General features: G+C 51.9%; 13 protein-coding genes and 3 pseudogenes across 31 annotated transcripts; 6 read left to right on the plus strand and 10 right to left on the minus strand.

The window, feature by feature from the left end:
• Positions 1 to 755: 755 nt before the first annotated feature.
• On the plus strand, positions 756 to 3,691 carry GSTP1 (glutathione S-transferase pi 1). The gene is made up of 7 exons (XM_003941190.4): positions 756 to 827; positions 966 to 1,001; positions 1,297 to 1,403; positions 1,515 to 1,602; positions 1,856 to 1,959; positions 3,152 to 3,259; positions 3,427 to 3,691. Coding segments are annotated over exons 1-7 (633 nt in total). The 5' UTR covers positions 756 to 826; the 3' UTR covers positions 3,616 to 3,691.
• A 17,299-nt stretch (positions 3,692 to 20,990) lies between these two features.
• On the minus strand, positions 20,991 to 25,183 carry LOC141584921 (uncharacterized protein NDUFV1-DT-like; annotated as a pseudogene).
• A 110-nt stretch (positions 25,184 to 25,293) lies between these two features.
• Positions 25,294 to 31,543, plus strand: NDUFV1 (NADH:ubiquinone oxidoreductase core subunit V1). The gene is made up of 10 exons (XM_039470993.2): positions 25,294 to 25,475; positions 26,801 to 26,883; positions 26,957 to 27,127; positions 27,856 to 28,039; positions 29,371 to 29,560; positions 29,977 to 30,189; positions 30,430 to 30,596; positions 30,912 to 30,993; positions 31,134 to 31,279; positions 31,387 to 31,543. Exons 1-10 carry the CDS (start codon positions 25,404 to 25,406, stop codon positions 31,471 to 31,473), a joined length of 1,395 nt encoding a protein of 464 aa, XP_039326927.1. The 5' UTR covers positions 25,294 to 25,403; the 3' UTR covers positions 31,474 to 31,543.
• Positions 31,544 to 32,415: 872 nt separating this feature from the next.
• On the minus strand, positions 32,416 to 35,435 carry LOC101047223 (double C2-like domain-containing protein gamma). The gene is made up of 7 exons (XM_074401775.1): positions 34,981 to 35,435; positions 34,733 to 34,812; positions 34,585 to 34,656; positions 34,267 to 34,376; positions 34,050 to 34,184; positions 33,875 to 33,925; positions 32,416 to 32,594 (listed from the first exon to the last, which is right to left on the minus strand). Exons 1-7 carry the CDS (start codon positions 35,426 to 35,428, stop codon positions 32,498 to 32,500), a joined length of 993 nt encoding a protein of 330 aa, XP_074257876.1. The 5' UTR covers positions 35,429 to 35,435; the 3' UTR covers positions 32,416 to 32,497.
• A 6,325-nt stretch (positions 35,436 to 41,760) lies between these two features.
• NUDT8 (nudix hydrolase 8) lies at positions 41,761 to 43,746 on the minus strand. Of its 3 annotated transcripts, XM_003941189.4 has the most exons (4): positions 43,467 to 43,746; positions 42,728 to 42,860; positions 42,141 to 42,218; positions 41,761 to 42,074 (listed from the first exon to the last, which is right to left on the minus strand). In XM_003941189.4, exons 1-4 carry the CDS (start codon positions 43,658 to 43,660, stop codon positions 41,766 to 41,768), a joined length of 714 nt encoding a protein of 237 aa, XP_003941238.1. In that variant the 5' UTR covers positions 43,661 to 43,746; the 3' UTR covers positions 41,761 to 41,765. The 3 variants fall into 3 exon arrangements, with proteins under 3 accessions (XP_003941238.1, XP_010350247.1, XP_010350246.1); XM_010351945.3 differs by lacking the exon at positions 42,141 to 42,218; XM_010351944.3 differs by having other exon boundaries at positions 41,761 to 42,218.
• Positions 43,747 to 45,203: 1,457 nt separating this feature from the next.
• Positions 45,204 to 54,991, minus strand: TBX10 (T-box transcription factor 10). Its single transcript, XM_010351943.3, has 8 exons — positions 54,682 to 54,991; positions 52,303 to 52,564; positions 52,123 to 52,224; positions 50,751 to 50,922; positions 46,827 to 46,982; positions 46,478 to 46,545; positions 46,203 to 46,297; positions 45,204 to 45,773 (listed from the first exon to the last, which is right to left on the minus strand). The coding sequence occupies exons 1-8, from the start codon at positions 54,686 to 54,688 to the stop codon at positions 45,484 to 45,486; spliced, it is 1,152 nt and encodes a 383-aa protein (XP_010350245.3). The 5' UTR covers positions 54,689 to 54,991; the 3' UTR covers positions 45,204 to 45,483.
• A 2,824-nt stretch (positions 54,992 to 57,815) lies between these two features.
• ACY3 (aminoacylase 3) lies at positions 57,816 to 65,606 on the minus strand. 4 transcript variants are annotated; one of them, XM_010351941.3, is made up of 8 exons: positions 65,374 to 65,606; positions 62,416 to 62,485; positions 61,700 to 61,953; positions 60,600 to 60,795; positions 60,206 to 60,299; positions 59,968 to 60,075; positions 59,684 to 59,793; positions 57,816 to 58,191 (listed from the first exon to the last, which is right to left on the minus strand). In XM_010351941.3, exons 3-8 carry the CDS (start codon positions 61,933 to 61,935, stop codon positions 57,976 to 57,978), a joined length of 960 nt encoding a protein of 319 aa, XP_010350243.2. In that variant the 5' UTR covers positions 61,936 to 61,953; positions 62,416 to 62,485; positions 65,374 to 65,606; the 3' UTR covers positions 57,816 to 57,975. The 4 variants fall into 4 exon arrangements, with proteins under 4 accessions (XP_010350243.2, XP_010350244.2, XP_074257877.1 ...); XM_010351942.3 differs by having other exon boundaries at positions 61,700 to 61,985; XM_074401776.1 differs by lacking the exon at positions 65,374 to 65,606 and adding an exon at positions 64,786 to 65,334.
• A 1,803-nt stretch (positions 65,607 to 67,409) lies between these two features.
• On the plus strand, positions 67,410 to 68,015 carry LOC120364624 (non-histone chromosomal protein HMG-14). The gene has a single exon (XM_039470994.2). The coding sequence runs from the start codon at positions 67,529 to 67,531 to the stop codon at positions 67,829 to 67,831; it is 303 nt and encodes a 100-aa protein (XP_039326928.2). The 5' UTR covers positions 67,410 to 67,528; the 3' UTR covers positions 67,832 to 68,015.
• A 9,189-nt stretch (positions 68,016 to 77,204) lies between these two features.
• Positions 77,205 to 85,235, minus strand: LOC101028257 (aldehyde dehydrogenase family 3 member B2). 2 transcript variants are annotated; one of them, XM_010351939.3, is made up of 11 exons: positions 85,077 to 85,235; positions 83,094 to 83,126; positions 82,371 to 82,533; positions 81,827 to 81,937; positions 81,499 to 81,619; positions 81,241 to 81,326; positions 81,046 to 81,127; positions 80,282 to 80,668; positions 79,388 to 79,554; positions 78,637 to 78,736; positions 77,205 to 78,375 (listed from the first exon to the last, which is right to left on the minus strand). In XM_010351939.3, the coding sequence occupies exons 1-11, from the start codon at positions 85,133 to 85,135 to the stop codon at positions 78,191 to 78,193; spliced, it is 1,494 nt and encodes a 497-aa protein (XP_010350241.2). In that variant the 5' UTR covers positions 85,136 to 85,235; the 3' UTR covers positions 77,205 to 78,190. The 2 variants fall into 2 exon arrangements, with proteins under 2 accessions (XP_010350241.2, XP_003941235.2); XM_003941186.4 differs by lacking the exon at positions 83,094 to 83,126.
• A 1,878-nt stretch (positions 85,236 to 87,113) lies between these two features.
• Positions 87,114 to 90,148, minus strand: LOC120364625 (putative deoxyribonuclease TATDN2 pseudogene; annotated as a pseudogene).
• Positions 90,149 to 107,743: 17,595 nt separating this feature from the next.
• UNC93B1 (unc-93 homolog B1, TLR signaling regulator) lies at positions 107,744 to 121,828 on the minus strand. The gene is made up of 11 exons (XM_039471153.2): positions 121,646 to 121,828; positions 121,346 to 121,487; positions 120,780 to 120,933; positions 116,932 to 117,093; positions 116,577 to 116,709; positions 115,200 to 115,293; positions 114,541 to 114,665; positions 113,386 to 113,568; positions 112,716 to 112,989; positions 110,463 to 110,581; positions 107,744 to 108,492 (listed from the first exon to the last, which is right to left on the minus strand). Exons 1-11 carry the CDS (start codon positions 121,739 to 121,741, stop codon positions 108,181 to 108,183), a joined length of 1,794 nt encoding a protein of 597 aa, XP_039327087.1. The 5' UTR covers positions 121,742 to 121,828; the 3' UTR covers positions 107,744 to 108,180.
• A 5,905-nt stretch (positions 121,829 to 127,733) lies between these two features.
• On the plus strand, positions 127,734 to 147,675 carry LOC101054144 (aldehyde dehydrogenase family 3 member B1). Of its 4 annotated transcripts, none has more exons than XM_003941183.4 (10): positions 127,734 to 127,883; positions 133,718 to 133,880; positions 137,134 to 137,244; positions 137,379 to 137,499; positions 137,755 to 137,840; positions 138,259 to 138,340; positions 139,852 to 140,238; positions 140,965 to 141,131; positions 144,956 to 145,055; positions 146,695 to 147,675. In XM_003941183.4, exons 2-10 carry the CDS (start codon positions 133,719 to 133,721, stop codon positions 146,883 to 146,885), a joined length of 1,407 nt encoding a protein of 468 aa, XP_003941232.1. In that variant the 5' UTR covers positions 127,734 to 127,883; position 133,718; the 3' UTR covers positions 146,886 to 147,675. The 4 variants fall into 4 exon arrangements, with proteins under 4 accessions (XP_003941232.1, XP_003941230.1, XP_074257880.1 ...); XM_003941181.3 differs by lacking the exon at positions 127,734 to 127,883 and adding an exon at positions 127,928 to 128,958; XM_074401779.1 differs by lacking the exon at positions 127,734 to 127,883 and adding an exon at positions 128,987 to 133,461.
• Positions 147,676 to 149,542: 1,867 nt separating this feature from the next.
• On the plus strand, positions 149,543 to 154,839 carry NDUFS8 (NADH:ubiquinone oxidoreductase core subunit S8). 3 transcript variants are annotated; one of them, XM_003941184.3, is made up of 7 exons: positions 149,543 to 149,650; positions 151,040 to 151,097; positions 151,174 to 151,224; positions 151,788 to 151,880; positions 151,978 to 152,150; positions 154,452 to 154,580; positions 154,658 to 154,839. In XM_003941184.3, the coding sequence occupies exons 2-7, from the start codon at positions 151,040 to 151,042 to the stop codon at positions 154,787 to 154,789; spliced, it is 636 nt and encodes a 211-aa protein (XP_003941233.1). In that variant the 5' UTR covers positions 149,543 to 149,650; the 3' UTR covers positions 154,790 to 154,839. The 3 variants fall into 3 exon arrangements, with proteins under 3 accessions (XP_003941233.1, XP_074257882.1, XP_074257881.1); XM_074401780.1 differs by lacking the exon at positions 149,543 to 149,650 and adding an exon at positions 149,732 to 150,044; XM_074401781.1 differs by lacking the exon at positions 151,040 to 151,097 and having other exon boundaries at positions 149,561 to 149,650.
• Positions 154,840 to 157,070: 2,231 nt separating this feature from the next.
• TCIRG1 (T cell immune regulator 1, ATPase H+ transporting V0 subunit a3) lies at positions 157,071 to 169,518 on the plus strand. 3 transcript variants are annotated; one of them, XM_003941180.4, is made up of 20 exons: positions 157,071 to 157,242; positions 159,406 to 159,526; positions 159,842 to 159,920; positions 160,721 to 160,941; positions 161,019 to 161,104; positions 161,461 to 161,587; positions 161,661 to 161,743; positions 161,900 to 161,993; positions 162,105 to 162,317; positions 162,894 to 163,038; positions 166,079 to 166,218; positions 166,300 to 166,457; positions 166,546 to 166,636; positions 167,475 to 167,593; positions 167,705 to 167,918; positions 168,285 to 168,407; positions 168,579 to 168,683; positions 168,754 to 168,871; positions 169,107 to 169,284; positions 169,366 to 169,518. In XM_003941180.4, exons 2-20 carry the CDS (start codon positions 159,410 to 159,412, stop codon positions 169,442 to 169,444), a joined length of 2,490 nt encoding a protein of 829 aa, XP_003941229.3. In that variant the 5' UTR covers positions 157,071 to 157,242; positions 159,406 to 159,409; the 3' UTR covers positions 169,445 to 169,518. The 3 variants fall into 3 exon arrangements, with proteins under 3 accessions (XP_003941229.3, XP_010350239.3, XP_074257879.1); XM_010351937.3 differs by having other exon boundaries at positions 157,075 to 157,242; positions 168,582 to 168,683; XM_074401778.1 differs by lacking the exon at positions 157,071 to 157,242 and adding an exon at positions 157,298 to 159,063.
• Positions 169,519 to 171,521: 2,003 nt separating this feature from the next.
• Positions 171,522 to 243,200, minus strand: CHKA (choline kinase alpha). 6 transcript variants are annotated; one of them, XM_039470831.2, is made up of 13 exons: positions 242,595 to 243,199; positions 223,892 to 224,003; positions 206,157 to 206,186; positions 205,065 to 205,118; positions 193,196 to 193,309; positions 189,281 to 189,414; positions 188,748 to 188,852; positions 187,427 to 187,485; positions 184,660 to 184,747; positions 184,018 to 184,126; positions 182,814 to 182,920; positions 180,252 to 180,333; positions 171,522 to 172,715 (listed from the first exon to the last, which is right to left on the minus strand). In XM_039470831.2, the coding sequence occupies exons 1-13, from the start codon at positions 242,939 to 242,941 to the stop codon at positions 172,656 to 172,658; spliced, it is 1,401 nt and encodes a 466-aa protein (XP_039326765.1). In that variant the 5' UTR covers positions 242,942 to 243,199; the 3' UTR covers positions 171,522 to 172,655. The 6 variants fall into 6 exon arrangements, 3 of the variants coding, with proteins under 3 accessions (XP_039326765.1, XP_039326763.1, XP_010350229.1); XM_039470829.2 differs by lacking the exon at positions 206,157 to 206,186; XM_010351927.3 differs by lacking the exons at positions 206,157 to 206,186; positions 242,595 to 243,199 and adding an exon at positions 242,316 to 242,498.
• A 17,743-nt stretch (positions 243,201 to 260,943) lies between these two features.
• Positions 260,944 to 261,460, minus strand: LOC120364640 (rRNA N(6)-adenosine-methyltransferase METTL5 pseudogene; annotated as a pseudogene).
• Positions 261,461 to 276,497: the final 15,037 nt, after the last annotated feature.

Below are 276,497 nucleotides of genomic sequence, written 5' to 3' on the forward strand. Positions count from 1 at the left end.
CCTCTCCAGGAGCTTCACCCACCAGGGATGATTGTACCTCCACCCATGCTTCTCAGCCCCCAGTCAACTTCCTAAAAGCCATTTCCTCGGCAGGTCGCAATGGCTCACGCCTGTAATCCCAGCACTTAGGGGGGCTGAGGCCGGTGGAGCACCTGAGGTCACGAGTTCAAGACCAGCCTGGCCAACATGGTGAAACCCCGTCTCTACTAAAAATGCAAAAACCAGCCTGGCGTGGTGGCACACACCTGTAATCCTAGCTACTCGGGAGGCTGAGGCAGGAGAATTGCTTGAACCTGGGAGGCAGAGGTTGCAGCCAGCGGAGATCGCGCCACTGCACTCCAGCCTGGGTGACAGAGCGAGATTCCGTCCAAAATAAAATAAAGTAAAATAAAATAAAGCCATTTCCTCTCCTCTAAGCGGCCTCCACCCCGCTCCCCTGCCTGCGGATCGGGTGTGCAAACTCCGGGATGGCAGCGGTCTTAGGGAATTTCCCCCCGCGACGCCCAGGCGCGCCAGTAGCTGTGCACACTGCGCTGTGGTCCTCTGCCTGCGGTCGGTTTACTCCCTAGGCCCCGCTGGGGACCGAGGGAAGAGGGAAAGGCTTCCTGGGCCAGCTGCGCGGCGACGCCGGGGGCTCCAGGGCACCCTCTGTGGCCGACGCGCGGGGCGCAGCAAGGAACGCGGCTGGCGGGAGCTCACGGGACCCTCCGGGGGCGCGGCCGGCGCGGTGACTCAGCATCAGGGCGGAGCCGGGCGCGATCACCCTTATAAGGCTCGGAGGCCGCGAGGCTTGCTCAGGAGTTTTGCCGCCGCCATCTGTACTACCAGTGAGTCCGCGCATCGCGCGCCCCGGGGGTGGGGCCCGGAGCGCCCAGGGCAGGGAGGGGACCCCGGGGAGGACAGGCTGCGCGCGCCGCGCCTGGGCACCGTCCCACGGGCTCCAACAAACTCTTTGTCCGCTGCAGTGCCGCCCTACACCGTGGTCTACTTCCCAGTTCGAGGTAGGAGCCTGTGTGTGGGAGGGAGGGAAGGCAGGGCCGGGAGCCGCGCCACGGCCCCTCGCCCACCCGGGAAGATCCCAAGCCCGCTCATCCCTCCGTCCAGCGGCTACCACCCCGGGCCTCCAGCCCCGTGCCCCGCCTCTCCCGCCGTGCCTGCCCCTCCCCAGTGCTGCGTGCAATCTTTGTTGGAACCTCTGTTCCGCTGTTCCCTCCCTGCACTCCTGACCCCTCTCCAGGTTGCTGCCAGGCAACCACGAGTGCCCACACCTCGTGCTCCTCTCCCCGCCCCACGCAGGCCGCTGCGAGGCCATGCGCATGCTGCTGGCGGACCAGGGCCAGAGCTGGAAGGAGGAGGTGGTGAGCGGGGAGACCTGGCAGCAGGGCTCACTCAAAGCCTCCTGCGTGAGTGGCCATGCCCGGGAAAGGCGGGGAAGGCTGGGCCTTAGGGGGCTGTGACTAGGATCCCGTCGGCGAAGCTCAGTGCCCCTCCCTGAGCCATGCCTCCCCCCACAGCTGTATGGGCAGCTCCCCAAGTTCCAGGATGGAGACCTCACCCTGTACCAGTCCAATGCCATCTTGCGTCACCTGGGCCGCACCCTGGGTAAGTCCCACTGAGGCTACATAAAGCTTGCCCGAAGTAAAGCCTGAGTGCCAGCAACCCTTAGCCTGTGCCAGGCTGCCTCTCACCGAGCTCTGAGCACCCACTGTGCCGCAGGCTCCCATCCTTCCACACACATCCTCTTCCCCTCCTCCCAGGCTGGGGCCCGCAGACGGCCCCGTGACTGTGTGTTGATCAGACTAACACAGGCACCCAGTCACGCTGCCTGCTCCCGCCCCACCCCTCCCAATCCCAGGGCTCTATGGGAAGGACCAGCGGGAGGCAGCCATGGTGGACGTGGTGAATGACGGCGTGGAGGATCTCCGCTGCAAATACGCCTCCCTCATCTACACCAACTACGTGAGCATGTGCACCAGGGCTGGGCACTGGGGACTGAACAAAGAAAGGAGTTTCTTGTGCCCTCACCCCTTACCTCCCACGTGGCTCGGGCTGACCTCTCCTTGGGTCAGGGTGCAGGGGCTGGGTCAGCTATGGGCCAGGGCCTGGGGCCTCATTGGCTGGGGCATGAACCAGTCAAGTAACGGGGGTGTGGGGGAGCGTGCAAAGACAGGACCTCCGGCAACTGGTGGTTTCTGATCTCCTGGGGTGGCCAGGGCTTCCTAGAGCAGCCAGAAGAGGGGGGGGATCTGTCACCAGTTTTTGGACAGAGCAGACACAGAGCACATTTGGGGACCTGGGACCAGTTTAGCAGAGGCAGAGTGTACGTGTGTGTGTGTGTGTACATGTGTGTGCATGTGTATGTGTGTGCACGTGCATGTGGGGGGTTCGTATGTGTGGGTATGTGTGTGTGCATGTGTATGTGTGTGCACGTGCATGTGGGGGGGTTCGTATGTGTGGGTATGTGTGTGTGCATGTGTATGTGTGTGTGCATGTGTATGTGTGTGCACGTGCATGTGGGGGGTTCGTATGTGTGGGTATGTGTGTGTGCATGTGTATGTGTATGCACGTGCATGTGGGGGGTTCGTATGTGTGGGTATGTGTGTGTGCATGTGTATGTGTGTGCACGTGCATGTGGGGGGGTTCGTATGTGTGGGTATGTGTGTGTGCATGTGTGCGTGTATGTGTACGTCTGCGTGCATGCGCCTGTGTGCACCTGTGTGTGTGTGCGTGTGTGTGTACACTTGCATGTGTGTGGTGGGGTGAATGAGGAGATAAGAGTGGGCAGACAGCAGGCCCAGATCCCGAAGGCCTTGAACCCACTGGTTTGGAGTCTCCTGAGGGTACTGGGGGCCATCGAGAAATCTGAACTGGGCTGTGTCTGAATGTGAGGTCTAGAAGGATCCTCCAGAGAAGCCAGCTCTGAAGCTTTTGCAGTAATCTGGTGAGAGATCCCAGCAAGGATGGACAGGCAGAATGGAATAGAGATGAATCGGCAGCTGAAGTGGACCAGACTTGGTACTAGCCTAGTTGTGGGGAGTGAGCAGAGGAGAATCTGGGACTCCGGTCTCTGGGCCTGGACAGACAGAAGGAGGTATCTCAGGGGCTGGGAGGGATGAGAGTAGGGGATGATACATGGAGGTGTCTCTGGCAGGAGGCGGGCAAGGATGACTATGTGAAGGCGTTGCCCGGGCATCTGAAGCCTTTTGAGACGCTGCTGTCCCAGAACCAGGGAGGCAAGACCTTCATTGTGGGCGACCAGGTGAGCATCTGGCCCCGTCCTGCCCCCTTCCTTGCCACCCTCTGCTTACAGGTGGACACAGGTGTGAGCCATTTGTTCAGCAAAGTGGGCAGCCCTAGAGGATGGGCCCTCTGCCCCAACTCCCCCAGCCTGCTCCCGCGGCTGAGTCCCTGGCCCCTGCCCTGCAGATCTCCTTCGCCGACTACAACCTGCTGGACTTGCTGCTGATCCATCAGGTTCTGGCCCCCGGCTGCCTGGATGCATTCCCCCTGCTCTCGGCGTATGTGGCGCGCCTCTGCGCCCGGCCCAAGCTCAAGGCCTTCCTGGCCTCCCCTGAGCACGTGAACCGCCCGATCAATGGCAATGGGAAACAGTGAGGGCTGGGGGGACTCTGAGTGGGAGGCAGGAACTGCTTGCCTCCCTTTTTTCAGGACGAATAAAATTTCTAAGAGAGCTGCTGTGAGCCCTGTGTTTCCTGGGAAGGGGCTCAGGGGTTCTCAGCTCTCAGTCTTGAGGTCAGGGGGAGGGCAGGGCAGAGGGCTGGGAAAGGCTCCTCCAGCACAATCAGTGTCTTCCTGGAGCCCTGGGATGGCATGTCCAGAATTCCTTCATTTCCCTCCATCTGAAACTTAAAGAGTTTCACATATTGAAAGCTGAGTTGATGACTATGGAGAGAATTGGTTACCAGCTGAGTGGCAAGAGGTCTGCAAAGGGGGAGAAAAACATAGATTACGATGGGAATTAGGAAAAGAACAAAACTAAGCGCATTTTCCCGCATGGAGATAAACGAATCTCTCATCCCCAGGAATAGATCAGTCCAATAAAATGGTCAATCCTCATTTATATGATACACTGTTTACTTTGTTAGTTGAAAGGCGCAGAACAGACACCCTTTGCCCCAAGCGATTTACATAGTAGTAGCATTTGTTCCCAGTGATGTTGGATATGATAAGAGGCTTCTGATCGGGGCACTTCCAATGTTTGCATAGTGATATTGAACTCTTGCCCTAATACCAGGGAAAGAGTTAAGATTGTCTTTTCCAACTTATAAATTTCAAATCCTGGGAAGAGGGATCTCAATCCTGAAATGAATGGTGAGATTTCTTTTTCTTTTTCTTTTTTTTTTTTTTTTTTGAGCCAGAGTCTCTCTCTGTTGCAAGGCTGGAGTGCAGTGGTGCAATCTCGGCTCACTGCAACCTCCACTTCCCGAGTTCAAGCGATTCTCCTGCCTCAGCCTCCCAAGTAGCTGGGACTACAGGCGCGCACCACCACGCCCAGCTAATTTTTGTATTTTTAGTAAAGACGGGGTTTCAATATGCTGGCCAGGATGGTCTCGATCTCTCGACCTCGTGATCCGCCCGCCTCAGCCTCCCAAAGTGCTGGGATTACAGGCGTGAGCCGCTGCGCCCGGCCGAATGGTGAGATTTCGAATTCATGCACAGGGAAATAATTTGGGCAGAAATGTGGATGTCAGGGCGGAACCAATCTTCTACCATATGATGAAAAGGAAGGACAAGCCAGTCAAAAGAAAGGAGCCACAGGAAGCCCATTAGGCCCAACGAATAATCTGTCTCAAAAATCGCTTGGTGCCCTTTTGTATCCATGTGTCTTATTTAGATTACAGGGCATTTATCTGATAATAACTTCAGTTAGAGATAGACAGGTGTATACGCTAGGTAGTAAAAGGGGTCCTTTTTGGCTGCATGTTGCCACATCAGCCCTATCATTTCCTGGAGATTCCATAGGTTCAGTCTTAGTAAGAGATGCATAGCGAAGAACAGCAATTTTTCCAAGGAGGTACGTAACCAGTGTCTTCATCCACTTTGTGCTGCTATGACAGAGTACTGAGTAATTTATAAAGAACAGACATTTGGCTGGGTGCAGTGGCTCACGCCTGTACTCCCAGGACTTTGGGCAGGAAAACAAAAATGCCTGACTTCACCTAGGTCCATTAGCACAGGCCCGGGGGTGGAGCCCTCGCCAGGGACAACGACCTTCCTACCCAGCACTTCTCTGCCCCGCTTCCATATCACTATAATTCAACATAACACTGCCAATAATGACTGATAGCATATATAGTTTTTAGGAATCTCTTACAACTTTGGAACACATATTAATAACACATTTCACAAATATAAGTCAAAGAAAGTTAAATATCATTTCTTTTTTTTTTTTTTTTTTTTTTTTTTTTGAGACGGAGTTCCGCTCTTGTTACCCAGGCTGGAGTGCAATGGCGCGATCTCGGCTCACCGCAACCTCCGCCTCCCGGGTTCAGGCAATTCTCCTGCCTCAGCCTCCTGAGTAGCTGGGATTACAGGCACGTGCCACCATGCCCAGCTAATTTTTTGTATTTTTAGTAGAGACGGGGTTTCACCATGTTGACCAGGATGGTCTCGATCTCTTGACCTCGTGATCCACCCGCCTCAGCCTCCCAAAGTGCTGGGATTACAGGCTTGAGCCACCGCGCCCGGCTATATCATTTCTTTTTTGACAATGCTTGCTGTGGAATTTTTACATACCAAATAATACAAAGCTCTCTTGAACTTAGATGTAATTTTTTTTTCTTTTTCAAATATTTAAAAAGTTAATTTGAGGTCAAAATGGCTTAATTTAGAATTCGCATTTTCATTTTTGGAATTTTGTTAAATATCGAAGCTTTAAAACACTTGACATTAAAATAGAAAAGGTTTAAAGGACTTGTTCAAAATAGAATCACGGGGTACTGCAAAATAATAGTCATCCATTTAGCCAAAGTGATAATTAAAGGATTTCAGAGGCTGGGTGCAGTGGCTCACGGCTATAATCCCAGCACTTTTGGAGGATAAGGCAGACGGATCACAAGGTCAAGAGATTGAGACCATCCTGGCCAACATGGTCAAACCCTGTATCTACTAAAAATACAAAAATTAGCTGGGTGTGGTGGTGTCCATCTGTAATTTCAGCTACTTGAGAGGTTGAGGCAGGAGAATCACTTGAACCGGGAGGTGGAGGTTGCAGTGAGTCAAGATTGTGCCACTGCACTCCAGCCTGGCGACAGAGAGAGGCTCTGTCTCAAAAAAAAGAAAAGAAAAAAAAGATTTCAGAAAGGCCTGGCACCATGGCTCACACCTGTAATCCCAGCACTTTGAGAGGCCAAGGTAGTAGGGTCACCTGAGGTTAGGGGTTCAAGACTAGCCTGGCCATCATGGTGAAACCCTGTCTCCACTAAAAATACAAAATTAGCTGGACGTGGTGGCAGACACCTGTAATCCCAGCTACTTGGGAGGCTGAGGCAGGAGTCGCTTGAACCGGGAGGTGGAGGTTGTAGTGAGCCAAGATCGCACCATTACACTTCAGCCTGGGCAAAGAGTGAAACTATCTCAAAAAAAAAAAAAAGATTTTAGAAAGCAAAAACCTTTATTGTTTGATACAGAAGAAACTCAGTTTTCCAATCAAAAGACCTAATGAAGAAAGCATAAGGCAAACTCTCTCCTCTTTTTAAAAATTTATTTATTTTGCAGTTTACTCAAAAGGGAAACAAAAATCTTTTACTATCCCTTATTACTACTACATGAAAATCTTGCTCAAAAGAGAAAAGTAAATTCTACCTTTACATTAGTGTATTATTAATGCTACAGCTAATTATAATAAAACCTTACAAACAGATCCATCAATTCTCAATCACATTTGACCACTACTCAAGATAAAGTTTCTATATACCTTTTATACTCTCTTACAATGTTTTTCATTTTATTTCTTTCCCCAACTTTATTTATTCATTTGGCTTTACCTATCTCGTATATATATGATATGATATGATATATGATATATATCATAGATATATATACACAGATGCATATGTGTATACACACAGATGTGTGTGTATATATATATATATACTTATATATATATACACTAATATATATATACACACTATATATATATATATAAAATCGTATGTATTTCCTAATAGGCTGTGTGTGTGTGTGTGTGTGTGTGTGTGTGTGTGTATCTTTTAGAGATGAGATCTTGCTCTGTTGCCCAGGCTGGAGTGTAGTGGCAAAATCAGAGCTTCTGGGCTCAAGCAATCCTCCTGCCTTAGCCTCCTGAGTAGCTGAGGCTACAGGCATGAGCCACCGTAAATTAAAAAAAATTTATTAGGCTAGGCCTTGTGGCTCATGCCTGTAATCCCAGTACTTCAGGAGGCTAAGGCAGGTGGATTGCTTGAGCTCAGGAGTTTGAGACCAGCCTGAGCAACATGGCAAAACCCCATTTCTACAAAAAATACAAAAGTTAGCCAGGTGTGGTGGCACATGCCTGTAGTCCCAGCGACTTGGGGGACTGAGATGGGAAGATTGCTTGAGCCTGAATTCTTCTTGGTTCCTCCAATTTAATTGTCTCCCACTTTTCTGACTTGCAATGACTAAGAACAAGAATTGCTTTGTTCCTGAAGCCCTACAAGTAGGATATGGACAACTTGATTAAATTTTGAAGAAAACCCTGTGGGGGTTCAGTCAGGATGGTAGGAGAGATTGTAAAATTATAATAGTCACAAACCTTCTCAGAAGGCCGGAAAATTTTTGCAAAAGGCTTGGGAAGGAGGTTATGGCTGAAGGCAGCCTAATTCCCTTTCCTTGTGCAAATAATACAGAATAGATACAAAGGAATGTAAGGGAGTTTATCTAAGTAAGTTGTTTACTCATGTGGCCCTAAAACTAACCTTTAATAATTTGTGGGCCAGATGGCTCTCTTGTGGGGAGGCTAACCAGGTTTATTGTCCACAAATGGTGTTTGCTTTAGACCTGGGAACCTGGCCTTTAATCATTATCCACAAATGTGTTGATGCAGAGCCTCTGTTATTAAATCTATACTGAAAAAATGCCTGGAGAGCAGCTGATCAGGGATGGTGGCTGCTAACTTTCTGCAGTGTCTGTGGCCACAGACCCCTGGCCTGCTCTTTCACTGCAAGAGAGTGTTTGAGCACATTTGTTCATCCCTCGCTAGGTTGGGGTCTGCAGGTTGGACCCCATCAAAACCCTCATGCCTGAGGTAGGGACCACTCAGGGAGTTTACTGAAATGTCCTCTGCTATTAGCAGAGACATTAAAACCACAGATCAGGGAAATATGCTTCGAACTGCAGTCTAGGAATTTTGATTAACTGACTCCTGTTACTCAGAGACTACATTTATAGTTTGTTCTGGTCATTAACTTTTGTTTTTAGTTTTTGTCCATGAAAATATTGGTTTTGGTTTGTGGTGACCGTGGCTGAGGAACATGTCCTAACCTCTTGGTATTATCCTCCTGAGAGTCATCATTATAATCTCTTTGGTGCACTGTATTCTCCCAAGGGTCTTAAATGTGTGTTTGAAGCCATCAGTGGTACACTAGGCAGTCTTACTGTGATTAGTGCAACAAAAATAAAATGAACTACTGTCAGAGGCTGTCAACCAGAGCAACTCCATCTTGAATAAGAGCTAGGTAAAATGAGGCTGAGATCTACTAGGCTGCATTCCCAGATGGTTAAGGCATTCTAAGTCATAGGATGAGCTAGGAGGTCAGCACAAGATACAGGTCATAAATACCTTGCTGATAAAAGAGGTTGCAGTAAAGAGACCAGCTAAAACCCACCAAAACCAAGATGGCAATAAGAGTATCCTCTGGTTGTCCTCACTGCTACATTCCCACCAGCACCATGAAAGTTTACAAATGCCAGGGCAACATCAGGAAGTTACTGTATATGGCCTAAAAAGGGGAGACATGAATAATCCACCCCTTGTTTAGCATATCATCAAGAAATAACCATAAAAATGGACAACTGGCAGCCCTCAGAGCTGCTCTGTCTATGGAGTAGCCATTCTTTATTCCTTTACTTTCTTTTGCTTTTTTTTTTTTTTTTTTTTTTTGAGATGGAGTCTCATGCTGTTGCCCAGGCGCATGTTGTTGCCCAGGCTGGAGTGCAATGGCGTAAGTACCACTCTTTTTTTTTTGTCTCAATATGGAATTCATAAGTCACAACATCAAGCTCATTAAAGCAAGATTTATTTTGTAATGTTATAGGAAAGGGGTCCAATTCAGACCTCAAGAGAGGATTCTTGGATTTCACACAAGAAAAAATTCAGGGCGAATTTGTAGAGTCAAATGAAAGCAAGCTTATTAAGAAAGTAAAGGAAAAGGCTGGGTGCAGTGGCTCATGCCTGTAATCCCAGCACTTTTGAAGGCCAAGGCAGGCGGATCATGAGATCAGGAGTTCAAGACCAGCCTGATCAACATGGTGAAACCCCCTATCTACTAAAAGTACAAAAATTAGCAGTGGGCGGTTGTGTGTACCTGTAATCCCAGCTACTCAGGAGGCTCAAGCAGGAGAATTGCTTGAACCTGGAAGGCATCTATGAAGTGAATGCAGTGAAAATGATGCTTTGAGGCCTCCCAGTCTAAGTTAGAGAAATTTTTGAGGACCCTTAGCTGTTCCAGCATCCAGCTGTCTGCCCAGCTCAAGTGCCAGACAGTTAAGGAAGAGGCCCTCAAGGTGATCCTGCTGCAGCCATCATCTGACTATAATCACATGGGGTTCTGAGTGAGAACTGAGCCCATTCAACCCAGATTCATACGTTTTCAAGGTGTCCTTGGAAAGGAGAGAGAGAGAGAGAGATAGAACAAGGTGAAGACACACCTGTTCCCAGCTGCCCACGCCTGGAAGTGACACTCTTCATTTCTGCCCCATTCGGATGCAAGGAGACTGAGAAACATAGTTTAGCTCTGTGTCTGAGAAGAGAAAATTAGTTTGTGGTATCTAGCTGGTCTCTACCACATACAACCAACCCAAAAAACGAAAAAAGAAGCTGGGCACACTGGCGCATGCCTGTAGTCCCAGCTACTCAGGAGGCTGAGGCTGGAGGATCTCTTGAGCCAGGAGTTCTGGGCTGTAGTGTGCTATGCTGATCGGGTGTCCGCACTAAGTTTGGCATCAATATGGTGACCTCCTGGGAGCGGAGGACCACCAGGTTGCCTAAGGAGAGGTGAACTGGCCCAGGTCGGAAAGAGAGCAGGTCAAAACTCCCTTGCTGATCAGTAGTGGGATCGTGCCTGTGAATAGCCACTGCATTCCAGCCTGGGCAACATAGCAAGACCCCATCTCTAAAAATAAATAAATAAATAAAATTAAATTGAAAAAGAAAAGAAAGAAAGAAAACAAAACAAATCCATGCTTATCCTGGAACTCAGTATGTAGTAGCAGTGGCATTGTAAATAAGTTTGAAGAGAAGAATTATTTAGTAGATAGCATTAGTGAAACTGATCCCACCTATTAAGAAAAATTACTGGATCATTACCTCACACCATATACAATAAAGTCTAAACAGATCAGTGGTTCTTGATAGGAGGCAATGTTGTCACCCAGAGGATATTTGGTAATATCTAGGAGACATTTTTGTTGTCCCAGCTTGTTGGGTACCACTGACCCCTAGGGATGCTGCTCCACATCGTCCAATGCACAGGGCAGCTGCTCACAACAACGCCCAAATGTATATAGTGTCAAGGTTGAGAAGCCCTGCAGTAGGGTTCACCCATATGTGAGAGAGAAAAATAAAATACTAACAGAAAAAAAAATTAAAGAAAGTTTCTTATGACCTTGGACTAGGGATAGATTTCTTAAACAAGGCCCCTAAATGAATGAATGTAACTATATCAAAACCAACAATTTCTTTTTAAGTTGTTAATGGGTACATTGTATTTGTACATATTTATGGAGTACAATTTGTGGGTTCCATATATATATATGTTATATAATGATTAAATTAGGTAGGCTGGGCATAGTGGCTCACACCTAATAATCTCAGCACTTTGGGAGGTCAAGGCAGAAGAACTGTTTGAGCCCAGAAGGGCAAGACCCCATCTGGGCAACATTACAAGATTCCATCACTACAATAAATTAAAAAATTAGCCAGATGTGGTAGCTCATGCCTGTGGTCCCAGCTACTTAGGAGGCTGACGCGGGAGGATCACTTGAGCCCAGGAGGTCAAGGCCACAGTGAGCTATCACTGCTCTCCAGCCTGGGCAACAGAGAGAGATCCTGTCTCAAAAACGAACAAATTAGGATATTTAGTGTGATCATCAACTCATGCATTTATCTAAACTTTACATACATATGATAAAAGAAATATTTGCAGCATTTGACAGAACGAGGGAGGACCTGTGGGTTTTAGCTGGGATTCCCACTGATTCTTCAGAACACCCCAGAAGCCACAAAGACTGTGAAAACCCAAACCACACATTTCATCTAAACACACATGTTCTCTCTTATGAAAGTAGGAGACATCTCGAGTGATTACAGTTATGAGCATCTATGCACCAAATAACATACCTGGGCACTTAACCAGCAAAAACTTGCAGGTAGACAAGGACTCTGACAGTTCTAAACAGCAGATGTCAAACACTGCCATAGGAAAACAGAGAGGTACCACCCTTCAATTGCTCTTGGGAGATTTACTATAATAACTATATATTATGCCTCAAAGGAAGTTTTAGAACATTCCATGGAGAAAGTGGGTTGGGGAGAGGGAGAGAAATAATACAGACAATGGTCTTTCATTATGAAGCAATAAAATGAAAAATAACAAAACCAGGAAACAAAATACCCCTAACACCTGTACATTTGCAAATCTTTCTTAAAATGACTTCTGTCAAAGAAGAAATCAAAACCAAAATCGCAGAACATCTAGCAAGTGATGATAAAGATGCACTGTGTGTCAGAACCACTGGGCTACTTGACTGGATTGCTATGGCTTTAGAATCAGTCTCGTTATCTGCCAGGGCAGGACCCACCCCCAACCCCATCTTCTTCTTCAAAATCATCTTGGCTATTCTTGGCCTTTTGTTCTGTATACAATTTGGTGTCAGCTTTCCCACTTCCGTGAAAAGCCCTGGTGGGATTTTGATGGGAATTTGCAGTGAATTGATAGATTCATTTGAAAAGATGTGACACCTTTATGACATTAAGTCACCCACCTGGTAAAAACCCAGTGCACCACCCTGGCTCCAGCAGCTGAGGGGCTGGCGGGAGGGGACTGTGGGTGTGAGACAGAGGAAGGCAGGCATAAATACTGGCCATGGCCTCATGACCCATTGCGGCCCCAGCAGTCCCCTTCAATGTCCCTTGTGGCTTTGAGTTTTGCATAGTGGGAGGAAATTGCTTTTGCAAGGTGCAAAGCGGCCCCAGGAGGAAGAAAATGTAATAGAAGACAACTGCTCAACCTGTTTCTGATAATAAAAACTCAACGGTATTTTTTTTTTTTCTTTTTGCTGATTTGTAAGGTGAGGCCTGGCGTTTCGAAAGCCTGAACCCTTGAGGAATGGGGAAGATGAATTCCACATTTCTAACAGCTTAGAAGGGGTGTTGAAGGGGTGTGTAAGCTCTTCCTGGTGTCTGTCATCCCAAATAGCCATCAAGAGCTATGAGGAGCAAAAAAGAACACAATAGAGCTTTTGTGTTAAGGGACAAAGGAGTGTAGGCAAGACTACAGGGGGATGGGCAAAGGGCCAGTGCAGAAGTACTCCAGTTACTTAGCCCTGAGCTTCTGGGTTTCTGGATGTGAGTTTGCTGCAGGGAGGCACTGGCAGGACTGGAACCAGGGGACTGGTACTGGTACCTGGGGCCCGCGCATGCCCAAGACCTCCCTTGTCCTCCCTGATGGAAACTGCAGACAATGTCCAACGCGTCAGGATGATATATGCCACCCTGAGACGCTGGCAGACTGATAGGGAGTGGTCACACCAGGACAGCAGCATGGTGAGTATTCCCTGGCCCCCTGGGCCAGCAGGGAGAGAAGCCTGGGCCAGACGCATCATGAATTGCGATGCTTGCCTTAAATACATTCACCTCATCCTTCTGGTATCCCACTGGTTGTGATTGATAGACTGTACTCTTTCCAGTTTAAAATCATGGGAAAAAAGATTTCTACTTCAAGACAGCAGGGTGCCACCTGAAACCCACTATTTCTTTCTCAAATACACCAAGACCAGAGGAAAAAAAACATTTTAATAACAAAATCTTGTCCACACAGATATAAAAGGCAAATTCTCTGCAGACCTGAAACAAGTCTCTCTCCAAAGGAAAGAAGCAGGAAGAAACCCATAGCTCAGTGTGGGAGCTGCGTGTCAGCCAGGAAGCAGGACCCCAAGCAGGCTGAGCACACAAGGCTTGGGGCCAGGACCTTGGTCTGTGCCCAGGGCCGAGGGAGCAAAGCTGAGAACCCACGAGTGACTGAGGCCAGGTCTCCACCATGGGCCTGAGGCAGGGGGCCAGAAATGCCCTGTGAAATCACAAATGAATGGGGCTGATGCAGAGCAGACGAGTGCAGAATTTGGCAGGAAAGTGCAGAGGAAAACAGTGTACTCTGTTTTTTGTTTGTTTGTTTTGAGACAGAGTCCCCTCTGTCACTCAGGCTGGAGTGTAGTGTCAAGATCTCAGCTCACTACAACCTCCGCCTCCCGGGTTCAAGCGATTCTCTTGCCTCAACCTCCCCAGTAGTTGGGATTACAGGCACCTGCCACCAAGCCAGGCTAATTTTTTTTTTTTTTAAGTAGTGACAGGGTTTCTCCATGTTGGCCAAGCTGGTCTTGAACTCCTGACCTCAGGTGATCTGCCCACCTCAGCCTCCCAAAGTGCTGGGATTACAAGTGTGTGCCACTGTGCCTGGCTGTATATTCTGTTTTTGTTTTTGCTTCATATTCAGGAAGGGAGATTGATTAATTACCTTTTGCTTGGAAATGAAATTTAGGTATGATCTAAAATTTAAGAGTAAACACTAAAAATAAAATTAAAATATATAACTTCCAATCCAATAGTAGGGGAGAAGAGACCAGCACAGAGAAAATTCAATTCAACCAAAGACAAGAAAATAAAGAAGAAATAAAGAGAAAGAATGCTAAATAGAAAATACAACATAACATGACAGATGTAAGTCCGAGGGCGTTTAACAATAAATGTAAGTAGGTCTAACTCTTTTTAAAAGACAAACACTGTCTTTTAAATACAAACAAAATGAAATTTAACTGATGTTGTTTTTAAGAGACTCTCCTAAAACAAGATTGAACATAGAAAAAAGTTTCCAAATACTAATGAAAAGAAAGTTTGTTTAACAGCATGAATATCAGAAGACATAGACCTCAAGGCAAAATCATTAGAGACATAGATAAATATTTCATATTAGAAAAATAACAATTTGGGGCCGGGCGCGGTGGCTCACGCTTGTAATCCCAGCACTTTGGGAGGCCGAGGCGGGTGGATCATGAGGTCAAGAGATCGAGACCATCCTGGTCAACATGGTGAAACCCCGTCTCTACTAAAAATACAAAAAATTAGCTGGGCATGGTGGCACGTGCCTGTAATCCCAGCTACTCAGGAGGCTGAGGCAGGAGAATTGCCTGAACCCAGGAGGCGGAGGTTACGGTGAGCCAAGATCACGCCATTGCACTCCAGCCTGGGCAACAAGAGCAAAACTCCGTCTCAAAATAAATACATAAATAAATAAATAACAATTTGGCTGGCACAGTGACTCATGCCTGTAATCCATCACTTTGTGGGGCTGAGGCAGGCAGATCATTTGCAGTCATGAGTTTGAGAAAAAGTAACAATTCGGCCAGCACAGTGGCTCACACATGTAATCCCAGCACTTTGGGAGGCTAGGGTGGGTGGATCACAAGGTCAGGAGATCAAGACTTCATCTCAAACACACACACACACACACAGAAATTAGCTGGGTGTGGTGGCGCACGCCTGTAATCCCAGTTACTCAGGAGGCTAAGGCATGAGACTTGCTTGAACCCAGGCACTAGAGGTTGCAATAAGCTAAGATCACACCACCGCACTCCAGCCTGAGTGACAGCAAGACTCTATCTCAAAGACACTAAAAAAAAAGAAAAAAGAAAAATTAACAATTCATAAAAAAAAACTTTCTTTATAAGTGATCAAAATTGGCTCAAGGAAATAGATAAATAACCATAAAAGAAATGGAAATAGTGTTCCGGTCACCCCTAAGCAGAGGTCCCAGCTCCAGATACCTTTACAATAAGTTCCAGCCATGCTTCAGGAAAGAGAGAATTTTTGGCCTGAGCAAACTCTTCCAGTATGTGGGAAAAGATGGGAAGTGGCCCACCTCATTCTAAGGGGCCAGCATAATCTTGTAACAAAACTAAACAAGATCCCCCAGAGAAAGTAACATTGTAGGTTACCCTCTCTTGTGAGCGTGGGTGTAAAAACTGAACAAAATGTTAGCAAAACAAATGCTGCAGGACAGTGAAATAACATTACACCATGACCACTTGGTGTTTATGCCCAGAATAAGAAAAAATAAGAATAGCAAGCACTTACACGGGGATTAAAACATTTAATCATCACAACACCCGCTTGAAACATAGAAAGGTCAAGGAACTTGCTCAATGACATGCAGCTGATTAAGTGGAAGAATCCAAAATTAAGTCAGATAGACTTCCTTCTGTGCTCTCAGTCACTGCACTCTGCAGCCCCGTTAGGTCAACAGATGAGAAAAATGATCAATGTGATTAACCACAGATTAAAGAACAAAAATAACACCATCTCAGATGCGGAAAAATCTTTCAATGAAACTGAGCACCACTTCATGACAAAACTGTGTTCTCAAAGGAAATTTTCATAACATAATCATTATCTCTACCAAAAGCCTCAGCAAATCTCACACTTACTGTTATGTGTAAATTTTCAATGCTACAAAAGAAGTAGCACTCAAATATAAATTTTCTCAGCAAGGCAATTTACTTCTATAGAAGGGTGCATCTCACGGATGTAGCAATGGCGAGCACACATCTGGACAAGGGAGGGGAAGGGGTTCTTATTCCTGACGCAGATAGCCCCTGCTGTGTCGTTCTGCTGTTGGCTAGGGTTGGACAGCACTGTCCTAAGTGAATTCTGGTTGGCGATTTTAAAGAGAGCAGGGGTACCAGCTGGAGTAGTTTGGTGGGAAGGACGGTTACAGAACAGGTCAGAGCCGGTGACCAGGGGTGACTCAAGTCAAAGCAAGTGACCAGGGGAACAGATGTGAATGCTGATTAGATCTGGCGGGAAAGTTGTTTACCAAAGCTAGAGTCAAGGAGGTGCAGAGAGCTAGGAACTTAAACTTTAAAATGGAGAATTAAAGAACAAGAAAGCTGAACAGCCGGGCGCGGTGGCTCAAGCCTGTAATCCCAGCACTTTGGGAGGCTGAGGCGGGTGGATCACGAGGTCAAGAGATCGAGACCATCCTGGTCAACATGGTGAAACCCCGTCTCTACTAAAAATACAAAAAATTAGCTGGGCATGGTGGCACGTGCCTGTAATCCCAGCTACTCAGGAGGCTGAGGCAGGAGAATTGCCTGAACCCAGGAGGCGGAGGTTGCGGTGAGCCGAGATCGCGCCATTGCACTCCAGCCTGGGTAACGAGAGCGAAACTCCGTCTCAAAAAAAAAAGAAAGAAAGCTGAACATACTGACATACTGATTCTTGGAAGAGAAACTTGGAGTTTACTATATCTAACACTAATGATTGCTGTGACAATCATCACACATACTAATTGTTTTAAGATAAACAGACCAAAGTTCTCAGCATGTTTTACCTTCATGTCTGATAGAAGGAGAGGCCCATTTCCAAGATGCCTCTGAGCAGCCAGGCAAGCCACACCCAGATCAGTTAGGGCAAATGGAATTTTACAACCCTGAACTACAATGACCTACACGTCCAGTTTTTAAGCAAGCCATTTGGAAGCTAAAGGTACTTTCCTAAGAATGTAGTGGGTGTCATGAAAGAAATCTCTGGGTGATTGGAGGATACATATAGCAGAGGAGGACAATAAAAAAATGTCAAAAGACAGGCGTGGTGGCTCACGCCTGTAATCCCAGCACTTTGGGAGGCCAAGGCAGGTGGATCACCTGAGGTCAGGAGTTCGAGGCCAGCCTGACCAACATGGTAAAACCCCATCTCTACTAGAAATACAAAATTAGCTGGGCGTGGAGGTGCATGCCTGTAATCCCAGCTACTCAGGAGGGTGAAAAAAAAAGATGTCAGACCAGAGAGTAAGCTAGAGACTGGTGAATGTTTCCAACTGCCTGCGTTATCTGACAAGATTTAAGGTGTTATTGTTGAGAATGTCATCTCCCTTTGCACCTGGATTGATACTTCTTTCCTGCAGTCACTCTGTCTTTATTTTATTTTTCACAAGTAGTTACTACTAACTAGGGGGAATAGAATCAGAAGCCCACTCGCAGGAGTTCTGTTTCTTAGCATCCAGTGAAAAACGTCTGGCCTAAGGACATCTGAAGGCGCATGATATGAAAAGCTAAAACAAAAAAATCTAACAAATAGAACTGAGACCCTTAACATTGTCAACAAAAAGGGTCAAACTGTACAATATTTGAAGAGAGGTATTTTTATTCATTTATTTATTCTGAGGTGGAGTGTCACTCTTGTTGCCCAGGCTGGAGTGCAATGGTGTGATCTCAGCTCACTGCAACCTCTGACTCCTGGGTTCAAGTGATTTTCCTGCCTTAGCCTCCCGAGTACCTGGGATAACAGGTGCCCACTACCGTGCCTGGCTAATTTTTTGTATTTTTAGTAGAAATGGGGTTTCACCATGTTGGCCAGGTTGGTCTTAAACTCCTGACCTTAGGTGATCTGCCTGCCTCAGCTTCCAAAAGTGCTGGGATTACAGGCATGAGCCACTATGCCCCGCCAACATTTATTCTAAGTTGAATATGAGTGACTGGTGGTCCGTGACACAACTCTCAGGAGATCCTGAGAACGTGTGCCCAGAGTGGTTGGGCCACAGTTTGATTTTATACATTTTAGCGAGACACAAGACATCAATTAATACATGTAAGATTCCAGACAATAGGAAACAGGTCAGCGACTGCTTCCAGGTGGTAGGTGAATTTGAAGATTTTTCTGAATGGCAATTAGTTGAAAGAGTTATTATTAATAGAAAGAAATGTCTAGGTTACAAAGGGGTTGTGGAAACCAAGGTTTTATCATGCAGATAAAGCCTTCAGTAGCAGGCTTCAGAGAGAACAGATCATCAATGTTCCTTATCAGATGTAAGAGCCTGTCCTATCAGTAATTCCGAAAGAGAGGAGGGTATAATGAGGCATGTCCGGCTCCCCTTCTCATCTGGCCTGAACAAGCTTTTTAGGTTTACTTTGGAAAGCCCTTGTGAGAGGAGGGGTCCATTAAAATGATTGGAAGGCTTAGAATTTTACTTTTGGTTTATAATATCAAACCTTTACACATTGCTATTTAAGTCACACCCCAGATAAGGAAGCTTGCTATCACCACTAATCAATTTTATCTTGAAGATTTTAGTTGGTGCAATAATGAAAAGGAATGACAGACACCTGATATTAGGAAGGAATTACTATTTCTCAACACTCTTATCACGAGCAGAGAAAACAGAAAAGCAGGCTGGGTGCAGTGTCTCAAGCCTGTAGTCTTAGCACTTTGGGAGGCTGAGGTGGGAGAATCACCTGGGCCTGGGACAGGGCTGCAGTGAACTGCGATCATGCCACTGCACTCCAGCCTATGTGATGGGGTGAGACTCTCTTGAAAAACAAAACAGCAAATACAACAAGAACAAAACAGGAAAGCTTGAATGGAAAAAAATTTGTTTAATTTTTAACTTCCCACACTACACGGATGCAGGCTTTTATAAATCATTTATTTAGTTAGTGTTTTATTTTGTTTTTGAGACAGGGTCTCATTCTGTCACCCAAGCTGGAGTGCAGAGGGGCTATCACGGCTCACTGCAGCCCCACCTTCCCAGGCTCACGCTGTCTTTCCACCTTAGCCTCCCAAGGAGTTGGGATTATAGGTGTGCACCACCACGGCTGGCTAATTTTTTACCCTTTTTTTTTTTTTTTTCTTTTTTTCATAGAGATGGGTCTCACTGCATTGCCCGGGCTGGTCTTGTACTCCTGGGCTCAAGTGATCCTCCTTCCTCAGCCTCCCAAAATGCTGGGGCTACAGGCGTGAGTGACCATACTTGGCCTGGACAAACTTTCATAATAGCAAAGTCCATTAAGTGATCTAGACACAATATCAATAAAGGCAAATCAACAGTATTCCATTCCCAAGCAACTACCAGTTAGAAATGTAATCAGAAAAGAGATTACAAAAACACAAAACCATAAAATATCATATAACATTTCTGCATAAAAAACTACAGAATTGGGCCAGGTGTGGTGGCTCAGGCCTGTAACCCCAACACTTTGGTAGGCCGAGGAGGGCGGATCCTGAGGTCAAGAGATTGGCAATAAATCGAGACTCTGTCTCATTAAAAAAAAAAAAATACAGAATTAAAAAACAATTATCAATCTTTAGTGAAAGAGCTAAAAGATGTGAAACAATGGGAGTAGCCACATTCTTGGGTGGGCAGACGCATGATGATACAGACAAGGTTCTTCTCTGAATTCATCTGTGATCCTGCGCGCTCAGTTCAACACTCTTGGGACATTTGCTTGTGTCAGGCGTGGCTCTGCACACTTCACAAGCATCTCATTTACTTTTCTCAGTAACTCTAACCATCACTCCTTTAGGGTATATGTTATCTTCATTTTCCACTTGAGGAAACTGAGGCAAGGGAATACAATCTCATTGGTAGGAAGTGGCAGAAGCAGGGTTTTGAATCCAAGCCCTTAATCTTAAAGCTTTGTTGTCCCTTGCAGATAATCATGTTTCTAAATCTGTTTGTACCAAACTGGACTAATCTCAGAAACATCGTGTTGAATGAAAACAGCAAGGTGTAGACTCGTTACATCAAAATACTAGGCTGGGTGCAGCAGCTCATGCCTGTAATCCCAGGACTTTGGGAGGCAAAGGCCAGAGGATTGCTTGAGCCTACAAGTTCGAGACCAGACTGGACAACATAGTGAGCCCTCCTATATACACTAAAAACAAAAAACAAAAAACTAGCTGCTGGGTGTGATGGCTCACGTCTATAATCCCAGCACTTTGGGAGGTTGAGGCAGGTAGATCATGAGATCAGGAGTTCAAGGCCAGCCTGGCCAAGATGGTGAAACCCGTCTCTACTAAAAATATAAAAGTTAGTTGGGCGTGGTGGTCGGTGCCTGTAATTCCAGCTACTGAGGAGGCTGAGGCAGAGAATTCCTTGAACTTGGGAGGCGGAGGTTGCTGTGAGCCAAGATCATGCCACTGCACTCCAGCCTGGGCAACAGAGCAAGACTCTGTCTCAAAAAAAAAAAAAAAAAAAAAAATTAGCCCAGTATGGTGGTGCACACTTTTGGTTCCAGCTACTCAGGAGGCTGAGGTGGGAAGATCACTTGAGGCTGGGAGGTCAAGGCTGCAGTGACCCATGATCATGTCACTGCACTCCAGCCTGGGTGACAAGAGTGGGACCTATCTCAAACAAAACAAACAAAATACCATTATTGCAAACAAAAAGCACCAAACACAGCTGGTCGAAGTGGCTCACGCCTGTAATCCCAGCACTTTGGGAGACTGAGATGGGTGGATCACAAAGTCAGGAGTTCAAGACCAGCCTGGCCAAGATGGTGAAACCCTGTCTCTACTAAAACTACAAAAAACGGGCACGGTGGCAGGCACCTGTAATCCCAGCTACTCGGGAGGCTGAGGCAGGAGAATCGCTTCAACCTGGGCGGCAGAGATTGTGGTGAGCCACACTGCGCCACTGCACTCCAGACTCCAGCCTGGGTGACAGAGTTAGACTCTGTCTCAAAAAAAAAAAAAAAAAAAAAAAAAAAAAACGCACCAAACACTCATATTTTTCTGTGGCAATTGTATCATCCTGGGCAGGCCACTCAGCATTGCTGATACTCTGCTTCTGAAAACAGGGCTCATCATTGCTGAGCCTGGGGTTTTAGAGGATTAAGGAGGTAAGTATATGCATAAGTAAAATAATTTTTTAAAGGATTGGAAGATGATATCAGATTCAACAGCATTTGGCTCCAAGATGGTAGGAAAGGACTTTATAGTTTTTTTGTAAAGGTCTAAATTTTTAAGAACCAATATATTAATATGCTACTGTGAAGTATTTTTAAATCACCTAGAAAACCAGCTGGGCACAGTGGCTCATACCTGTAATCCCGGCATTTTGGGAGGCTGAAGTGTGTGGATCACCTAAGATCAGGAGTTTGAGACCAGCCTGGTTAACATGGTGAAACCCTGTATCTACTAAAAATACAAAAATTACGTGGGTGCGGTGGTGGATGCCTATAATCCCAGCTACTTGGGAGGCTGAGGCAGGAAAATCGCTTGAGTCTGGGAGGCGGAGGGTGCAGTGAGGTGATCACACTGTTGCACTCCAGCCTGGGTGTCAAGAGCAGGACTCCGTCTCAATAAATAAATAAATATTTTTAAATATCACCTAGAAACAACAATGGGTTATTGTCGGTGTGGTCATAATATGTTATTACTTTTTTCTTGCTTTTTCTGTATTTCTTCAATTTCAAACACAGGAAAAAATTGATGTTTTTCATTTTCCAAATACAATATTTGATTACAATATTAAGTAAGTCCTTCCCTTGAGAAGCTCTGTGCTAGGGGTTGGAGATCTGATTATGCCTTACTCACACTGGGCCTGACAATAGGTGCTCAAAATAGTTGTATGGGGTTGTTGTAGGACCAACAGGTTTGTATGCCTGTACAGACCAATTACACTGAGACAGCAGGGTTTGCAGCAGAGAAAGAGTTTAATGATTGCAGGGCACCAAGTTTGGAGATGGGAGGAGACCTTCAAATCCATCTCCCCAAGGAGTTTTGGGCTGGGTTTTTTTTTTTTTTTTGAGACGGAGTTTCGCTCTTGTTACCCAGGCTGGAGTGCAATGGCGCGATCTCGGCTCACCGCAACCTCCGCCTCCTGGGTTCAGGCAATTCTCCTGCCTCAGCCTCCTGAGTAGCTGGGATTACAGGCACGAGCCACCATGCCCAGCTAATTTTTTGTATTTTTAGTAGAGACGGGGTTTCACCATGTCGACCAGGATGGTCTCGATCTCTCGACCTCGTGATCCACCCGCCTCGGCCTCCCAAAGTGCTGGGATTACAGGCTTGAGCCACCGCGCCTGGCGCTGGGCTGGGTTTTTTAAGGAGATTGTGGAGGGCAAGGGGCTCAAAATTTGGGATTGTTGATTCTTGGAGCAAGGGGCATGAAATCATTGGGATTGGAAACTGCATTCTTTGGTGAGCCAGCTCCTCATGGTGACCAGCTGAGTCAGTAGTTTTACCAGCATGCAGGACGTGAAGGAATATTTCAAAAGGAAAATTTAACATTTCATGTTCAAATTGTTACTTATACAGCAGTTAAGGGGCACTATCAACTAGGGTCTTTGTGACTCTAGGACAGCAGAGACACAGCGGCCATGAGGAAGTGGGTCAGAGAGTGGCTGACCTTAGGATAAACGCTGAGTGTGCTGCAGGCTTGGTTTATTTTCATCTTTCCCCCTTACTTCTTCCCTAGTTGATTTTATAGAGTTTATAGGGACAGTTGTAGGGTGGTTGCAGACAGCTTCCTGGGGGAGGTGACGTGCAAAGGGCTCTTAGGAGGAGTAGGGCCAAGTCAAGAGGAAGACGGATCCTCTGGCACAGACCCAGCTTGTATGGGCAAAACCATAGGAGCTGGAACTGGGGAGGCTGACAGGTGGCAGCCACAAAGGACCTTGAGTGCCAGGACAAAGAGGCCTTGAGCTTTGTTCCGAGGGCAGTGAGGAACCACAGAAACTCTTAGGCAGAAAAGGGACAAAATGGGTCTGAGATTTATCATCATCTCACTGTTCCATGTTTGCAGAGAAGTGGGGAAGAGCCAAGATGTGAGGGTGGGAGAAGCCCCAGGACACATTGTTAATTGAAGGTGAGAGATGGCAGGGCCACAGCCATCTGTCACTGTGCAGGGAATGTTTGGAAGGGAAAGTTGACCAGATAGACACAGTAGATCTGGGACTGGTGGGACAGGGGGCTGCCCTTGATACCGCCTGGCTTGTGGCCTGGAGGCTGGTAGGGGAGGCAGATACACGGAGTGACACAGGAAGGGACGAGCGCTGAGGCGGTGCGGACCAGCAGCTGGGACGCTGCAGGGGCGGCTCTGAGATGATACCAGAGTGTCTCACCTTCTTCACTTGAGCCTGGCAAGCGGGTGCTCTAGTGGGTGGGGACCAGTGGGGGATGTGTCATTAGAAGATCTCAGGCCAAGTTCTGGCAGTTATGTCATCCTGGGCAGGCCACTCAGCATTGCTGATACTCTGCTTCTGAAAACCGGGCTCATCATTCCTGAGCCTGGGGTTTTGGAGGATTAAGGAGGTAACACACAGCAAGTGCTTAGCCCAGAGCCTGGACTGAAGGAACAGGGGATCCTGCCCTTCACTCTCCCTTTCCCATCCCCCTCATGCCCAGCATCTCCTGCCCCATCATCCCCAACTGCCTCTCCCTCAGCCTGTATTCCTTTGACCCAGTTAGAAAGAGATGAGGAAGGAATCCACCCCCAGGCTCCGACCTGCCCCCCTTGTTCTGATCCAAAGGGAGGGATCTGAGGACTCAGGTCTGAGCCTGGATTAGCTGTGTAATCCCCAGCTTTGCCTCTGCAACCTCTTTCCCTGCCCAAGAGAGGGGGCCTGGGGCTGGCAGCCAGGACTCTTGGGCTCTGGGCCTGATGCTACCCTACCTGTCTGGGAAACCTCAGACAGGGCAGAGATGCTCTTGGTGCGTCTCTTGGGAATGTCACTGACGTCCACAGTGACTGTCACATGCATATCAGTTGTTCTGTGGGTTTGCTGTGTGGGAGGCACTGTGGGAGTGAACAAGGGCCTAGATTCCAGTCCAGCTCCACTACTCAGCAGCTTCATGCCCACAGACAAAGGATGAAATCCCCCTGAGCCTAAGTTTTTTCATGGACAAAATGGAGCGAACCCCATGCAGAGTTCTCGTGGGGTATGTGAGAAAATAGGTGCAAGGGAGTTTTGTAAATAGCACATTTTAGAGAGATTTAAAAGGACACTTACAGCGCAAGAGAACAGAGATGGTTCCTCCTCATGAGGACTGGAAAACAGCTGGAGAGAGCAGGCCAAAAAGGTCACTCTTATCGTGAGGACCACAGCAGAGGGTTCCAGGAAACTGAAAAAGACGAGTTCATCAGGCTTCCAAGACCTCCTGGGAAGGCAAAGGACAGAGGGACCTCCTCAGGTCAGGGAAAACCAAGGGAAGGGGGCAGCTATACAAACGCCCCGAAGCCTAGTGACGCCAGGAAGGGGTCTGGGGGGATAGGGGTGGGATTCGCAGCATGGTCTGGGCGTGATGACCCTGGTGAAGGACGGGGTCGCGGAACCCTTGAATCCTGGACCAGTGGCTGATTCCAAAGGCAGCAGGGACCATGCCACGATTTGGAGCAGAAGCACAAAGTCCTGGACTCTCCTGACAAGGGCTGAGAGAACTCAGTGGCGCCGGCAAGAGCATGTGTCATGCACGGCCCATCTCCATCCTCTCTGCCCCACCCCAGCCTAGGACTCCGTGAGCGGCCCTCCGGGAAGACCCCCGCGAACAACCCCTTTCCCCCGCCTGCCTTGGAGCCAGCAGTCCTTCCCCGAGCACACGGACGCCCGGGGTGGGGAAGGCCACAGTCTGGCAGGGCTCGGCCTTGGACAGAATAATTGCAACGTAGTCATGAGGCTCAGGCTGTGACCTGCCTGACTTTTCCCTCCTCCCATGACACAGGGATGCATACGGCAGGTGCACACTAAACGCCGAAACTGCAGAAAGTGGAACACCCAGCAGAAGGCGACATGCGAGGTTTGTTTACTTGTGGCATGAAAGGCTGGGAGCCGGCGGGCGTAGTCCACAAAGTGGAGCCGACTGAGGAGGGAGCGAAAGAGCGATGGGGACAGCCGCTGATAAACGCCCGCGTCACGGAGGGAGAAAAGCGGGACCCAGGCCGGAGAACCACATCTCCCAGAAGCCCCAACGCCAAGCGGGCACTGGCCACTGAGCCCTCCCCCAAGGAGGCGGGGCTGCGGGCGGAGAGGAAGGGGCGTGGCGAAGCCCGTGCAGGGCGCTGGCGTCGAGCGCGTGACGTCTTTCCTGTGCGCCCCCTAGCGTCTCTGTCGCGCAGGTTTCTCAGCATCTATTCTGTGAAGGTGACAGCGTGAGGTGACCCAGCTGGCCCCCCGCGATGCTGGCGGCACGGCGGCTGCTCGGCGGGTCGCTCCCCGCGCGGATATCTGTGCGTTTCAGCAGCGACACGGTGAGGCCCGGCCTGGCTGGGGCCAGGGGTTTTCGGGGCCGGGTCTCGCGGCCGCGCCTGTGCACGAGCAGTCCCTGGGGTCTATAGTGGCCTCTGGAGAGCCCTTCTCCCCAGGCCGGGTGGGAAGGCTCCCTCTCCTACCTGGTTGAAGTAGGGGAATGGGTCCCAACGGGGGGCCGACTCCCTCGGGCCTCCGGCTCGCTGGCTTCCCTTGTTTCACAGTCCTCCGCCTGGCGTTAAGTTCTGCGGGTTATGAAGCGCCCTGGTTTTGCATTCCCTCCTTGCTACAGCCTTGTAGGGCGTGAAGGGGTCATTGCCCCATTTAGGGACGCGCACCTTCTGATTTCCCGTCCACTGCTCTGCGCCCTGCAGTGGCTGAAAAGTGCTTTTAAAAGGGTGGGAATCCCATCGCCCTCAGCTGGGGCGCTCTCCTCTGCGTCGTGGGGCTCATTTTCACCCCGACGGAGCCCCTCCAGCACCTGTGTGTCCTAGGGAGGCATTTCTTTGTCATCAGTACACATTTTGCCTCTTCAGCCGAGTTGGGAACACAAAGACCCCTGGCCTCACCCAAGTTTCGGTCCAGCAGGGGAGCCAGGCAAGCCAAGGGCCGTGGCACCACAGTCGGCTTTCAAGGCAGTGTGGTGCTGTGATGCAGGTGTGGGCCTTGGCCACCGACAGACCTGGGCTCAAATTCCACCTGCTGCTCTTGCCTGTGAGATCTTCCATAAGTTCCTTTTGCTCTGAGCCTCAGTTTTCTCCTCTGTGAAACAGAGGAGATCATTCCTATCAGAGCTGTTTTGAGGTTGAAATGGGATTTTGGATGTAAAATGCTTCTGTCCAGTACCTGCTGAACAAAATGCTTACTAATGGCTGGGCGCAGTGGCTCATGCCTGGAATCCCAGCACTTTGGGAGGCTGAGGTGAGCAGATCACTTGAGGTCAGGAATTCGAGACCATCCTGGTCAATATGGTGAAACCCCATCTCTAGTAACAATGCAAAATTATCCAGGTATGGTGGCAAGTGCCTGTAACCCGAGCTATCCAGAGGCTGAGGCATAAGAATCACTTGAACCTGGGAGGCAGAGGTTGCATGAGCTGAGATCTCAGCACTGCACTTCAGCCTGGGGAGCACAGCAAGAATCCATCTCAAAAAAAAAAGACAAAAAAATGCTTACTAAGTGGCAGTGGTAGCTGTGATGCTATAGATGCTTCCCTATCCCTAGCCCATCTCCTACTAAATTGGGGGACCCAAGATTCTGTAGCTTCTGGCCCAATCCCTCATGGCCCCAGAGCGCTGCTGGGCCTCCTGACCCTCTGTCTCCTCAGGCAGCACCCAAGAAAACCTCATTTGGCTCACTGAAGGATGAAGACCGGATATTCACCAACCTGTATGGCCGGCATGACTGGAGGTAAGACAGTGCCCTTAGCCTGCTGGGTCCCAGAGCAAGGCGTCCCCTTCACTGCCTTCCCTACTCTGTCCAGGCTGAAAGGTGCCCTGAGTCGAGGTGACTGGTACAAGACAAAGGAGATCCTGTTGAAGGGGCCTGACTGGATCCTGGGCGAGATCAAGACATCGGGTTTGCGGGGCCGTGGGGGTGCTGGCTTCCCCACGGGCCTCAAGTGGAGCTTCATGAATAAGCCTTCAGATGGCAGGTGTGGGGGTGGGCGGGGCAGATGTAGCTGTGGGAGAGACCTTGTGGGTGGCTGAGGCTTCCCTGGGCCTTTGGGCTCTTTCCTCAGAGACATAGCAGGAACGAGGTAGGCATATGTTCCCCAGGCCTTAGGTGGGTGAGACTTACTCTGGACTTCCACAGGGGAGACTTATGCAGCAGAATCCACACATGATATTGACTCAGGCAGACTTAGTTCAAATCCTAGCTCTGCCTCCTAAACATAGAGCTTTGGGCAATTTCCCGGCCTTTGTGAACCTTAGTTTCCTTTTTGTAAATAGCACAGTAATAGCATTCAAGAATTAAAGAGATAATGTTCCCACAGCTTTTGGCCTATACGCTGGTTGGCACACAAAGCAAATGATAAACGTCACCTGCTTTACCTCCTTTTGGTTTTGGTGGTGGAGCTTGAGGAATGCTGTTTGTCACCAAGAGCAGAATCTGGCTCTCAGGGGCAGACACAGGAGAGATTTTTGAATGAGCTGAATGAAGACCTTTCTTGTGGTTGTAGCTGCCCAAAGAGGGAACAGGCAGTGAGCTCCCTGTCATTGGTGGTGAGCAAGCAGAGCCCTGGGACATGTTGGGAGGGCAGTGAGGGATTGGCTGTCAGAGGAGACATCTTTGAGGCCTCCCTGGGTGGAGTAGGGTGGCATGGAGTTGAAGACTCAGTGCTGGTGGCCCTGTATCCTGTCTGACCTGTGGACCCTGCAGGCCCAAGTATCTGGTGGTGAACGCAGATGAGGGGGAGCCGGGCACCTGCAAAGACCGGGAGATAATGCGCCATGATCCTCACAAGCTGGTGGAAGGCTGCCTGGTGGGGGGCCGGGCCATGGGCGCCCGCGCCGCCTATATCTATATCCGAGGGGAGTTCTACAATGAGGCCTCCAATCTGCAGGTGAGCAGGGAGAGACTGGACAGATAAGGTGCTCAGTGTGCACACACGCCCCTCACCCAGCACAGTTCTTAGGTGTTAGCACCTGGTCTCTCAGTGGTTGAACTGGGGAGTGGTGGCCAGTCCTGGATGCATCCCAAATGGGACTTGGCTCCCAAAGCCGCCTTCCAGGGCTCCTAATGCTGCTGGTATAAAAAAAAAAAAAAAAAAAATTTTTTTTTTTTTTTGCTTTAAAAATGCAGTATTGTACTAACAAGTAGCAATAAGAAAGAAACTAAATGGAACTATATGTTTAGGAAGAGAGCTGAATAACTATGAATAGAAATAACTGCTATTTGGAGAAAATACATTATGTTCATTGCTTGGAACCATGAATAATATATCTGTAGGAAATAGAGAAAAATATAATAGGTTAAGACGATAAGGATATAGACAATTACTTTTTTTTTTTTTTTTGAGACGGAGTTTCGCTCTTGTTACCCAGGCTGGAGTGCAATGGCGCGATCTCGGCTCACCGCAACCTCCGCCTCCTGGGTTCAGGCAATTCTCCTGTCTCAGCCTCCTGAGTAGCTGGGATTACAGGCATGCGCCACCATGCCCAGCTAATTTTTTGCACTTTTAGTAGAGACGGGGTTTCACCATATTGACCAGGATGGTCTCGATCTCTCGACCTCGTGATCCACCCGCCTCGGCCTCCCAACGTGCTGGGATTACAGGCTTGAGCCACCGCGCCCGGCCGGCAATTACTTTTTTTTTGAGACAGAGTGTTACTCTGTTGCCCAGCCTGGAATGCAGTGGCGTAATCTCAGCTTACTGCAACCTCCACCTCCCGGGTTCAGGTGATTCTTTGCCTCAGCTTCCTGTGTAGCCGGGATTATAGGCGCTCGCCACCGCGCCCGGCTAATTTTGCATTTTTGGTAGAGATGGGGTTTCACCAATGTTGGCCAGGCTGGTTTCAAACTCCTGACCTTAGATGATCCACCTGCCTTGTCCTCCCAAAGTGCTGGAATTATAGGAGTGAGCCACCGCACCTGGCCTACATTTTTATTTTTAATTTTATAAAGACTTATTTTTCCTTAGAAACTGGGGTAGTTAGGAGACCTGATAATATCTACTTCGCGTTTATTTTCTTGGAATCAAAGCAGCTTACTTATGTGTTCCTTCTTGCATGTCTGTTTCAGATCATAGTCAAGTTTTTCATTTTGTTTTACTTTTCATAGCAGGAGCATTAGTAGCCTCACTGTGGGAGGCCTTCGAGGGCTTCCTGACTCCTGAAGTTACAGGCTGGCTCCTGGGCTGGGGTGGGCCGGGGAGCTCACACCTTTGCCCTGCAGGTGGCCATCCGAGAGGCCTATGAAGCAGGTCTGATTGGCAAGAATGCCTGTGGCTCTGGCTATGATTTTGACGTGTTTGTGGTGCGCGGGGCTGGGGCCTACATCTGTGGAGAGGAGACGGCACTCATCGAGTCCATCGAGGGCAAGCAGGGCAAGCCCCGCCTGAAGCCCCCCTTCCCCGCAGACGTGGGTAAGGCCCGGCATGATCCTGGGTCACACTGTGTCCTGTGACACCCAGGAGGTGGCTAGGCTCCCCGTGGGTTGTTCTTTAGGGATTCCTGAGCGCCTTCTGGGCTGGGGCCAGATAGAGAGTAGGCTGGCTCAACTCACAGGCTCCCCCAGGGCCGCCTGCAGTCCCTCCTGCCTCGGCACTGTCCGTGCTGCTCTGTGGCTCCACCTCCACAGTGCCTGTTCTGGGGCTAAGGGCGTGGTGGTGAACGAGGCAGTGCGGCATCTCTGGAGTGTGGGGTTCAGCAGGGATAAGAATGATAAGGAGATATTAGAGCAGGGGCTCTGCCATGGGAGCAGGACCCTGGGACACACCTCCCTGCCAGGGAATCTGCACCACCCCCAGCAGCCACCAGTTCTCTTCCCATTTCCCTGAAGGAGTGTTCGGCTGCCCCACAACTGTGGCCAACGTGGAGACAGTGGCAGTGTCTCCCACCATCTGCCGCCGTGGGGGTACCTGGTTTGCTGGCTTTGGCAGAGAGCGCAACTCAGGCACCAAACTATTCAACATCTCTGGCCACGTCAACCACCCTTGCACTGTGGAGGAGGAGATGTCGGTGCCCCTGAAGGAACTGATTGAGAAGCATGCTGGTAAGGCCTGGGGCCAGTGAGGTGTGGGGGGAGCAGGGGAGCACAGATGTCCGGGAAGAGGGCCTGGGCGGGAGTGGGGGGCAGGGGAGCACAGATGTCCAGGAAGAGGGCCTGGGCGGGAGGGCTCAGGAGACGGGGCTGGGTCTAGGGGCTGACGAAGGGACTGGGCTCAGGACTAGGCAGGTGTGCCAGCTCCAGTGCTGACCCTGTATCCCTTTGGGGACTGACTTGGGGCCCCAGGGGGTGTCACTGGTGGCTGGGACAACCTCCTTGCTGTGATCCCTGGTGGCTCCTCTACCCCACTGATCCCCAAGTCTGTGTGTGAGACTGTGCTGATGGACTTCGACGCACTGGTGCAGGCACAGACAGGCCTGGGCACAGCCGCGGTGATCGTCATGGACTGCTCGGTAAGGGCTCACCCACCAGCCTGGTCCTTGCCATATGCCCTCCCTGGGCCTCCCAGAAAGCCCTCTTGCCAGCACTCAGGCCTCAGTTCCTGTAGGCTGAGATAGAAGCAAGGTGGGAGAGGAGGGAAGAAGGCCGCTCTGGGGAGAATGCCCCGGAGTCTGGGCAGCACAGGGGGCCCAGGGAGGCTGGAGGAGGCCAGACGCTGGGTGGGCTGGGAAGAGTTTCTGGAACTGGGGGAGGGCCTGCTGCTAGGGGGCTGAGGCCCAGGCTTCTGTCTGGCCTTGGGTGCCTGCTAATTGCCCCTTGTCACCCAGACGGACATCGTGAAAGCCATCGCCCGCCTCATTGAGTTCTATAAGCATGAGAGCTGTGGCCAGTGCACCCCATGCCGCGAGGGTGAGCATCGGGCAGGTTGGGGTTTGCTTGCCGTGGCCTCACTTAACCGCCACCCCACCATGTGGCCCTCACCCCTCAAGTGCCACCCCACATCCTGGCTGGGGAGATCATCACACCCTCTCTTGTGGCTGTGGCTGCAGGTGTGGACTGGATGAACAAGGTGATGGCTCGTTTTGTGAGGGGGGACGCCCAGCCAGCCGAGATCGACTCCCTGTGGGAGATCAGCAAGCAGATCGAAGGCCACACCATCTGTGCTCTGGGTGACGGGGCCGCCTGGCCTGTGCAGGTGCTCACTGCCCTTCTGCACAGCACGGAGGGTGGGTGGCGCCAGGGGCCCAGGGTGTCGGGGGATTTTTGGACTCTTGTTTCACTGTCTCCCCCCACCGACCCCAGGGTCTGATCCGCCACTTTCGGCCGGAGCTGGAGGAGCGGATGCAGCGGTTTGCCCAACAGCACCAGGCCCGGCAGACTGCCTGTTAGCCCGCCACCCTGGCCTGCTGTCCTGCGTCTGTCCGTCTGGAATGCTGGACAATAAAGCGAGTGCCACCCACCCTCTGCTGCAGCTGCTGTGACTGTGCTCTTAACCCTTTACCCAGGTCCCTTTACAGGCTCCTCAAGGGTGGGAGGGGAGAACAGGGCTCAGTCTGGCTCATGGCCAGAGAAAGGACAGGCTCTCGTCCGGCTTGAAGGAGATGTTTATTTCGGCTCTATGATTCGGGTCGGGTGAATGTGACAGCGGGGAGAGAGGAAACACCCTCTGACTGGGGGTTGGGCATGGTGGGCGAGGCAGCCCCAGGCTCCACCATTTTTGTGGGGATGTTTCAGGCAGCCATAGTGGAGGGCGGTAGGCAGGGCCCATGGGCTAGTCGCCGAGCTGGACAGGCCTGCTGTCCAGCAGGTGCCACAGCTCCAGGCGGTGGTCATTGTGGCCCAGGCACTCAAGCCAGTGTCGCAGGCGCTCCCCACTGGCATGACTGCCCAGCTGCACCCCGCCTGCCATGAGGGATGGGTCAGAAACTGCCAGGAGCCTACCAGGCCCCCACCCCAGCGCCTCACGTTCCCACTCACCAATAAAGTCGTCAGCTGTGCCCAAGTCATAGTCCACACAGACACCAGCAGCGTCTTCTGGGCCAGCTCTTCCTGTGGGCCTGAGTAGAAGAATTCCTGCAGGGAGAAGGGCAGAGAGGCGGGAGGGAGGTGGCCTAGGCTCTCACAGCTTAAGAATCAGGCCCCAGGAGGGGAGTGGGTCAGCATGTCAAGGCCAGGATTGGCGGGAAACTGCCTGGCATGGGATTACCTCATTGAACTCTGGGTTCAGGGTCTTCCTGTTAACACTGGTCTTGAATTTAGATTTCTTCCCTGTATTTGGATGCAGGATTGGTGGATTAGGTGTGGCCCTGGAGAGGTGAGGAGCCACGGCCTTACCCTTACCTCCTGCCTGCCCACCCCATTCACACTCACAGGCGCACGAAGGGGTCCGAGTAACCGTTGGCATCCATGGGGGCTAGGTGGGCGCAGCGCAGCACACCCACCAGCAGGCCGCCCCGCTAAGAGCTGTAGCACAGCGACAGCAGGACACGCCCTCGTTCCTCCCCGGCCACCTGCAGGTGTAGGCTGAGGTCTGCCCCCATCCAGCCCAGAGCCCACCCCCTTTAGCCTCCGCACTCTGGACAGGAAAGCTCAACCTGGCTCCAAAGAAATTAGTAGCCAATGACTTCATTTCCCAATGCAGCCACTCGCCCAGTGCTCTGGAATCGGCACCTGGGTCATATGTACCCTCCAGGGCCTTGCTGACCATGTGACCAGGGAGCTCAGCATGTGTCATGGAGGGGAAGGGAACTGGCTGACTTGCCAGTAGCTCCCTAAGTGGCTGCCTATCCGGTGCCATAGCCACCCCTGCAGGCCCGCGGCTCTGGGAGGATGTTCACCTCCCAAGGAGAAGCAGATCTCCTCAATTCCCAAACCCCACCCTTTTCACCCCACACTGCCCTGGGGACCAGAGCTGAGTATCCTTTGCCACTGAGCCCTGGTGCTTCTGAACAGGTTCAGGGAGGAAGCCTGGGGAAGACACACAGCTATCACCAGGGGGTGGGTTTCCATTTGCAGAGAGCCCCCCACCTTGCTCACAGGCGGCTCTCAGGTACACAGGAGTGCTCAGTGAGCACCCACCATGCTCCGGGCACTCATGTCCTTGGGCTCTGGGGTGGAGGTGGGGTGGAGGTGGGGCTGGTGCTAGGTGAAGTGGCCCATTCGGGCCACCTTTGGCCTCAGCCACTTGGGCTTAGCTAATCAACAGCTACAGCAACTTGTGGTTCCAGCAGGGGGCAGGTGCCCAGCACTTTGGAGAGGAGCTGGTAGGGGGCCCTGCTCTCAGCCTCCCAGCTGCCCCTCCCTTACCAAGCCATAGGAGTTCTGGCCAGGTCTTTTGACTCCAGTGATGTCAAAGAAAGCCCTGCAGTCACCCTCACTGCCTCCAGACAAGGGCCTGTCTAGGACAGCCTGCCCCAGGAGTCACCCCCACACTGCCCCCAGGGCCAGACCATAGCCAGGGAACCCCACCCATCTGTCCTCTCTCCCACTGCGCCCAGCCTCCCAATTCGGGCCATGGACAAATGCCACCAGTTTCAGCCTCAAGGTTGCCTGGGTCTCTCTGCCCAACTGTGTCCCTGAGGCCTCTGCTTGTCCCAATGCCCCATAGCTCCTCTGGGCCACCCTGGCAAGGGAGTCACCCTCACTTTGCCACTGGGGGCCTGGGTGTCCCCTGGGGCAATGAGGGCTCACAGGGCCTATAAGAGCTGACCTCAGGTTCCTCCAAGCCCCTATTCCCCTGCCACCCCAGGCCTGCGCCCTCATCCCTGCTCAGCCCAGCTGTCCTACCCACCTGATAGAGGGACATGCCACGGGCCGTTTCCAGACTCTTGGGCCTCTTGGTCTGAAAGGGCAGAGAGCCCGGTCATCCTGGCCAGATGCTGCCCCTCCCTGCTCCTCCCCTCCAGATCCCCCATCGAAAGGTTCCTGGCCCCTGCAGCCCCGCCCTGTGCTCCAGCCCCACTCACAGCCTCCACTTCTCCAGACAGATGTCGAAGCTCCTGGCTTGGTTGGGCACCAGCTTCCTCAGGGGTACCCGCAGCTCCCCCGGGGGGGGTGCCCGCCGCCGTCGCCACAACCATGGGTCTTCACATACACATAGCCTGGTGGCCACCCAGGTCAGAACTGACCAGGACAACCCCATCTCTCTGCCCCACCCCCAGGTGGCCCAGGCTGGATCCTCACCTAAGGGTCTTTCGTGCAGCATCCTGGCGGGTGAAGCCATGATAGGTGAGTGTCTCCTCCCAGACAGGTACCTTCGTGGCCCGAACAGTGCGTGTCTGAAGCTGGCTGGCCTAGGGCACAAGCAGGGGGGTCAGGGTCTCTTAGGGCCAAGACTGTCATCCAACCCCCAACCCTGCCTCCCTGATAGGACCCCCTATTTGCACATCCCAGCAACTGGGACCCAGGCCTTGGGCGCAGGAGCCAAGCGGAGCCAGGTGGGTGCCCCAGGCTGGACCTTCGGCCAGAGGGCAGCAGTGGGGGTCTGGGGCTTGCCCTCACCTTGCTGGCCCCTGGCAGCAGACTGGCTTTGACATAGGTGTCCATGGAGCCTGAGGCCAATGGCTTGAGGCCCTAGGAACAGACAGTGGGTATGAGACAGGTCCGTGGCCCAGCCCTGTGTCCCAGGGATACCCACTCCCATACTCACCTTGGCATGATGAGCTGTGCAGTACAGGGCACTGTTGTCCGCATCAAAAAGAAGTGTGAACTCCAGGGTGCCCAGGGCAGCTAAGGGCAGGTGGCAGGCAGGGTCACTTCCTACCTCAGCTCAATCTGCCTCTGCCCATGGCACGTGCCTCCTGCCTTGCCCTTCCATGGCCAGATGCCAGTGACACCCCAATCCCCAGCCTGGCTGGGCTGAGCTCAGGGTGTCCCCCTCCTCTCACCCCTACTCACTGCTGTCGTCTGAGTCTCCCTCTAGCTCTGGGTCGGGCTGTGGCTGGGGTGCAGAGCGAATGGCAGGCGCCGCTGCGGAACGAGGGTCCGAAGGGTGCAGGACGGGCTCCGCAAAAGGGTAGAAGTGGGGAAAGTAGTGGGAGATGAGGCGGATGGGCCGGATGGGGCCCGGGCTCACGTCGATGGCATGTGCTCCTGCATGCTCGCCCGGGGAGGCCGCCCACCTTCTGCCACAGTGCCTGCCATGGGGGCCTGGATGGGGTTGGAGGCGCAGAGACTCCGAGAAACGCCTGAGGACTGGGGCTGGGGGGAACACACCCGGCCTCAGAGACAGGGACCTAGAGACAGGGACCTGGGGACAGACGCAGGGTTGGGGGAGGGGCCAGGGGAGTCCCCGGCCTCGGGGTCGTGGCAGACTTTGGAGGGGACCCGGTGTGCGGGAAGTCATCCAGCTCCCAGTCCTTACCGCTCTTGGAGCTACTTCACCTGGTGTGGGTCGCTGCTGCTGGCGCTGGGTGTGCGCTTTTGGGGGCAGAGCCGGTGACTGCCCTGTCCCCAGTGAGCGAGTGTGACCCAGAGCTCAGAACCCACCCAGAGCTCCTTCCTAGCGCTGAGGCCTAGCTTCCCTCCTTCCTCTGCCCCCCTCACAGTTTGTCAAAGGGAGTTATTATTACCACCATCATGTGGCCCTGCGCCCAGGTGAGGAGGCTGGAGGGCTGGAGGTGACAGAGGGCTGTGGGGGTGATGAGTTTGTGGGAAGGAGGGAGCACATGGGGAGGAGGGAAAGGGGCGCATGGGAAGGTGGGAGGGGAGGGAGGTCCGGAGAGGAGATGAGGGGAGGCACAGGAAGGGGCCCCTGTGATCCAGCCCCGCGGTGGTGGCCAGTTTACACTCTGGAACATGAACCAGATCATCCCGCCTCCACCCTTGCTTGGAATAAAATCTGAACCCTTTGGTGAGGCACAGCTCCTTTTCACCTTACCAAGGAGTGTCCCCCGGCATCTCACAGTGAGGCCCTGCTCCCCTCCCAAACTGGGCCACCCTCCCAGCCTTTGACCTGGCCACTCCTGCTCGCCTTTGCTTTCTGCGTCAACCCCTGCAGGGGATCTTGGCTGGTTTTAACCATCCAGCATTCCCTCTCCTCTATTCTCCCCAGTTACTCTTTAAATTTTTAATCCACATAACCGTAGATATTTATGGGGTACAACATGTTCTCATATGATATGTGTAGAAATGTGATTTCTACAATATGCATTTTAGAAAGATTCAGTCAGGCCAAAAAAAAAAAAAAAAAGAAAACACTTGGCCAGGTGTGGTGGCTCACGCCTGTAATCCCAGCACTTTGGGAGGCTGAGGCTGGTGGATTACGAGGTCAGGAGTTCGAGACCATCCTAGCTAACATGGTGAAACCCCGTCTCTACTAAAAATACAAAAAATTAGCTGGGTGTGGTGGTGCACACCTGTAATCCTAGCTACCTGGGAGCTGAGGCGGGAGAATTGCTTGAACCCAGGAGGCGGAGGTTGCAGTGAGCCGAGATTGCCCCATTGCACTCTAGTCTGGGCGAGAGAGTGAGACTCCGTCTCAAGAAATAAATAAATGAGTCTGCGCTGGGCACCATGGAACCTACGCCTCTGGAGCATTTGGTGAGCACCACGTTACCCATGCCTCTGGAGGATTTCGTGCGCACCCTGGACTTCGCCTCCCTTCCGCGCGTTCTGCGGATCACCCAGCTGTACTGGTCTTTGAGACCCATCTATGACATCAGGGGGAACGATTGCTGGCTCGACTTTCGTGACCTGATGAAGATCACCCAGGTTCGCCTCGTGAATGTGATCTATGAGAACCGGAAGTTGAGAATGGTGTACAGGACGCTCAAACTCGACTTCCAGGGCCACTTCATCCCCCTCAACGTCTCTCAGATCTACCAAACCCTGGGGGAGCTGGTCTTTGACACAGAGCGGAGCTCCAAGCAGCAGCTGCCCATTTACGTCATGTTGAAGCTCAGGATTGTCACAGAGGGCAGGGTGGTGAATGACGACGAGGTCCTCATTTTTGAGGCTGTGGTGCAGCGTGACCACACCTCCTGTGCCCGCTGCGTCCTGGTCACAGAGGATGAGCGGGTCATCCTGCACCTGCCCCTAAACCAGAGGGGGCCCTTCAGGATATTGGAAGCCGGTGCTCCTCAAACTCTGCTCCAGGCCCTGCAGGAACTGAATGGCCAGCTCTTCACCTGCCCCACCCTGCCCTGGGACCACATGACCCTGAGGCCCACGTATGAGATCGAAGCCGTCCTGCACAGGCACAGGAAGGTCGTCAGGTTCCTGTCCATGCTGAACATGCACGTGGAGGATGTCACCGCCTCCTCTCAGCACATCCGCTTTTTCCAACAACTGCGGCTGAGTGATGTCCTGGCCCGGGAAGGCCCCTTCCCCCTGTCCGTGGAGATCGTGAAGGTTCCTGAAGAGCATCACATCTTCCTCAGCCCATGGGTGCACTCTTTGGAGACAGGCCAGAGGCTTTGCATCCATGGCGTAGCCTCACCACCCTGGCGGGTCCTGGCCTCAAACAAGGGCCACAGAGAGCCCAGGTACTTCCTGGTGTCAGGGGCCTACCAGGGCAAGATAAGTCTGCGGCCATGGGAGTTCCCCACGGCCTATGACCTCCTGGGTGCATTGGAGCCAGGCCCGCCACTCCGGGTGGTGGCCACAAAGGACTGTGAGGGCGAGAGAGAGGAGAATCCTAAGTTCACATCCCTGGCTGTGGGTGACAGGCTGGAGGTACAGCGGCGTGGCCTGGCTACGGGCTACGTAGCCTGGTCTTGGGCCCGACCCAATGTCGTTGATGTCTTGGTTTGCCAGCGGCTGAGAGACGAGTATGAGGAGGCAGAGAGCCCAGAGCAGGTGCTGCTGCCCCTCCACTGCCCTGGCAGCTTCGTGGAGGAGTTAAGTTCCAGCCAGTGGTACAGCCTGGCAGATCTGCTTGCCCAGTTCTCAATGCCTTGTGAGGTCAGGGTGATGGTCAAGGATCCCAGTTACCCCAGTGACCCTCTGACTGGTGTAGTGGGTCTGCAGCTGGAGGAGAAGATCACAGAGCCCTTCTTGGTGGTCAGCCTGGATTCTGAGCCTGGAATGCGCTTCGAGATCCCTCCCCGGTGGCTGGACCTGACTGTGGAGGCCGAGGTGCAGCCAGACCGGCCAGGGGGGTCTGTGCCCACAGTCACAGTGGAGGAGCTGCCAGACACCTTCTATCACACTCTTCTTCAGAAGTTAGCAGCCTGTGAGATCCAAGCCCCTTAGAGCACCCAGGCCAACTCCCTCCCTGCACAGGTGAGGAAACTGCCCGAAAGGGAAGGAACTTGCCTAATGCCAGAGATCGTCACTGACCCTTTTTGCAGATGATGAGGAACATGATTATGAAGAAATACTTGAGAGCTTTCAGAAAACCATCTGAGTTCTGGAGGAACCGTGCGTCCTAACTGCTGCTTCTCAGGGAATCTGACGCCCGCCAAGCGTTATAAGCCTCTAAAAGACCTCGGGCAAGGCCTCAGAGAAACTGAAGAGCGCACAGGGAATGGCTGTGTGGGGACTGATTTGATGCACACTGCACCAGCTTCCTTCAGGTTCCAGATTCCTGCTACTTAGGGTGGGCTGGTTTGGACCTGACACCCCGCACATGACTCCCTCAGCCTCAGAGCCTTGGGGTGCAGAGCAGCTAGCCGGGTTCCTCAATCCTGCAGCCCCAGCTGTCCCACCGATGGGTGCAGATGCGAATCAGGCCACCAACCTTGGTGATACCAGCGGCTCTCAGTAAAGAGGATTCCATCCTGATCACTGCATGGGAGATTTTGGGGAAGGTTTGCCACCCCGACTCTCACCCCCAAGCTCTAAGCCCCCGGAGGCCTGGACTGTGTTCCTCGTGTCTGGAGCACCTAGCCTGATAGATCCCCATGTGGTAAACAGGGGTCATTAATGTGGGAACCTGGCTTCAAGAGCAGAATCTTAGGACCTTTGGCCCACAAAAGCTGGTGAAATGAGGGCAGCCAATTTAAGAAGACCCTTATGGGCTGGGCGTGGTAGCTCACGGCTGTAATCCAAACACTTTGGAGGCCAAAGTAGGTGAATCGCCTGAGGTCCGGAGTTCAACACCAGCCTGACCAACATGGTTAAACCCCGTCTTTATTCTTAAAAAAAAAAAACAAAAGAAAAGAAAAAAAAGAAAAAAAAAAAAGAAAAGAAAAGAAAAGAAAAAGACCCTTATGGAGACCTGAGTCCGCAGGAAGGTGGTGGGTTACATCAGCTGGTGAAAGAGTTGTGACTATCCAAGATTATTGCATTTTAAAATCAGAATAAAAATGAGCTTCTACGCAAAAAGAAAAAATAAATAAATAAAAATAAATAAATAAATAGAAATAACACTTAAAATGTACTCTTAAAGCGACTGTGAAATACAGAAGGCGTTATCATTAGGGATGTTTGCCATGTTGTGCAGGTAGGACCTTCGCTTACTCTTCCTGACTGGAATTTTGTACCCTAAGAGCAACGTCTCCCCTCTCCAGCCCCTCGTCACCACCATTCTCTCCACTTCTAGTTCAACTTTTTCAGATGCCACATAAAAATGAGACCATCTGGTAATCGTCTTTCTGTGCCTAGCTTATTTCACTTAGCATATCCCGTTGTCACAAATGGCAGAATGTCCATCTTTGTTAAGGCTGGACAGTGTAGACAGACCATCTACCCATCCATCCGTCTGATGCTGGGTGATTGGGTTGCTGCCGTCTTAGCCGTGCTGAATGGCACTGCAGTGAACACGGATGCAGACGCCTCTTCAGCATGCTGACTTCAACTCCCGTGGATACTACCCAGAAGTGGGGTTGCTGGATCACATGGTCGTTCTATTTTTAGTGTTCTAAGGGACTGCCGTATGATTTTCCAAAATGGCTGCGCCCAGTTACCTTCCCCCCGACAGCACATAAGTCTTCCCTCTCTCTGCATCCTCACGAGCCCTTAATCTCCTGTGGATTTGGTAATAGCCTTTCTAACAGGCGTGAGGGGGTGTCTCATTGAGATTTTAACTTGCATTTCCTGCACGATTAGTGATGCTGAGCATTTTTAAATGTCTTCTTTTGGGAAATGCGTGTTCAGGCCCTTTGCCCGTGTTTAAATTGGGGTATTTGTTTCTTGTTATTGACTTGAATTCCTTATTTTGGATGTTAGCCCCTTATCAGGTGTGTGATCTGCAAATATTTTCTCCCATCCTGTAGGCTCTCTCTTCACTTTGTTTCTTTTGCTGTGTAGACGCTTTTTAGTCGGGTGCCAAGCCATTTGTCTATTTTTGTTTTTGATGCCTTTGCTTTTGGGGCCCTATCCAAGAATCATTGCCCAGACCAATGTCTAGAACTTTCCCATATGTTTCCTCCAAGTAGGGTAGCCATTCCAGGGTTTGGTTTTGTTTTTTAAATTTACGACGGGATCTCACTCTGTCACCGAGGCTGGAGTGCAGTGGCACAATCGCAGCTCACTGCAACTTCTGCTTCCTGGGCTAAGCGATCCTCCCACCTCAGTTTCTTGAGTCACTGGGAGTACAGGCGTGCACCACCATGCCTGGCTAATTTTTTTGTTTGTTTGTTTGTATTTTTGTAGAGATGGGGTTTCACTACGTTGCCCAGGCTGGTCTTGAACTCCTCAAGTCACAGTGACCCGGCTTGGCTTCCCAAAGTGCTGGGATTACAGGTATGAGCCATGGTGTCTGGCTCACTTCCGGTTATAGAGCCCATTTCGGGTTGATTTTTGTATAAGGTGTGAACCTCAATTGTTCTTTGGGAACCCCTGTTTCTCAGTCCAGGGAGTTTCCCCTCCTGCCCAGGCAAGCATCCCAGACTATCAATCAATGTTTTGTAAACCTAACTGGCCATGTAATAGGCTCAGGGAAGGACACGTGACTCAAGGCAGGCCAGTGAGGAGCAGTTCTGGGTCAGGTTGGCCGGGAAGGAGCAGCCATGCTTTTTGTTGATGGATGCTGCTGCCCTCTTCTCACACTCTGCACTAGCGACAACCCCCCAGGGCTGAGGCCAGCACAGCAAGAGGACAGCCCTGAGCTCCTGGATCCAGCCCTACCTGAAGCTCATCATGGCAAGTTCAGATCACCCACTCCCTCAACTCTTTCACAGAACCTGGTCTACCTAGTTGATGTAAAATTCCACTACTATCTGTGATTAAGTAATGTGGAATCACATGATTATCTGTGTTACCTGGTCCGAGGTCTCCCCTAGACTGAGCATCCCCTCTGGAGGGCAGGTCAGCATCTGGCTGGTCCATAGCTGTGGCACACACAACAACTGGCACACACGGGCTCTGCACATTAGAGCTCCACACTAACACCCGGCGGCATGGGTGCACCTACTCCTCCCCGGGATCGCAGAGCCCAGCACAGGGTCAGCCAAGCACAGCAGAGAGAACAGGAGCCGCAGGCGGAGACATGGGCAGTGCAGTACCTAAGAGCACTGGGCTGTGGAGTCCGAGAGCCCTGGTTCTAATCCGAGTCTGGGGGCCCTTGAGCAAGATGTCTGTCCTCCCTGAATGCAGTCTCGCCAGCCAGAGACAGTGTTGGCCCCACCTCACGGGCTGTTGTGAGGATGAAATGAATTGACTCCAAGTACTTGGCACCCAGGAAGTGTCCACTGCTGTGGGGAATGGCCTGACTGGAAGGAAGAGCCCCAACCAGCAGCCTGGAGTGGTCTGCCCAAGGTCAGGGCCCCAGTACAGCAGAAGCAGGAGCTCTCGAGCTGTCAAAGGCCTTTATTCAGTCCTGGAGTGGAGCTGGCCTGGCAGGGTGAAGCCAGGGGCTCCTTAGGGTGGGCCAGGCCCTCAGAGCCCCTGGGTTGCCCAAGGCCGGCCAGGCGGGGCTGGTAGGTACCAGGTGCCAGCAGTTGCAGGGCAAACTCAGTGATGACAGCTGTGAGGCCCCAGACCCGGTGTGGTCCATGCAGGAAGACGGGGAGCGTGTAGCGGAAGTGGCCACCCTGGCAGAAGTGGGTGTAGCCCTGATTCCGTGTCTGCAGCAGGTGGGCCAGCGGCAGTGCGAACACCTCATCCACCTGCAGGCAGGAGGCAGAGACGGTAGACAGAGAACTGGAACCACCCAGCCACATCCCCCAGCTCACCTCTTCGGGGTTGGGCCTGAGGCTCTGGGGATCCAGGGGGCCCACACCGGCAAGTACTGGCACCACAGTGGCCTTTTGCTGGGGAAGAGGGCAGGTAGTCAGAGAAGACGGCTTCAGCTGGGTTTGAAGGCTGGCAAGGAGCATGTAAGAGGAAGGCCCTCTTTGCCAAGCACAGGCCTTTGGCAGTCATGTTCGGGTCCACCCGTGTCCTCCAGCCATGTCGACTGACTCGGGTCCCCTCAAATGCACTAGACCTGTTCCCTCTGCTTAGGACAATCTCCCGCTTGGCTTTCAAGCCTTGATTCAATCCCTGCCCACTCCACGAAGCTTCCCTGACTCTAATCCACCAAGCTGGGTGGGGCTGGCACACCCCATCACCCTGGGCCACCTCTACTGAGGACACCAGAGCCTCCCCAATCCCTTCCTGAGGGGTGCATGGGGTGGCACATGTGACCGGGCAGGTTTGGGGCGCCCCTCCACACTACACCTGTAGGGGGTCCACGACCATTCTGGTCTCTGGGGGCCCAGCTCCAGGGCAGCCACAGAGTGAGTGAGTGGGGTGGGGTGGCCTCAGCCAGGTGGCTCACCCGATCATACACAGGCCGCAGCAGGCCCCACACGTGCTCCTGGGGCACTGCCAGGCCCAGCTCCTCCTGGGTTTCCCGCAGGGCCGTGTGCACCACGTCTTGGTCAGCTGGGTCGCACTTGCCGCCTGGGAAACTAAACAGACACAGGGAGTCTGGTCCTTGGACTCGGGGCCACGGAGAGGTCGGGGTGTCGGTAGTGCAGGGGGGCCAGCGGCCCACCGAGGCATCGCTCCGCCACTGTCCCTCATTTGCTGGGAGGCCTCAGGCAAGCCTCCCGACCTCTGGAGAGCAGTTTACCTCCCTGAGCAATGGGGATAAGGGAGAGAGGCCCGGGGCAGCGCAGGTTAGGAGGGTCTGCAGCAAGTGCAAGAAGATCCTGGGGCTCGGATAACCGAATCCGGCCTGCGGTGGCCCCCGAAGCGGGGCCCCAACCTCTCCGTAGTCGCCGGCAGGGGGCGGCGTTCTCCTTCGCAGAACAGCTCCGAGGGGTGTCCCGGGCCGAGGCGGGCGCGCTGGGAGGCGCGTGAGGGGCGCGGGCGCCAGGTTTGGCGCACGGGAGCCGAGGGACGCAGATCGCTGACCCCTTGCCGCAGCCTGTGGGCGGAGGGGCTCTCCCCAGACCCATTTTACAGAGGCGCAAACCGAGGCTCGAGGGACTGAGTGCCCTGCCCGAGGTCCCTGTCAACCCCGGGCTCCGGCGGCCTCTGGCAGAAGGGTGGGGAGTTCCCGGCCGCTGTACCTGACGTCGCCCTGGTGTCTCCCAGTCAGGCGGCTGGACCGCAGAGTGTACAGCAGCGCCGGGACCCCGCTCACTGAGCAGAGCGGCACGAGCACCGCGGCCGAAGCAGGCCGCGCGCGGAGCCGGGCCGTGGCCGTCGCCAGCAGCCGGCGACAGCGCAGCTCGCCCTCGGCCGACAGGCAGTCGGGCAGCATATCAAGTCCGGCGCGGCCCGGACACCTAGAGCGCGGGGTCGGGCTAAAGCAGCGGACGGACGGGGCGGGACGAGGGAAGGGACGGGGCGGGGCAAGGGAAGCGGTGGGGCGGGGCGAGGGCGGGGCGGGGCGAGGGAAAGGGCGGGACGAGGGGAGGGACGGGGCGGGGCGAAGCGGTGCGGGGCGAGGGCGGGGCGGGCAGGGCGGGGCGGGGCGAGAGAAGGGGCGGGGCGGAGCAAGGGTAGGGTAGGGGCGGGGCGGGGCGGGGCGGGCGGAGAGGCGCGCTCGGCCCGGGTCGCTGGGCAGCACGATGGGGAGCCGACCCAAAGCGTCCCGCCCTGGGGTGCTGAGCAGCTGCGGCGGCGTGAGCGCGGCCTCGGCAGGACGTGGCTTGTGGGCGGGGCCTGTCCGGAGGCGTGGATGGGGAGGAGCCTGTCCGGGGGCGGGGCCTGCTTGAAGGCGGGGCCTCGGTGGGACGCGTTGAAGCCCCTAGATGGGAGGGAGGGCGGCGGGGCGGGGCCTGCGCGGGAGCCGGACCGGGAAGTTACTGCGAGAAGGCGGCCGGGCCTTATAGGCAGTCGAGGCCTGAGCGAGCTGGGGGCGGGGCCTGGATCGGAGCTTTCGTTCCAAAGGACTCGGGGAGCGCGAGGGTGGGGCCTTCCGGGGGCGTGGCCGGAAAGGCGTGGCCAGGCGGACTAGGCTTCCGGCAGGGATGGGCCGGGGGCGTGGCCTCCGGGGGACAGGCGGCGCGGGTTGGGAGGACCCGTCGGGTGTGTCCTCCGAGCTCCTGGAACAACTCGAAGCGTGAAGTGCCCGGCGACCGGCTTCGGCCCCCCTGCCCCTTGGGTTCTGGCGTTGGGTGTCTGCTGTTGAGGCTCCGCGCCCCCCGCGGGTCCGTCCCTCCGCCAGGGGCTCCGGGATGTACGGAGCCGGGATCCCACGGGGACGCCACTCCAGGAGCCCGAGGTCGATGGGGCGCGGGAGGAGCGTCCGGCCCGGCCCTCCCTCCTGTCCTTCTTCTGGGAGGAGACAAGACTCCTCGCGCTGCCCCTAGTCTTGTCTTCCCTTCAGGCTCCGTCGGCCTCCAGCCCCAGACCTTTGATCTCCTTGTCCCACCATCCGCAGCTCTTCTCCCTTCCTGCCTTGAGTCTTGATCGGATTCTCAAATCCCTCCCTCGTCCCCACCTTGGCCCCTGTGGTCATATGACTACTTGGTTCTGCAGTCTTCTGCCAGACCCCGGGCTTGGGGACCAGATGACCCCAGCCTTGCACACAGCATTCAAACGCGGGGTGGAGGGTGTCAGCCATGCTCTGCTGTGTGACCTTGAGCAGGTCACGCGCCCTTCTGAGCTGCAGTTTCGATCCTCGTCTGGGCCAGCGCAGCCCTGCCACTGGGCTGGAGTCACCACTTTTAACGTCCCAGGGAAGCGGACGGCACCGGGTAGAGCTTCAGGATGCCTGCAGGGCTGATGAGGGCACTGTGTGGGTCTGGGAGTTCCTGAGGCCCCCACCCTGACCACGAGGATGGAAGTGCTCCAACCACTCATGCCAGATAGTTTAATGTTGGGGGGAAGGGAGAGGTAAAGCAGGGTTTTCAGGGGTTACCGCCAAAGCAAGAGGGCACAGGATTCAGGCTGCTGGGGTTGGGAGGTGAAAGGCCCAGCCTTCCTGTGACCCTGGGCAGGTAGCCTTCTTCTTTAGATTTCCACCTGCCCTGCTCTCCTTGAGACAGAGGGTGAGGCTGGAGGAGGTAAGTCAGAGGCTGATTCCCACACTAGGTGTGAGGTCCAGGGAAGAAAGTCTTCCCCACGGGGCCTCTGCCATCACTGGGAGTCCTGGCCAGGCCCTAGGCACACCGCAGTGGGGGACAGGAGCCCCAGCCCAGCCGGCAGAGGCAGGCCTCCTTGATCCCTATCAGCCCGGGTGTTGGGGAGGGGGTATGGTGCCGGTCGGGTCCTTGGGAGCCCCAGGTGGCTTGGGGCTCCAGAGTACAGGCTCTGATAGGTGATGGGCCTGTAGGTGGCCGGGGACAGCAAGGCCTCAGGTGGGGGCAGCAGCTGTTGGTGGAGCTGAACAGGGGTCTTGGAGGCAGAAGCTGAAGCTTTGTTGGGGTCTAAGGGAGGAAATGGTCTGAGTGGACCCTGGGCCCCACATCACATCCTCAGCCCTCATCCCAGGCCTGCCCTGGTCCCTCCTGCCCCTCCTATCCCAAGTTACCTACCTCTCAGTCTTTGCCATTGTTTTTCCCTCTGCCTGAAATTTCTTTTTCGCCTTCTCCCTCAGTCCAAACCCCTTCCCAGTCCTCCAAAGCCCAGCTTGGGAGCCACCTCCTGCAGGAAGCCTGCCTGGCACCCCCTGCCTGTGTTGTCTGCCCTGAGCCCCATATTGTCTTAGGCATCTCTGCCTTCCCCTCTGTGTGTCCACACAGGGGCCCTGTGGGTTTGCTGAGCTGCCGAAGCCCCTTCCTGGAGGTACTGTCCCTTTGCCTCCCGCCCCTTGTGCCCGCCTTAGTCTCACTATGTCTGCAGGCCTGGGGCCTTACCTTTCTCCCTCTCTGTGGCGCCCTTCAGCAAACGAGGACTGAGGCTGCTGTGACTCCGAGCTGGGACACTGAGCAGGGGCCGTGGGGCCACAGGCCTGAAGATGGTGCAAACAGGAATGGGGGGAGGCGGTCAAGGGGAAGAACCCAGCCAGGGATCATGGCCAGATTGAGAGGGCAGGGCCTCAGGATGAGTCAGAGGATGTGACCCTGGAACAAGGGCCTTAGGCTGTGCCTGGGGTTGGGGTCACGGGGCTAGGGTCAGGGTCAGACAGTACCAGGAGTCCAGGTCACTCTCTCTAAAGCCCTTGGCAAAAGGATTGCTGGCGATTTTCAGCTGGGTGATCTGCAGGAGAGAAAGTGAAGTTGTGGGCTGGTCCTGCACCTTGTAGGGTGGCTCAGCCACTGTGTCCTCCCAGGACTCCTGTCGGGAGGCCCTGGCACCCAGGCCCCTTGGGCTAGGAACTCAGCTGATAGGAGTGCGGGCGGGGCCTTGACTGAGGGCAGATGCTCAGGGTTCGTGGGGAGGGCGGGAGTCTGTGCCCGTGAGGGCTGCGAGCCTCAGGGCTTAGTCTCCCAACTTGTGCAATGGGCCTGCAACAGGTGCTCCCGAACCAGCCCACCCACCCTGTGGTTCTGATACGCCGTCACAGCTGTGAACTGGGTCTCCGTGAAGATGAAGGACTTGAAGTTCTCCTGGGCATAGCGCTCACTGTCCTTGCGGGGGTCCACAAAGACCACGTGGAAACGCGGCTGGTAGCGGTGCATGGAGTTGAGAATGATCTGTGGAAGGGACAGAGCGGGAGTGCAGGAGCGAGGTGGGGTGAGGTGGGCCGCAGCAGACTCCCTGAGGCTGGAGTCCTTCCCTCCAAACCAGGAGCCTGCCCCGGGCCTGCTACCCTGTTGGTTTGGTGGCGGTGCAGGGTCTGAGCTGGAGGGGCCACAGTTCTGTGTCAAAGGTCCCTGATGTCTGAGGATCCCTGTGGCCGCGTCCTCTCACACCGCACATCCCAGCTGCCACCCGCTGCCTGCACGCCGGCCCGCCGCAATCACGCTCACCTGTTTCCTCCGTTGCCTCCTGGCCAGTCCCCTGTCCCTGCCTTACCCCACTGTTCCGTCTCCATACAGCTGCCCAGGAAGCCACATCACATAGCCCCTGCTCCTAACCTTCCAGCGACTTCCACCCCATGCAGTAAGAGCCACAGCCCCCAGCAGTCAGCCCCAGCCCGTGGGTAACCCCCTACACGGGCACTGAGGAAGGAGAGCTGTGCAAACCCCAGGCACAATTAGTGTCTGAAGAATATCTCAGTTCCTAGTGTTATTACTCAGCTATTTCCTTTACATAATTCTTTATATACAATCATATATTACTTTATAGAATTAGTGCCTTAGGCCGGGCGCGGTGGCTCATGCCTGTAATCCCAGCACTTTGGGAGGCCGAGGCGGGTGGATCACGAGGTCGAGAGATCGAGACCATCCTGGTCAACGTGGTGAAACCCCATCTCTACTAAAAATACAAAAAATTAGCTGGGCTTGGTGGCGCGTGCCTGTAGTCCCAGCTACTCAGGAGGCTGAGGCAGGAGAATTGCCTGAACCCAGGAGGCGGAGGTTGCGGTGAGCCGAGATCGCGCCATTGCACTCCAGCCTGGGTAACAAGAGCAAAACTCTGCCTCAAAAAAAAAAAAAAAAAAAAAAAAAGAATTAGTGCCTGAAGTATAACTTACTGCTTACATATATCTAGCTTATATAATCATACTTACTACTTATATCTAGCATAGTTAGTTCTATATAATCACATAGGTATTGCAGTCGGAGCTGTACCGACACATTTAGTGCTGATTTATAGAATCCTTCCGTAGAACCATATAGTCGTTTGTAGTAGGAGGAATGCCGAGATCAGTCACAGCACAGAAGCAGTACGTGGGAAAACAGCCAGACCAGGACGAGAACCAAAGACCCAGGCGGCGGCGGCCCTGCCTGAAAGGGCATACGCTGTATGGCAGGCTTGGAACAAGTGTCTCTCCTCCTGATAAAGGAGTTGTGGCACCTTGCATCCAGTTCCTGTGGAAAGTCGGCCTCAGGCCTGAGATCCCGCAGATAACTAGGGAGAAGAACCCCTCTGGTGTGACCAGGTCACGGCGACTGTACACCCTGTCCGTCTCTTCTCGGTTCTGTGCTAGCTCAGATCTTCCTCCCATAAATGTCTTAAGAGAAGAGCACACGTCTGCCAGCCCCCACTGCACTGGCTTACAGTATCCTTCTATTAGAAACCCTTAGAAGTCTCCAGCCCCCAGATAAGAAGTGTTGCCCATGACACCTGTTGCACACAGCCCACCTCCTTGCCTCGGTGACCTAATGGGGGTGGACCCCTTTTCTGTACACGGCCCCCTACTGCGCACGGCCCAATGTAGGGCTGTTGGCCCCACAGGGTCATGGGGTGTCCCTTATGCTGTGCTGAGGTGCAGGATCCGAGAAGTAAAGAGACAGGACACTGAAGAACTGGAGAAGAGCAGCTAGACTGAGGGGCCACGCCACCTACGAGCGGAGACAGGTGAGGCCCCGAACATCCAGAAGCGTCTGTATTTATTAGGTACAAGCAGGGGGCAGGGTCGCGAGTGAGGTCATCATCTATAGGCTTAGTGATAGGACATACATAATCACGTGAGTCACAAGCGAGGGGGCCACCCCTTTATGTCTCCTGGGCAGAGAGGTGGGCCGTTTGCAGTAGGAGGCTGTGCCATGTGCAGTAGTAGAGGGTCGTGTACAGAAAAGGGGTCCACCCCCATTAGGTCACCGAGGCAAGGAGGTGGGCTGTGTGCAACAGGTGTCATGGGCAACACTTCTTATCTGGGGGCTGGAGACTTCTAAGGGTTTCTAATAGAAGGATACTGTAAGCCAGTGCAGTGGGGGCTGGCAGACGTGTGCTCTTCTCTTAAGACATTTATGGGAGGAAGATCGGAGCTAGCACAGAAGTGAGAAAAGACGGACAGGGTGTACAGTCGCCGTGACCTGGTCACACCAGAGGGGTTCTTCTCCCTAGTTATCTGCGGGATCTCAGGCCTGAGGCCGCCTTTCCACAGGAACTGGATGCAAGGTGCCACAACTCCTTTATCAGGAGGAGAGACACTTGTTCCAAGCCTGCCACACAGCGTATGCCCTTTCAGGCAGGGCCGCCGCCGCCTGGGTCTTTGGTTCTCGTCCTGGTCTGGCTGTTTTCCCACATACTGCTTCTGTGCTGTGACTGATCTCGGCATTCCTCCTACTACAAACGACTATATGGTTCTATGGAAGGATTCTATAAATCAGCACTAAATGTGTCGGTACAGCTCCGACTGCAATACCTACATGATTATATAGAAAGATTATATAGAACTAAGTATGCTAGATATAAGTAGTAAGTATGATTATATAAGCTAGATATATGTAAGCAGTAAGTTATACTTCAGGCACTAATTCTATACACTAATATGTGATTATGAACAAAGGATTATGTAAAGGAAATAGCTGAGTAGTAACACTAGAAACTAAGATATTTTTCAGGCACTAATTGTGCCTGGGGTTTGCACAGTTCTCCTTCCTCGGTGCCCATGTGGGGGGTTACCCACAGCCCACGTCTCTGCCCAGATGACATAGTGGGGTGGCCCCCTCGCCGGTGATAATGTATGCCCTATCACTAAGCCTATAGATGAAACCTCATTCACTACCCTGCCCCTCTGCCTTGTACCCAATAAATACAGATGCTTCTGGACATTCTGGGCCTCCCCCGTCTCTGCTCACAGGTGGCATGTGCCCCGAGTCCAGCTGCTCTTCTCCAGTTCTTCAGTGTCCTGTCTCTTTACTTCTCGGATCCAGCGTCTCAGCACAGCATAAGGGACACCCCCACCCTGTGGGGCTCGTAGCCCCACACCGGCCCCTGAGGCGTCCACCGCCTTGGCTTCCCCTCCAGTCTCCACTCCAGCACCACGGGAGCCTCTTGCCGTTCTGCGGACCCGGAATTCTCCGGCCTCAGGGCCTTCGCACCTGCCACCCCCTCTGACTGGCACGGGCCCTCCCTCCCCACCTCCTTCAGGTCTTCAGCTCCCTGCGCACTCTGGGAGCAGCGGGACCCTCTCTCCACCCCGCTTCTGTAGCTCTGCTTTCTCTGTTAGTTGTCCCTGTCTGAGACGCTGGACACAGTGTCTTCTGGACCCTGTCCCTACCCCAGGAAGTGACCTCTGTGAGGGCAGAGATCATTGGCTGTTTCAGCAAGTGTCAGTGGTATTATGTCCGGCACTTACAGCAGGCCAGCCTAGGCTGGGTGTTCCCTAACTTGCCCTCCCTCTCCTTGGGGGGACATCGTGGGCTGGAACATTCCCCCGCTCCCACCCCCTTCTAGCTGCCTGGACAGCCATCTCTGCTGTGCCACCCCCAGCCAGGTGAGCTCACTGACCCCCCCACCCCGCCTTGGCCATCAGCAGCAGGCAGAGGTGCTGGGCACCAACCATTGGGCACCAAAGGCCCTGCCAGCCCTGGCCCCAGGCCCCTCTGTCCCCGCCGTCGCCCGGGCCTCACGTGGCCGTTGTCATCCAGCAGGTTGTTGGTCAGCTTGAGCTTGTCGAAGGACACAATTTGGCGCATCCACTGGGCGCCCTTGGCTGGCGAGTCCGGGTGGAAGTGCACGCGGCCAGGTGCGGCCGGGTCCGCCTTGCCCGCCACCAGCCAGGCCGAGCTATGGAAGGCATACCTGGGGAGCACAGCGAGGTGGTAAGGGCTGCCCCAACCAGCAGCACGACTGAGCAGTACGGGCGGGGTGAAAGGCTGCTGCTGACTCCAACACTGCCCACCCCGCCTGGTGTGCACCTTGCTGAGGAACCCAAGGCTCAGAGAATCCTGCTGGGACCCGAGCTTCCTGTGACGGCACCTGGCTGGTGGGTGACAGGATAACACCTGCTGCCTTGGGCTGGACCTCTCTGCCTGCCTGAGGCTAGCCCACTGCCCATGGAAAGCTGCCTGCCTGAGGCTAGCCCACCGCCCATGGAAAGCTGCCTTCCTGAGGCTAGCCCACTGCCTTGGAAAGCTGCCTGCCCGAGGCTAGCCCACTGCCCATGGAAAGCTGCCTGCCCTAGGCTAGCCCACTGCCCATGGAAAGCTGCCTGCCCGAGGCTAGCCCACTGCCCATGGAAAGCTGCCTGCCCTAGGCTAGCCCACTGCCCATGGAAAGCTGCCTGCCCGAGGCTAGCCCACTGCCCATGGAAAGCTGCCTGCCCTAGGCTAGCCCACTGCCCATGGAAAGCTGCCTGCCTGAGGCTAGCCCACTGCCCATGGAAAGCTGCCTGCCTGAGGCTTGCCCACTGCCCATGGAAAGCTGCCTGCCCGAGGCTAGCCCACTGCCCATGGAAAGCTGCCTGCCTGAGGCTAGCCCACTGCCTTGGAAAGCTGCCTGCCTGAGGCTAGCCCACTGCCCATGGAAGGCTGCCTGTTTGAGGCTAGCCTACTGCCTTAGAAAGCTGCCTGCCTGAGGCTAGCCCACTGCCCATGGAAGGCTGCCTGTTTGAGGCTAGCCTACTGCCCTAGAAAGCTGCCTGCCTGAGGCTAGCCCACTGCCCATGGAAAGCTGCCTGCCTGAGGCTAGCCCACTGCCCATGGAAAGCTGCCTGCCTGAGGCTAGCCCACTGCCCATGGAAAGCTGCCTGCCTGAGGCTAGCTCACTGCCCATGGAAAGCTGCCTGCCTGAGGCTAGCCTATTACCCATGGAAGTCTACCAGCTACCCTGAGCTGGGCTCCCTCTCGCCCTCAGGCTATTGTTGGCTATTGTCCTGCCCTTAGGCTGGGCCTCTGTGGCATTGCTTGCACAGGCTCCTGCCTCACCCGGAGTGTAGGAGGGGTCTAATTCCTGGCCTCAGCCCCCGAGACCTCAGTCTGCATCCCGGGCTGTCCCCCGCACCTGTATCTCTTGTCGTCTAGGGGGATGAAGTCCATGAGCAAGGCGTAGTCAGCCAGGGAGTCCATGCCCAGGATCTTCACCTGGAAAGGGGGAAACATCCTCCTGCAGGAGGGAGGTGCTCAGCAGCCGGATGTGGCCCCAGCCCCGGCCCCTGCCCTACCCTACCCCCACTGCTCACACCTGCCTGCCTTGGTGACAATCATCTCTGTGCCCAGCTGGTTGAATTCCTCCCACAGAGGCTTCATCTCCAGCTGAACCGTCACGCTGGACACACGCGGGTTCTTGGGGCCTTGCCCAGTGGGCTCCACCCTAGCTTGGGCCCCAGTAGAGCTGGTGCAAGGGACTGATGGGAACGGGGACCCCAGCCGAGGCTCCCAACCAGAGCTGGTTGTGGGCAGGGGGTAGGTCTCTGAGGATGCAAGTATGCCAGCAGACAGGAAAGCTGTGGAGAGAGGACACGCATCACCCAGCCAGTCTCATCCTTCAGTCTGCACCTACATGCCTCTTCCTCCAGGAAACCCTCCCTGACTGCCAGGCCTGTGTTCTCACAAGATCCCCCACTCAGCATCACTCCGTGAGGTAAATGCTCATTTAAAGTCTTTTTCGCCAGCAAGCTCCTTGAGGGTAGTGTCAGGGCCTGTCTTGCTCCCCAGAGAATTTTTTTGGCCATCTTGTGTCTATGTAGCCTCAAGCAAATGTTTCACCTCCTGGAGCCTCAGTTTCCACATTTGTCAGAAGAGGTTCTTAATACCTTCGTCGGCTGGACATAGTGACTCATGACTGTAATCCCAGCACTTTGGGAGGCCAAGGCGGGCAGATCACTTGAGGTCAGGAGTTCAAGACCAGCCTTACTGACATGGTGAAACCCCATCTCTACTAAAAATGCAAAAATTAGCCGGGCATAGTGGCAGGTGCCTGTAATTCCAGGTACTCAGGAGGCTGAGACAGGAGAATTGCTTGAACCCAAGAGGTGGAGGTTACAGTGAGCCAAGATCGTGCCATTGCCCTCCAGCCTCGGCGACAAAGTGAAACTCTGTCTTAAAAATAAGTAGATAAATTTTTAAAAATAAAATTAAAATACCTGCCTCTCTGGGCCAATGTGAGGATTAGTGACCACGCAGGGGGCTGGTGCACAGGGCCCCTTCACAGACAGCACCTATTCCAGATGATTACATGTGTGGGAAGGGAGGCGGGGACTCCCCGAGCTCTGTGGGACCTGCCGCCTGCTGCTGCTGCAGGAGAGCTGAGCCAAGAAGAGTCCCCCATTCAGTGCCAATTACTCATCCCTGACCCTGACAGCCTGCCCAGAGCCTGCCTCCGGAAGCCCCTCCTAACGTCTTTTTCTCTGGTCTCTGCATTCTTTTCTTTCCTTTTTAAAATTTTTTATTTTTTGAGACAGAGTCTCACTGTCACCCAGGCTGGAGTGCAGTAGCACCCTCTGCCTCCAGGGTTCAAGCGATTCTCCTGCCTCAGCCGCCCCAGTAGCTGGCACTACGGGCACACGCCACCACACCCAGCTAATTTTTGTATTTTTATTAGAGACGGAGTTTCACTATGTCATTCAGCCTGGTCTCAAACTCCTGACGTCACGTGATTTGCCTGCCTCAGCCTCCCAAAGTGCTGGGGTTACAGGCGTGAGCCACCACGCCCAGCTTGGAATTACCATATGATCCAGCAATTCCACTTCTGGGTCTATACCAGAAAGAATTGAAAGAAGGAACTCACACAAATATTTCCACACCCATGCTCATATCAGCGTTATTCACAATAGCTAAGAAGCAGAAGCAACCCAGTGTCCATCGGAGGATGAATGAAAAGGGGGTCATCCATGCAAGGGAATGGGGTCCATGGGAGAGCATCCCGACACGTGCTACGCCATGGCTGAGCCTTGCAGCCGCCGCTAGGTGAGGTGAGCCAGACACAAAGAGAAATACCGTATGATTCCATTCATAGGCGGAACCTGGGGGGGCCAGATTCACGGAAACGGAAGGTAGAGTGGTGGCGGCCGGGGCTGGGGAGGAGGATGTGGAGCGTTGCCCTTTCATGAGGACAGAGTATCAGCTTTGCAAGATGCAAAAAGTTCTCGAGGTGGACGCTAATGATGGTTGCACAACAGTGTGAATGTCCTTAATGCCACAAAACTGTGCATTTGAACATGGTTAAGATGGGCAGGGCGCGGTGGCTCACGCCTGTAATCCCAGCACCTTGGGAGGCCAACGCGGGCGGGTCACTTGAGGTCAGGAGTTTGAGAGCAGCCTGACCAACATGGTGAAACCCCATCTCTACCAAAACTATAAAAATTAGCCAGGAGTGCTGGCAGGCGCCTGTAATCCCAGCTACTCAGGAGGCTGAGACACGAGAGTCGCTTGAACCCGGATTGGGGGGCGGAGGCTGCAGTGAGCTGAGACCCACTGGAATCTCGGTCCTTAGCCTGGGGTGCCCCTGCCCCACCCTCTTGCCCAGGGCCTGGGTTCAGCAGGGCTGCCTTGGTTACCCCCGCCCACCGACTCTGGAGCCTGAACCCGACCCACGAGCCCCGCTCTGCTTCACGTAGCCTACCTGCCATGGAGACAGAGCAGCCGTCCGGCTCCTGGAGAAACACTGCTTGGCGGCGGCTGGGCTGCGGCTGCCACCCAAAGGGACCCTGCCTGCCAGGAGGGGTGGTCACCACCCGGCACCTCGGCCCAGCCCTCTGGTGCTCACGCAGGCGGTGGCCTCTCGGCAGGACTGTCCTTGCTTCCCCGATCGCCCTTCGCCACGTCCCGAGGTTGTGGTCTTCCCACTGGAGCTGGAGACCTGGTCTCCGAAGGTGAGATTCCGGCTCTGGGGCACGCAGAGGCCCTTTTCCAACCCACTCTTAGGCTGTGCTGTCAGGCTGTGTGGGAGGAGGGCAGGTGGGAAGGTTCTGACGTGGCCGCGTCCCCCTCCCTGCTCGTCCTCCCTCTTCAGGTCCGTCCCTTCCCCAGCTGAGAGCCCCCCAGCCATTCCTGATCAATGGGCCCGGGCGTGGCAGGGGTGAGGCGGTAGGAGGGTGGTTCTTGAGGACGAGTGGGCGTCTGCAGGAGCCCAGGCCTGGCTGGCTGGAGGGGCTGGGGCCGACAGGGCCCAGGGAGTTAGGAGGCAGAGTGGCAGCAGCAGATCCCAGGCTGAATGGTGGAGGAGGTGCCCTCCCACCAAGACCCAGACCCCTGACCTGAGGCTGGCCCCAGCCTGCCGGCAGCTGTGCAGCTGTCAGGGGTAGTGTGAGCAGGAAACGCCAGGGGGCAGCAGCGAGTGTGTTCAGCACAGAGCCCCAGACTGGGTGGCAGGAAGCCCAGTCCTGAGAGATGCTGACCCTCGAGCACACAGACACACGGATGAACTCAAGGAGCTGTGCAACGCTGGCCGGCCCCTCCAGCCTCCAGCCTCGGTCTCTCCAGGTGACCTAAGCACATCATCCCTCCTGTCTGTGATGCTCTAGCCCAGCCTGGAGAGTGGTCAGCCCAACCTGCCTGGAGCTGGGGGCGGTGCCCTGACTGATGGTGCCCATGTAGCCCCTATCTGGGGCTGAGTGGCAACGGGGAGGCTGGTCCAGGTGCGAAGCGGGCGTCTGCTCTGCCTGTGGGTCTGTCTGTTCTCTCTGGCCTGGCCGGGCACCCTCTCCAGGCTGTCTGCGGCCTGTGCTAAGCACTCGGGGGATTCAGGGGACACACCGATCACTCTACGGGGAGGCAGGTCGGCAAGTCCCCCTGAGCTGCAGCCAGTCCCTAGGTTGAGAGTACTCTTTGGCCTTTGACTCTTAGTGAACAGCCCAGAGGGGGTCGTCTGGCTGGAGCACCGCACACCTCTTCCAGAATCCTGTCTTGGGAATGCTGGGTTGGCAGTGGCCTTGATTCCTAAGAGGGGACGTGGAGGGGCTGTGGGGGTGGCGGGGCTGTTTCTCCCTCAGCGCTACTTTCTGGGGGCTCCTCCCTGCAGTTCAGGGATGGCTGTGACTCAGTTCCTGTGTCCCAGATCTCAGCCTGCAGAGCTGGATGGGACCCCACATGAAGAGGCTGGGCTGGCTCTGGGGGCACAGAAAGGAAGGAGGGCTGGCCCCTGGACCAACCCCGTGCCCAGCTGTGTCAGGGAAGGCTGCCAGCAAGCAGCTCTGGAGTTGCTGCCAGGCAAGATGGGGGTGGTCTGTGTGAGATGGAGGGTCCCAGAGCGCCTTGGGGGTGAACAACAAGGCGTGGTCATGCTGCCCTGGCCACAGCATGGGGGGTGGGAAGTGGGGAGATGATGGAGGGAGTTGGGGATCCATTCCAGTACTGGTGGCTCCCCTTCACCGAGACACCCAGCGGAGGGCCAGGCTGGGGGTTGTCGTGGCCCCTGATACGTGAGTGTGTGCGATTTTGATCTGTGTGATGGAAAACACCCCCCCACGCACACACACGAGCACACTGACATGCTAATCCACATGCACGCAGACACGCGAATGAACTCAGAGCCTGCTGACTCGCCACGCAGGTGAGCACGCTCACAGCTTCTGTGCACACGGACCCACCACACAGCCTGTGCAGACACAGGCATCCACACGCCCACACCACACACAGGCGCACCTCCCTGCACACCCCTCCCCAGCTGGCCCGCCCTGCCTGCCCCAGGCGCCTACTGGCCCCCTGGCCCCTCATCCATCTTGCCTGCCAGCCGCTCCCTGGTGCCCTCATATCCTTCACACCTTCTCATCTCACTGCTCAATACCAGGAGGCGGCGTGGCAGCCGTGGCCGCAGGGAAATGGATGGGCCGGGCGGGCGTGTAGAGGGCTGGGGAGTGGCACCGGGAGGGGACTCTGGGCTCCAGCAGCCCCAGCTGTCCAACAAGAGCCCATTAGACTCAGGCAGCTGTGGGCAATGAGGCTGCGGCCAGGTCACATGTAGCCCTGCCTATTTGTCCTGCCATGACACCCCAAAGGGTGCCAGCATCAGGACAGAGGGGCTCTCAGCAGCAGGCCTCGTGCTGGCTCACCTGACACCAGTGTGCGGTGTCCTGGGGATGGTGGAAGTTGTGGCTCCCCAGTTAGAGCTGGGAAGTCCCTCTGCCTCAACCCAAGCCACCTCCTCCCTGGGTCTCTGCAACTGGACAGGCTAATCTGCGTGGGGACAGCCTTGTCCTGCTGTGGCCCTTCCCACCGCCCTGACTCCCCGCTTTAGCCACCACGGGCACTGGGCTCATTACACACTTAGAAATGCACAGCTGGCCGCAGAACGATCCCTTCAGAACACCCAAGCTGCTGATGCTCTTGGAAACACGTGTGTGTGGGAGACACACAGACACACATGCCAAAGAGCACACAGAGCAGGAGCACACAGCCATGCGTGGACAAACACACACGTGTGCACGGACACGGGCACAGCTCTGCTGTCCCCACACTCAGCCTCTGACCCCAGGATTGTAGGAGAGTTGGGGGTGCCCTCTGGGTCGTGGCCTCCTCTGGAAGTCCCTCTGCTGGCTCCAGAGCAATCCTCCTCCGGGTTCTCCTCCCGCACTCTGGGATCCTCCCCTAGGCATGGATGGACAGCTGTGGGCACAGAGGCAGCCCCGCTGGCCCCAAGACATTTGTATGTCCAAGGCTGTATCGGCCAGACCTGCCCAGATCCTATGGCCAATCCTCCCCTCCTTCATCCACTTCCCCAGCCAGAGAGGAGCCGTGAGGACAGGACACAAAGCCATGGACCCCTGGACATTTTCCGTTTTATAGAATAGGAAACTGAGGCCAGGAGTTGGGGGACCTGGCAAGGAACGTGGTGCCTGGTAGGTGACAAAAGGGGCCTCTGTGCCTCAGGACCCATGGTTCAGATGGGAAGGCTCAGGTTGGGGAGGCGTGGCTTGGGTTAGGAAGCTGGGCTAGGGGCAGGGGTCGGCGCGGGCATGGCAGGCACGGAGAATGTCAACTTTTCAGTCTGGACAAAGGCGACGCCCTTCTCATAGTAGGCAGCCTCGTTAATGAACACGGGGTACACCGTGGACTCCCCTTCATAGAGCAGGTCCTCTCCGCTGAACGTTTGGAAGATGGGATCACCGGGCTGCAGCGGCTGGAAGTCTTGGTCCTGGGAGGAGAGCCAAAGGCCAAGGTTGCTGGGGCCACCTCTGCCCTGGCCCTAGAAGGGGACAACCCCAGGTTGGCACCCAAAAGATGCCCCTTATTCATGTCCTTTGCCACCCACCCTTCCCTTCCTCAATCCATATAACGGCAGGTCTGGTGAGATACCCATCTGCTCTGTGTCTAGAAATGAAGACACAAGTCACCTTGGGGAGACCTATGCCAGTGTGGAAGTGGAACCTCATAGTTACGGGCACAGGGATTGAAGCCAGGGTTCAAATCCTTGCTAGCTGTGTGACTGTGAGCAAGTCACTTCACCTCTGTTCCTCAGCTTTCTCGTCTGTACAAGAGGGATAACAATATCTTCTTCTGTCATTCTAAAGTTTAAATCAAACAGGCTAATAGTGTTTAAGGCTAATAGTGTCTGGCACACAGTAAGTACAATATGATACTTTATTAAATAAATTTTAAGGCTAGGCATGGTGGCTCATGCCTGTAATCTCAGCACTTTGGGAGGCCAAAGTGGACAGATCACTTGAGGTCAGGAGTTCGAGACCAGCCTGGCCGACATGATGAAACCCTGTCTCTACTAAAAATACAAAAATTAGCTGGGTATGTTGGCACATGCATGTAATCCCAGCTACTGGGGAGGCTGAGGCAGGAGATCACTTGAACCTGGGAGGCAGAGGTCATGGTGAGTTGAGATCACACCATTGCACTCCAGCCTGGATAATGAAGTGAGACTCCATCTCAAAAAATAATAATAAACAAAATAAATTCTAAAATTGTAGGAGGAGCCACCCAAATTGACTGTTATTGCTTAACATCTGCAAGTTAGCTGAACATGGCTGGGTTAAGACCCTCTAGCCCTAAACATGGACGGGATGGTGCTGCCTCTATTTGTAAGAAGGTAACCCCTCAAAATGAAACTTCAGGGCACAAAAGGCCACAAGACTGCACCAGGCCCTATTCAACAGCGACCCCGTGTGGCAGCAAGCAGAGCAGCAGCCAGTTGGTTCTTGTCAGCCACCCAAGGGACAGGCGTGGAAGCACAATTGCCCGATCCTGGAACATTCAGGAAGGGAAGGCCTGGAGAGAGATCCTTGGATGACCTGCCAACAGGCATGGGGATGCTCGAGGAATCAATTTAAAATCAGAAGAGAGTTCTGTACTTGCACCTCCAAGCAGGTGAATTGGGTCATGCCTGCTCCACAGCCCCTGCTTCTGTCTTTTACAGCCAAGGTAGGGCTGTCTCCCTCATGCCCTCCACAGGAGCTATGTGGCCTCTCGTGCTAGGCCTGAGTGTGGGGTTCCAGGGAAGGCAGCAGGGCCAGGGGAAGTGGGACGGTGGAGCCCAGCCTCCCATTCTGCTCCTGAACCAGAGGTCCTGGTGAGCTCGTGGGAGGCTTGGCTGTGCCCTCTGGGGCTCCGTTTTCCTCGACAACCCTCCTCCCCAAGGCTGTGGCCCCAGCAATCACCCCCCACAAACACACACACACCTGCAGCTGAGGATGCACGCTGCCTGCCAGGTCCCCAGCCGCAGTGCGGGGGAAGTCCATGACGCCCACGGGGCTATAGGCTTCCATCTCAAAGGCGGGAAAGGCTGTGCCTGTGTGGGAGGCTGGGTGTGGGAGCCAATCCGTCCCTCCAGGATAGGGGACAGAGTGGGCTGTGGGGGGACCTCAGGGCTGGATCTCAGCCTGCATGTGAGCCTGGCTCCCCGGCCCCTGAGCCAGGCCTTCTCTTCCCGAGAGCTGTTTCCCACAAGTCCCCGGGGTCTCACCCTGGTTGAAGAGTTCGATGAAGTCCAGAACTGTGGCCACCAGGGCCCTCATCCTGGAGAAAATGTCAGCCCGCAGCACACCCTGTGGCTGGGGGCCCAGCTCCAGACCTGGGGACCAGGAAGCAAGCGGTGAGGCAGGAATAGGACCCACGAACTCCTTGGAGGCCCCGCCCCTTGGTGCATGGCCCCACCCCCAGCCCTCCTGGCCCCGCCCACTTCTCAGGAGGCCCCGGCCCACCCAATCCGTTTTTGGCCACGGAGTCCAGATTGTGGCTCTCCTCCCCGGACCGCTGGTACAGGAAGACCTGGCAGGACAGCTCGGGGTACTGCAGCTGGGGGCGAGTGAGGCGGGTTAGGGGCCCAGGCCTAAATGGGAGGGGAAACAGGTGGGGGGCGTGGCATGGAGGAAGCACAGGGCACCACCCTCCTTGGCCAGGTTTCCCTCTGCCCTCTGGCAGGGCAGGGGAGGGGGTGCCCGGGGCCTGCAGTGCTGGCAGGTGGCAGATCCCGGAGACTGGAACTCAGGGGAACTCAGCCCGGGGAAGAGGGACTAATCAAAGGAGGTTCGGCCTTGCCCCGCCCTGCCCTCCTTCCCTCTCCCCTCTGGGGGCCGTAGGCTCGGCCGAGGCCACCTGCAGATGGCGGCACAGGTGCAAGGCAAAGACGTCGTGGGAGGACTCTGCGATTAAGCAGGTGCCCATGTTGGCCGTGGTGTTGTGCAGGTCAAGGACAAAGTCAAAGGCCCGGCCCGAGGCCTTGGGCCCCAGCAGCTGGTTCAGCTCTCGGGCTCTCGTCACCTCGTATGGGTCGTCCGGGGTAGGCGTGGAACTGCGGGAACGGGAATGGGGGACGCCCGCCCCCCCAGCCTCAGTCAGCCTTCAGTGGTTTAAGGCGCGAGGGGCAGGGGCCCGCAGGAGCCACTCTGAGCAGCTCAAGGCTTGCCCCTCTGCCCTTGTGGCTGTGCCCGCCCCTGCGCATGGCCCTCTTGGCTCTGCACTTCCCGGTAAAGTCCAAGCCCTCAGTCTGGCCTGCCTACCCACTCACCTGCCTCTCATGCCCTCACTCCAGCCACACTGCCTGAGCACCGTGCTGGTCTCGCCCCCAGGCCTGTGTTTGTGCTGGGCCCTCCGCTGGAAACTCCCTCTCACCTCTCTTCCCCTGGCTAGTGTTACTCAGTCTTTGGGGCTTGGCTGAGATACCACTGCCTCCAGGAAGCCTTCCCTGACTGCTCTCGGCCAGGTTAGCTGCTTTGTGTAGCCCCAGGGCCTGCCTTTAGCCTCCTGGGTTATGGGTGCCCAGTTCTTCCTCTGTGTCCCCATTAAGCATGAAGCCAATACCTTGGTCCTCTTCCCCCTTCTCTCCCCTGAGCTGGCCAGAGCCTGGTCTGGAGATGGAGCTCAGTGACTACTCTTTGGAAGGCGGCATGAACAGTGGTCAGGGCACATGACAAGTAAGCATGGCCCGTGGGGCGAATCTGAAGGAAGCACTGGGTCTGGGATTCCCAGAGGAGGTCCTGACATAGCTTGCAGTCAGGAAGGGCTTCCTGGAGGAGGTGACATCAATCTGGGTTTCTCTAAGTGTTCAGTTTGTCCCCACGGAGGAATGGGCCACACAGGTAGAGGAGAAGCAGGAGTGAAGGCAGGGAGGACCCTGCTGGTGGCTGGAGGGGAGGGTGTGCGGTGGGGGCTCGCTGCCCAGCTGCCTGTGCCAACCTGGCGGCAAGGACGCTTACTTGAGGAAGGTGCTGGTGAAGGTGCGGTTGAGGTCGCGGTCCACATAGCGGCGGCAGGCGGCGGTGGCTGCGGGGTTGGCCAGCACCGGCACTGCGGAGAAGCTGGGTCTCTGCAGCTCTGCCGGGGCCAGCAGCCAGTGCCGCACCAGGTAGACGCCCGACAGCTCGTTGCCGTGCGTGCCCCCGGCCACCGCCACGCGGCGCAGGGGCTCCCGGGGCAGGGGCAGTGAGCACATGCTGGAGTGAGGCGGCACCTGGGGGTGGGCATATTCGGGAGACCCTGGCCCTGAGGCAGGGCCCCAGGCTCAGAGCGGGGATGGCGGTGGGAGGGCTGAGGAGTCCCAGCCCCGCAGGGCGGCTGCCTGCCGGGAGGTGTGGCCGGCTGGGGGTGTCTCAGCTCTGTCCCACCTGCACCCCGGCGGCCCTTTCTCCGAGGAGACAGTTTTCCTGCTCCTTTGGAGAGAAGAAATTTCTTTTTCCTAAACTGAGAAGCGGGGCGCAGTTATTCGGAAAGATGGGTTCATCGAGGCACACTCCCTACGGGAAAGGGGCTCTGCTCCTTTTTATAGTCGGGGAAACTGAGGCGTGGGGAGTAGAGAGAAGCGTCACCAGAGTTCGCTGTTGTGTGTCTGGGTTCTAGGCAACTGCCGCCCTTCCTGCCTCTCCCGTGTGCTCCTCTGAGCTGATGCGGGGGTCTTAGGGCAGGGGGCACTTACCTGCTGGTGCGGAGCGTCCCGGGGCACCCTGGCTGGTGTCTAACCGGCAGACAGGCTGGTATTTATGGGCCTGAAGATCCACAGAGGGGAAGTGTTTGTGTCAAGTTGGCAGAGAGCAGGGGGCGGATGGGAAGGGCTGAGATCCAAGCAGCCAAAGGTTGGAGTGCCAGGGTCAGCTCCACAGGCACAGCCCCACCCTCCCCTCTCTGCTGCTTGTGCTGCCACGGCCCATTGAGCCCAGGCCCTGCTGGCAAGTTCCTGCCCCTGCCCTTCGCTCCTCTAACACTACTAAGAGGTGCACCTTGGTGGCCACCAGGATGACAAGTTGCCCCTCCTTCACCACCTCGGCCCCCAGAGGGCTGTGGTCACTCCTGAGTCGCCCTTACCCACAGGTGCCACGTGGAGCCCCAGTTTTCCAGCTCTTTGTTGCTTTCAGCAAAATTTCAAAATGTCTGATTCGGTAACCCAGCCATTTTCCGGGACAGTATAAGTCAGATGACTCAGTTTGCTCTGTTTTAGAAACGACCCTGAGGCTCATTTTATAGATGTGAAAACTGAGGTTCAGACGGATGCCCACAGGCACACAGAGCCGCCCTAGAGACAGGCAGGCCAGGGGCACACAGTGCCCTAGAGCGGGCTGCAGGTGGCACTCAGGGCATCCAAGCTGGCTCCACCCCCTCCAGCTGCCTCTCAAGAGCAAAGAGGGGAAGGATGAAGGTGAGGTCCCCTGCACTCAGCCCCAGGGACAGGCAGGGGTCCCACCAGGCTCAGCTGTCTGCTGAGAGAGGCTGAGGCCAGTCCAGAGGTCACTGGGGTGTGAGGCAAGCCGCTTCGCCAGGGCCTGCTGTATGCCAGGCGCTGGGACCCTCAGCTGGAGCATCCCCCAGGCATCAATCCCAGGCCTTCTTCACCACCGCACTGGGTCTCCCGAGGACAGTCCAGCTGTGCTGCAGATGCCAGACCCACCAGCCTGGGGGGCTCTGGGTGGCCAGGACGCTCCAGGCTGACCCCTCTCAGAAGCTGCCCAGATCACACTCAATTCTGTGTGGCCTGGCTCTCCTGCCGCGACACCCAGGGCTCCGCAAGCTCAGAGCATGGGGACTGCGGGACAGAGGACTTGTCGTCCTGGCTCCCATCAGGACAGCTGGGTCCTTGATGAGGTGGCAAGAGGGGCAGATGGAGTGTGAGGCTGAGCACCCAGCGGGCCAGGGCTCCCTATGAGCCCCTCCAGGGGCCACCACTCCTGGCATCTGGAGCCTCAGCAAGGGAAGGGCAGAGACTGCCGTTAGGGGGCCATGCCATGCCATTGACCCCTGCCTCCGGCCCAGCCCTGGGGGCAGCTGTCACTGGCTCCGTTTTCCAGGTGTGGACTGAAGCTCCAGGGGTTGGGCGACTTGACTGAGCCCCTAGCAGGTGGCAGGAGAGGGAGTCAGCAGAGGAGCCTGTTGGCCTGGGTCTGGTCCCTCCTTGCTTGGGGTAGGGGGTCTCATGGCACCCCCCAAGCTGCTTTACGAGTCCCAGGCCATGGTCTTTCTTGGTAGCCTCCCAGCCCGCCAAAGGCTGCGATCCTGCCGACTTGGTGTGGGCCCTCTCAGGAAGGAAGGGCCTGCTCAGCAGACCTAGCTATTTTGGGGGCTACTGGGGGCCAGGGTGCTTCCTGCCATGAGGTGCTGGTCCCCTAACTCCGGGGAGGACAGCAGGAGGGGTGCTGGAAGGTTTCACTTCCCTTGGCCGGGTTTCAGCTTCTGCATTTCAGTGTGTGTTTATGGAACAGCACGGGGGCCAAGAGCCCCTGCAGGAGCCCTCAGAAACAGCAGCCCCAGTCCCGACAGTGTGTGTGCATGTGCGTGCATGTGTGTGCACGTGCGCTGTGGGCGTGTGTGAGCGTACATGTGTGCGCATGCATGTGCACGAAAGCATTGTGTGCCTGTGTGTCCGTGTGAGCAGGTGTGTGTGTGCGTGAGAGTGCATGTGTGTCTGTGCGTGAGCGTGAGCATGTGCGTGTGTGTGTGTGTGCGCGTGCGTTCTGTGCACACTTGTGACCTGGCTCTGACCCTGCCTCCCTGACAGGCTGTGTGACCTGGAGAGATTCAGTGCCCTCTCTGGGCCTTGGCTCCTCCCTGTGAAATTCCCGGCCAAGGGCAGTTGTGAGGAGTGAGGAACAAAGGCCAGGCATAAGCTTGACAATGGGCAAATGCAGACCCCAGCATGCGTGAGGGCAGAGGATGGTGGCATCATGAGCGCAATCACTGGGGCCATTTTCCTCACTGCAGCTGGGGAAACTGAGACCCAGAGGGGGGTCAGAGCTGTGGCGTTCCCCTGCGGCAGCATCACCTCATTGTTAGCTGGGATCAGAGCATGCCTCATTACCTTATGCTTTTCTTTTCTGTTCTTTTCTTTCTTTTTTTTTGAGATGGAGTCTTGCTCTGGCAGGCTGGAGTGCAGTGATGCGATCTCAGCTCACTGCGACCTCTGCTTCCCAGGTTCAAGTGATTCTCCTGCCCCAGCCTCCTGAGTAGCTAGGATTACAGGTACCTGGGACTGCACCCAGCTAATTTTTGTATTTTTAGTAGAGACAGGGTTTCACCATCTTGGCCAGGCTGGTCTTGAACTCCTGATCTCGCGATCCCCTTGCCTTGGCCTCCCAAAGTGCTGGGATTACAGGTGTGAGCCACCGCGCCCGGCCACTACACTATGCTTATAAAACTTGCCACAGCCCTCCGCTCGGGGAGACACCGCTTCGGGAGCTGTCTCGGTGTTCTCCTTACTTGTTGCAAGAAATAAAATCTCCTGCTAAATCCTCCTTAGTTGACACTCGCCAAGCAACTGAGCCCACCTGTTGTGTGGGTAACAAAACTCTGGCGACCAGATGAGGCCGACTGGGGTTCTGGTCCTAACTCCCTGAGGCTCACTAGGGCAAAGCAGTGGGCAGTGGCACCTCACCCAGGGGGAACTCACCCACGTGGTCCCAGAGGGTCGAGGGTGAGTCCCTGGGATCTGCTTGGCGCGTGGTCCGCGGGGCCGTCACTCAGCACCACCCCAAAAGCTCAGAAGCAGCAGCCTGGACCTTCTGCTGAGTTGTTGGGTGCTGCTCCCTCAGGGAAGAAAGTGGACTTTGCCCGTGGGTTGACGAGCTGGGAAAATTCTCTGGATCTAGCTGTGGGATCTCTAGACTTCGGCTTGGTGCAGCTCTGGTTTCGGTTTCTGTTTCTGGCTCTGGGGGGATCGAGACACACCTCCCGCCAGGCCAAGGGCAGCTGGCATCTGGTTAGACAACAGTGGGACTGGTTTGGGGAATTCATTCTTTTTTAGAGAGACAGATTTTTTCACAGGAGGCTGAGCCACGTCTCCCAGAGCCCCCTTGCCATACCCTGGGTCACCAGAAGCAGGAGCTCTGCCATTTGATGCAAAAAGTATTTTTTTCAGATAAATGTATTATCACACAAAGCGGGCAAGGCTGTATATATACACACGCAACTACTTACAAATATGTTATCATATGTACAAAGGCTAGAAGGAAATATACAGAAAAATAGGTATTAAAATATTGGGGTTTTTTTTCATTATTTTATGAGATACTGTACAGAACATTACAGTGAGGTAGGACTATTTTAGTGCTAGAGAATCTGATAAAATGAATTTGTACAAGAGCTTCTTTGTCAGCTGGGTGCATTGGCTCACACCTGTAATCCCAATACTTTGGGAAGCCGAGGGGGACAGGTCGCTTGAGCCTAGGAGTTCAAGATCACCCTGGGAAACATAGCGAGACCCTGTCTCTACCAAAAATAAAAATAAAAATCAGGGTGGGTGCAGTGGCTCACACCTGTAATCCCAGCGCTTTGGGAGGCCAAGGCAGTGGATCACCTGAGGTCAGGAGTTTGAGACCAGCCTGGCCAACATAGCAAAACCCCATCTCTAATAAATACAAAAATTAGCCAGGCGTGGTGGCGGGCACCTGTAATCCCAGCTACTCAGGAGGCTGAGGCAGGAGAATCGCTTGATCTCGGGAGGCAGAGGTTACACTGAACTGAGATCACACCATTGCACTCCAGCCTGGGTGACATGAGCAAAACTCTGTCTCAAAAAAAAAAATTAGTTGGGTGGTGACACACACCTGTGGCCTCAGCTACTCAGCAGGCTGAGGCAGGAGGATCACCTGAGCACAGGGAGTTGGAGGTTACAGTGAGCTACAGGTTACATTATCATACCGCTGCATTCCAGGCTAGACGACAGAGTCAGACCTTATCACAAAAGAAAAAAAAAAGAGCTTCTTTGTCAATATCCCTTTGTGGGTGTACATCATAGTTCCACAGTACGTCTTCAACCCAAGAAGATAAGTGTGTATTAGTCTGAAGACCCAGGAGAGATCTTCAAGACTTGGCACTGTCACTATAATGATCTGCTTCCTTACGTTATGACTAACATATGACCAGTGCTGGCCTGTTCTGTCTCATTAAGAGAAGATTTGAAGACCTTATTCATGAAAACAGCATTAGCGTTTTGCAGAAGGAAACCCCGGGAACAGATGTCTGCCTGAAGCACCTTTAGTCTGCGAGTGAACTGGTATTTCTTTTTTTTTTTTTTTTTTTTTTTTTTTTTTTTTTTTTTAATGAGACGGAGTTTCGCTCTTGTTACCCAGGCTGGAGTGCAATGGCGCGATCTCGGCTCACCGCAACCTCCGCCTCCTGGGTTCAGGCAATTCTCCTGCCTCAGCCTCCCGAGTAGCTGGGATTACAGGCACGTGCCGCCATGCCCAGCTAATTTTTGTATTTTTAGTAGAGACGGGGTTTCACCATGTTGACCAGGATGGTCTCGATCTCTCGACCTCGTGATCCACCCGCCTCGGCCTCCCAAAGTGCTGGGATTACAGGCTTGAGCCACCGCGCCCGGCGAACTGGTATTTCTTAACGACCGTTTCCTGCAACTGGCCGAAGTCTCCATTCAGTTCGACGCCACAGCGTTGTGCCGCTAAACTATAAGCTCACCCCGTAAAGACTGTGCTGAGCAGCTCGGGCGGCGGGAGGAGTGGTAGCGGCCAGGCAGCCTAGCTTCGCGAAGGCTTTCGGCGCGCCGCGGCCCGCAGGCACCCGGCACGCGCCTCCCCGCCGCCAGGATGCCCAAAAGGAAGGTCAGCTCCGCCGAAGGGGCCGCCGAGGAAGAGCCCAAGAGGAGATCCGCGCGGTTGTCACCGAAACCTCCTGCAAAAGTGGAAGCGAAGCCGAAAAAGGCAGCAGCGAAGGATAAATCTTCAGACAAAAAAGTGCAAACAAAAGGGAAAAGGGGAGCAAAGGGAAAACAGGCTGAAGTGGCTAACCAAGAAACGAAAGAAGATTTACCTGCAGAAAACGGGGAAACAAAAACTGAGGAGAGTCCAGCCTCTGATGAAGCAGGAGAGAAAGAAGCCAAGTCTGAGTAATACCATATACCATGTCTTACCAGTGGTCCCTGTCTCCCTTCTTGTACAATCCAGAGGAATATTTTTATCAACTATTTTGTAAATGCAAGTTTTTTAGTAGCTCTAGAAACATTTTTAAGAAGGAGGGAATCCCACCTCATCCCATTTTTTAAGTGTAAATGCTTTTTTTTAAGAGATGAAATCATTTTCTGGTTATTTTTTGGTACAACCAGAAAATAGTATGGGATATTGAATAATGGGAGGCTTTGACTGTCTCGGGTGTCAGCTTAACATTCCATAGATGGGGGGTTAGTTTTTATATCCTATAATACAAAGCATATTAAATGGCAATATGGAGTCAGTCCTGCATTTTAATGTCTTGAACATTTTAAATTCTATTCCCATGTTGTTTTTTAGTAGAATTGTTTCCTAAAGAAAGCCACTCTGATTGTGGCTCTCCCTGTCAGTATTGTGTGCACTCTGTAACATCTTTGGTGTGGTAGTCCTGTTTTCTTCATAACTTTGTTACTGTGCTGTGAACGATTAAAAATTTGAATATGTAGTGTACATGCTATTCAGTTGTGAATTGTTGGGATGTATGTAACAGCTTATCAACGTGAAGATACAGGTACTTGATAGCCTCTTACAGAAAATTTGCATCTAAATTTTAAGCTGGAAAGTCACTGGAATAACTTTAAAAAAGAATTACAATACATGGCTTTTTAGATTTTTGTTACATATGTTAAGAATTGCGTACAAATGGAAATGTCTGTACTGATCCTCAACCAATAAAATCTCAATTATGAAACAGTATTAAAAAAAAAAAAAAAAAAAGACTGTGCTGAGCCTGGAGTTGACGTCAGCTGCGACCTTTCCTGGTTGATCAGGTGTGCATGATGATAAATGAGCTTCAATTCCGTGAGGGAGAAGCAATGAGCCATCAATCTAAAGCAGGTGTCCCCAAACTTTTTACACAGGGGGACCAGTTCACTGTCCCTCAGACCGTTGGAGGGCCGCCACATACTGTGCTCCTCTCACTGACCACCAATGAAAGAGGTGCCCCTCCCTGAAATGCAGCGGGGGGCCGGATAAATGGCCTCAGGGGGCCGCATGCGGCCCGCGGGCCGTAGTTTGGGGACGCCTGATCTAAAGGTTCTGTTTGGCGTGAACCACACACCACACAGTAGTTTCTGCTCATTTTCCCTTCGTCACATAATGAGTCAAGAAAGTCTTCATCACAAAGGAATGCATCAGGGTGAATGGCGGGTTCTGGCTGCTGCCGTAGTTTTTGAAGGGTTAGATGTTCTGAGGAAGGTAGAGTTTACAGAGGCAAGCAATTCTGAAGGTCTTCTGCAGTGGGATTGCTTGTTTGTTTGTTTGTTTTTGAGACAAGGTCTGGCTCCGTCACCCAGGCTAGAGCGCAGTGGCCTGATCTTGGCTCGCTGCGACCTCCAGCTTCCGGGTTCAAGCAGTCCTCCCGCCTCAGCCTCCCGCAGAGCTGAACTACAAGCATGCGCCTGGCCAATTTTTGTTTTTGTTTTTTAGAGATGGGGTCTTGTGTTGTCCAGGCTGGTCTCAAACTCCTGAACGCAAGTGATCCGCCCACTTCAGCCTCCTTAAGTGCTGGGATTACAGGCGTGAGCCACCGAATCTGGCCTTTCTGCTGTGTTTTTCAACACAATGTCCCTATTGCTTTCAGTGAATTCATCAAAATCTCAGGTAGTTCGAATCTGCTGGAGAAGCGCTGGGTGGTCAGCAGAGCCACAGGGCAGAGCAGCTGCTGTATTTCCTGTTTTGCCAAGTGAAATCCACCCCTTCCCATTTTTAGAAAATTCATTATTTTTTAAAAAATTATATTGGTGCTAAAGCAATTGCAGTTTTTAGCATTACTTTCAATGTCAAAAGCAGCGATTACTTTTGAACCAACCTAATATTACAGAGACAGGAGTTCACCATCTTGCCTAAGCTGGTCTCGAACTCCTGCAAGAGTGATCCACTCACCTCGGCCTCCCAGTGTGGTGATTACAGGCATGAGCCACCATGCTCGCCCCCTCCCCAGTTTTTTTAAACTAGTTGAGTGTGGGCCAAGAGTTGTGGGATCTGTGTCACCACCAACCCCACCTCTAAGCTGCTGGGTGGCTAATATGGGAAGAGTAATTGTGGCAGGAATCTGGGGGCACAAGCCATGTGGGTAAACTATGAAAAGCAGAAGAGACACTGGGGATGCTGATACCTCAACTGGTCGAGGTTGCCCTTGATGTATTGAGCAACCCTGGCCAGGTTCATGAGGGGCAAACAAACAAACAAACAAAAACCAAAAAAAAAAACCAAAAAACAAGGCAACACCAGGCAACAGGCTACCATGGCTCTTGGCTACAACCAACCAGTATACAAGAAACAGTTCACTGCGGCCGGGCGTGGTGGCTCACACCTGTAATCCCAGCACATTGGGAGGCCAAGGCAGGTGGATTACCTGAGGTCGGGAGTTTGAGACCAGCCTGGCCAACATGGCAAAACTTCGTCTCTACAAAATATACAAAAAATTAGCTGGCTGTGGTGGCAGGCACTTGTAATCCCAGCTATGTGGGAGGCTGAGGCAGGAGAATCACTGGGATCCAGGAGGCAGAGGTTGTGGCCAATATCACGCCACTGTACTCCAACCTTAGTGACAACTCTGTGTTGGAAAAAAAAAAAAAAAAAAAAAAGGAAAGAAACAGTTCTCTGGAGAAGATGACCAGCATAAGTAAGATCCCCAGGGCTCCCACTGCCCAGCCAAAGGGCCCTCTGCCCTTGAGACCACAACAGTGTGCATATTGTAAACAAGAGGGTCATTGGGTACCAGGGTGTCCTAACTGTCCTCAGTAGGTAGGGGAGGAAGCTTCCCTGTCAATCAGCCCACCAGAAGCTACAGTTTGCTGATAGTGACCAGAAGTGATGGGACATGGGAGTCCTCTATGATCTAGGAAGCCCTAGATCGGGTAACAATTGCTGTGGGAGAGACCCATGGGTTTTCCTTTCTTTCTTTCTTTTTTTTTTTTTTTTTTTTTTCTGAGACAGAGTCTTGCTCTGTCGCCTAGGCTGGAGTGCAGTGGTGTGATCTCAGCTCACTGCAACCTCCACCTCTCAGGTTCAAGCAAGTCTTCTGTCTCAGCCCCCTGAGTAGCTGGCACTACAGGTGCATGCCACCATGCCTGGCAAAATTTTGTGTTTTTAGTAGAGATGGGGTTTCACCATATTGGTCAGGCTGGTCTTGAACTGCTGACCTCGTGATCTGCCCGCCTTAGCTCCCAAAGTGCTGGGATTACAGGCGTGAGCCACCTCCCCTGGTGACCTCTGTTTTTCTAACTGTTAGAGTCAAACTTTTGCCTGTCTCCTTTCTACCGTGGTCTTTCTGAAATTCCATAAAGGGCTTCTGCTGTATGGGACAGATAAATTTTAGCTGAAATTGTTCATTGGACAGATACAGGGTAAGAATCTGTTCTTTAAGTAGTGAATTTTACCTGACCCATGGCTAAACCTTTAAACATTAAAGCTACAAGATCATTATTTGTAAGTGGTAGTATGTACAGGTCTGGTTGCATTTGTCTGTGGTACTGAATTGGCTTATAAAGAAATGAGTACTCATAAACTCAGCAAATAAGACCCAGTGCTTTTCAAGTTCACATGACAGTAATCTTTTGGTGAATGGGATTAGTCTAAAACCGTTGGTTTGATGGGAATGATGTGTCTTCTGAAATTTAACTGAAAGGTTCTTACTTTTATGATGGTTGTCTGAGGTGCAGCTATACAAAGAAAATTAACAAGTAATTTGGAATGATGACTAGCTTTGTCTAATCTATCAGTTCTCATAAGTAATTCTGATAAACTGCTAAAATAAATAAAATATGTAAAGGTAAATGGGATAAATATCTATCAACTTTTTATGTAATTTGAAATCCTCAATTAAATAATGGATACTCATTAATTATGTGAGTCATTTCCAAATAAGACAAAAACTGGAACAAATTGCTGACCATAAATATGTTTGCCCTTGGCTTCTGAAATTTAATATAAAGACTGAATATGTTTGGGTCTATAAATATGTATAAAAATTATGCTATAGGGACAACATATTTTTCTTTTTCTTTTTCTTGTTTGAGACAGAGTCTCCCTCTGTCACCCAAGCTGGAGTGCAGTGGCGCAATCTCGGCTCACTGCAACCTCCACCTCCCAGGTTCAAGTGATTCTCCTGCTCTCCTGCCTCAGCCTCCTGAGTAGTTGGGACTACAGGCACATGCCACCATGTCCAGCTAATTTTTGTATTTTTAGTAGAGATTGGGTTTCACTATGTTGGCCAGGCTGGTCTCAAACTCCTGACCTCGTGACCCACCTGCCTCCGCCTCCCAAAGTCCTGGGATTACAGACGTGAGCCACTGCACCCAGCCAAGGGAAACATGTTTTTCTAACAATTACAAAATGGATCTTCTCCATAAAATACCAATATGGGACAGGCAATTCAAGATTTTGGGTTTCATATGTTTTTAATTAAATTTAAGGGTACTTGACAGTCACTGTGGCTCATGTAATCCCAGCACTTTGAGAAGCTGAGGCAGGAGAATTGTTTGAGACCAGGAGTTCCAGAGCAGCCTGGGCAACATGGCAATATTGTGTCTCTACAAAATATATATATATATATATATATTAACCAGGGGTGGTGGCACATATCTACCGTAGTCCCAGCTACTTAGGAGGTTGAGGTGGGAGGTTCGCTTGAGCCAGAGAGGTTGAGACTGCAGTAAGCCAAAATCATGCCACTGCCCTCCAGCCTTGGTGATGGAGCAAGACCCTGTTTCATCATTCTGAAACAGACCCTTTTTCAAAAAAAGAAAAGGATAATTAAAAACAAAAATTTAAGAGTAATAGGGATTTTTAAAAATCCTAATATACAAATCCATATAGGAAGTATGCCAAAAGTAAGGTATACTTAGTAAGAAAACAATAAGAAAGGTATAAAACATGTTATTGCTGGGCGTGGTGGCTCATGCCTGTAATCCCAACACTTTGGGAGGCCGAGGTGGGTGGATCACGAGGTCAAGAGATCAAGACCATCCTGGCCAACATGGTGAAACCTTGTCTCTAAAAAAAACAAAAAAAATGTTCTTTATTAAGAAAAAAGTAATTTTGTCTAATTTAGAAGTTATTTAAAGGGAGTTTTAAAATACGAACTTAAGAAAAAAATAGAAAAAAGATAAAAGGAACCAGTAAGTAGATGAGAGAGAGATGTAAAGAAAGTTACAGATGTGAAGCAATGAGAATAGTTTTGGATAGGAAAGAGTCTTATGTGGTCAATGTCTGTCCTAGACTAAAACGACTAGACATTTAAGGAAGAGGAAATACCAGGCAAGTCCAAGCATGTCACAGGTGTCTAACTAAGTCATGACAAGGCTCGGGAATGGGAACTTATGATGAAAATGTTGGGTGTAACAAAGGATGTAAAGGACTTCTTCAAGGAGAACTACAAACCACTGCTCAAGGAAATAAGAGAGGACACAAACAGATGGAAAAACATTCCATGCTCATGGTTAGGAAGAACTAATATCGTGAAAATGGCCATACTGCCCAAAGTAATTTACAGATTCAATGCTATCCTCATCAAGCTACCTATGACCCTCTTCACAGAACTGGGGGAAAAAAAACCACCTTAAACTTCATATGGAACCAAAAAAGAGCCCACGTAGCGAAGACAATCTTAAACAAAAAGAACAAAGCTAGAGGCATCACACTACCTGACTTCAAACTATACTACAAACCTACAGTAATCAAAACAGCTTGGTACTGGTACCAAAACAGATATATAGATCAATGGAACAGAACAGAGGCCTCAGAAGCAACGCCACACATCTACAACCATCTGATCTTTGACCAACCAGACAAAATCAGGCAATGAGGAAAGGATTCCCTGTTTAATAAATGGTGTTGGGATAACTGGCTAGCCACATGCAGAAAGCAGAAACTGGACCCCTTCCTGACACCTTACACTAAAATTAACTCCAGATGGATTAAAGACTTAAACATAAGACCTAACACCATTAAAACTTTCTTCTTAGAAAGTTTTCTTTCTCAGAAGAAAACCCAGGCAGTACCATTCAGGACATAGGCATAGGCGAGGACTTCATGACTAAAACACCAAAAGCAATGGCCACAAAAGCCAAAATAGACTAATGGGATCTAATTAAACTCCACAGCTTCTGTACAGCAAAAGAAACAGTCATTAGAGTGAACTGGCAACCAACAGAATGGGAAAAAATTTTTGCAGTCTACCCATCTGACAAAGGGCTAATATCCAGAATCTACAAAGAACTAAAACAGATTTACAAGAAAAAAACAAACAACCCCATTCAAAAGTGGGCAAAGTATATGAACAGACACTTTTCAAAAGAAGACATATATGAGGCCAACAAACATATGAGAAAATGCTCATCATCACTGGTCATTAGAGAAATGCAAATCAAAACTACATTGAGATATCATCTCATGCTGGTTAGAATGGCGATCATTAAAAAATCTGGAGACAGATGCTGGAGAGGATGTGGAGAAATAGGAAGACTTTTACACTGTTGGTGGGAGTGTAAATTAGTTCAACCATTGTGGAAGACAGTGTGGCAATTCTTCAAGGGCCTAGAAATAGAAATTCCATTTGACCCAGCAATCCCATTACTGGGTATATATCCAAAGGATTATAAATCGTTCTATTATAAAGACACATGCACATGTATGTTCATTGTGGCACTGTTCACAATAGCAAAGACCTGGAACCAACCCAAATGCCCATCGATGATAGACTGGACAGGGAAAATGTGGCACATATACACCATGGAATACTATGCAGCTATAAAAAAATGATGAGTTCGTGTCCTTTGTAGGGACATGGTTGAATCTGGAAACCATCATTCTCAGCAAACTGACAGAAGAACAGAAAATCAAACACTGCATGTTCTCACTCATAGGCGCATGTTGAACAATGAGAACACATGGACACAGGGAGGGAAGCATCACACACTGGGGCCTATTGGAGAGGGGTAAGGGGAGGGACAGTGGGGGGTAGAGAGGTTGGGGAGGAATAATGGGGAGAAATGCCAGATATAGGTGACAGGGGGTGGAGGCAGCAAGCCACATTGCCAAGTATGTACCTATGCAACAATCCTGCATGATCTGCACATGTACCCCAGAATCTAAAATACAATTTAAAAAATATATTTTTTTAAAAGAAAATGTTGGGTGTGATTAAGTTGGCTATAATTAAGTGAAATTATTTGTAACAGGTTTTTTGTTGTTGTTGTTTTTATTTTTGGTCGGTTTTTTTTTTTTTTTTTTTTTTTTTTTGGATGGAGTCTCACTGGTTCGCCCAGGCTGGAGTGCAGTGGTGCAATCTTGGCTCACTGCAACTTCCATCTCCTGGGTTCAAGCGATTCTCCTGCCTCAACCTCCCAAGTAGCTGGGATTACAGGTGCCTGCCACCATACCTGGCTAATTTTTGTATCTTTAGTAGGGATGGGGTTTCACCATGTTGGCCAGGCTGGTCTTGAACTGCTGACCTCGTGATCTGTTGGCCAGGCTGGTCTTGAGCTCCTGACCTCAGGTGATCCCAGCCTCCCACAGTGCTGGATTTACAGGCGTGAGCCACTGTGCCTGGTCTATAGCAGTTTTTGTTAAAGAATGCATTTGGATGTTAAAACACGTGACACAGAACTTAAAATTTTGGTCCACTGTGTTAAAACAACAGCAGTTTCTTAAGACATTAATTTACTCTTAGTAAAATTCTAAGAGGCTTTGTTTTTTATTTTTAAAACCTGCTTCGATAATAGCCAGTCTCTAAATGACAAATTAGTTTCTGTTTCTGTCATATTCCTTCTTAAAATCAGTGTAGTTCCTCTGGTTTCAGGTTTATCTTGAAGGTCTAGAAAAGTGGCTTTATGCTAGTATAAATTTTTTTTTTTTTTTTTTTTTGAGATGGAGTCTCTCTGTCGCCCAGGCTGGAGTGCAGTGGTGTGACCTTGGCTCACTGCAATCTCCGCCTCCCAGGTTCAAGCAATTCTCCTGCCTCAACCTCCCAAGTAGCTGGGATTACAGGTGTCCACCACCATGACCAGCTAATGTTTGTATTTTTAGTAAAGACGGGGTTTTACCATGTTGGTCAGGCTGACCACATGATCTGCCCGCCTCGGCCTTGCTTTTGAAGTCTTTTGATTGTCACTGTGGTTAAATGAGTAGCTATTATTTGGCAGTGATCTCTGATTTGGTGGAAGGAAGTCATTTGAACTTTCTGACACCTTTAGAAGGTTTTCCCAGGATCCAAATGCTAAATTAAGCCATCTGGCCTAAAATCAACTTTGAGATTCTTCCAGAAGGGCCTCCTGGAGTGCCTCAAAGTTTATAAATCTCATCTTGTGGAAATATTCAATGATCAGGCTTATTTGATAAGTAATACAGGAGGCATTGTCAAATAGAAATGGTGTTTAACTTCCTTTAAGTAATGTCTGTGTAAGTGTGTCACTAAAACATGGGAAATTGTTTGAGAGTCCTAAAACTCTGATATGCCAAGATCCATCCCATGACTGTGATCATGGTGTTGCGTGGTTGTGTGCTGCGGAAATGCTTAAATCTCCTGTCAATTGTAAACCGTCTTCAGATCTCTGCCTGACTGTTCGGGGCTTTTGTCACTCATGGTTATTCTTTATTTTTGAGTTATGGTCTCACTCTGTTGCCTAGGCTGGAGGACAATGGCCCCAGCTTTCAGTTGTCCAATCTTTCTGGCCCAAACTAACATATATCTTACACGTATTGATTGATGCCTAATGTCTCCCTAAAATGTATAAATCCAAGCTGTGACCCGACCATCTTGGGCTTATGTCCTCAGGATCTCCTAAGGGCTGTGTCACGGGCCATGGTCAGAATGAATCTCTTCAAATATTGTACAGAGTCTGACTCTTTGGGTTGACATCTGCGATAATTTGACCAAGTGTCCTTTGTGAACAAAGGTGGAAGGATTCACTTTTTCTCCCTATTTGATTCCTACAAAATTCAGAAACTATTAATGAATATTCTTATTTATATGAGATCAGCAAAAAATAATAATAATAATAATAATAATCCCTGCTCTCTGTAAGCAGGATACAATTAGAAACAGCGATTATATTACCAAGGTTTGGACTGAAATACCATATTTTAGAAATGTGGGCTGGGCATGGTGGCTCATACCTGTAATCCCAGTATTTTGGGAGACCGAGGTAGACTGCTTGAGCCCAGTTTGACAGCAGACTAGGCAACATAGTTCTACATCTGAGATTTCCTTTATAATCAAGATGTGTGGAGACCCCATTCTACAAAGGAAGTTCAACCTCAGAGAGACAGGCTCTCCAGAACAGATGAGTTTATTTGGGAAGACCAGAGGATTGCAACCGGGTTAGGAGTGTGAGGACGGATCCCAGCCATATACTGGGGGCCATGGCCACGGGAAAGCTTTTAAAGACAGAAGTCCATGTAAGTGGCTTTGAAACAAGGTTCACAGGTCACAAGCTGATTGCGGGAGTTGGCAGTGGAGACAGCCGTGCTAGGCAAGCGCCTGCGGCTCACCAGGAATGCTACAGGCTTGAGGACGTGTTCTCGGTACGCCCTGTGTCTAGTCTAAGTGCAGGAGTGTCTTGTGAAAAATCCTGTTACGGGCATGTGTGTGTGAGGGCTTCTCTGTGACCTCCCCGACTCCATTTTGTTAGCATTTGACATAAGTGACTCCATTTTGGTTCCAGCAACTTTCACATAAGGAAACCGAGGCTCAGAGAAGTCGAGGGACTTGCCATAGGCCCCAGTAACGCTGCGCAGTGGAGTGAGGCAGACCCCAGCTTTCCCAGTGGACGCAGCTGCTGCTGGTGAGTGCGGGGTGTGGTGTGAGCCAGAGGGGGGTGCAGAGACCACTGGGAGACGTGAGAGGGCCCCTGGGGGAGGCAGTGCCGGTGCGGCGGGGATGGGGCAGAGGTGGGCCGTGCGTGCCTAGAGGAGAGAGCTCCACGCTCTGAACCCTTCAGTGCTGCTGCCCCTAAGAAGGCAGGGCACTGTCTTTCCCAGGGTAATGCTGTCCCAGGACTGGGCCTGGCCAACCGTGACTGAGAGAGCAAAGGGCTGGAACTGGGGAGGGTGGGTGAGTGGGGTGACACTTGGCACGTTTTGCGGCGACTTGGCCTCTCCCGAAAGACCTTGCTTTCAACCCTGGCAGCCAGGATGCCGTCATGTGACAGCTGGGGACGCCCGCGGTCTGGAGTAACAATGTGAGTTGGGGGGGGCACAGAGCCCCTCAGGACTAGACTCAGGTTTCTCTGTGCAACCCGTCGGAGGCGGGCGGGGTGCTCACAGGATGGTGCAGCTCTGGGAGCCCAGGACCCAGTGGACCAGCTGCTGCACCCTGTCGGAATAGGGCGGGTAGCGGATGTTGTTCAACTTCTCCAGGCCGGCGGGGCAGAGCAGGCAGGCGCGGTGGTGGGAGAAGGTGTCGAAGGTGAACTTGCCGTGGTACCGGCCCATCCCGCTGTGGCCTGTGTGGGCGCAGAGAGCGAGGGCCTGAGCCAGGCCACCCACGCAGCCTCAGCAGCAGCCCGCTGCCTAGCCAGGGGCACACAGCTGACAGGGAGCTGAGAGAGAGCCAGGCCATTCACTGAGCCATTTTACAGAGAGGGAAACTGAGGCCTTGAGAGGCCCAGGGCCCGGCTCAAGGTTGAACAGTGAGTGAAGGGACTTCCTGCGTCTGGGGTACCAAACCCAAGCTTCGCTGGGGGTGGAAATGCGCAGGGACTCACCGACGCCCCCGAAGGGCAGGGACGACAGAGTCATGTGGATGAAACCGTCATTGCCTACAAAGCTGCCACTGCTGGTCTGCTCCAACATCTGGTTCACAACCTGCCTCGGAGTGGGAAGGGGGGCAGTGGGCTCCAGTCACGGGAAGGGGGCTTGAGCCCCGCCCATTCCACAGCGGAGGTGGGGGAGGCCCACCCCATCCTCGCCTGTCCCTCCACCCTCTAACAGGCAATCACCTCTGCTCTACCTATCTTGTGGGGACAGCACCCTCTCAGTGAGGGTCGGGGTGCCGTGAGGGTCGGGGTGCCGTGGGGGTGATTACCACCATGGTACAAAGACCAGGAAACCTTGCAGGACAGCAGGGAGCCAGTGGCCTTGAGTTGTGTCATGAGGTTACGACGCTGCAGTAGGGGGTGCACGCCTCGCCACGACCCGCTGGGCTCTGGCTGTCAGGCCCCGGCTCTGCCCTGTCCCCGGCCGCCACTCAGGGCCTCTGCTTGCCCAGGCAGAACTTCGGCACAGTCCAGGTGCAGGCTGGACAGAGGGCGGGCCCACCACGTGCTTGGTGGGTTTGGATCATACCCGCTCAGCCAGGCATCCTCGCCAGATGCAGTGTTACCAGGTGGCCTAGATATAGTTGCCCTTGAGGCATCTGCTGCCCCAAAGCCCTCCTGGGAAGGGCTGTGAAAGGAGAGGGGTCAGTCTGTGCCCCTTTGAGCCCCTCCATTGCCCCCAGCCCGGCTGCGCCCCCACCTGGCTGCTGTTGGAGAAGGCGTACAGGGCCAGGGGCTTCTCCCGCCGGTTGATGAACTCGATGGCCTCGTCCAGGCCCCGCACGTTCATGATGGGCAGGATGGGCCCGAAGATCTCCTCCTGCATCACTGGCTCCGTCTCCTGCACATCCACCAGCACCGTGGGGGCTGCCGGGCACCAGAGACGGCTCAGCCCCGGGGCCACAGTCAGGACAGCCCCCAGGGGCGGGGGTAGCGGTGGGGACAGGGCCAAGGGCCAGGGCTCCAGGCCAGGATCCCGGGGTCTGACTTCCCAGGCTCCAGGATTTGGAGTGTCTAGGGAAGAAAGTCTCCCCACAGCCCCCAGAAGGGACCCTAGGGCTTCCCCAGCCTGCCCAGGGCCTGCGGGACCCAGAGAATCCCCTGACCTTGGTCCCACAGTCAGGAGTGATGGGATCTCAGAACCTTGGAGTTCATGAGGCGACAGCGTCCAAGAATGTTGGAGCCGCAGCGTCCCGTGAGCTGCTGAGCTGTACGGCCCAGGAGACCGGGGGGCTCAGGATGGGGCCATCGGAGTTTGGAACCCGGGGATCACGGGCTCGGAGAATCTGAGGTCATGGCCTTTCAGGACAGCGGGTGGTGGGATGGGAGTTCATCTTAGCACGGTAGGCCCTGGAGCCCGGGGTCTGAGCTCAGTGAATGAATCCAGGGCTGAGGGACCAGAGTTTGGCCTCATGGGGCCGCAGGCTCGGAAGCACGGAGACAGATTAGCGGCACCGGAGCTGTGGCTCAAGGCCGGGCTCTGGTGGCGGGAACAGGTTTCAGGTGCGGGCCCAGATTCATGGCCCAGCTGTGGGCCCTCCAGTGAGGACGGGTCTCGGCCCACGTGGGCTGTGGCGGGGGCAGTAGTACTCACCGATGTAACGATCGCGCTCATCGCTCTGGCCCCCGATGGCCACGCGGCCGCAGCCCAGCAGCGCCCGCAGCCGCTGGAAGTGTTTCTGGTTGATGATGCGGCCCAGGTTTGGGGAGCTCTGGGGGTCGTCGCCGTAGAAACGGGTGATGGTGCTCTGCAGGGCGGGCAGCAGCCTCTCCTGCATCTCAGGGCTGCACAGGAGGTAGTCAGGGGCCACGCAGGTCTGGCCGGCGTTGAAGTAGCAGAACCAGGCCACGCGGTTGGCCACGATCTGGGGGTCACAGTCGTCGTCCACATAGCAGGGGTTCTTGCCCCCGAGCTCCAGGGTGACGGGCGTCAGGTGCTTGGTGGCGGCGGTCATGACAATCTTGCCCACGCGAGGGCTCCCTGGGCGTGGAAGGAAGCCAAAGTGGCCGTTCAGTGACCTGGACCAGGCCTGGGGCCCCCCTCCTCCCTGGAGAGGTGGCGGAGTCAGTGGGCTTACCCACTGTCTTCATAGAAACCCTTCACGGCCCAAGTCCTGGCCTGCCACCTCTCCTGGCTGGTTCTGCCTCACCCACTGGGACCTGCCCCAGCCCAGCCACCCCAGGGTCCAATTCCTCCAACGTGCCCAGGGCCTGGCCTGTGCCGGCAGATGGCCTCTGCCAGCTCCAGCTTCCCATGCGCCCCCACTGCTGGTCCCAGCCCCCTCCCTCCACGGCCCTCCCGCCCTCTCCCCTGCTATTCCCTCTGCCTGCTCTGGGACCCTGGCCTGGCCCCCTCACCCGTGAAGAAGATGTAGTCAAACTTGTGCTCCAGCAGCTGCCCCGTCTCCTCGGGCCCGCCCAGCACCATGGCAAAGCAGCGCTACAAGGCGGGACGGGCGGCTCAGGGGCAGGCTCCGGGGCGGCAGGGTGTCCTCAGCCCGCAGGGGTGAGGCATGGGGGCGCCGGGAGCTGCCAGGGCAGGGCCACCCTCACCTGGTCCAGGTACTTCGGCAGCACCTCAGCCAAGACCTTCTCGGTGCCCCGGCTGATTTCTGACGGTTTCAGCACCACGCAGTTTCCTGGAGGGACAGATGGGGCCATCACTGGGGGAGCTCAGGTCCCCACACCCACCCAGGGTCTAGGCTGGGAGGGCACATGAGGCCGAGGGCATTGCATAGGCAGGATTCTGGGGGCCTCTTTAGGAAGGGCTGCTGGGCAGGGAGGGTATGGAATTCAGAACCCCCTCCTCACCTGCGGCGAGGGCGCCCACCAGGGGCACCAGGGTCAGGTTCACGGGGTAGTTCCAGGGTGCAATGATGAGGACCAGGCCAAAGGGTTCCTTCCGGATGAAGGCTGAATCCAGCTTTGTAAACTGGGGCACAGGGCAGACGTGAGACCCTGCCAAGGGCCACACCCAAACCCACCCACCGCACACTTGTGGCCTCAGCTCCCTGTGCAACGAAGTCCCAGGAGAGAGGAGAAAGTCAGTGATTTGCCCGGGCTCGGGGGCAGGAAGCGGCCTGAGTCAGAGCTGCCCAGTGCTCTGCCCTGCCCTCCCGCCATTGCCAGCATGGCTCACCCAGTTTGTGGACCCTGGCTCGTCCTTCATCCAGGCCTGCAGGTTCTGGAGAGCGAGGTTGATCTCATTCTGGCAAATGATGAGCTCAGATATGTCTGAATCGAAGGCTGACTGTGGTGGAGGTGGAATGCGGAGTGGTCAGGCCCAGAGCTGGCCGAGGAGGGGTCTAGGATTTGAGGAGGGCACACGCAGGAACCACCCCCACCAGATACATAAAGAGCTCCTATGGGAGGCGCTGCCGTCCCCTGGGAACTGCACATGGCTGCAATTCTGATCTGCAACTTCCTGGCTGTGTAGCCTTGGCAAGCAAGTGACTTTAACCCCTGAGTGCCTCAGTTTCCCCATTTGCAACATGGGGCCAGCCATCGAGCCTGCATCACAGGGTGGCCGTGAGTGTTATGAGTGAAGGTCGGGTGCCTGTCACAGGGAGGGGTCTGTTGAACAGGAATAAAACTAGACACAGCCAGTCACTGGGGGCATGGACGCTCCCGAAGGACAGGGATGACGCTCCGACCCCTGCCTGCGCCCACCCTCCACGGCCCACCTTGTGCAGGTCCTGGGCCAGCGCGTCGTGCAGAAGCTGCTTGTTTTCTTGAAGGAAGCGGCCGAGAGCCTGGAGCTGCTCAGCCCGGAACTCGGCCGGCCGAGTGCACCCCGAGTGGAAGGCCTCCCGCAGTCGCCGCAGCGTGTCCTCAAAGGGGTCCGTCCTGCCGGACGGTGCAGCATGAACTGCGTGGCCAGGGCTGCCCCTCCTTTATGGGCACCTCCAGCCACCCCAGGGTCTGCACACCCTTGCCCCAGCTGTGCCCATGGGAGCTCACAGGCACCCCCACCTCATACACACACAGAATGGCTCCACGGAGGCTGGGGCTGCCTGCACCCCCTCCGCTCACCTGCCTCCCAGGCGCACCCATAAGGGAGGGTCCTGGGCTTGACCTCCTCCACTCCAAGGAGGGGTTTCCCGTCTCAGCGCCCTGGAAGCCCAGCACACCCCACACCTCGGGTGACCCCTTTGCCCGCCATCCCAGCTCTTCCCTGCTCTTCCCCTCCTTGCACAGACACATACCCACCCACATTGGCACCTGGCCACCCCTTCACCCAGACCACCCAGGTGGAACACGGTCTCTCCTGGGTCTTCTTCCCTTCTGAGACTAAACATGGAACTTGGATTTCTGACGTCTTTGCGTCAGAAATCACAGAGCTTTGAGGTCGCAGATGGGGAAACTGAAGCCATAGGCGTGCTCTAGCTCTGAGGAGGGTTTGGCACCTGCTCTGGGAGGGGTGTGGCACCCAGCTGGTCCTGGAAGGAAGCAGAAGCGGAGGAGAAAGCTCCGAGGCTGGCATCCATGGGCACAAGTGGCAGGTGGGGGTAGGTTGGCAGAGAGGAGACTGCCCCAGGGCGTGAACCTGTCTGGGCTTTAGTCTGAGGGCCCAAGGGAACCCCAGTGGGATCTGGAGAGGAGGAGAGATCAGGACCATGGGGTGGGGGAAGGGCCCAGGGGACTCTCAGGAGGATTGCCAGCCCCAGCAAGGGAGGTCTGAGCACCCCAACCCAGGGACCGAAGAATGGCTTGCAAATCCTGTGTCTTTGTGTATCCGTGTGTATGCATGTCTTTGTGTCTCTGTATATCTTTGTGTGTCTATGTGTGTGTCTCTGTGCGTATGGGTGTCTGTCTTTGGGTGTGTTTGCATGTATGGGTGTCTGTGTGTCTCTGTGTGTCTGTATGTATGGGTGCTGTGTGTCTGTGTGTATAGGTGTCTGTGTGTGGGGAGGTGTCAGGGTGTTTGTGTGTCTGTGTATATGGCTGTGTGTCTTTGGGTGTCTGTGTGTCTTTGTATGGGTGTCTATGTCTTCATGTATATGAGTGTCTGTGTGTTGTGTCTTTGTGTATCTTTGTGTATATGGGTGTCTGTGTGTGTCTTTGTGTGTATAAGTGTCTGGATGTCTGAATGTCTGTGTGTGGGTGTCTTGTGTGTCTTTGTGTGTATGGGTGTCTGTGTGTGTATATGGGTGTCTGGGTGTCTGTGGGTGTCTGCGTGTATATGGGTGTCTGTGCATCTGTGGGTGTCTGTGTGTCTGTGTGTATGTGGGTGTCTGTGTGTGTATAGGTGTCTGTGTCTGTGTGTGTGTGTGTCTGCATACCTGTGTGTGTGTGTGTGTGTGTGTGTGTATGGGTGTCTGTGTGGCTGTGTGTATATGGGTGTCTGTGTGTCTGTGTGGTTATATGGGTGTCTGTGCATCTGTGGGTGTCTGTGTGTCTGTGTCTGTGTGTCTGTGTGTGTATAGGTGTGTGTGTATGGATGGATGTCTGTGTGTATGTGGGTGTCTGTGTGTGTGTATCTGTCTCTGTGTGTGTGTGTGTGTGTGTGTGTGTGTGTGTATGGGTATATGGGTGTCTGTGTGTCTATGTATGGCTGTCTGTGTGTTTGTGCATCTGTGTGTCTGTGTGTGGGTGGGTGTCTGTGTGTTTGTGTGTCTGTGTGTGTATGGGTGTTTGTGTGCCTGTGGATGTATGGGTGTCTATGTGTTTGTGCATCTGTGGGTGTCTGTGTGTCTGTGTGTGTGTGTGTCTTTATATGTGTATGAGTGTCTGTGTGTCTGTGGGTGTCTGTGTCTGTGTGTGTCTGTGTGTCTGTGTGTCTGTGGATGTCTGTGTGTGTATGGGTGTTTGTGTGCCTGTGGATGTATGGGTGTCTATGTGTTTGTGCATCTGTGGGTGTCTGTGTGTCTGTGTGTGTGTGTGTCTTTATGTCTATATGTGTATGAGTGTCTGTGTGTCTGTGGGTGTCTGTGTCTGTGTGTGTCTGTGTGTCTGTGTGTCTGTGGATGTCTGTGTGTGTATGGGTGTCTGTGTGTTTATGTGTGTGTGGGTGTCTGCGTGTCTCTATGTTTATCTGTGGGTGTCTGTGTGTGTAGATGGGTGTCTGTGTGTCTACGTGTGTATGGGGATCTGTGGGTGTACAGACTTCTTCAGCACTCCGGAGGGCTTCTCAGGAGCCTGCCACAGGGGAAAGTGAGGCTCAGAAGACACCAGTGCCCACCTCCCTCTCCCGAGCAAGCCTTTATGCTCATGGCCCCGTCACCGTGCAGCGATAGCCCCATAGTGGGCTCACCCCCCTGACCCACATGCCATGGCCAAACATCCCTTTCCCTCCATGCCCCTGGTCTCCACCAATGTACCCCACCAGGTAAAACCTGCACTTTACCTGGAGCCCCCTAGCTGGCCCTCGCCCCTGTGGCCCCACGTACCCCAGTGTGGGCTCTGCTCCTGGGTCCTTCACCGCACTTCCACCCCCTTTCTCGGACATGCTGCCTCCTGATGTGCCGGCTCCACTCCCAGCCCCAGTCCTCCGCCCTCCTCTGCTGACTGCAATCCTCCCGGGAGCCTGGCAGCCCCGACCCACCTCCAGTGCCCACACCTGGCAATGGGCTGATGCTCAGGATTACCCAATAGGCGTGGGGAAAGGCTGCACCTCCTAATTCCCACACCTACCCTTTTCTCACTCGGGACCTACAACTGCTCTCTATCTACCCTGCTCATCCAGGGCCCTGCCCCCAGGAGCCACACTGCACAGCTGGCTTGGGAACAGGTTGGTCAACTCCAGGTTGTCTGAAACTTTGCTCTGTTTTTACTGGAATGGGCTAGCAGGAAGTTACCTCATCAGGAAAAATGTCCCCCAGGGGAAGGTCACAGGATGAAAATATCAGCAGGACCATGGTGGCAAATGCTGCCTCCTCCAGGAAGCCCTCAGAACCCCCAGCCACAGTGGTCCCATGCCTTCCGTGGCCCCACCAAGGGTCTCTATGCTAAATCTGCATCTCCCTCCTCTCCTCCCCCTCCCCCACTCTTCAGGGCGCTCAGGTCAAGATGAGCAACTGTGATCTATTTCCACACTCAACGTGCCCAGCTGGCATACTCGGAGCAGAGGAAGGGGCGGAGACCTTTGCTGAGAGACCCTTGATGGGTGGCAGCACCTGGGGCTTGAGAAAGGGGCACTGTTTATTGGTTTGTTTATTTATTTACTTTGCAACCGCGGGTGAGTTACTTAACCTCTCTGAGCCTTTTGGAAGTAACAGTAACACCTAATTGTCATGGTTCTTCAGAGGGTCGCAGTGGGAGACGTGAGAATGGAAAAGGAAGATCACAGCTCCTGGCACAAAATCAGTGCCCTCAGTGTTGCGTGCTACTGTTTCCACAAGTATTTGCTGAGCACCTTCCAGGTTCCAGGGAGCAGAATGAGCTCCGGCTCCGCCATGGTCCTTCGTGGATGGCCTGATCCTGTCCCCACCCCACCTTCCCCCAAGCTGGGACCAAGGACAGACCCTGCTGAGGTCTATAGAGAGTCTCTTGGCAGACGGCGCAGGCCCTGATAAGCAGGAGGGACGTCGGAGATAACCCTTGATTGTGACCTAAGCCAGCCTGGCAGGGGTCACAGCCGGCTACCAAGCCCTGGCCCTGGAGTCTTCGGTAGCTAAAGATGTGAATGCCAATGTGACACTGGGAAGGGACCTCGAGGCTGGGGCAAGGGGATACAGGGCAGAGTCCTAGGGCCCATCTAAGAGCAGCAGAGGGGTTCTGGCCACTAGGGAGGCCCACTGCCTCCAAACCACTGAATTGTACGCTGTCAATGGGTGAGTTGTATAGGATATGAATTCTATCTCAATAAACTGCTTGGTTTGATTTTGTTAAACTGAGCTGACAAGAAGCCTGCAGAGACTATAAAGAAATTAAAATATGCTCCACTGAATGGCAACTGTAAAAATGTAAAGGAGGCCAGCTGCGGTGGCTTTAGCCTGTAATCCCAGCACTTTGCGAGGCCGACGCTGGCGGATCACCTGAGGTCAGGAGTTTGAGACCAGCCTGGCCAACATGATAAAACCCAAAAATACAAAAAAGTTAGCCAGGCGTGGTGGCATGTGCCTGTAGTCCCAGCTACTCGGGAGGCTGAAGCAGGAGAATCACTTGAATCTGGGAGGCGGAGGTTGAAGTGAGCCGAGATCACACCATTGCACTCCAGCCTGGGCGACACAGCAAAACTCTGTCTCAAAAAAAACAATAAATAAAATGTAAAATAAAACCATTGTAGACGCTTTGTCACGCACTGTGTAGCATCCTCCTGGGGCTGCCGCAACAAATGGTCACCAACATAAAGCTGAAAAACACAGAAATTTACCCATCTGAAAGCACGAGTCCAAAATCCAGGCGTGGGCCGGGCTCTCTCTGCAGTGCCGGGGAGGAGCCGTTTGAGTTCGCTTGTCGGGCTTTGGTTTTTTTTTTTTTTTTTTTTGCTTAGACGAGTAGGCAGGTAACTTTATTCACAAACTGCTCAAAAACACAGGCTGCAGAGAACAGGATTTGGACTGGCAAACTCACTGTACCCTCATTTCACACTCTTTCTTCTTTGCTGTCTACCCTGGAGCATTTTGGCTGGGAAGCAAAACCCCAATGCTATTACAGGGAGTCCCCATACCCCTCATTCCACACCCACCCCACCCCACCCACCACCCAGAAGCTGACGCCTTATAACCCACTTTGAGGAAAATATCCTGTCCTGGTTTTCTCTGTTCCAATCAGCCCTCCAAACACATCCTCAATCTGGAACACAGACTTCAAGCCAGGCTGCGTTCTGTCAGGCTGCTGATTGCCCTTTTCTGGCAGACTCCCGATGACGGTACCATCTCTGCTTAGAGACTGTAGTGGTGACTGGTGTTCTCACGCAAGGCAGCCAAGGTGCGGGAGAGTGGCTGATCTTTGACCCTGGCAATCTCTCGGACCGTATGCAAGGCCAGGCCCGGGTGGGCATACTGACAAAGGCTTTTGGGAACCTGGCGAGGAAGGAAGTAGGGAGCATCCGTTTCCACGATGATTCTCTCCAGTGGGATCTGCCTCAGGGCTTCCCGGGCCTCCCAGGCGGAAGAGTATGTCAGCACTGCCGTGAAGCCCACAGACATGTTGGGAAAGTACTTCAGCAGGGGCTCGATGACCGGGTAGCTGCCGGTGAAGCAATGCCTATGGATCTTGTAGTCAGGGGGCACAAACTTTTTCATGATGTCTAGCAGATCTTCATCAGCTTCTCGGCAATGAATCACCAAGGGCTTCTTTAGAGACACAGCCAGCTGCAGCTGTCTCTCAAATACCTTGTGCTGTTCTGGGACAGACGTGGTGCACTTGTAAGAGTAATCCAAGCCCATTTCCCCAAATGCTACAGCCTTGGGGTGCCTTAAGGCTTGCAAAAGATTTCTTTCTTGACTCTCACTGTAGTAACGTGCAAAATGAGGGTGACAGCCAAAGGCCCCCCACACCAGATCCTCTTTTAATAGCTCCTCCCATAGGCAATCTGTCAAGGTGCGAGGGTCACAGAAGTCAGAGATACAACCCTGAAATTCCTTTGGGAAGGAGCTGCTGTAAATTTTTCTGAACTTTTTAAAGATCCCTTGGAAAGACAACTTGCAATAGAGCATGTCCAAGTGACAGTGGGTGTCAATGACGCCCTCCTCTAGGCTTGGCTCCCAGTGGCTCTTTGGCAGGGAGTTGGATGAATGTCCTCCACAAGGACGCAGTGGCGTCTCCTCTTGGAACGTTCTTTTCTCCTTCACCTCTCTTTCTTCTAAGATTCTGGAAAAGCGAAATGAACGAGAATTCTGGGACCGGCCTTCCTCTGAGGCCTCCATGTCTCTGGAGGTGTTTTGGGCGCTCCCTGAAGAGTTGGGGGAATAATCACTCAGGCAGCTCCAGCTGCTCCTCCCAACCTGGGCTGCATCATTGCTGCCACTCCCTGTGGAGGGGTAGCTGGAAGGCTTGGGGCTGCTGGTCCAATAGCTGGCGTAGTCACACCAAGGACTACTGTACAAATGAGGCGGGTACATGATGTAGTCAGTGGTGAAGGAAGAGGGCTCTGGAACGGCTGAGGGTTTCAGCAAGACAGGTTCCTCCTGAGAGAATCTGACTGTGGAGATGTCCTCAACATCAGACCAGGCACTGCCAGAAGAGGGCTGCTCCATCACCACCTCCCTATCTTTATGCTTTTGATTTTCTAAATGAGAGTTAGAGTCATCCAAGAACTCTAGGGGTTGAGAGCATTTGTCAATGACCGTCCTTTGGTCTCCAAGGGACTCCTCACTGGGTTTCTCCTGAGGGTCTATAACTACCCTCCTGTCACAGAAGCTGCTCTTCTCTGGGATGGCCTTGTCCTCCTTCACGCTGACCTCTGGAGTTGACTCTTTCTCCTGAGCCGAAGTGACTGTGACATTCCTGGCTGCTCCTTCTGCAGTCTTGGCTGATCCTTCGTTCCTGGCTGGTCCTTCACTCCTTGCTGGTCCTTCTCCACGGCTGCGACGCTCTGCTGTGCTTAGTTTTGCCCTAGTGGCAGCCTCTCCCTTCCTTTTTGGCATCGATTTCCCCAAGATGCCCTGGATAGCCTTTAAGTAGATCATTGTGGAGCCCTGGTCTTGAAGTCTATCCCTCTTCCTTTTCTGGACCTTGTTGGGTTCCTCGATCATATCACTCTGACCCTCAGCTTCAGCTGCAAATTCAGAGTTTGTGGAATTATGAGCACTATCTTTGGAATCAACCTTAAGGCTGCAGGCTTCCTCCTCTAGAGAAGCCATTTCTTCTAGAAAGGCATTGGCAGGACGCGGAGGGGATCCCCCTGACGACGACAGGAAACCCCGAGAGCTACGAATCAGGCAGCCTTTGGAAGCGGCCCCGCCCACACCTGGGCCCAAGAAACGGGGGGAAGAGGAGGAGGAGTTATTTCTGCGGCGGGATGAGCCCCAGGATATCCTCCGTGAGCAAGCCACATCGTCCTCCTTCTGGGCTTTCAGGCGCTTGGGGCTGCCGGGCTCTCCCGAAGGCCACGCAGAGCTCTGAGCTGGTCGGCTGGAGGGGGCCACATGGCCGGGCTCCCGGAGGCAGCTGCGCTTGCTGGGACACCCTTCCGACGTGCTGCTCCAGTTGTACTTGACCTTGTGCCTCTCGGACGCCATGGGCACCTTTCCCTCTTCTTTCCACTGCCCATCACAGTTCTCAAGGTTTCAGAGATGCCGAACCGTGTGGGAGAAGTCAAAACGATTCAAAATTTACTAAAGGCTTCCGTTGGTTCCCAAGCCCACAACGTGCTTCTGAGATCACCCACCGCTTCACTTTGTACAGCGCTACTTCGGAGATGCCTAAGCGCTTCCGGGGCTACAAAGCGCTTTGATCAGTTTGCAATATAAAGCCCTTCAGAACTGCCAAAGCGCTTCAAGGTCCACACATGGCTGCCGCACCAGCAGCCCAGGGGCCGGCGCTTAGCCCGGAGGCCAGGGCCAGACCCGGCGCCGCAGCCCACCCAGCTCTCGCGGCCCGAGCAGCCCCGGGCCGGAAGGGGCCCGAGCTGCCCCTCGGGAGCTGGCAGCGCCCTCGTCTGCCGGCTCAGGACGGCCTGCCGGGCTGCCGCCGCTGTACCGCAGGGCAACTCGCCGCCGACCCCAGCCCTACAACCCTCCCGCCGGGCCTCCGCCTGAGCTGCGACCACCCCCTTGGCTTTGGTTTTTTGAAAGTACAGAGGGTTATCACATAGCAGAAAGTCCACACTCAAGAAAGGGGTTATGGTTAAATTCAGAACAGACACATATGCCAAGGGAATTGGTGCCGTTACATCCATGGGTTGCTTTAACCAAGGGAAGGAATATGTATGAAGCTTCCTGGAAAAAGGTGGAGATTTCTTAGAGCTGTGTTGCCAACCCACTTTTACACCAAATTTAGGTGTTCCTGGCAATGTCATGGTGCTGGTGGGTGTGTGATTTAGGGTGTCAGTGAGTACATAACGAGTTTGTAAGTGAAACCTAGATCACATCCAGCGCCATGTGGGATTCGGTCAGTCTTAACTGGGACCACAGCCTGGTTGCTCAGGGTCTTATCAGCCCACAGCTCTAGTCATGTGAAACCGCTACCTGGAATTTTCTCCTCTCCTGCAACCACTCTGCATTATTACTGCCTCCTTTTCCCCTCCTCAGAGGTCACCATCCCTTATTCTTCAGGGTGATGCGGGAGGAGGCCAGTCTTCTGCACCCACTTCCTGCGGACTGGGGGCATTGGCCCTGTCCAGTGACAGTACGGAAATCTCTGGCTGCTGGTCTAAGGGGTCCCAAGGTGGGTCATCAGAAGAGTCTGAATCTGAGACAAGGATTGGTTGAAATGCTTGCATGACCATTGTTTTGATGTGCAACTGTCGCAACTTGGAAGATACAACCTTTACCCGGAGGTGAAACAAGCAAGGACCAAAAATTAGCAGTAATACGGTAGCTATTAAAGCTCCCAGGAAAGATAGGAGCCAAGTCACACTTTGCAGTATCCTTTGAGGGAGTCTCAGATGGTTTGAGCAGTGGGGTTATTAAAATTGTGTAGCCAGGTGGCCTGCTGGTGAACCTTTTGAACTTGCAGTCACGCTAACCCCGAATTGCTGATGTAAGAACAACAGGTGTGCTTTCTTACTGCACAAACCCTTCCTTGTTCAGCTAGAAGATAAGCCAGGGCCTATAAACCAAAAATAAAATTCTAAGTGCCCCCCACCCACACCCCAATCCTCTGAATGGGCCCTTCCTCTCAACCAAAGGCATTCCCAAGTTAAGCTGAAAAGTTCAGGCTGTGAAGACATGGTCATGAGCTCAACACGCCTCATTACATCCTCCTGCGTTTTGGAATTACTGATAGAACAGACTCTTAAGTCTGATAAGAAACATTTCCAAGCTATTTTCGCTGAAGTCTGCTACCAGGAGGCTTCACCTACGTAATAAAACCTTGGTCTCCACACCCCTTATCATAGTCCAGACCTTTCCTTTCTACTGCTACCTCTTTCAACCAACGGCCAGTCAGAAAATCCTTCAATCTGCCTATGACTTGGAAACCCCCACTTCCAGGTGTCCCACCTTTCTGGACCAAACCAACATGCATCTTACATGTATTGATCGATGCCCCATGTCTCCCTAAAATGTATAAAACCAAGCTGTGACCTGAGCACCATGGACATATGTTCCCAGGATCTCCTTAGGCCCATCATGGGCCATGGGTCACTCATTGGGCTCAGAGTAAATCTCTTGAAATATTTTACAGAGTTTGACTCTTTCGGGAGACAGTAATTTGGCATCTAACCTGGGGCCTCAGAGGAGACTCAGGACCCCAAAGGAGCTGCCCAAACGCGGAGCTAAGGCACCAGCAGGGGCTCATGGACAGCCTCCCTGACCTTGAGCTTCTCCGGTGAAACCAGTGAGTCCTCCTGAGCTCAGGCATCCCTTTAGTTGATGGTCCTTGGTTTATTCTGAGGGTTTTTTTTTTTTTCTCCTAAGAAATGGTTGTTTACAATCCTAATTCTAGTTGGAAAGTTCATTCTGACGGTCTTGTTTTCTTCCAAAATTAAGCTTAATTGACTTGTCTGTGTGTTTCCATGAGGAACTGAGCTATCGTTTTCTAGATGACTGAGACGCTGAACTTCCACAGCTCTAAAGAGAAGGCGTTTTGCTCATTCCAGCTAAAAGGTGCACCTGAGTGACCAGGAGCCAGGTGGGAGTGTCTTGCGGGGCTTAATCAGAGGAAGTGAGCTGTGCACGAGGGCAGAGACAGCTCAGTGCTAAACCGTGGAGTCCCACCCGCAACCAGCACACAGCAAGCCACCACACTAAACCCTAGGCCACAGCTCAGCTCCACCTTTTAAGTTAAAAAAAAAAAAAAAAAAAAAAAAAAAAAGGAGGGAGGCCGGGCGCGGTGGCTCATGCCTGTAATCCCAGCACTTTGGGAGGCTGAGGTGGGCGGATCACAAGGTCAGGAGATGGAGACCATCCTGGCCAACATGGTGAAACCCCGTCTCTACTAAAAATACAAAAAAATCATCTAGGCGTGGTGGTGTACGCCTATAGTCTCAGCTACTAGGGAGGCTGAGGCAGGAGAAATGCTTGAACCCAGGAGGCACAGATTGCAGTAAGCCGAGATCACGCCACTGCACTACAGTCTGGGCAGCCATTCGAGACTGTCTCAAAAAAAAAAAAAAAGATGTCGGGGGAAACAAATAATCTAAGACTGAGGAAAGACAAAGAGAACGGCCCCTTTTGGGGACCCCATTGGTGTTATGTGCCTCTATTTGCAAGTGTTTGTATAAAATGGAAAAGTCCCAGGGCATCATGGATTTTCCAGCACTCCAGATGGCTACATATTCTGGTCTTTCTGCGCACATTTTAAACTGATGAGCAAGTTACAGATCCCAAAGGTTCACTGCAACTATAGCGTTCCTAAGTTCTGTATTTTCTTTTCTGCCTGCTTTAAATAGGCTGTTACTTTTCTTTTCTTTTTTTTCTTTTTTCTTTTTTTTTTTTGAGACGGAGTTTCGCTCTTGTTACCCAGGCTGGAGTGCAATGGCGTGATCTCGGCTCACCGCAACCTCCACCTCCTGGGTTCAGGCAATTCTCCTGCCTCAGCCTCCTGAGTAGCTGGGATTACAGGCACGCGCCACCATGCCCAGCTAATGTTTTGTATTTTTAGTAGAGACGGGGTTTCACCATGTTGACCAGGTTGGTCTCGATCTCTTGACCTCGTGATCCACCCACCTTGGCCTCCCAAAGTACTGGGATTACAAGCATGAGCCACAGTACCTGGCCTCCCTAACCCTAATGTAACATTATATACATTTCTGTTACAGTAGGATTAGAGACAAGTTCTGTTTAGAAATAACTCCAAGAACTGCTTTTATTTTTTATTTTCATGTTGAAAATCAGATTCACTTCAGCCTCAAAGAGCATGTTTATGTAAAATTAAATAAGCCCTGGAAACAGGCTGCACTTTTTCTTTTTTTTTTTTTTTTGAGACGGCGTTTCACTCTTGTTACCCAGGCTGGAGTGCAATGGCGCGATCTCGGCTCACCGCAACCTCCGCCTCCTGGGCTCAGGCAATTCTCCTGCCTCAGCCTCCTGAGTAGCTGGGATTACAGGCACGTGCCACCATGCCCAGCTAATTTTTTGCACTTTTAGTAGAGACGGGGTTTCACCATGTTGACCAGGATAGTCTCGATCTCTTGACCTCGTGATCCACCCTCCTCGGCCTCCCAAAGTGCTGGGATTACAGGCTTGAGCCACTGCGCCCGGCCAAACAGTTGCCTTCCTTATGCAACTTTTTTTTTTTTTTGAGACGGAGTTTCACTTTTTGTTACCCAGGCTGGAGTGCAATGGCGCGATCTCGGCAGCTTACCGCAACCTCCACCTCCTGGGTTCAGGCAATTCTCCTGCCTCAGCCTCCTGAGTAGCTGGGATTACAGGCACGCACCACCATGCCCAGCTAATTTTTTGTATTTTTAGTAGAGACGGGGTTTCACCATGTTGACCAGGATGGTCTCGATCTCTCGACCTCGTGATCCACCCATCTCGGCCTCCCAAAGTGCTGGGATTACAGGCTTGAGCCACCGCGCCCGGCGCTGCACTTTTTCTAAATGGGAAATGGGATAAGCAGAATCTTTAATAAATAAGCTAGCTTTGAAACGATTGATAAAGCAATATTAGAAACATCTTAAGAGTTGTCAGCATTTTTGTTTGCATTTATTGATCAACTGGTTTTGTATTTATCCCTGCAGAATGCTACAAGGTGTCCAAATTTGCCAAAAGGATTATAAAACTATAAGCCCAGCTCAAAACAGAATTGCTCATATAATTTTCATTAAATAAGGCATTTAATATTGTTGGTTTAATGAAAACAAGCTTAATCCTGAGTTATTGGTAAGATAGCCATATATTTCATCTTAAGTTTCTTACGTAGGTAAACACTTAAAATTCATAGGCTATAAAAATGGTTAAGAGAGAATAACTTTAAATGATGACTATCACCATTTTCATCAATAATCTAGGTAAATTATTAAATTAATTAGGCGATTGTAATGGAATAAATGCTTGTAAAAAATTATCATATAATGTAGAATCTAAGGTTATATTAAACAATAGATATTAATTAAACGTCTGGGAAATTTCCAATATAAAAATTAGGAAACCCGGCTGGGCGCGGTGGCTCAAGCCTGTAATCCCAGCACTTTGGGAGGCTGAGGCAGGTGGATCACGAGGTCAAGAGATCGAGACCATCCTGGTCAACATGGTGAAACCCCGTCTCTACTAAAAAAAAATACAAAAAATTAGCTGGGCATGGTGGCGTGTGCCTGTAATCCCAGCTACTCAGGAGGCTGAGGCAGGAGAATTGCCTGAACCCAGGAGGCGGAGGTTGCGGTGAGCTGAGATCGCGCCATTGCACTCCAGCCTGGGTAACAAGAGCGAAACTCTGTCTCAAAAAAAAAAAAAATTAGGAAACCATTTTAGAAAGTGTTTTTATTAAAAGGTAAATAATTTTTGTCTAATTCAAAGGTTATTTAAAGGTTACACATAAAACAAGGTAAAAGAAACCAGGAAATAAGAAAGATACAAAGTAAGTCATAATGAGGGCCATGTGCAGTGGCTCACACCTATGGCTCAATCCCAGCCCTTTGGGAGGTTGAGGCAGGCAGATGGCAGGGTCAGGAGATTGAGACCATCCTGGTTAACATGGTGAAACCCTGTCTCTACTAAAAATACAAAAATTTGCTGGGTGTGGTAGTGCATGCCTGTAGTCTCAGCTACTTGGGAGGCTGAGGCAGGAGAATCCCCTGAACCCAGGAGGCAGAGGTTGCAGTGAGCCAAGATTGTGCCACTGCACTCAGGCCTGGGTGACAGAGCGAGACTCTGTCTCAAAAAAAAAAAAAAAAAAAAAGAAAAAAGTCATAAAGAGATAATTTTGGTAAGAAAGGTCAAAAGAAGGCCAGCTGGCCGGGTGTGGTGGCTCAAGCCTGTAACCCCAGCACTTTGGGAGGCCGAGGCGGGTGGATCATAAGGTCGAGAGATCGAGACCAACCTGGTCAACATGGTGAAACCCCGTCTCTACTAAAAAAAAAAATACAAAAAATTAGCTGGGCATGGTGGCGTGTGCCTGTAATCCCAGCTACTCAGGAGGCTGAGATAGGAGAATTGCCTGAACCCAGGAGGCGGAAGTTGCGGTGAGCCGAGATCGTGCCGTTGCACTCCAGCCTGAGTAACAAGAGTGAAACTCCGTCTCAAAAAAAAAAAAAAAAGAAGGCCAGCTGTGCAGAGGCTCACACCTGTATTCCCAGCACATTAGGAGGCCAAGACAGACTGATTGCTTGAGCCCAGGAGTTCAATACCAGCCTGGGCAATACGGCAGAACTCCATCTCTATAAAAAATACAAAAAGTAGTCAGGCATGGTGGTGTGCACCTGTAGTGCCAGATACTCGGGAGGCTGAGGCAGGAGGATCACGGGAGCCTGGGAGGTCAAGGCTGCAGTAAGCTGTGATGGTAGCGCTGCACTCCAGCCAGGGCAACAGAGTGAGACCCCATCTCAAAAAAAAATTAATTTTATATGATGAAAAATCTTGTATACTAAATTTTTGTCCTAAAATAAAATGACTGGTTGTTCAAGAAAAAAGGGATATTTAGGACAAACCAGAAAGCCCAAGCATGTCATGAATGGTGTGTGTAATTCATAATAGGGTTAGTAAAAATGGAATTTATTTTGAAAAAGTTTTATGATTAAGTTGGCTATAAATAAAAGGAAATCATAATAGTCTTTCTAGAAATTGAACTTTGATATTAAAAATACACTAATACAAAACTAAATAATTTGTTAGAACAAGATTTTATTAAAAATATTGAGTAACTCAATGCAAGACGGGTTTTTGTGGTGGGGGGAGAAGAAGTCTTACTCTGTTGCCCAGGCTGGAGTACAGTGGCACAATCATAGCACTGCAACCTCCACCTTCTGGGTTCAAGTGATCTTCCTGCTTAGGCCTCCTGAGTAGGAGCATGCCACCATATGTGGTTAATTTCTGTATTTTTAGTACAGACAAGATTTCACCATGTTGGTCAGGCTGGTCTCAAACTCCTGACCTCAGGTGATCCCCCTACCTCGACCTCCCAGAGTGCTGGGATTACAGGCGTGAGCTGCCATGCCTGGCCAAAAAGATATCTAATAAGGTTTAGGACAGACAGCAGGGCCCCCAGGCAGCACCCTCCTTGCCCTGGGAACCAGCCCTGCCCAGAAGGCCCAGAGCCACAGTCTCCATTCATATTATGGGGAAGAAAAAGTCAAGTACTTCATGAGGGGACAGGGGGGATCTTTCTGAAAACTTCACAGCATCACAGACAGTGAGAGGCCTGGGGGGGGTGGAGGCACTGAGGTCTGTGTGTCATCCCCAGCCCCAAGGAGCCAGCAAGGTGTCAGTGAGGCAAGGAGCTGCATCAGGGTGAGGGGCAGAGGCATGTTTCTCACACCACAGTGCAGTTAGGGCAGCTGAAGGAGCCACCACCCCAGGGCTGGAGGACACTCAGATCTCTGGAGCGAGAAGAGGTGCTCAGCAGCCCCAGGATCCTCAAGCTTCAGGACTGTATGTAGTCTGTGGCAGCTTTTGACTGGAGCTGCGTTTCTTCCTGCAGGCCAAACCTCAGGCCGCCTGTCGGGGGAATCCAGGGATGCCTCATCTGAGCCCTGCTGAGGCTGTGGGGGACAGGTTCTCAAATTGCAGCATCTGAAAATCCCCAGACAACTACATGGTAGAACCTTGGACTCATGGAAATACGTAGCTTTTTTTTTTGAGACAGAGTTTCACTTTGTCACCCAGGCTGGAGTGCAGGTGTGCCATCACAGCTCACTGCAGCCTCAACCTCCAGGGTTCAAGCAGCCCCCCAACCTCAGCCTCCCGAGTCGTTGGGACCACAGGTGCACACCACCATGCCTGGCTAATATTTTTCACTTTCAGTAGAGATGGGGTCTCGCCATGTTGCCCAGGCCCATCTTGAACTCCTGGGCTCAAGCAACCCTCTCACTTCAGCCTCCCAAAGTGCTGGGACTGAAGGCATGAGCCACCACTCCTGGTGAGATATACAGTCTTGATCCAATCCAAGCCACTCTAAATTTCAGCATACGGAGAACTGTAGGAGTTGGGACACACATAACATTATTTTTTTCTTTATGCCTTATTCACTAATTCAGACATCGAAAAAATACAAAGGATAGCATACAACACCCATGCATGCAGCACCCAGCTTGGTCAGATCTTAACATGTGCCTTACTTGTGTCTGATTTGTTAAAAATACAAACCAATCTATTACGGTCAGCACCTCTGTGAGCCCTGCCCTCGTTCCTGCGTTCACTGAGCCATGAGCATCTTTACCCTCATGGTGTGTCTGCAGCATCAGGGAGCATTTCATAGGGTTGTTTTGCCTCTTTTTAAACTTTAGATGATTAGTGTCATAATCTGTTTCTCTTTCTGCAACTTGCTTGGTTTCTCCACATGATGCTTCTGTGATCGCCCACCCTAGTACATGTTTACTTATGTTGCATACATAATCACACCTTACCTTCATGCTCTGCTGCTGGTGGACGTTTATGGAGTTCTTTTTGGCGACTGCCAACAATGCTGGAAAGAACACTGTGTGCATGTCTCTTTCTGCGCTGCTAACCTTTGCCCGAGGGTATCTGGGAAGGAAGCGGGTCGGGGGTAGGCACGTGCTTCTTCAGCGGGCTCAGGGATGGTTGCACGTGGCCTAGGAACTGCCTCCAAACACACTGACTGATTAAAGCTCCTAACCTTAGATGGAAGTTCTTGTTCCACATCTTTTCCAACACTTGGGATTGTCAGAGTTTTTTTCTGAGACAGGGTCTCTGTCACTCAGACTGGAGTGCAGTGATACATTCACGGCTCACTGCAGCCTCAACCTCCTGAGCTCAAGGTGTCGTCCTGCCTCAGCCTCTCAAGTAGCTGGGACCACAGGTGCACACTTATTCAATAATAACCACACCTGGTTCATTTTCTTATTTTAGAGACATAGTCTTGCTATGTTGTCCAGGATGGTTTTGAATTCCTGGACTCAAGTGACCCTTCTGCCTCAGCTTCCCAGAATACTGACCTTAGAGGCATGAGCCACTGTGCCCAGTCAATAATTCTTTCTTATGTATTATTATACATCACATTACATTGTATAATACACTGTAAGTGTATAATACATAATTATATATTTTATAATATATAATACAATGTGAAAGAATACATTATATTATACAATGTAGTATAATACATTTAGTATTATACTTTATTATGTGTTATTAATCTTCTTTATTATGTATTCTCAATGATAATCCTTTACCAAGTATATTTCTTGAAAATACGCTCATGGTTCTTACAGTCTCAGCCACAGTCATCCTGGCAACTGCATTGTTGTGGTGGCATCTATTACTGAGTCAGTACAAACAGCTGCTTTTGCAGAAAATCTGGCCAAAAATGTGTCTAACAAACTTCTCTTACAACAAGATATAGGTTAAAAAATTCTTGCACTGGGTGCAGTGGCTCACGCCTGTAATCCTAACACTTTGGGAGGCCAAGGTGGGTGGATCACCTGAGGTCAGGAGTTCAAGACCAGCCTGGCCATCATGGGGAAACCCCATCTTCAGGAAAAAAAAAATTATTGCATGGCTGCAAGCCCTCGAGGCTGCTCTAGAGTGTGTGGGGCAGCACAGGCTGCCCTGGCATTACCGCAGCAATGAAGCTGCGACTGGGAACATGAACATATCTGTGTCACTTCTCTACCATGGAATGAATCGATACACAGTTGGGATGAGGTGAAACACCACCTCTGGGGAACCTTTCACGACAATTTAATAGCAGACGTGAAGCAACTTAAAACTAAAATTTCAGAATCCCTTCACACTATAGATCTGCACACCCAACAAACAGCCATATGGAAGAGTTGCAAGATCCTTTCTCCTGGTTAAACCCCCACTCCTGGAGGGCACTCTTTGACTGTTAGCTGATTATACTCATCATGTTCTACGTTATTTGCTAATTTGAGGATGCAAAGCCAAAATAAAAGCAATGACCACCTCACCTAACAGACCGATTTCTGTGACATCTCTTCAGTCCACAGAACCTGATGTTAAAAACAGAAGAGGGGAAAATGTGGGAACTCACTCAGGGTGGTGGCAAAAATATTAGAGAAAGTTATAGAATATAGTCTCAATTCCTTTGGGAAGGCCTAAGGGTTTTTTCTATAGTTCTTGGCTGAAGGCAGCCAGAGTCTCTTTGCAGGAGCCAGAGAGATTAGGGTGCAAAGACAAAGGAACGTGAAGAGTTTACCTAGCTAGCTTATTACTTATGTGGTCTTTCAGCTACACTTTGAGCCAGATGGCCCTCTCAGGGAAGGTTAAACAGGGTTAGCCACTAAAGGTGTTTGCTTTGGGCATCAGAACCTGTCCTTTAATCTCTTCACTCTAGTGGTGTTGACTCAAGCTTTTGTCAATTAAACTTTACTAAATAAATGCAAGTCTCTCTGGCTGGTGGGGGCCAGTGGTTGTAACTGTTTACAGCACTCTCCAGGGTGTCTGTCAGCAGCCATGGACCCTCAGTTGAAGTTCAAAGCATAATATCTGTGTGTCAGTATACATCATTCATCCATCATTGAGTCAGGGTCTACAAGACAGACCCCCACAGGTCGTGACCCCAAATGTGGTGCCCAAATGTGGGGTGACCCCCCCAAATACAAACACCAGTTCTTTTTTTTTTTTTTTTGAGACGGAGTTTCGTTCTTGTTACCCAGGCTGGAGTGCAATGGCGCGATCTCGGCTCACCGCAACCTCCGCCTCCTGGGTTCAGGCAATTCTCCTGCCTCAGCCTCCCGAGTAGCTGAGACTACAGGCACGTGCCACCATGCCCAGCTAATTTTTTGTATTTTTAGTAGAGACGGGGTTTCACCATGTTGACCAGGTTGGTCTCGATCTCTCGACCTTGTGATCCACCCGCCTCCACCTCCCAAAGTGCTGGGATTACAGGCTTGAGCCACCGCACCCGGCTCAAACACCAGTTCTATAAGCCTCTCTAACACCGTTTTACCTCGACACCCCACAGTTCCCTACTCTCCACGTTCCTGTGTTATGATGAGCATAAAGCCAACTTGTTCCAAAACAATTGTTTCCATTGGTCTTTGGCTGGAGGACATTCACAACGATGTAGTCAAGTTTATTTTTTTCTTTGGTATTTGTGCTTTTTATACCTTGCTTGAGAAATCTTTTTCTATCCTAAGGTCATATTTTTTTTCTTCTAAAAGTTTATTTGTTTGTTTCTGGAGACAGGGTCTCATTCTGTCACCCAGGTTGGAATGCAGTAACTCAATCATGGTTCACTGCAGCCTCAACCTCCCCGGCTCAAGTGATCCTCCCACCTCAGCCTCCCAAATATCTAGGAATACAGGCACATACCACCACATTCAGCTCATTTGGTTTTCTGTAGAGACAAGGTCTCACTATGTTACCCAGGCTGGTTCCAAACTCCTGAGCTCAAGCAATTTTCCTGCTTCAGCCTCCAAAGCATTGGAATTACAGGTGTGAGCCACTGTGCCCAGGCTTTTCCGTTGCAATTTTATAATTTATTAGTCTTTCTTCTTTTATTGTATTGACTAGGACCTCCAGGACAGTGTTGAATAGAAGCAGATGACAGTGGGCATTCTGATCCAGTTCTTCCTCTTCATGGGATGGTTTTTAACAGTTCACCTTTAAGTGCAGGTTCTTGGAAGATTCCTATACCAGGTAAAGAAAATTCCCTTCTACATCTGCCTTGATGAGAAATTTGCTTTTGTTTTAAATCGTGAATAGATGTTGAATTTTATCAACCGTTTTTTCTTTATCTGTTGAAAACAGTCATATGCCTTTTCTTCTTTAATCCATTCAGGTGATGACTTAGAAAAAAAATGTATATCTATATATTGCATGACTCATTTTGCTTGTAAAATATTAAGTGTTTTATATCTCTGTGCATGAAATTGACCTATCATTTTCCTCCCTCTTGCTTTTTCTGTTCTTGGTATCAAAAACAATCTAGCTTCATGGAGCAAATTGAAGAGTATCTCTTCTGCTCTCTAGAAGATCCACGTGAGCTTGGGGTTACCTGTTCCTTTAATATTTTGTAAAACTCTACTTATAAATGCACCTGGCCTAAAGGTGGTTTTTGTTGTTACTGTCACTCTTGTGTGTATGTGTTTATGTGTGTAGGGAAATCACTACTGAAGCAATTTTTAAAAAATTTTTTTATTTTGTTTTTTGAGATGAGGTCTTGCTCTGTTGCCCAGGCTGGAGTGCAGCAGTATGACCTCAGCTCACTGCAATCTCCACCTCCCAGGTTCAAGGATTCCCCCTGCCTCAGACTCCTGAGTAGCTAGGATTACAGGCACATGCCACCATGCCCAGCTAATTTTTGTATTTTTAGAGACAGGGTTTCACCATGTTGGCCAGGCTATTCTCCAACTCCTGAACTCAGGTGATCCGCCCACCTCAGCCTCCGCAAATACTGTGATTACAGGTGTGAGCCTCTGCGCCCAGCCTTGATGCAATTTTTTAAATGGTCAGATGTGAATTCAGGCTCTATATTTCTTCCTTGGCCAAATTTTGTAAGATACACACTTCCCTGGGAAATTAAGTTTTCAAATGTATTCGTAGTTATTTACAGAATTCTCTTTCCCTTTAAACATTTTGACTGTAGCTATTATTATGTCCTATTATCATTTGGTTATTTTGGCTTTTGTTTTGTGGTTTTTTACTATTTTTATTTTTATTTATTTATTTTTTTTTTTGAGACAGAGTTTCGCTCTTGTTACCCAGGCTGGAGTGCAATGGCGCAATCTCGGCTCACTGCAACCTCCGCCTCCTGGGTTCAGGCAATTCTCCTGCCTCAGCCTCCTGAGTAGCTGGGATTACAGGCACGCGCCACCACGCCCAGCTAATGTTTTGTATTTTTTTTTTTTTAGTAGAGGCGGGGTTTCACCGTGTTGACCAGGATGGTCTCGATCTCTTGACCTCGTGATCCACCCGCCTCGGCCTCCCAAAGTGCTGGGATTACAGGCTTGAGCCACCGCGCCCGGCCTATTTTTATTTTTAAAAACTGTATTTACAAATAAAGATTGAATATATTCAAGGTGTGCCTGTGATGATCTGATGTACAATACATTGTGTATAGTCATTTTTTTCTATTCAGCCTTGCCAGATGTTGGCCAATACTGGTCTCTTCAAAGAACCAGGCCAGGCACGGTGGCTTACATCTGAAATCCCAGCACTTTGTGAGGCCGAGGCAGGAAGATCGCTTGAGGTCAGGAGTTCCACACCAGCCCAGCCAACATTGTGAAACTCCATCTCTACTAAAATTACAACAATTAGCTGGGTGTGGTGGTGGGTGCCTGTAATCTCAGCTACTCAGGAGGCTGAGGCAGGAGAATTGCTTGAACCCAGGAGGTGAAGGTTGCAGTGAGCTGAGATTGTGCCACTGCACTCCAGCCTGGTCACAGAGCAAGACTCCATCTCAAAAAAAAAAAAAAGAACCATCCATTTTATTGATCCTATCCCTTATGTTTGTTTTGTATTTCATATTCTTTTTGCTCCTATTATTCCTTTATTTTCTTAGATTTACTCTAGCTTTTTTAAAGCATCTTATTGTTTACAATAAATTGTACTTTTTGGATGTTTTCTCTTTTTTCTTTTTTTTTTTTTTTTTTTTTTTTTTGAGACAGAGTCTCATTCTCATCGCCCAGGCTGAAGTGCAGTGGCACAGTCTCAGCTCACTGCAACCTCTGCCTCCCAGAATCAATCAATTCTCATGCCTCAGCCTCTGGAGTAGCTCAGGTTACAGGTGCCTGCCACCACACCCAGGTAATTGTTGTATTTTTAGTACAGGCAGGGTTTCACCATGTTGGCCAGGCTGGTCTCCAACTTCTGACTTCAAGTGACCTGCCTGCCTTGGGAAGTGCTGGAATTACAGGCATGAGCCACCATGTCCCGCCTGATGTTCCTTTTTCTTTACTTTTTTTTTTTTTTTGAGATGGAGTCTTGCTTTATCACCCAGGCAGAAGTGCAGTGGCACCATGTAAGCTCCCTGCAACCTCCACCTCCCAGGTTCAGGCAATTCTACTGTCTCCGCCTTCAAAATAGCTGGGATTACAGGCATGTGCCATGCTCGGATAATTTTTGTATTTTTAGTAGAGATCTGGTTTCACAATACCGGCCAGGCTGATCTTGAACTGTTATCTTTATAAATAATTAGAGAAATACGTTTTCTTCTAGGCATCACATCACTCCACTCCACAAGGTTTTAACTACAATTTTAAAATTATTATACTTGAAGTTCTGGGGTACACGTGCAGAACACGCAGGTTAGTTACAAAGGTATACACGGACCATGGTGGTTTGCTGCACCCATCACCCCATCATCTACATTAAATAATTTCCATTGTAATTTCTTAGTTAACACATACATTATGTAGAAGTTTATTTTTTACCTTTCAAATGTATGGTGGTTGATATTGTTTTATTATCCATTTTGACTTGATTACCTTACAGTCAAAAAATGTTATATGTAGAGCCAGATTCTTGAAATTTCCTTTATTTATTTATTTATTTATTTATTTATTTATTTATTTTTGAGACGGAGTTTCACTCTTGTTACCCAGGCTGGAGTGCAATGGCGCGATCTTGGCTCACCGCAACCTCCGCCTCCTGGGTTCAGGCAATTCTCCTGCCTCAGCCTCCTGAGTAGCTGGGATGACAGGCACGCGCCACCATGCCCAGCTGATTTTTTGTATTTTTCGTAGAGACGGGGTTTCACCATGTTGACCAGGTTGGTCTCGATCTCTCGACCTCGTGATCCACCCGCCTCGGCCTCCCAAAGTGCTGGGATTACAGGCTTGAGCCACCGCGCCCGGCCCCTTTATTTATTTATTTATTTTGAGCAAAATTGTGCCACTGCACTCCAGCCTGGGCAACAGAGCAAGACTTTATCTCAAGAAAAAAAAAAGAAAAAGCTGTCATTCCAGCCTGCTCCCACTCTCCTGGCTCTTGCTTGTTTGCTGTGATAAAGCCAGCAGCTGCTGGCAGGGGACTGAAGGCAACAGAGGCCTCAGCTCAGCAACCTACAAGGAACTGAATTCTGCCAAGAACCATGGGAGTGAGCTTGAAAGTGGGTGCTTTCCCATTTGAGCCTTGAGACGGCCCCAGCTCTGGCTGTCACCTGGACTGCGGGGTTTTACCCCCTCAGTACAGGATAAACAGGACAGGCATTGCTGTCCAAAGAAGGAGAAGATAGGTGACTCACTTCTGGCCTTAGGGGACCTGGCTTACTTTCTTAAGAACTCAGCTATATATTTATTTTGTTTATATATTTTTTGAGATAGAGTTTCACTCTTGTTGCCCAGGCTGGAGTGCAGTGGCGTGATCTTGACTCACTGCAACCTCCGCCTCCTGGGTTCAAGTGATTCTCCTGCCTCAGCCTCCTGGGTAGCTGAGATTACAGGCGCCTGCCACCACGCTCGGCTAATTTTTGAATTTTTAGTAGAGATGGGGTTTCACCATTGGCCAGGCTGGTCTCGAACTCCTGACCTCAGGTGATCTGTCTGCCTTGGCCCCCTGAAGTGCTGGGATTACAGATGTGAGCCACCGCGTCCAGCCTCAGCTATATATTTGAAAGAACATTTGTTTCTTGCCCAGCATTTCTAGGTTTTTTGAAAAGGGAAACTTAGGTTATCTAACAGGCTAGTGAGAACTTAAAGATAGGGAAAATCTTTGACTGGAGATTCCTGGAATCACATAATTAAATACTGGGATTATAGGCATGGGTGTGGTGGCTCATGCCTATAATCCCAGCACTTTGGGAGGCCAAGGCAGGTAGATCGCCTGAGGTCAGGAGTTCGAGACCAGCCTGGCCAATGGTGAAACCCATTTCTACTAAAAATTCAAAAATTAGCCGAGCGTGGTGGCAGGCGCCTGTAATCCCAGCTACTCAGGAGGCTGAGGCAGGAGGATCACCTGAACCCAGGAGGCGGAGGTTGCGGTGAGCCGAGATCATGCCACTGCACTCCAGCCTGGGCAACAAGAGTGAAACTCCGTCTTAAGAAAAACAGAAAGAAAAATCCTCACAGTGCAAATCAACAAAATCAGAGTTGCTTTGGGAGCAAGAGCAGCAATCAGACATGGAGGCGGTGATACAACCTGCTTGTCTACTCAGGGATCCAGAACCTCCACCCAGTAACCTTATCTGGGGGTGATGGAGACAGGGAAGACACCTACGCCAGTGTCATTTCTTACAACGAGTTACCCCTCCCAAAGGGCTGGCCTGCTGGGCTTGCTGCCGAGGCCTGTCAAATGGCCTTCACCGTGTGTTTCCCGTCACGTGTGCACGTGTGTTGTCGTGTAGTGCCTGTCACAGGGGTTACCCATCACGTGTGTTTGCATGTTGCACGAGTGTGGCCTACCAGGTGTGCCTACGTGTTGGCCTGGCACATGTCAGCATCTGGGCATCCTCTGTGTGCCAGGCGTAGCCAGGTGGCCTGTGAAGCCTTCTCTTGGGAAAAGTCCAGACAGGAAGAGCACAGGCAACAGCCAAGCCCCCCAGTGGCCATTCCATGTGCCTGGGTCACCTTCAGGTCCGCTCAACACCACAGCCTCTGTTCCTTGACAAGATGAACATTAGAAATGACTTTGAACTGGGAAGACCTGTAGGCCCACTATCCAGGCACCTGCTCCCCATTTGCCCAGCATCCCCAGGGGCCCACACCCTTCCAAACATCACCTTGCCCTGCTCTCAGAGGCGAGTCATCTGAGCATCAGGTTGCCCAACTCCAACTGGTTTCACTGGAGCCGGTGGGGAGGGTGTTGCCAGCCACCTCCAGAGAAACCGCCGTCCACAGATGCCAAGGGGAACAGGAAGCACACAGCACTGGCCTTCACCCAGCCTCTGGGTGGCACCTCAGGACCACTTCTGAGTCTGCTTGTCATTGAAGGCGGCGCCAAGTCTTCCACGGCACCCTTTGTGTTTCTTACAGGGCCAGGGGCGCCTGCAGCCGCTACGCTAAGGGCCCCAACATGCTCCCTCGTTTACAAAGACACACTCAACAGAGAAGGAACCTGTGGCTCTGACCGGAGACTCCCTGTCCAAGGCCACAGAGCCTGGCCTCAGCGCCCACTAGAGGCTTCAAGAACCGAATTCAAGAGAGGGCAAGAGGAGAGATGTGGCCACAGTTTAGGGCTGGGAGAGTCCGTAGAGGGAGGCTGAGGCAGGTGTGGAGCCTGGAGGTGGGGATGAGGGTCTGGCCCCAGGCAGGGTGCAGGGGCTGTGGGGAGTGAGCAATGGTGGGGGCCAGCCCCGGGCCCGCTGGAGTGCAGCAGGGGGCTCCATGGCCCTCCCACAGGGCCCGCCTGTCCTCACCCAACCATTCAGAGCTCTTCACAGGGATGTCTGTCTCCTCTGGCTGCTCAGGCCATATAGGGGTTCTGTACCTCCACCAGCCTGTTCCTCAGGGGCATCGCAGCTGAGGCTGTAGCCGGGAAGGGGTAGTAACCAGGAGTACCTGACCTCCAACCACCACTTCCAAGGCCCTGCTGGGCACGGGGTGACCCCCCCCCCCCATGGCTCAGAAGTGGACCCTGTCCGAATAACAAGAAGGTGTGGGTGTGCGGGTGGTCGCTGGAGGGCTGAGGATGGCTACACAGGCCCCTGGAGGGTGCGCCTCCGGAGTCTGCCCCGCCCTCTGGACCCACGAGGACCCAGCAACGCCGTCACACCCTCTTCTGGCAAGGTCCCTGCCAGCCGCTCCGCGGCTCCTTTCTCCCGGCTGGGGTTGGCAAAGCCAGGCAGGTGTGGGGCGGGGCGGGGCCTGAGGAGGGAGGATGCCTGGTGGGCGGGGCCTGCGGGCACCTGGCCCCGCCCCCCGCACGCCCCGCGGTTCCCCCGGGTCAGGGCCTCCCACCACCGCAGCCAGCTGCCGGGCTAGCCGGGCGTGCACCCCAGGGGCGCTCCGTCCCCCGCGGCCTGGGATCCCCCAATCAGGACAGTAAAAATAAATAAATCTCTTTATAGCTCATTTTCTATAAAAAGTCGTGGCTCTCGGCGGACTCTGGGGCTGGGAGATGCAAAGCGCGCCCACATGCGGCCCGCGGCTGCCGCAGAGAGCTGCGGGGATCGGGAACGGGGCCGGGGTGCAAGAAGACCCCGACCCTGCTCCGGGTCTGGGGCGCGTGCTGGGGGCCGCGGGATTTCAGCTGTGCCTTCGAACCTCTGTGCTTGGCGGAGGGGTCCCAAGGATCCAGCCCGCCTTGGAGGGGGCTGCAGAAGCCCGAAGGTGTCCCCGGGCTCTGGGAGGGGCGTGTCCAACGTGGGAGAGGGGACAGAGGCGCTTCTGAAGACAACGAAGGACTCGGAGGCGGTGCCCCCGACCTGAGACGTGGTAAACAGACTGACGAGCAGGGAGGTTGAGTCCGGGGACCAGGCCGCCCCTCACTGCTCCTCGGGCCCGTCGCCCCCCAGCGCCTGTTCATAGGGGCAGGGCCGGCGGCCGAGTCCCGCAGGCTCCGGGCCGGGCCGAGGCCCCGCGGGCGGTGCCTCCTCCTCCGCGCCGTCCCCATGCTCGCCCTCCGCGTCGCTCTCGTCCGAGTTGTCCTCTTCCAGGTAGCGGTAACCGCGCACCTTGTGCTGGGGCCGCGGGATGCGGGGCTGGCGAGGCGCCACGCCCCGCCGCAGCTTCTGCTCCATCCGCAGGTAGGAGACCGCGGCCGCCACCAGCGTCACCAGCAGCACCGCCAGCTTAGCCTGGGCACAAGAAGAAGGATGTCAGGGACCCGCCTAGGCCCCTCGCTGAGCGAGGCCCCTCCCTCCTCCGGGAGCCTCAACTTCTCCAGTCCCTCCACTCACGCTTCCAGGGCTACCTCCTGCAGGGGAGGCTCACATCGCACTGTCCCTTACAGTCGCCATGGTCCTGGGGACCTCAGTGTCCCACGCAGTAAGGGGAGAATGCCAATCCCTTTGCCTCATAGGATGGATGTGCTGGTGTGGATAAAGTGCTGGCTACAGGCCCTGCCTTCCCAGGGCTCAGAACGCTCTGTGTCCCCGACACACCCGTGGGCTGTAGTGATGCTTTTCATGGGGTCTTGACTATAACCCAGTCAGAAATGATTTACATAATAGCTCAGTACATACACACAATCTCAGCTCACTGCAAACTCCGCCTCCCAGGTTCAAGAGATTTTCCTGCCTCAGCCTCCCGAGTTGCTGTGACTACAGGTGTGCGCCACCATGCCCAGCTAACTTTTGTATTTTTAGTAGAGACAGGGTTTCACTATGTTGGCCAGGATGGTCTCGATCTCCTGACCTCGTGATCTGCCTGCCTCAGCCTCCCAAAGTGCTGGGATTACAAGTGTGAGCCACCACTCCTGGCCCATACACACAAATTTGTATGCATACTTCCTGGTATTTTCTTTTCTTTTCTTTTTTTTTTTTTTGAGACGGAGTTTCGCTCTTGTTACCCAGGCTGGAGTGCAATGGCGCGATCTCGGCTCACCGCAACCTCCGCCTCCTGGGTTCAGGCAATTCTCCTGCCTCAGCCTCCTGAGTAGCTGGGATTACAGGCACACACCACCATGCTCAGCTGATTTTTTGTATTTTTAGTAGAGACGGGGTTTCACCATGTCGACCAGGATGGTCTCGAACTCTCGACCTCGTGATCCACCCGCCTCGGCCTCCCAAAGTGCTGGGATTACAGGCTTGAGCCACCGCGCCCGGCGGTATTTTCTTTTTTAAAGACAGGATCACTCCGTTTCCCTCAGCTGCTCTGCGGTGGCATGATCATGGCTCACTGCAGCCTCAACCTTCCAGGCTCAAGCCATCTTCTCATCTCAGATTCCCAAGTAGCCGTAACTATAGGCATGCGCCACACCCAGCTAATTTTTAATTTTTTTATAGAGACAGGGTCTCCTGTGTTGCCCAGGCCGGTCTTGAACTCCTGAACTCCTGGCCTCAAGCAATCCTCCTGCCTCAGCCTCCCAAAGTGCTGGGATTACAGGCATGAGCCACCATGTCCAGCCCACTTAAACTGTTTTCTGTTTCCTTTTGTTTTGTTTTGTTTTTTTGAGACAGTCTCCCTCTGTCCTTCAGGCTGAAGTGCAGTGGTGCAGTCTTGGCTCACTGCAACCTCCATCACCCAAGTTCAAGCTATCCTCGTGCCTCAGCCTCCGGAGTAGCTGGGATTACAGGCACGCACCACCATGCCCAGCTGATTTTTGTGTTTTTAGAAGACACAGGGTTTCACCATGTTACCCACGATGGTCTCAAACTCTGGACCTGAAGTGATCCTCCTGTCTGGGCTTCCCAAAGTGCTGGGATTACAGGCGTGAGCCACTGCGCCCGGCCCACTCCCTGCTACTTTTAATTCGATTTTTAAAAAATTTTTAGCAACTGGGACTTGCTAGACTGAGCCACCATCTTTCGGGAACAGAGCATGAGGGGCCTGCTCCCCTTCAGGCCATGAAGGGAGGCAGACCCAACATCTGGGGAACAGGGTACCACGCAGCCCACAGAATGGCTGTGATGCCCCCCACAGAATCCCTTCAGAGATGGGCAAACAGACTGCTGAGTCAAGGGCCACCCAGGAGACTGCAGGAATGGGGCCTTGGCTCAGAGACTATCTTGGGAAGTTGTGGCCTTTAGGAAGCTGTGAAGCCAGGACAGGGACTAATGAAGTACCTGTCATTGGGCATGGGGACTCCAACCCTGCCCAGCCTCACCTTCATTGGCAGGCTGGAGCCCAGGTACACGGTGAAGATGGCCACAGCCTGCCACCAGTGGTAGATGGTGAAGATGAAGTCCTGTCTCTCCTTGTCTTCGTACAGGATTCCCAGGAGTGCTGCAGGCAGGCAGTAAAGGGCAGGCAGGGGAGAGGTGTCACCTGGGGCCTTGGGCTGGAGTGCTCCCTCCTATGAACTTGACTAAGCCCTGTGTGGGTCCCAGCTCAGGACTGGATAGCACCTAGAACGCGCTGTGAGTCTGTCCTGGCCTGCCCCCTGCTGGAGACCCTGGTCTCCACACTGCTCAGATGCTAAGCAGAAGTCAGAGCAGGTGCACCCGGCTGTGTGGATGCAGGTGGTCCCACTCTGCGACGCATGTGTGGCCTCAAAAGAAAAAAGCTCTGTGCTTGGTCATGTCCTGTCCCCAACCCCAGGTGTGCAGTGCCAAGCGTGCAGGCGCTGTGTCTCCTCAGCCGGGGCTAAAGAAATCAAACTGTTTGCAGCTGCCAAACTCTGCAAAGCAAACCTGAAGGAAGCTAAGCATGGGGAGGGGGGGCTTCCTTCCCAACGAATCCTCCCAAGGGTGGGCAAAAAGAGCACTGGATTGGGAGTCAGGAGATGCACACTCGTTCTCAGGACTGTAAGGTGGAGTGAGTTGGAGATTAAGAGGTACAGAGAGATGGATACAGATGTCGGCTCTGCGGGTGATTTGGGTACTTAACTCCTCAGAGTCACTTTCCCGATGGTGAGATGAGCTTGTCCCTATTGTACTCTGTGTTATGAATTCTAAAGTGAGAAAGTCTGCACAGCACCTGCCAAATCATAGGAGCCACTATTAACACATCGCCAGGCACCCCAAACATCCACACTCCTGTCTTGGAGCCCTGCAGGGTGATTTCACCCGACAAGGCTACTGTGAAGGGACAAGGAACCTCTGGGGTTCACAAGGAAGAGATGAGATGTGGAGCTGGGCAGAGGGATGCCAGGACCAGACCCTAGACGGCACATCATGGGTCCAAGCTACCCAGGCTGGATTCTGCCCAGAGCTGCCTATCCTTGAGCAAAATGGCCAAGAGACTGTGGCACAGTGTGGGACTCCAGTCCCTACTACAAACAGAGAGACCAAGCCAGCCCCTGCCCTGCCAACAGCATGACCTCTGCCATCCCACGCCCCCAAGGATGACGTTCAAAACTGTTTACAGACTGGGCGCGGTGACTCACGCCTGTACTCCCAGCACTTTGGGAGGCCAAGGTGGGTGGATCAAGAGGTCAGGAGTTCGAGACCAGCCTGGCCAATATAGTGAAACCCCGTTGCTACTAGAAAATATAAAAATTAGCCGAGCGTGGTGGCATGTGCCTGTAGTCCCAGCTACTCAGGAGGCTGAGCCAGGAGAATCACTTGAACCCCAGGGGCAGAGGTTGCAGTGAGCCAAGATTGTACCACTGCACTCCAGCCTGGGCAACAGAGTGAGACTCCATCTCAAAAAGAAAAACATGCTCACAGCTCCAGCCCATCAGAACAGACGCTGACATGGATGCTTGGCAGGGCCGTGCCTGTGTGTGCTAGCCATGTGTCACTGTGTGTGCTCAGCTCACTTGTGGGCAGGGAGTAACCTAGAACTGAACTTGGGCCCACCCACTGCCTTCTGCAAACAAGGCCATGTTCCCCTGCAGCCCAGACCTGGGGCCTGGACTCTGGTACTGAGCAGACTGGGTTGGGGATGCATGCCGGCTCCTCTCTATACAAAGACCATGTCTGTATCTATGCCCTGGGTATACACAAGGCCACTTGCTCCTGCCCATGCTCCCAGTATCATGAAAACTATGCCAAGGTAAGCCTGTCCCATGGTGTGAAAAGGAAGAATCCTGATGTGTTTTCACACGGTCCCTAAGGGGTGTCCACAGAGCCTCACACCTGTCTTGTGCAGACACAAGATTCCACACTGACCTTCCAGTGTTGATGGGGCCTTGTGCCCACCCTGAGGTACTAACAAAATGCCCATGGTGTGGAACTCCCATGCCTATCTCCAGGGTGCCCAAGAGCTACCCATCTGTCCCCACTGTGTCCATGAGATTTCTCTTCCACCCCCAGAGTGAACACAGGAAGCCCCAACTACCTCTGCCATGCCCACAGGACGCTATGTGACCACGGGACCCTGTATCTATCCCTGAGATGTCTACGTCCAGCCAACCACCTAGAGATAGCCATAAAACTCCCTGTCCCGCCTCCCCAGTGCCCAAAGGTATACTTACTGCTAAGTCCAGTCTTGTTCAGGGCACTGCCCACACCCCAAAGGGCAGCTGCCACATAGAGTATCCAGCTGTGTTGCAGGACCCGAGGCATGGGGGCCCAGAAAAAGAGAACGAAGGTGAGCAGCAGGTGCACTCCTGCCCCAGCCACCAGGGGCACCGGGCGTGGCAGCCACAGCCCCAGCAGGCCCAGGAAGGAGGCCGATGAGGCACCGAGGCCGTAAGCCACGAGGAGGTAAGCCAGCCGCTCCAGCCCCACGGAGCACACTCCATAGCCCTGGGGGGACAGGGGGTGACCGTTGAAGGCCAGACAGCCCAGGCCCGAGCCTCAGCCCTCCCCACAAGTGATGTTCCTTAAGCCACGCCGTGCCCTCCCTCAACTGCCTGACCTCCTTCCAGGGCTCAGGGTAAGGCTCTGAGGTCACGGTGAGAAAATGCTCGGGGTGTTGCCGTGGGCTGTGCTTTGTGTTTGCTATCCCATTTCAATTCAGAGAAAATAAAAAACTTACCCAAGGTAAAGTGGGGGATGGGGACAAGAGAGAGAAGAGAAAGCAGGAGGAGGATATTTGGGACATATGTATACACCCTTAGACACATAATTAAAAATTATTCGTTGTTTAATTCAAATTTACCTGGCTATCTTGTCTTACCAGGCAATCCTTGCAGTACTTACCAAGGCGATACCAGTGCAGGCAAAGAGCACCTCGAAGCCGCTGTAGATAAAGAAAGGCACGAGGTGGCGCAGGCGGTAGTCACGCACGTGCTTGAAAGGCAGCTGGAAGATGTTGCCCCAGCCCACGCTGCGCAGATCGATCTCCTCCGTGGGCCGGTAAGCGGCGCCGCACAAACCCAGCACCTGCGAATCCTTGACTTGAAGGGGCAGCCAGCCAGGCCCAGACCCAGGCCCAGACCCAGGCCTGGCCTCCAGGCTTCAGTCCCGCCCTGCAGATGCACCACACACCTGGGCGTCGCCCCAGCGCTCGGCCCCGTCTTCTAGCCCTCGGCCCCGCCCCTCAGACACACCCACAGCCCTTGGATTTGCCTCGGTCCAGCGCAAGGCCCCGCCTCCCAGCCCAGGGCCCCGCCCCCCAGACGCACCCATAGGCCCTGGCCTGGCCTCAGCCCAGCTCAAGGTCCCGCCTCTCACCACAAAGCCGCACCTCTGCACTCCCAAAGACTGTGGTCTTGCCTCCCCGCCCAAGGCCCCATCCCCTCTCCCTCACATACACACACTTCATAACTCGCAACCAGACAAACCCATAGACTTCAGCCTTGTTTCTCAGCCCCGCCTCCCAGCGCTAGGCCCCGCCCCTCGGACACACCCACAGGCTTCAGCCCCGCCTCCCAGCGCTAGGCTTCCCCCTGACACAGCCACAGATTTGGCCTCGTCTCCCAGCTCCACCGCCAGGCTGCAGCCAGGCCCCCAACAGCTTAGTTATGCCTTCCGGTACCGCCCCGGGTTTGAGCCACACCTTCCAGCCCTGGACCCTGGGTCCCGCCCCCAACCCCCTCACAGGCCTCAGTCAGTCCTCTAAGATCTTGTCTCCAGCTCGAAACTGTGGACCAAGCCTGGTCCCTCCTCCCGCTGGCTTTTGGATTCCCACCCCTGCCTCGGACCACAGGCCCCAGCCCCACCTCCAAGCCTCTTGGCCCTCCGCAGGACTCAGCCTTAGCTCCCCAACTCAGATCGCGCCCCCAGGCCTACCGCCCGCCCCGCGGCCACAACCCGACCCGGCCACGCCAACCGGTCCAGACGCTTTCTCTCGGACTCCCCAGACCCCCACGTTCTAGTTCCCTGACTCTGTCCTGCCCCCATCCCGGGCCGCACCAGCAGCATGGCCAGGAAGGCCACAGCCATGAGCACGCTCTCCACCACAATGAGGTTTCTACTTCGCGGCAGCGTCCGCAGAACCGTCTTGTTGAAGCCGCTGAGGATGCCGTGGCTGTTGGTGCCTGGGAAGGGTGGAGGTGGGGGCACCGTGAGGAGGGAGTAGGGCACACTGTCAATCCAGCCACCAGAAAATGCAGCCCAGCGGGGCGCGGAGGCGCAGTGGAGGGGCAGGAGAGTGCCAGCAAGGGCAGGGCTCCTTCCAGGGCAGTTTGGAGGTTAGGGCCACTGGTGCTGGGTGTGCCATGGGAGAGGGGCATCTTTCCCCTGCTTCCTACCCTATTGCTGCAAGGCTCAGTTGACATCACATTTCCATACACACCCCCTTCACTGACTGAGCTCTATTAGCTTGGCCCCCAGAGATATCTCACTGGCAGGCTCAACCCAGATAGCGCCTCCTCCGGGCAGTCTTCCCTGCCCATCCACTATCCTGGCTGGGTCAGATGTCCTAACTACGGACTCCTACAGGGCCCTGTGCTTTGCCCACCAGAGCCATGGGGCGCTGGACTAGCCCCGAATCCTGTGAGTGAGGGCCCAGTGTCTGCTGGGGAAGTAAGCAGGCTTTGAGGACTCCTCCCCCGAGCCTCACAAGCACTAACCGCAGCTCTGCACGTTGTACAGCGTGTGGTTCAGGTCATACAGGTAGTGGTTCAGGAAATAAATCATGGGCAGCTGGGCGCAGGCGAAGCTCAGCTGCGGACACAAGGGCAGGTGGGACCAGACTCAGGCACAGAGCCAGGCAGGGGACACAGGCATGGTCTGAGGAGGGGTCTAGGGGCAGGCTTGCGGGGACAGGGGCCTTCCCAGTTCCGGGAATAGCCTGGTTACAGGGCTGCCCGGTGAGGAAGATCTCCTCCTGGCCAGCAATGTGGACAGGGGCGGACGAAGTGTCGTCTCCATGGATGAGCAAGCTGGAGTGGGCTCAAGAAAGGAAGATGGGCAGCCTGGGCAGCATAGCAAGACCCCATCTCTATAAAAAATAAAAAATTAGCTGGGTGTGGTAGCATACGCATGTGATGCCAGCTACTGAGAAGGCTGAGGTAGGAGGATCACTTGAATCGAGGAGTTTAAGGTTGCAGTGAGCCATGACTGCACTCCAGCCTGGACAACAGAGCAAGACCCTGTCCGCCCCTCCGCCCAAAAAAAAGAAAGAAAAAGAAATGAAGGGAAGATACAGGGTCGTGTGCATGTAGTCCCAGCTACTTGGGAGGCCAAGGTGGGAGGATCACTGGAGCCCAGGAGTTCAAAGCCAGCTGGGTAACATAGTGAGAACAAGTCTCTTAAAAATAATAGGGGGCCGGGCGCGGTGGCTCAAGCCTGTAATCCCAGCACTTTGGGAGGCCGAGGCGGGTGGATCACGAGGTCAAGAGATCGAGACCATCCTGGTCAACATGGTGAAACCCCGTCTCTACTAAAAATACAAAAAATTAGCTGGGCATGGTGGCACGTGCCTGTAATCCCAGCTACTCAGGAGGCTAAGGCAGGAGAATTGCCTGAACCCAGGAGGTGGAGGTTGCAGTGAGCCGAGATCGCGCCATTGCACTCCAGCCTGGGTAACAAGAGCGAAACTCCATCTCAAAATAATAATAATAGCTCAGCGTGGTGGCTCACGCCTGTAATATCAGCACTTTGGGAGGCCGAGGCAGGTGGATCACCTGAGGTCAGGAGTTTGAGAACAGCCTGACCAACGTGGAGAAGCTCCATCTCTACTAAAAGTACAAAATGAGCTGGGCGTGGCAGTTCATGCCTGTTAAACTCCAGCTACTCGGGAGGCTGAGGCAGGAGAATCGCTTGAACCTGAGAGGCTGAGGTTGCAGTGAGCCGAGATCACGCCATTGCACTCCAGTGCTTAACTCTATCTCAAAATAATAATAATAACAATAAAAGGGAAGTGGGACTAGAGGGTTGAGAGTGTGGGATGGGCTCCAATGTGTGGGCCTGCTCCAGCCACCCGACAATGCCCACGTGGCACTCACATGGAAGAAGCTGTAGAAGATGGCTTGGAAGACTAGGAGATAGGGCGCGTGGGAGCCCCGCGGAGGGCGCTGCCTCGGCTCCTGCCCATCCTGCTCCTTGTAGTGGGAGTACTCGTGGTACTTCTGCGCCATCCTGGACCACAAAGGAGAGAAGGCTCTCCCCAGCCCAACCTGTGCCATTCCTGAGTGTCCTGCACCCAGAGCTAGGGGCAGACCAGCCTAGTGTCTCACAGACAGGGAAACTGAGGCCCAGAGGGCAGAAGGGGCTTGCCCGTGGTCCCCCAGCCAAAGTCGGCAATAAAGTGGAGGTTTGGCCAGGTCTCCAGCCTCCTGCTCCACTGCCCACCAGGCTCACCTGGTGATGTAGTTGCCCATGGAAGCCCAAAGAGGCACGATGGCCATGCCCAGGGCCACAGCCGACGGCACAAGCGTGTAGTAGCGCTCCCAGTAGTTGGTGGAGACAAAGAGGGCGTAGATGCCCACGGCCAGGAACATCATCCACTTGGTTCCGAAAAACCTGCAGACAGTGGAAGAGATGCTGGCACCATGGGCTGCCAGGCGCTGTGGCCTGAAGCCAAACGGGGCCACCACTGCAGGTCCCAGCTCACAGGGCTGTGTGAGGGAAAGGGAGTCGAGGGCCCTGAGATGGAATCTCAAGACACAGACTTGCCGAGTGGCCACGGGCGAGCTACTGTACTCAGTTTTCCCAGCTGTGATATGGGCACAGACCCCGAACCACAGGCCTCTCATCACCGCTGTGAGGATGGAAGCAGCCCATTGGAATAACCAGCGCTTGTTCATGTTCTGGGATCTCTGACTCTCTCATTCCCCTCTCTCCTCCCAAGCTCCCAAGCAGGGCCCAGGGACACCTCCCAGGGGCTTGACTCAGGCGGGGAGAAGAGGGAGGAAGAGGCCCCACAGCTGGAGCCACAGAGCCCAGTCCTGGCGTCCCTGCCTCCAGCCCATTGTTCTTATGGTCCACAGAGGTCAACTGGGAAGTTTCCTCTTCTCTGGGTCTGGGAAAGGGTCACACAGTGACAATAGAAGGGGCTTGGTGAGTGACAGGATGAGGGCCCAATCGGGCCTTGGAGGCTCATCAGGCCAAACACCACTCCTGGTATCTTCAGGTTTTCTGTATTTGCGCTCCTTAAGTAAAAATGTCAGTAAAACTGTGCATTCACCACCGGTGAGGATGTGATTTAAAAGTGGCGCATAAGAGGCTGGGCACAGCAGCTCACGCCTGCAATCCCAGCACTTGGGGAGGTGGAGTGGGCAGATCACCTGAGGTCAGAAGTTTGAGACCAGCCTGACCAACATGGTGAAACCCTGTCTCTATTAAAAATACAGGGCCAGGCACGGTGGCACACACCTGTAATCCCAGAACTTGGGGAAGCCGAGGTGGGCGGATCAAGAGGTCAGGAGCTCGAGACCAGCCCGGCCAGCATGTTGATACCCCATCTTTACTAAAAATACAAAAAATTAGCTGGGCCTGGTGGTGCACGCCTGTAGTCCCAGCTACTCCGGAGGCTGAGTCAGGGGAATTGTTTGAACCCGTTGCAGTGAGCTGAGATCAAGCCACTGCACTCCAGCCTGGGCAAGAGAGACTGCATCTCAAAAAAAAAAAAAAAAAGGTGGCACATATAGTCATCAGTCACGCACACTGGCATAACGGTCAGTAAGCATGACTGGCATATAGTCAGCGGTCACGCACACTGGCACGGGGTGAACACGTGGACTTGAGTCCCTCTGCCAGGTTCAAACCTCCAGCCTGCCAGTTACTGCCTGTGGGACCTAGGTGAGTTGCTTAAATTAACATCATGGTTTCTTCATGTCTAAGATGAGGGCAGTGTCTTCAAATTCTTGAGAATGAAATTGCACTTATGAAGTGCCCAGCACACAGGAGACAAGAGTTCACTGCTATTAGTAAGAGTGGTAGGTTGCAAAAGCCATAAAGCTTTTCGTATGGCTTTGACCTAGTAAAGACATTGTTGAAAATTTATCCCAGGAAAAATAACTGTTTAAAAAATGAGGGGAGTGCTGGGCACAGTGGCTCACACCTGTAATCTCAACACTTTGGGGGACTGAGGCGGGTGAATTAGAGACCAGCATGAGCAATACGGCAACACCCCATCGCTACAAATCATTTAAAAATTAGCCAGGTGTGATGGCATGTGCCTGTAGGCACAGTTACTTCGGAGGCTGAGGCGGGAGGATTGCTTGAGCCTGATGTGTGTGGGGGTTGAGGATCCAGTGAGCTGTGTTCGTGCCACTGCACTCCAACCTGGGTGACGTAGTGAGACCCTGTCTCAAAAAATAATAATAATAAAATAAACACATAATTTAAAAAGAAGGAAACAGCTGCAGGCACAGAAGGAGCTGCAATGTCCAGTTCTGAGCCACATGGTTCCTCATCTGCAGAAGATGCTACCATTGCAAAGTCCTAACTGTGAAGGCTGCAGAGGAGGCTCAGACATGTTCAGTGGAAAGAAGGAAGCAACTGGTGGGCACGGTGACTCACACCTGTAATCCCAGCACTTTGGGAAGGCGAGGCAGGGGATCACTTGAGGTCAGGAGTTCAAGACCAGCCTGGCCAACAAGGTGAAACCCCATCTCTACTAAAAGTATAAAAATTAGCTAGGTGTCAGGGCAGGCACCTGTAATCCCAGCTACTCGTGGGGCTTCGGCAGGAGAATCGCTTGAGGCTGGGAGGCAGAGGTTGCCGTAAGCCAAGATCGAGCCACTGCACTGCAGCCTGGGTGACAGAGCAAGACTGTCTCAAAAAAAAAGTAAGCAAGCAAAAGTGAACCTTGCCTGTTTATATATGCACACACACAGGCATGTGCATGCACACAGATGTGCTCTGGGGACAAGTATGTGAATGTAATCCACGAATGCTGGTGGGACAGCATGGGTAGCCGATTTCCTGGAGGGTTTAGGCAGGGTTTCTTTTGTCTGATTTCAGTTATTGTTATCCTTTTTTTCTTTTTTTTTTTTTTTTTTTTTTTTGAGACCAAGTCTAGTTCTGTCGCCCAGGCTGTAGCATGATCTCAGCTCACTGTAATTTCTGCCTCCTGGGTTCAAGCAATTCTCCTGCCTCAGCCCCCTGAGTAGCTGGGATTACAGGCACCTGCCATCACGCCTGGCTAATTTTTTTGAATTTTTAGTAGAGACAGGTTTCTCCATGTTGGTCAGGCTGGTCTCGAACTCCTGACCTCGTGATCTGCTCTCCTCAGCCTCCCAAAGTGCTAGGATTACAGGCATGAGCCACCTCGGCCAGCCCAGTTATATTTAATCCCGCTTGTGCAACTGGAGATTTTTTAAATCTTCAAATTTATTCAAAATGGAGTTTTGGCCGGGCGCGGTGGCTCAAGCCTGTAATCCCAGCACTTTGGGAGGCCGAGGCGGGTGGATCACGAGGTCAAGAGATCGAGACCATCCCGGTCAACATGGTGAAACCCGGTCTCTACTAAAAATACAAAAAACTAGCTGGGCATGGTGGTGCGTGCCTGTAATCCCAGCTACTCAGGAGGCTGAGGCAGGAGAATTGCCTGAACCCAGGAGGCGGAGGTTGCGGTGAGCCGAGATCGTCCCATTGCACTCCAGCGAGTTTTTGTTTTTTTTTTTAAGATGATGGAACTCAAATTCGCCATTTGAGACCATTTGTCCACTGGTCCCCAGGTCCGATCAGGGAGGGCGCCGTGGACGGGTGACCGGAGGCTGGACCACATACCTCCAGGGCTCAGGTCTGGGGTAGACCTCGCGGGGCACCTGCCCAGCCACGCTTCTGTCCGTGAGAAACACCCCCTCAGCACCAGTCATGGGCCAGGCATGGGTGCCTGGACTTTGCTGACCCATCAGAAACCCCTAACTCCGCAGCCCCAAAACCCAGAAGACCACAGCGGCTCTAAGAGGCTTCCAAGGACGCGAGGAGCATGCCACGTGGGGCCCATGCAAGCTGCGAGGGAGCTCAGTCCGTGAGAGTCTGTGGCTGGAAACCAAATGTGCCCCGAGGCAAAGTTCCTGTTTTCTTCCCCAAATCCAAGTTTCACCCGCTTCACTCTCAGGCTTCCGGGTAGAAAAAAACCTCTCGACTCCCTCCTCCCACCACACACACCCCGCCAGCTGGGCACCTCCTGGCCCGCCGGCCTCCGCACCCCTCCGGAATCGGGGTGCCGCAGCGTCCCGCGGGAAAGCCGTGCCCACCTGATGAGCACCGGCGTGTAGAGCAGGGCGGCGATGGGCGTCACGTTGATGCCCATGAGCATCTTGCTGTCGATGTCGGGCAGCCCCATGTTGCCGTACTTCACTTCGCGGTACGTCTCGTCGTAGTGCAGGATCAGCTGCATCTGCAGGAGGCCTGGGGACGCGACCCGGAGCGCGTGGAGCGGGCAGCCCGGCACGCAGGCCTCGCGGGGAGCTCCAGCCCCAAAGGCATCCCCGCTGGCAGCGCCCCCAGGACAGCGGGGGGTCCCGGGCCGCGCCTCGCCTTCTGCCAGCCCCCGACCCGCCTGGCTCCGCCGGCCTCCAGTCCCGAAGGCGGCGGGGCTGTCCCGGAGCCCGCCCCCCCACACACACCGAGGCTCTGGCTGGGACCCGGGACGCTGCGCCGCTTGCCCCCCACCCCGCCCCCGCCGTGGGCGTCCGCGGCTGCCGCTGCGAGGGCGGCGGAGGGGAAGTGAGAGCGCGCGGGAGGCGGCGGCCCGCGGTTTCTGTTTCCCCGGCAGGGCTGGGAGCGGGCGGGGCGGCCCCGGGTCCCCGCGGGCACCTACCCAGGTAGACGCCGTAGGTGAGCATGCCCCCGGCGCTGGCCGCCAGCACGTTCTTGAGCACGCCCAGGCGCTTGCGGCGGTAGTAGCGGCGCTCCTCCTCCTCCTCGTTGTAGTTGGGGTACGCGCCCACCAGCTCGTCCAGCTGCGGGCCACGCACGCAGCTCGCACCCCGGCTCGCGCCCCGAACCCGCGCCTCCCCGGCGCCCGGCGCCCGCCGCCCCCCGGCCCGCCCCCTCCCCCACCCGGGAAACCCTGGCCCGCCGGGGACCCCCTCCCCTCGCGCTCAGAGTCCCAGCTCACCGGGGCCTCGGGCCCATCCGGGACCCCGAGCCGGTCCCCGTCTTCTTGAAACGCCGGGGCTCCAGCCATCGGGTAGAGCGGCGGCTCCGCCTCCATGGCCCCAGCGACTTCGGACTCACGGCGGTGGCCCCGGAGCCCCTGCGACCGCCCGGCCACTTCCTCCCGGGGGCCGTGACCTGCCCCCGCCCCGCCCTGTCCCGCCCCGTCCCGCCCCGCGGGCCGCCTCCTCCAGGACAAGTGTGCGAGTGAGCGCGCGCACGTGTGTGTGTGTGTGTGTGTGTGTGTGTGTGTGAGCGTGTGTGCAGAGGCGTGCCTGTGTGTGCCCTCCCGGGTGTGAGGTACGAGTTCGAATCCCTGCTCAGCCATTTCCTGACCCTGTGACTTTAGGAATTAACTCCATTTCTTTGTGCCTCGTTTTCCTCAATTGCGAAACAGAAATACTTGGCGCTATCCCTGGGGCTATGGCGAAATTATTGAGTTAATCCAAAGCCTTGAGAAAGTGCCAGGTCCATCTTAAGCTCCCCTCAGGGTTTCCTGAGTCATCCCAGCCCCACCTCCAAGCCTGCTATTACAGGTCATCAAAGAGCCCTGCAGGGACACTAGTGTCACCAGTTGGACCACACCTCCCACGCAGGACGCTACAGCCAGAGCCCACCTCCCATGTCCCCATCCTGCTCCAGTTTGGGCTGTGCAAATGGGCGCTTGGGTGGGGTCTTGGGAGGTGGACTACATGGGGAGCCCTGCCACCACCCTGCAGTGGGGCCCAGAGGTGCCTGCCCCCGTCCCACTGGGCACCGGATCCAGGGCTGTCGCGGGAGCCCGTGGTGGGGCCACACTCCAAAGCACTGGCTGTCCACCTGCTTGGAACCACCGGGCCACTTTGGAAAATATCCAGAAAATATTTAGATTCTCTCGCCCTTCGGTTCCTTCTGGTTTGAATGCTCTTCTTTCTGCTCCTCCCGGGTGCCTTTCCCACTCAGCTCTCAGAAACAAGAGGCCGTCCCTGCAGAGAATGCAGCCCCTCCACTTCCCTTCTGGATTTCTGTGCCCTCCCCGTGCACCCCCTTCTGCCCACTGCTCTCCAGGTACATCCTCCCACATGCAGAGGATGCCGCTGGGCACTGAGTGATCAACATGTGACTGGACGGATGCACGAGTGACTGGATGACACCTCCCACTCCCCAAGGATTGCTGGGAAAGTGGAGGGCCAGGGGAGGGAGGCGTGAATCTGCAGCAGCTTCAGGCTTCCAGGAGGTGGGAGAGTAGCGCTACAGTGGGGCTGTTCTCAGAGAGCAGATGCCGGCGTCATCACACAGCAAAATGAGAAAGTGCGATTCTCCTGCCACAGCCACCTGAGTAGCTGAGATTGCAGGTGTGCACCCGCACACCGGGCTAATTTTTGTATTTTTAGTATAGCCAGGGTTTCACCACATTGGCCCAGGCTGGTCTCAAACTCCTGACCTCAGATGATCCACCTGCCTCAGCCCCCCAGCGTGCTGGGATTACAGGCGTGAGCCACCATGCCCAGCCTTTTTTCTTTTTGAAACAGGATGTCACTGTGTCACCCAGGCTGGAGTGCAGTGTTCTGATCAACACACTGCATCCTTGACCTCCTGGACTCAAGTGATCTTCCCAGCCTCCCAAGTAGCTGGGACTGCAGGTGCTCACCACTGCATCCAGCTAATTTTGTATTTTTTGTAGAGACCAGGTCTCACTATGTTGCTCAGGCTGGTCTCAAATGCCTGGGCTCAAGTGATCCTCCCACCTCAGCCTCCCAAATCACTGGGATTACAGGAGTGAGCCATCACACCTGGCTCACAGTTACTTCTTGGATACTGACTTTCATAGATATTGCAGGATTACTGTGAGCTCCTGGTCCATGCCTAGAAATGAGGTTACTCTATAGCTTAAGGTTCCAGAATTATTTAATTTAAACCTTACTACTTGTGGACTACTTCTGTGGTCTGTTTGAAGCTTTTATTTTATTTTAAGACCAAATGTCGCTCCGTCACCCAGGCTGGAGTACAGTGGCATTATCTTGACTCACTGCAGCCTCTGCCTCCCAGGTTCAAGCAATTCTCCTGCCTCAGCTTCCCAAGTAGCTGGGATTACAGGCATAAGCCAACACACGCAACTAATTTTTGTATTTTTGGTAGCAAGAGGGTTTCACTATGTTGGTCAGGCTGGCCTCGACCTCCTGGCCTCAAGTGATCCACCCACTTAGGCCTCCCAAAGTGCTGGGATTTCAGGTGTGAGCCACCGTGCCCAGCCTGTTTGCAGCTTTTAATTTTACATTGTTTTATTAAAATTCATTTCATTTTTTTTTAAACCCAACACAAAGAATACAAATACAAACATCCCATTTAGTAAGGAGAAGCTTGGGTCTTTTTAAGGTCCCACATGGTGGCACCATATGAATTTGGAACACAGGCGCTTTCAGCCTCAGGTTAGCAAGAAAAAAGCACCCCCGGAGCTATGCAGACATGGAGTTGAGATGTGACTGCCTCAGAAGACGAGAGCTTTCAGACACCTGAGCACCAGGACCCCTTGCCTTTGGCTTCTGATTAGATTTGGCCAGTGCGGAGCAAAGGCAGAAGCAGAGGCGGGAGGAGAGAAGGCGGGACTTCCGCTCTCAGTGCCTGCCCAGGGCTCTGGAGGCACTGTTGGAAGAGACCAGACTCCTGCACGGTCCCAGTGCCCGAAGAGTGGGCCCCCCAAGCTTCCCAGTTTCCCTGGGGGATCCCAACCCTCCAGGGCCTGGTGACAGCTCTTCCTTCCCGTGTCCCTCTAGGCCTGGCGGTGGTGGCAGTTGCTACGGTTGCCCATCCCGGGCCCTTCCATTACCTGTGCTGTGCCACCAATTCCTGCACTCAGTGTCTCCTGCTCAGAACACCTGAAGAGGGCTGGGCATGGTGGCTCACGCCTGCAGTCCCAGCACTTTGGGAAGCCAAGGAGGATCACTTGAGCTCAGGAGTTCAAGACCAGCCTGAGCAGCATAGTGAGACCCCCGTCTCTACAAAAAATTTCAAAAATTAGCCCTGTGTGGTGGTGCACACCTGTAGCCCCAGCTACTCAGGGGGCTAAGGTAGGAGAATTGCTTGAGCCCAGGAGGATGAGGCAGCAGTGAGCCAAGATGGCACCACTACACTCCAACCTGGGTGACAAAGTGAGATCTTCACACACACACACACACACACACACACACACACACACACACACAAAGGCCCTTTAGCGCATTAAACCCTGACTGATACATCCCTCAACAGAAAGGATGCGGGGCTTTTTGTTTGCTTGTTTTAGGTTTTTTTTCTGAGACAGAATGTCACCCAGGCTGGAATGCAGTGGCGCCATCTCAGCTCACTACAACCTCCGCCTCCCGGGTTCAAGCAATTCTGCCTCAGCCTGCCAAGTAGCTGGGATGACAGGAGTGTGCCCACCACACCCTGCTAATTTTTTGTATTTTTAGTAGAGACAGGGTTTCACCATGCTGGCCAGGCTTGGTCTCGAACTCCTGACCTCGTGATCCACCCACTTCAGCCTCCCAAAGCGTTGGGATTACAGGCGTGAGCCACCGCGCCCCACAGAAAGGACGTTTTTTAGGTGGCTTATGGAGCTGCTCTTGGAGAGCCTGGTGACTACCTAAGTGGCTGACATGGTCCAGATAAATGCACCAGTGTGACTTTTGGGACGGAGATCTGAGCAGGGCCAGCACCCCCGACAAGCCATCCAGGCTGCCGCAGGGCACAGCCACAGCCCCAGGAAGGAGCAGCCAGATCCCCTCTCACTGTCTGCCAGTTTTCTATATAATAAGCCTTTGCTTTCAGTTCTCATTGTGAAAATCATCGATGTTCCTTGCAGGAAAGCAAGCAGAAGAGAATAAATGCTGCTCTCAACTGGAACTCCCTGAAACAACCTCGTGGAATATTGTGACCTGCATTGCACTGACACAGTAGCGAGCTGGGCAGCCCCCACGATTCACTGAACACCACTTCCCCCACACAGATGCGAGTCCACAGTATGTTAAACATTAAAGCCAGTGGGGTTGACGATCAGCGAGGCTGGCTCACAGGATGTTGGGAGGTCCCCAGGTTGGGGTGCGTCAAGGGCTCTGGACAGTGCCTGGCACAGCAGATGTCCAGGTGGCAGCTGCTTTCCACTGAGACTTGAGGCTTCCGAGAGTTGGGGGCAAGGGCCTCACCCAGAGCTGAAGACCTCAGACCATTCCTGTGCGTGGGTTCCAGGCATCTTAGAAGGACCGTGGGCCAGGGAGCCAGGCCGGGCCGGGTTTGGATCCCCATGTGTCCTTGTCACCATGTGGCCCAGCTGGAAAGCACGGTCAATTATGTTTGGGAATTGTGAAAATTGTGTGAAGTGTCTGTACACCGTAGGTGCTCAGTAAAGGTTTGTTGAGTTCGTAAATGAATGAGTGACCCTCATTCTCCGTTGCCAGTGAGTTCTGGCTGTGTCCTGAGTCCGGTGCCCCTGCAGCCCCTAACTTTGCCTCTCCGAGGAGCCAGGGTGGGTCCAGGGCCTCGGGGCCAAGGCCTGGGGCAGCTACTTCCTCAGGAGGACAGGGATAGGGGCAGGGGGACGTTCACATGCTCTGAGTGCCTACTGAGCACCAGGCACCCTGTTGGTGCCTTCAAACCAGCTCTCACTTCACCCTCACAGCAGCTCTGTGAGGCAAGCAGAGTCAGCCCCATTTTATAGCTGGAGAAACTGAGGCCCGGTGAGGGGATGTGACTTGCTCAAGGTCACTCGTGAGGCAGCAAGACGCTCGTGGGCAAATCTGAGGCCCTGTGAGCCAGGCTCAGGGGTATGTATCTGAGAAGTGAGGGAATGAATGAATGATTCCACCTGATGCCATGCTTGTGCCCAGCCCGCGCTCCTGTCCTGGCGTTTAGCATGAGAGAATGAATGAATGAATGAATGAATGATTCCACCTGATACTATGCTCGTACCCAGCCCACGCTCCTGTCCTGGCATTTAGCATGAGGGAGTGAATGAATGAATGAATGAATGATTCCACCTGATACTATGCTCATGCCCAGCCCACACTCCTGTCCTGGAGTCTGGATGGTAGCTCTGAGACCCCTCCAGAGGGGCAGAGGCACTTGGAATGGTCACAGTTCTGGGCCCACGTGCCTGGAATGACTTGTTTTGGCCTCACAATGACTTGGGTACGGACTTCTTACACATCCCCGTTTTGTAGATGGGAAGGCAGAGGCACAGGGGTTAAGACGCTAACGTAGGTCACACGGGTAAGTGACAGGACCAGGATTTGAGCCTCGATCTCACACTTGACGCCCTCCGTGCTGGATGCTGAGCTAAGTGCTCACCAAACCCTGTCATTTACCCACAGACACCCCCGGAACTAGAGTCAGCCCCATTCTCACACGGGAACACCGAGGCCCAAAGAGGGGAAGCGTCAGCCGAGCGAGAAGGAGTCACGGCAGGCAGGTTGGGGGCTGTCTGGCCCAGAGCCTGAAGCCCTGAGCTCCCCTCCACCCTCCCTACTTGGCTGGCCTGGGCCTCGGCAGAGCCCCCACCCCAGAGCTGGCTCCAAGAGTGAGTCCTCCTGGTGCCCTACCCAGAGGGCTCCCCGTTTACCCTGGGCTCCCCTCAACAAGGACGGGACTCCCAGACCCCACTTAGCCTCTGGATCTTGAGGAGCAGTGAGGGGCACCTGAGCCAGAGTGGGGAGCGTCCAGCCCAGCTGGGAGGTGTGTGGCATCCCAGGCGGGGAAGCCTGACTCCTGGGGCAGGCTAGAAGCTCTATCCTAGGAGGATAGGCCTCTTTGGGGGCTCTTCCCAGGTTGCATTCATGACAAGTTTAGCCCCTGTGAGTTTCAGGGAATGCCTTGACAGCTCCCTGGCTAGGGAGGGGGCCCTTGGGATCCTGAAATACCCCTTCCACTTGCCAGTCTCTGCCAAGGTGGGTCTCTGATCTGCTGTGTGGCCTTAGACCAGTGGCTGCCCTCTCTGGGCCTTGCTCCCAGCTGACAGCTACAGGCTCAGCCCCCGCCCCACCCTGCCTGGCACCCGCTCGATCTGGCTGAGCTCCAGAGAGCACCAGAGCAGGGCTGTCACATGCTGAGCCATGTGACTGGCAGCGGCTGGGGGCTCCATCCAGCACAGAGGACGGGGGCTCTGCAGCCACTCGCTCCCACCCTAACTAGCTACATCCTCACGGGTCACCAGTGTGGGCGTGGCCCAGAAGACTTCACTGCCCTTCCAGGTAGGCAGGGAGCTGGTGGGTAGGGGCTGTGATGAGCACCTCCCAGGTGCCAGGTCGGCCCAGAGGCCCTGGGGCCGGGAGCCAGGGAGACCCAGGGCACCAGGGAGACAGCAGCAGCACCGGGCCCAGGAAGGGGCATAAAGGAGGCTCCTCCCCACACCCGTCACCCTGTCCCCTGCCTGTCCACACCCACAGCAGCTTGGACATCATCCCCCCCACCGCATGCTGGCTTTGACAGGTGTACCCAGGGTGGGCTGGGGGCAGGCAGGGACAGGCCTCTGCACAGCTGTGGCACCTGAGGGGGATCAGGACTACAGGAACCAGCAAGGTGACACGTGGCATCACGATCACCGTCCTAAGCAGAGGGGACATCTGGGATGGGTGCAGCTCCAGGTCTGGAGCAGGAAGCCCTGCCACGCGCACCCCCAGCTTCACATCCCACCCCCTGTCTGGATCTGGGGGATGACAGGCTCTGTGACTGGGGTGACCCGTCGGGTGGTGTGGAGGGACAGGGAAACACAGGGCACTGGGAGACGGAGCAGGCACAAGGTGTGGTTCCTGAGACGGTATTTCTAGACTTCAGCCGTCTTTGGGTCTGACCTCTTTGTTTTGCAGAAGGGGAAACTGAGTCTTGGGTAGGGGAGTCATCAAGGGAAGGCAGAGAGCGGGGCATAGAGACTTCCTTGCTACTCCGGGACACGGAATGTAACAGTCCACATGACATTTAATAAAAAATAATAACAATTCCCATCCCACGCTGGGATTCCCAGGGCCACTGCCCAGGCCGTGCTCCTCAGGCTGGCCCCTCAGCTCAGAGCTCAGCCCTGCTCTGTGGCTCTAGCCTGGTGCTCTCTGGGTGTTGGTTCCTCCTCCGTGGTCTGGGAGGGAATGTCGAGGCCCCTGAGGAGGCGGTGGTGAAATCTCCGCTTGCAGCCTCCAGCCCGCCCAGAGCCAGAGTCAGGCACGAGGCCAGGGCAGCTCCGCCCCAGGGGCCGGCCCTTGCACATTTCGTAAGGGCAGGGCCGCCAGGCAGAGCAGGACAACCGGGAGGAAGGGCGGCTTGGCAGAGCCTCAGGTATGGTATCCCGGGGAGGCTGGGGCTGTGGGGGCCGGCAGCCGGGGCGGAGTCCAGCTCAGCAGCCCCGGGTTGCAGGAGCCCAGGCCGGCCTAGGCACGGGCAGCTGCGCTCATCAGCCTGCCTGCTGGGGGAGAAAGCGGAAGGAGGAGAGGCAGGGCTGGGGAGCGGTAGCGCGTCCCGGGCACCCCACTGGCCAGCAGGCACCCTTCTGTTGTCTGAGCTGGGCTGCCATGGCCTCCTCTTCCTGGGATTCTCGGACACCCTCCAAGGGAACCAAGGGACCAGCTCTGGGCCTAGCTGCCCCAGGAAGGAATGTGCGCTTGAACCCCTTCCCTGCAGGGGTTCAAGTATCTCTTCCAGCACCAGCTGTTTCCTGGGCACCAGCACGCACGCCCAGTGCTGATGCAGGGATGCGGCCATGAATGACTCTGGAAAAGAATCGTTCTTAGCAGTGGACTTTGCCGGGGCCCAAGGAAGGAGAGGCCAGCCTGCCCCGCCCCGCCTGCAGGAGGCGCTTCTCACCCCAGAAACTGCCCCATCCGGAGCCGAGGCTGCTTAGCCTCTTTGTGGCCTGGGGCTGGGTTGGCCTAAGCCACAAGCGATCGGGTGTGCTGGTGGTTCCCCAAGGACCCCGTGGAAGGGAGGGGCTGCTGAGCTTTGCGAAACCTCATGAAAATTCAGCTTAAGGCCATCCAAAGACAAAATGACAACACATTTAGTTTTAGATCGAAATGGCTTTTATTCATGATTCGTGAATCCCGGCTGCCTCCATTCTACAAAACGGAATGAGCGCTCCCACCAGGCAATGGCAGAACAGGGGTTTCATAAGGCAGGGAGGAGGAAACGGAAAAATAGAGAGCACCCAGCCACCTAACACCGGGCCACGGCGGACTGCTCTTTTCTAAGGGCTAAGGCAGAGGGGACTTCCTGATGAGGTTGGCTCCAGTGAAACCGGCCTGTTGTTTTGGGATCTATCTGCTTCCTTAAAGCTTCCGTTTGATTATGTGGCATTTAGCATGAGTGACTCCATTTTGCCTTGGTCCGGTCTGTTGGGGCCTAGCGCAGGAACTCCATTCAAAACAACAGCTTCTCATCTTTCTTGTTTAACGAAGCTAAACTGCAGGAGGTTAGACTCGGAGACCCTGTAGTATTGGGCCTGAGGGGCCCCTGAAGCTGACTAGTGATCCCCGCCTTCTGGCTGCCCTGAAGGGGGTCCCCAGGCTCTCTGCCCACTATGTTCAGTCCCTCTGTCAGCGCATCCCTGTCCCCAGCTGGGTCTCAGGGTGATGTCCTGGTCGCCCCAACACCTGCCCTGGGTCAAGGCCGCTTCAGGCCCCTGCCTGGGAGTCTCGTCCCCCAGCACTCCCCTGGTACCTCCGCCCTCCATGGATATTGAGCACTTCCCGGGGTCCCAGCGCTTGAATCATGGGTGCCACGGGCACTGCCCCGTTTTACAGATGGGAAAAGTGAGTACACTCCCCACTCACACATGCGGCTGTTGCGGTTTGAACCCAGGTCATTGGGCGCCCAGACCATGCCATGCTGGGAGCACGCTCCTAGAAGGCCCACGGTATAGATGCAGAAACAGGCAAAGCATGAGAGAACGGGCAGAGCGTCCCTTTCCCTGAATCCAACCCACTTGATGGGCCAGGGTGTGAACCAGCAGGGCCTCCCTGCCCAGGGACGGTCCCTCAGCAGGGCCCTGCTGGGAGGCTGGGGGCAGGGCCTTGGGCACCATTCACCCCCCGGGATGTGTCCGCCCCATTCCTCCCCACTCTGTTCCTGGAGCCTGTGGGCACCCTTGGTGAGCACACAGGCTGGCACAGTGCCTAGCACGTGGGCGCCTGAGCATTGAGACCCATGGCCTTCAGGGGAAGTGGCTGGTCCTGCCCTGGTCCCCAGGCCAGAGGAAACAGAGCCGCTGTCTTCATCACCAAATGATGTGGCAACTCCCCCCACCCAGAAGCTGCGAGTCTGGGTGGCTCTTGAATGCTCCCGACAGCGGCATGGGCCACATGCCCCTCAGCCTGCGATGGGGGGCCACGCCCAGAGACCCTTGGGCCCGTCAGCCCCTGAAACTCAGTGGCTCAGTGTCAGGAGGCAAGAGGCGGTCTCAGACCCCCCAACCCAGCACTGTGGGGAGCAGCAATGGTGAGGAGGGGAGGTCGAGGAAATGGAATCCAAACAGCTCCAGACCCCCCCGTCGAAGGCAGCCCTCCCACAGCCAGCCTGCCGGAGTCCACCGGCCCCGAGTCTGATGTCCACGCCCCAGGCCAGAGTGCCCTTTCCACCAAGGCCTGGGCTGCCCTGTGAGGGAGGTGGGAGCTGGGGCGGGTAGCCTGGATTTGGGTTTTCCAGTGTGAGGAGCTGGGTGGCATCAGGCAAGCTCTAGCCCTCTCTGAGCCTCCATCTCCTTCAGTGGGGTGAATAGCGGCCCCCTCGCTGGGCGGCCATGGTGCTGAAATGGGTGAGGGCAGCACGGGTCTTACAGGCGACTTCCTTATGACCTCACACTGTACGAGAGGCACCGAGGGGGTGGGCTTGGGGGCCTGATTCAGGGATTCCCTATTCTGCGTGCCCACAGTGGCCGCCCAGTGCCCTTGGGAGGTCACAGGCCCAGGGTTCCCCCGATCTCAGGCCAAAGGAGGACTTGGCTTCTCCGCTTGCTGGGGTCCTGCCCAGCTCCCCACCCGCTCTGGGCACCCCCTAGGGGCCTCGGTCCAGAGTGAGCGACCTGTAGGGGCCATGCCAGGGCTGGTTGCCCTGTGGGGGAGATGCGTCCTGCAGCCCAGGCGAGTTGGTCTCGCTGTTGCTAGGAGGGTTGCCGGCTGTTGCATGCAGAGCTCCATGCCCCCCAGAGCTCCCAGCCCACGGTCCCCCATGCACGTTACGTGCCTTGCATTTTTGTGGTTTCTGCAGAGGCTCTTACAAAAGTCGGGAGAGGTCCAGGCGTGGAAGGTGAACGGAGAACGGAGAAGGGCCTGGGAGGGTGCGGAGCCGGGGGAGAGAAATATTTGCAGGCTGCTTAGCAAACACCCAGAGCTGCCGTTTGTCGAGTACTTTCTGTGGGCACAACGGCAAATGTTTTATGCAGCATGATGTCATGCACTCCTCACAATGACACCAGGTGCCATTAGCACCCCCATTTCACAGAGGAGGAAACTGAGGCAGAGAAGGCGAGTGACTTGCCCACAGTCACACAACCGGTAAGAGGCAGAGCCCGGAGACAGGCCTGATGGTGGCTCGAGAGGCACGTTCTTGGCTCCCAGTCTCAGTCCTGTTCCTGTGGCGGGCCATCCCCTACGGGGAACATGGTGCCTGTCCTGGGTGTGGGCAGCTGCCCAGCTTCTCCCAATCAGAGCAGGAGGACGGTGGGTTCAGCCTGGCCCCCCAGTCACTCCAGCTGAGGACTGGCCTGGGGCTCCCGACCAGGCTCTCGGCAGCACACTGTTCCAGCGGGGCCATCTTGCAGGCTGGATAGAGGGGTAGGCCCTCCAGGTAGCGACTTTACAACCATCTGCAGCCTTGCGCTCACCGAAGCGGCGCCCTGGGCTCAGAACCAACACTGTGGTCTCATCATCAGCTGGCAGGTGCCATCATTATGCCCCTAATATGAGGGGCCTTGGGCACTAGGTCTCGAGTAAGTAGGCATAGAGGGGCCTGCCTCCCAGTCTAATGGGGGGAAATGAGGGGCATGTGGACAGGGTTGGGGAGGTGGGTAAAGTGTAACCAGATGTTTATCACATGGCACAACTCAGAACAGTAGGGAGCAGAGTCAAGGGACCACTGTGACAGTGGATGGGGGCATAATCTGGGTGGGCTGCCTGAAGGAAGCATCAGCCAAGCTGAGTTCTGGAGAAAAGGAACTCAGAGCGGGAAGGAAGAAAGGATCCCCACGGATTCTTGGCACCAGGCCGAGGAACGAGTGCGTGAGTGTTCCTCGGATGAACTTCGAGTAAACAGGCAGGGCTCGGGGGAATGTCTGGGCCCCTACCCTGCCTGCCAGCCCTGGCTGACACCAGCACGGACGCAGAAACACCCTCTCCCCACGATCCGCTCCCTACTGCTGTTTTCACCACCCAGGACCACAGCCCCGGCAGGGGAGGCAGCAGGGCCTCCAGGAGGCTGAGATGTTCGCCCCTTTCCTCCTGCGGAAGCTGAGGCACCAGGAGAGGAGGCTACTGCCCACTGGCCTGGCCTCCCTGGGCAGTGCCCCCAGGCTGGGGATAGGGGAAGGCCGAGAATTCTGAGTCTAGAGTGCTCCAAGGTGGTGGCCATGGTGGCAGTGGGTGGGACACCTCGTCTACTCATCAAGCTCCTGTTTACTCCATCAGGCTGGCAGGAGTGAGGCCGCCCGCCTCCAGGAGGGGCATCAGGGCAGGGCAGAGGCCATGGCTTGGAGTTAATTTCTATGCGGCAGGAAGAAGTGTGGCCCTCTGCCTGCCTGTTCACCCTTGGGGGTGTCCCCAAGCCCACACCCAGTCCTGTGGCCACCCCCAGGTCTGTGGCAGAGGGGAGTGGTGCAAAGGTCTTCATGTGTGTCTGGGAGTGTCCCCTGTTGGTGGTAGGAGGTCACAGGCAGCCCCTGTCCCCATGGGGTCATCTGAGTGGGTCCCTGTGTGCGTATGAGGTAGGGGTGTCTGCAAGACCCTGTGGGTGCAGGCAGGTTGGGGTGCGCAGACCCTGGGGCGGCTGGGTGGTTCCCATGAAGAAGGGGCAGCCCTGGCCACCCAGTTCACACCGCCCTGTCTGGCAGGATGGACCCCTTCGAGGACACGCTGCGGCGGCTGCGGGAAACCTTCCACGCGGGGCACACGCGGCCAGCTGAGTTCCGGGCTGCACAGCTCCGGGGACTGGGCCGCTTCCTGCAGGACAACAAGCAGCTTCTGCATGACGCACTGGCCCAGGACCTGCACAAGGTGGGCTTGGGTGGGGGCATGAGAGCATGCACTGGGCAGGGGGGAGTGGGGGGCAGCTGAGACAGAGGGGGATAAAGACAGCCACGCCCTCCATGAAGGGGCTCAAAACAGCTCCTCTCCCAGGCCAGAGCCGCTCTTGCCCATTCATCCAGTCATTCATGTCTATATTCATGCAGCAACTATTTATTGAGCACCTACTATGTGCCAAGTACTGTTCTAGGCTCTGGGGATACAGCAGAGGATAAAACCAAGTTCTCATGTCTATGAAGGTGACCTTCTGTCGGAGACAATAAAACAGCAAATAAATAATTGCACAGCAAGGCTGGCTCACACCTGTAATCCTAGCACTTTGGGAGGCCGGGGGAGGAGGATGACTGGAGGCCAGGAGTTCAAGACCAGCCTGGCCAACATGGCAAAACCCCATCTCTACTAAAAATATAAAAATTAGCTGGATGTGATGGTGGGCACCTATAATCCCAGCTACTCGGGATGCTGAGGCACAAGAATCACTTGAACCCGGGAGGTGGAGGTTACAGTGAGCCAAGATCTTGCCACTGCACTCCAGCCTGGGCAACACAGTGAGACTCCATCTCAAAAATAATAATAAAAATAATAATTATAGGCCAGGCACCATGGCTCACACCTGTAATCCCAGCACTTTGGGAGGCTGAGGCGGGTGGATCATCTGAGGTCAGGAGTTCGAGATCAGCCTGACCAACATGGAGAAACCCTGTCTCTACTAAAAATACAAAATTAGCCAGTTGTGGTGTTGAATGCCTGTAGTCCCAGCTACTCGGGAGGCTGAGGCAGGAGACTCACTTGAACCCCGGAGGCAGAGGTTACAGTGAGCCAAGATTGTGCCATTGCACTCCAGCCCTGGGTAACAAGAGGGAAAGCTGTCTCAAAAATAATAAAAATAACAATAATAATTACACGGCATGTTGGGTTGAAATACATACGTGCCCTGGAGACAGGGCGAAGGAGAGAAAGGGGGTCAGGATCAGGTTGCTGTTTTATTTGTGGGGGTCAGGGAAAGTTTCTCTGAGAAGGAGGCTTTAGAGACATGAAGGGGCAGGGGAGGCTCGCCAAGGCCGCTGGGGAGATGGCAGCGGGCACAGCATGTGCAAAGGCCCTGCGGTAGGAGCTGCTGGGCATTTCTGTTTGAGGAGCAGCAAGGAGGCCAGCGTGGCTGTTGCGGGTGGGAGAGGCAGACACAGCAGGGCCATGGGCCACACTGTGTAGGGCCTTGTGGGCTGTGGGGCCTTGGGCTTCCCTCTGGGTACAGCAGGCATCGAGGCCTCTGTCTGGACCCTGGAGGCCTGGGGGCTCAGCCCCTCCCAATCCCGGCAGAACCCTAAGGACCACACTTACTCAGCCCCTCACCCAGCAGGGCCATGCACCTGCCTCCCTGCCTCAGGACATCTGTCCCAGGGGCTGCCCGAGGCTCCTGTTCTCTGGACAAAATGTCCCCTGCCTTTGCCTGGAAGGCCACAGTGTCCAGACCCTCCCCCAGCCTGCTGGGCTCCCTGGGGACTGACTTCCCTGCCACCACTGAGCCTCTGCCACTGACTGCCTGCCGGCCTCCGTGACACTTGACCTGACCGGTGCCTCTTCTCCCTTTGGTTCAGAGTCCGCCTCCTGCCTTCCCATCCCAGCTGCAGGAGGGGTGCCCTATGCCAGGAGCAGCAGCGCAGAACATTCAACCCCGTCCCTCCCTCTGGCCCCGGCCAGCCCGCTGTCCCCACCCTAGCAGGCAGCATCTGCCCACATGCACCCTCTCAGTTAACCCCCGGCTGAATGTGGTTGGGCAGCTACACCCAGTGGCTCCCAGAGGAGGCTCAGAGACAGCGCATTCTTGCCCAAGGGCACACAGCCAGGAGGAGCAGAGCCAGAGTTGGAACCTGGCTCAAAATAGGCCAGTCTCCCAAAGTCAGGTCCCAGGCGACCTAGGAGGTATGGCAGGCAGGCCACCAGGCTTGTAGGGCCGGAGCACAGGCTGTGGGAGAGTTGGTGTGGAAGGCACCGTGACCCAGCCTCAGGGGCTGGGAGGAGCTGGTGGGCATGCTGCCATCTCTTCCCTCTCGGGGCTCAGTGGAGCCTGGCCTGGCCCTGGCTCACTGAGTGACTTCAGGCAGGGCATCTCTTTCTCTGGGCTTCACTGGTCCTCTGACCCATCCAGCACTCCACTGGCCTGTCCTCCTCTGCCCTGACACAGGACAGCCTGCACCCCGTAGCCTCGGCGCTGCCTCAGGCAGGGAGACAGCCTGGCCCCGGTGTCCCGGTCCCTGTTCTCACCTTCACGTGGACTGACGGATGCCTGGCTGGTCTCACCGCCCAGGGGTGCAGAGGGCAGGGCACACGGGCCGAGAGCAGGACAGCATCCCTGTTGATTTGGGTCTCCTCACTCCTGCTTAGAAGCCTGACAGCGGCCCCGGCCCCTGGGCTGTGGGAACTGGCAGCATTTACCCAGGGGTGGCTGTACCGGCGTCCCCTGCAGGCCAATCTCCACCTGCGCTTTGGGAGGCTGAGGTGGGAGGATTCCTTGAGGCCAGGAGTTCAAGACCCACCAGGGCAGCATAGCAAGACTGTGTCTCTGCAAAAAATCAAAAATTCGGTGTTTTTAAATTAAGATTTTTTTAAAAAACACCCTAAGTCAGCTCCATCCCTGCTCTTCCCAGGAGCCCCGGCCCCTCACCTCGCCCACTCTGCTTCCTGCTGAGCTGAAGCGGGGCGAGCTCACAGCCACCTCGGGGGCTTTGCAGCTGCCAGGGCCTCTGCCCACAGCATCCCGCCTCCTGGTACCCACGGCTGGCTCCTTCCTTGCCTTCAGGTCACTGCTCAAATGTCACCACCGCCTGGAGACCTGGACTGACCACTTTGTAAAAACAGCACACACACACACGCTCATGCGGATGAACCCACGTGCACAGCTGCAGACACCCTCCCGCAGTCTCCACCCCACCCTGCTCTGTGCTTCCCCTGGCACAGCCGCGTCCTAATGGAGCCGTCCCTGTTCTCAGCTTCACGTGGACCGACTGTGCCCTGCGAGGTCGGTGGCAGGGCAGGTCTCTCTGTTTTGCACAGAGACCGCACCTCATACAGGAAGCTTGTGCTGAACGTGGAGTGAGTGAGTGAACGAATGGATGAATGAATGAATGAATGAGAAATGGAAGCAGGCCCTGCCTGGAGGAGGCTGTGGCCTCCTGCCGATCCTGGGAACCCTGACCACCCTGACCCCACTCACTTCCTGCAGTCGGCCTTCGAGTCCGAGGTGTCTGAGATCGCCATCAGCCAGGGTGAGGTCACCCTGGCCCTCAGGAACCTCCGGGCCTGGATGAAGGACGAGCATGTGCCCAAGAACCTGGTGAGCCAGCCAGGCTGAGGTGGGTGGGGGCTCCGGGGATATTTGCTTCCCCAGGGTAGCCCCTCTGGATGAGGGCGGCTGCCGAGGGGCCGGGGTGCTGAGTACCTAATGTTCACCCCCGGCTCCCGGCCCAGGCCACGCAGCTGGACTCGGCCTTCATCCGGAAGGAGCCCTTTGGCCTGGTCCTCATCATCGCGCCCTGGAACTACCCCCTGAACCTGACGCTGGTGCCCCTGGTGGGTGCCCTCGCCGCAGGTGAGAGCTAGGCTGCCCCTTCCGGGCGTCAGTGCCACCCATGGGTCCCGGGAGGACATGGGAAACTGGCCCAGGTGGCAGAGAAGAACTGTCTGGTTCACCGTCCCCGGGCTGTGTGGCACTGGGCCCGTCGTGTCACCTCTCTGAACTGGGTTCTGTGTCTGAAAGTGGGGGAGGCCGGCGCCTGCGCTGCGGGTGCGTGGAGGCCAGGAGTGGGCCCCGCCTCCCCAGCTGCCTCCCTGCGCCGCCCTGCAGGGAACTGTGTGGTGCTGAAGCCGTCGGAGATCAGCAGGAGCATAGAGAAGATCCTGGCCGAGGAGCTGCCCCGATACTTGGACCAGGTGAGCAGGGCTGCCGGGCAGATGGAGCGGGAGCAGACAGGCCTCGAGGGGCGGTCAGACGGTCAGACCCAAGTCTCCCACTCAATCCTGCCTCTTCTGAGTTGTAAACTTGGCCAAGTCACCACCCCCTCAGCCTCAGTTTCCCTCTGAGGAGCAGCAAGGGCAGCCTGTTGCCCAGGGGTCCTGTGTCTGCCTCCGCCTGGCCCTGGCATCAGCTCCTGCAGTGCCAGCCGGACTGCCAATGCCAGGCACCCTTAGGGAGTACCCTGCTCCCCACTTTGCCTCCGTGCAGCCCTCCTAGAGCCCTGGCCGGGTCAGGCCTGGCGGGGCAGAGGCAGGGCAGGGGCCGGTGGGGCAGGCTGCTCCTTGGGCTCTCAGAGCTGGGGTCCCTGAGGGATCCTCGCCTCCTGCCTTGCAGAGCTGCTTTGCCGTGGTGCTGGGCGGGCCCCAGGAGACGGGGCAGCTGCTGGAGCACAGGTTCGACTACATCTTCTTCACAGGTGAGGCTGGGACGAGGGCCGGGACAGGCAGGGGTCAGGGAGGACAGCCCCAGGCTCGGAGCTGGGGTCCCTCACTCTGGGAGTCCAAAAGGGAGACTGAATTCTCCTCTCTCTCTGGACCAGGCTGGGAGCAGTCCTGGACCCCCAGGACCCCTTAGGTAGGGATGGAGTCCCACGTCCAGGGCCACCCCACCATGCCATCCACAGCCTCAGGAACCACAGCCTCTGCCCACACTGCCCCCAGACCCTCATGCGTGACCCCACTGCCCCCTGGCCCTTAGCCACCACCCTACTGGTGCCCGCAGCCCTCTCTGCAGGCAGATGAGGGACTGGGGCTCAGCATGCTGCCCAGGGTCATCTGCTGGCCGGGATGGGGCAGGCGGGAATGTGCACAGCCCTGGTGAAATCCAGGCCAGAGGTCGCTCTTCCTTTTTTTTTTTTTTTTGGAACAGAATCTTGCTCTGTCACCCAGGCAGTGGCACCATCTCAGCTCACTGCAACCTCCACCTCCCGTTTCAAGTGATTCTTATGCCTCAGCTTCCCAAGTAGCTGGAATCACAGGCATGAGCCACCGCACCTGGCCTCGAGTGTTTGAGCTAATGAGGGACAGAAGGAGCGGGAGGAAGACAGTGGTGCTGAGAGGCGAGGCTGTGCCTTGCAGGTGGAGGGAATCACGGGGAAGGGCCTGGAGGATCGACCAGCCCACCTCCCAGCAAAGGCAGAAGGAGCCCCAGGGGCAAGTGCAGAGCCCCGGAAGCACTGTGCCCAGGAGGGGGCGGGGTGGGAGTAGAGAAGGGACAGTGGCTCCTGCCGCCTTTGATTCTTGACCACAAGGAGGAGAAGTGCCAGGGCCATCCCCACAGCTGCAGCAGCGCAGGCCCCCAGCGAGGTCTGGAGAGGAGGCCTTGCGGCCCAGTCGGGGCTAGGGCAGAGAGGCTGAGCGCATGGGGGAGACTGCTGGGCCCCCGGAGGCCAGCACAGAGGAGACGTGAGGCCAAGCCAGGCCGGACCTGGGGACGCCTCAGCCTGGGCCAGTCCACCTCAAGGGTGAGAAGAAAAAGGCTGGGTGGTGGCAGAACTGCCAGGTTTAGGTTTAGAGAAGCAAGATCTGAATGCCACAGACTAAGAGCTGGACCCCAGCCTGATGAGAAGGGATCCCCGAAGGCTCTGGAGAAGGGCTTTATGTAGCATTTTGCAGCGTCCCCTGCAAGGTGAGCCAGGGTTAGAAGCAGAGGCGGGAGGAGCCGAGGGGCTTGGCCCAGGAGGGGGACCCTGAGGGCCGACAGCTGCCATGCGCCTTTCCCTCCCAAGACTCTGCTCTTAGGGCTGGTCCTGGGGAAGGATGAGCAGGCCCTGGGCTGCAGGGTGGCAGTGAGGGACAAGGAAAGGCGAGGTGAGGGCTGGCACCTGCTGACTCCTTCACCTCTCCAGGGAGGAGCGGGGCCCTGGGCTGGGCCGTCTTGCCTGGTCCAGGTCACTGAACGGCCACTTTGGCTTCCTTCCACGCCCAGGGAGCCCTCGCGTGGGCAAGATCGTCATGACCGCCGCCGCCAAGCACCTGACGCCCGTCACCCTGGAGCTCGGAGGCAAGAACCCCTGCTATGTGGACGACGACTGCGACCCCCAGATCGTGGCCAACCGCGTGGCCTGGTTCCGCTACTTCAACGCCGGCCAGACCTGCGTGGCCCCTGACTACCTCCTGTGCAGCCCTGAGATGCAGGAGAGGCTGCTGCCCGCCCTGCAGAGCACCATCACCCGTTTCTACGGCGACGACCCCCAGAGCTCCCCAAACCTGGGCCGCATCATCAACCAGAAACACTTCCAGCGGCTGCGGGCGCTGCTGGGCTGCGGCCGCGTGGCCATCGGGGGCCAGAGCGACGAGAGCGATCGCTACATCGGTGAGTCCCGCTGCCCCCGCCACAGCCCACGTGGGCCGAGACCCCTCCTCACTGGAGGGCCCACAGCTGGGCCATGAATCTGGGCCCGCACCTGAAACCTGTTCCCGCTGCCAGAGCCCGGCCTTGAGCCACAGCTCCGGTGCCCTAATCTGTCTCCGTGCTTCCGAGCCTGTGGCCCCATGAGGCCAAACTCTGGTCCCTCAGCCCTGGATTCATTCACTGAGCTCAGACCCCGGGCTCCAGGGCCTACCGTGCTAAGATGAACTCCCATCCCACCACCCGCTGTCCTGAAAGGCCATGACCTCAGATTCTCCGAGCCCGTGATCCCCGGGTTCCAAACCCCGATGGCCCCATCCTGAGCCCCCCGGTCTCCTGGGCCGTACAGCTCAGCAGCTCACGGGACGCTGCGGCTCCAACATTCTTGGACGCTGTCGCCTCATGAACTCCAAGGTTCTGAGATCCCATCACTCCTGACTGTGGGACCAAGGTCGGGGGATTCTCTGGGTCCCGCAGGCCCTGGGCAGGCTGGGGAAGCCCTAGGGTCCCTTCTGGGGGCTGTGGGGAGACTTTCTTCCCTAGACACTCCAAATCCTGGAGCCTGGGAAGTCAGACCCTGGGATCCTGGCCTGGAGCCCTGGCCCTTGGCCCTGTCCCCACCGCTACCCCCGCCCCTGGGGGCTGTCCTGACTGTGGCCCCGGGGCTGAGCCGTCTCTGGTGCCCGGCAGCCCCCACGGTGCTGGTGGATGTGCAGGAGACGGAGCCGGTGATGCAGGAGGAGATCTTCGGGCCCATCCTGCCCATCATGAACGTGCGGGGCCTGGACGAGGCCATCGAGTTCATCAACCGGCGGGAGAAGCCCCTGGCCCTGTACGCCTTCTCCAACAGCAGCCAGGTGGGGGCGCAGCCGGGCTGGGCGGGGGCAGGAGCCCGAAGTGGGCAGTGCAAATGGTGGCAGCAGAGGGGCCACCAAAGTCCAGTGGCTTCAGGACTTTGGGATGGTGGTCCTCTGGACTCTGTCTCTGCCAACTGTCCTGGGAGCAGCTGAGCATCACCCACCCCAACCCTGCTCCTCGTCTGGGTCCCACTCTCCTAGGCCTTCAGTGGGTGGCTTCCTGGGGTCTTCTCTAGGGTCCAGTGTTTCCTCCAGGTCAGCCATGCCTTTGTTCTTCCTTACACATCTGGGCCTGTGGCTGCATGACCTGGCTCTGAAGGCACAGGCAACACGTCAGGATGACCTGAAGGTCCCGGTCTGAGAATGAGCCCTGATACCCGACCCCTGCTCAAGCTGCAGAGCTTCCCTGGGAGCCCCAAGGGCAGAGTCCTCAGATTAAAAAACACCAAGAGGTACCAGCAGTCCCCATGCACCCTCCCCAGGCCCTCAGACAGCAAATCGATTCCTTCCACTTGAACTCTTTTTGTTTGTTTGTTTGAGACAGTCTCACTCTATCACCCAGGCTGGAGTGCAGTGGCTCAACCTTGGCTCACTGCAATCTCTGCCTCCTGGGTTCAAGCGATTCTCCTGCCTCAGCCTCCTGTGTAGCTGGGATTACAGGCATGTGCCACTATGCCCGACTAATTTTTTTTTTTTTTAAGATGGAGTTTTACTCTGTCGCCCAGGCTGGAGTGCAGTGATGCAATCTCGGCTCATTGCAACCTCCACCTCCCAGGTTCAAGTGATTCTCCTGCCTCAGCCTTCCGAGTATGTGGGACTACTGGTGCCCACCACCACACTTGGCTAATTTTTTCTATTTTTAGTAGAGACAGGGTTTTACCATACTGGCCAGGCTGTTCTCAAACCCCTGACCTTGCGATCGGCCCACCTCGGCCTCCCAAAGTGCTGGAATTACAGGTGTGAGCCACCACACCCAGCCCTATTTTTTGTATTTTTAGTAGAGATTGGGTTTCACCATGATGGCCAAGCTGGTCTCGAACTCCTGACCTCAGGTGATCTGCCCGCCTCGGCCTCCCAAACTGTTGGGATTACAGGCATGAGCCACTGTGCCCGGCCACTTGAACTTTTTAAAATAAACTTTCTATTGAGAAATACTTTTAGATTTACAGAAAAGTTGCCAAGATAGTACAGAGAGTTCCCATGTGCCTCACATCTAATTTTTCCCATTTAACGGTGCTTAGATGGGTCAAAACTAAAAAAGTGATGGCAGGGCTGGGCGCGGTGGCTCACACCTGTAATCCCGGCACTTTGGGAGGCTGAGGTGGGAGGATTGCTTGAGCCCAGGAGTTTGAGACCAGCCCTGGAAATATAGCAAAACCCCATCTCGATGAAACATTTTTAAGAATTAGCTGCCCATAGTGGCACATACCTGTAGTGCCAGCTGCTCAGGAGGCTGAGGTGGGAGGATCTCCTGACCACAGGAAAAAACCAAACGTGACAGCAGTGCATTACCGTTAACTGCACTCCAGACTTGACTTGGATTTTACCAGTTTGTCCATTGCCCAGGATCTACGCCAGGGTCCCACGTTGCATTAAGAAGCCTCTCAGCTTGAGGAGTCCTAGACAAGTCTCCTGTAGAACATCCCCAGCCTAAGGTCATCTGGTTTATTTCACATTATTAAAGAAGGGTTACCAGTTTTAGGAGAGAATCCCACAGAGGTGAGCCTGCCTCTCACACATTAGGGGCACCTGAGATGCACACGTGGCTGGTGAGGGGAACCTTCACTATGAGGTCGGGGCAGTGTCTGCCAGGGTCTCCCTGGGAAGCTACTATCGTTTGTTTATTATTTGGAGGCAAGTCTCTAAGGCTACCCCACCCTCACCAGGTGGGAGTAATTAAACGATGCTGCTCTATCATATTATTATTACCTAGTTGTTTTATACATTCTTTCCTTATTCCGTTTGTGGTTTAGTGGAATTCTGTTGTACCGCTGTCTGATATCTTTCTCTTCCTCCTTTGTGTGATTGTTTTACAGGGCCTGCGAGTTTCAGACTTTTGTGTGTATTATGGCAAATATCAACTTGTTTTTATGTTAAGATTCCTTTGAGCCATTTCTTGCAGGACTGATCTAGTTGTGAAAAATTCCCCCAGCCTTTGCTTGTCTGGGAAAGGCTCTATTTCTCCTTCATCTATGAAGTGTAGTCTTAGCTGGATATAGCATTCTTGGCTAGCAGCAGTATCTACATCTATTTCCTGGAATTTTGTAAGAAAGTTTAATCTCAAGCCGGGCGCGGTGGCTCAAGCCTGTAATCCCAGCACTTTGGGAGGCCGAGGCGGGTGGATCACGAGGTGAAGAGATCGAGACCATCCTGGTCAACATGGTGAAACCCCGTCTCTACTAAAGACATAAAAAATTAGCTGGGCATGGTGGCACGTGCCTGTAATCCCAGCTCCTCAGGAGGCTGAGGCAGGAGAATTGCTTGAACCCAGGAGGCAGAGGTTGCGGTGAGCCGAGATCGCGCCATTGCACTCCAGCCTGGGTAACAAGAGCGAAACTCCGTCTCAAAAAAAAAAAAAAAAAAAGAAAGTTTAATCTCTTGAATTGTTTATTTAGGTCAGTACGGACTCAGGTATATTTATTTGACTCCAGGGGCTGTAATCCAAGGTTGCATGGTTTGTCGGAGGCTCAGGCTTGGAAGCCCATGTTTCTGTAAGACGGCCCAGCCTCTTGGGTTGTGACCTCCTCCTTCCCCTCTGGTGCCACAAGAAGTTCCAGGCTCATCTTGCATTTCCCCTGCTCTAACTCCAGAAGCAGCCATTCCTCCAAGGAGCCCTGCTTCATCTGGATACTTTTACCTTTAGAAAATGCTACAGAGGTTTTTTGGCAGTGGAGTCATCTGGCTTCAAACTTTTCTGACCACTCAGCACTGGTCCCAGGACACACAGTCACATCTAAGATACAAGCCATGCACCAGGTGGCTTGCCCATACTACTCAGGACGCCCTCTGCCACCTTCTGCTCCATCTCCTTCATCGGTTGCCACTGCCATTGTGGGTCATGCTGGTCTCATGCCATGAAGTGACGTCTGAATCCACTGGGGGGAGTCCACTCTCCCCACATCAGACAAGCCCTGACCCAGCTGTAATCAGAGACTCTCGGTGATTGCAACTAAATATGTTGAAGTTTTTGTGCCGCAACAATTTAGTGTCTACCAATCTTTTTCTCCTTTCAGTCTTCAAGTAAACCTACAGATTGAGGAAGAAGGTCCTTTATGAAGTCAAGCAAGGGCCAAGCTTGTTTCTAAAGTGCAAATCTGACCACATCACTATGTCTTCATGTCCCTGTGCTCACACCACACAGCCCTTCAGTCTCCACTCTGTCTGGGGCGCCCTCTTGGCCTGAACAACTTCTGTCCCTCCCAAACCCTCCACTCAGCAGGCACATGACACCCCTCCCCTGGGATGCCTCCCTGCTGTCCAGCACTGCACCACTGCCACTGCACCCTCCATGTCCCCAGGCAACACTGGGTGTCCTGCCCTTACCCCCAGGCCTGAGAGTCTGTGCCCCCAGCATGGGCCACACGAGTAGAGTCCAGGCAACATGTCCCAAGTGGAAGCCCCATAAGGGGCTGCTACACAACCCCCTGCCCCACCTGTCCCACCTGTCCCACCTGTCCCATCACATGCCCTTCAGCTGACATGGTGGCCTCAGACCCTTTATGAGGCAAGACCAGTGTCACAGAGTCCAGTCTGGACCAGGCTCTGGGTCCCGAGGAGCCCAACGGGACTCAACGCAGCCTCACACGCATCCTGTTCTCTCCCAGGTGGTCAAGCGGATACTGGCCCAGACCAGCAGCGGGGGCTTCTGCGGGAACGACGGCTTCATGCACATGACCCTGGCCAGCCTGCCTTTCGGAGGAGTGGGTAGGTGCCTGCTACCCTGCCCTTCTGTTACTATATGGTCGAATTGCAACGGCGTTACCTGCATACATTCCCACCAAAAACCCCCCAGCCCCACCTCAGTGTAGAGGGACGGGCGAGGAGACCTCACCCCAGAACCTGCATCCTGCTCGCCACCCCAGAGGGTCTGAGTCCAACCTGGGCAACGTAGTGAGACACCGTCTCAAAAAAAAAGGGCTGCAGTGGAACCATCTAGATCATCTCTGCGCAGACATACAATTCAGCGACTTTTTTTAAAACCCACATAGTTATGATCACACTGCCCACTGCACAGCTGCTTGTTCTTCTCCCAACAGCACGAGCTGGCACCGGCCCCTCAGCAGCCATGCCACCGGTGTCCTTTACCCCAGGACGGCCACTCCTCTAACCCCATCCCCGCTCCAGCACCCAGTACACTTCCCGACCCTGGGAGGCCAAATGACTGCAAATCCTCCACCCTCCAGAACAGCCCCTGATGCCACTGCAGAGTCCTGGCCTCCAAGTCAGGAAGCCTCAGAGCTGGTCCCAGCAACACCCTGACAGGCCCTGTGGCCCAGGTGACACCTCCCCTCTCTAAGCTCACTTGTTCCTCAGTGAACACCTGGCCCGGGAAGGTGGCTGGCAGCCCTGCCACCCGTCCACACTCGGCACCAGAGTAAACGATGGCGGGGCCAGGCAAGCTGCCCCAGGTGGACCTACGGCCTTCCTGGAGGGCGGCCAGGGCCACAATAGTGCCTGTGCTGCTGTCCCAGCTCGGCTCAAGTTTGGGTGGCTGCCCCCGCCCCCGCCTAGCTGCCTCCCCAGCACCAGCTGCAGCCTCCTCAACCTGCTTCCCTGCCCTGGAGCAGAGTCAGGCTCTCTGCGAGCACATCTGACTCTGCTGCTCCCTCAGCAAAGTCTCCCCCAGCTCCCAAGCCCTAGACCTTCCTGGTGGCCACTGTCCCACCCTGGCTTCCCCACCTGCTGCTCCAGAAGCCTGAACTCTGCCCAGGTCCCTAAAACACCGTGTGACACTCATCTCTAAGGCTCCCCAAGCCTGGGTCCCTCTTGCCCCCAGCCACCCTCTTCCTCCCATTAACTGCACATTCCTGGGGCTCACTCACCGCAGGAAGTCCCCCAGCCAACCCCACTCCGTGCAGGCTGTGCCCTGGACACGCTGGCCTGGGGCCTCGTCTGCCTCGCGACCTAGACACTGAGGACAGCTCATTGCACACAGCACCTATTGGGTCCAGGGGTCTCAATATCCCCTCAATCCCCGCCGCAACCCTAGGAGAGAGATGCCCTTGTCACCCCATGGCAGAGGAGACCAAGACACGGTGACACGGCTTGTTTGTAGCAGGGCCAGGATCTAACCCTGGGCAGTCTGACTGTGGAATCCATGCCCTTGACCACCGTCTGCCTATCTTGCCCTGGCACCTGGTGTCCCCAAGGCTTACTGAGCTAGTGCCAAGCTCGGGGCTAAGCCCTTTATCCACAGTGCCTCATGATCAGCCCACTGGACAGATGGGGAAACTGAGGCTCAGAGAAGTGAAGTAGCCCGCCTAGGCCCCACTGTCTGTGACTGGGAGTGCCCAGGTCTGACACCCTAAGGGCCTGACCACCTGTGTTCTGCGCCACTATCCAGGTGCCAGCGGGATAGGCCAGTACCATGGCAAGTTCTCCTTCGACACTTTCTCCCACCATCGTGCCTGCCTCCTGCGCAGCCCGGGGATGGAGAAGCTCAATGCCATTCGCTACCCGCCCCACTCACCGCGCCGCCTGAGGATGCTGCTGGTGGCCATGGAGGCCCGAGGCTGCAGCTGCACGCTGCTCTGAGCCCCTCTCCAGGCCCAGGCCAGAGACCACCATAACCACTGTCACCTGCAGCTGGTGGAGACAGGGCCTGGGCTCCAGGTCTCTGAGGAGAAAAAGGATTGCCAAGGCTCCGGGGTGCTCCTCAGAGCAGCGCCTGCCTCCTCTCTCCTGGGGCTTCCCTCTCCCCATCTCAGCCTCCTACCTCAGCTGCCCTCAACTGCGAGAGCTATGGGAAACAGCTTAGTGACCGACCCCTGTCCCTGCACCAGCCACCCATGTCCAGAAGAGGACAGGCATGGCGCCTCTGGGCCACCACCATGCTGTGGAGTGGGTGGCCCAGGGGCCCTGGCATCTGATTCAGGCCACACTACGGAATTAGTATGTCCAAGGCCATCCCTACCCTCTCTGAACCTCAGTTTCCCCATCTACTCAGTAGAGAGGTTTCACAATTGATAGCTACCTCCTGGCCGGGCACGGTGGCTCACACCTATAATCCCAGCACTTTGGGAGGCTGAGGCAGGCGGATCACCTGAGGTCAGGGGTTCGAGACCAGCCTGGCCAACATGGCAAAACCCCATCTCTACTAAAAATACAAAAATTAGCCAGGCAGGGTGGTACATACCTGTAGTCCCAGCTACTTCAGCAAGCTGAGGCAGGGGAATTGCTTGAACCTGGGAGGTGGAGGTTGTAGTGAGCTGAGATCGCATCACTGCACTCCAGCCTGGGTGACAGAGTGAGACTCCATCTAAAAAAAAAAAAAAAAAAAAAATGCCTCCTGGGTTGTTGCAAGGATTAAATGAGGGATTGCTGAGCCGGGGATCCAGATGTTGTCTTTCCTCGGTGGGGTGGCACGGAGCAGGGCCGCCTCTCTTTTCTCTAGCCAGGTGAGGCTGCGGTTATGCAGTAAGGTCTCCCTTCCCTCCAGCCCATGCCAGAGGGGCTCGGAACTCTTCATTCTCACCATATCCAGTACAGCTCATGCTCTTCCCCATCCTGCTCATCCTCCTGGGTCCCTTCCACTCAGCCAAAGCAGAATGCAGGGTTTCCTGCCTGAAACCCTTTCTCATCCCCCCACGTCCCACTTTTGAACAAGCTGATGAGTCTGAAAGTGGCCCAATTTCCTAACAAGCTGGATGCTTCGGAAACCTACATTTGGACAATGAGAGGCAGCTCCTGCAGCCTTCGGGCCACCTCCTCTTCCTGGCCTCCCGATTTCTTTTCAGACTGACTTTATCAGCCTTCAACTTTAGTAGGGGAGGGGGGGGACAGGGATGAACCTGAGTTTCATCTCCCGTCTCTCCGGCTGATGTCATCTGAATAAGGCCTTCTTCCCTGGCAATACTTACATCTTGGTGATTTGCTTTCTGTGCAGCTAGCAACAGAACCCTGAACCAAGCCCCTGGCGTTGGGTAACAATTCCGTAATGCTGCAGGACTTCCCCAATCCACGCAGGAATCACCAGGTGCAGGGCCAGGGTCAGGGTCAGGTTCTGGCCACCATCCCAAGACCTCCCTTCTCTCCAGCCCCAGCCCCTCTCCTCGGAGCACCTGCTGACCAGCCCAAAGCCCTCTCCGCTCCTCAGCCTGAGCACCCCCCCCCCCCGCCCAGGGTCTCCCTGTGGCCCACAGGTCCTTTGGAGGCTCAGCCATCCCCATGCAAGCCCTGAGCCACTGCCTCCTCTGCGCACACTCAACCTGCCCTTGTCCTAGTCCTGGTCTACTGCGTGTGTCCTTCCTCTACATGGGTGCCGGACATGCCCTCCATTGCCTGCTCTTCCTGGCCTGCCCACCCTCAACGCAGACCCTCCCAACCCACACAAACAGGCAGCCGCGGGGCCTCCACAGGTCCCTCTACCACAGCATCCCGGGAGGGGCCGGGCGCGGTGGCTCACGCCTGTAATCCCAGCACTTTGGGAGGCAGATGCAGGAGGATCGCCTGAGTCCAGGAGTTCCAGACCAGCCTGGGCAACATGTCGAGACTCCGTCTCTACAAAAAATACAAAAATTAGCCGGGCCTGGCGGTGGCGGGCCCCTGAGGTCCCAGCTGCTCGGGAGGCTGAGATGGGAGGTCGAGGCTGCAGTGAGCAGAGATCGCACCACTGCATTCCAGCCTGCGCCACAGTGCCAGACCCTGTCTCAAAAAAAAAAAAAAAAAAAAACAATTCGCGGGAAAGAAAGGAAGGAAACACAGGCTGGTTGAGGGACTGCGCCCCCGAGTCAAACGGACCAGGTGGATCAAGCGGCCGCACCCCGCAGCTCTACGGCCCGGGAACTTTACTGACTACTCCCGAGCCTCAGTTTGTCGTCTTAACGTGATAACACAGTACTGCAGTTTCTCCACACAGGGCTGCCGTGAGGATTAAAGGAGGCCGCGTGGGCAGAGCATCTCAGCGGCATTAACCATCATCACACGAACCCACACCCCCAATCCGGACCCGGTGGACCCACCCTCTCCGCCCAGGGCAACCAATGGGGCTTTCTAAACCACGCCCCGGATGTCCCGCCTCCAGCGTCTCGGAAGTCTTCATTTATTGGCCTCTCCAAACCAACATGGCGGCGCCCTGCCCTCTTCAAGCGCCCGCTCGCCTTCTAGCCAATCAAAACAAAGATATTTCTAAATCCCGCCTCTTTTGGCAGCCTTACTGGCCAATCTGACTACACTATAGAGCATCAATACAGAAAAGGGGAAGCCGGTCGGCCCAATGGCAGCGTGTTAGAGTGTAGGCTCCGCCTCCCAGTTGACTGCTCTGCTCGGCCGGGCAAGGCAAGTAGCGGCGGCGCTTCAAGGTGGGTGTTCACGTCTTGGCCGCGAAGGCCCCGCCTGGGCAGCGTGGCATCCGGGGCGAGTGTGGTGTTACCGTTGGAGCCGCCAGCTCTGCGCCTGGGCTGCCCCTCGGCCCATTCAGGACCCGCGGCCTCCATGCCCTTCGGGTGCAGCGGGGAGCCGGCCCTCAGGGCGCATGCGCCGTCTGCTTGGCTGCACTAACCTCTGTGGGGTCGGAGATCACGGGGAAGGTCGGGGAAGGTGCTGGGTTGGGTCCCTAGAACTGCCGTCAGTGGTCCAAAGGAGTGGGCCTGCTAGGGCTCGCATGTCGTGGGAGGAGCGCTTTTGAGCCCCGGCTAAGTGCCGGGCTCGGCTCCCCTAATTCCCAAGACCACCCGCGCCCAACCCACTTCATAGGTGAGGAGACGGAGGCTGGGGCACGTCACCTGCTCAAGGTCACGGCAGGCTGGGGGACAGTTCCAGGAGGGCCTTGAAGCTGGAGAAAAGACAGTGGTACTGAGGACTGCTCAGACCTTGAAGGGTTTCCAGCAGGGCAGGGCTGAGTTCCAATCCACCGCCCGCCCCCTAATCGTGTGACTTCCAACCCGTCACTTTTTTTTTCTTTTTTGAGAGAAGGTCTCGCACTGTCGCCCAGGTTGGAGGGCACTGGAGCGGGCTGGGCTCACTGCACCCTCCAGCTCCCAGATTCAAGCACTTCTCCCACCTCAGCCTCCCGAGTAGCTGGGATTACAGGTGTGCACCACCACGCCCTGCTCATTTTTGTATTTTTTTGGTAGAGACGGGGTTACACCATGTTGGCCAGGCTGGTCTCAAACTCCTGACCTCAGGTGATCCAGCTGCCTCGGCCTCCCAAAATGCTGGGATTACAGGTGTGAGCCACCGTGCCCAGCCCTAGCGCGTCACTTAACAAACAGCCCCAACACCTCATCTGTGCTTCCCTCGGGGAGCCCTTATAAGGGACAGGATGGCAGTGCATGCCACCCCCTTCCCTGGGCATGGTGCCTGGCACAAAGTCAGCTCTCAGTGTATGCTGGTGGGGGCCGGTAATGTTGCTTTTCTTCAGATATGGGGAGGATGAAGGGAGGCGCAGAAAGATGGGAGACAGGATCTCTGGAAGGGAGAAAGGATGGATGGATGGATTTAAAAGGTTTCTTAGAAGGTGAGGTAACACTTGGGGCCCGCAGAAACTAAACCGTAGCGCAGCTGAGCTGGATCAGGTGGAAGGCTGGGAGGCTCTGGGAACAGGAAAACCAGCTGACAGCAATGGGATAGGAGTAGAGGGCAGAGTGACCATGGGTCTCCGGTGGAGGCTCGGGATCCCTGTGGTGCCAGTCTCAGGAGAGGATGGTTCTTGGGCACACCCCACCCTCCATCCCTTTTTATGCCCCTAGATGCGCTGCTTGACCACGCCCATGCTGCTTCGGGCCCTGGCCCAGGCTGCCCGTGCAGGTAGGACCCAGGGAGTCTTTGCTGGGGGTGGGGGAGCCCAGTCTCCTGGTCTGAGGTCACGCCCCTCTTTTTGCAGGACCCCCCGGTAGCCGGAGCCTCCACAGCAGTGCAGTGGCAGCCACCTATAGTGAGTACCTGGGTGGCCTCTCGTTTCAGGCGTTCGTGACTGTCGTCCTGCCGGAGGCAGGGGAAGAGACCTGAGTTCCATTCCTGGCTTTGTCAGGGGCGTTCTTCTCTGAACGTGTTTCTGCTCTTAAAATGAGCGTGACGATGGAGGCTGACTCTGATTCACGGGGGCAGGGTTCATCATTGCCGGGGTTAGCGCGGGGAGGGGTTGCCAGGTGCGGACCATGGGTACCTGTGCCTCTTGCCAGTCCCTGGTGAAGGTAAAGGTTCAAGCCTCCCACCCACCCCCTTGATTCCTCTTTCAAGCCCTGTTGGGGGTGGGGAGGGTCTCTGGACTCAAATGCCCTCCCAAGCACAGGGAGAGGAGGGCAAGGATGGGCTCGGGCCTGAGGCAGCCTCGCAGGGTCCTTGCTGAGGCTGGGGAGAGGTGTGGCAAGTGAACGGCCCCTTTGGAGCCCAGTAGTTGCCTCTGGAAGCGAGGCCAGGCCTCCTCTCCCTGAGGCTCCAGGGAGACAGTGCACAAGGCCTCCTGCCACAGCCTCCCCACCCCCCACTTCTCTGCAGAGCATGTGAACATGCCGGAGGACCCCAAGATGGACATGAAGTCAGTGACTGACCGGGCAGCCCAGACCCTGCTGTTGACGGAGCTCTTCCGAGGTGTGTGCTGGGCAGGATGGGATGGGGGCAGTGCCGGGCGGGCAAAGATGGGAGGGGGAGGAGGTGCCCTTGCCCACCATGCCCATGCTGCCCACAGGCCTGGCCATGACCCTGAGCTACCTGTTCCGGGAGCCAGCTACCATCAACTATCCGTTCGAGAAGGGCCCACTGAGCCCTCGCTTCCGTGGGGAGCATGCCCTGCGCCGGTACCCGTCTGGGGAGGAGCGCTGCATTGCCTGCAAGCTCTGCGAGGCCATCTGCCCCGCCCAGGTGAGCCCCTGCCCCAGCCGACCACCATGCCAGCCCCTGCCACTGGGAGACGGAGGCCAGGCAGCCGTAGGCCCACACTCTGGGCATGGGCCTGGCACAAAGTCAGCTCTCAGTGCATGCTGGTGGGGGCTGCTTGATGTGTGTTCCCAGGAAAGTCCCTTTCCCTCTCTGAGCCACTTCCCTCCTGAATGGGAGTGATACAGCCTTGCTGCCAGAGCACAGTCAGTGAGTTGGCAGAGTGAAGCTCCCAGCCCCAGCAGACGCATGACACACGGAGGTTCCCCCTTGGGGTCTGGCCAGGGGTGTGACCCCTGGGCCTGTGAGCCATGGGGTGGCATCTGAGGCCGTCCACCCCTCCCTGGATGTAGCCACCGTTGCCAGGGTCCTGGCTACGTGCCTGTTGCAGGCTTCCCCTCCCCAGTGACTGCTCCTCTAAGGCCCAGCTTTCTGTTCTCTTTGGGTCTCACTTAGACCAGCGGGGGCCAGGGCCTGTCAGCACAGGACCAGAATGACTCGGTCAGAGCTCGGGTCAGACCCCTGCGTGTGCCCGGCAGGAGCCTCAGCAGCCACATCGCTACTTCCCCCACGCACAGCAACCCTTCCCAGTGTTCTGTGACTCGGTGGCTCCTGTCAAAGTCCTAGTTTGTCCCGTGGAGCCCTACTAGTCTTCCAGGCCATGAGCTGCAGCCCTGATGTCTCTGCTCCAGCCACGGACCAAGTGTGCATAGCAGTGTCCCCAAACAGCAGTCACAGTGGTCAGCGCCGTGGCTTCCAGAGAGTGAGTGCTGTCTACAGGCAGAGCCGGCGCTGTGCCTCTTGTGGACTCCCAGCCTCCTCATCTTTATAAGCACAAAAAGATGAGGCTGCCAGCCACAGGGCCCACCGTGAGTTGTGGACACTACACTTCTGGGATGAGGGTGGATGTCCTTGCCAAGCACAGCTGAAGGTCCTCCCAGCCAGCCCCTCCCCCAGCGGGCTACCCAGGACCTGAGAGTTAGGACATGCCCTTGAGTTTGAGCTGTGCCCCTCACTTGCTGTGTTGCTTTAGGGAGCCCCTCAACCTCTCGGAACCTTAGTTTTCTCATCCATCAAATGGAGAGAAGTAGATTTAAGGTACAGGGTTGCGACCAACAGTGCGGGCAGGCGTTCTCGGCGACATTGCCGGTTCGGTTCCAGACCATCGCAGTAAAGCGAGTCAAACAGATGTTTTGGTTTTCCAGTGCATATAAAAGTTAGACTTAGACTGGGCACAGTGGCTCACGCCTGTAATCCCAGCACTTTGGGAGGCTGAGGTGGGTGGATCACTTGAGGTCAGGAGTTGGAGACCAGCCTGGCCAGCATGGTGAAATCCTATCTCTACTAAAAATACAAAAATTAGCTGGGCATGGGGGCAGTGCCTGAAATCTGGCTACTTGGGAGCCTGAGGCACAAGAATCACTTGAACTGGGAGGTGGAGGTTGCAGTGAGCCAAATCACAAAAAAAAAAAAGAAAAGTTTACACTGTAAATCTTTAGGCTCCAAAGTATCTAAAACACAATGTATATACCTTAATTAAAAATACTTTAGGGGCCAGGCACAGTGGCTCACACCTATAGTCCCAGCACTTTGGGAGGTTGAGGTAAGTGGATCACTTGAGCCCAGGAGTTTGAGACCAGCCTGGGCAACATGGCAAAACCCTGTCTCTACAGAAAAAATACAAAAAATTAGCACCTGTAGTCCCAGCTACTTGGGAGGTTGAGGTGGGAGGATCGCTTGAGCCTGGGAGGTCAAGGCTGCAGTGAGTTACGATCTGGGCCACTGTACTCCAGCCCGAGTGACAAGGCGAGACTGTCCAAAAAGAAAAAATCTTCACTGCTAGAGAGTCTTGACCCAGAGTTAAGAAGCGAGCACGTGGCTGGGAAAGTGACGTCAGTGAGCTTGCTTTATGCAGGGTCCCCCAAACCTTCAATTTGTAAAACTTACAATATCTGGGAAGCTCGGTGAGGCCAGGCCAGCGTGTAACCTAGCAGTCACCTCAGGGTGAGACCCTTACGGCAGTGGGCACCGTGCCGAACAAAGCAGTGAACAGCCCCTTTGTGGGGGTGGGGTTCTTGGGACATGACACCAGCAGCTGACAAACAGGCAAGGCAGGGACGCCAGCAGGGCAGTGCTGAGGAGACAGGCGCTGATGTGGCGTAAGTGCGGGGCGGCCTCAGGGGAGGGGGCTTCCGGCAGACACCGGGGTGGGGGTGAGTTGTGACGGGGCCCAGGGGGCTGGGATGTGGCAGGCAGCTCGGCAGTTTCTGGTGGCCCCTCCTGCAGGCCATCACCATCGAGGCTGAGCCGAGAGCTGATGGCAGCCGCCGGACCACTCGCTATGACATCGACATGACCAAGTGCATCTACTGCGGCTTCTGCCAGGAGGCCTGCCCCGTGGACGCCATAGTCGAGGCACGTGGGGCCCAGGGTGGGAGGAGTGGAGGCTCTTTGGCGGGCCCTGACCACCACCCCTGCACCCCCACCTGCAGGGCCCCAACTTTGAGTTCTCCACGGAGACGCACGAGGAGCTGCTGTACAACAAGGAGAAGCTGCTCAACAACGGCGACAAGTGGGAGGCGGAGATCGCCGCCAACATCCAGGCCGACTACCTGTACCGCTGAAGCCCGCCCTCTGCCCGCAGCCTGCTGCCCAATAAAACCGCTCTACCCTACCGCCTCCCGTCTTGACTCTGGTGGGCCAAGGTGGGGCCATCCCCAGCCTGCCTCAGGCCTGTGGCACTTCCCGCTGGAGCAGGTCGCCACCAGCTCCCTGCTCTGGGGTCCTGCTGCTGCCCAGCCCTGCCCTCCTGTGGACTCCAGGGCCCCACCAGGCCCTCATGACAGCATCCCTGTCACCCTGCCTCTTCCTGGGCCTCTTCCCCAAGGTCCAGCGATACCAGAGGTCACCACAGACCTTCTGTTCCCACTGTCCTGGGTGTCCCAGCTGGAGCCTGGGCCTCGTGACTCCTAAGAGCCACCCACTTCTAAGACGGTTAAGACTTGGAGCCTCCCAAGGCCTTAGGCTGAGGGACGGCAAGTGGCAGAAACGGGCCGTCCTTGCTGGGGGTAGGAGGAAGCCTGCTTGGGGTGACAGTCACACGAGGGTGACACAGGCCCTGCTGGCCCTGAGCTGGCCTTGCCTCCAGCCACATCCTCTTTCCTCCCCGTGTTCCCCAGGCCAGGCTGCTGGCCTGACTGCTGCTCACCACTTCCTGCTTTGCAGGGTCAGCGACATGGTGGGGTTTCCCCGGGACCACACACAAGCCACTTGTCCACGTAATGGCCAAAGCAGCCCCCTTGAACTTGTGCTGAGTACTGTGGAAGGATTTCACTTCAAACCAGCTAAGAGGTGAAGGGGCTTGCTCAGGGCCATGCAGTGCACATCCCATAATAAAGCTCAGCCCAGAGACTTAACCCTCTCCCATCATTTCCAAAAGTGCTTTTTACAAAGCACTACTTCGTAAAGAGCTACTTCTCTGAAAGAACAGGGAAGGTGTTTCCTGGCCCAGTGAGTGTGGGAAAGGGTCCAGCTGCTCTCTCCCTGCTGGCAGGCACTGCATGATAGACATTCAAGGCTCTGACAAAGCCTGCGGCAAAAAAATCCAGCCTCTCCCAGCCCATTCCCAGGGAGCCTTTTATCAGGTCTTAACACCTGGGCCTCCTTCATAGGACAGGCATTGCCATCCAATGGTAAAGTGGCCGGGCCACTGCTTGGGGCCCACAGCCTGTGGCACTGGGGTGAGAAGTAACTGCAGGAGGTGCGGGGAAGCCTGGACCCCGGAAGTGGCCACAGGTCCGGCCCACAGCTCATCTTGGCTGCTGATGAAGACAGCAGCTCTTTCCAAAAATGAGGCGATCCCAGGAGGCAGGCCTAGGACTCCTGAATCGCTGCTGGTTTAGCTTTTCCCAGACGTGACTGCCGTTAGGTGCGCAGCATGGAGCCTGTAGCGGTGCGCGGAATGCTATTCCACGTGGGCGGCCTTGCCAGCTCACCCTGAGTTCTTCACCCTACCTCGGCCTCCCAGGCCCTGCTCTGCTGAGGCTCCGCCCCTGTCAGAAGAGACCTATGGCGCCCAACCGTAAGTCTCCCAATTTTCTGAGCAACTGCAGCTGAGCTTGGCTGTGACTCGGTTTCCAGGCCCGGCTCTGGGGCTCCATTTGTCCACGCCTCCCACAGCCCCCTCAGGCCTTTGCTTGCTGTGTGGGGTTTAGGGATCACCAGAGTTGAAGGGCCCCACTGGCTCCCAGTGGGAATGCCCGGGCCTGTCCAGAGTGCAGGCGGCTGAACAGTTGTGTCCCAGCTTCCAGGCACTGGGACCTGATGATCCCCAGGGAGCTGACCTGGAGCAAGGTCACAGTGACACCCCTCAGGGGAGGTGGAGCTGACAGCTGGCCTCTGTGGCCCCAGGGCATCTCCCAGGGCCTGCTGAGTGCAGGGCCCTGGGCAGAACAAGGCAGCATGACCTGGCCCTGCGTCCTGCTGCAGTGAAGCAGGCGTAGAGTGAGCAGCCACCCACCTAAGGGCCAGTGATGAGCCCCTGCCAGGTGGTCAAGAGCAGGAAGGTGTAAGCACCAGGTTTCACTGTCACGCACCCAAGGGAGGGGTCCTGGAGGTGGGGGAGCATCCTGGGGACCCCAGGCCCACGAGCCTGCGAATGTTGGGGTCCCATCAGTCATAGGCACAGGAAGCCTCGGAGTGACAGGAGAGCAGGGTCTCCTCCCCCATCCTGAGCTGGGCCTGAGCGCCGCTGCTCCCGCATCACTGCCAGCGGAGATTCACGAGGTGGGCGCTGGTCCGTTACCCGCTCCAGTCTCCAGGCCTCCTCTCCGGCATTAAGCGGCCCACGGAAGATGGCCCGCTAGGCCACAGCCTGGGCCCAGCCTCCCGCAGGCTTCCTGCACTCTGGTGGAGGCTCGGGCCGGGGGCGGGGCGTTCCTGGCCCCTCCCCGTCGCCACGCCCGTTCGGGAAGAAGTAAGTAGCGCTGGCCGCGGGCGGGAGGCGGTTCCGAGTCCCGTCCCAGCGTGCCGGAGCGGGGCAGCCAGCAGCGGAGGCGCAGCGTACAGCCCACTCGGGGTGAGTGCCCCCGCCGGGGTCGGTGGAGCCCAGCTCTGCCGGCCCACCCTCTTCTCCTGCCCACTCAGTGGGCTCCGTGAATGCAGCCCAGCCCGCCATCACGCCGGGGTCAGGCCTAGCGGGGGGTCCACGGAGGATCGCCAAGGGAGGAGAAGGATGGGGTGTTGGCCGACAGAGCCCAGCGTTCCCGGGGGTGTGCGCAGAGCTTTCCCCATCTTCCTTGGAGGGAGGGATCCATTTTCCAGATGGGGAAGCGGAGGCCACCCAACTAGGAAGTATCAGAGCTGGAGACCAGCCGGGTCATTTAACTCCAGAGCCCACACCGTTTGGAATGGAGGGGGCTCCAGACCCTCTCCTCCTGAGTGGAGGGCGGGGATTCGGAGAGACCTGGTGGGTTCCTAGAGGAGCCTTGTGAGGGGCCAGGAAAGGGACACAGGGTGAGGAGTGGACTGGAGCCTGGCCCCAAGGGCCGCAGTATGGAGGCGTATTCATTTGCATCATAAAAGTGGCTGGGTGGCCCCCGACTAGAGCGGGGACCAAGGGGGACAGGTAGTGGCTGAGCCAGTGGAGCCTCACAGGCCAGGAGTGGGAGCTGACCAGGTCCCCACACACCCCCACCCATTACAGGTTGTCCCCCCACCCCCTGGGTAGTGCCGGAGGGAGGCGAGTGGCTGTGGGAGCCCTGATGCCCTGAGCCAGGGGTGCCCCTTTCCCGGACCCCAGAGCTGACTCCCCACACCCCCTTATTTGGCTGGCACAGCCCCAGAGGAAGCCAGGTCAGACCACAACCCTTCTCCGAGCTCATCCTGTGTGCTGGGACATCTAAACCTGCGGGCCGGAGCAGGCCCTGCATGGGTCAGCCACGCCGGGCACGTGACACTGAACTTTCCCTCTCCGAGCATCTGTGGAGCCCCATGTAAAACAAGGGTCCAGCGCCCCTCCCCTGGGATTGCTCCCCCCAGGGATTAGTGTGCGGTCCTGTGGATGAAGGCATTCACTGGGGGCTCTGGTTACTTTTGTCACCTCCCTAGATCCTGTCTCTGTCAGGCGTGCCATGTCCCGTTCACCCAAAGAGGAAATAGAGGCCCAGAGAGGGAGAGAGATTTGCCCAAGGTCACACAGCCAATCTCAGCCTGGGCCCCAAATCTCTGCCTTATGGCCCAGCCTTGTCCTTAGGGATGGAACCCAGCCCCCCGGCCCCCTGCCCCAGCCAGGGCCCTGCCCGCCTGCAGCCTTGGGCTGTCCCCTCAGAGTTCTCTCATTCCCTCAGTCTCTTCTTTCCCAGGCTGGGGCTGGGGCTGCAGTTCCCTTTTAGAGTTAACTAAACCAGACCCAGGGGAGGAAGTGACTGGCTGGGCAGGCCCTGGCCAGCCCGGCAGCAGGGGGGCCCTCACCAGGCCTGTCCCCTCCCACTAATTTAAGAGCTAAGGAACTGAGTCCCACAGAGGGGTCCTGGGCCCTGAGAGCAGTGGCCTTGGAGCAGGGGGACCCAGCACCCACAGGGCCAGGGCGGGTGGGAGGTGGCCAGGCGCCCACCCCTATCCTCATCGGCCTTGAGCAAGGCCCCGGCCCTCCCCATCATTCTGCAGTTTCACTTTCTTTGGTTTCAACACTTGGAAGGCGGCTGCTCCTGCCGGCACCCCAGGCCTCAGGGAACGGGTCCCCCCACCGCAGTGCTCCCTGGCCAGCCCCAAGGGACCCAGCGGAGACACCCACCCCTGCCACTCATCACAGGCAGCCCCACAGGGAGCAGAGAGGGCTCCAGCCACCCCCGGGGCCGCCCTGGGCCTAAGTGCCTGGGGCAGTACGGTTCTGTCTAAGGTGAGGGCAGCCCGGGAGGAGGGAGGCTGGGGTGAAGGTAGGGGTCAAGTCGGCGTCGTTTGGAGATGCTGGGGGTAGGGGCAGGGGACCCAGGGGCAGAGCCAACCTGGAGAGAGCTTGAGGTCGGCCTGAGGGTGGGCTTCAGGGTCTCCCAGTCCCACCGCTTACTTCCTGCGTGACCTCAGCACTGTGTCCAGTCTGCCCAGGCCTCAGTTTCTGCCTCTGTCAGATGGGGTGGTAGCAGTAGCTTCCAGGATTCATTGCGCGAAGGTGCACAGGTGCCCACGGTTCAGAACTGTCTGCGGTCAGCCCTGACTGGCCCCCATCCGTGTCCACCCACAGGACCATGGGCTCCATGTTCCGGAGTGAGGAGGTGGCCCTGGTCCAGCTCTTTCTGCCCACCGCTGCTGCCTACACCTGCGTGAGCCGGCTGGGCGAGTTGGGCCTCGTGGAGTTCAGAGACGTGAGTTGGGTGGGCAGGTGTGGGAGGGGGATGCTGCTGATGTTAGCCACTCCAGGATGGAGACCGCTTCCCCATAGGGCCCTGGCCCCATTTGAACCCCCGCAGCCCCTGCCATGGGTGCTTCTCCTGCCGTGGGAAGCCACGGCCGAGGCCCCTGAGTCAGCTCCTCCCCATCCCCCTGCAGGCTGTGGGGTCTGGGCTGTGCTCTCATCAGAGTCTAGTGGCTCCCAGCACCTTTAGAGGGCCTGGGCTCTAGGGTGGGGACCTCCCTGACCCCCTTCCTGGGACACTGACCCCTCCATGCGTCACCCACAGCTCAACGCCTCGGTGAGTGCCTTCCAGAGACGCTTTGTGGTTGATGTTCGGCGCTGCGAGGAGCTGGAGAAGACCTTCAGTGAGTTGGTCCCAGGCCTACATTCCAGGCAGGCTTCCTGGAGGAGGCGTGGGCCAAGTTTGATGTGAAAGGAAAATCTGGGTTTGCCAGGTGGAAGAGAGGGAAGGGAGGGACGGGCAGGGCCCTGCAGGGCCAAGACAGAGCAGCTGGATCTGTGAGGTGTGCTTGGGAAGGGCTGCCTCGGGTGGGCTGAGCAGAGGGCCTAGGGCAGGGCTGGCTGGGGAGGCCCCCAATACAGCGCAAGAGCCCAGGACTTCATCCTGCGGGCACCGGGAGCCACAGGGGTTTCTAAGCAGGAAAGAGGCACAGACAGAGCTTTCTCCTCCTCTACAGCTGGACTGGGGTGGGTGGGGCCCAGCATCTAGGGTTGGGTGCCCCCAAGGAGCAGGCAAGAGGGACCTCTGCCCTGGGCAACCCCTCTCAGGAGGAGCCTGTGGGGCAACCAAGGCATGGGCCTGGAGCAGGTCGGGTTTTGGGTTTGCTGGTGCCGTTCATAGCTCTTTGACGATCGGGCAGGCGCAGGACTCACACCAGTTTCCCACCCAGGCCCCGCAGCTCGAGGGCCGGCCTGTGGGGAGACCTCAGGCCCTGCACTTAGCGGTGGCCAAGGAATGGGGAGAGACAGCAGCCGGACCTGAGCACAAAGGGAGGGGAGCAGAGCTTCTGGATGGAGTTTGGCCGGGATTTTCCGGCAGCCTCCGCCTGGTGCATCCACCAGATAACAGTTTGGGGCAGCAGGTGGGGTCCTCAGCTGTTGAGACGTGCTCGACTGTGCCCCACGCCTGTTCCTCTGTGCCCAGCCTTCCTGCAGGAGGAGGTACGGCGGGCTGGGCTGGTCCTGCCCACGCCCGAGGGGAGGCTGCCAGCACCCCCACCCCGGGACCTGCTGCGCATCCAGGAGGAGACCGAGCGCCTGGCCCAGGAGCTGCGGGATGTTCGGGGCAACCAGCAGGCCCTGCGGGTCCAGCTGCACCAGCTGCAGCTCCACGCGGCGGTGCTGGGCCAGGGCCACGGCCCCCAGGTCAGCTCCAGCCCTGGCAGGAGACGAGGCTGGGGAGGCTGCCCGTCCCAGGGCTCATGGTGCTTCTGGGTTCCTAGCTGGCAGCGGCCCACACATACGGGGCCTCGGAGAGGACTCCTCTGCTCCAGGCCCCCGGGGGGCCACACCAGGACCTGAGGGTCAAGTGAGTGAGAGATGACTTCGTGCCCTTTCTGGTCAGCCCAGAGCCCCTGGCCAGTCGCTGGGCTGGGCTGGGCTGAGCTCCGACTCCTTGTCCAGTGCTCTCCCCTCTGTTCCTGCCCTCAGGCTGCCCCCGCCCCCTCCTTCACACCTGGCACTTCCCACAGTCCCAAACCCTGGCCCGGGGTGGGCAGGGGGTTCTCCTCTTCTGGCCCTGCCCAGGGTGGGGGGCCTCTTGCCTTCCCCTGCGGGCAGGGCCAGTGTGCCCGGTTGCCTGTGCTGAGCAGGGTCCTGCCCTGCAGCCTGGTGGGGAGGTGGGATGGGAGGTTACAGCAGCCCACCCAGCCCCGTGGCCGCCAGCTTTGTGGCAGGTGCTGTGGAGCCCCACAAGGCCCCCGCCCTGGAGCGCCTGCTCTGGAGGGCCTGCCGTGGCTTCCTCATCGCCAGCTTCAGGGAGCTGGAGCAGCCGCTGGAGCACCCCGTGACGGTGAGCAGCTGGTGCTGGGCTGGGGGATCCTGGAAAGAGCGGGACTCCAGGTTCAACCGAGGCTGCTCCGCAGGGTGAGCCAGCCACGTGGATGACCTTCCTCATCTCCTACTGGGGCGAGCAGATCGGACAGAAGATCCGCAAGATCACGGACTGGTGAGTCGCCCGGGCCGCCCGCCCACCGCCCGCTCCCCAGAATCCTGCTGTCACCTCCCAGCCCACCGTATTGAGACCCCACCCCATGAGCTCCCTTCAGACCCAGAGTCTCGTAGCCGGGACCCTCGGCCCCTCACACGCACCTCCTCCCGCCAGCTTCCACTGCCACGTCTTCCCGTTCCTGGAGCAGGAGGAGGCCCGCCACGTGGCCCTGCAGCAGCTGCAGCAGCAGAGCCAGGAGCTGCGGGAGGTGGGTGCCCCGGCCTCCCGGAGGTGGGTGCGGGAGGCGGGTGCCCCCGGCCTCCCGGAGGTGGTGGCCAGCGGCCCACCCAGGCCCGGCTGACCGCCCACTCTGGCACAGGTCCTGGGGGAGACGGAGCGGTTCCTGAGCCAGGTGCTGGGCCGAGTGCAGCAGCTGCTGCCGCCGGCACAGGGGCAGGTCCGGAAGATGAAGGCCGTGTACCTGGCCCTGAACCAGTGCAGCGTGAGCACCACGCACAAGTGCCTCATCGCGGAGGCCTGGTGCGCCACGCGAGACCTGCCGGCCCTGCAGGAGGCCCTGCGGGACAGCTCGGTGAGCACAGCCCGAGGCCTCGCCCTCCCCACCCACCCCGCTACCAGGCCGGGTGTGCCTGCCTCACTTCCAGCCTCTGGTTCCCTGCACTGGGCCTTTGCCCAGGGGCTTCCCCTCCCAGCCTCCTCCGCGGCCCACCTGTTCCTGGGAGTCTGCCCTGATGGCGCTGGCCCCGAAAGCTCTCCCTACCCTGACTTCCCTGAGCCCCTGGAGGCTGCACGGGACAGCTTTAAAGTCAGAAGCCTGGTTCCAATCCAGGCCTCCCCCAACCGCGCCGTGCCATGGGCCTGCTCACGGCCTGGGATGCCACTGCCTCCGGGGGTTGCCCGCCTCGCAACGGCAGGTGCTGGAGGTGAGGGTGGGCACTTGCCTTTCTCGAGCAATTGCCAGTCCACGCAACATCTTTGGGCCCCCACCAGAGCAGAGTGGGGCTGATCATCTCATGTCTGAGAGAGGGGAAGGCGCTGCCCACTGAGCTTCCACAGTGATCTGCATCTGCAGCCGGGCCTGGCTGGGGGTACCAGGGTCCCTGAAGGCCCCACCACCGATCTGATCTGTTTCTGCCCCGGCACCCAGACGGAGGAGGGAGTGAGTGCCGTGGCCCACCGCATCCCCAGCCGCGACATGCCCCCCACGCTCATCCGCACCAACCGATTCACCGCCAGCTTCCAGGGCATCGTGGATGCCTACGGTGTGGGCCGCTACCAGGAGGTCAACCCCGGTGAGAGCCACGGCGCCCTCATCCTGGGTCCTGGGAGGCTCAGCTGCCCCACTGGGTGTGAGCCTGAGGGGGAGGCAGCTCCATCCTGGTCTGGCCTGCTCTCCTGGGATGAGGGGCACACACCTCACCACTCTCGGGGGGCTGGTGGGCTCTGCAGCCAGTGGGGCTCTATGTCAGCCCCCAGCGTGCTACCCCTTGGTGAGTTTACAAAGGAGCCGGCACGGACTTGTGCAAAGAGCAGAGGCTGTGTGTGCCGTGGGCAAGGCCCAGGTGCCAAGCCCGTCTCACCTACTTTGATATGTTTCATAGCTTCTCTGAGCCTCAGCTGCCTTACCTGCAAAACAGAAACACTAGCGTAAGCCCCAGAGGAACGTCGGGAAGCCTGGTGACCACTGGACACTGCGAGCCACAGCTGGGGCAGCCTGTGTGGGGCTGGTGTTGTCACACAGTGGTTTTTTTTTTTTTTGAGGCAGAGTCTCACTCACTCTGTCGCCCAGGCTGGAGTGTGTGTAGTGGTGTGATCTCGGCTCACTACAACCTCGGCCTCCCAGGTTCAAGCAATTCTCCTGCCTCAGCCTCCTGAGTAGCTGGGATTACAGGCGCGTGCCACCATGCATGGCTGATTTTTATATTTTTAATTTTTATATTTTGGCCAGGCTGGTCTCAAACCCCTGACCTCGTGATCCATCCACCGTAGCCTCCGAAAGTGCTGGGATTACAGGCGTGAGCCACTGGCCCTACACAGTGTTTTTATAAAAGTTCGCATTAATGCGGTCTTAGGTCAGGCTCTCCCTGAGACGGACATTCTGGGGGAAGTGTAGGTTAAGGGAGGTGCTCCCAGTAGAAACCAGTAAGGGATGAGGGGGAGGGTGGGGGTGGGGGAACTCTAGTGCTCCCCCTCCGCCTCCTCCCTCTCCCCCTTGGGAGTCCTGATGCCTGCAGTGCCTGCTCTGTCATCCACCTGGGTCCTCCCACTCCGGACGCCACTTCCCCACACAGTGGGCCGGCTGCAGTGTGGCTGGTGCTGTCGGATGCATGGAGGGACCCAGTGTCCGCCAGTGCCATCGAGTGGGGGCCCAGCCTAAAGCATGGGTGTGGCATGGTAGAGCCCCTGTTGGGAGGGGCTTGGTCACAGGCCAGGGAGGGGACCGTGCCTCACCCAGTGGGCAAGAGTCAGGGTGCTCGGATCCCTCGGGTGGTACAGGTGGGGCGTGTCCGAGGCTGCATGGACCAAGACCAGGGCTGTGTGGTCCTGGGGGGCCTGTGCTCCTTCAGGGCCAGTGTCCCAGGGCTGGATCTGGGCCCCACCCGGTTTCCCCTGCACATGGACAGAGGCTGGTGCAGCCACAGCATCACCCAGAGGCCCACAGCGGGTAGGATGCTGCCAGCTCAAAGCACCGGCCTTTGGGGCAGTGTGTTTGCCAGGGAAGCTGAAATGAAGCGCCACAGGCTGGGGCTTAAGGGGCAGACACCGCCCACAGTCCTGGAGTTTGAAGTCCAAGACCAAGGCATCAGCAGGGGCCAGGCGCAGTGGCTCATGCCTGTAATCTCAACACTTTGGGAGGCCAAGGTAGGAGGAGAAGCACTGGAGTCCAGGAGTTTGCGACCAGCCTGGGCAACACAGCAAAACCTTGTCTCTTAAAAAAATAAAAGATGGGCCGGGCGCGGTGGCTCACGCCTGTAATCCCAGCACTTTGGGAGGCCGAGGCGGGTGGATCACAAGGTCAAGAGATCGAGACCATCCTGGTCAACATGGTGAAACCCCGTCTCTACTAAAAGTGCAGAAAATGAGCTGGGCATGGTGGCACGTGCCTGTAATCCCAGCTACTCAGGAGGCTGAGGCAGGAGAATTGCCTGAACCCAGGAGGCGGAGGTTGCGGTGAGCCGAGATCGCGCCATTGCACTCCAGCCTGGGTAACAAGAGCGAAACTCCATCTCAAAAAAATAAAAATAATAATAATAATAAAAATAAAAGATGATAAGGTGTTGTTGGCAGGAGTGGCTCCTTCTAGGCTGTCCAGGAGGATCTATTCCCAGCCTCGCCCCTGGGCTTGGAGAGGCCGCCTTCATCTTTAAGCACTGTTCTCCTTCTTCGTGGGTCCAGATGTTCCTTTTTGTAAGGATCTTGGTCACACTGGATGAGGGCCCAGTGTAATGGCCTTATCATAAGCCTGCAATCTCTGTAAGGACCCTGTCTCCAAAGAAGGTCACATCCAGAGTTGCTGGGGCTGGGATGCCTGTGTATCTTTTTGGGGGCCACAGAGCAGCCCCTGACAGGGTGTGTGTGTTGGGAATCCTCCTTCCTCCTGTGAGGACTTGGTCCCATTTTACTGATGGGAAGTCGAGACTTCAGAGCTGGAGCGACCAGCTCAGCCTCCTGGAACTTGCCATGGGCCAGCCGGGGCCGCCGGTGGCTCTCTGTCTTCTCTGGCTTCTGCATGGGGCTCTTAGGGACAGAACAACTGAAGCGGCTAACTCCCTGTGGCGCTGGCGGCTGGCCAGGTGCTGCCTGTGGAGACCTTATGAAGTGGCCTGGTGTTACCTCCATTTAACAGATGGGGAGATGGAGGCTCAGAGAGGTTAAGTGGCTAGGCCAAGGTCACGCAGCTCCTAAGTGGTGGGTTCTTTTTTTTCTTTTTTCCGGAGACAGAGTCTCCCTCTGTCGCTCAGGCTAGAGTACAGTGGCGTGATCTCGGCTCCCTGCAACCTCCACCTCCTGGGCTCAAGTGATTCTCCTGCCTCAGCCTCCCAATCCCAAGTAGCTGGGACTACAGACATGCACCACCCTGCCAGGCTAATTTTTGTATTTTTAGTAGAGACAGGGTTTGACCATGTTGGCCAAGCTGGTCTCAAACTCCTGACCTCAGGTGATCCTCCTGTCTCGGCCTCCCAAAGTGCTGGGATTATAGGCGTGAGCCACCCCACCATGCTGCTAAGTAATGGGCTCTTGACTACAGGCCGGCAGGGCCTCCTGGACGGGGAGGTGGATGCCAGAGTGTTCGAGGGCTCCCAGCTCACCCACCGCACGCTTTGCCCACAGCACCCTACACCATCATCACCTTCCCCTTCCTGTTTGCCGTGATGTTCGGCGACGTGGGCCACGGGCTGCTCATGTTCCTCTTTGCCCTGGCCATGGTGCTTGCGGAGAACCGGCCGGCCGTGAAGGCCGCACAGAACGAGGTGAGGGGCTGGGCGAGGGGGTTCGGGTGGGGCCAGGCAGGGGCCAGGCAGCCCCTCACCACACTGCTGCCCCCCACCCAGATCTGGCAGACTTTCTTCGGGGGCCGCTACCTGCTCCTGCTCATGGGCCTGTTCTCCGTCTACACCGGCTTCATCTACAACGAGTGCTTCAGCCGCGCCAGCAGCATCTTCCCCTCGGGCTGGAGCGTGGCCGCCATGGCCAACCAGTCTGGCTGGAGGTGAGGCCCAGTCCACAGCCCGGCCGGAGCCCCCCCTCCGGCCCCGCAGCCCCTGCAGTCCTGACCGCCCTGCCCTCCGTTGCCATAGTGATGCATTCCTGGCCCAGCACACGATGCTTACCCTGGATCCCAACGTCACTGGCGTCTTCCTGGGACCCTACCCCTTTGGCATCGACCCTGTGAGTCTCGGGATGGAGTGTCAGTGGGCGGCGAAGGCGGGTGGGAGCAGGGCCGGGGCTCCCCTTGCTTCGCCCCTCCTGCGGTCTGTAGCTGAGCACTCCCATGAGCCTCGGCACGGGAGGCGGACCAGGCTCCTGCCCTGAGGGGCCTATGTCACAGTCCGAGCGAAACCGGACGGCACCAGGCTGCAGCTCGCCCTGTGCCGAGCGCTGTTCCCAGCCCTCTTTGGAAGTGATCTTTTTTTTTTTTTTTTTTTGAGATGGAGTCTCGTTATGTTGCCCAGGTTGCAGGAGTGCAGTGGTGCAATCTCAGCTCACTGCAACCTTCCTCTCCCGGGTTCAAGAAATTCTCCTGCCTCAGCCTCCTGAGTAGCTGGGATTACAGGCATATCCAACACGCCGGCCAATTTTTGCATTTTTAGTAGAGACAGGGTTTCATCACGTTGACCAGGCTGGTCTTGAACGCCTGAACTCAGGTGATCCGCGCACTTCAGCCTCCCAAAGTGCTGGGGTTGCAGGTGTGAGCCACCACACCTGGTCTGATTTTCTATTTGAACCCCGTAACAACCTTGTAACAGCCCCGTAGGCCGCGCATTAACAGTGTTCTCACCTACAGTGGAGAGACTGAGGCACAGAGGCCATGCCCAGGGTCACCCAGGCTGGAGCCGTGGCAGCTGGGCCATCTGCGCTCTGTTGCTCCTTGGTGGGTGGGCAGTGGACGAGGCTGCAGGCTCCGAGGGGGACAACGGGGTGATGGGAGAGTGACTCGGGCCACAGACTTCCTGGCAGTGGTGGCCAGGGAGCCCCTGAGTCCAGCCTGCTCCCACTCCCGTCCCAGATCTGGAGCCTGGCTGCCAACCACCTGAGCTTCCTCAACTCCTTCAAGATGAAGATGTCCGTCATCCTGGGGGTCGTGCACATGGCCTTTGGGGTGGTCCTCGGAGTCTTCAACCACATGTGAGGGTCAGGGCTACCCAGGGGCATGGGAGGCTGGCGGGCCAAAGGGGGCATGGGAGGCTGGCAGGCCAAAGCGGACCCCAGTGACTGCGCCTTCCTCCTGCCTGCCAGGCACTTTGGCCAGAGGCACCGGCTGCTGCTGGAGACACTGCCGGAGCTCACCTTCCTGCTGGGGCTCTTTGGCTACCTCGTCTTCCTTGTCATCTACAAGTGGCTGCGTGTCTCGGCCACCAGAGCTGCCTCGGCCCCCAGCATCCTCATCCACTTCATCAACATGTTCCTGTTCTCCCACAGCCCCACCAACCAGCCACTCTACCCTCGGCAGGTAGGCTGCGGCAGCGGGGCTGGCCTCACAGCGCCTCACGGGGACCCCATAGTCACAGGGCCACTGGGAGCTGCAGGATCCTAGTCTGAGAAACGGGGATACAGACCCTGGGCCGTTCAGACAGGGCCATCAGAGATGACAGTGTGCATTGTTAGCGGGTGGCACGAGTGATGCTGGGAACCTGGGGTCCCTTCCCTTAGGAGTCCTTCTGGAGCCAGATGCCCGCTCAGTGAGGGCACGGACCCCCGGGGACCCTGGAGGGAGGAATGGCTGCAGGCTCTCTGGGCCCTGTGACTGCTGTGACCCAGGTTCCTGTGCAGGGGTGCACAGTGGGGGCACCCTGACTCTTGGCCTGTCCCCTGGCAGGAGGTGGTCCAGGCCATGCTGGTGGTCCTGGCCTTGGCCATGGTGCCTGTCCTGCTGCTCGGCACGCCCCTGCACCTGCTGCGTCGCCACCGCCGCCGACTGAGGACGCCCACTGGCCGAAAGGTGGGACCGGGACCTGCGGTATAGGGAGCTGCTTGGGAGGAGAAGCCACTGTCGGGCGCGTCCCTAACTCCCCACTTCCTTGTGCGCTCCTGAGTGGCCAGGAGCTGGCCCGGTGGGCGGCGGGGGCCCTCCTGGCTGGGGCGCTGCCAGCACTGCCTGCTCTCGCCCCAGCAGGAAGACAAGGCCGGGTTGCTAGGCCTGCCCGATTCATCTGTGAACGGTTGGGGCTCCGATGAGGAAAAGGCAGGGGGCCTGGAGGCCGAACAGGAGGCCGAGGTGGGTGCCGTGCCTTCCTAGGGGGTGGGGGGTCGCGGCCCTGCCGGCCCTGACTGTGCCCGGCCCGCAGCTCGTCCCCTCTGAGGTGTTCATGCACCAGGCCATCCACACCATTGAGTTCTGCCTGGGCTGTGTCTCCAACACCGCCTCCTACCTGCGCCTGTGGGCCCTGAGCCTGGCCCACGCCCGTGAGTGACCTGGCTGTCGGGGGCTGGCCCCCGGTCCTCGTTCCTCACACACGGCTGCGAGTTGGGAGGGTCGCTTCTCTGAGCCTCAGTTTCCCGTTTGTAAAGTGGGACTGTCCAAGGAGGTCCCTCACCGGCCCTCCTGGGGAAGGGAGGGCTTCAGGCTGCGACGGGTGGGTGGGGAAGTGGCAGGCACCCACCTGCCCTTGGTCCCCACGGGCCCCTCCTTCGCCCACAGAGCTGTCGGAGGTTCTGTGGGCCATGGTGATGCGCATGGGCCTGGGCCTGGGCCGGGAGGTGGGTGTGGCCGCCGTGGCCTTGGTCCCCATCTTTGCCGCCTTCGCCGTGATGACTGTGGCCATCCTGCTGGTGATGGAGGGGCTCTCGGCCTTCCTGCATGCCCTGAGGCTGCACTGGTGAGCAACCACCCGCTGGCTCGGGCTGCTTGAGGCAGGAGGCGAGGGTTCTCCTCGCCAATCCCTCCTTCTCACCCCCAGGGTGGAATTCCAGAACAAGTTCTACTCAGGCACCGGCTACAAGCTGAGTCCCTTCACCTTCGCTGCCGCAGATGACTAGGACCCACTGCAGGTCCTGCCAGACCCGCGTCCTGACCCGAGGCAGGAGAGGAATAAAGAGGGTCCCCCACAGCACTGCTGTCTCCGCTCTCTTCCCTCCTTTCCAGCTGAGGCAGGTGCGTGGGGAAGGCCTGGTCTGGGACCCGGGACCTTGAGAAGTTGAGGCGAGGACCCATGAGCAGATCTACAGTAACCCCCGACTCCTGGGGTGGAAAAGGGCAGAAGAGGGCGAAGGAGGGATGTGTCCAGCACACCCTAACTTGGAGTGAGCAAATGTCTTCCCAGGCCAGGTCAGGGGAGTGAGCTCCCCATCCTTGGAGGTGTACAACTGGCTGTTAGTAGTGAGTCTGGGTTACTCCCTGGGGGGAATGGTGCCAATATCCATGCCCTGGTGCCAGGCCTCAGTGGGGCTGGAGGTATAGAGCAGCCTGGGGCACCTGAGCCTGGCCAGTGCTCCATGCAGGGCCATGGGGTCACACGCCCAAGGCCACACGCCTGCCAGGAAGGGCAGAGGATATCCTGAGCAACAGACATCGCTCAGGGCCCTGGGGGTCAGAACAGGGGTTGAGCCCGACTCCAGGCCTGGCCTCCCCTCATCTGAGGCCATAGTCTACCCCACCCCTCCCTGGTGGTCCTTCCTGCGTGCTGGCAGGATGGGAGATGGCCTTCTCCAGTTCCCTCTGGCCTGGGTTCCACCTCTGCTGGGAGGCAGAGCCAGTACTTCCCAAAGGCCAGGAAGCTGCGAAGTGGTTCTTCCCACGGCTGTGGCTGTGGCCGGCTTGCTGGGAGGAGCCTGTCCATTGGCTCCTGGACTGCCCTGCTCAGGACCCCCAATGCCAGGGGCAGTATGAGGGGCTCTGAGTTAATTCCACATGCCCAGCGGACTTGGCTCGAACGGTGCTCACGGTAGTGGGGTAGAAACAAGAGGCGGCTGAGCAAAGGGCTCCAGAGAGTTGTGTGCAGATGTGGACCAAATCCAGAATCCCAGGCCTTACTCCCTCCTGGGGTGAGAGCTGGGCAGACTGGGTGGGCAGTGAGGTGGGGATAGGTGAGCAGCACTTGTGATGAGTGGCCAGTGACTTAGGAAGGGTGCGGGGTGGGATCCCAGGGAGGTGACCAGTCGGCCCTGCCCTGGCTTTAACATGAGGGTACCTGGCAGTGCTGGGGAGAAGTTCAGTTGCCATGAGAATAGCACAGAAAAAGGCACTAGGGTGGGCACCTCTGCGGCATGGAAGTCATCGGGAGACACAGGGATAGGTGGGTCACCTGCGTGGAGGACTCAGCAGTGAACAGGATAGGCCTGAACCCATCCCCACCCAAGTGAGCTATGGCCTGATGCAGAGACCACCGGGGGAATCAGGAAAGTTAAGCTGGATAGAGAGAAGCGACAGGCCAGGGCCGGGCCCAGGGGGTTTAGGGAATGGCAGTGTCCTGGATAGAACAGCAAGGCCTGAGATGGTGACTGAGCTGAGCGCGGAGCAATGTGAAGGAGCCCAGTATTTGAAGGTCAGTTCCAAATATATCTCCACAAGGAGACTGCAAGTGAGCTCACGTGCGAAGGAGCAGGCAGAGGCAAGGGCTGAGCGAGGCTAGCAGGGCCCTTGGCACGGGAAGACAATGAGAGAGGCCACCAGAGCTCCCATGCAGGAGTGTGACACCATTACTGTTTAATTCATCTTGGCTTCACCTGCTTAAAGCTGTAACTCTACAGAAGGGTGAACAGCGCAAGCTCCCCACTGCCCTGCCCAGCTGCTGTGTCCCCACGCACCGGCACAGCTCCCGGTCTCCAGCATCCTCCAGGGCTCTTCATGTATGGGCTAGAAGGGAAACCAGAGTGTGGCAGAAAGGAGGGGGGGGAGGGGAGGAGGGGGGGGAGGGGAGGAGGGGGGGGAGGGGAGGAGGAGGAGGAGGAGGAGGCGGAGGGGGACGGGGGCTACTGGGGCCACATGCTGCTGGGATGCCGGCTGAGAGCAGCGGGGCACTGCTGAGCTGAGGAGCGGGATGGGTGCAGCTGGAGCCCTCTGTGGGCTCCTTCAGATACCAGGAGCCCTCCCTGAGATTCAGGACACAACCAAGGGTGACAGCTTGAGGCTGGGTTTTTATTTGTATAGTACAATCGCTGTGGTAGCAGAAATATATGCACAGAAAACAAATAAGAGTTCTGAGTAAAAAAAAGTCAGCTATGACTGTATCCCATGGGACATTTCATACATACGGTTTTCACAGCTACACTCATTCCACGCCCCGCACCACATACAGGCTGCTATCTTCCACAAGAATGACTATGTCAGGGACATCGGGAAAGGTGAGGGCTGGGAAAGCAGGCCCCCAGAGAGCCCAGGCCAGGGTTTCCCTCACCCTGCCCAGGGGTGGCCCAGCTCACTCACAGGATCCCAAGCTCCCGACAGAGCAGAAGGCAGGAGAAGCCCAAAGAGCTGGCTCAAGCAGCTGGCTCCCCTGGGAGGGGAGACGGGAGACAGGGAAGTCCTCACACCGCCCCCGTGGCCACGCACAGCTGTCTGCACACTCCATCAGGAGGAAGGGCAGGGGAGAAGTCACATGCAGTACAATGAAACTCATCAATGTAACACACCCACCCAGCAGGAGGGGAGAGCTCCACTCCATGTGCAGGTGGCCTCGACTGCTCCAGCTTCAGGCAGGGGACCAAGAGGGTGGAGGAGCAGCTTCCGGGGGCCCCAGGCAGAGGCCACCTTGCAGCAGTGATTGGCGGCTTCACAGTACATCTCTGCTCACTTGCCGTGCCTCAGGAGTGAGCACTGTCTGTAACACATCGTTCTCTACAAAAGCGTGGTCACAGTATTCACCAGCACATTCATGAAAAAAAATTAAATCAACATTAACCACAGTACCTGCAAGTTAACACTGCTTACTCTTGCCGTCTGCCATATCTGACTGGAAACCTTAGTCCCCAAATATGAAACGCCGTCTCTAGATTAAAAGGATTCAGAGGTGCTGCACTATTGCACTATATTTCTGCTTCCCAATCTTGTTTGGGTCCTAGTGAAATCGTAAACAGATGAATTAAATGTCGCTCCACTTTATACAGTCTTTAGTATCATACACATCCGTGTTCAGTAGTGAGCCACCCAAAGCCTCCTGCCGCAGGAGCAGTAGTCGAAGCACAGAGAGGACCCGGCTCCGCCGCCTTCCCATGCAGTCCAGTGATGAGGTGGATGGAGTCCTCCTCACAGTCACACCCCAAGCTTCCTCTTCTGGTGGAAATAGGCATCAAACCTTGCCTGGGCGTAGTCCTAGGAGACAGCAAAGAGAAGGCCTCGGCAAGAGCTGGCCTGAACCCTGCCATGTGTTCCCAAACCCCCACCCCCGTCAACAGCTGCGGGCACAGACCCAGGAGACCCTCAGCACAGGACTGGCCTGTTCGGCAGGGCTGCTCCACAGGTGCAGGCTCCTCAAGCTCCCAGCCCACCCGCAAACGTTCACTCTTAAGAGGCCCTGCCTCTCCGACGGACATCTTGTCCACACACTTGGCACTGCTCCCATTCATCAGCTTGCTAACCGTGGGTGCTGTGGGCACTGACTGATCAACATAACACACCTTTTAGAATAAAAGGTCTCTGGAACATAAGCAAATCTTCAACAGAAGGGGAGAAAAAAGATGCCGCCTGTCCACCAGGATCTCCTGCAGCATGACTTATAAAGACACTAAGAGGCAGCGAAGAAAACCTGGCTTGGCGTTTTTTGCCACTGTATTTTTCCAAGTCTCTTCCCTCATCTGTTCATCAATGAGGACAACACAATCTCAAAGACCCACTCCTAATCTCAAAGTCTACAATTCTAGATGTCAGGAAGATCACAAGATCACTTTTTTGAAAAATAACTTTGAGTTGTAATTTCTACTCCACAAGCACGATCCCATTTTTTTTTTTTTTTTTTTTTTGAGACAGAGTTTTCACTTTTGTTACCCAGGCTGGAGTGCAATGGCACGCTCTCGGCTCACCGCAACCTCCTCCTCCTGGGTTCAAGCAATTCTCCTGCCTCAGCCTCCCAAGTAGGTGGGATTACAGGCACGCACCACCATGCCCAGCTATTTTTTTGTATTTTTAGTAGAGACGGGGTTTCACCATGTTGACCAGGATGGTCTCGATCTCTTGACCTCGTGATCCACCCACCTCGGCCTCCCAAAGTGCTGGGATTACAGGCTTGAGCCACCGCGCCCGGCCAAGCACGATCCCATTTTAAATGCACAGGTGGGGAGCTTTCACAGATGCATTCAGCCAGTTCACCAGCACTGCAGTCAGGAGGAGACCTGTATTTCCAGCATCCCCAGAAGTTCCCTTTGGGCCTCTTGCAGTTGGCCACAGGCAGCCACTGACCCAGTTTCTGTCACTATAGATCGGACTTCTCTTTCCTAGAGTAGCACATAAATGCCACCGTACAATGTGCAGCCTCCTGTGTCTGGCTCCTAACTCCGCGTGATGTCTCTGAGTTGCCCGTGCCATCGTGCATTGGTGCCGCCTTCCTTTGCATTACCGAATGTTCTCAGTACGTGGATCCTGCACTATGGTATCCACGCACCTGCTGCCTGGCATTTAGGCTACTTCTAATTTGGGACACTGCAAATGAAGCTGCAGACCGGGCACAGTGGCTCACATCTGTAATCCCAGCACTTTGGGAGGCTGAGGCATGAAGATCATTTGAGGTCTGGAGTTGGGAGACCAGCCTGGCCAGCATGGCGAAACCCCCTCTACTAAAAATACGAAAATTAGCCATGTGCCGTGGTGGGCGCCTGTAATCCCAGCTACTCAGGAGGCTGAGTTAGGAGAATTGCTTGAACCCAGGAAGCGGAGGTTGCAGTGAGCCAAGATTGGGCCACTGCACTCCAGCCTGGGCAACAAAAGCAAGACTCTGTCTCAAAAAAACAAATAAGGCCGGGCACAGTGGCTCATGGCTGTAATCCCCGCAGCACTTTGGGAGGCTGAGGCGGGTGGATCACGAGGTCAAGAGATCGAGACCATCCTGGCCAACATGATAAAACCCTATCTCTACTAAAAATAAAAAAATTAGCTGTGCATGGTGGCGCACGCCTGTAATCCCAACTACTTGGGAGGCTGAGGCAGGAGAATCACTTGAACCCAAGTGGTGGAAGCTGCAGTGGGCTGAGATCACACCACTGCACTCCAGCCTGGTGACAGGGAGACTCTGGACTCTGTCTCAAAACCAACCAACCACAAATAAACAAAGTTCCTATGAGCGTATGAGTGCAAGCCTTGGTGTAGAATCTGCTTTCATTTGTTCTGGGAGAATTCCCCAGGAGGGCTGCTGGGAGGGACAATGCCTCTTCACACTGGCTGTCCCAGGCCGCATTCCCAGCAGCAGCGCACATGCATGCCCACTGTTCCATCTGCTTGCTCCCCGACATTTGGGACTGCCAGTTCTTTCAAGTTTTAGCCATCACTGTGGGTGTGTAGGCATGACGCTTTGATTCACATTTCTTTAGTGATTAATTATATGAAACACATGAAAAGATTCCTACTGGCCATGTGTTTCTCGTCTGTTAAGTGTCCAAATCTTCCATCCACTTACAAAACAGGATGTTTGGTTTCTGGCTGAGTCATAAGTTCTTAATATACCCTAAATACGAGCCCTTTATTAAACATACATTTGTAGTGTTTTCTCCCAGTCTGTGGCTTGCCTTTTCATTTTCCTAATGATATCGTTCAGTTTTTCATTTTGATGAAGTCTGACTGGGATGACGTCTATGTGTGTTTCTGTCCACGGTCCCTGGCTCGTAACTCCCATACCCCTTACTATAGCAAACAGAATCTCTCTCTCTGACCTTCTGCCCTGCTTTCACCTGCCCAAAGCTAGACTCTAATCTGATTGTGGGTCACAAGACCCTTATTCCAGAGGGTTCTGCCCTTTACCCTGGAGGAAGGAATGCTGTACAGAGAGGCCAGAGGAACCTGGTCAGGGCCTTGCTAGGTTCAGATCACACCCTTTTGTCCCATCACATTTCAACATGGTTGTCCATGTTTCAATCATGCCTATCCAATGACATCTCCATAAAATTCCCAAGAGGAAAGGGTTTGGGGAGTTTCTAGCGAACTGAACATGTGGAGGCTGACAGGAAGGTGAACAAGAATGAGTTTCCCAACCCACCCACGCAGACAGAAGCTCCTGTGCTCAGAACCCTTGCAGACCTCATCCCGTGTATGTATCTCTTCACTTTGTTAGCTGGGCATGGTGGCGAGCGCCTGTAGTCCCAGCTACTTGAAAGGTTGAGACAAGAGGATCACTTGAGCCCAGAAGTTGTAGACCAGCCTGGGCAACAGTGGGACCGTCTTTAAAAAAACAACAAGAAGAAGAAAAATACACCTTGTAATACACTGGTAAATTTATGTGTTTCCCTGAGTTCTGTGAGCTACTTTAGCAAATCAACTGAACCCAAGGAGGGGAACGTGGGAACCCCAATATATAGCTGATTAGTAGGAATTCTGGAGGCCTGGACTTGCAACTGGTGTCAGAAGCAGGGTGGGGGCAGGCTTAGGGTCTCAGCCCTCAATCTGTGGGGTCTGACTCTGTCCCCAGGTAGACAGTGTCGGAATGGAATTGGAGGACACCCAGCTGGTGTCCACTCCAGAACTGATGGCTTGTTTGTTGGTGGGAGAACCACCCCGGATGTGGTCACTTTTGTTTTCTGTGGTGATTGTTGCTAATGAAGGAAATGGGAAAAAGTACTTTGGTTTTCATGTGTTTTCTACTCACAGCAACTTATTCTATTTTTTTTATTTTTTTATTTTTATGGCTAGTGCTTTACATAACCCAAGAAATCTGTGCTTAGGTCACCAAGCTTTTCTCCTGTATTTTCTCGTAGAAACTTAATAGCTTTAGCTTTCACATTTAGGTCTATCTGTTTCAAGCTGACTGTTGTGTATGGCATGACAGCAGGTTCAGTTTTTTCTCCATATGATTCTTGAGTTGTTCTTGAATCATTTTTTTGAAAATATAACCCTTTCCCTCATAAATTACCTTGGCCTTAATCTGTTGAGTACCAGGTGACTGTATACATGTATCTATTTCTGGGCACTGTATTCTGTTCCATCTGATTTATGCCTTTTTTTTTTTTTTGAGACGGGGTCGTGCTCTGTTGCCCATGTTGGAGCACAGTGGCAGGACCACAGCTGCCCTGACTCTGCAGCCTAAAGCGATCTTCCCTCCTCAACCTCCCGAGCAGCTGGGACTACAGGCATGTGCTACAACACCTAGCTAATTGTTTTTGTACCTTTTGTAGAGATGGGGTTTTGCTATGCTGCCCAGGCTGGTCTCCAACTCCTAGGCTCTAGTGATTTCTCCTGCCTCAGCCTCCCAAAGTATATGTGGATGGCAGACATGAGCCACCACACTCAGATGATTTATGTCGTCTTATGCCAGCACCATACTGCCTTGACATCTGTGCTTCAAAGAAGTGTTATAACCAGGTAGAAGTCTTCTAACTTCGTTCTTTCACAAAATTATTTTGGTTATTCCTCACTCTTTGCATTTTCATATAAATTTTAGGATCAGGATGTCAGTTTCTACATAGACACCTGTACGGGTTTTGCTTAGGCCTATGGAGAATGTATAGGTCAGTGTGGGGAGAATGGACATCTTCACCTTAAGGCTTCCATCCATCATGGTGGTCTCTTCTCTGCTTATTTTGCTTCTTTATTTTTTATACTCTTTTATAGTTTTCAATGTACATAAATTACACATATTAAACATTTTTCCAGGTACAACTGTTTCTAGCATGTAGAAATATAACTGATTTTTGTATACTGACCTTGTATTCTGTGACCTTGATAAAGTCATTCATTAGGTTAAGTAACTTTTTTGTTAAGTAACTTTTTTGTTACTTTTTTGTTAAGTAACTTATTAACTTTAAAATAATAACCTTTATTATTTTAAATGTCTTCTAAAGAATAAAGGCAGTGTTTCTTCCTTCCCAGGGTGCCTACATTTCCCTTCTTTGTCTGGCCTCACTGCGATGGCTAGGAGCTCCAGATCAACACGGAAGAGATGCAGTGAGAACAAGCCGCCTTACCTATTCTTTAGTTGGGGCAGGGATAAGAGGGGGCATTTTTCCTTTTACCGCTAGTGACAATGTCGGCCGTGGGTTTTTCATACATGCCTTTATCTGGCTGAGGAAGATCCCCTCTAGTCCTAGTTTGCTGAAATTTTTTTATCTCGTTGGATTCTGTCAAATACGTTTTCCTGTGGTTCCTGAGATAATCATGTGGTTTTCACCTTCATTCTGTTAATATGAAGAATTATATTAACTGATTTTTCAATTATAAACCAGCCTTGCATTCCAGGGATAAATGCTACTTGGTCATATATCCTTTTATAAATGTTAGTAGATTTATTTTTTGTCAATATTTCGACAGGGATTTTTTTTTTTTGAGACAGTTTCGCTCTCGTTACCCAGGCTGGAGTGCAATGGCACGATCACCGCAACCTCCGCCTCCTGGGTTCAGGCAATTCTCCTGCCTCAGCCTCCTGAGTAGCTGGGATTACAGGCACGTGCCACCATGCGCAGCTAATTTTTTGTATTTTTAGTAGAGACGGGGTTTCACCATGTTGACCAGGAAGGTCTCGATCTCTTGACCTCGTGATCCACCCGCCTCGGCCTCCCAAAGTGCTGGGATTACAGGCGTGAGCCACCGCGTCCGGCCTTTGACAGGGATTTTGTGTAATGTTTCTTCTTGTGGAATATAAACATCTAAGCTACAAAGCTGTAAGTTTCTAAATACTGCTTTATGTATATCCCAGAAATGCTGACATGCTGTTTTCATTATAATTCAGTTTAAAATATTTTCTCATTTTTAAAAAAATTTCTTTGACCCAGGGTTTATTTAGAAGTGTACTGTTCAATTTCCAAATCATTGAGAATTTTCTAGGTATCTTTTGTTGTTGATTTCTAATTAAATTTCACTGAGAACATATCCAGTATTATTTCAATCCCTTTGAATTTATCAAGACCTGTTTCATGGCCCAGGATATGGTCTATTTTGAGGAATATTCCACATTCATTTGAAAAGAACGTTCACCCTGCAGTTGCTGGGGGTTTAATGAATGCACATGAGGCCAGGCTGGCAGAGAGTTGTCAGGCCCTCTCTTTCTGCGTGTGTTCTTCCTGTTCTAACCACAGCAGAGAAGTGGTGAGATCTACTTTTTTTTTTTTTTTTTTTTTTTTTTTTTCTCCAGAGACAGAGCGTAGCTCATTGCCCAGGCTGGAGTACAATGGCACCATCTCGCCTCACTGCAAACTCCACCTCCTGCCTCAGGCAATTCTCCTGCCTCGGTCTCCGGAGTAGCTGGGATTACAGGCATGTAACGTACTACCATGCCTGGCTAATTTTTGTACTTTTAGTAGAGATGGAGTTTCACCATGTTGGTCAGGCTGGTCTCAAAGTTCTGACCTGAAGTGATCCACCTGCCTCATCCTCCCAAAGTGCTGAGATCACAAGGTGTAAGCCACCACGCCTGGCCAAGATCTCCTACTTTAATCATGAATCTACCTTTCTTTCCTTTCAGTTTTGTCAGTTTTGATATCACATCTTTTGAAGCAAGATGAGGGTTTTTAATGTCCTCTGGATGCCTTTATTATTACAAAATGCCCTTCTGTATCTCAAGTAATAATCCTTATTATGAAGTGTACTTTTTACAGTATCATTTGACCAGGACTCAAATCTGCTTTAAAAATCCAATGTCCCCTTGATTTACCTAATATCATTTTTGCATTACCAAACCTTCTGCCTAGAAGTAGAAATCATTCTAGTATAAGGCTGAGGAAGCCAAAATGAACTAGTCCCATCCCCGTCTCAGAGGAAGGCAGCTCACTAGACTGTAGACATCTGTGTGTTGTCCCCCACCCAAGATACCCCACCAACATTCACTCACTATGGGACAACAGAAAGGCTTATCTGAAGGTTAAAAATACTTTCTATGTCAAGGACAGCTCTTTTTTTTTTTTGTTGAGACAGCAAGATTTGTTGAATCTTGCTCTGTCGCCCAGGCTGAGTGCAGTGGCATGATCTTGGCTCACTGAAACCTCCACCTCCGGGGTTCAAGCGATTCTCCTGCCTCAGCTTCCCGAGTAGCTGAGATTACAGGTGCCCACCACCATAAATGGCTAATTTTTGTATTTTTAGTAGAGATGAGGTTTCTCTCCAACTCCTGATCTACTCACCTCAGCTTCCCAAAGTGCTGGGATTACAGGCATTAGCCATTGCACCCGGCTGACAGTTCTTAAAGTTAGAAAAAAATGATAGCCTAGCTTGTTTACAAACATGCCTGCGAAAAACAGGAGGTCTAATTTAGTAATTACCAGCTTCCAACTTGAAGTCGGGCACTACAGGCTGGAGAATTAAGTGGTAACCGATAAATAAAACCCTCCCCAGCACGGGCAAAAGCACCCACTCTTCTTCACTTACTGTCCCCTGTGTCAGAAAGGACTGAGGTCAGAGCTGGACCTCTAGGGTGCAAATGCCCACATTCTCCACTGTGGGACTGCAGGACCACCTGGCACTTCTCTGAAGCAGGAGAGGCAGGGGTCTGCTGTCCTGGAAGTAAGGGCAAAAGGCAACCACAGCATTAGTGAGAGCGGCTTCTCCCACAGCTTCCTGGGCTGAGCCACACTGTCCTGATGCCACTAGGTTACCACATTCAGGTACATGGGGAGACAAAGAACTCTCTATAAGGAACAGTCATTTGCTGTGGAGCATTCACAAATACTGTAGCATTTTTTTCCTGGGAGTAGGAAGGAAAAAAAAGCTGCTAAAACATACCATGTACCCAAATTCAATAGATGAAATCTTGGCTTGTACAACGGACCAAAGTCCCCAGAGGAAATGAGATGCAAGGGCAAACCTGGAATGACAAAAGCAAGAAACACATATGAGATATACAGTATCAGTTACAGGACTGATAAAATGACTTCATGCCAGATGGACATTTTAACTTGTGTGGATGCAAAACCTAGTTAGTGTTGGCAAATCATGGGTCTATATTCCATGGGACTAATTAAGAGCAATGGGACTATCACTCCCACACCCTTCCCTCCTCTGCTAGTGATAGGTGCACTTGTAAGTGTAAACACACAGAGCTGGCCGGGCCATGGCACACACGACGACATTCACAGGATGCAGGTGGAGGCCTGGGTGGCCATGCTGGCAGAAAAGAAAGCAAGCTTGCTACAAGGGAGGGGCCATAGCATCATCAACCAAGAGGCAGGCCTTTGCTGGAGGTGGGATGAAGCTCTCACTCCTTGAGCCAGAGACTTCTCAAATCCCATCCTTGTCCCATCCCCTCTTATCACACAGAATTGAAAAGAGCAGATGAGAGAGCATGAGCCACGTCACCGTCTCTAAGCTATGCCAACCCCCCACTCCAAGTCACTGCAAATCCAAGTTCTTCCTCAAACAACACCCTGAGGGTTCATCCACATGAAGATAAAGCTCAAATTTAGGAGTGCCTGCTCTAGTATCCTCCAACCCTACTCTCTGTTCATCTTGTGGTCCCAGGACCACAAAAGTCACTTGTGCTACCCTTTCTGTCTGGTTCTCTTCCAACCGCCTTTTTCTATTTCCACCAGTTCAAGAAACAGAAAAAGATGACGTATGCTGCAGTGGGGACTGGCAGGCAGGCAGAGGCGGCGTTGCACTTAGTGTGGGGGTAAGCATCTGGAGGCCAGGAGAAGATGACTGTGGTAGGTGCAGTGCAAAGATGAGGTAGGCCACAGTGACTTAAACAGCCATTTTACCAAATAATGTCACAGGAGACCCCAAAGAATAGGAATAACCCACAGGCCTCTTGACTAAAGAGATGGAAAAATAGTGGTCTAGACCTTTGCAGAATCTGGAAGTTTCAGGGCCCTGCTTTGAAAACTGTTGAGAAAACAGTTAAAAGCAAGACTTAATACTGATAAACATGAGTTTAATCATTTTCTAGGAGAAACTTAAGAGACACAACACAGCAGACAGTGCCTGCCACTCGACAAGCATCAGTGACAAGCTTGCAGGGCCAGGTGCAGTGGCCCACACCTGTAATCCTAGCACTTTGGGAGGCTGAGGCAAGAGAACCACTTGAGCCCAGGAGTTCGTGACCAGCCTGGGCAACAGAGCAAGACCCCGTCTCTACAAAAGAACACAAAAATTAGCCAGGCATGGTAGTACATGCCCATAGTCCCAGTTACTTGGGACACTGAAGCAAGAGGGTCGCTGGGAGTTAGAGGCTACAGTGAGCCATGATCACATCACTGCACTCCTGCCTGAGTAACAGAACAAGAACTTGTCCCACCCCCCCAATCCCCCCCAAAAAAAATCTTTAGGCCCTGGGTGGCAGCAGCCCTGTATAGTTGGGGTGTTCTGTCTGGATGACAGTTCAGAATGCCACAAAGTGTCCTGACCCTTCTTGGACATGGAACCTCTTCATGTGATACGGTTTGGCTCTGTGTCCCCATCCAAATCTCATCTTTAATTGCAATCCCAACATGTGGAGGGAGGGAGCTGATAGAAGGTGATTGGATCATAAGGGTTGGTTTCCCCCATGCTGCTCTCACAATAGTGAGAAAGTTCTCATGAGATCTCATGGTTTTAAAAGTGTCTGGTGGTTCCACCTTCTTCTTTCTCTCCTTCTCTCTCTCTGTCTCTCTCTCCTGGCACCATGTAAGATGTCCCTTGCTTCCCCTTTGCCTTCTGCCATGATTGTAAGTTTCCTGATGCCTCCCTGGCTATGCAGAACCATGCCAATTAAACCTTCTTTCTTCATAAATTACTGACTCTCAGGTAGTATGTAGCCATGTGAGAACAGAGTAATATACTTTGCCTGCTATATGCTCAGATCTAAAAGATCTGCATAGTCTCAGCCATAATGGAGAAGTAGGAGATTCTATTTTTGAGAAAGTGCAAGTCTTAAAGATGTATGATTTAAAAGAAGCTCCTAGGGTGGGCATGGTGGCTACACCTGTAATCCCAGCACTTTGGGAGGCCGCGGCGGGCAGATCACCTGAGCTCAGGAGTTCAAGACCAGCCTGGCCAACATGGCAAAAACTCATCTCTACTAAAAATTACAAAAATTGGCCAGACATGGTGGTGGACGCCTGTAATTCCAACTACTCGGGAAGCTGAGGCAGGATAATCATTTGAACCCAGGAGGCAGAGGTTGCAGTGAGCTAAGATTGTGCCACTGCTCTCCAGCCTGGGTGACAGAGCAAGACTCTGTCTCAAAAAAAAACAAAAAACGAAAAACAAAAGAAGCTCCTAAAATACTCATAATTGCAAGTAAGCATCCCAAATATAGTCTATAAAGAGGAAAGCTATTTTTACAAATTGAAAAAGGAAAAATGTTACCTATTGACTTCAAGCAACATTTCTTCTTCTATAATGGATTTTTCTTCAGTACTGAGGTTTTCAAAGTCATTTTGGAATGCAGCCAAGTAACTGGAAATAAAATGGAGCTTAAAAAAAAGTAATTGTGTTAGGATGATTAAAATAGACAATGTCAATAGCTGTCACGAAGCATATGCATCTACTGTGACACCCTGGGAGACACAGACTTGACATGACGTCACCATCTCCAATACCCTGGGGCTGGCACCAGTGAGCCAACCTTTGCTAGGTTTCCAGCCGCTCTCTCTCCCCAGGGTTTCTAGTGGAGGTACAGTGTCTAGGCTCTTCAGCATACTTTTTCCATTTCGAGTAGCAATTAAAACATAAGCTGGAGACCATTATTTTGGAGGCAGGCTTGGTGTACTCTCCCAACCCTACTCAGCTTCAGCACTGCTACGAAGCAGGAGAAAGTTCTCATGAGAACTGATTTCTCGAACAATCACCAGCATCCTCCCATCATTTACAACAGGAAAAGGAACTGTTAACACCAAAGACATTTCTTCCCATTACTAAACCCTGGTCCCCAAAAGATTACTTCTCTCTCCATAGCATGAAATGAATAGAAAAAGGTCAGTGATCCCCAAAAAGATGGCCAGAAAGCAGAATCAAGGCTGGGCTTTTCAGAAAACACTAGAAGGAACTAACAAGGATGCTAAAGTTCTTCTCTGAATACGAGTATCTCTGGCACAGAGATTTTTAAAAAGCTGGACTAAAAGGTCAAGTTTGTGTCTACATTTAACAAACGAAGTAACATTTTTTAACATAAACCAAATTTTAAAAGGTCATCTTTAAAAATGAAGATGTAGGCCAGGCGTGGCGGCTCACACCTGCAATCCCAGCACTTTGGGAGGCTGAGGCAGGAGGATCACTTGAGTCCAGGAGTTTGAGACCAGCCTGGGCAACTTGGTGAAACCCTATCTCTACAAAATATACAATTAGCTGGGTGTGGTCGCATGCGCCTGTGGTCCCAGCTACTTGGGAGGCTGAGGCGAGAGGATCACCTGAGCGCAGGAGGTCAAGGGAACAGTGAGCCATGATCTCACCACTGCACTCCAGCCTGGGAAACAGAGACTCTGTCTCAAAAAATAAAAAAGATGATTTAATTCTAACTGCATGAAATTGACATGTAATTTTCCTATCAAGTATATAAAAACCTATCTCCTACCTGTTGTTTCTTGGTGGGATATTTCCGGATATTTGCTCTGAAAAAAGGGTACTTTTCATAGCTATAATCATATATCCACTCACAGAAATGATTCCCAATGTCGAATCCCCTGAAATAAGAGATAAGACAGTGCATGGAATGAGGCACACCATATGCCTGGATGCTCCCTGACTGCAGAAGAAAGGCAGGCTGAGTTCCGAGCATACCACTCCTGTTGCCAGCTGGACTTGCTGAGGGAGCAGGACTGTAACTGCTTTAATGACAGAGAGAGCCAATCAGGTGACTGTCAGCATCACAGCTGACTGAAGCTATAAAGGTGCACCTGAAGCACAACTCCAGAACAATGTGTCTCCTCGACCACGATTTATGAGAAGAAAATGACCTCTGAAGCCAAAAGAAAATGCCAAAGTCTGGACTGAACTGCATGGCTGCCCTCCACTAGCGCCGTCAGCTAGAACAAGGGGGACCATGCTTCCTCACCACAGCCATCATGCACCACTGGACAAGAAGCTACCCCTTCTAGGTGAAGCAGCTTGCAACTTAGAGTGGTGTTTTGACTTATTTACTCTTATAATTGTTTAATAAGCATGACATAATCATAAAACAATATTGAGATGGAAATACTGGACGGTAACATATTACCTGTAATTGTAGCTGCTGTATTCGAAGTCAATGAGCATCAGTTTCTGCTTTTCAGAATTCTCTCGGCCTTCCAGCAACAAGATATTACCTGTAAAAGGTTTGGATAACATGGCTTACGTTTTACAATAATAGAAGGCTCAAGTCCTTGAAGAGCAGAGCCATGAAAATGGATCTGACCCTTTCAAAAAATACTAACCAAATGTGGCTTTTGGTCTGTGGACATCATCAGGGCCTAGATAAGAGCGTAGGAGAAGTGCTCACGGGAGGCCTGGCCCTGTGCAGGGAGACTCCTCACCCACCTGGCCATGAGAACCCCTGCTCACATCCCTAGTTCCCATTGGACCCCCAGGCTCACTGTGGAACAGAGCCTGGCCTCTCACTCTGCTGCCAGGGCAGTAATTCTCAAACGTTCTGCAAGGTGACATGCAGGAGCTCGGGCTAGCCAAACACCACCCTCAGCGGCCTTGGGACTTGGTTTGCTGTCTGCAGGTCAGCTGGCTGCAGCACCCCAGCTGGGAAGCTGTGGGAGTGTCCTACCGGTGAGAAAGGCTAGGGAGAGCTCAGCTGCCACAGGGGATCCTCTGTCCCTGCCTGGTTTTCCTTCCCAAGGAGACCATGGGCAGCATTCCTACAACGCTTCTTTCTTTAGTGCTGGATTCTGGGTCAGGAGTGGATTGGCCACCAGCCTGGCTCTGCAGGCCTGTGTTCCTGAGATCCCCACACTCGACATGATGTTCAGCATTTCCAGCATCCTGGTGCTGGCACCAGTGAGCCAACCTTTGCTAGGTTTTCAGCCACTCTCTGTCCCCCAGGGTTTCTAGTGGAGGTACAGTGTCTAAGCTATTCAGTATACTTTTTCCATTTTGAGTAGCAATTAAAACATAAATGGAGACCAGAAAAGGTATACTGGCTCACACTTGTAATCCCAGCAGTTTGAGAGGCAGAGGTGGGAGGACCACTTAAGCCAGGAGTTTGAAACCAGCCTGGGCAACAGAGAAAGACTCCATCTCTACAAATAATTAGCCAGGCGTAGTGGCGTGTGCCTGTGATCCCAACTACTCAGCAGGCTAAGGGAGGAGGATCACTTAAGCTCAAGAGGTTAAGGCTGCAATGAGCCATGACTGCAACACTGCACTCCAGCCTGGGTGACATAGCAACAGTCTTTTTTTAAAAAAAAAAAAAAAAAAAAAAAGACAAATTGGAGGCAGAAATCCAAAGCAGCAGAACAAAACTAATGTACAACTGTTATCTCTTCTATCCCTCCTACACTTTGCCATAATCAATGCAGCTGATCTCTTCCAGACCCCTCTCTGGTGATGTCTATGCCCCCTCACCACCAGAGGGCAAGGATAATACACAAAGCTGTGGATGAAATGTCTACACCTTCCTTGACTTGAGTTAGCCAGCAGAGAGCAGCTAATTAGTAAAAGGTATTTTGGCTCAAATGAATGGCTTACAGATGATGGGGCCTTCATGAGACTGTTCTCAGGATTAAAAGCAAACTGCTCAGCCTGGCAAAGAAGGGCCCAAGGTGGTACCTGAGCTACTGTGACTAGGGGAGGCAAGGTCAACACAGAGCGAGGCCATGTCAGCAGCACCAGTAGGAGCTGCACAGTAGGGGCCTCTGATGAGACTGTTCAATGCGCAATTGCATGAGATGAAGTTTTGTTATAGTAAGGAACATATCATTGTCATGTTTTCTTTCTTTCTTTTTTGAGACGGAGTCTTGCTCTGTCGCCAGGCTGGAGTGCAGTGGTGCAATCTCGGCTCACTGCAACCTCCGCATATCCTGAGTTCAAGTGATTCTTCTGCCTCAGCCTCTCGAGTAGCTGGGACCACAGGCACGTGTCACCATGCTCGGCTATTTCTTTTTTTTTTGTATTTTTAGTAGAGACAGGGTTTCACCATGTTGGCCAGGATGGTCTCGATCTCTTGACCTCGTGATGGGCCCATCTCGGCCTCCCAAAGTGCTGGGATTACAAAGCATGAGCCACGGCGCCCAGCCCATTGTCATGTTTTCAAAGCAGAGAAGCCTGAGTAATTAATAGCATAGTGCACTGATATTAGGAGAGAAGGTGTTGGGATTACCACTGCTGCAATAAGCACCACGATGCTGTGTGGTGCAGAAAGGAAGGGCCTGGGACTGACTGGGGTAGACAGTGGATCTTGCTCTTTCATTCTTTTTCAAGTTTAAAAAAAAAATGTATGTTTACTGTAAGGAGTTAAACACTGAAAAAATAATATGAAACTTAGAAAGTTTAAGTTCTTTATCCCAATTCCCAAGTTTTTTTTTTTTTTTTTTTTTTTTTGGAGACAGGGCCTTGCTCTGACACCTAGGCTACAGTGCAGTGATGCAATCATAGCATACTACAGCCTTGAACTCCTAGGCTCCAGCCAAATTCCTGTCTCAGCTTCCCAAGTAGCTGGGACTACCGGTGCGCACACCACTATCCCTGGCTAATTTTTTTATTTTGTGTAGAGATGGGGTCTCGCTATGTTGCCCAGGCTGGTCTAGACTTCCTGGGCTGAAGCAATCCTCCCACCTTGGCTTCTCAAAATGCTGATATTACAGACATGAGACACTGTGCCGGGGCTCATACTTTTAAAAAATAACACAAAACCTCACTGTCTGGTTGTATCATAACTTAATGTAACTAATATAATACACTCGATGCTACTACAGCATTTTTCAGACACACTGGCATTACAGTCATTTTCTAAGTATATACACAAACCTCATCTGTAACAAAACATAGCAAATTCTTACCTTCTTGACAGTCATTATGACAAAATACAACTGGAGATGGAGTAGATTCAAGCAATGATCTGAAAAGAAAGGTTTCAATGTTACTCATCAAGCGTCTCAGTAAGATGCACATAGACCTGCTCTTTCTACATGGCCAGCACCCAATTTGTGCTCCAAAGCAACAGTTCCAGAGTAGTATCCATGATGTGAATTCTGACAACTGTGTCATTATGTGGCAACAACTCCACAGCAAATCACATCTGAAACCCCCACAGGCCCTCGGCACTCAGCTCTTCTCCTGCAAGCCCTCAGCTCTTCCCTTGCAGGCCCTTTGTATGTGCTGCTCCCTCCTGGAGCCCCTTTATCTGCTGGTCTTGGCTTGTACAGCACCCCCTTAGCCTTTCTCTTAACAGTAACCCAATGCAGGTCCCCTATGCAGACTAAGGGCTTACTTGGATCTGTTTCTGTTACAGCATTTAACACAATTTGACATTATTCTGTTTGTTTACTTGTTTTCCCTTAGCAGCAAATCATCATGCCTAGCAGAGGAGACACTCACATACCAGAGTAATTAAGGTATAAAGAATTGTTAGTGGCCGGGCACGGTGGCTCAAGCCTGTAATCCCAGCACTTTGGGAGGCCAAGGCGGGTGGATCACGAGGTCGAGAGATCGAGACCATCCTGGTCAACATGGTGAAACCCTGTCTCTACTAAAAATACAAAAAAATTAGCTGGGCATGGTGGCGTGTGCCTGTAATCCCAGCTACTCAGGAGGCTGAGGCAGGAGAATTGCCTGAACCCAGGAGGCGGAGGTTGCGGTGAGCCGAGATCGCGCCATTGCGCTCCAGCCTGGGTAACAAGAGCGAAACTCCGTCTCAAAAAAAAAAGAATTGTTAGTGTACAGATGTGAGTGGCCTGCACCCAGCATCACTCTGAGAATGATGGCCCTGCCTCAGAGATCAGCATCGAGATTCTTACTATTTCCCGCAAAAGCCAAGGCAAGGCTGAAGTTTAAGAAGAAGGGATCTTCCTCACACTCCCTAGCCTGCCCTTACTCCCTTCTCCCCACCAGAGAAAATCCACCTGCTAGACACTCTACTGCCCTGGCCACCAAGCTACTCCTTCAACATTTTCCTTCTCTATGGAACCTGCACAGACTGATTAAGGCCACATGTGGGCATTCACAGAGAACCGTAATTCCAGATGACAAAACTCATCGTTTAAATTCATCCTGTAACACCAATGTAAAATGCTGGACATAAGGCGAGTTTAATCAATGTTTACTGACAACAGTTTTAGTAACTAAGACTATTTAAAGTCAGGAAACAGAAGGAAAACTCACCTCAGGTTTTCCAGTTCCAAAGGCAGATTGTAATTGAGGAATTTGTGGAGCTTTTTAATTCTGGATTCCCCAGTAAATTTAATTCTCAGTACTTCATTTAGATATCTATTAAAAAATAAACAAACGACAACAAAAAACCCAGAACAAAGAATCACTGATCAATTCACCAAGGCTTGTTCTTGGGACCTTGGTTAAACATTCAATCCTAGCGCAGTCACAAGGCCAGTGGGACCCCTCTGACTGCCATGACTGAGGGGAAGAGGGCAGTCTTAGGGGTTCATGGCATTCTAGGAAGGTGACTTTCTGCCTCTTCACCCATTCAGTAGCATTTTTGCCTGTCTTCTTTCCTGGTTTAGGAACTGACTTTTACATGCAGGAAGACTTATCTGTGAGACAAGTATCACCAGCTGACACTCTGCATCTCGGTGAAGTAGAAAGACCTCTGACTACTGTGGCAAACAAATGCTCACTTCTGGTACTCCGGGGAGCCACCACTATAAAACGAAGTTAGGACAAGTGATTTGACCACTTACTTTTCCATTGTGCCAAAAAGCCATTTTGGTTCCTTATTGAATGGCATTTTCATACCATGAAACGTGGCCATTTTCTCAGCGATTTCTGCAGATATATCTGGCAAACTTAATTCTTCAGTATCTAATCGTCGGCTCTGAAATAGAAAGGGGAGTTAGAAACTGACATTTACCCAAATAAGCTACAAAGTGTGAGATCACACAGTCTTAGGAACAAGAAGCCAGTTTTTGTGGTGCATTTACATCTCACCCAATGCCCCTAATTCCCTTAAGAATGGACACTGTGTCCCCACAGACAGTGACCCAGCAATTGCTATGGCACTTCTACAGTGAGGAACAGGCCACCTCCAAAGATCTATTTCATTCTGAACCCCTTTTAACTAGGAGAAGTCCTTTCTTAAATTTTATTGAACTAAAGACCACCCTATCATCTATTATCCTGCCCTCTAAAGCCACACGGAATGTCTATTCACTACCCAGTGCCGAAGTCCGTGTCTTCAGCAGTTTATCACATGACCCAGCTCCTAGTTCCTCCATCAGCTGCGACATTCTACTCTGAGATGTTGGGTCCCGAACAGGTCCTAACTGGGAGATGTGTCACAGGGACAGGGGGGCCATCTCTAGCTGCTACCAGTGATGGTGTCAGCAGCTGGCCTGGCACAGAGCAGGTATCAAGGGCAAAGCTGGGCAAAAAAACAGACTCTAGGAAGACTTCCTTCCTCCTGGCCTCTGCATCCCGCACTTCCCCTAAATCAGCCCGGGGCCATGTTTGTTTGGCTGCCCTTTCACAGGAGGCTCATGGGAGCTCACAATCAACTGAGACCTCTAGAGCTTCCTCATGTAACCTGCCACCCTGCAGAAATCTAAAGAGAGATTTTTTGTGAAAATGCAAAGCAGTACACCACAGGGGAAAGAGTGAATGCTCCCAACTTAGGGAAACACCATTTGAAATTGTGGCTTTAATTCTCATTTCAAAGCTACATGGCTGTCCAAGTTACCTCATACCTCTATGTGTTCCCATTTCTATCAAGTGGGCATCAGGACATGAAGTCTCGTACAGAGTTGCCAGGAGAGCTGGAGGAGAGAATGCGGGTGAGATCTCTGGGATAGCACCCAGCCCAGGGTGCGGCTCAGCAAGGGGCAGATATCTGCTACTGAGAGCTAAGAGCTCACTGGAAGCACTGGGCTCAACGTTCTATTCAACTCCCTCCAGAAAGCACTGTCTCCGCAGCACTGTAAACAAATTACCATGCTGCAATAAGGACAGGGACTCCACTTCCAGCAGCAGGACACGTGGGACTTACTAAGGCAGCTCACTCAGCTTTCAAAACTGCCAATAATTTGGCAACAAGAAAAATCTGGCGCTAACATGCTCAAAGATGAACAAATCTCTGTATTCCAAAGAGAAACAAACTACCTACCATCCCTAGTGGCCCTACTATTCTCACATGCCCTTTGAAAGATGGCTACAGGAATAATGAAACTGAATCACCTGATCCCAAGCAGTAGTCAAGAGTAAACCTAAGCTGGAATCTGGGCATGATGGTTCATGCCTGTAATCCCAGCACTTTGGGAGGCCAAGGCGGGAGGACTGCTTGAGCCCAGGAGTTTGAGACCAGTCTGGGCAGCATAGGGAGACCCCATCTCTACAAATATTAAAATTAGTCAAATGTGGTGGCACATGCCTGTAGTCCCAGCTACTCGAGAGACTGAGGTGAGAGGATCGCTTGAACCTGGGAGGGTGAGGCTGCAGTAAGCTGAGATCAGGCCACTATACTTCAGCTTGGGCAGCAGAGCAAGACCCTGTCTTAAAGAAAAAAAAAAGTAAACCTAGAAATAACATATGGTATTAGATTGAATCAAATGAAACTGCCATGCTTGTGGGTCAAAAACAGTCAAAGATTGGCAGTGTCATATGGTTCAAATCTAGTATGCAATAGAATTTTAAAAAAATCTTCACTATGGGTGGGTGCAGTAGCTCACACCTGTAATCCTGGTGATGTAGGAGGCTGAGGCAGGAGAAGAGCTTGAGGCCAGGAGTTCAAGACCAGCCTGGGTAACACAGCAAGACCCATCTCTACAAAAAAAATTTCTTAAATAAGCTGGGTGTGCTGGTATGCACCTGGGGTTCTAGCTATTTGAAAGGCTAAGGCAGAAAGATCACTTGAATCCAGAAGTTCGAGGCTGCAGTGAGCTATGATTATGCTACTGCACTCCAGCGTGGGCAAGAGAATGAGACTCCCATCTCAAAAAAAAAAAAAAATTAGTATGTAATGAACAATATATACAAAAGAGCACAGATAGAACTTAAGAACAAAATCAATTCCACAGATACTATCTATGTGTCCCGATGGCTGCTCTTTTTGTCCCCAAGATATTTTCATTATTCTGAATTGTGTTAACACAATTCCCTTACCTTTCCCAAAAAGAGAACTTTTACTACATGTGCATATATTCTTAAACAATTTTTAAAAATGTATCAGGTTTTATAAAGTGGTATGATACTATTTACAGTCTGCTGCAGTTTGGTTTTATCATTCAGCATTATGTTTTTAAGATTCAACTATATTGCCACTTACAACCATATCAAGTTTTATTATTTGCAAAATTCCTTCAAAAACTTATTATCTCTTTTGTTTCTCACGCCTGACAGATGTTACTGTCTTTATTGGGAAAATCAGAAATAAAAACAGCCAGGTGCCAGGGAGCAGACTAAAGGTAAAAGCTGGCGCAGTAAAGGCACCATCCACTCATCTAAACACACCCTCAGCACTGGGACCTAGCACAATGCTAGCACAGATGGACCACGCCACTGTCAATTAGAAGAGGATACCTCTTCTGGGGAGACAGCACAACTAGCCTCCCTGTTTCTGAGCTGTGGGATTAGACAAAAGAAACCCCTGCCCGTGGTCCCCAGCCATACACAGCAAAGCACCCCTCTGCCAGGCATCCTAGTGCTAGGCTCTGTCTGCACAGTTGTACAGGGCAGCCCTGGACATGCCCAGGCCTCTCATGGACAAGACATGTCATGCATCAGGGCAGGCAAAGCTAGCGACTTATGACTGTAGTCCTCAAAGAGCCTATGCTCAGTTAAAATGGGGAATATTTTAACTATCTAGGAAGGGAGTGCAGGCTGATGAGGACCAGCATTGCCAACCAAACAAGCATTGCCAGGGCTCAGAGCCACACTTCAAGAAAACACTTGGTCATGAAGCACTGTGCTGGGCATGGAGTTAGGGGTGGGTGGGTAGAGGGACAGGAACTATGCTTTAGATATGCACATGTAACCCTAAGACATGGTTATACTGGAAAATGTTACAGCAACATTAAAACTGCCTTGGGACAATAAGTAATGGAAAATAATCCTGAGTGCTTGGAAATAAGACTGTAAGGTCTTGAAGCAAGGCCTTGAAATCTAAGAATTTGACCAGCATATGGGGACAGGAAGATGGGAGGTAGGGACACTCAGTGGGAATGCACAAAACAAACCAAGGAAGGGCAATGGGAAAGAACAGGCATGGCCCCACAGGGCTACAGCCAGAGACAGAGCAAAGTATGGTCAGGGCCAAGGTGTCCTAGCAGCAAGTTCTATAAGCAGGACTACAGAAGTTGAGAGGAATAAGGTGAAAAGGGCAAAGTTTCAGGGTACACAGCCGCCGGGGACAACGAAATGGTAAGTTCCAAACATATTTCAAATTTAGATGAATACACCTTTACAAGAAAGAAAGAGTTCTGTTATCAGTACAAAATAAATGTTGCTTTTCTCATGAAAGAGAGCTTTTCTCTGATACATAGTTTAATGACATAGGTCAGGTTAACAGTAAAAACACAGCATTACAGGTTCTTGCAGCAATGAGACAAAGAAGCCATCTTCTGTCTGTGGTATATGTCAATTGAGCATTTATGAACAAACCTTACCGGGATGAACTGTTCCAGTCGGCCTTGGGGAAAGATGCCATAGAGTTTTGGCCCGAGTGACCGCTCTGCGAGAATGGCAAACATAACGCTCTCCAGAACCATGGTCTCGGCCCCCTAAAACAGATGGCAACAAATCAGGTGTTTACTGAGTGTCTGCCATGCGCCAGGCATCAGAAGCACTCCCACAGGAGCGTTTCATCTAATCCTCATGAGTGTTCTTTCACATGGACACTACTCTTATCAGCATCCCCATTTTAAATATAAAGAAACAGAGGTTCCAAAGTCACAGATCTTGTCATTTGCAGGATTCGTGCTTGCAAGCACTAAACTATACTGATAAGATTTAAAATCTGAGTTGAATTTAGGTCACTAGTTCCAAAAATAGAAAAATATCCATCAGTGCTCTTATTGCTTCTATTTATTTCACAACCTATGTAGGAGTCTCACCCTTGGCATCTCACCAAAGGCCACAATACCATCCATTCTGCTGAGGGTTGATTTGCTTTTGGTTGAGTGCGCCTAGTTAAAGCAAAGGATCCAAAGGACCTTCTGTCTATAAATTGGCCCATGGGTCCAACAAGCTTGAAAATACTGATTTAGGTTCAGGGTCTATGGCTTTCTAGTCCAAAGGGCAGCTGATCATGGAGCATCCCAGGTTTCTATTTTCAGCTGGCACACCTGGCCTTTTCCTGCTACTTAATGTTTGTTATCTTGCTAAAATCTCATGATGCTGTCTGTTCTATCTTCGTCCTAATAATTACTGTAACATCTCTCATCATTTTGCCTTCAAAATCCATGCTTTGGTCTCAAAGCAAATTCATTCCTTGGCCTTTCCCCCTGAAACAGCATAAAGGTTTCCATCAATTGGAGTCAAAGAGTCATTTGTATCCAGAGGTGCACCTGAATATCCTAAAGAGCTTTTACAGGCCAGGCGGTGGCTCAGCCTGTAATCCCAACACTTTGGGAGGCTGGGGTAGGAGGATCACTTGAGGCCAGGAATTAGAGACCAGCCTGGGAAACATAGTGAGATGCCCCACCACCACCAAAGTCTCTTTACAAAAAAAAAAAAAAAAAAGCCAGGCACAGTGGCTCACGCCTATAATCCCAGCACTTTGGGAAGCCAAGGTAGGTGAATCACGAGGTCAGGAGTTCCAAGACCAGCCTGGCCAATATGGTAAAACCCTGTCTCTAGTAAAAACACAAAAATTAGCCAGGCATGGTGGCTCGGACCCGTAGTCCCAGCTAATTTGGAGGCTGAGGCAGAATAATCGCTTGAACCCAGGAGACGGAGGTTGCAGTGAGCTGAGATCGCGCCACTGCCCTCCAGCCTGGGTGACAGGGTGAGACTCCAACTCAAAAAAAATAAAAATAAAAAGAGCTTTTGCAAAGAGATTCCTAGTCCTCCCCCAAGTACTGAAAAAGAGGCCCCAGCAGGGCTGTTTTGAAAAAGCTTTCAGATGATTCTAATTCACCCCCTGTGAAGAAATGTGCTGTGGAGGAACATGATCCCGCAGAAATATTCTCTAATACATTCACATTACCAAAAACAGAGAAACCGAGACAATCTTATTAGGAAGTGATACAGTACTAGAGTTACTAAGCAGAAAACAAAAAAGAAACGCTACTTTCAAAGGATATCAGACCACATTAAAGTAAAACGTATTTCGGTCAGTTTTATGTTTTGTGGGGGCAAATGGATTTGTCAGTAATCTCCCACAATTATCGTCTACAACCATCATTTGTATAACCCCCACAATTATGGCCTTACTGTTATCTTGTGAGGCTCGATCTTTCCTAATTTGTGGTTTTGTGTATATATGACAACAGATAGATAACATCAAGCTATCAAGCTAATGAATTTTAGGGTGGGATTTGATATCAGACAGGTTTTATTTCTTAAAACCTTAGAAAACGACAACAAATATCTAGTATCTCCAGTTGTCAAAAGGTTTCCAACCACGTACTTAATCCTAGAGTAGAGTCCAGAGGTGCAGTCCCCATCTGACTCCAAGCCCAACAGCAGAGAAACTCTTGGGGGCATTTCTGCAAGGGTCTGCAAAGCCTCCTCCAAGTCTCTGCTTAGACATTATGCTCCCTTGCTCCCCAGAGGGCAGCACAGCCCTGGTGCTCTGGAGACTGTGGTCCACCTACCACCCTTGTGCAGTGTCAAACACAAAAGTAAACAGGGATTAGCTGGGCATGGTGGCGCGTGCCTGTAATCCCAGCTACTCAGGAGGCTGAGGCAGGAGAATTGCCTGAACCCAGGAGGCGGAGGTTGCGGTGAGCCGAGATCGTGCCATTGCACTCCAGCCTGGGTAACAAGAGCGAAACTCCGTCTCAAGAAAAAAAAAAAAAAAAAAGTAAACAGGGGCTGGGCATGGCAGGACAAAGGGGTGCTGGACTCCTAAGCTCAGCATTTTGCATATCACATCCACTTGGAACAAAGGATTCTCAGAGGCGACTTTATTTACATGTGGCACTGTCAACACATGTCATCAGCACTAGCCAGAATCCTCTCCACAGCTGAGTCACTCTATTCCCAGAAAGGGCATAGAAAAAAGGGAAAGAGACATAAAAACTTTCCAATTCTCTTTAGCATTGCCCTAAACATTGTAAACAAAAACACCTTTATTCTTACGCAATACTGTAGTTCAATATTTATTCACAGTAGGAAGAAAGGGGGAGATGGTGTATGGAGAGAAGAATCTGGAGAGGAAGAAAAAGGGAACAGCAAGGCACAAGCAAGAAAAACGACAGGTTAAGGACAGCAGGGAACCCTAGAATGAGTGCACCAACTACTAGTAATCTTCTTGTCATCACTACGTCTTCAGATACCTTTCTGATTGCTGCTGAAAGTGAGCATGATAAAAAGTGGGATTGGATAGACATGGCTGAATTTTCTCCTGTACCACATACTGATTTAGCCACAGCCAGTGACAGTGGAGGGAAAGCTGGTCCTACTTTTTCAGAGGAGAAGATCCACATCTCAACTTGAAACACTTACTTGGGCTTGAGAAATAAAGACTCATTCACACATTTGCCCAAAACACACTTATTGAATGTCTACCATGTCCTGGCACTGTGCTAAGCACCAGGGAACCAACAAAGAACAAGACACATAAGACCTCTGCCCATAGTGGGGGTTACATGACAGAGAGGGAGGGATAGATAGAGAGAGAGAGAGCCGGGCGCGGTGGCTCACGCCTGTAATCCCAGCACTTTGGGAGGCCGAGGCGGGTGGATCACGAGGTCGAGAGATCGAGACCATCCTGGTCAACATAGTGAAACCCCATCTCTACTAAAAATACAAAAAACTAGCTGGGCATGGTGGCGCGTGCCTGTAATCCCAGCTACTTAGGAGGCTGAGGCAGGAGAATTGCCTGAGCCCAGGAGGCGGAGGTTGCGGTGAGCCGAGATCGCGCCATTGCACTCCAGCCTGGGTAACAAGAGCGAAACTCCGTCTCAAAAAAAAAAAAAAAAAAAAAAAAAAAAAAAAAAAAAAGAGAGAGAGAGAGAGAGAGAGAGAGAGAGAGAGAGAGAAAAGACAGTAAGCAAGTACATGCAGCTATGGACTGGGCTCACCACCATGAAGATAACAAGCATGACTAGTGTGGCAGGGTGGTTATTTCTAAGGAGGCCACACTGAACTGACCTGAGACCTGAGGTGTGAAGAGCCACAGCAGCCCCACAGGAGGAAGCACAAGGCCCTGGGGGAGGACCAAGAGTGATGCCTTCAAGGAACGGAGAGACCTGTCTCACTGGGGCAGGCCAATGGGGGAGAAAGAAGAGAATAGTACGAGATTGCCAGGTGAGCTGGGGCTTACAGAAAGGACTGGGCCAAAGATACAAATTCAGAAGTCCTCAACATGTTGATGACATTTCCTGCTCACAAACTGGGTTCGATCCTGAGGACAGAAGAGGAGTAACCAGCATAGGCCTTAGAACGCCCAACACTGACAGCAATGGCTTTCAAACTGACTGTCGCCACAGTAAAAAAGCTTTCTTTCTTTTTGAGACGGAGTTTCGCCCTTGTTACCCAGGCTGGAGTGCAATGGCGCGATCTCGGCTCACCGCAACCTCCGCCTCCTGGGTTCAAGCAATTCTCCTGCCTCAGCCTCCCGAGTAGCTGGGATTACAGGCACGTGCCACCATGCCCAGCTAATTTTTTGTATTTTTAGTAGAGACGGGGTTTCACCATGTTGACCAGGACGGTCTCGATCTCTTGACCTCGTGATCCACCCGCCTTGGCCTCCCAAAGTGCTGGGATTACAGGCTTGAGCCACCACGCCTGGCCTAGTAAAAAAGTTTTCTACAGGGTACCTCACATATACCCCCAAAACAAACATTATCCACAGCAATACTTACTCTCACAACTGGGCAGCACTTACTAATATTTTCTACTCTATTTCATTTTAGAAAGCAATCAACGTGCTAACATTTCATGCCCCACTAGAGGTTCACAAACTATAGCTTGAAAAACTGGTTTAAGTTCAGGCAGCAAGAAGAGGGGCCAGGAGGTGAGGTGAGGTGAGGCAGGCGCCACTGCCAGGAAGGAAAGTGGCCTTCCCTAGCAGTGCTGCTGAGTGGCTATCAGATTCGGCAATACAGAAGCTGTTGGTGACAAAAACAAGAACAGTTTCAGAGTGAGAAAACAGGTGTCAGATTGGAGCAGGTAAAGAGTGAACAGAAGTGGGAGAGAGAACTGGTTGGAAATGGAAACAAGGGGTTTAAACTGACTTTTCACTTTATCTATGAAGTTTCATTTATTTAAAACTCAGGAAGAGGCTGGGCACGGTGGCTCACACCTGTAATCCCAGCACTTTGGGAGGCCAAGGCAGGCAGATCACCTGAGGTCAGGAGTTTGAGACTAGCCTCACCAACGTGGAGAAATCCCATCTCTACTTAAAAAAAAAAAAAAAAAAAAATTAGCTGGGCATGGTGGCACATGCCTGTAATCCCAGCTACTTGGGAAGCTGAGGGAGGAGAATCGCTTGAACTCAGCAGAGGCTGCAGTGAGCGAGATCGTGCCACTGCACTCCGGCCTGGGCAACAAGTGCAAAACTCCATCTCAAAAAAAAAAAAACAAAAAAACAAAAAAAAAAAACCAAAACACGCAGGAAGAAGAATATCAATGTTATGAACCTCTTGAGAAGACGTAACAGCATTTCTGTGACATTTCAGCCAAAAATGCATAACCTCAATTGTGAGAAAACACTAGACAAACTGAAATTGAGGAGACATTCTCCAAAATAATGTATTAATAATCTTCATAAGTATAAAGATTATAAATAACAAAAGAATTGTAACAGGTTGAAAATGACTAAAAAATAGCCAATGCAATGTTGAGATCTAGCTAAATCTTGAGACAGAATGAAAAAAAGCATGTGTGGGAAAACTTCTGAAATTCAATTCAGGTCATAGTTCAGTTATTATTATTTTTAAGATGGAGCTGCACTCTGTTCCCAGTTGCCCTGGCTGGAGTGCAGTGGCGAGATCTCTGCTCACTATAGCCTCCACCTCCTGGGTTCATGCAATTGTCCTGCATCATGCTCCCAAGTAGCTGAGACTATAGGCATTCGCTTCCAAGCCTGACTAATTTTTGTATTTTTAGTAAAGACAGGGTTTCACCCTATTCGTCAGGCTGGTCTCAAACTCCTGACCTCAAGTGATCTGCCCACCTCGGCCTCCCAAAGTGCTGGGATTATAGGCGTTTAGTTATTATCATCATTGCATCAATGTAAATGTCCTGGCTTTGACCATTGCACTGTGGTTATGTGAGATGTTCACATTATGAAAGGTGGGTGAGGGGTACATGGGAAGTCTCTGTACTATTCTTGAAATTTTTTTTTAAGTCTAAAATTGGTATGAAATAAAAGTTAAAAATAAATTCATATAAAAAAGACTGAAATCAAGCAATATGACAAAATAAGTGACTAATTCTGCACAGTGAGAATAAAGGTGTTTACTATATTGCTCTTTATACTTTCCCAGGCTTTCAAACCTGTCTTCCAAAAAAGGAGACGGGGAAATGAGAAAGCAGAGGCAGGAGATACCACTGCCAGAAATCTTGTGGCACAGGAAGCAGGGACGGGGTGGGGCCAAGGAGATCAAGAGGCAAGTGACCAGTTTATTATTTCTCAAGATTCTGTGGGGTGACTGGGGTTCATCCGGATGGCAGAGCAGCTGAGAAGAAACAGCCAATGAGCTGGGCACGGTGGCTCACGCCTGTAATCTCAGCACTTTGGGAGGCCGAAGCGGGTGAATCACGAGGTCAAGAAATCGAGACCATCCTGGTCAACATGGTGAAACCCTGTCTCTACTAAAAATACAAAAAATTAGCTGGGCATGGTGGCGCGTGCCTGTAATCCCAGCTACTCAGGAGGCTGAGGTAGGAGAACTGCCTGAACCTAGGAGGCAGAGGTTGCAGTGAGCTGAGATCGTACCATTGCACTCCAGCCTGGGTAACAAGAGCGAAACTCCATCCCAAAAAAATAAAGAAAAAGAAACAGCCAATGAAAACGGGGAGAGGAAGGCACAAGAGATGAAGGGACAGGTCAGAAAGTCAGACCCAAAAGACAAGTGGTGAGCTCAATGTGCAGCCCAGGGAAGGGCAGCCCTTCACGGTCAGTGGAAGACACGGGTACAGATACAGAGGGTTTACAGGGCAGACAGAGGAGAGAAGCGGCGGCCAGGGAGTGAGGTGATACTGCTTGCCCAGGGCAGGAACAGAGAGGTTTGAAGAAAAAAGAAGGCTCTGAAACAGACCTCTTGGCTCAGGAAGTCAAACCTTCTAGAGAAACTCAGCAGGCTCCCCAGCAGTGGTGTGTGCCCACCAGAGACTTGGCCCCATAACTTAAGATGAAGCCCTGCCAATGATGGACTTTTCCTCTAACAATGTTCAGCTGCTTGGGTGCAGCACAAAGAAGGCAAGTGGTTGGCCGGGTTTGGCAAGGGTGGGGTTTTAGTCCAGCAGAAGGCCAGTGGAGACAGAGAGCTGAGAATGTGTGGAAGGCAAGGCTCATGATGGCAGAGTGTGGTTCTTCAGCTGGGCAAGGTGAATGTGGGATGGAGGGCTGAAGGAAAGCTAGGAATCGGCAGTGTCTGGATCAGAGGTCTTGGTGGCAGTCACGGAGCTATAGCGCCATGGTGCCAAAGTGAACTAGGAGGTCAGCAGACGGGTTGTTGAAACTGGCAAGTCAGAGAGGTAAAACTTCTGGCACTAAAGTCTGGGGCACATCCATGAGTGGATGATGGAAGAGGAATTGAAGGAAAAGGTTGTTAGTGGATAAGGAAGATACAGAGCCCAGAGAATGACAGCAGTAACCAAAACAGGCTCAGAGGCTAAGCCGTGGACTAAAACCTTCACCAAGGGATGACAGCCGTCAGGAGGGCTACAGCCACTGGTGTGAGCCTCAGAAAACTGGGTTTTCAACACAAGAGACGTGGCGAACAGGAATGAGGAAGGAGCAAGAAGACATCAACCCCCCTAGTGGCCGTGAGGTACTTGGGAAGTGAATGAAGAAACCTCCTCCTCCGAAGAAGGCTGCAGGGCAGGGGGATCTCCGGACAGCAGGGCTTGGAGAAGGCCAGTTAGTGGAGGAAACGTTCAGAAGAGCAGGCTCTGCAGACCAACAATGGCAACTTAAAAGGGCTCACGTAAAAAGACAAAACCAATTCCTCCACTCTGACAACCAACTCCTAACTCAAATCTCTGCTGTTTCTTGGTAGCCCCTGAGGAGGAAGAAGTGGTGTTGCTGTGACTGAAGGGTCACCTGAGTGAGGGCATCTGAGCCTGATAGGAGAAATGGACAACAGTGTGTACTGGCAGGCAAGGGAATAATGTCCGAGACATCCACTGGAAGTAGCCACCACCAGCCTTCAGCAATTCTTCACTGTGTCCTGCTCTGTACCCGCTGCTATAGTGGCAGTGGGACAGCAGGAAGCAGAAAGAGCCTGCTTTGAGTTCGGCATCTCATGAAAGCAGACAATCACATAATTCTGAAAATTTACAGCCATAGAAAGTGCAAAAGGGCTGGGTGCAGTGGCTCGTACCTGGAATCCCAACACTTTGGGAGCCCGAGGTGAACGAATCACCGGAGATCAGGAGTTCAAGACCAGCCTGACCAACATGGCGAAACTGTCTCTACTAAAAGTACAAAAATTAGCTGGGTGTGGTGGCACACACCTGTAGGCCCAGCTACTCAGGAGGCTGAGGCACGAGAATTGCTCAAACCTGGGAGGTAGAGGTTGCAGTGAGCCAAGATAACGCCACTGCACTCCGGCCTGGGCAACAGAGCAAAATTCGGTCTCAAAAAGAAAGAAAGTGAGCTGGGCAGCCAGGTGCGGTGGCTCACACCTATAATCCCAGCATTTTGGGAGGCTGAGGTGGGCGGATCACGAGGTCAGGGGTTCGAGACCAGCCTGACCAACATGGTGAAACCCCATCTCTTCTTAAAAATACAACAATTAGGCCAGGTGCGGCGGCTCACGCCTGTAATCCCAGCACTTTGGGAGGCCGAGGCGGGTGGATCACGAGGTCAAGAGATCGAGACCATCCTGGTCCACATGGTGAAACCCCGTCTCTACTAAAAATACAAAAAATTAGCTGGGCATGGTGGCGCATGCCTGTGATCCCAGCTACTCAGGAGGCTGAGGCAGGAGAATTGCCTGAACCCAGGAGGCGAAGGTTGCGGTGAGCCGAGATCGCGCCATTGCACTCCAGCCTGGGTATCAAGAGCGAAACTCCGCCTCAAAAAAAAAAAAAACAACAATTAGCTGGGCATGGTGGTGCACACCTGTAATCTCAGCTACTTGGGAGGCTGAGGCAGGAGAATTGCTTGAACCAAGGAGGCAGAAGTTGTGGTGAGCCGAGAGCATGCCATTGCATTCCAGCCTGGGCAACAGAGCGAAACTCTGTCTCAAAAGAAAAAAGGAAAGAAAGTGGGCCAGGTGTGGTGGCTCACACCTGTATTCCCAGCACCTTGGAAGGCTGAGGTGGGCAGATCACGAGGTCAAGAAATTGAGACCATCCTAAAATGGCAGAAACTCTGTCTCTACTAGAAATGCAAAAATTAGCCAGGCATGGTGGCAAGCGCCTGTAGCCCCAGCTGCTCAGGAGGCTGAGGCAGGCGAATCGCTTGAACCCAGGAGGCAGAGGTTGCAGTGAGCCAAGATTACAACATGGCGCACCCCAGCCTGGAGACAGAGCAAGAGTGCATCTCAAAAAAAAAAAAAAAAAAAAAGAAAGTGAGTGCGAAGGGCTGGGTGCAGTGGCTCACACCTGTAATCCCAGCACTTTGGAAGGCTGAGGGAGGCAGGTAGATTGCTTGAGCTCTGAAGTTCAAGATCAGCCTGGAAAACATGGCAAAACCTCATCTCTAGGAGAAATAGAAAAAATTAGCCAAGCATGGGGGCATGCACTTGTAGTTCCAGGTACTTGGGAAGCTAGGCAGGAGGATCGTTTGAGTCTAGGACATAAAGGCTTCAGTGAGCCGAGGTTGTGCCACTGCACTCCAGCCTGAGTGACAAAGTAAAACCCTGTCTCAAAAAAAGAAAAGAAAAGAAAATGAAAGTGCAAAGAAGCGCATGGTGCTGTGAAATGAAAGCCCCAATGTTGTCTAGAAAGCCAGGAGGGGCCCTGTGGAAGAAGCCCCAGCTAGAGCTAGCGGGTGGGAACAGGTGAAGGCCTGGGGCCAGCAGGCAGAAAAGGCATCTGCAAAGGCCCAGGGTCAGGGGGAAAAACTCACAGGGTTTAGGACAACCTGGCTGAAGGGAATAAGGGGTAGGGGCAGTAGGTTGTGAGCTGAGGCTGGAAATGTCAGCAGGGGTCAGACCACGAGGACCTGGGAGCCAAAGGTCCCTTAACCCGGCCGGAGGTGCGGAGTGAGCGTGGAGGAATCTTAAAACAAGGGGTGAACACGAGCAGGTCAGCAATTCAAAAAGATGACTCTGGCAACGATAGAGAGAATGGTTTCTGGGATACAAGAGGAGAAGTAGGCAGATCTAAGGTGTGGTTCAAAGGCAACATCAACTGAACTCATGGTTGGGATGCTGGGGAGAGTGAGAGCAAGATCTTGGGGATAATGTCCTGCTTTCTGGCCTGGGAACTAATTGGCAGAGTGGCCGAAAAAGGAAGATCGCCAGAAAGGACTGGATTTTGATTGTGCCGTTGCAGGAAGTGAAGAGACCACGTGTGCGGTGTGGGACACGGCGAGTTGGAGGGGCATACGAGACATCCGAGGAGAGACTGCTACCCGATGGCGTTAGTTCCAAGATGGGGTCATGGCTGGAGGAAAAATGTAGTGCCGCTTTGTCCTATATATGAGGTGAATGAGGGAGAGAGGACAACATGAGAAGAGGGCCTACAGTCACATCACGGGGCGACCAAGCATGCAGACAGCCAGAGCTGTACTTTGTGTCTCTATGTCATGGCTGCCCCAGGGAGGAAACATTTCAAAAGGGAGGCAGTCGTGTAAAATGCTACTGAGAAGTCAAAATAAAATGAGAACTGAAAAGTACTTCGGATTTAGCATCACAGAAGTCCTACATCACAGTGATCCAACATTTCCAGTTACCAGGATGTCCAAAGGTCTATGCACAAAGGGCTGAGAATGTTGACAACAGAAGGTCAAACACTTCCCACTCAAGGACTTCCCAATCACTGTCACTCCAGAGAGCACAAATTCTAGATCCTCTAGCAGGGACCCCAGAGCAGGACACATGCAAAACAAGACGCTGAAATGTGTGGAAAAAATATTGGCACTTTCATTCCTTTTTTATCTCAACTGTTTTAATGTCTAGTTCTTTTTTTTTTTTTTTTTTTTTGAGACAAGAGTTTTCGCTCTGTCATCCAGGCTGGAGTGCAGTGGTGTGATCTCAGCTCACTGCAACCTCTGCCTCCCAGATTCAAGCAATTCTTCTGCCTCAGCCTCCCAAGTACATGGAATTATAGACACCCACCATCATGCCTGGCTAATTTTTGTGTTTTTAGTAGAGACAAGGTTCCGCCATGTTGGCCAGACTGGTCTCAAACTCCTAACCTTAAGTGATCCTCCCGCCTAGGCCTCTCCAAGTGCTGGGATTACAGGCATGAGCCACCATGCCCGGCCTATTTCTTGATCATTTAAATAATCAATATACAATTGGTAAAACTGGTGTGGTGATGTGTGTGTATATCTATGTCGTAGATCTACATATGTGGGGCGTGTGTGTGCACATGCACTCTTTTCTGTGAGACTGCACATAATGGCAGAAATGCTTAAAAGCTGCTTCTTCTGGAGCATGCAGACCAGTGCCCCAGACCCCTGCTTCTGAGCCTCCATGCGTCAGTGCCCTCGGCCTCAAGCCATCTGCACATGTGCGTTTCAGAGAGTGGGGACACATTCTCTAAGTCTAGGAAGAAGCCTTTCCAACTTGGGTATCATGCATAGGAAACAACACTGCTGCTTACCCAGGGAAAAAGGGTGGCCACCAAAACCACTGGGCAGTGACTTGCTTCCTGATGGGAAGTGTGAGAACAGCCAAAAGGGGGTGAGAAAGACATTGCAACCGCGGCAGCCAGGGCCCCCACATCAGGTACCACACACGAATGGTCCCCTGGCTGCCATCTCGCAGAATCCCAATGCTGTTTCGATTGCCATAAAGACACCAGACTTCCACAGTCTACACTGTCAGGAGGAATGAGGAATACCCACTGTTCATTCAGCCTGCATGAGCTGGTTTCTGAGAGAGACACCAAGAGCCCCTCCTCGTAGAAAGATAGGTCAGGGTTTTCCAAGGGTAGGTAAGACACTGCCAAGCCCTGGAGTAGCAAAGGGTGGCTAACACCAGTTCACATCTCACACAGATGCAGAGGGACTGAATTACTTACTTGAAATTCATTTTCTTTCTGAGCTTGTTCGGATCCCTCTTTATTACAGGACCTCTATGAATGAGAAAAAGGAAACACTTCTGGTGAGATGGGGAACACTGAGCAGACACGAACTTTGCAACCACCAGTATCGTCAGGGTTTACAAAACATCACAGATCTTTAAGGAGGGTTTCTCAGCCCATCGATGTGACGGGCAGCATCTAATGCACCAGCAGCCTTCAGCACTAGTACCAACGCCTTAGAAAGTGCTTCATTGCTTTATGAGAAAAGGGATGTGCCGGTGAGACCCGATAGCTGCACGTCTCACAGCTGCCCCATGTACCTTTCACAATTTCATTGTTAGAGGAAAGTCAATAGAGTGCACTCTTCCAATCAGGCCTTCTAAAGACAAGCGGTCAGGCTGAGTCTCTCACCAATTTAGCTACGTGGTTCTTTCAAGTCAACCTGCAAGAACAGGGAATGTAAACATGCCTGTGGACAGCCCTGGTCAGCACAGAACTCGGACAGAGAAAAAAGCACTGTGCAGGCAGGAAGCCTGGCACAGAATCTGTGCAGACATGCCCTGCCGACTTGCCACTTTCCCGGACTAACCCTTCTAGTTCAGCCAGTCATCAGCTCAAGCTGAACTGTTCCTCCACCATACAGAGGACTCTGTGAATTTAATAAAGTCTCTAAAATGATTTCATATATTAATATATTAAGAAATACTTTTATATCACTTTCCTCAATGAAATTGCAAATTATTACTAACCAGGATTCTAGCAATTGCAACATATTACATCATTAACTACCATAAACAACTCTTAGGCTACATTCTTTCTTCATGGCAAAGATCCTATCTTTTAAGAGCAACCCCCCCACCCCAAATGCTTTAAAATCTTTCATACTATCTTTAATAAGGGAATGGGGAAATGTAAAGTCAGAAACTTGTCTCATGTCAAACTTTTATATACAAATACTGCCTCTAAAAATGTTACTTGTTACAATTAAACTAAGTCTGCTTAAGCCAGACACAAAAGGAAACCCATAAAGAAAATCTCTTTAAAAAAATTTAAGGTAACAGATTCTTGAATATCCCAAGAAAAACATACCTTTCCATTCCACAGCTTTATCAAAAATACCTGTACCAAGGGTGGAAAGTGTGGACAGGAAAAAAAATGCCACGTTAAGCAACACCAGCTACTCTAGCACCAATCAAAAACCTAGTGATTTAAAGCAATCACTCATCCATCACACACTGAAATAACATTCCAGACGTTTTAATGCGTGTTTTGTATAAACATTACATGTTCTATCTTACTCAATACAAAAGTAAACAAAATAATAAGTATCCATGTTCATGAATCTATTTGCAAAAGGCTCTGAACATTTGCACTGATACATACTCAATATATTTAGCATACAGTTAAGTACATTTGGTACAAAGTACAGAAAGTACAAATGGGGATTTATGATATTTTCATTTGTGTAATCTGCAGTTCTCTGATGAAAAGATGTTACAGGTTAAATCCCGTTACAATGAAAGCTATACAAACAGAAAAACTACAAAATACTTTCAGATCTTTGCTGATAATTTGACATACAACATGATAAACCCTGGAAAGCTTCGCTTCACCCCTAATTCCAAATACTCTTATGACTGCATCATTACCTTAGACTCTGCTTGGTGGTCGCCTCTTCCAAGTGGTCGGTAAATTCCTAATGAATAGGGACTGCATCTTTTATTTATGATTAATCTTCTCCCAGAGCACCAAGCAAATCCTGATGCCCACCACACTTTTCAGGCTGCATGAATAAATGAACACTCTGGCACTGTGAAGCAGAAGGCAAGTGAGCTCAAGGAGCTGCCTGGTGCCATGCAGCCAACCAGCGATAGCAAATTCCCATCCATGGTCTCAGTAACAGGGAAGCTGGATGTGGGTTAATTAGAAATGCCCCTTCAAAAGTCCTTGTACTAGCCGGGCGCGGTGGCTCAAGCCTGTAATCCCAGCACTTTGGGAGGCCGAGGCGGGTGGATCACGAGGTCAAGAGATCGAGACCATCCTGGTCAACATGGTGAAACCCCGTCTCTACTAAAAATACAAAAAAAATTAGCTGGGCATGGTGGCACGTGCCTGTAATCCCAGCTACTCAGGAGGCTGAGGCGGGAGAATTGCCTGAACCCAGGAGGCGGACGGAGGTTGCGGTGGGCCGAGATCGCACCATTGCACTCCAGCCTGGGTAACAAGAGTGAAACTCCGTCTCAAAAAAAAAAAAAAGTCCTTGTGCTTTTTTCCTCAAAGAATTTTAAGAATTTTAAAAAAGGTCTACAATCTGATATATTACCTATTAATACTTTGCAATATAAGCTTTAAGACAAATAAGAAAGTCAGCTATTCTGAAATGGTTGTAACGGGATTTGACCTGTACACAATTCTAAATGACTATGGTTATTCCTATGCTGTTGTTACTCTAACTGTATCATCTTAGAGAGATACAGTTAATGGGTTATTTAAGCCATCAGAAGTCCCTTTCCCTTGTCTAACGGTGCTCTCAAAAGCAAGATACTTCATCCAAAGTTAAAAATTGGCTGAGTTTCCAAGGCCTTTCCTTTTTCACGTATTGGCACTATAACTGGAAGTAAATTCCATAATAATCTCTCCTGCCCACTCCCTCACTCCTCCCCTAGATGAATTCATCACTTATACCATAAGAGCACCATTATGAAGGCAAGATGGACTTCTGCAATATCCAGCCCTCTGTTCTGTTTCCTCAGTACAGAATGTTCAGGCTCCCTAAGTCCTATATGTAAGAAGTTTAAGACCAGGAAATCTCAAACCAAGTGGATATTCAAGGAAAAGTTAAGAGAAGAATTTTTTTATTCAGGAAGACAGGAAGTTAATATTGGTGCTGAGCCCAATGGTTCATGCCTGTAATCCCAGTACGTTCGGAGGCTGAGGGAGGTGGATTATTTGAGGTCAGGAGTTCAAGATCAGCCTGGCCAACATGGTGAAACCCCGTCTCTACTAAAAATACAAAAAAAATTTGCTGGGCATAGTGGTGTGTGCCTGTAATCCCTGCTACTCAGGAGGCTGAGGCAGGAGAATCCGCTGAACCTGGGAAGTAGAGGTTGCAGTGAGCTGAGATCATGCCATTGTACTCCAGCCTGGGCAACAAGAGCAAAACTCCAACTCAAAAAAAAAAACCATATATATGTATATGTATATATTTGGGAATCTGAGATTTTACTTTAGTGACATAAATTCAAACTCATTTGAAGCAGATATTAAAATACATTGTATAAATATTTAGTATGAATGACATCAAACTTTTCTAACAAGTTAATATGACATCAAACTTTTCTCTAACGAGTTAAAAATTATCCTCTGTAAGTTATAAAACAAAACTAAGCTTTTTACATTTATTAGAAATTCGAACACTGGTTATTTAAGTAATTATTAGATTGTTTTAATGTGAACATTATCATGGTCATTTTTTTAAAATCATGTTTTATAGATACAGACTGAAATATTTACAGAAGAAATAATACAATATCTGGAATCTGCTTCAAGATAACCCTGAGGGAGTAAATGAGGGAAAAGATGGAAGAAGACTGGCCATGAAGGGAAGATGAAGAATGGACACTGGGAGTTCATTATAGTCTTCTACTTTAGGGTATATCTAAAATTCTCTATAATGAAAACTTCTGAAAAATAAACATTAAGATTGGGTGCAGTGGCTCATGCCTGTAATCCCAGCACTTTGGGAGGCCAAGGCAGCTGGATCACCTGAGGTTAGGAGTTTGAGACCAGCCTGGCCAACATGGCGAAACCCTGTCTCTAATAAAAAATACAAAAATTAGCCAGGCATGGTAATATATGCCTGTAATTCCCGCTACTAGGGAGGCTTAGGCAGGAGAATCACTTGAACCTGGGAGGCAGAGATTGCAGTGAGCTGAGATCATGCCACTGAACTTTAGCCTGGATAACAGAGTGAGACTCTGTCTCAAAAAATAATTAAAAAAATAAACACTGGGCCAGGTACGGTGGCTCAAGACTGTAATCCCAGCACATTGGGAGGCCGAGGCGGGTGGATCACGAGGTCAAGAGATCAAGACCAACCTGGTCAACATGGTGAAACCCCGTCTCTACTAAAAATACAAAAAATTAGCTGGGCATGGTGGTGTGTGCCTGTAATCCCAGCTACTCGGGAGGCTGAGGCAGGAGATTTGCCTGAACCCAGGAGACGGAGGTTGCGGTGAGCTGAGATCGCGCCATTGCACTCCAGCCTGGGTAACAAGAGCGAAACTCCGTCTCGAAAAAAATAAAAATAAAAAAAATAATAAACACTGAAATTTCAAGAACTAAGAAATCAGAATGTCTCAACTCTGCCTAAGACACCCAACTCCATAAATATACTGAAAACCACTCATTTCTATACTTTAAATGGGTAAATCATATGTTACAAACCAAAATAAAAACCTCACACAACAATGAAAAATATATACAAAAAAAAATTGCTTCTGGCTTCCTGTCACCTTTAAAAAAAAAAAAAAGTGGAGCCTGGGTCTCAATCTGTGTCTCAGATTTGAGTGCACTGGCAGGAATAGGGCTCACTGCAGGTCTCAATCTTCCCAGCTCAAGCAATCCTCCTGTCTTAGCCTCCCAAATAGCAGGACCACCACAACTGGCCTTTCTTTTTTTTCTTGCAGAAATGGGGTCTTACTATGTTACTCAGGCTGGTCTTGAACTCCTGAGCTTAAGTGATCCTCCCGCCTCAGTCTCCCAAAGGGCTGGGATTATAGGCATGATCTACCATGACCAGCGTAAAAAGATTTTTTGATTGGCCAAGAACTTTTAAATTTAAGATCTAAATTCCCGCAAGTCTAAATTATATTAGCTAGGGAACAAAATAAGAAAATAGAGGACTTTCATTTTTACTTTAAATACTTCTATACTTGCCGGGCGCGGTGGCTCAAGCCTGTAATCCCAGCACTTTGGGAGGCCGAGGCGGGCGGATCACGAGGTCAAGAGATCGAGACCATCCTGGTCAACATGGTGAAACCCCGTCTCTACTAAAAATACAAAAGTTAGCTGGGCATGGTGGCGTGTGCCTGTAATCCTAGCTACTCAGGAGGCTGAGGCAGGAGAATTGCCTGAACCCAGGAGGCGGAGGTTGCGGTGAGCCAAGATCGTGCCATTGCACTCCAGCCTGGGTAACAAGAGCGAAACTCCATCTCACAAAAAAAAAAAAAAAAAATACTTCTATACTTGAAAAAGTGCTTAAAAGCATGTATTATTTTGATAATAAATACATTTGGTACAAGGTTTCAAATGTTACTTTTCTTTTTCTTTTTTTTTTTTTTTGAGACGGAGTTTCGCTCTTGTTACCCAGGCTGGAGTGCAATGGCACGATCTCGGCTCACCGCAACCTCCGCCTCCTGGGTTCAGGCAATTCTCCTGCCTCAGCCTCCTGAGTAGCTGGGATTACAGGCACGCGCCACCATGCCCAGCTGATTTTTTGTATTTTTAGTAGAGACGGGGTTTCACCATGTTGACCAGGATGGTCTCGATCTCTTGACCTCGTGATCCACCCGCCTCGGCCCCCCAAAGTGCTGGGATTACAGGCTTGAGCCACCGCGCCCGGCCAAATGTTACTTTTCTAACAAAATTGTATTTTTGGCCAGGCATAGTGGCTCACACCTGTAATCCCAGCACTTTGGGAGGCTGAGGTGGGCAGATCACCTGAAGTCAGGAGTTCAAGACCAGCCTGGCCAACATGGTGAAACCCCCTCTCTACCAAGAATATAAAAAATTAGCTGGGCATGGTAGTGGGCGCCTGTAATCCCAGCTACTGGAGAGGCTGAGGCAGGAGAATCACTTGAACCTGGAAGGTAGAGGTTGCAATAAGCCAAGATTGTGCTATTACACTCCAGCCTGGGTGACAGAGCAAAACTCTGTCTCAAAAAAAAAAAAAAATTACATTTTAAGGCTTTGGGTTTTTGTTGTTGTTTTGGGTTTTGTTTTTTGTTTGTTTGTTTTTGCCTTTTGGTTTTGTTTTGTGTTTGAGACAGAGTCTTGCTCTGTCATCCAGGCTAGAGTGCAGTAGTGCGACCTTAGCTCAATGCAACCACCACCTCCTGGGTTCAAGTGATTGTCCCACCTCAGCCTCCTGAGTACCTGGGATTACACAGGTGTGAGCCACCATGCCTGGCTAATTAGGCCTTCTATTTTAAATAAGACTATGAAAAGTAGTACACTATGTTCGTATTATAGAGCATTGGTTTTCAAAATGTTCTATTTCATACTTTAAAAATAAAATGGGCCAGGCTCAGTGACTCATGCCTGTAATCCTGACACTTTGGGAGGCCATGGTGGGCGAATCACGAGGTCAAGAGATCGAGACCATCCTGGCAGGAAAACCCAGGAGGCAGAGGCTGCAATGAGCCAAGATCGTGCCACTGCACTCCAGCCTGGCAACAGAGTGAGACTCTGTCTCAAAAATAAATAAATAAATAAATGAAAATTAATTAATTAATTAAAATAAAATGGGCCAGGTGCAGCGGCTCATGCCTATAATCCCAACACTTTGGGAGGCTGAGGCAGGCAGATCACAAGGTCAAGAGATCATGACCATCCTAAGCAACTGGTGAAACCCCATCTGTACTAAAAATACAAAAATTAGCTGGTTGTGGTGGTGCATGCCTGTAGTTCTAGCTACTCAGGAGGCTGAGGCAGGAGAATCGCTTAAACCCAGGGGGCAGAGGCTGCAGTGAGCCAAGATGGCACCAATGCACTCCAGCCTGGCAACAGAGCGAGACTCTGTCTCAAAAATAAAATAAAATAAAATGAAAATCAATAAGTAGTAAGACAACTATAGGGCCAAGGAGGAGACATCCCTTTATTGTATTTTGTGTTATTTATTTTAGGATTCAAAAGTCTACTTTGAGTTACCTAATGTTCCACAATATAGCAGGTGTATTTCTTTTAACCTATTTAAGCCATCAGAAAAAATAAACATCATTTGGCCAGTGCTTAATAAAAGACTTCTCTAAGGCCAGGCGCGGTGGCTCAAGCCTGTAATCCCAGCACTTTGGGTGGATCACGAGGTCAAGAGATCGAGACCATCCTGGTCAACATGGTGAAACCCCGTCTCTACTAAAAATACAAAAAATTAGCTGGGCATGGTGGCACGTGCCTGTAATCCCAGCTACTCAGGAGGCTGAGGCAGGAGAATTGCCTGAACCCAGGAGGCAGAGGTTGCGGTGAGCCGAGATCGCGCCATTGCACTCCAGCCTGGGTAACAAGAGCGAAACTGTCTCAGAAAAAAAGACTTCTCTAATACTGAGGGAAGCAGGTTTATGACTAAATGAATAAATACCCCATTTGGGAGATGAAACATCTCAGTTTCACCTAGAGTCTGTGTATAGTAAGAATTGGTGAAAGTGGCATAAAGTACTATCTAGCTATCATTTAAAACATCTGTAACATCTGAAACATTTATCTTCAAAGTATCTTTAAAGGTCCACTACTACATGAGCTGCTTGTGGGACAGATTTTAAAAAGTGAATGAATCAGCTACAAAGAATGGCATGTCATCAAGGGCATAATAAATTGAAAATGCTATTTAAGAAATCAAATCATGGCCGGGTGCGGTGGCTCAAGCCTGTAATCCCAGCACTTTGGGAGGCTGAGGCGGGTGGATCACGAGGTCAGGAGATAGAGACCATCCTGGTCAACATGGTGAAACCCTGTCTCTACTAAAAATACAAAAAAATTAGCTGGACATGGTGGCGCGTGCCTGTAATCCCAGCTACTCAGGAGGCTGAGGCAGGAGAATTGCCTGAACCCAGGAGGCGGAGGTTGCGGTGAGCCGAGATCGCGCCATTGCACTCCAGCCTGGGTAACAAGAGTGAAACTCCGTCTCAAAAAAAAAAAAAAAAGAAATCAAATCATTATCAATTATGGGTAATATCATAATATGAGCCAGGCACAGTGCCTCATGCCTGTAATCCTAGCACTTTGGGAAGCTGAGGCGGGAGGATCATTTGAGGTCAGGAGTTCAAAACTATCCTGGCCAACACTGTGAAACCCTGTATCTACAAAAATACAAAAAATTAGCTGGACTTGGTGGCGGGAGCCTGTAATCCCAGCTACTTGGAAGTCTGAGGCAGGAGAACAGCTTGAACCTGGGAAGCGGAGGTTGCAGTCAGCCAAGAACACACCACTCACTGCACTCCAGCCTGGGCAACAGGGTGAGGCTCCATCTCACACACACACAAAAATCATAATATGGAAATAGGCACTATGTTAAATATAATGGTGGCTGCTGAACTAAGATGATTTTAAGAGTACAGACTTTTTATAGAAAACAATTTGTCATCCTTATCCTTTTATGAAAAAAAGAAAAACAAGAAACATAGATGACATTCTCTTCTTCTTACCAGCCCTTCATCACAAAAAAATAATTAAATAGATCATTCTGCTTTACTGTCTCTTTTAAAAGTTTTATGTAAACAGAAAGCTGACTTTTAAAAATGCATTGATACCTATAAATAAATAAGAAACAATAATCCTGGTTGGGTGCAGTGGCTCACGCCTGTAATCCCAGCACTTGGGAGGCCAAGGTAGGCGGATCACCTGAGGTTAGGAGTTTGAGGCCAACCTGGCCAACATGGTGACTCTACTTAAAATGTAAAAATTAGGTGTGGTGGCACATGCCTGTAATCCCAGCTACTGAGGGGGCTGAGGCAGAAGAATCGCCTGAACCTCGGAGGCAAAGGTTGCAGTGAGCCAAGATCATGCCATTGCACTCCAGCCTGGGCAACAAGAGTGAGCGAAACTCCTTAAAAAAAAAAAAAAAAGAATAATTCTACTGTTAGCTAGACTCAGTTTCTAGGGTACCTAAATTCCTAAATTTTGATCTAGGAAAATAATCCGTCTTTCTACTGATCTAATATTATCTTCATGAGCTGAGTACTGAGCAACTCCCAGGCCATCATATTCACCCTGAGAATAGGAGGATGTGGTGCATCATTTGGATTCAGTTCAGTAGATGTGATGCTCATTTGGTCTTGGAGTGGCATGAACTTCTTTCTTTACTGTGCAGACTGTGGCTTCGGAGATCCCTAACACCCACCCTGGTTATCTCGCCGCACTCAACCCTCTAGGAGAGAAATTATTTTACACAGGAATGGCATCTGTTATAAACCCTGGCCTAAGCTGGGCATGATGGGTCACGCCTGTAATCCCAGAACTCTGGAAAACTCAGGCAGGTGGATCACGAGATCAAGAGTTTGAGACCAACCTGGTCAACACAGCGAAACCCCATCTCTACTAAAAACACACAAAAAAGTTAGCTGGGTGTGGTGGCAGGCACATGTAATCCCAGCTACTCGGGCGGCTGAGGCAGGAGAACCGCTTGAACCCAATAGGTGGAAGTTGCAGTGAGCCAAGATCATGCCATTGCACTCCAGCCCGAGCAACACTGCAAGAATCCGGCTTAAAAAAAAAAAAAATCCCTGGCCTGCCAAGTCCCTGTTAATGATGCGGCTATGTTCCATCTCAGGTGAAGTGGGACAGGAAAAAGCATGAGAACCATGACTCTATAGAAGGTGCAGTAGTCATGAGACTCTTTCAATTAACATTTTGCAGTATACTTTCTTTGCAATATATCTTCTTCTCAGAGTTACCATGGAACCTAGCCTTACTTCTTCCTGATTTCTATGAAAAAAATTAAGTCATCCTGTATTTATACTTTATTGAACTCCTGACCTCAGATCCACCTGCCTCGGCCTCCCAAAGTACTGGGATTACAGGTATGAGTCACCATGCCCAGCTGCTTATAGCACTTTCTGAAAATATTTTACAGAACACATTAAAATGTGAGATCTCAATGCAATGATTTAAAGTATACCTTATGTGATTATTTAATGAGCACATATGAATGATGAGAATTTAAACAGATAAGTGATTTCTAACACTTTATGTTGTCTCTAGAGTGTCTTCAATTATATCAAGGACCATTCTGAAACAGCTTGATTTTTTCAGACACTAATAATTTCAAAATTGGATGACTTGATGAACATCACTAGGAAACTAGTACTTCTAACACACTTTAGGCAACATAAGCCAGTACAAAGACAGGTGAATGGAAGCCCAGGTTTTTAAAAGGCCCATTTCAGAACCTTCTCAAAATCTATGTCTGATCCAGAGCAACCTACTGACCCAACACTCCTCAGACTTTCAAGACTAAATAAAACACCTTCGATATAAGTACCCTGAGGGTTAACTTGCAAGCAACACTTTTAAAGGGAGTGTGCCTTCACTTTTACGGGAAGTGTACCTTCAGTTCTCCGGCCAGGCTGACATGCTTTCACAACAAATCAGCACTGCAGAACTCCCTAAGGTCTCAGGTACCCAGCTAAGACATATGAAAGTATACTAACTGGTAAGGACAAAGAAGAAAGTTTGCTTGTTTCTAATTCTGACTAAAATATCAAATATATATGGTGTTTCCTTAGTGCTGAAAGTGGTATGAAGGAAGGACTTAAGTACTTCAATTAAGTTATCAAGTTGAGGCCCATCAATTTCTAAAATTCCTAAATGTTTGTCATTTTCTACTGAGGAAACAGAAGAAAGGGATCTGATTTGCTTTGGACCAAAAACAAACAAACAAACAAAAAAGGTGATATATTTATTACATAACATTCTGAAATCTTAATCACTGTACCTCTTTAAGCACAGCACAAACTGTAGCTGGTGCTACTTAACAAGCATTACAACTTTCTTTTTTAAAAAGCATTTCTTGAATCCAAGAACTAAAAGAAATTAAAGCTGTAGAGAATGCTCCAACTTCAGAGGTCTCATACTATACCGTGAATCGTGTCTGTCACCTGGAAACCAGAGTGCTCCAGGCACGATCGCATGGACAAGCCTGCAGCAGAGAACACATGCACATACAGCTAAAGTGGTACATTACCCCCAACGCCCTTCACTCCACCCAACATAAAGACATTCCTTCCCAAAGAGGGGTGGGCTGCGGTCACACCATCGTTCCACGAACCAGAAATCTGCATTGGCTTCATGCTATAAATCCCAAACATTTAAGACCAGCAAGACAAAGACACTTTGAATATGTCAAAATTAGACATAGTAGTCTGTGGTTTATTTGGTTATCAAAAGAAGGCACCAAAGCAGGTATGGAAGGACTATTGGTAGTAATTTGGCAACTATCTTAGGAGAGTATCAGCTAAAGAAATATTAGGTTAGACCAAATGGGAATGCACAACACTAAAAAAATGTTTTACTTCTAGGAGGGAAGTTTTGACCACCTTAGGAATACATAATTACATCATACTCGAAAGTATAAGGGAACTTTTTTAAAGCAGAGTGAACAGAACAACTTAAACTCCTAATGACCGTAACGCAATGAGGAAAAAGTGACAATTCACAGAATTCAGTTACCAGGGACATGACTCCTTCAAAGGGCACCAGCAATACTGGTCTCCGCATGGTGTGACCTTAGTTCCATAAAGAAATAGTTTTAAGCAGCTGATTTCTTAGTAGCCAGTAGTTTAATACTATGAGTTGTTTCATATTTTATTGTAGCTTAATTTTTAATTGAGCTGGGCTAAGAGAAAATAGGGAGGAAGACATTTGTTTTCTAGATTCAAAAAGGACAGTGTCTCAAATTTTACTCTTTTGAGTTGCTAATACATATCTGCGTTGTGCCTTGATGCCTTTAATTTTATTACTGTTAGTACTCAAACAACCACTAATATTAGCCTTCTATTACTCAAAAAACAAACAGAAACAATTTTCCAGACAACATTCAAGAGAGATCTTTGATGTGTATTATAAACATTCATGCCTGTGAGACCGCTCATAACGGTGAGGCCAAATCTCTCCATTCATGCACAGAAGGAAGTGGCTTAACACAGAGTCACTGTTCTGACAGAGGAAGAGACAAAGCAATCCTCTGAGACTTCCGCCAACTGGCACAGGTTACATTGAATGAACAATACGTACTGACATTTGTGTCTTCCACAATTCATGATAAATAAGCAAACTGGTTATTTGTAATCAGCCAAACTTGCTTCTCTGAAAAGGCTGCTACTGGACGTTGCAGAGCTCATGTTCCTTCCCAGTATCAGAAAGGAAAAAAATCAAGTTACATTTATAACTAATTTTATACATTTACGCTCTCTTCTAGCAATTTTATCTCTTTCCACAATACAAAGGCTGAACTACTACTTCTCAAAACTTCTAAATCATCCTCCTTTAGTTCAGGGTAGTTCTACAGTTGAGTTTGGTTTTCATCAGCTATGCAGCTAATGAAAATAACCTTATTTCCATTAAAATAAAAGATAGTCTATGTAAAACAGACACTAAATTATACTGACATGCATTATTTTAAGATCAGCCCAATATTTTTATGTTTAAAAATTTCCCTACAAATAATATTTTATAGTTGTATGTATCTTATCTTGTTCACATTTTCAAAAGGACCCATTCTTGATCTTGCCAAACACAGGAATTTTTCATAAGCCCCCTAAAACTAACAGAAATCCTAAACAAAACCTCCAGAATACAGTCAGGAAGTTTGCTTCTGTCTCATCTTAGAAACAAGGGCTGGAAAGGACAGATGTTTGTGGGACAGAAGCTGTGGGGCTGAACCCAATCAGAAAGTTTTACCTTGGTTTTCTGGCACTTAACCCTTAGAGAACTGTACCAAAGAGCAGTCATTTCACTGTCACTAAGGAAATAAAGGAAATTAGACATCTCACAATGCCAAGATGAAGAAAAAAGAAAGTTGAGAAGCATCTAGTTATTTTAAACTAAATCAGTTGTAAATCATTTGTTGATCAAAGAACATGTAAAATGTTACCTCTGACTCACAGAAGTAAAATGTTCAAAAGCTTAAAACGAGGAAGGGAAATAGAAAGAAGGGACATACTAAACTAAATCTGTCATATAATTAAGCAAAAATGCAAAATATTCTCAGAAAATACATAGGCCTATTATTTGTGCAACAGTCTTCAATTAACATTTTTCAAAGAAGGAGTGAATTCTAACCCACCTTAAAGGATGCTACAGCTGCATTTATAAAGTTGGCTGGGGGAGGATACCAGTTATATTAGTATAAATACACATACATGTATAGAAAGGATGTGTGTATGCTTTCCTGTAAGGTAGGGTAAAAAGAAGGAAAGCAGAAGATTTGAGTCATACCATATTTAATTCTCTCTTTAACCCATAATTTTATGAAACGAATGTGATTTATTATTTGGGGCTCTGTATTTGCTCAGCACATCTCTCAATTAATGCAAATCCTGACAATTTATTAACAATTCTGGCTTTTTGTTGTTGTTGTGATAGGAACCAACACCCTCACTGTAAACCACAAATATCCCCTGCCATTATAGGCCAGATTCATTCTAAAGAGTTGGCTATATATCAGCAATTTCATCACACCTAGACCCCAGCAAAAATAAATAATAGAAACTCTAAAGCTCATTTGAAAATATTTGAAGAGGAATGTAAAACCCCCAGCACCGTATTATGGCAGCTCAGCTTCTAAAGCACACAGCAGCTGTTGCTGGCTGGCATTTTAGGAGCTTCAAAGCCTGCTCTCTACTTTCCTTCTTTCATACCATAGCTATCTTTCAGAGTTCTTGATTTTGGTTCCCCTCATGTTGTTACAATACTCCCAATGACCAACAGTCTCCAATGGCCATTAGTATCTGAAACCCTAAATGGCAACTAGTATGCCTGCTAGGAAACAGGTATACTTAACTCTGAGACTCTAGGCTTCATGGTTTACTAAGCTTAAACTACAACCAAAAAAGTGTGCTTGAACTAAGAATCCACCAAGTGAATAATTATATTGAAAATATAGATTCCTACCTACAACGCAAAGAAATGGCTTTTTTTCCAACAAAAATGAGTTTGTTGTCTATGTCAACTGTCAGATTGTCAGAGGAAATTATTATCTATGTAGAAAGTTACTTATTAATTATGTAGAAAATAATTATTTTATCTTATCATCTATGTCGAAAATTACTCATTTTCCCTTTTTTTTTTTTTTTTTTTTTTTTTGAGATAGGGTCTCTTTCTGTCCCCCAGGCTGCAGTACAGTAAGGTGATCTTGGCTCACTGCAACCTCCACCTCCTGGGCTTAAGGGACCCTCCCACATCGGCCTCCAAAGTAGCTGGGACTACCAGCGCATGCCACCAAGCCCAGCTAATTTTTAACAGAGACAGGGTTTCACCATGCTGCCAAAGCTGGTTTCAAACTTTTGGACTCAAGCAATCCACCTGCCTCAGCCTCCCAAAGTGTTGGGATTACAGGCGTGGGCCACCACATCCAGCCCTAACTTATCCAAGGTGCTTTCAAATATGGTTTCCACCTTTCATCAGTAGATACAGCTTCAGGAATGGAAACTCATTTAACATTTGCCTAATAAAAATATAATTGAGGCCGGGCGCAGTGGCTCAAGCCTGTAATCCCAGCACTTTGGGAGGCCGAGGCGGGTGGATCACGAGGTCGAGAGAGCGAGACCATCCTGGTCAACATGGTGAAACCCCGTCTCTACTAAAAATACAAAAAATTAGCTGGGCATGGTGGCGCATGCCTGTAATCCCAGCTGCTCAGGAGGCTGAGGCAGGAGAATTGCTTGAACCCAGGAGGCGGAGGTTGCAGTGAGCCAAGATCGCGCCATTGCACTCCAGCCTGGGTAACAAGAGCTAAACTCCGTCTCAAAAAAAAAAAAAAAAAAATTTGAGAAGCTAAATGTAGGGTGCCTCCCCTCAAAATTAGAATGATACATAAAACATACTCCATTCTATTAGTTTCGTAGAGTTAATTGTATTTTAACTGGCTTATTCTATTTTTTTTTTTTTTAGTTACTTAATAGTTTTTCTTAGAAATAAATATGGCCATAGAATTCTGTTCAAACAAATTTTATTTCCAGACAATTCTATCGTATTTAACTACTGTCAGGTTATTCTTCCAGACTGCTAAAATTTCGAAATGGAAAAAAGACTAACAATTGACAATTAATCTTGATTACAGAAAGGCTAATTGCCAAGAGTCATAGGCTATGCTGCAGCTGGTATTTACTAAGTGATTCATATAATAAACCAGAACATTCTAGAGCTGGGCTGTCCAATACAATGGCCACAAGCTACACATGACTATTTTAATTTAAATTAATTAAAATTAAATACAATTTAAAATTCAGTTCAACAGTCACACTTATCACATTCCATGTATTCACTAGTCACCTGTGGCTGGTGACGAGTGTACCAGACAGCACAGATGCAGAACACTCCATCACTTCCATCACTGCAGCACTGCTCTAGAGCACAGGATTAGACTCCCAGGCTAGTGTAGCCCACAGAGGACCACCTCGTTACACATTTAAAATGCTTCTATTTAAGTTATAAATAGAAATGAAATCGTCATAAATCAGATTTAAACAATAGTTTTATATCACAGGTAATTTCAGCATCTATTATTCTTAATTGCTGAAGAATGTAAACAGTCCTCAAAGAAAAAATGACTATCAAGACATATCACGCCAGGCGCAGTGGCTCATGCCTGTAATCCTAGCATTTGGAGAGGCCGAGACAGGTGTATCACTTGAGCCCCGGAGTTTTCGACCAGCCTGGGAAACATGGTGAAACACCGCCTCTACAAAAAATACAAAAATTAGCTGGGCGTGATGGCTCACCCCTGTAGTCCCAGCTACTCAGGAGGCTGAGGTGGGAGGATCACCTGAGACCAGGAGGTCAAGGCTGCAGTGAGCCATGGTTGTGCCACTGCACTACAGCCTGAGTGACAAAGTGAGACCCTATCTCAAAAAATAAACGCTGATCAGTAAAAGTGCCAAAATAACAATTAAATATTTCAAAAACTGTACTTTGAAACTATAACTTGATTCAATTTAAAACCAAGCTGCATGGTGAACACAAGAATCTTTTCTGCTTGTGTATTAACAGCAAGGGGGTCAGTGTTTTCAGTTAGGATCAACTGCGGTCCTAGCTGGATGCCAGCTATCTGTACCTAATTACAAAGTGACATCAGATGTCCTTAGCAAGTGCACACATGTGTGGAATAGCTGTGTACCTTAAAACATGCTAACTTGTTCCCAGCATTTTTAGATCTTAACCATTTTCACAGCTTGACAGAGTCAAGGAAAAGCTATCCAATTAAAGGGTTTCTTCACGTTATGATAATTTTTTTAATGAATTAACATCTAGACTGCCAATTTGAACTTTAATATTTCTAAATATATTATCAAATATCAGAGACATGGGTATAACCTGCTTTTTAGATTGAGCTGAAATAAACTGGTCTCTTAAAAAATTTAGTTTGAGGCCGGGCGCCGTGGCTCAAGCCTGTAATCCCAGCACTTTGGGAGGCTGAAGCGGGTAGAACACGAGGTCAAGAGATCGAGACCATCCTGGTCAACATGGTGAAACCCCGTCTCTACTAAAAATACAAGAAATTAGCTGGGTATGGTGGCGCGTGCCTGTAATCCCAGCTACTCAGGAGGCTGAGGCAGGAGAATTGCCTGAACCCAGGAGGCAGAGGTTGCGGTGAGCCGAGATCGCGCCATTGCGCTCCAGCCTGGGTAACAAGAGTGAAACTCCGTCTCAAAAAAAAAAAAAAATTTAGTTTGAAAATTACTCTGCTCTATTTCATTAAGATAAAAATGGGCCCCTCCAGGATGAGCACAGTGGCTCACACCTGTAATCCCAGCACTTTGGGAGGCTGAGGTGGGTGGATCACGAGGTCAAGAGATCAAGACTATCCTGGCCAACATGGTGAAACCCCATCTCTACAAAAAATACAAAAAAATTCGCCGGGCATGGTGGTACATGCCTGTAGTCCCAGCTACCCAGGAGACTGAGGCAGGAGAATTGCTTGAAACCAGAAAATGGAAGTTGCAGTGAGCCAGGATTGTGCCACCACACTACAGCCTGGTGAGAGCGAGACTCGCCTCAAAAAAAAAGAGCCCTTCCAAAGATGATTAAAACAGGTATCAAAATCCTACCAGAGGCCAGGTGTGAGAGCTCACACCTGTAATCCCAGCACTTTGAGAGGCCAAGATAGGCAGATCACCTGACATCAGGAGTCTGAGATCAGCCTGGCCAACATGGTAAAACCCTGTCTCTACTAAAAATACAAAAATTAGCCAGGTGTGGTGGCATGTCTGTAATTCCAGCTACTTGAGAGGCTGAGGCAGGAGAATTGCTTAAGCCCGGGAGGCAGAGGTTGCACTGAGCCAAGATTGTGCCACTATACTCCAGCCTAGGTGACAGAGCCAGACTCTGTCTCAGGGAAAAAAAAGAAATCCTACCATAGAAATACATCAACTTGGCCAGGCACAGTACCTCACGCCTGTCCCAGCACTTTGGGAGGTCAAGGTGGGTAGATCACTTGAGGTCAGGAGTTCGAAACCAGACTGACTAACATGAAGAAACCCCATCTCTACTAAAAGTAAAAAATTACCCAGATGTGGTGGCATCTGCTTGTAATCCCAGCTACTTGGGAGGCAGAGGCAGGAGAATCGTTTGAACCCAGGAGGTAGAGGTTGCAGTGTGCTGAGATTGCACCACTGAACTCCAGCCTGGGCAACAAAGTGAGATTCCATCTCAAAAATCAAATAAAAATTGAAAGAGGCCGGGCGCAGTGGCTCAAGCCTGTAATCCCAGCACTTTGGGAGGCCGAGGTGGGTGGATCACGAGGTCAAGAGATCGAGACCATCCTGGTCAACATGGTGAAACCCCGTCTCTACTAAAAATGCAAAAAATTAGCTGGGCATGGTGGCGCGTGCCTGTAATCCCAGCTACTCAGCAGGCTGAGGCAGGAGAATTGCCTGAACCCAGGAGGCGGAGGTTGCGGTGAGCCGAGATCGCGCCATTGCACTCCAGCCCGGGTAACAACAGTGAAACTCCGTCTCAAAAAAATAAAATAAAATAAAAATTAAAAAATAAATAATAAATAAAAATATAAAATTAGCCGGAACAGTGACATATGCAATCCCAACTACCTGGGAGGCTGAGGCAGCAGAATCGCTTGAACCCAGGAGGCAGAGGTTGCAGTGAGCCAAGATTGCACCATTGCACTCCAGCCTGGGCAACAAGAGCGAAACTTCGTCTCAAAAAAAAAAAAAAAAAGAAAAAAAAAGAAATACATCAACCAAACCTTTCTTTGGGGGTCAATGAAATAGTAAATTCATGACGTTAATAATAATAATAATAATAAACCCAGACAAGTTGGGACATCCTATAACTGGATAATTTAATAGGTACTTTAATTAAGAATTAGATTACTCACGTAATATAAAAATTTAGAAAGATTATGACTGCAACAAACTATTCAAAATTTTAAAGAAATCTCAGAGAAACAGTTACTAAATTCAGCTTCGTTGAGATCATACTTTGTTAACTGGGACTACCCTCTAAGATCTTTTTGATTATGTTATAAAAACAATACCTTTTCCACATTAAAATTTTACAATCTAAATCTGAGCTGAAAATTTTAATCAATATGTAGAACCAAGAATCATCAAGCATTATTAAAGATTTAACCAACGTTGTACCTTCTCTGGATGTAAAACTGGGAATACTTATACTAGTTTACTAATAAATAACAACTAAAAAAACCAGGAATTAACTTAGAATGCAAACCAAATTGTGCAGCCCAAGTTAAAGAAAAAGCAAGATACTTAAATATCTTTAGTAACACCATTAAGTGTTTAAAATCTCTTTCCAGGTATCTCAGGATTTAAAATGTCAACAGGCTCTCCCCCTCCCAAAGTAGCCTACCAACTCACCATCTGCAAAATCGCTCCATACAGCCGCAGGAGCACTTTCCGAGGCTCATCGCCAACAGTGGCTGTGGTGTCAGGTAGAGAGCACTGGAACAGCATGTTGCTAAGGCCACCTCTGTCGAAAGTAAGAGGACAGGACAGTAAGTATCCGCATTGAAGGTGAGCTAAATCACTCTTTTTGGATAAATATGGATGAAAAGTCAGGGTTACAAAACCGTTACCTTGTCTCAATTTATTCTCTCAATTAACTCCACCAGTCACATTAAAAACAGACTAATTCCCTATCTGTTTTTCTAGATTCGAGGTGGGGAAAAGTTTTTGAAATTGAGAATGAAGAAACCCCCTTCCCACATACCTGCAAACTCAATTCTTCTAGAATCCAAAATCTCCATTATATTTTTGTAATTAGTAGGGTTAAAATTTTTTTTTTTTTTTTTTTGAGACAGAGTCTTACTCTGTTGCCAGGCTCCAGGCTGGAGTGCAGTGGCTTCATCTCGGCTCATTGCAACCTCCGCCTCCCAGGTTCAAGCAATTCTCCTGCCTCAGCCTCCCAACTAGCTGGGACTACAGGCGCGCACCACCACGCCCATCTAATTTTTGTATTTTTTAACGGAGAAAGAGTTTCACCATGTTGGCCAGGATGGTCTCAATCTCTTGACCTCGTGGTCCACCCGCCTCGGCCTCCCATTAAAATCTTGAAGTAATATTTAAACCTTCCCCTTTCATTTGACAGGTATTAATTGTTCCAAGATCTTCTATGCTACTGTAACTAAAAATCTGTCAACTGATTCTGACTAGTAGCTTTTTCAAAAACTTGCAACATTAGCTGTTCCCTAGGGCCTTCAGATAAAACAGGAGACCTCAATACTCTAATCACACACACCAAGTAAGTAGCTAAATCAGGAATCAAATCCAGGCATACAGCTTCAGAGTTATTGCTTGTAACTAACCATGAAGAGTTGTCAGAGATAGGAGGCAAAGCTGGAGGGCACCATGTGCCACATTAAAGATGTCATAGAAGGCCAGATGTGGTGGCTCACACCTGTAATCCCAGCACTTTGGGAGGCCAAGGAGAGTGGATCACCTGAGATTGGGAGTTTTGACACCAGCCTGGCCAACATGGTGAAACAAACCCTGTCTCTACTAAAAATACAAAAATTAGCCTGGTGTGGTGGCATGCACCTGTAATCCCAGCTACTTGGGAAGCTGAGGCAGGAGATCGCTTGAACCTGGGAGGTGGAAATTGTAGTGAGCCAAGGTCATGCCACTGTATCCAACATGGGCGACAGAGCGAGACTTGTATCTCAAAAAAACAGATGTCATAGTAGCTGTGTGAGTTGCAAAGTCGCGTTCTATCAGGACTACTCTCTATAAACCTATGACACAAACGTCTCCGTGTCCTATCACTGCTATAACAAATTACTACAAACGTAGTGGCTTACAACTGAAAACAGATTCTGACAGAGCTAATAACTTTTTTAATATAAGGGTAACTAGGTGGAAATGGAGAGTTGGTTTAAGTTTAATGGGTACAAAGTTTCAGTTTGGGAAGATGAAAACATTCTGGAGACAGATGGTGGTGACGGTAGCACAATGTGAATGTACTTAATGCCACTGAACTATAAATTTTAAAATTGGTAAAATGGTATTTTTGATGCTGCTTATTTTACCACAGTTTTTTTTAAATTTTTTTTTTAATTTTTATTTATTTATTTATTTATTTATTTTTGAGACGGAGTTTCGTTCTTGTTACCCAGGCTGGAGTGCAATGGCGCGATCTCGGCTCACCGCAACCTCTGCCTCCTGGGTTCAGGCAATTCTCCTGCCTCAGCCTCCTGAGTAGCTGGGATTACAGGCACGTGCCACCATGCCCAGCTAATTTTTTGTATTTTTAGTAGAGACGGGGTTTCACCATGTTGACCAGGATGGTCTCGATCTCTCGACCTCGTGATCCACCCACCTCGGCCTCCCAAAGTGCTGGGATTACAGGCTTGAGCCAACGTGCCTGGCTTTACCACAGTTTTATTTAATTTATTTTTATTTTTTTCAGACAGCTGGAGTACAGTGGTGCTACCTCTGCTAACTTCAACCACCACCTCCCACGTTCAAGAGATTCCTCCTGCCTCAGCCTCCCAAGTAGCTGGGATTATAGGCAGATGCCACCATGACCAGCTAATTTTTGTATTTTTGGTAGAGACGGGGTTTTGCCATGTTGTCCAGGCTGGTCTCAAACTCTTGACTTCAGGTGATCTACCCACCTCCGCCTCCCAAAGTGCTAGGATTTCAGGCATGAGCCACTGTGCTTGGCCCTATTTTACCACAGCTTTAATAAAAAAAGAATGAAGTACTGATATATACTACAACAGGAAACTTCAAAACATTATGCTAAGTGAAAGAAGACTGTCACAAAAGACCACATGTTATATGATTCCATTCATATGAAACGTCAGAATAAGGAAATCGATAAAGTCCATTAGTGGCTGCCAGGAGTTGGTGGGGAGGGGGTACTCAGGGGTAGAGGATAATGGCTAAAGGAAACAAGGTTTGTTTTTGAAAGATGAAAACATTTTAAAATTGACCGTGGTAACAGCTGCAAGTATCTGTGACTACACTAAAAGCCACTGGATTGTATAATTTTAATGGGTGAATTATATGGTATGTGAACTATATCTCATTTTTTTCTTACCAATTAAAAAATATGAATGTGCTTCTAACACAATTTTCCCCAGATTTAAGTAAGATATATTTAAGAAGTTTTTTCTTTTTTTTTTTTTGAGACGGAGTTTCGCTCTTGTTACACAGGCTGGAGTGCAATGGCGCGATCTCGGCTCACCGCAACCTCTGCCTCCTGGGTTCAGGCAATTCTCCTGCCTCAGCCTCCTGAGTAGCCGGGACTACAGGCACGTGCCACCATGCCCAGCTAATGTTTTGTATTTTTAGTAGAGACGGGGTTTCACCATGTTGACCAGGATGGTCTCGATCTCTTGACCTCGTGATCCACCCGCCTTGGCCTCCCAAAGTGCTGGGATTACAGGCATGAGCCACTGTGCCTGGCAAGAAGTTTTTTCAAAGGTTACTTAAAATGAAAAACCATCATGAGCGTCTAAGAACAAGATAGCAGAGTCAGGATCTATTTTCCCAGAAGGTTGTTTACCTTAATTAAGAAGAACAAAAATAAAGGCCAGGTGCAGTGGCTCACACCTGTAATCCCAACATTTTGGGAGGCCAAGGCGGGTGGATCACGAGGTCAAGAGATCGAGACCATGCTAGCCAACATGGTGAAACCCCGTCTCTACTAAAAAAATACAAAAATTAGCTGGGCATGGTGGGGCATGCCTGTAGTCCCAGCTACTCGGGAGGCTGAGACAGGAGAACTGCTTGAACCCGGGAGGCGGAGGTTCCAGTGAGCCGAGATCGCACCATTGCACTCCAGCCTGGTGCCTGGTGACAGCACGAGACTCTATTAAAAAAAAAAAAGAACAAAAATAAAAGAGAACCCAAGGTTCTCGTTTTCCCAAAGCAAGCCGTGAAGCAGGCCGACGGTGCGTAGATCAAAGGAACAAAAGGCAGCCTTAACCTCTCTGCTAAACTTGGGGTGGTGCCTCAACTGTGTGGCTTATCAGAATCCCCCTGCCGTGTCTGGTCACAGCCAGCCTAAGTTTCTGGCTACCAAGCAACAGAACAGGCATTAAAACAGAGTTAAAAGCCCTAGTTTTTCTTCCGGTCACATACTCTGGAAATCTCAGTCAAATGCAAAAGCAAACAGATGAAGTACTGTTCCAAATTGTGTAACCTGATTCAAAGCTTACTCCCGTACTGCTAAAGAAGGAAAGCAGACTAGCTAGGCCAGAAACAAGCTCACAACCCGGAAACCCTTCATCTGTTTTGTATTACCTGAAGCCTCTATTGTTCAACAGGTCTTAGTGAATAAATTGTCAATTATTTTTTAGTGACAGTCAAAATAAATGAAGTAACATAATTGGCACCAATAACCCAAACTGTGAAAACTTAACTAGAAAAAAAGCCAGTTACCAATGAATCAAATAATATAACTAGGGACAAAAAAAATCTGGTGGGAAGAAATGCCAGAAATGGTAGCAAAAATATAACAGTCCAATTTATCATATAATTTATCAAAAATATCTTCCCAAGTAAAACCTTAGGTGCACTCAAAGATTTGTAAGTTTTAAAACCACAAACTTTTATCATCTGGCATACCACCTTTATAAGTCATAATTAAATATGATCGGCATGGGCTGGACGTGGTTGCTCATGCCTGTAATCCTAGCACTCTGGGAGGTCGAGGCAGGCAGATCACTTGAGGGAAGGAGTTCAAGACTAGTCTGGCCAACATGGTGAAACCCTGTCTCTCCAAAACTACAAAAATTAGCTGGATATGGTAGCACATGCCTGTAATCCCAGCTACTGGAGAGGCTGAGGCAGGCAAATTGCTTGAACCCAGGAGGTGGAGGTTGCAGTGAGCCGAGATTGCACCATTGCACTCCAACCTGGGACAAGAGCAAAACTCTGTCTCGAAATTAATTAATTAATTTAAAATATCTATCTCATATATATATTATATATAATATATATCTCATATTTTATATATATATGTATATATATATATATATATATGAGAGGCACAAGATACTCAAGCAAAATCTCAAATACAGTGACAATAACACACTTATTCCACACTCAGCACAATGAAAGGAAGGAAACAGAAAAGAGCAGGAAGTATCTGCTGGTAGGAATTCTCACCCCTGCCCTCCAAACCCAGTGGTGCAGGCATCACTAACCAACTCATGATTCGCTAAAACAGAATACTAAGGGAATAATAAGCAGTATAAAGAGGTCATTTTACACAAATTGTTAATCAAAAATTAAAAGATTCACTTCAGCTTCTAATGATAGCCAGAACAACTAGGCGAAAGAAGTAAAAGGCATCCAAGCCGGGCGCGGTGGCTCACGCCTGTAATCCCAGCACTTTGGGAGGCCGAGGCGGGTGGATCATGAGGTCAAGAGATCGAGACCATCCAGGTCAACATGGTGAAACCCCGTCTCTACTAAAATACAAAAAATTAGCTGGGCATGGTGGCGCGTGCCTGTAATCCCAGCTACTCAGGAGGCTGAGGCAGGAGAATTGCCTGAACCCAGGAGGCGGAGGTTGCAGTGAGCCGAGATCGCACCATTGCACTCCAGCCTGGGTAACAAGAGCGAAACTCCGTCTCAAAAAAAAAAAAAAAAAAAAGGTATCCAAATTGGAAATGAAGTTAAATTATCCTTGTTTACAGACAAAATGATCTTACACATAGAAAACTTTAAATATGGCTGGGCATGGTGGCTCACACTGTAATTCCAGCATTTTGGGAGGCCAAAGCAGGCGGATCATGAGGTCAAGAGATCGAGACCATCCTGGCCAACATGGTGAAACCCCATCTCTACTAAAAATACAAAATTAGCCAGGCATGGTGGTGCATGCCTGTAATCCCAGCTACTTGGGAAACTGAGGCAGGAGAATCGCTTGAACCCAGGAGGCAGAGGTTGCAGTAAGCCAAGATCCCGCCATTACACTTCAGCCTGGGCAACAAGAGTAAAACTGTATCTCAAAAAAAAAAAATTATAAACATTATGAATAATGCTCCAATGCTTCAGCACTTATATCAAATACACAGGTTATAAAATTATAAAATTCTGGCCACGCACAGAGAATCATACCTGTAATCCCAGCATTTTGGGAGGCTGAGGTGGACAGATCATCTAAGGTCAGGAGTTCAAGACCAAACTGACCAACATGGTGAAACCCCATCTCTATAAAAATACAAAATTAGCTGGGTATGGTGGCACACACCTGTAATCCCAGCTACTTGGGAAGCTAAGGCAGGAGAATCGCTTGAACCCAGGAGGTGGATGTTGGGGTGAGCCAAGATCGCACCACTGCACTCTAGCCTAGGTGACAGAGTGAATCTCTCTCTTTTTTTTTTTTTTTTTTTTTGAGACAGAGTTTCGCTCTTGTTACCCAGGCTGGAGTGCAATGGCGCGATCTCGGCTCACCGCAACCTCCGCCTCCTGGGTTCAGGCAATTCTCCTGCCTCAGCCTCCCGAGTAGCTGGGATTACAGGCACGCGCCACCATGCCCAGCTAATGTTTTGTATTTTTAGTAGAGACGGGGTTTCACTATGTTGACCGGGATGGTCTCGATCTCTCGACCTCGTGATCCACCCGCCTCGGCCTCCCAAAGTGCTGGGATTACAGGCTTGAGCCACCGCGCCCCGCCAGAGTGAATCTCTCTTAAAAAAAAAAAAAAAGACGTTATTGGCCGGGCGCAGTGGCTCAAGCCTGTAATCCCAGCACTTTGGGAGGCCAAGGCGGGTGGATCACAAGGTCAAGAGATCGAGACCATCCCAGTCAACATGGTGAAACCCCGTCTCTACTAAAAACACAAAAAATTAGCTGGGCATGGTGGCGCGTGCCTGTAATCCCAGCTACTCGGGAGGCTGAGGCAGGAGAACTGCCTGAACCCAGGAGGCGGAGGTTGCAGTGAGCCGAGATCGTGCCATTGCACTCCAGCCTGGGTAACAAAAGCGAAACTCCATCTCAAAAAAAAAAAAACATAAAAAATTAGCTGGGCATGGTGGCGCGTGCCTGTAATCCCAGCTACTCAGGAGGCTGAGGCAGGAGAATTGCCTGAATCCAGGAGGCGGAGGTTGCGGTGAGCCGAAATCGCACCATTGTACTCCAGCCTGGGTAACAAGAGCGAAACTCCGTCTCAAAAAAAAAGAGGTTATTAAATGCCTGTTACATTCTACAACACTCTAAAGCCAAGAAAAATGCATGCTACATGCTACTGTGATACAACTTAGTAATCTGCCCAAGGTCTTGAAATATGCCATCTCTAGGCCAGGCACAGTGGCTCATACCTGTAATTCCAGCATTTTGGGAGGCTGAAGTGGGGAGATCACTTGAGGTCAGGAGTTCGAGACTAACCTCGCCAACATAGTAAAACTCCATCTCTACTAAAAATACAAAAATTAGCTGGGCATGGTGGTGGGTGCCTATAGTCCCAGCTACTCAGGAGGCTGAGGCAAGAGAAGTACTTGAACACAGGAGGTCAGAGGTTGAAAGTGAGCTGAAATCACACTACTACACTACAGCCTGGGTAACAGAGTGAGACCCCATCTCAAAAAAAAAAAAAAATACACACACACACACACACACACCATCTCTAATGTCAAACATCTATTTTTAATTATTTGGAGTTTTCCCCCTATCATTTTCAGCAACGGGGATATTTTGGGATTCATGTATGTAAGTCAGCTGAATGAATGGTCAGGCAGATGACAAACCTGAGGAACTGTTTGCTCCAACTGTAACACAAAGATTTCCACCTAGTAAATTAAGGTAAGAAGTTACGTAACCAAGTGTATTTTGCTGAAAAGCAAATAAGCCACTGATACCTCTGCAAACTGTCTATAAGTCACAGGGCACCCAGTCCATCACCTACAGGGTTCAGTCCCCACGGCTGAGGGCCTGGACCTAGGAGAAAATACAGCAGACAGTTTCATGAATATCATCTAAAAGTCAAAATGAATAAAAGAAAAAAAATTCACAATATAACAAGTGCCTCAGCAGAAAAATGATCTTTAAGCCACAGGGCTGGGTACATGGAAAAGAGAATACAGCAAAATATCAAAACAGCTACTGAATTTATAGCACAAGGAAAATAAGAAAAAAAGCAGATTTTTGAAAAATTTCTTCTAACCATCTAAAATTCAAATTGCAGCTACAGCTCAGGTGAAAAAAAAAAAAGTGCTGCAGTAAAACATCAGCATCTATATGGAATAATCAGGAGGGTCTTAACTCCCAGCTCTCTGAACACAAGAAAAGCCAGGAGGTACCATTAAAAGAACAGGCTAGGCCAGACACAGTGGCTAACACTTATAAAATCTATCTCAACACGTCAGGAGGTCAAGCTGAAAGGATTGTTTGAGTCCAGCAGCTGGACACCAGCATAGGCAACATAACAAGACCCAATCACTACAATTTTTTTTTTTTTAATTAGCCAGGCAGGGCAGGGTGTGGTGGCTCACGCCTGTAATCCCAGCACTTTGGGAGGCCAAGGCAGGTGGATCACAAGGTCAGGAGATCATGACCATCCTGGCTAACACGGTAAAACCCCATCTCTACTAAAAATACAAAAAATTAGCCGGGTGTGGTGGCTCATGCCTGTAGTCCCAACTATTATTTGGGAGGCTAAGGCAGGAGAATCACTTGAACCTGGGAGGCAGAGGTTGCAGTGAGCTGAGATCACACCACTGTACTCCAGCCTGGCCCACAGAGGTAGAGTCCACCTCAAAAAAATAAAAAATAAAAAAATTTGGCCAGGCATGGTGGCATGAGCCTGTGGTTCCATGTACTTGGGAGGCTGAAGTGGATGACTGCTTGAGCCTGAGAGGTCAAGGCTGCAGCGAGCCATGATCATATCACTGCATTCCAGCCTGGGCAACACAGTAAAACCCTGCCTCAGAAAAAAAAATAACAGACCCGCCCAGGTAGAGTACTGACTCTGCACAAAATAGCTGTGTGACCTTGGGCAGGCCTCCAAGCCTGTTTTCACACCATAAAATAATGTAGCAGTATCTAACAGAGGTTTTTGTGAAGACTGCATGAGATCTTATGCTGTTCACTTATCAGCACCAATTGCAAAGCAAAGGTTAATGTTTAAGAGGATGCCAGAAGGAAGAAAGGGTAAAGCTCAGTCTTAAGAATTCTACTCCAGTATGGCTCAGCCTTGACGCTTTGTATCTGGGGCCAGGTCATTCTATACTGAGGGGCAAGTCTGCCCTGTGCACTGCAGCAATGTTTAGCAGCAACCCTGCCCTCTATTCACTAGATGCCAACTATACCACCACCACCATGGTAACAGTAAAAACATGTCTGAACCTTACCAAATCGGGGGGATAAAATCACCCCACTATTCTACTTTTTTCATGATTCTTTCTGCAGTTTTTACCTATTTTCCCTTCCCCAAAATTTGAACACCAATTTGTTCTCTAGCTTGATTCCCAACATATCATCTTTTCCTTCCTCTATTCCAAATAATTTCTTCCTCTTGATTTGCCTACTTCAGTTAACAGTAGTGCCTTTTTGCCACTCACCCAGGCTCAAAATCTGCCTCGTTTCCAATAGCCTGGTCCACTTCCTATCTCCCAAATTCTCTCCTCCTTTCTATTCTCATTGCTCCTGCCCAAATGCGCGTCCTCCCCCAGTCCCCACGATAGCAGTCTCCTCTCTGTTCTCCCAGCTTCCTGGTTCCTCTCCCCTCTAAGATATCCCCCAGGCCACCTCAGAAAGTGTTCCAAAAATACAAATTTCAAGCCACTGTCCTTAGTGCAGTCCTCGGAACACAGCATGCTTCTCTGCCCACCCTTCCCACCTAGGACGTCCTTCCACCAAGCATGGTCAGCAGTACTCCCTGGCACTTTCTCATAAAGTGCTTGCATGCCTTCTAGCCTAGGCTGACTCCCAGTCAGTACCCGACAGGAAGAGTACTAGGCACATTAAGATATGTAAATACATTATGAAAGACATGGAGATTACGATCTCATTGTGGAAAACTAAAGAAAAGGGCTATGCCCCCACCACACAGCAGAACCGGGAGATTCGATGCCAGCTGACAGAGAATGGAGAGATCCTGGAAAGAGGCTAGACAGGCTGACAGGACTCCACTGGAGGGGAAAACAGGAAGAAGAACGTGGACATCACTGAAAGCAATATATGATAAACAGCAGAAGAAGTGCTTTTATTATACGATTATTGAAATTCTACTCCTAACTGGGCACAGTGGCACATGCCTGTAGTCCCAGCTAATGAGGAGGTTGAGGTGGGATGATCGCTTGACCCCAGGAGTTCCAGGCTGCAGTGAGCTATGATCCTGCAACTGCACTCCAGCCTGGGCAACAGAGCAAGACCCTGTCTCCAAAATAAAAGAAAAGAAATGCCACTCAACCTTCTGGTTCCTAACCCAGCATGTAAGAAGTTTAGAAGTCGTCACCTGATCCTAACAACATGTAAAAAGCTAAGTGAACTGAGAAAAATCAACTCTCAAAGAAATGAGGTCAAGAAGGAAACTGCTGCCCCTCAAACTGGACAGACAGACAGATAGATACGGAGAATCACAACTTACTGGAGCAAAATTCTCCACCAAAACAGCCTTAAAGATAGGAAAACCTTAACTATAACTAACAAATGGCTGGAGGCTCAGTGTGGACAACTGTGAGAGTTTAAAACTCCAAGGGGACCCAATTACTGGGGAGCCCCATCCTTTGATGAGTTTTATCTCTAGGAGTTCTACCAGTTTCTTAGAGTGAAAACTGGGGGTAAAAATAAATCCCTTCATGCTTCCAGCAGAGAAAGAGGCAAGTGAACCATTTTTAAATATACAAAAACACTGTGTTCTTAACAAGGTCTGCCATCGGGAGAAATTATTTTACCAGCGCCTGAGGCGGGTGGATCATGAGGTCAAGAGATCGAGACTATCCTGGTTAACATGGCTAACATGGTGAAACCACGTCTCTTAAAAAAAAAAAAAAAAGAAAGAAAGAAAAAGAAAAGTCAACTGGTTTCCTATATACCAGTGACAAACAAGTGGAATGTGAAATTAAAAGCACATTTTCATTTATATGAGCACCCAAAAAAAAATTAAATACTTAGATATAAATCTACAAAATGTATATAAACTCTATTTGAGGAAAACTATAAAACCCTGATGAAAGACATCACAGAAGAACTAAACAAATGGAGAGATATTCCATGTTCACAGGTAGGAAGACTCAATAGTGTCAAGATGTTGGTTCTTCCCAACTTTATATGTAGATTTAATGCAATCCCAATGAAAATCCCAGCAAGTTACTTTGTAAATACCAGCAAACTGATTCTAAAGTTTGTAGGGAGGCTGGCAGTGGCTCACTCCTGTAATCCCAGCATTTTGGGAGGCCAAGGTGCCCGGATCACTTGAGGTTAGGAGTTGGGAGACCAGCCTGGCCAACATGGTAAAATCCCGTCTCTACTAAAAATACAAAATTAGCTGGGTGTGGTGGCATATGGGAGGCTGAGGCAGGAGAATTGCTTGAATACAGGAGGCAGAGGTTGCAGCAAACCAGGATCAGGCCACTGCACTCCAGCCTGGGCAACACAATGAGACTCCATCTCAAAAGAAAAATTTTTTAAAAATAAAGTTTACAGTGAGAGGCAAAAGACCCAGAATAGCCAACATAATAATGAAAGAGAATAAAGTCAGAGGACTTTATAAGCATCTGAAAAGATTTTCAACATCACTACCCAACTTCAAGAATCATTAAAAGGTACATTAATTAGGCTAGACACAGTGGCTCACGCCTGTAATCCCAACACTTTGGAGGCCCAGACAGGTGGATCGCCTGAGGTCAGGAGTTTGAGACCAGCCTGGCCAACATGGTGAAACCCCATCTCTACAGAAAAATACAAAATGAAGGGCCGGGGGCGGTGGCTCAAGCCTGTAATCCCAGCAGGCTTTGGGAGGCCGAGGCGGGTGGATCACAAGGTCAAGAGATCGAGACCATCCTGGCCAACATGGTGAAACCCCGTCTCTACTAAAAAAATACAAAAAATTAGCTGGACATGGTGGCGCGTGCCTGTAATCCCAGCTACTCAGGAGGCTGAGGCAGGAGAATTGCCTGAACCCAGGAGGCGGAGGCTGCGGTGAGCCGAGATGGCGCCATTGCACTCCAGCCTGGGTAACAAGAGCGAAACTCTGTCTCAAAAAAAAAAAAATACAAAATGAGGCCAGGCATGGTGGCTCACGCCTGTAATCTCAGCACTTTGGGAAGCCAAGATGGGTGAATTATCTGAGGTCAGGAGTTCGAGATCAGCCTGGCCAACATGGTGAAACCCTGTCTCTACTAAAAATACAAAAATTAGCTCGGCATGATGGCAGGCACCTGTAATCCCAGCTACTCAGGAGGTAAAGGGAGGAGAATCACTTGAACCCAGGAGGCAGAGGTTGCAATGAGGTGAGATTGCGCCAATGCACTCCAGCATGGCAACAAGAGTGAAACTCCACCTCAAAAAATAAAATAAAATAAAATATAGCTGGCTGCAGTGGCTCATGCCTGTAATCCCAGCACTCTGGGAAGCCAAGGCGGTGGCTCACCTGAGGTCAGGAGTTCAAGACCAGCCTGGCCAACATGGTGAAACTCCATCTCTACCCAAAATACAAAAATTAGCCAGGTGTGGTGGTGGGCACCTATAATCCTGGCTACTAAGTCGAGATCATACCACTGCACTCCAGCCTGGGCAACAAAGTGAGACTCTCTCTCAAAAAAAAAAGGAAAAGGAAAAAGGCATGAACAGACATCTCACCAAAGAAGATATACAGATAGCAAATAAGCATCTGAAAAGATTTTCAACATCATAATGTCAATAGAAAGTTGCAAATTAAAATGAAATACCATTATATACCTATCAGAATGACCAAACTCCAGAATGCTGACACCACCAAATGCTAGTGAGGACATGGAATAACAGGAAATCTCATTCACTGCTGTTAGGAATGCAAAATGGTCCCGCCACTCTGGAAGAGTTTGCAGTTTGTTACAAAACTAAACACAACTCTCACCATATGACCAGCAATCATGCTCCTCAGTATGTACCCAAATGAAGTGAAAACCTGCCCATGAATGTTTCGAGCAGCTTTATTCATAATTGCCAAAACTTTGAAGTAACCCAGATGTCCTTCAGTAACTGAATGGATAAATAAACTGTGGTATATCCAGACAACAGAGTACTACTCAGTATTAAAAAGAAGTGAGCTATCAAGCCATGAAAAGACACAGGGAGGCCAGGCGCGGTGGCTCACACCTGCAATCCCAGCACTTTGGGAGGCCGAGGAGAGTGGATCACAAGATCAGGAGTTAGAGGCCGGCCTGGCCAATGTGGTAAAACCCGGTGTCTACTAAAAATACAAAAAAAATTAGCCGACGCGGCGGTGCATGCCTGTAATCCCAGCTACTCGAGATGGTGAGGCAGGAGAACTGCTTGAACCCCCAAGGTACAGGTTGTAGTGACCCAAGATTGTACCACTCTCCTCCAAACTGGGCGACAAAGTGAGACTCTGAGGGGGGAGGGAGAGAGGGAGGGGGAGGGAGAGAGAGAGAGAGAGAGAGAGAGAGAGAAGAGGAAGAGGAGGAGGAGGAAGAAGAAGAGGACAATGAGGAGGAGGAGGAAGAGGAGGAAGAAGAAAAAGAGGAGGAAAGAGTAGAGAAGAGGAGGAGGAGAAGAGAGAGGAGAGAGAAGAAAAGAGAAAGGAGAGAGGAGAAAGGGAACGAACACAGGGAAATTCAATGCATATTATCAAGTGAAAAAAGCCAAACCGAAAAGACTACTATAGTACTATAGATTTCAATTCTATGACATTCTAGAAAAGGCAAACCTATGGAGACTGCAAAAAAGGATCAGCGATTGGCTGGGGTTAGGAGTAAAAGACGGATAAACAGACATTAACTATACAGGATTTTTAGGGCAGTGAAACTATTCTGTATGATACTACAGATGGTCTCCAACTTATGATGGTTCAACTTACGATTTTTCAACTATACAATAGTGCAAAGGTGGTATGTATTCGGGAGAACCCGTACTTCAAGTATACATAAAACCATTTAGTTTTTCATTTTCAGTAGAGTAATTAATAAATTACATAAGACATTCAACACTTTATTATAAAAACAGACTTTGTGTTATTTTGCCCAACTGAAAGTTAATGTGTAGGTGTTCTGAGCAAATTAGAAGCAGGCTAGGCTAAGCTATGCTGTTCAGTAGATTCAATATATTAAATGCATTTCAATTTATGATGGTTTATCAGGGCATAACCCTGTTGTAAGTAACCTCATCATCATAAGCAGCATCTGTACAATGCTGAATACATGTCATTATATGGTAGCCAAAAACCACAGAATGTACAACACCAAGAATAGGCTGTAAAACACTATGAACGCTGAGTGATAGTATGTCAATGTAGGTTTCTCAGTTGTAACAAATGTACCATTCTGGTGGGGGATATTGAGAAAGGGGAAGGCTGTGCCTGTGTGCAGGCGGGGAATTACATGGGAACTCTCCGGACTTTCTGCTCAATTTTGCTGTGAACCTAAAATTGGGCCCAGTGGCACACACCTGTAATCCCACCTACTCAGGAGGCTGAGGCAGAAGGATCGCTTGAGCCCAGGAGTTCAAGACCAGCCTGGGTAACACAGTAAGATCCCCCCCATCTCTAAACAAACAAACACAAACTGCTCTAAAAAATTAAGTGTATTGGGCTGGATGCAGTGGCTCCCACCTGTAATACCAGCACTTTGTGAGGCCTAGTGAGTGGATCATGAGGTCAGGAGTTTGACCAGCCTGACCAATATGGTGAAACCCCTTCTCTACTAAAAACTTAAAAAATTAGCCAGGTGTGGTGGCACATGCCTGTAGTCCCAGCTACTTGGAAGGCTAGGGCAGGAGAATCGCTTGAACTTAGGAGGTGGAGGTTGCAGTGAGCCGAGATCATGCCACTGCACTCCCACTCCAGCCTGGACAACAGAGTAAGACTCCATCTCCAAAAAAAAAAATTAAGTGTATTAGTTTAAAAATGAAGAAAGAAAAAGAAAGCCAGCAAGCCAGCCACCCAAGGAACCAAACTTTCCAGTAAAAACAAAGTGTAAATAAAATTTTATCCTGAAAATTATTTCTGTTCTTTTTTTTTGAGACGGAGTTTCGCTCTTGTTACCCAGGCTGGAGTGTGCAATGGCACGATCTCGGCTCACCGCAACCTCCGCCTCCTGGGTTCAGGCAATTCTCCTGCCTCAGCCTCCGGTATTTCTGTTCTTATATGTCATTTCTACACTTTTTCAGTGCCTGTATCTCAAGTACTATTCTAGTGCTAGAGATACAAAGGTGAATATGAAATGCCCTCTAGGAATTCAATCTAACCAGAGAATGGAATGAATAAACACACACAGACTATTAAGGGTTGTGATAATTAACAAGGCCCGAAGTGCTAAGAAGGAGACATAGATGGGAAAGAAATTCATTATGTCTGGTTCTTTCTGAGTTAAGACTTGAAGGAGGAATTTTAAAAGGATACACCAGAAGAAAGGCTGCCAAGCAGAGGGTAGAGGCAAAGAAAGGCCTGGTAACTGAAAACACAAAGCTCATTCAGAAAACACAGGGTCCAGTGTAACTAGCTCAATGTTAGTTGCTGTGGTTCAGGGGAAGGAGTGATTTTAAAACAGTAACAACAAAAAGAACCAGTCTAAAAAGTTAGGCCAGGCAGGGCGGGAGGCTCAAGTCTGTAATCCCAGCACTTTGGGAGGAGGAGGCAAGCAGATCACCTGGGGTCAGGAGTTCAAGACCAGCCTGATCAACATGATGAAACCCCATCTCTACTAAAAAGACAAAAATTAGCTGGGCATGGTGCTGCACACCTGTAATCCCAGCTACTCAGGAGGCTGAGTTAGGAGAATCGCTTGAACCTAGGAGGTGTAGGTTGCAGTGAGCTGAGACCGCACCACTGTACTCCAGCCTAGGTGACAGAGCAAGACTCCATCTCAAAAAAATAAATAAAATAAAAAGGTAGGCCAGAACTCAAGTTTAGACCATGCAAACAAGTTTGGATTTTATTTTCCAATACTTGAAAAATCCACAGCAACAGGATATAGAATGAATTAGGAGGAACCCACAAAAGGCAAGAAGATCCACAACTGCCTCCTGTTACAGTGTCCAAGCAAGGACAGCAAAGGGAGCAGACAGAAGGTAGGAGATACAAAAAGTTCATCAGGTCTGAGTTACCACTGCATGCAGAAGAGGGATTTTTGGGGGAATGCAGAGTTAGAAATGATGCTGGGGCTCTAGCCAGGCTGCTGCTATAAACGCAGAGAGAAAGCAGAAGCACATTCCTGAGTGGGGAGGAGCCAAAGGGTTAAATATGGAATAGGCTGAATGCACTGAGTTGAGGTGGTGAAATCTGATAAACTCCTGCAGATGCACTGGCACTCAGTGAAACACGGAGCTCCAGAAACAGACTGGGGCCAGGTGTGGTGGCTCACATCTATAATCCTGGTACTTTAGAAGGCTGAAGCAGGACTGCTTGAGCCCAAGAGTTCAAGACCAGACTGGGCAACATGGCAAAACCCCATCTCTACAAAAATTAGCCAGGAGTGGTGGTGCGTGCCTGTAGTCCCAGCTACTCGGGAGGCTAAGGTGGGAGGATCACCAGAGCCTGGGAAGTTGAAGCTGTAGTAAGCTGCCATCGCACCACTGCATTCCAGCCTGTGCAACAGAGTGAGACCTTCTCTCAGAAACACACACACACACACACAAACCAGAATCAGATTGGGAAAGGTCAATAAAATTTGAGAGCTGGAGACACAGTAACTGCAACCACCTACAAAGAATCACTGAATTTCAACCAAGTGAATTCCTCTCCTTCTCCCAAATGCCCTTGTGTTTTTTTAAAGCTGGACATCACCCACTTTCTCACGTCCTAAATCACCTTTTTTCTCCTTATTAAACTTATTCCATAACTACATTTCTCTTCTACAATTCTTCCAGAACACAGGACTGAGATAGTGTACTCTTGCCACATTATGTAAAAAGATCACCCAATCCAAAAGGAAAGCTGTGTTTTCCAAGACTACTAACTCCTGGAGAAAAGAAACAAGACATCCTCAGCGTTTTCCTAACAAGTGGTCTGAGCAAAAGGCAAAAGTTTAACTGATGAGTGACTCTCCCTGGAGAAGGCCATGAAAATGTCTTAAGGCTGAATCTAGAGTTTCCAAACATTTTCACAGGCCACAGGCTAGAGCACTGGTGCAGGGTGGGGGACACCAGAGACCTGGAAGTCGGGCTTCGAAGGCAGTCAACGGCCACTGACTTCAGGTGAGTCACTTCTCTAGGTTTTTCACTTCGCAGACTGACGAGTACATGGCCTAGAATGATCGCCCTTCTAGTTGAGAATTTTCAGGCCTAACTAAAAGTGGATTAAAGTAAACCGTGGAGAGAGCTGTATGTTTTTTAAGTGTCATTAAGCAATGCAGGGATTATCTAAACTCCTTCAGTTATCTTTTCTCCAACTGCCTTTTAAATCTCACTCTTAGCTCTTAAACATGACTGTCAGAGGGGCTGAAGCACAAAGAGGAAGTGAAGCTCAAAGAGTTAATTTTGCTGCATTGGCAGCTCTGGTGAAAGACAGTGGGCCAGGAAAAGGAATCAAATGACCAAAACTGGATTTGGGGATTACTGTTGGCAGCCAGCCAGCAAGTTTCTAGATACTGCACACAACTTGATCAGCCAGGTCAAAGAAAATTAGCAGAAAACGATGGAATACATTTTTGGGGTATTTTGTTTTGTTTTTCTTTTTGTTTTTTTGAGACAGAGTCTCACTCTGTAGCCCAGGCTGGAGTGCAATGGCACAGATCTTTGCTCACTGCAAACCTCCACCTCCTGGGTTCAAGCAATTCTCCTGCCTCAGCCTCCCTGACAGGTGGGACTACAGGCATGTAACCCAGGCTAATTTTTGTATTTTTCATAGAGATGGGGTTCACCGTGTTGGCCAGGCTGGTCTCAAACTCCTGGCCTCAAGCGATCTGCATGCCTCGGCCTCCCAAAGTGCTGGGATTACAGGCCTGAGTCACAGTACCCTGCTGGAAAGACATTCTTAAACTTCTCAATAGAAGGATGCACACACTACGTTGAATGGCTATCTCTTGTGAGCAGACTGGTGAAAGAAAGGAATATTTATATTTTTCTGTTAAGTCTGACTACCTACACATGTACTTCTGTAATTCAAGATAAAGTATTATCAGGTTTTAAAAAAGCAAAACAAATGGACGGGCGCAGTGGCTCACGCCTGTATTCCCAGCACTTTGGCAGGCCGAGGAGGGTGGATCAAAAGGTCAGGAGTTCGAGACCAGCCTGGCCAATACGGTAAAACCCGTGTCTACTAAAAATACAAAAAAAAAAAAAAAAATTAGCCGGGCATGGTTGTGGGTGCCTGTAATCCCAGCTCCTCAGGAGGCTGCGGCAGGAGAATCGCCGGAACCCGGGAGGCGGAGGTTACAGTGAGCAGAGACCGCGCCACTGCACTCCAGCCTGGGCGACAGAGCAAGATTCCGTCCAAAAAAAAAAAAAAAACAAAGGAAAAAATATTTCTACCTTACTCTTAGTAGCCACGCCTCCCACCTTTGTCTACTAACACAGCTACAGGACGTCTCAACAGTCTCTTAGGGGGAAAATGCTCCTCCACTAACAAATGACTCTTTCAGACGGGGAAAACATCCCATCTCGAACTCGAGAAAGCAGCAGAAAAAAGTTTTAAAAAGTGATCCCGTTTTTAAAGCCAGACACGACACCCCACCTTCACGCAAGGCCCTAAAACGCAGACTTTCGAGACCTCAGGCTCCGGTACCGCACGCGCTCCGCGACAGAACGGTATTGTTCTCCCAGAATACAGCCCTTTTCCCATGACACCGACGTTCTCACAAAAGCCTGCCCGTGCGCGGCCTCCGGCGCCGCGGGACCGCTCCGCCGGGACCTCCGGGGGGCCGGGGAAAGGAGGGCGCTCGCCGGCGGCGGCCCCCGGCCCCGCCCCGCGTCACCTGACCGGCCCGCGGCCCCCCGCCCCGCCGCCACCGACCTGATGACACTCATGTGGAACTGGTCCTCGCGGAGGCCCCGCCAGGCGCCGGGCAGGAACTCCTTGCACCACAGATAGGCCCTGCGCCGCGTCCGGGGCTCCGGCTGCTCGTCGGCCGGCGGCGGGGGCGGCGGGGGCAGCGGCAGCGGCGGCGGCGGCGGCGGGGGCAGCGCGAGCGGCGGCTGCCGGCCGCCCAGCTGCTTGGACTCGAGGTCGCCGGGGGCGTCGCGCTGCTGCCCCACGCCGGGCGCCGGGGCCGCGCTGCCGCCGCCGCCGCCGCCGCAGCTCAGCAGCAGCCCGAGCGGCGAGGGCTCCGCCTCGCCCCCGGTGCAGAACTTGGTTTTCATGCCGGACAGGCGGCCGACGAGGCGCGGGCGGCCGCAGCGCGAGAGGACGAGGCTCAGGGTCCGGCCGAACGCCCGCCTCTGGGGGCCAGGCGGGAGGCCGCTCGCCGCTCTCTGACGGGCCGGCCGGCGGAGCGGGGGACGGCGGGCCGCGGCGGTTGGGCGCGCGGGGCTGCGGCGGCTGCGGTGGCTGCGGCGGCTGCGGCGGCCGGGGCGCGGGGACGGGCTGCTGCTCGCTGCGCTCGCTCTTCTGCCGCCGCCGCACGAGGAGCGCCGGCCGCGTCACAGCCCGCCCTCGCGCTCGCCGCTCATTGGCCGCCGGCCGCCGGCCCGGCGCATCACAACCGCCGCCGCCCCCGCCACGCCGCCTCCCCATTGGCTGCGGCGCCGCCCACTCCCGGGGCGCCGCGGCCTCGGGGAGCTGAGCCTGGGCGGAGGGGGCGGGGCGTCGAGGGGGCGCCCCCGGTCGCAGGGAAGGAGGAGAGGGGAGCGAGGCGCGGGGGGCGCCGGCAGAGCAGCTCCGGGGTGGAACGGAGCCGGCCTGGGCAGAGCAGGGGAGGCTCCGGAGCCTCGGAGGACCCCGGGGTTGGCTTTGGGAGCTGAAAGTTTCCTTGGATCCCTTGGAAGCCCCATGACATCAGAGGCCGGGCCTGGCAGGGACAGGCAGGAAACGTGTCTGGAGGCTATGGCCCTCTCCGCGTGACCTTGGGCGAGCCGCCGCCTCCGGGGGCTCCGTGGATGTGATTTTGTAACATTTCCCAGCGCTGTGCAAGGCGCGTTCTCGCCGGTCAAACGCTGAGCCCGAGGAAATACTAAGAAACCGAGGCCCGAAGGAGGGAAGAGGTGACGGGCTCCAGGCCACACGGTGGGCCAGGCTGGGCCTGGCTGCACGCCGGCTACCCGGACCCAGCCCTCTGCACGCCCCCTGCAGCCTCAGTTTCCCTGTCCGTGGTGCTGAGGATGCTCAGGCCTAGAAGTTCAGGGCGGGAGGCCCAGGGAGCGGCGAGGGAGGGGCATCATCCCCGCCACTGAGCTGCCGCTACTGCCCAGAGCACAGGCCAAAGGTGCGTGCCACGGGGCTGCTGGCGTTGTGGACGCTGTCACCTTCCTCCCCATCCCCCTCAGGAAACAGCCTTGTGACCGTGACTAATACACCTTTGCCGGGGTAGGGGGGCAAGGGCTCCTGCTCCCATTTGCCACACACTGCCCCATCTTCCTCACTGCTCTTTGCCCTGCTGCTTTTTAACTGGAAGTGAGGTACAAATAAATATAAAAATCACGGGCCCCATTTTATGGGACATGAGCTGAAAGGAGGTTTCCTGGGCTGCCAGAGGCTTAGGAAATCCAGTGCCTGGTGCACAGGAAATGGCTTCCATGCAGGGAGTTCACAGTCTGCCAGAAGCAAAAATCTTTTAGAGTGTGTACTTGGCTGAAGTTGCCCCAAGAAGAACGGTCTTATTTAACAAAGAATAAAAATGAAAGGGGACTAAATTTTACAAGGCTGTTATGGCAATAGGCCTGGAAGTTGACCTGCAGGGAGCTTAGGAGAGACCAAGGCCCCTGGGACAGAGGCCAGCCAAGGTGGGAATCTCACTGGATGTTTGAAAGGCTGAGAAGCCAAGGGCTTCAGTCTGGCGAGGCCATTTGGATAAAGGAGCCAAGGACTTTCCTCTAAAAATACCAGCTCACAGGGAAGTGGAGCCGTGCCATTGGTCTGCCCAGGTGGCAAGCCCTTTGTCCCACTGTCCCCTGGCACCAGTCTGGTAATCTCAAAGGAATGCCAGAAATCTGGCCAGGAGGAGGGGACACTAAAGTAAGGAGTGGCTCTCTATAATTTGAAATAACTTTCTGGCATCTGCTGGGTTTTGTTATGAAAACCCTGAGATATTTTTATAGGATTACCATTCCCTGTGGGAGTAGGAGGTTGCCTCATGGCCAGGCATGGCAGCTTACGCCTGTAATCCCAGCACTTTAGGAGGCCAAGGCAGGAGGATCATTTGAGCCAGGAGTTTGAGACCAGCCTGGCCAACATAGCAAGACCCCATCTCAAAAAATAAAAATGAAAAAAAAAATTAACAGGACATGGTGGCTCACACTAATCCAACTACTTGGGAGGCTGAGACAGGAGGATTGCTTGAGCCTGAGAGGTCAAGGAACCCATTGCACTCCAGCCTGTGCAACAGAGTGAGACCCTATTTACTGATTGTATAAATCAGTGAGATCCTGGCTCAGCACTTACTGACTTATGACTTTGGGCTGAGCCTCAGTTTCCTCAACTATAAAATGGGGATTATGCCCAGAGCACCAGGCTATTGTAAGGATTGAATGAGAGAATGTATACAAAATGCACAGGACACAAGAAGCACCCATTTTGTTGCCTGCAGTGCATTGTATGGTATTGCCGCTGCCAGTGGTTGGTTTTCAGAGATGAATAATGCAGACACTTGTAGCAATTCACAGCCTGGGAAGACAATGTTCTATAAGAAAAGAATTTGGAGCCGGGCGCGGTGGCTCAAGCCTGTAATCCCAGCACTTTGGGAGGCCGAGGCGGGTGGATCACGAGGTCAAGAGATCGAGACCTGGCGTGTGCCTATAATCCCAGCTACTCGGGAGGCTGAGGCAGGAGAATTGCCTGAACCCAGGAGGCGGAGGTTGCGGTGAGCCGAGATCGCGCCATTGCACTCCAGCCTGGGTAACAAGAGCGAAACTCCGCGTCAAAAAAAAAAAAAAAAAAGAGATCGAGACCATCCCGGTCAACATGGTGAAACCCCATCTCTACTAAAAATACAAAAAATTAGCTGGGCATGGTGGCACGTGCCTGTAATCCCAGCTACTCAGGAGGCTGAGGCAGGAGAATTGCCTGAACCCAGGAGGCGGAGGTTGCGGTGAGCCGAGATCGTGCCATTGCACTCCAGCCTGGGTAACGAGCGAAACTCCGTCTCAAAAAAAAAAAAAGAAAAGAAAAGAAAAGAATTTGGGCTGGGTGCCATGGCTGTAATCCCAGCACTTTGGGAGGCCAAGGTGGGAGGTTCACTTGAGGCCAGGAGTTCAAGACCAGCCTCGGCAACCAAGTGAGACCCCGTGTCTACAAAAAATAAAATAATTGGCCAGGCACAGTGGCATGTGCCTGTAGTCCCAGCTACTAGTAGGCTGAGGTAGGAGGATCCCTTAAACCCAGGAGTTCAAGGCTGCAATGAGCCATGATCACGCCACGGCTCTCTAGCCTGGGCAACAGAGGCTGTCTAAAAAAATAAAAATAAATTTTAAACAAAGATAATTCAAACACTCTGATAACCAAAATGTCAATGTCTGTGCACAAGTGGACAGGACTTTGAGAGAAATTTGCTGTGGCAGGCACTGGTCCTAAGGAGAGGTTGTTCCAATTACAAAATATTTTCCTCTAGGATAAGATTCTAAAAAAAAACAAAATTTTCCAAGGCCGGGCGCGGTGGCTCAAGCCTGTAATCCCAGCACTTTGGGAGGCCGAGGCGGGTGGATCACGAGGTCGAGAGATCGAGACCATCCTGGTCAACATGGTGAAACCCCATCTCTACTAAAAATACAAAAAACTAGCTGGGCATGGTGGCGCGTGCCTGTAATCCCAGCTACTTAGGAGGCTGAGGCAGGAGAATTGCCTGAGCCCAGGAGGCGGAGGTTGCGGTGAGCCGAGATCGCGCCATTACACTCCAGCCTGGGTAACAAGAGCGAAACTCCATCTCAAAAAAAAAAAAAGCCGGGCGCGGTGGCTCAAGCCTGTAATCCCAGCACTTTGGGAGGCCGAGGCGGGTGGATCACGAGGTCAAGAGATCGAGACCATCCTGGTCAACATGGTGAAACCCCGTCTCTACTAAAAATACAAAAAATTAGCTGGGCATGGTGGCGCGTGCCTGTAATCCCAGCTACTCAGGAGGCTGAGGCAGGAGAATTGCCTGAACCCAGGAGGCGGAGGTTGCGGTGAGCCGAGATCGCGCCATTGCACTCCAGCCTGGGCAACAAGAGCAAAAAAACTCCATCTCAAAAAAAAAAAAAAAAAAAAAAAAAAATTTTCCAGTTGGGCACAGTGGCTCATGCCCGTAATCCCAGCACTTTGGGAGGCCAAGGCGGGCGGATCATGAGGTCAGGAATTCAAGACCAGCCTGGCCAACACAATGAAACCCTGTCTCTACTAAAAAATATATAAATAAAAAAAAAATCAGCCAGGCATGAAGGCACATGTCTGTAGTCCTAGCTACTCAGGAGGCTGAGGCAAGAGAGTCGCTGGAACCCAGGAGGCAGAGGTTGAAAACAGAGCTTCACCAGGGGTAAAACCATTCTCTAAAGCCAGTAGGACCTGGAACTCCACCCAGGACCCCATTAAAGGGAAACTTGTTTTTCTGGCCTTCTGCACCATAAGCACGTTTGGCCCAGGAAGCACTAGACATTCGGCACAGCGGGGCTTCCCTCCAAGGCTGGAGAAGCAGAGCCCTGACAAGGCTGTGCTCGCACCCCTCCCAGGTCACACCCGGGACCAAGCACCCCTACTCCAGTTCTTAAAATATTGATGAGAGCACAGAGGCCACCCAGCTGCAGTCCTCCACACTGAAGATCGGGTTGCAGTCCCAGCTTGCAGAGTGACATGGAGCTGGGTCTTCCCTGAGTGTTGAGCGTGGCCCCAGCCCAGGAAGCTCTGTCAGCAAAAGGCTGTGTAGGTTCAGCAGCTTCCTGTGGGTCTCTGAGCCCAAGTATGGTCTGACTTGGACTGACCTTCTACCATACATTTGGCCTCAGCACCCGCAGCCAGAGCCCAGGGTCCAGAGGGCTCAGAGAAAGCCAGGTGACTAGAATACCTATGTGTCTGGTGGATGGGGCAGGCACTCCTCCCGTCCTCACGTGTAGGATTTTGAGTGTAATATTATGGGTAAAAAAACCTAGTTGGGCGTGGTGGCTTATGCCTGTAATCCCAGCACTTTGGGAGGCCAAGGCGGGCAGATCACGAGGTCAAGAGATCGAGACTATCCTGGCCAACACGGTGAAACCCTGTCTCTACTAAAAATACAAAATATTAGCCGGGCGTAGTGGCACGTGCCTGTGGTCCCAGCTACTCGGGAGGCTGAGGCGGAAGAATCGCTTGAACCCAGGAGGCGGAGGTTGCAGTGAGCCAAGATTACGCCACTGCACTCCAGCCTGGTGACAGAGCGAGACTCCTTCTCAAAAAAAACAAACAAACAACAAAAATTAGCCAGGCATGATGGTACACATTTATAGTCCCAGTTACTCGAGAGGCTAAGGAAGGAGAATCACCTGAACCAGGGAGGCGGAGGCTGCAGTGAGCCGAGATCATGCCCCTGCACTCCAGCCTGGGCAACAAGAGCAAGACTCCGTCACAAAAAAAACAAAAAATATTTAGAGGTCATGCTGCCACCCACTGCGTGACCTTGAACAGAGTATCTACCTCTCTAAGCCAATTTCCTAATTCCCTAACAGGTCCTACTCTACAGGTTTGTTGGGGAGATTCACTGAAACCAGCAAGGAAAGAGCTGGATGCAGAGCCAAGGCCCCACGGAGGGTGTCTATGCCTTCCTGCTTATTGTTAGCTGTATTCCCAGAGCCTGGCAGAGAGCAGCCCTCACCCGTTCATCCCAGGTGCCAGTGGCAGGGCAAAGCCTGTAGGATCTCTGCCAGGTCCAGCAGGGCCTGGAGACTTTTCCATTCTTTGAAGCTCCTGGCATATTCAAAAATTAAGAAACATCTAGGCCAGGCACGATGGCTCACCCCTGTGATCCCGGCATTTTGGCAGGCCGAGGCGGGCAGATCACCTGAGGTCAGTAGTTCATGACCAGCCTGGCCAACGTGGTAAAACCCTGTCTCTACTAAAAATATGAAAAATTAGCTGGGTGTGGTGGTGGGCACCAGTTACTCAGGAGGCTGAGGCAGGAGAATCACTTCAACCCGGTAGGCAGAGGTTGCAGTGAGCCAAGGTCATACCACTGCACTCCAGCCTGGGTGACAAGAGTGAAATTCTGTCCCCGCCTCCCCCCTCCGCCCCCCAAAATAAAGAGTCAGGTACATTGGCTCACGCCTGTAATCCCAGCACCTTGGGAGGCCAAGGCAGGCAGATCACTAGGTCAGGAGTTCGAGACCAGCCTGACCAACATGGTGAAACCTCATCTTTACTAAAACTACAACAATTAGCCGGGCATGGTGGCAAGCGCCTGTAATACCAGCTACTCAGGAGGCTGAGGCAGGAAAATCTCTTGAGCCCTGGAGGCAGAGGTTGCAGTGAGCCGAGATAGGGCCACTGCACACCAGCCTGGCAACAGAGGGAAAAATGAAGAAACATCTCAACAGGGTTACCAAAACTGAGGCATATTTGAAATACTTAAAATTGGACCAATCAGTGCTTTTAACACACATGCAAAAGTTCCATTCAAGATAATTTTGCTATTCTCAAGGTAATACAGGGATTAATTTAAAATAATAATGGAACCAAGCATAGTGGTTCCTGCCTATGGTCCAAGCTACTGGGGAGGCTGAGGCAGGAAGATCACCCAGGGAATTGAGGCTGCAGTGAGAGATGATTGAGCCACTGTACTCCAGCCTGGGTGACAGAGTGACATACTGTTAATAATAATAATAATGGTTTGTAGAGCACCTTATGTGGTTTGGTGTGACAAACATGTTTCAGGCCTGACAACATATCTCTGTACTAATCTGATTATCCTTATTCAGATACGTCTGAATCTGAGGCCATTGGGACACATGAATCCCTCCTGGCACCGCTGTAGTAGACTCAGGCAATGACCTAGTGACTGTCCCTCTACTGGAGATGATCCCCTGGGACCCTCAGAGTGCATTCCCTATGTCCCCATAGCCTATATTTTAAGTCAGGCAATCTTTTTTTTTTTTTTTTTTTTTTTTGCTTTTTTTGAGAACACATGTCTCTCATTGCCCAGGCTGGAGTGCAGTGGCGTAATCTAGGCTCGCTGCAGCCTCTGCCTCCTGGATTCAAGTGATTCTCCTGCCTCCGCCTCTCAAGTAGCTAGGATTACAGGCATGCATCACCACGCCCGGCTAATTTTTGTATTTTTTTTTTTTTTTTGAGACGGAGTTTCGCTCTTGTTACCCAGGCTGGAGTGCAATGGCGCGATCTCGGCTCACCGCAACCTCCGCCTCCTGGGCTCAGGCAATTCTCCTGCCTCAGCCTCCTGAGTAGCTGGGATTACAGGCACGCGCCACCATGCCCAGCTAATTTTTTGTATTTTTAGTAGAGACGGGGTTTCACCATGTTAACCAGGATGGTCTCGATCTCTCGACCTCGTGATCCACCCGCCTCGGCCTCCCAAAGTGCTGGGATTACAGGCTTGAGCCACCGCGCCCGGCCTGTATTTTTAATAGAGACGGGGTTTCACTATGTTGACCAGGATGGTCTCGATCTCTCGACCTCGTGATCCACCCGCCTCGGCCTCCCAAAGTGCTGGGATTACAGGCTTGAGCCACCGCGCCCGGCTGTATTTTTTTTTTTAAAGATGGGATTTCACCATGATGGCCAGGCTGGACTTGAACTCCTAACCTCAGGTGATCCACCCACCCTAGCCTCCTAAAGTGCTAGGATTACAGGTGTGAGCCACCGGGCCTGGCCCTAATTTTTGTATTTTTAGTAGAGATAGGGTTTCGCCATGTTGGCCAGGCTGATTTCAGTATCTGCCCACCTTGCCTTCCCAAAGAGCTGGGATTACAGGCATGAGCCACTGTGCCCAGCCTTAAGTCAGGCAATCTAAGTTCCCTTTCCAAAGGTGGTAGAAACCTGTTTGCTGTTTTGTGCTTTAAGCTTGCATTATGTTTGTAACACAATAAATGTAATTTCTGGCCTGGCTAGGTGGCTCACACCTGTAATCCTAGCACTTTGGGAGGCCGAGACAGGTGGACCACCTGAGGTCAGGAGTTTGAGACCAGCCTGGCCAACATGGTGAAACCCCGTCTCTACTAAAAATACAAAAATTAGCTGAGCATGGTGGCATGGGTGCCTATAATCCTAGCTACACAGGAGGCTGAGGCAGGAGTATTGCTTGAACCTGGGGGGCAGATGTTGCAGTGAGCCCAGATCTCACCACTTCACTCCAGCCTGAGCAAAAGAGCCAAACTCCGTCTCAAACAAACAAAATAATAAAATTAAAAATAACTACAGTTTTTGGCCGGGCGCGATGGCTCACGCCTGTAATCCCAGCATTTTGGGAGGCCAAGGCGGGGGGATCACGAGATCAAGAGATCGAGACCATCCGGACCAACATGGTGAAACCCTGTCTCTACTAAAAATACCAAAAAAAAGTTAGCTGGGCATGGTGGCGCGTGCCTGTAGTCCCAGCTACTCAGGAGACTGAGGCAGGAGAATTGCTTGAACCCGGGAGGTGGAGATTGCAGTGAGCCCAGATGGCACCGCTGCACTCCAGCCTGGCGCCTGGCGGCGGAACAAGACTCTGTCTCAAAATCAAATTAAATTAAATCAAAAATAAATAAATACAATTTTTAAAAAGACCCCAGTCATCATGGAGGTCACACTGTGGGGATGACACTTCTGGACTGGGAATTCGGCAACCTGAATTCAGGCACTGCACCCTCTCTGCTGGCTGCACAGGGCTCTCTCCCCTCAGTCAGCCCTGAGTCCCGCAGGCTGGACTTCTGCCTGGTAGCTTTGGGCTGGCCCTCCCTTCTTCGGGGACCCCTTGTACAGATGGGTAAGCAGAGGCACAGGGGCACAGGCAGGACAGCAGCTCTGCTTACACAGGATGCCATGGCTGGTCGTGGGCCTACTCCATCCTCTATCCTACCCTCCCAAGGGCACGTGACATTCCAGCCTGGATGTCAAGAGGCCCCTAAGGGGCCCCCAGTCCTGTTGGCACCCCCTTTGAGTGACTGACGGGGAAGCAGGGAAGCTGGCAGCCCCCGTCCCCACATCAGCTTGTGGAAGCTACCAGCGATCGATGGGGCCCCACTGGCAGCCGTCCGTGTGACCTTGGCCGAGCCCCCAAGCTTCTTAGAATGCCGTCTAAGAAGGCAGAGGGGGACAAACGGCAGCGGGGAGGAGGGGCGGCCTTGGGAGATCCGCTGGGTCCAGGGAGGCGAAGGCCGGACCCTCCTCCCGCAGCGGCACAGCCCGGGCCGAATTCCAAGGCCAGCGGCTGCCTGCAGAGAAGGAATCCGGACCAACGGGATTCTGGCTTCCCTCCGGCCCCTCCTGGCAAGAGCGGGGCGGGGAGGAGGGGGCCTCGCAGGGGCCGGAGAGAGGCGAGGCCTCCGGGGAAGGAATGAGCGGGGCCCGCGGAGGGGGCGGGGGGCGCGGAGCTCCCAGGAGAGCGGTGGGCGGGGCCTCGCGGTGGTGGGCGGGGCCTCGCGGTGGTGGGCGGGGCTGGCGGTGAGGGGTCCCGGGATCCCCATTCCTCCCTCTCCCCGGGGCCTCTGGGAAGCGGCGCAGCCTGACGGTCACAGCCTGGGGGGCCTCCCTGCCGTGCAAGCCCCCAGCCACCCCCCCCACCTCCGCCCTGGGACCTTGTGAAGAGATGCCCCGCAAAGTTGGGGCGGGCGCTGGGCTAACGGGATGACAATTTTCCTTCAACGTAGTTTGCTGTCGCTGTTTCTGCGATTCGAATTTATATTTACAATGCTAATACCAATAAACCCTCCAGGCTACGGCGCCGCTTGGACGGGGCTGAGGGGTGGAGAGGGAGAGCCTTGACCACCAGCAGCGTGTGATAGGGCCCAGGTTCCCCGGCTGGATTGCCGCCTGGGAGGCCTGTGGTCCCTGTCCCCGCCCCGGACACAGGATTGACTAATCCCACCAAGCAAGGCCTCCGAGCCCGGCCAACCACCCCTTGCCAGTCCTCTCGCGACGTCTCTGTGTCCTTGGGCTCACGCTGTCCTCTCCTGTCCTTGCGTCCTGCATCTATGGTCCCTGTTGAAAAAACGCGCTCTTTGAATGAAGAGACCTTCCAAACAGGCTCTGTGTGAGCAACGTGGCTGTTTATTCACCTGGGTGCAGGTGAAAAGGGCATTAGCAAAGGGCAGTGGGATAGGAGTTGGTTTTATAGGTTTCGGTAGTTTTTTGGGGGGCGGGGGTGTTGCAGAGTAAGTTCAGTTACAGTGGTGATGGGTAGGGGCAAGGGGTATACAAGTTCAGTTAAAATGGTAGGGTTGGGTGAGAGGTATTTACATCATCATAAGAACAGTTAAGATGGCAGGGTTGGGTGAGGGGCTTGCGGGAAGCTCCGCTGGGCGATTAGGGACAATGGCGAACGCCGGCAGGGGGTGGGAGACTTCAGCCTAAGGCAAGCAGGATTTCAGACTTTTAGGCTCCAGGCTTGCATATGGAGACCTGACAGACCCCCTCCTCCTTCAGCGCCTGCACATTGCGTATGCTCAGTGACTGTTTGGAGGAATGAATAAATGAATCGTGACCAAATGGCCTGAAGATTCCAGAGGTAGCCTAATGGGGCCCGCTGCTCAAGTTCTAATCCCAGCCTCACCAGTCGTTGGCTATTTGACCCTGGGCAGGTGATTATTCTGTCTGTGACTCTGTACCTTGCCCATAAAATGAGGACAATACCAGTATCTAGTGCATGAGGTTGTTAAAGGATTAAATAGTTACAAAGAGCCTGGAACAGAGTGTTCGAAGAAGCACACAGCCACAGGATTTTTTTTTTTTTTGAGGCGGAGTTTCACTCTTGTTACCCAGGCTGGAGTGCAATGGCACGATCTCGGCTCACCGATCTCGGCCTCCTGGGTTCAGGCAATTCTCCTGCCTCAGCCTCCTGAGTAGCTGGGATTACAGGCACGTGCCACCATGCCCAGCTAATTTTTTGTATTTTTAGTAGAGATGGGGTTTCACCGTGTTGACCAGGATGGTCTCGATCTCTTGACCTCGTGATCCACCTGCCTCGGCCTCCCAAAGTGCTGGGATTACGGGCTTGAGCCACCGCGCCCGGCCCCAGCCACAGGATTTAAAAAATTAAAAACCCATTTCTCTCCAGGCTTCTGCCATCACACTCTGTGACTTCACCATTCTACCCGCCTGACCTATGCAGCACCTGGCCTCTGTTGCCTTGCCACCCTCATCAGCATCTCTCTGAGGCTTCCCACCATGTCCCCCACTTTCTCATCACTAGAAGTGGCCTGGCTCTGAAATTTGTTTTAAACATCTGACTTTGGGTCCAGCAGCTCGTAGCCTTTGAGCTTAGCACTCTCCTCTAGGACCCTCCCTGACTACAATTTCCCAAGCCCTCTTCGACATTCCACTCGCTGGCCTTGCCACTTTCTTGCCTCCAGCCTGAACCTATCCCCAACCCTAGTGTGGATTCCATCCCCTCAAGAACACCGCCACCCCTCCTGGCAGAGACTCATCACTTCCACTCTCTGGATGCATTTCTTCTTCCTAGGCACACCAGAAAACCACATTTCCTAGCCACCCAGCGCCTTGCAGGGGCTAGGACCATGTGACTCGTTAATTAGGTCGCTTCTCTCTCCTGGGAGGCCCTCTCTGCCTTCTCAATGTCTCAATAGTGGCAAAGGATCAAAGGGAGAAAATCTCGCAGACTTACTAGTCCCACAAAGCCTGGGTCCCTGAATCACCATATGGAAGTCTACATGCCTACCACCTGAAATGGACGAAGGCATGAACAGAAGTAATACATACACCTTTAGGGCCAAGGAGGTGAGACAGCGGGTATACCTTCCCCACACTCGTCTGCTTCCATGGTGGCCTAGGAAGCTGCGAGATGAAGATAGCATCACAAGGAAGGAGCCGGGATCCCTGCCTGACAAAGACCATCTGCAAGGATTTTGTAAGAGCCAGAAACAGAGCTGTGTAGTGTTCAGCCACTGAGATTTGAGGGCTGTTTGTTACAGCAGTTGACCTATCCTGACTGACACATCACATCATTCCTTTCCCCACCATGTTGTGTCTAACATGATACCAAATTGAATTTTTTTTTTTTTTTGAGATGGAGTCTCATTCTGACACCAGGCTGGAGTGCAGTGGTGCAATCCAGCTCACTGCAACCTCCACCTGCCAATTCAAGTGATTCTTTCACCTCAGCTTCCCAAATAGCTGGGGCTACAGGCACCTGCCGACACACCTGGCTAATTTTTGTATTTTTTAGTAGAGACGGGGTTTCACCATGTTGGTCAGGATGGTCTTGATCTCTTGATCTCATCATCTGCCTGCCTCGGCCTCCCAAAGTGCTTGGATTACAGGCATGAGCCACCGCACCTGGCCCCAAATTGAATTTTAAGTAAATGAGTACTTATAAATTAAGTACAAATGCTTTTCAAATTCACACATGAATCTTTGGTAAATAAAACTGGTTGTAAAATTACTGATAAAAATAGAAATGTCAGGCCGGGTGCAGTGGCTCACGCCTGTAATCCCAGGACTTTGGGAGGCCGAGGCAGGTGGATCACGAGGTCAAGAGATCGAGACCATCCTGGTCAACATGGTGAAACCCCGTCTCTACTAAAAATACAAAAAATCAGCTGGGCATGGTGGCGCGTGCCTGTAATCCCAGCTACTCAGGAGGCTGAGGCAGGAGAATTGCCTGAATCCAAAAGGCGGAGGTTGCAGTGAGCCAAGATCACGCCATTGCACTCCAGCCTGAGTAACAAGAGTGAAACTCCATCTCAAAATAAATAAATAAATAGCATTGTACAAGTAAGACTAATTTAACATTGTTGGTTGAATGAAAATAACTGAGTCTTCTGAATCGTCAGCAAAATTATGTGTTTAAGATTTTCAGATAGGTGTTCACCTAATGTTCAGACTTTAAAAATGGTTAACCAGGATATAACTTTGAATGATGACTAGCTTTGTCTAGTATCATAGTTTTTGTTTTGTTTTGTTTTTTCTTTTTCTTTTTTTTCTTTGAGATGGAGTCTTGCTTTGTCGCCAGGCTGGAGTGCAGTGGTGTGATCTCAGCTCCCTGCAACCTCCACCTCCCGGGTTCAAGTGACTCTCCTGCCTCACCCTCCCGAATAGCTGGGACTACAGTCATGCACCACCATGCTCAGCTAATTTTTTTTATATTTTTAGTAGAGACATGGTTTCACTATGTCGGCCAAGATGGTCTCGATTTCTTGACCTTGTGGTCCGCCTGCCTTGGCCTCCCAAAATCCTGGGATTACAGGCGTGAGCCACAGTGCCCAGCCTAGTATCATAGTTTTTGTAAGTAGTCCTGGTAAACTATTTAAATAATAACAATAATAAATTAGATCAATGTAATGAGATAAATGCTTGTAAGCTAACTTTTTGTGTAATTTGAAATCATAGAATCATTGTAGATGTTTATTGGATGTCCGGGTCCTTTCCAAGCAGGAAAGGGTTATTGCATAGGGAAACATGGTTTTTGTTGTTGATTTTGTTTTGCTTTGTTTTGTTTCTGAGATGGAGTCTCACTCTTGTTGCCCAGGTTGGAGTGCAATGGCATGATCTCAACTCACTGCAACCTCCACCTCCCAGGATCAAGTGATTCTCCTGCCTCAGCCTCCCGAGTAGCTGGAATTACAGGTGCACACCACCATGCCTTGCTAATATTTATATTTTTAGTAGAGACGGGATTTCGCCATATTGGCCAGGCTGGTCTTGAACGCCTGACCTCAGAAGATCCACCCGCCTAAGCCTCCCAAAGTGATGGGATTACAGGCATGAGCCACTGTGCCCTGGTGGAAACATGTTTTTTTTTTTTTTCTTTTTTTCTTTTTATTTCTTTTTATTTTTTTAAAGATGGGGTTTCATCATGTTGGTTAGGCTGGTCTTGAACTCCCGACCTCAGATGATCCACCTGCCTTGGCCTCCAAAGTGCTTGGATTACAGGCGTGAGCCACCACACCTGGCCAGAAACATGTTTTTTAAGAATTGTGAAATGCTGCTGGGCAAGGTGACTCACACCTGTAATCTTAGCACACTGAGGGCAGGTGTATCACTCACTTGAGGTCAGGAGATCGAGACCATCCTGGCTAACACAGTGAAACCCCATCTCTACTAAAAAAAAATACAAAAATAGTCTTTTCCCTCTTGCGGCCATCACCTAAGCGAGAGCTGCCAAAATGAAGTTCAGTCCCTTTGTGACTTCCGACCGAAGCAAGAATCGCAAAAGGCGTTTCAACGCACCTTCCCACCTTCGCAGGAAGGTTATGACCTCCCTTCTTTCCAAAGAGCTGAGACAGAAGCAGAACGTGCGATCCACGCCCATCCGAAAGGATGACGAAGTTCAGGTTGTACGAGGACACTATAAAGGTCAGCAGATTGGCAAAGTAGTCCAGGTTTACAGGAAGCAATACATAATCTACACTGAACGGGTGCAGCGGGAAAAGGCTAATGGCACAACTGTCCATGTAGGCATTCACCCCAGCAAGATGGTTATCACTAGGCTAAAAGTGGACAAAGATCGCAAAAAGATCCTTGAACCGAAAGCCAGATCTCCCCAAGTAGGAAAGGAAAAGGGCAAATACAAGGAAGAAACAATTGAGAAGATGCAGGAATAAAGTAATCTTATATACAAGCTTTGATTAAAACTTGAAACGAAGACGCTGGGCGCGGTGGCTCAAGCCTGTAATCCCAGCACTTTGGGAGGCCGAGGCGGGTGGATCACGAGGTCGAGAGTTCGAGACCATCCTGGTCAAGATGGTGAAACCCCGTCTCTACTAAAAATACAAAAAATCAGCTGGGCATGGTGGCGCGTGCCTGTAATCCCAGCTACTCAGGAGGCTGAGGCAGGAGAATTGCCTGAACCCAGGAGGCGGAGGTTGCGGTGAGCCGAGATCGCGCCATTGCACTCCAGCCTGGGTAACAAGAGCGAAACTCCGTCTCAAAAAAAAAAAAAAAAAAAACTTGAAACGAGAAAAAAAAAAACACACAAAAATAATTAGCTGGACGTGGTGGCTCGTGCGTGTAGTCCCAGCTACTCAGGAGGCTGAGGCAGGAGAATCGCTTGTACCCAGGAGGCGGAGGTTGCAGTGAGCTGAGATTGCACCACTGCACTCCAGCCTGGCTAACACAGCGAGACTCCATTTCAAAAACAACAAACAAATGAAAAGATTTGTGGAATGCTACTCATCTATAAAATGCTAATATCTAATAGGCATTTCAGGATTTCTTGCTTTCTAGGTTTATACAAATATAAAATGTGCCAAAGATGTGTTTCTATTGAGAAAAAGAAGAATTTTGTCTAATTCAGAAGTTACCTGGCTGGATGCAGTGGCTTGTGCCTATAAACCCAGCACTAGCCTGGTCAACATGGTGAAACCCTGTCTCTCCTAAAAACAAACAAAAAAAAAAGTTATCTGAAAGTCAATTCCAATTATGGAATTAAAGTGGGAGGCCAAGGTGGGTGGATCACCTGAGGTCAGGAGTTGGAGACCAGCCTGACCAACATGGTGAAACCCCATTTCTTCTAAAAATACAAAAATTAGCTGGGTGTGATAGCAGACACTTGTAATTCCAGCTACTCGGGAGGTTGAGGCAGGAGAATCGCTTTAACTGGGGAGAAAGAGGTTCTTTTTTTTTTTTCCACAAGCTGATGTGGGGACGGGGGCTGCCAGCTTCCCTGCTTCCCCGTCAGTCACTCAAAGGGGGTGCCTGGGCGACAAGAGTGAAACTCCATCTCAGAAAAAAAAAAAAAGAAATTGGTAGGCCAGATGTGGTGGCTCATGCCTGTAATCCCAGCACTTTGGGAGGCTGAGGCAGGCAGATCATTTGAGTTTAGAAGTTTGAGACCACCCTGGGCAACAGGGTGAAATCCTATCTCTACAAAAATATAAAACTGAGCTAGGCATGGTGGCTTGTGCCTGTAGTCCCAGGTACTCAGGGGGCTGAGGTGGGAGGATTGCTTAAGCCTAGGAGGTCCAAGATTGTGCCACTGCACCTCGGCCTGGGCAACAGAACAAGACCCCGTCTCAAAAGAAAACAAAAACGAAAGAAAAAAATAGGTAGTCTAGGACAAGTCAAGTCCAAGCAGGTCAGAGATGGTTTGTGTAACTTGTGATAAGATTTGTAAAGGGGAATTTATAAAAATAAGAATTTTGTTTGTGATTAAGTTAGCTGTGATTAAACGTGGATTGTTTATGTTAGTCTTTCTAAGGAATGGTCCTGTATGTATTTTTTTTTTTTTTTGAGACGGAGTTTCACTCTTGTTACGCAGGCTGGAGTGCAATGGCGTGGTCTTGGCTCACCGCAACCTCCGCCTCCTGGGTTCAGGCAGTTCTCCTGCCTCAGCCTCCCAAGTAGCTGGGACTACAGGCCGTGCCACCATGCCCAGCTAATTTTTTGTATTTTTAATAGAGACGGGGTTTCACTATGTTGACCAGGATGGTCTCGATCTCTTGACCTCGTGATCCACCTGCCTCAGCCTCCCAAAGTGCTGGGATTACAGGCGTGAGGCACCGCGCCCGGCCTGGTCCCGTATGTTAAAAGAAGGCTTGCTTAAGGTATTGATTGACTTGCTCTTAATGAAATTACAAGAAATTTTGCTTTTTAGTTCTATAACTTGTTTCTTTGAAAACTTCTCAGATCCATATCTCAGAAGTTCAAATGTCGTTGTGTCTTGCCACTTTCAGCTTTTTCTCCCCTTAAGAAGGCCTGAGATGATAACTCTCTTAGCTTTTTCATCAGCTCTAGCAACTTTTTCTCCCCTGGTTCTCACTGCTGTTATGGCCTGATGCTGAAATATCTTATCGAGTGCTATAAAAGCAGTGTTTTCCTTCAGTATACATTGATTTTAGACTCTTGACTTTTTCTTGATATATTGAAATTTTCAACGTAATCAGGAAACTCTTCATGCAATTACCACAAGCCATGTATTCCCCTGCCATACTCCAAACCTTGAAGATACTCTTCCTGTGTCCAGTTAAATTCAAATACTTTTTTCTCCTTCACATAAGGAGAAACAGTCACATTTCAGAAGGATTTTTTTTTTTTTTTTGCCTTTTTTGTAACTGTCTTAAGAAACAAGATTTCACGTTTAGTCAAGATATCTCCTGTGCTGTCTTTATTAGTTAGTTTTATGGTTTTTTTTTTTTTTTTTTTTTTTTTGAGACAGATTCCTGCTCTGTCACTCAGGCTGGAATGCAGTGGCATGATCTCAGCTCACTGCAACCTCCAGCTTACAAGGTCAAGCAATTCTCCTGCCTCAGCCTCCTGAGTAGCTGGGACTGCAGGTGCACACCGTCACGCCCAGCTAATTTTTGTATTTTTTAGTAGAGATGGGGTTTCTGTTGGCCAGGATAGTCTCAATCTCTTGACCTCGTGATCTGCCCACCTCAGCCCCCCAGAGTGCTAGGATTATAGGCTTGAGCCACTGCACCCAGTCTTTTTTTTTTCTCCTGCATCTACTTCCTGAGCTGATAGTACAGGCTCCCGCCACCACACCCAGCTAATTTTTTGTACTTTTAGTAGAGACAAAGTTTCACCCCGTTGGCCAGGCTGGTCTCAGACTCCTGACCTAATGATCTGCCTGCCTCAGCCTCCCAAAGTGCTGGGATTACAGGCATGAGCCACCGTACCCGCTGTGAACTGCTGTCATGAGACACAGGGACTGACTTGTATCCATTTAATGTAATTAGTTCTATGCCTCGCTACTAAGTAATTTGAATGGGAAGCTACCCTTGGGCTTCCTTTGCTGTCATTCTCAAAACTAGGCAGAGCTTATGACCTTTTTTCCCTCCTCCTTCTCCTCTTGGCCTTTTTGCTTGAAACATTGTTAATTCTTCATGTTTGTCTTATCTCCAGAATATGAAACTATTTAATCTCTCCAGGCCCAGGAGCTATTGCATGAGATCATAAGGGCCAGCACTGAAAAAATAAAATTAGTTCAGGCCCTCCAAATCAACAGACACACAGATGCCTCAACAGCTAAACAAAATGCTTGTGTTTTGTATAGCTCATTGCTGCAAGCCAAAATTACATTCAATCAAATGCATAGAATTTATAGATACGTCAGTCGGTCACCTTGCCTTTCGGCTTTTGGCTTTTTTTTTTTTTTTAAACCAATTTTTTATTCATTTTAAATAGGTTTTAAACTACTTTTGTTTGTGGGGGCTTTTAAAAGGAAAACCGAATTAGGTCCACTTCAATGTCCACTGATTTCTTTTTGTGAAACTTGTATGATGCCGGCAGGTCATATCGAAGCTTTCTCTAGTTGAGGATTTGTGTAAAGAATATACTGCTGTTCTTGCCATTTCCAGAGCAGTCTTTAGAAAAGTCATATCTGTCCCTTTATTATTTTTGGTCCCAAAGGGAGGATTCATAATTACTGTATCAAAAGACTTAGACATTCTATTAGATAATAAGCACACATCACATTGAATCATGTCAATATTTGTTAACTCAAACTCTTCCACATTCCTGTTAAATATTTCCAGTGCATCTTCATCTATGTCAAATCCAACACACAACCCTGCTCCTAACATTGCACTTCCGATGCTAAGTACTCCACAACCACATCCTAGATCGGCAACGACTTTATTTTCAATGTCATCGTAAGTGTTATGGATTGTATACAGCATACATTCTCCCGGGTAACCCACGCGGTCCCGGGAGACTGCGACAGCGCCCGGCTGAAGCCCCAGAATACCTCCCGCCAGGGACCTCTGGAGGCGACCTGCCTTTTTTTTTTTTTTTTTTTTTTGAGACAGAGTCTTGCTCTGTCACCCAGGCTTGAGTGCAGTGGCTCAGTCTTAGCTCACTGCAACCTCACCTCCCGGATTCGAGTGATTCTTCTGCCTCAGTCTCCCAAGTAGCTAGGACTACAGGCATGCGCCACCATGCTCGACTAATTTCTTGTATTTTTAGTAGAGACGGGGTTTCACCATGTTAGCCAGGATGGTCTGAACCTGTTGACCTCGTGATCCACCTGCCTTGGCCTCCCAAAGTGCTGGGATTACAGGCGTGGGCCACCGCGCCTGCCCTGGTTTTTGGCTCTTCTGTTGCTTATAAGGGGTTTTAAGATGAATGAGTGCCTGCCCACCTCCACTCCCATCCAGCCTAGCATATTTAATTGGCTGTGGGACATGATGTAGCCGGGGCAGGTAGCACACAGCCCTGGCATTGATATGGGACAGAATAAAAGCTTGGCCGTGATACTGCCTCCGGCATAGCTGGATCAGAAAAAACAAAAAACAAAACCTGAAAAACGGGTTCAGGCCATGACGAGAAGTGGGTAGGGGGAGGAGGGTTAGTCACGTCTCACTGCTCCTCGCCTTGGAATTCCACACAAATGTGCCTGGTGGTACCACCAATTGTAACTCTCCTTCTCCCCCTTGGAGGGCCTTAGTCCCTCTACAGACAGCTATGTCTTTCTCAGTCCCATAACTGCTTCCCATAATACTGGCATCGCTTCAAATTACTACTTTCTCCCAAAATTCTTACCCTATTCATGCTTAAACCAAAGGACCCCTTGAAGAACACGGGTACTCAGCCTTCTTTTTTTTTTTTTTTTTTTTTTTTTTGAGACGGAGTTTCGCTCTTGTTACCCAGGCTGGAGTGCAATGGTGCGATCTCGGCTCACCGCAACCTCCGCCTCCTGGGTTCAGGCAATTCTCCTGCCTCAGCCTCCTGAGTAGCTGGGATTACAGGCACGCGCCACCATGCCCAGCTAATTTTTTGTATTTTTAGTAGAGACGGGGTTTCACCATGTTGACCAGGATGGTCTCGAACCCTTGACCTCGTGATCCACCCGCCTCGGCCTCCCAAAGTGCTGGGATTACAGGCTTGAGCCACCGCGCCCGGCCTTACTCAGCCTTCTTAAGAGCTCCCATTCCATTAGGGTCTGTGAGGCCCCAGTGGTTACCTGTGGCTATTTGGACGCCTGCTAAATCAATCAGCCTATAAACAGCTCGTCCCCCATTTGAGACTATGGGTACCAATGCATTGATAACATTCGGCTCAAAGGTCAACATACAGTAAGACAGCCGAAGCCAGGCCAGGCGCAGTGGCTCAAGCCTGTAATCACAGCACTTTGGGAGGCCGAGGCGGGTGGATCACGAGGTGGATCACCATCCTGGTCAACATGGTGAAACCCCGTCTCTACTAAAAATACAAAAAATTAGCTGGGCATGGTGGCACGTGCCTGTAATCCCAGCTACTCAGGAGGCTGAGGCAGGAGAATTGCCTGAACCCAGGAGGCGGAGGTTGCAGTGAGCCGAGATCGCGCCATTGCACTCCAGCCTGGGTAACAAGTGCGAAACCCCGTCTCAAAAAAAAAAAAAAAAAAAGACAGCCGAAGCCTTCTAATATACAATTATACAACATCACTTGCCCAATAACTAAGCGAGCAATCAGCCTTAGATTGTCTGGGGCCAGGGCTGCTGTTGGCTTGTTGGCCCTTTGAGGAGGATTTGCCTTAACATGACGCCACTCTTCAAAACTTTACTTTTAACTCCACACGCTTTCTTATAAAATGGGAGATGCCTGTAATCCCAGCACTTTGGGAGGCCAAAGTGGGTGGATCACAGGTCAGAAATTCAAGACTCGCCTGACCAAGATGGTGAAACCCCGTCTTTACTAAAAATACAGAAATGAGCCAGGCACAGTGGTAGGCACCTGTAATCCCAGCTATTCAAGAGGCTGACACAGGACAATTGGTTGAAACTGGGCAGCAGAGGTTGCAGTGAGCCAAGATCATGCCACTGCACTCCAGCCTGGGCAGTAGAGTGAGACTTGGTCTCCAAAAATAAATAAATAAATAAATAAATAAAATAGGAGATGCTATATAAATTGAGACTCTTGATCCTAGCAAATATAGTTATGAATAATAGATTTTTTTTTTTTTTGAGACCGAGTTTCGCTCTTGTTACACAGGCTGGAGTGCAATGGCGCAATCTCGGCTCACCGCAACCTCCGCCTCCTGGGTTCAGGCAATTCTCCTGCCTCAGCCTCCTGAGTAGCTGGGATTACAGGCACGCGCCACCATGCCCAGCTAATTTTTTTGTATTTTTAGTAGAGACGGGGTTTCACCATGTTGACCAGGATGGTCTCGATCTCTTGACCTCGTGATCCACCCGCCTCAGCCTCCCAAAGTGCTGGGATTACAGGCTGAGCCACCGCACCCGACCCTTTTTTTTTTTTTTTTTTTTTTTGAGACGGAGTTTCGCTCTTGTTGCCCAGGCTGGAGTGCAATGGCGCGATCTCGGCTCACCGCAACCTCCGCCTCCTGGGTTCAGGCAATTCTCCTGCCTCAGCCTCCTGAGCAGCTGGGATTACAGGCACCCGCCACCATGCCCAGCTAATTTTTTTTTAGTATTTTTTTTAGTAGAGACGGGGTTTCACCATGTTGACCAGGATGGTCTCGATCTCTTGACCTCGTGATCCACCCGCCTCGGCCTCCCAAAGTGCTGGGACTACAGGCTTGAGCCACCGCGCCCGGCTTTTTTTTTTTTTTTTTAAGATGGAGTTTTGTTCTTGTTACCCAGGCTGGAGTGCAATGGCGTGATCTCGGCTCACTGCAGCCTCCACCTCCTAGGTTCAAGCAATTCTCTTACCTCAGCCTCCTGAGTAGCTGCGACTATGGGTGTGCGCCACCATGCCCAGCTAATTTTTGTGTTTTTAGTAGAGACGGGGTTTCACTATGTTGACCAGGATGGTCTCGATCTCTTGACCTCGTGATCCACCTGCATTTAGATCACGCCTCCCAGCATTTAGGTGTGAGCCCTGGATAATAGATTGACAGTAGATTATCTGTTGGCTGAACAATGCAGGTATATGCTGTGATTAATAAAACCTGCTGTACCTATGTAAACATCTCAGGTCAAATAGAGGAAGATACTAACAAAATATATGAATAAGGCTGGGTGAGGGAGGTGGCTCATGCTCAGTGCTTTAGGATGCCGAGGAGGGAGGATCACTTGAGGTCAGGAGTTTGAGACCAGCCTGCCCAACATGGTGAAACCCCATCTCTACTAAAAATACAAAAATTAGCCAGGGACAGTGGCAGATGTCTGTAATCCCAGCTACCTGGGAGGCTGAGGCAGGAGAATTGTGTGAACCTGGGAGGTGGAGGTTGCAGTGAGCTGAGATTGTGCCACTGCATTCCAGCCTGGGCGACACAGTGAGACTCAAAAAAAGAACAAGCCAAGTGGCTGTATGGTGTCCACAACCCCAATACCCAGACTATGTGGAATTCCATAAAGGGGTTTCTACCAACAGTGACTTGGTTTTTACCTGGCACCTTTAACAGCTCTTTTGTTACTACTGATCTCTGGCCTTTACTTATTTAACCTGTTAGTAAAGTTCGCGTCTCTTAGATTACACCAGTTCCATGTGGAGATGATTCTAGCACAAGGTTTCTGACCCATCCTGTCTTCCGACCTGGCAAGTAAAGACCTCCTGCCTTTGGGCCCCCTAGATCAGGCATCCAGAGATGTTTACTTCTCCAATACCAGGCAGAGCCTACGCCTGTCAGATCAGCAGGAAGCAGTTGTAGCAGGTGGACCTCTGCCCCTCTGCAAACCTCTTAAGAGTAAGAAGTCGAAGCCGGGCGCGGTGGCTCAAGCCTGTAATCCCAGCACTTTGGGAGGCCGAGGCGGGTGGATCACGAGGTCGAGAGATTCAGACCATCCTGGTCAACATGGTGAAACCCCGTCTCTACTAAAAATACAGAAAACTAGCTGGGCGTGGTGGCGCGTGCCTGTAATCCCAGCCACTCAGGAGGCTGAGGCAGGAGAATTGCCTGAGCCCAGGAGGTGGAGGTTGCGGTGAGCCGAGATCGTGCCATTGCACTCCAGCCTGGGTAACAAGAGCGAAACTCCGTCTCAAAAAAAAAAAAAAAAAAAAAGAATAAGAAGTCAAGAGTCTCTGCCGGGGGAAGAAGGTAGGAGATCAGCAGGACTTGAGCACCAGTCTCAAGAGACCACTGAACCAAACAGGATCTGATCAAAAGAGGTTGCAGCAGAGACATTGGCGGAAGCCGGCTGAAACCAAGATGGGTACCAGAGCAACCCGGCGTTGCCCTCTGTGTTGGTTGTGCACTAAGTGTAATGCATTCACATGCTAAAGACACTCCCAACGGCACCGTGACCGTTTACAAATGCTATGGCCACTCCCAGAAGCCGCCTTATTTTAAAAAGGGTGGAGCCCGGGCGCAGTAGCTCACGCCTGTAATCCCAGCACTTTGGGAGGCCGAGGCAGGCAGATCACAAGATCTTCAGGAAGTCGAGACGAGCCTGGCCAACATGATGAAACCCCGTCTCTACTAAAAATACAAAAATCAGCCAGGCGTGGTGGTGCACACCTGTAGTTCCAGCTACTCAGGAGGCTGAGGCAGGAGAATTGCTTCAACCTGGGAGGCGGAGGCTGCAGTGAGCTGAGATTGCGCCACTGCACTCCAGCCTGGGAGACGGATCGAGACTCTGTCTCAAAAGAAAAAAAAAGTAGAAACCCTTGGTTCTGAGAACTCCGCACTCCTTTCGCAGAAAACCTGTGAATAGCCTGCCCCTTATTTAGCATATAATGAAGGAATAACCATAAATAAGCATAGCTGGCCAGCAGGGCCGGGCTCCGTGGCTCAAGCCTGTAATCCTAGCACTTTGGGAGGCTGAGGCGGGTGGATCACGAGGTCAGGAGATCGAGACCATCCTGGTCAACATGGTGAAACCCCGTCTCTACTTAAAATACAAAAAATTAGCTGGGCATGGTGGCGCGTGCCTGTAATCCCAGCTACTCAGGAGGCTGAGGCAGGAGAATTGCCTGAACCCAGGAGGCGGAAGTCACAGTGAGCCGAGATCGTGCCATTGCACTCCAGCCTGGGTAACAAGAGCGAAACTCCGTCTCAAAAAAAAAAAAAAAAAGAATTGCCTGAACCCAGGAGGCGGAGGTTGCGGTGAGCCGAGATCGCGCCATTGCACTCCAGCCTGGGTAACAAGAGCGAAACTCCGTCTCAAAAAAAAAAAAAAAAAGTATAGCTGGCCAGCAATCTGCAGCGTTGACGGCCCTATGGAGCAGTTACCTTCCTGCACTCTGTTGCTCTAATAAACTTGTGTTTGCTTTGTTCTGTCTTGTTTTCTTTTCTCAGCAAAACTCTCCCAGTCTGAGCCCCAGTCATCAAAGATGACTTTGAGGGCTTCAGTATTTAAAAGGGAAAAGCAGGCTGGAGGGATGGTCACATTACTGAATCCATATGTTGCAAGGGAAAAACAGCAGGTAGGGGAGCAGTCAGTGATGTATTCATCCAGGGCTCATACATCGGCATTTTACACAAGATAAGGTGAATGCAGAGTGTGAATATTTAACCTTTAATCTGTAGCTCTCTGCTTAAGGAACAAAAGGGAAGCCAGCTTCTTGCATGACTCAGCTTTCAGCTGAATTTTTTCCTTTTGGCAGAGTAAATTGGGATTTTATTTTCCTTTCCCATCATGCAATTGGATACCACAGAGCAGCGAAGAAAGCCCACGAGCTTGACAATGAAGGGGAATCTTCCAGACATGCACGAAGCGAAGGCAGGCAGGCAAAGAGCGTGCTGGTTTCACACTGTCTGTTTGGAGTTCTAGAAGAGGCAAAACTAATCGAGGAGAGTTTGAGGATAATGTTCAGGATAATGGTTTACTTTTGGGAAGTATTGTCTGAGAATAGGCACCTGGGAGCCTTCTGGAGACTGGGAATGTTCTATATCTTGAGCTGGGTGGTGGTTACATAGGCATATGGCTTGTCAAAAATAATTGAGTTAGTTGGGTGTGGTGGCTCATGCCTGTAATCTCAGCATTTTGGGAGGCCAAGGTGAGTGGATCACCTGAGGTCAGGAGTTTGAGACTAGCCTGGCCAACATGGTAAAACCCTGTCTCTACTAAAAAAAAAATACATAAGATTAGCTGAGCATGGCGGTGGGCACCTGTAATCCCAGCTACTTGGGAGTCTGAGGCAGGAGAATCGCTTGAACACGGGAGGTGGAGGTTGCAGTGAGCCGACATCACACCACTGCACTCCAACCTGAGCAAGATTCTATCTTTAAAAAAATAAAATAAAATAAAAAGAAATAATAGTAAAGATACTTGGGGCTGGGCATGATGGCTCATGCCTGTAATCTCAGCACTTTTGGAATCTGACGTGGGTGGATTACTTTAGGTCAGGAGTTCAAGACCAGCCTCACCGATGTGGTGAAACAATACTAAAAGTACAAAAATTAGCTGGAAATGATGGCAGGCGCCAATACCAGCTACTATATATGGCGCTAATACCTCAGGAGGCTGAAACAGGAGAATCACTTGAACCTGGGAGGTAAAGGTTGCAGTGAGCTATGATTGTGTCACTGTACTCCAGCCTGAGCAACAAGAGTGAAACTCCATCTCAGAAAAAAAAAAATTGAGTTGTGTTGTGAATATATTTAACACCACTGAGCTGTACACTTAAAATGGTTAAGATTTTAAATTTTATGTTTTATGTGTTTTACCACCATATGAAAAAATTGACTTGTACCTGAAGGTTTTGTGGACTTTATTACACGTCAGTTACACTTCAACTGACACATTTAGCATGTGTGTCGCCCTGACTCCTTAGTAATTTTTATTTTTCAGACACGAGGTCTTGTTCTGTCGCCCAGGCTAGAGTGAAGTGGTGCAATCAATCATAGCTCACTGCAGCCTCAACCTCCTGGGCTCAAGTGATATTTCCACCTTAGCTTCCCAAGTAGCTGGGACGTCAGGCATAGGCTACTGCACCCGTCCCCTGAAGTCATTGCAAATGTTCTCTGAATATACCACTTTCAGGCCAGGCACAGTGGCTCACACCTGTAATCCCAGCAATTTGGGAGGCCAAGGTGGGCAGATAACTTGAGGTCAAGGGTTTGAGACCAGCCTGGCCAACATGGTGAAACCCTGCCTCTACTAAAATTACAAAAATGAACTGGGTGTGGTGGCACATGCCTGTAGTCCCACCTATTTGGGAGGCTGAGGCAGGAAAATCACTTGAACCCGGGAGGCAAAGGTTACAGAGAGCCTAGATTGCACCATGCACTCCAGCCTGGGCAATAGAGCGAGATTCCATCTTTGGGAGGCCAAGGCAGGTGAATCACTTGAGGTTGGTTGGGAGTTTGAGACCAGCCTGACCAACATGGAGAAAACTCATCTCTACTAAACATACAAAATTGGCTGGGTGCAGTGGCTCACACCTGTAATCCCAGCACTTTAGGAGGCCGAGGTGGGCGGATCATGAGGTCAAGAGACTGAGACCATCCTGGCCAACATGGTGAAATCCCATCTCTACTAAAAATACAAAAATTAGTCGGGTGTGGTGGCATGCTCTTGTAGTCCCTGCTACTCAGGAGGCTGAGGCAGGAGAATCAATTGAACCTGGGAGGCAGAGGTTGTAGTGAGCTGAAATCGCGCCACTGCCTCCAGCCTGGCAACAGACCGAGACTCCATCTCAAAAAAAAAAAAATTAAAAATTACAGGCACATGCCTGTAATCCCAGCTACTCAGGAGACTGAAGTAGGAGAATCACCTGAACCCAGGAGATGGAGGTTGTGGTAAACCAACATTGTGCCACTGCACTCCAGCCTGGGCGACAAGAAAGAAACTCCCTCTTAAAAAAAAAAAAAAAAAAAAAAAGCAAGCACGGGGGTGCAGTGGCTTACGCCTGTAATCCTGGCACTTTGGGAGGCCAAGGCAGCCAGATCAAGAGGTCAGGAGTTTGAGACCAGCCTGGCCAAGATGGTGAAACCCTGTCTCTAATAAAAATATTAGCAGGGCATCGTAGTGGGCACCTGTAATTCCAGGCTGAGTCAGGAGAATCACTTGAACCCGGGAGGTGGAGGTTGCAGTGAGTCGATCGTGCCATCACAGTCCAGCCTGGTGACAGAGCAAGACTCCATCTCAATAAAAAAAGGAGCAAAAGAATTTCTTGGAAGGTTCTTCTCAGACCCCTGGGAAGGTTGGGAAACCTGGTTTGGAAGGAAGGGGAAGCTCAAGGAGGCAGGAAGCCGCCCCACAGCCTGGTTACCCCAGGAACAGACGGTAATCACTGCTGCCACTGTGGGTGTCACATCAGGGACACTGCCACTGTAGGATGCTGCAGCCATAGCCACTGGGAGGAGGTCCCCGTGGGCCCTGGTTCTTTGTGGAGGGATCTATAGGCCTGAGCTCTGGAGGCTGGGGAATGGAGGGACGAGCCTCTGGCCCCCATGCTTAACAAGACCCTCTCAGTGGGAATTCCTCATTGCAGAAGGGGCACCAGAGGCAGGGCAGCTAGACAAGCAGCCGGGGGCTCCTACCCCAAGAAGTTCCTCCTGGGCGAGCAGCAGCCAGCGTTTGTGGAGCACTCACTTGGTGCCCGGCCCCCTGGGCCAAGCTTTCCACATGGATTATCACAAAGAATCCTCATGTTAGCCCTGTGGGGTGGGGTTATCATTATCATCATTTTGCAGACAAGCAGGCAGGCACAGAAGTCTGGCAACCTGCCCAGGACCACACGCATATGAGCAGGAGGCGGCGCTGAATTGGGGGCCCCTGTGTGCCAGGTCAGTGCAGGGCACTTGGCAGTCCTCTTAGCGCTGAGGGCCTTGGACACTCAGCACCATTCTCCCTGCTCTGTGGCTGCCGGGGGTTGCAGGGGCTGAAGCCTGAGAGCCATGTGTCCTCAAAGCTCCTGCAGCAGGCTTTTGGGTTAGCGCCTGTCAGTCATGGGCATTTGAATGACAACTGCGAGTCTGCCGGGAGGCACAGTGGCAGGCAGGGGTGGGCTTTGCCAGATGTGACACTTTGCCCGTGACTTCTGGGGGTCTCCTGGGGCTTACCGCCCCTCCAGTGGTGCACAATCCTACAATTCCTCCAGTCCTAGTATTTTATTTTTTCTTTTTTTGAGGCAGAGTCTCACTCTGTTGCCAAGCTGGAGTGCAGTGGTGTGATCTGCAACCTCTGCTTCATGGGTTCAAGCAATGCTCCTTCCTCAGCTGGGACTACAGGTGCGTGCCACCACGCCCAGCTAATTTTTGCATTTTTATTTCTATTTTATTTATTTATTTTTGAGACGGAGTCTTGCTCTGTCACCAGGCTGGGGTGCAGTGGCACAATCTCGGCTCACTGCAACCTCTGCCTCCTGGGTTCAAGTGATTCTTCCACCTCAGCCTCCTGAGTAGCTGGGACCACAGGTGCGTGCCACCACGCCCGGCTAATTTTTTTTTTTTTTTTTTGAGATGGAGTTCGCTCTTGTTTTCCAGGCTGGAGTGCAATGGCGTGATCTGGGCTCACCGCAACCTCCGTCTCCTGGGTTCAAGCAATTCTCCTGCCTCAGCCTCCCGAGTAGCTGGGACTACAGGCGTGTACCACCATGCCCAGCTAATTTTTGTATTTTTAGTAGAGACGGGGTTTCACCATGTTGACCAGGATGGTCTCGATCTCTTGACCTCGTGATCCACCCGCCTCGGCCTCCCAAAGTGCTGGGATTACAGGCTTGAGCCACCGCACCCGGCATTTTTTTTTTGTATTTTTAATAGAGACAGAGTTTTACTGTGTTGGCCAGGATGGTCTCAATCTCTTGACCTCAAGATTCACCCGCCTCAGCCCCACAAAGTGCTGGGATTTCAGGTGTGAGCCACCATGCCCAGATTTCTTTTTCTTTTTCTTTTTCTTTTTTTTTTTTTTTGAGACGGAGTTTAGCTCTTGTTACCCAGGCTGGAGTGCAATGGCACGATCTCGGCTCACCGCAACCTCCGCCTCCTGGGTTCAGGCAATTCTCCTGCCTCAGCCTCCCGAGTAGCTGGGATTACAGGCACGCACCACCATGCCCAGCGAATTTTTTGTATTTTTAGTAGAGACGGGGTTTCACCATGTTGACCAGGATGGTCTCGATCTCTTGACCTCGTGATCCACCCACCTCAGCCTCCCAAGGTGCTGGGATTACAAGCTTGAGCCACCGCACCCGGCCGCAGATTTCTTTTTCTTAAGGCAGGGTCTCGCTCTGTCACCCAGGCTGGAGTGCAGTGGTACAATCATGGCTCATTGCAGCCTTGACCTCCCAGGCTCAAGCAGTTCTCCTGCCCCAGCCTCCTGAGTAGCCGGGACCACAGGCATGCACCACCACACCTGGCTCCAAGTCCTAATTTCTGGACCAGGCATGGCTGCCCCTCAGCTCTTTGGATGGTTGTGCAAAAGCCTCAAATTCCCCGTGTCAGTCCTTTTGTGGGAAATAGAAAAGTTCCTTTTTTTTTTTTTTTTTTTTCTTTTTTTTTTTTTTATTGCATTTTAGGTTTTGGGGTACATGTGATGAACATGCAAGATTGTTGCATATGTACACACATGGCAGTGTGCTTTGCTGCCTTCCGTCCCGTCACCTGTATCTGTCATTTCTCCCCATGCTATCTCTTCCCACCTCCCCACCCCCCGCCCCTCCCCCATTTCCCCCAACGGACCCCAGTGTGTAGTGCTCCCCTCCCTGTGTCCATGTGCTCTCATTGTTCAACACCCGCCTATGAGCGAGAATATACGGTGTTTGATTTTCTGCTCTTGTGTCAGTTTGCTGAGAATGATGGTTTCCAGGTTCATCCATGTCCCTATAAAGGACGTGAACTCATCGTTTTTGATGGCTGCATAATATTCCATGGTGTATATGTACCACATTTTCCCTATCCAGTCTATCATCGTTCCTTTTTAAAGTTTCCTTTCTTTTTAAAGAATACGTGTGCTGGCCGGGCGCGGTGGCTCAAGCCTGTAATCCCAGCACTTTGGGAGGCCGAGGTGGGTGGATCACGAGGTTGAGAGAGCGAGACCATCCTGGGCAACACGGTGAAACCCCGTCTCCACTAAAATCTAAAAAATTAGCTGGGCAGCCGGGCGCGGTGGCTCAAGCCTGTAATCCCAGCACTTCGGGAGGCTGAGGCGGGTGGATCACGAGGTCGAGAGATCGAGACCATCCTGGTCAACATGGTGAAACCCCGTCTCTACTAAAAATACAAAAAATTAGCTGGGTATGGTGGCGCGTGCCTGTAATCCCAGCTACTCAGGAGGCTGAGGCAGGAGAATTGCCTGAGCCCAGGAGGCGGAGGTTGCAGTGAGCCGAGATCGTGCCATTGCACTCCAGCCTGGGTAACAAGAGCGAAACTCCGTCTCAAAAAAAAAAAAAAAAAAAAAAATTAGCTGGGCATGGTGGCTCGTGCCTGTAATCCCAGCTACTCAGGAGGCTGAGGTAGGAGAATTGCCTGAACTCAGGAGGCGGAGGTTGAGGTGAGCCGAGATCGCACCATTGCACTCCCAGCCTGGGTAACAAGAGCGAAACTCTGTCTCAAAAAAAAAAAAAAAAAAAAAGAATAAGTGTGCTAATAACTTTGTGAAGCCCTATTCTATGTAGCTGTTAGACATGCCATGCTTACAGGTACGTAGTACATTCTATGTCCTGTATTTTAACCAAGATACCTGTGCTGGACGTGCTCACAGGCATGTCCCAGCTCTCTATTGCTTTTACCTGTTTAGAAAAGTTTTAAGTTATTAGCCAATCAGGTTTTAGTTTAGATTGTGAGGTCTGGCTCCAGCCAATAGAGACCAGACACAGCAGTAAGGATGACCCCCAAATGCGTGAGGGATGAATTTGTGTGTTTGCCTTTGTTCATTGTACTCTTGTGGCAAGATAGCTAGCGAAAGTACTCTTTCTGCCGTCCAGGAAGTAAAAACTGTATTGCTTAAAGATCCTTTGTCTCTGTGCTGATTTTTCTTTGTGGCACTCAACATTGATTTCCAACACCTTTCCTGCTTGAAATGCCATTTTCCCAACTGAGCCTTGATGAGACAGAGTCGTTAAGGGAAAGAAGTTGGGCCTCCAGGCCTGAGCTCTAGAGGCTGGGCATGGAGGGACAAGGCTCTGGTCTCCACGCTCAACAGGACCCCCTCAGTGGGGAATTCCACATCACAGAAGGGGCACCAAGTATGGGGCAGCTAGACAAGCAGCCAGGGGCTCCTAACCAGAAATGTCCTACCAGCGGAGCAGCCAGCATTTGCCAAGCACTAACCGGTGCCAGGCCCCTGTGCCAAGCACCCACCGGTGCCAGGCCCCAGGAGGCCGAGGCACGACTAGCTTTAGAACAGAAAAGCTGGGGCTGCAAGCCTGGCTCTGCCAGTTCTGGGGGTTTGTGGTTTTTTGGTCACTTCATGTGCCTGAGTCTCCTTTTCCTGTTTCTTCATTTGGAACAGGCAGTGGAGGCATCTCTCACGGGGATGTGGAGAGAAACCAGGCTGACATCAGGGACAACACAAGCCCAGTGCCTGTGGTCATGGCTGACGAGGCACTCTTTCCATTCCCAGGTAGCAGATGAAGAAAGCAAGGCTCAAATATCATTAGCCCCAAATCACACAGCCGGGAGGTGGTGGGGTACGAATTCAAACCCAGGAGTGTGAAGCTTCCGCCCGTCTGTTTCTCTCTGGCTGTGGGTCAGTGCCCTGTGGGAGGCTGGAACGCCAGTCAGGGGCCACCCTGCCTCCCCTCCCTCTCCTGGGGCCGCTGCCGAGTCAGGTAGGGGTTGCTGTGGCCCTCAGCTGTCCACCTTGCCTGGACCTTGTCAGCCCTATGCACTCCACAGGGCAGGGACAGGGCCAACTGTTGACGGAAGCTCAGAACAGGGCAGTGCTTGGCCCCAGGTCATGCAGCAGACCAGTGCTGGGGCGGGCCTGGGGCCTGAGCTCAAGCCTCCGAGTCCCCTCGCCCAGGTTGGACTCAGGCTGCACAGGGGCAGAGGCCTGGAGGTTTCATCTGGGCTACAGATCAAGGCACTGGGGCTTGCAGACGCCAGTCTGGCGGACCAGCTTCCTCCCTGGCCGCCTCTCCCCTGTGGCCACAAGATAGCAGCCTGCAGCGTCAGGATCACATCCTGCCCATGAGGCCACCTAAGTGGAGAGAGAGGTCACCTTGCCTCAGGGTTCCAGCTGAAGTCCCCAGGCTGCATCTCATTGGCCAGGCTTGGTGACATGTTCATCCTTGACCAGTGACAGTGCTCAGAGTGTGCGCCCTCTCCTAGGCCAGCTGGGGTAGGCTGCGGTCAGCAGAGGCCACCCTGAGCCACATGAACTGGGAATGGGGAAGTGGACTTTCCAAAGAGGGGGCAATGGACTCCAGGAATCAGAAGCAGTGAATGACCGTGACAGGGGGACACAGGCCCCAGTGTCCCCAGCCCTGCCGACGGCAGCCATCCTTTCTTCCTCGCCTTGGCAGCAGGGACTGGATGGACTCTGGGGAGGCGGCAGGTGCGTGCTGGAGCTCAGTCTAAGAAAGAGTGGAGGACGGAATGTTCTCTTGGAGAATGGGGACTAATGTGTCCTCCCATTCTCTGAACAGCCTGCCCAGCCTCTGTCTCAGGAACCTCCCTAACAGCCAAGATCAGGGCCTCACGGAGAGCTGGCTCAAGGCCAGGCACCATGCTGGGCATGCGCGACGAATCTCCCCACTTCAGCTTTGCCAAGCTTCACGAGCCCTCATTGCACAGATGAAGAAACGGAGGCTCAGAAAGACAAACGTCTCAGCAGCCAGTGAGTGGCTGACGCTATGCTCAAACCTAGGTCTGCACGATCCCAGGCTCTGAATTCCGCGATACCACCAAAACCTCCTCTTTATCTTCTTTTAAAAACATCATCAGTCCACCCAGGGTAATGTGGCCGTCTAGTGCCTTGGTCTGTGGTGGCTGAAGCTGGAGGAGGGAAAGAGGGCCAGTCCTTTGCAGATTCTGGAGGCCAGAGCCCAAGGTCAGCCCCTCTCAACAGGGCCCCTCTGAACTTGGCTGACACCACAACCCTCGGAAGCCACGTGGTTAGTGACACTCTGTCTCCCTTGCTGCAGTCTGTTTACCTGACCGATGGCTGGAACCTCAGGTCTGTGACCCAATGCCCAGAATGCTGCCTGGTGTGGGGGTATGGGACACACCTGGCTCGTCTCCAGGACTGCCCTGTTCTGCGTGTCTGCCAGGCAAGGGGTTATATGCTAACCTGGCTGCCCCACTGGGCATGGGGCACTGGGGGTGGAAAGGGCAGTTTCAGACTGTGGCCGTGCCAGGCCCATCTCCCCATTAGGTCCGTCACTGGGCACCCTGCACGTCTCTCTCTCATTCCTTCTTTTGAGCCTGCAGCGCTACCCACCGACCAGAGCACACTTTCCCTTCTTCTCTCCTGGAGGAGAGACAGGGGCTCGTGCCAACTCTGCCTCTGACTGGAACACATGCTTGGCCCGTCACTGGGCCTCAGTTTCCCTCTCTGTATTTCTTGGCTGTACAGAGACAATAGGAGGAGGCTTGCTCCTTGAAGCCGGATGAAGCTGATTTTTTTTTTCTTTTACATGGAATCTTGCTCTGTCACCCAGGCTGGAATGCAATGGCATAATCTCCGCTCACCACAACCTCCGCCTCCCGGGTTCAAGTGATTCTCCTGCCTCAGCCTCCCAAGTAGCTGGGATTATAGGTACCTGCAACCATGCCCAGCTAATTTTTTGTAATTTTTTTTTTTTTTTGAGACGGAGTTTTGCTCTTGTCCAGGCTGGAGTGCAACGGCACGATCTCGGCTCACCACAACCTCTACCTCCCAGGTTCAAGGGAGCAATTCTCCTGCCTCAGCCTTCTGAGTAGCTGGGATTACAGGCATGCATCACACC

Source organism: Saimiri boliviensis, chromosome 6 (genome assembly GCF_048565385.1).
Source record: "Saimiri boliviensis isolate mSaiBol1 chromosome 6, mSaiBol1.pri, whole genome shotgun sequence".
In the NCBI taxonomy this organism is placed as follows: domain Eukaryota; kingdom Metazoa; phylum Chordata; class Mammalia; order Primates; family Cebidae; genus Saimiri; species Saimiri boliviensis.

Coding starts and splice junctions, on each gene's coding strand:
- GSTP1 (XM_003941190.4), top strand. Junction 1,002..1,296: donor GGTCTACTTCCCAGTTCGAG/GTAGGAGCCTGT, acceptor CGCCCCACGCAG/GCCGCTGCGAGGCCATGCGC. Junction 1,960..3,151: donor CCCTCATCTACACCAACTAC/GTGAGCATGTGC, acceptor TGTCTCTGGCAG/GAGGCGGGCAAGGATGACTA.
- NDUFV1 (XM_039470993.2), top strand. CDS start 25,404: ATGCTGGCGGCACGGCGGCTGCTCGGCGGGTCGCTCCCCGCGCGGATA. Junction 27,128..27,855: donor AATAAGCCTTCAGATGGCAG/GTGTGGGGGTGG, acceptor TGGACCCTGCAG/GCCCAAGTATCTGGTGGTGA. Junction 29,561..29,976: donor CCCCTTCCCCGCAGACGTGG/GTAAGGCCCGGC, acceptor ATTTCCCTGAAG/GAGTGTTCGGCTGCCCCACA.
- LOC101047223 (XM_074401775.1), bottom strand. CDS start 35,428: ATGACTTCCCGCACACCGGGTCCCCTCCAAAGTCTGCCACGACCCCGA. Junction 34,657..34,732: donor GCACAGCTCATCATGCCAAG/GTGAGTATGGGA, acceptor GTCTGTTCCTAG/GGCCTCAAGCCATTGGCCTC. Junction 33,926..34,049: donor TGTCTGGAGAAGTGGAGGCT/GTGAGTGGGGCT, acceptor CTGCCCTTTCAG/ACCAAGAGGCCCAAGAGTCT.
- NUDT8 (XM_010351944.3), bottom strand. CDS start 43,660: ATGCTGCCCGACTGCCTGTCGGCCGAGGGCGAGCTGCGCTGTCGCCGG. Junction 42,861..43,466: donor AGACACCAGGGCGACGTCAG/GTACAGCGGCCG, acceptor GTGTCTGTTTAG/TTTCCCAGGCGGCAAGTGCG. Junction 42,219..42,727: donor TGCGGCCTGTGTATGATCGG/GTGAGCCACCTG, acceptor CCTCTTCCCCAG/CAAAAGGCCACTGTGGTGCC.
- TBX10 (XM_010351943.3), bottom strand. Junction 46,546..46,826: donor CGGCGTATCAGAACCACAGG/GTGGGTGGGCTG, acceptor TCTCTCCTGCAG/ATCACCCAGCTGAAAATCGC. Junction 46,298..46,477: donor GAGAGTGACCTGGACTCCTG/GTACTGTCTGAC, acceptor CACCATCTTCAG/GCCTGTGGCCCCACGGCCCC.
- ACY3 (XM_010351941.3), bottom strand. CDS start 61,935: ATGTGCTCACTGCCCCTGCCCCGGGAGCCCCTGCGCCGCGTGGCGGTG. Junction 60,796..61,699: donor TTCACCAGCACCTTCCTCAA/GTAAGCGTCCTT, acceptor CCGTTCCCGCAG/TTCCACGCCTACCCCGGACG. Junction 60,076..60,205: donor CGTGGCCAAAAACGGATTGG/GTGGGCCGGGGC, acceptor CCTGGTCCCCAG/GTCTGGAGCTGGGCCCCCAG.
- LOC120364624 (XM_039470994.2), top strand. CDS start 67,529: ATGCCCAAAAGGAAGGTCAGCTCCGCCGAAGGGGCCGCCGAGGAAGAG.
- LOC101028257 (XM_010351939.3), bottom strand. CDS start 85,135: ATGTCCGAGAAAGGGGGTGGAAGTGCGGTGAAGGACCCAGGAGCAGAG. Junction 82,534..83,093: donor CCACACCCCTCCCAGAGCAG/GTGCCAAACCCT, acceptor ACCGTCCGGCAG/GACGGACCCCTTTGAGGACA. Junction 78,376..78,636: donor CCTGCCCTTCGGGGGCGTCG/GTGAGTCCCTGC, acceptor GCGCCCACACAG/GCCACAGCGGGATGGGCCGG.
- UNC93B1 (XM_039471153.2), bottom strand. CDS start 121,741: ATGGAGGCGGAGCCGCCGCTCTACCCGATGGCTGGAGCCCCGGCGTTT. Junction 121,488..121,645: donor CGGATGGGCCCGAGGCCCCG/GTGAGCTGGGAC, acceptor CGTGGCCCGCAG/CTGGACGAGCTGGTGGGCGC. Junction 120,934..121,345: donor CACCTACGGCGTCTACCTGG/GTAGGTGCCCGC, acceptor TCGCGTCCCCAG/GCCTCCTGCAGATGCAGCTG.
- LOC101054144 (XM_074401779.1), top strand. CDS start 133,373: ATGCGGCAGGAAGAAGTGTGGCCCTCTGCCTGCCTGTTCACCCTTGGG. Junction 133,881..137,133: donor TGGCCCAGGACCTGCACAAG/GTGGGCTTGGGT, acceptor CACTTCCTGCAG/TCGGCCTTCGAGTCCGAGGT. Junction 141,132..144,955: donor CCTTCTCCAACAGCAGCCAG/GTGGGGGCGCAG, acceptor GTTCTCTCCCAG/GTGGTCAAGCGGATACTGGC.
- NDUFS8 (XM_003941184.3), top strand. CDS start 151,040: ATGCGCTGCTTGACCACGCCCATGCTGCTTCGGGCCCTGGCCCAGGCT. Junction 151,225..151,787: donor TGCAGTGGCAGCCACCTATA/GTGAGTACCTGG, acceptor ACTTCTCTGCAG/AGCATGTGAACATGCCGGAG. Junction 154,581..154,657: donor CCGTGGACGCCATAGTCGAG/GCACGTGGGGCC, acceptor CCCCACCTGCAG/GGCCCCAACTTTGAGTTCTC.
- TCIRG1 (XM_003941180.4), top strand. CDS start 159,410: ATGGGCTCCATGTTCCGGAGTGAGGAGGTGGCCCTGGTCCAGCTCTTT. Junction 166,637..167,474: donor ACCCCTTTGGCATCGACCCT/GTGAGTCTCGGG, acceptor CTCCCGTCCCAG/ATCTGGAGCCTGGCTGCCAA. Junction 167,919..168,284: donor AGCCACTCTACCCTCGGCAG/GTAGGCTGCGGC, acceptor GTCCCCTGGCAG/GAGGTGGTCCAGGCCATGCT.
- CHKA (XM_039470831.2), bottom strand. CDS start 242,941: ATGAAAACCAAGTTCTGCACCGGGGGCGAGGCGGAGCCCTCGCCGCTC. Junction 193,310..205,064: donor AGAAAGAAAATGAATTTCAA/GTAAGTAATTCA, acceptor CATCTGTTTTAG/GGGGCCGAGACCATGGTTCT. Junction 184,748..187,426: donor TCATAATGACTGTCAAGAAG/GTAAGAATTTGC, acceptor AACCTTTTACAG/GTAATATCTTGTTGCTGGAA.